The 261,922-nt window shown below is 50.2% G+C and overlaps 2 protein-coding genes across 10 annotated transcripts; one reads left to right on the top strand and one right to left on the bottom strand.

Moving 5' to 3' along the window:
• Positions 1 to 77,837: 77,837 nt before the first annotated feature.
• LOC140403293 (E3 ubiquitin-protein ligase Rnf220-like) lies at positions 77,838 to 164,841 on the bottom strand. 9 transcript variants are annotated; one of them, XM_072491102.1, is made up of 14 exons: positions 164,776 to 164,841; positions 158,529 to 158,680; positions 137,041 to 137,583; positions 117,000 to 117,126; positions 113,403 to 113,439; positions 112,286 to 112,369; positions 109,105 to 109,147; positions 101,390 to 101,436; positions 98,926 to 99,058; positions 96,914 to 97,010; positions 92,191 to 92,274; positions 89,664 to 89,778; positions 83,284 to 83,358; positions 77,838 to 77,956 (listed from the first exon to the last, which is right to left on the bottom strand). In XM_072491102.1, the coding sequence occupies exons 2-14, from the start codon at positions 158,608 to 158,610 to the stop codon at positions 77,885 to 77,887; spliced, it is 1,539 nt and encodes a 512-aa protein (XP_072347203.1). In that variant the 5' UTR covers positions 158,611 to 158,680; positions 164,776 to 164,841; the 3' UTR covers positions 77,838 to 77,884. The 9 variants fall into 9 exon arrangements, with proteins under 9 accessions (XP_072347203.1, XP_072347202.1, XP_072347210.1 ...); XM_072491101.1 differs by lacking the exon at positions 164,776 to 164,841 and adding an exon at positions 164,086 to 164,352; XM_072491109.1 differs by lacking the exons at positions 137,041 to 137,583; positions 164,776 to 164,841 and adding an exon at positions 164,086 to 164,344.
• Positions 164,842 to 164,908: 67 nt separating this feature from the next.
• Positions 164,909 to 249,907, top strand: LOC140403294 (phospholipid phosphatase 3-like). The gene is made up of 6 exons (XM_072491111.1): positions 164,909 to 165,587; positions 211,841 to 211,998; positions 224,702 to 224,982; positions 225,828 to 225,885; positions 239,208 to 239,384; positions 245,929 to 249,907. The coding sequence occupies exons 1-6, from the start codon at positions 165,410 to 165,412 to the stop codon at positions 246,028 to 246,030; spliced, it is 954 nt and encodes a 317-aa protein (XP_072347212.1). The 5' UTR covers positions 164,909 to 165,409; the 3' UTR covers positions 246,031 to 249,907.
• Positions 249,908 to 261,922: the final 12,015 nt, after the last annotated feature.

Raw genomic sequence — 261,922 nt, 5'->3', positions numbered from 1 at the left:
TGCGGGCTGTGATTAAAGATTATGCGAATTGCACCAAAACGTGAGGTGTCGGTGGCCACATTTGGGAAGCACTAAAAGCGGGTGGTCCGGGAGGGGGACTATCTCGTTCAAGGCACATGCGGATAGGGAAAGGGGGAAGGAATATGACGGCTCATGAGCGAGATAGTGGAGGTAGATCGGGAGACCCGAGGGCGCCAACCACGGAGGGATTGGCGAGGAGGAAAAAATTGCAGGGGCAATTTGATAGGTTGACGACGGGGAAGATGGCGGGACAGCTGCGTAGGGCAAGGGGGGGTGCAGTCCGAATACGGGGAGTAGGCGAGTCAAATGTTAGCACATCAGCTACGAAGGCAGGCCACATCCAGGGAAATATTGAAGATACGGACTGGGGCAGGGGATGTGGTGTTGGAGCCGGGGAAGATAAATGGGGCATTTAGGGATTACTATAAGGAGCTGTACAGGGCAGACGCAGGGGGGTTGAAGAGGGGACATGGGGCGGTTTTTAGACGAACTGGTGTTTTCACAGTTAGAGGAAGAGAAAGAGCAGGTGCTAGAGGAGCCCCTGGGGCTGAGGGAGATTACTGGACAATATAAGGGGTATGAAGTCGGGGAAGGCCCCGGGCTAATGGATAAACCGGCAGAATTTTATAAGGAGTTTGCGAGGGACCTGGCACCACATCTCTTGGCAGCGTTTAATGAGGCGTTGGAGAAGAGGGATCTGTCCGAGACGATGGTGCAGGCAACAATCACATGATAATCAAAAAGGGGAATGTTTGGAATGTGGGTCCTATAGGCCCATATCGCTGTTAAATATGGATGTGAAAGTACTGGCTAAGTTGTTGGCGGGGAGGATGTGTCCCGGGGATGGTTGCTGAGGACCAAACAGGCTTGTGAAGGACAGGCAGATTTCTAGTTATATACAGAGGCTGTTAACGGCCCGTCGAGAGCTCAGGTACCGGAGGTAGGGGTGTCCATGGATACGGAGAAGGCATTTGACCGGGTGGAGTGGCGGTACCTGTTTGAGCTCCTGGGACGGTTTGGGTTTGGGCCGAGGTTGGGGGCATGGGGGCGCTTGTTATATGTGGCACCGATGGCGAGTGTGCGGACCAATGACATGGGTTCACGGACTTCGAATAGATTTGGGAACAAGGCAGGGGTGCCAGCTGTCGCCGCTGCTGTTTGCGCTGGCTGTAGAGCCTCTGGCAATGGCTCTTAGGAGGTCAGCGGAGTGGTGAGAGATTACCAGGGGTCGGAGGGAACATCGGGTGTCGCTTTATGCTGACGACCTAGCATTGTATGTTTCAGATCCGCTGGAGAGCGTGGAGAGAATCTTGGGCCTATTGGCGAAGTTTGGGGTGTTCTCGGGATATAAATTAAATGTATGGTAAAGCAAAGTGTTCCCAGTGAATGAGTTGGGATGGCGAACCAACCTAGGGGGGGGTTGCCATTAAGGTGGCCAAGTAGGTTCAGATAGCTGGGGATTCAGATAGCGAGGGAATGGGCGATGCTACACAAATTAAATTTAACAAACTGGTGGAAGAGGCCAGGAGGATCTGACGAGGTGGGACACGCTGCATTATACTCTGGCAGGGAAGGCCCAAGTGGCGAAGATGAACATTCTGCGATGTTCCTGTCATTTTCAGACATTCCTGGTCTTGTACCGAAGGCCTTCTTTTGAAAACTGGATATGATTATTTCAGACTTTGTATGGGCAGGGAAGGTGCCAAGGCTTAGGAGGCCCGTGTTACAGAGACAGAGGCAGAGGGAGTGTTGGCGTTGTCCGAATCTGCTACATTGTTACTGGACAGCGAATGTGGAGAAGGTGAGGCGGTGGTGGGAAGGAGAGGGGGCAGAAGAATGGTTAGGATGGAGGAGAATCCTGTCGGGGGTCCAGCTTGAGGGGCTATGGTGACGGCGGCGTTGCCAATAGCACCAAGGGAATACTCGGAGAGCCCTGTGGTGTGGTCCACAGCGAAGGTCTGAAACCAGCTGAGGAGACACTTCAGGAAAGAGGGGATGTCGTTGTTGACGCCGCTGTGTGAAAACCACAGATTCGAGTCAGAGGGGACAGATGGCACGTATAGGAAGTGAAGAGAAGTGGGGCTTGGAAGGTGAGCGATCTGTGCCTGGATGAGAGGTTTGGCAGTATAGAGGAACTGAAGGAGAGGATAGAGCTCCCGAGAGGAAGTGAGTTTAGGTACCTGCAGGTAAGGGACTTCGCGCGGAAGGTTTGGAAAGAGTTCCCAGGTTACGAGCTGTGCCCCATTGGAAGAGGAGGGCAGGATCGGGAACATATATGGGTGGTTGGGAGAACAGGGAGGTGAGCAGGTGATGAAGATTAAGGAGAAGTGGGAAGGGAGATACACTGGGGAGTGTGGAGTGAGGCACTGCGAAGGGTAAATGCGACCTCCTCGTGCGCAAGGATGAGCCTGGCACAGTTCAAGGTGGTACACATGGTACATATGACTCGGCAAGAATGAATGCCTTATTCCAGGGAGTGGCAGACAGGTGTGAGAAATGTGAGCGGAGACCAGCGAATCACGCACACGTGGTCTGGGGCTGTGAAAAGTTGGGGAGAATTTGGGCGGGAGTGTTCGTGGCGTCAGCAAGGTTACCGGGGGAGGAGCTGGTGGAGGGGAGAAGGCTGATGTTGTGGAAAAGGGAAGGATTTGTAGAAACTGTATAGTTGTGTATTGGGGAGTTTGTTCCCCAGATTGTTTATGTTTCGTAATCTTCTATAAAGTTTGGAATAAAATACATTAAAGAAAAGAGGGACCTGCCCTTCTGACTTGCACGCTGGCTGATACCTGGAATGAATAATGCACAGGTAAGGTTCGCCCGAGAGTTTAATTTCCTGATGCATTGTGTTCAACATCTTCCTGGTACTGCCTGCTAGAAGGTTATTCCCAGGCCATCTACATAAGTGATTCTTATTTTATGCTTCTTTGCAACTGATGGCAGCCTCGAGCATTCCCAGGGCAGGCAGCTCACATTCAATGATAACAAATCTTTCAGAACACAGCCCAAGAAAGTGAAAGTCCGAACCAATCAGAACCTCTTGATAAAGATCAAGAGCTAGGTGCTGGCTGGCACATTAAAACTCTTGCACAGTAACACTGCTTGCTCCATTTGATGTGCTCACACACTCATTCACTCTCGCTTCAATATGTTCCACAGGATACAATTACCCACACCTGCCATTCATTGGAGATAGGCCCCCTTATTTCATTGGCCTCTACTTTCTCCTCTTCATCATCCTTTCCTGTAGCTCTTCGAATTCTCACTCACTTTCTTTCTTATTTCCTATTCAGTTACATTCTCCCTCTCTCTGTCCAGCCTAGATTCTCTCGGTATCAGAGACAGGTGAAACATTAGGTTCAGGATACTGGCTGACGGGGCAGCACGGTGGCGCAGTGGGTTAGCACTGCTGCCTCGCGGCGCTGAGGACCCCGGTTCGATCCCAGCTCTGGGTCACTGTCCGTGTGGAGTTTGCACATTCTCCCCGTGTTTGTGTGGGTTTCACCCCCACAGCCCAAAGATGTGCAGAGTAGGTGGATGGGCCACGCTAAATTGCCCCTTAATTGGAAAAAATGAATTGGGTACTCTAAATTTTTATTTTTTAAAACGATAGCAGCTGAGGCAGGATTGAATGTGGAATTGGTGTTCGATCAAATTACCGAGGACCAGAGAGCCAAAACGGCCCTAGAATTGTGCCCAGGAAAGGAGTGTAGCCATATAAATAGAGTGGCGACAAGAGCAGGTCAGGTGCATATGATTCGGGTGAGGATGAGTGGGCTCTTCCAGGGGGGTGGCAGATGAAGGGTGGGTGAGGACCAGCAAATCACGCGCCAATGTTCTGGGGCTGTGCGAAGTTGGAGAGATGCTGGGGAGGTGGTGTTTGCGACGTTATCAAAGATTGTGGGGGTGGAGGCCGGGCTGGACCCTATGGTGGTGATTTTTGGGATATCGGAGAAGCCGGAGCTGATGGCGGGGAGGAAGGCCGACGTTGTGGCCTTCTCCTCTCTGGATGCCCGGCGAAGGATTTTGCTGGAATGGCGGTCAACAATGCCACCTGGGGGGGCGGGGGGGGGGGGGGTGGCCTGGGGCCTTACACGACTTTCTCCTGCTGGAAAAGATTAAGTTTGAACTGAGGGGACCAGGGGAGGGCTTTGAGACTCGAGGAATTTATCGTCGCGAGGGGGGGGGGGGGGGGGAAACCTGTACAAACTGTGAACCGTGGAGAATGTTCTTTGATTTATTTATGTTTTTGCACCTATGAATATGTTTGGAATAAAATACATTTAAAAAAATTACAAGAGCAGGTCAGAGGCTAGGAATCCGGTGGCGAGTAATTCACCTCCTGACTCCCCAGAGCCTGTCCACCATCTACAAGGCACAAGTGTGATGGAATACTCTCCACTTGCCTGGGTGAGCGCAGCTCCAACAACACTCAAGAAGCTCGACACCATCCAGGACAAAGCAGCCCCGCTTGATTTTCACCCCTTCCACCAACATTCACTCCCTCCACCGCCGACGCACAGCGGCAGCCGTGTGTACCATCTACAAGATGAACTCACCAAGGGTCCCTGATGCACTATCAATTACAACGAGACGAGAGTAGAGAGTAATTGAGGCTTTATTACGCAGCGATGTGTAGCCTCCTGCAGCTGCTGCCGAAATGGCTGCAGATCGGTGAGCACACACATTTATACTCCGAAACGGCCTGGCAATCGCAGTCCCTCGCCAGGGCGTGCAGGGCACGCCAGAAATCTTCCACAGACTCACCAGGGAGTTGATGCCGTGTGGACAGGAGGTGCCTGGCGTAGATTTTGTTAGTCTGCTGAGTGTAGTTCTCCTTCAGTAGCACCATGGCCTCAGAGTAGGTCGGCGCGTCCCGGATGAGGGGAAAGATATCGGAGCTCAGCCACGTATACAGGATCTGGAGCTTCTGTGCCTCTGAGGGTGGTTCTGTCGCAGATCCGATGTAGGCTTCAAAGCAAGCTAGCCAATGTGCGACGCCGACTTGGCGTTGTCTGCTAGAGGGTGCAGCTGCAGGCGATCCGACTTGATGCGGAGGTCCATCGCTATAAAACCTCTGCTTAATAAATTGATGCACTATCAATTATGACGAGATGAGAGTAGAGTGTATTCGAGGCTTTATTAAGCAGAGATGTGTAGCCTCCTGCAGCTGCTGCCGAAATGGCTGCAGCTCGGTGAGCACACACATTTATACTCCGCCTACTGGGCGGGGCCAGAAGGCAGGGATCTACCCCCGTACCTGTAGTACAGGAGCCTTACCGTATTACATCTCATATGTGACTTACAGTGGTGACTACCACATTCCTTCAAAAGCATCTTCCAAACCACCTAGAAGGACAAGGGCAGCAGACACATGGGCACACCACCATCTGCTAGTTCCCCCCCTCCCCCAATTCACTCAACATCCTGTCTTGGAAATATATCACCGGTTCAAGAAGGCAGCTCACCACCAGCTTCCCAAGGGGCAATTAGGGATGGACAATGAATGCTGGCCTAGCCAATGACACCCACATCCTGTAAACAAACAAATAAATAAAACAAGCGAGTGTTTCAGCAAGGGGAAAGGAGAAAGATTGAGCTAAACTGGTGTGTGACGTTGGTCGAGTGAGCAGGAGAAATCAATGCAGGTCAGCATGTATTGTGTGGTATTCCAAAACCCCAGAGTTCCAACATCACAGCCACTGAAGAGACAGAGTTCCATTGCCAACTCGGCCTGGTAACTCTGGGGCGGCAGACTGGTTGCTACCCACAATAATTGACTTCTAATGAGAAACAACACCTTATTCAAATCCCCATTGAGAAACATCCGTGATCTTTGCAGCATTGATTTTTCACATCTATTGCTCTATTATTGATAATATTGCCTGACAGGCATTGAATGATTGAATGAATAATCTTTATTAGTGTCACAAGTAGGTTTACATTAACACTGCAATGAAGTTACTGTGAAAAGCCCCTAGTCGCCACATTCCGGCACCTGTTCGGGTACACAGAGGGAGAATTCAGAATGTCCAATTCACCTAACAAGCACGTCTTTCGGGACTTGTGGGAGGAAACCGGAGCACCCGGAGGAAACCCACGCAGACACAGGGAGAACGTGCAGACTCCGCACAGACAGTGACCCAAGCCGGGACTCGAACCCGGGTCCCTGGCGCTGTGAAGCAACAGTGCTAACCACTGTGCTACCGCACCACCCCATTGAAAGCAGATTCAACAGTAACGATGAAACCGGGAAATATTTGTGAGGCTGCGGTTTTAGAGCAGCTCTAAGAGCGGGCACGGGCTTGATGGGGCAAATGGCCTCCTTGCGTGCTCACTGATTCTTTCTACTGGGCTAGTCAAATGTGACAAAAAATCATTGGGTCAGGAGGTCAGGGAAAAGTTGTTTCTCAGACAGCTCTTGGCGTAAGTGAACCGACATTCAATAGTAAGGCCATGTTTGGAGGGTCTTTGGTACTTGATAATCGGGGCTATCTAAGGTTGGGGAATGGGGAATTATGAGTGGGTGGGGGGGGGGAACACACAATACGTATTTAAACCGAGAAAGGATTTCTGACGTTCACTCAGTCTCCATTCTGTTCTGTGGTGAATCGAACACAGATTCTGACCGCAGCCTCTCTCTGCTTCCAGCTTTTTATACCATGGCTATTTTTTCACTTCCTGTGCAAACCCAACTCCTAATTTTGGAACGCGTTCGAGATCGAGGCAGCGAGAGGAGGTGGAAAGGCTGCTTTGCTTCCTGGCAAAGCTGACAGGAAAAATCAGGAGCTCCTTCCAAAACAATCCTGATTTGAAATGCGTGGGCGACGCAGGGATATGGAAGGAGATCAGTATATGCAGGCCGTCACCTCACTTATAGAGTTGGAGGCGTTCTAGGTCAGGAAGATCAAGGATGATTGGTGAGTGAGGTTCGCTGCAGGATAGGATAAGGGGCCGGTTGAGTTTGGGGGGGGGGGGGTGAGGCCAGCTGTGAGTACAATAGGCCATAGACTCCATACAATCCCCACTATGCAGAAGGAGGCCATTCGGTCCATCAATCCTCTGAAAGAGCATCCTAACCAGCCCAATCTCCCGCCCTATCCCCGTAACCCCACCTAAGCTGCACATCTTTGGACACTAAGGGGCAATTTCATCATAGCCAATCCACCTAACCTGCACATCTTTGGACTGTGGGAGGAAACCGGAGCACCCGGAGGAAACCCACGCACACACGGGGTGAAAGTGCAAACTCCGCACAGACAGTCACCCGAGGCCGGAATCGAACCCGGGTCCCTGGTGCCGTGAGGCAGCAGTGCTAACCACTGTGCTACCGAGAGCTGACATTTCAGTTCACCAATGAGCCGGACACCGATCTGGGGCCTGCGCAAGCAGCTCCGGATGGAAACGCAAACAGAATAGTTAAAACAACATTGACGATTCAGCATGATTACCTCTCAGTGTCTCTCCAGCTGCAAAATACTTGAAACACCTGGGAGTGCTTGGAGACTCGCAAAACAATCTGCAGTTTCCACCATAACCTGTTCAACGCGATTGCACAAAATCTACCCATGTGTCATTTTATCATGTGGCTTTCGGATGAGATGCCACACAGCGCCTTCCAAACCCACGACCGCTACCATCTAGAAGGACAAGGGCAGCTGATACCTGGGAACCCCACCACCTGGAGGCTCCCCTCCAAGTTACTCACCACCCTGACTTGGAAATATATTGGCTCTTCCTTCGCTGTCACTGGGTCAAAACCGCAGACCCCCCTCCCTACCAGCACTGTGGGTGTACCTACACCACATGGACTGCCGCGGTTCAAGAAGGCGGCCCACCACCGCCTTCTCAAGGGGCAATTAGGGGTGGACAATGAATGTTGGGCGTTGCCAGCGAAGCTTACATCCAGTCTATGCTTTCAGGTGGATGCACCTGGCCGCTATTTGAGGGAAGCTGAGGCGGGGGAATTGTCCTGGACTGATAGTCACCTAATGGAATCGTGCCATGTGCAATTCACTGCCACATATTTCCTGTGTTGCACCAGTGATTACACTGCCAACAGTGCTTCACTGAGGGTAAAGCACGTTGGCCCAAATTGAAGTCTTCCCATTTGTTCTTTGCAGGAGGCGTCCAGTTACAGCAGAGCTGGCAAACCGCCCCTGAGGCGGAAAATGCTGAAACTCGGCAACAAATCCGCGGACAGCTAGGAAGACAGGTCAGAGGTGGAAAATGCTCCAGTCCGTTCTGTTTCATCATTTAGCGACAGACATCCTCTGGAACCCCCACCCCCCCGGCCCCTGGCCTTCTCCCGAAGCCTCCGTGCGTGCCTACTCACACCCACTCAAAACAACTGACGAAAGATGTCCTTTCGATTTTCCTTATCAGTTTTCCCCTTCTGTTGTTCCCGCTGGCTCCTCGCCCTGCCGTTCCATTGAACCGAACAGCCAAACACACACTGCAGGGCCTTACTGATACCGATAGCTTTTCTCAAAAATGCCAGTCTTTCACCAGGGGAGCCCCCCCCCCCCATTCTTAAAAGGGGTGAGGAAAGGCGGCACAGTGGCACAGTAGTTAGCACTGCTGCCTCACGGCGCCGAGGACCCGGGTTCGATCCCGGCTCTGGGTCACTGTCGGTGTGGAGTTTGCACATTCTCCCCACGTCTACAAGCGTTTCGCCCCCCCCCACATCCCAAAGATGTGCAGGGCAAGTGGAATGGCCGCGCTAAATTGCCCCTGAATTAGAACCAATTAATTGGTTACTCTAAATTTATAAACAAAAAAAGGGGTGAACAATTTGCGAAAGGGAGCAGAGCGAGCTGGGGGCCAGAATTTGCCGATCGCTGCTCAAGGGGGAAGCTAATGGGTTAAAAAGTCCGCAAACACATTAGGAAGAGGCGAATCAAACTTCTGCCTCATCAGTTTTTTTTCTCTCCAAACAAGCTGCTGCTGTTGCCTTACGGGAAGGGCGGAGGATTACCAGGGCTTCTGACGGCTGCTTTGAATAGTTAAGAGTCGCCAGTTAAGAGGTTAAAGCGTGGGGGAGAACATGTTGTGCTGCCCCTTGACTGAAGCGAAGGTGCCTCAGAGCGAGTTTTAAATTCTCCGCAGCAACATCTTTCTGTCAACTCCGAGACGCAAACCTTCGCCGTGTTTGCTCATTTATGCCCCCCCCCCCCCCCCACCCCCCCCCCCCCCCCCAAACCTTTTGTAAACAGGAATTTTAATCTCCAGGCCGGTGCTAACGTGCGGAGGGAAACGCCAGGGCACACACACAATTGTGGCTCCCCACTTCCCGGCCGTTAAAATAAGAGCGATTCATTCCTGTCTGTTATAGGACAGCATTGAGTGTTCCTCACTGTCAGCTCCTGAACATGTGCATAACACTGCATTTAAATTGGCTTGCGTCAATCCCTTATGATACTGTATAGTTCCTCAGTGTCACCTGCTCTGCAGGCACAGTGGCTAATCGGGGAATATAAGATTACACAGCTCAGAAAGAAGCCATTTGGCCCGACCTGTCCATGCTGCTGTTCATGCTCCATTGAACCCTGCTCCCATCTTTCCTCAATTAAATCTACCCTGGGAGCTATTCCCTTCGAGTTCCACATTCTCACAGCTCTAGGTGAAGAAGTGTCTTCTGAATTCCCAGGGCGGGATTTTCCGATCCCCCCCCAGCAGCGTGTTTCTCCGTGGAGCGCCGTTCGCTGACGGCGGGATTCTCTACTCCCGTCGCTTATCAATGGGAGTTCCCACTGAAGCCCCCCCCCCAAAGAGCAGGGATGCCCACCAATGAAGTAGCAAGGTGATCTGCTGGGGCGGTGGGTGGGGGGCACGGAGAGGAGGGGGGTGATCCTGTGCCTGAGATCGCTGGTGTCATTGTCCTGAAGCAGGCAGGCACACATGTTCTGAAATCTCTCCCTTTCTCTCGTGCTGGGAGTCTTATTGGGATTGAGGTCTGAGCTTCGATGGATATGTGCACATGTGAATATTGACAGTGCTGTGCAACAACGTCACATACACTTGGGGCATTGGGTCAAATTCATGCTGATGTGATCCTTCCCTATGGCGCTAAGCAAATGAGTATCTTAAACATCCATTCCCTCCACCACTGGAACAACTCATCAAGGTTTCATAACAGTGAATGGCAAAGCCATAGACTTGTCCACCAAGATGGACTGTAGCCATCTGGGATGGCCACTTACAAAGGAAACATGATAACTTGCAAAGACTCAAGGGAAATATGGCCAATACAGGATTCAGGCAAACTCAGAGCTTAAATGTACATTTGCTAACAGAGAACCAGACAGTATTGAAACTCTTAGCCGATTTGCATTCTAATGACCCATTTCCCCAGGACAAAGGACTTGTACTCAGGTATCAGATGCAATTCCAGGCACATTGGCGCCACTCCCTGCACCCAGGAAGCCCAAACAGCCAGGGTCAATGACCGTTCAGGACACGCCCAGCCATCAAGGCACCCGCCCCTTTATCGGCTCAAATCGAAGGCAGTAATCGAAGCCTGCCAAATTATTGGGTCCAAAGCTAAGGACCGTCCAAAAGAGCGCGAAACCCAAAGGATAAAGAGAGACACTGCCATGGGTTCGATCTCTTTTGGCCCTGGCACACCGGCACTCTTTGGCCGGGCCTATACCTGAAGCCAACTGCAGCACCACGACCAGAAGCAAGTTCAAGATCAACGATCGCTACCAGACGGATGAGCCCAGCAGAACCGAAGTTACTTCTCCAGATCCAGCCACACCAGACCCGAACAAAGGCCTTGTTCCTCTGCCAAAGCCGGGTGCCTGAAGTTAAGTACAGGTTGTTGTAGTGTTAGGTATAGTTTAGCTTGTAGTGTTTTTATGTTGCATGTGTGAGTTAATCTTGTGTGTAAATAAACCATCATTGAACTTGAACTAACTGACTGCTTGTTGGGTCTTTGATCAATATCCGGTTGAACCTTGTGGTGGTAGCCTCTGATACCTGGCGACTTTGAAAAGCAATACCACTCAATATTAAGAAGACCAACATTATTGGCGTCTCCGGTGCAGAATTGGCAACCGTTATTAGTGACGCTGGTGGGATAGTATTCCGCTCATCAAAATCGGCAACAGGACACAGACACCAGGGACACACCATCTCAACCATTGAGACATATCGGATTCTCAGGGGGTTTGACAGGGTAGATACTGAGAGGTTGTTTCCCCTTGTGGGAGAGTCTAGGACCAGAGGGCATCATCTCAGAGTAAGGAGGTCACCCATTTCAGACAGAGATGAGGAGGAATTTCTTCTCCCAGAGGGTAGTGAATCTGTGGAATTCTTTACTGGCGAGAGCTGTAGTGGTTGGGATGTTAAGTATGTTCAAGGCTGAGATAGATTTTTAATCAGTGAGGGGATGGAGGGTTATGGGGATAAGGCGGGAAAGTGGAGTTGAGGATTGATTATCAGATCAGTCATGATCTCATTGAATGGTGGAGCAGATTCGATGGGCCGAATAGCCTGGTTCTGCTCCTACATCTTATGGTCTTACGGTCAGCTTGGAACTATATCACCGCCCCCACATTGCCGCTGGGTCAAGGTTCTGGCATTCTCTCCGTAACTACACTGTGAGTGTTCCCACCAATATGGGCTGCAATGGTTCAATAGGAAGGGTCACCGACACCTTCTCGAGGATGAGCAATAAACGCTAGCCGTGCTGAGGAAACCCAGGCCTGAGAAACAAATTTACTTTTACATTGTAACACTCCCCCACGACCCAGCAAAGACCCACACACTCAACATGAGGCTGTATCATTACCACTGTGGGCGGGGGAAATGGAGGAAACTGATAGGCTTAAACACCTGGATAAGGCGCAAAATAGATTTACAACGCTGATATCAGAGCTGAAAGGGCAGACTATCGGAGAAGATTGAACTGATTGGAACTCTATTCTCTGTGAGGGGTGGACGTCACATTATGAAGGGATTTGACAGAGAGAAGGTATTTTCATTTAAGTGGGTTTACAGAGCCAGAGAACATGAATATAAGATGATCACTAATTAAACCATTAGGCAATTGAAAATAAACATCTTTACTCAGAGAATGGTTTGAATGTGCTACCACATGCGCTGGCACAGTGGGTTAGCACTGCTGCCTCACGGCGCCAGGGACCCGGGTTTGATCCCGACCTCGGGTGACTGTCTGTGTGGAGTTTGCATGTTCTCAATGTGCAAACACAATGTGCAAACTCCACACAGACTGTGACCCGGGGCTGGGATTGAACCCGCGTATCTGCTAACCACTGCGCCACCGTGTCACCCCTGTTGTCGAGCTTCTCGAGTGTTGCTGGAGCTGGCAAGTGGAGAGTATTCCATCACACACCTGACTTGTGCCTTGTAGACGGTGGACAGGCTTTGGGGAGCCAGGAGGTGAGTTACTTGCTGCAGGATTCCTAGCCTCTGACCTGTTCTGGTAGCCACAGTATTAATGTGGCTAGACCTGTTCAGTTCCTGATCAATGGTAACCCCCAGGATGTTGATTGTGCGGGATTCAGCGATGGTAATGCCATTGAATGTCAAGGGGCGATGGTCAGATTCTCTCTTGTTGGAGATGGTCATTGCCTGGCACTTGTGTAGTGCGAATGTAACTTGTCACTTGTCAGCCTACACGGAAACCGGTCTTCTAGAAGCAAAAGCGATGACGAGAAGCTGATAAGAGCCCAGAAGATCAGTGGGGTGATCCAGCCGGAGATGTACAATGAACTGTGCACCAGGGACACATTCATCAGGCATATCATGTTGATTGAAGCACAGTTGATCTGTATAAAAATATAGAACATGTGTTAAAGGAATATACAAATCATGTTTTTTGTATATAAATGTTAACATTTCCAAAGGAAGGGGGATGTGGTGATATGTCTGTGAATAGTATTGTACATAGTACCTCCGACCAGCTGGTGGCATCAGACGTCAGTCATGTGATGTGAGACATGTGCCAGTTGGTAGTAAGACGTTCAATGATAACCAATGAAAACCCAGCAACTGGCTGGATGTGAGGCCCAAGAGGAAAATCAGAGGATAGGCAAGTTTTTTGGCTCATTCAACCCGACACCACTGGAGGCGAGAACCACCTGTGTTTTTGCTTTATTACTGGTCAGGGAATTATTCCAGCCCTGCGTCACGGAGTTGTTCGGGATGAACCTCGGCGGAAACAAAAGACCCCCGCTGTGCCGCTTTCCAAACCGGCTTTGCAAAGGCCAGTCCCGGAAATATGAGCCATCGTCCCTTCCCCGCAGCAGCCAGTTCGAGGGCACCGCGCAGGGGGCCCTGCCGGGTGGACCTGACAGCGAGGGCCCTCCCCACCACCGCTCGCCATTTGGCTTTCCATCACCTGGGCAATGCCCACTCGCGAGTGGCACTGCAAGACCAGCAGGCTTTAGGAACCCCCAAAGCGAAACGGGAGGCTCCAGGAGCAGAGTGGGGAAACTGAACTTGCGTTAATGCCGAGGGCTTCCATGGCCCCAGGGCATCGCACGCCAATGTAGGACTGTGGAAGCACAGTCATGTTTGTTATTTATGCAAATCTGATTAGCCAATTTGCATGCACCCAGGAATAATCAGATAATCCAGTGTTCATTGAGTTATAATTATCAGAAAAACACATCTTCATATTGTACCACGGGACATTTCATGCCGACCACCTTCAGAGAGGAGATTCTGAGGCCCATGTTGACCTGTCAAGTGCACACGAAGGATCGCACTATTTTAAAAAGAGCAGGAGAGATGTGTCAATGTTATCCTTCAACCAACATTACAGAGAAAAAACATAGGTTCTGGTGATTGCTGTTTGTGGGAGCTTGCTGTGCTCAAATTAACTTTCATGGTTCCTACATTACCACAATAATGATGCTTCAAAAGGGTTTATTTAGTCGTAAAGTATTTTGCGGTTGTGAAAGGCCTTTAGAAATTTAGTTTCTTCCCGTCACATTAAGGATTGCACAGTCTCAAAGACAACCTGCTCAGTTTATTCAAATATGAAGTAATCATTTCATATTCACATATTATTCACCTCCAAGGGCTCAGAAGGGGGCAACATTGGATAAATTCAGGAAATACAAGAAATCCAGGTACGACCTCCGCAAAGCCACCCGGGATGCAAGAGAGAATATCAGACCAAGCTGGAGTCACAGACTAGCGTTACAGACTCTCGGTGGTTGTGGCAAGGACTAAACAACATAATGGGCTACAAAGCAAACCGAGCTGTATCTCTGGCAGCAGCGCACCCCTCCCCGATGAACTCAATGAATTCTATGCTCGGTTCGCGCAGGTAACCAATGATCCGCTGTCGAGTGCCCCAGCAGTCCGTAACTCACCCATACCCACCGTCACAGCTTCCGAAGTCAGATCGGCTTTCCTGAAAGTGAACCCTCGGAAGGCGACGGGCCCAGATGGGATCCCTGGCCGTGCACTCAAAGCCTGCGCGGACCAGCTGGCAGAGGTGTTCGCGGACATCTTTAACCTGTCCCTACTCCACTCCGAGGTCCCCACCTGCTTGAAGAAGACCACCATCGTACCGGTACCAAAGAAGAACCAGGCGACGTGCCTCAATGACTACTGTCCGGTGGCCCTGACTTCAGTCACAATGAAGTGCTTCGAAAGGTTGGTCATGAAGTGCATCACTTCCATACTCCCAGAATGCCTTGATCCACTGCAATTTGCATACCGCTGCAACCGGTCCACATCAGACACCATTTCCCTGGCCCTACACTCATCCCTAGAGCATCTTGACAACAAGGACTCCTACATCAGACTCCTATTTATTGACTACAGCTCCACCTTCAACACCACAATCCCAGCCAAGCTCATATCAAAGCTCCAAAACCTAGGACTTGGCTCCTCACTTTGCAACTGGATCCTCAACTTTCTAACCCACAGACCACAATAAGTAAAAATAAAGAACAACACATCCTCCACAATAGTCCTCAATACCGAGGCCCCGTAAGGCTGCGTACTTAGCCCCCTACTCTACTCCCTGTACACACACGACTGGATGGCAAAATTTGGTTCCAACTCCATCAACAAGTTTGCTGACGATACGACCATAGTGGGCCGGATCGTGAATGACGACGAGTCAGAATACAGGAGGAAGATTAGAGAACCTAGTGGAGTGGTGCAGCGACAACAATCTATCCCTCAATGCCAGCAAAACTAAAGAGCTGGTCATTGACTTCAGGAAGCAAAGTACTGTACACACCCCTGTCAGCATCAATGGGGCCGAGGTGGAGATGGTTAGCAGTTTCAAATTCCTAGGGGTACACATCTCCAAAAATCTGTCCTGGTCCACCCACGTCGACGCTACCACCAAGAAAGCACAACAGTGCCTATACTTCCTCAGGAAACTAAGGAAATTTGGCATGTCCACATTAACTCTTACCAGCTTTTACAGATGCACCATAGAAAGCATCCTATCGGGCTGCATCACAGCCTGGTATGGCAACTGCTCGGCCCAGGACCGCAAGAAACTTCAGAGAGTTGTGAACACCGCCCAGTCCATCACACGAACCTGCCTCCCATCCATTGACTCCATCTACACCTCCCGCTGCCTGGAGAAAGCGGGCAGCATAATCAAAGATCCCTCCCACCCAGCTTACTCACTCTTCCAACTTCTTCCATCGGGCAGGAGATACAGAAGTCTGAGAACACGCACGAACAGACTCAAAAACAGCTTCTTCCCCGCTGTTACCAGACTCCTAAACGACCCTCTTATGGACTGACCTCATTGACACTACACCCTGTATGCTTCATCCGATGCCGGTGTTATGTAGTTACATTGCCATGTACCTTGTGTTGCCTTATTATGTATTTTCTTTTATTTCTTTTTCTTTTCAAGTACTTAATGATCTGTTGAGCTGCTCGCAGAAAAATACTTTTCACTGTACCTCGGTACACGTGACAATAAACAAAATCCAAATAATGCAATGAGGAGCCTGTTGGAGAAGAGGGGAGGAGCCTTGAGGAGATGAGGGGGAGAAGCCTGTCAGAGAAGTAGGTGAGGAGCCAGTAGAAGTGGGGGAGGAGCCAGTAGGAGAAGAGGGGGAGGAGCATGTAGGAGAAGAGGGGAGGAGCCTGTAGAAGAGGGGAAGGAGCCTGTGAGAGAGGAGGGGGAGGAGCCTGGTGGAGAGGAGGAGGAGGAGCCTGTAGGAGAAGAGGGGGAGGAGCCTGTAGAATAGGGGGTTGGGACCTGTGAGAGAGGAGGGGTAGGAGACTGTCGGGGAGGAAGGGGATGGGCCTGTGGAAGAGGAGGAGGAGCCTGTAGGAGAAGAGGGGAAGGGATCTGTAGAAGAGGGGGAGGAGCCTGTGAGAGAAGAGGTGGGCAATCTATGGTTGAGGAATGAATGGTGGAGGGTTGGGGGGAGGCCTGCGGGCGAGTTGGGGGAGGTAATGGGAGAGTTGGGGGAGGGGGGAGAGTGGGGGAGGGCTATTGGAGAGTGGGAGAGCGAGCAAAAGAGTGGGGGTTGGGGGAGAGAGCAGGTGGGAGAGTAGGGGACCCTGTAGGAAGAGAGAGGGGAGCAGCAGGAGGCTGGTGGCACCCTCTGTTTTAAACATCTCACATTTAATCCTGTATCTGTAGCTCTGCTTTGAACCCTCTGGGAGAGTCCGTTTCCATCCCAGTCCCTCTGCCTGTCCTGCTCTTCCATAGATTTCAACACTTAGCAACATATCGCCCCTGTTGTTCTAAATATAAAGGGCCTACTTCTTCAAATCTATTTCAGTATTTGTATTCCTGATAGAAGCAAGCATTAATCTGAATGTGTGTTTTACCTCAATGCCCTCCCTATTTAGTGAACCATGATGCTGCGCATTGTACTCGAACCGTAGGGGCAATTTAGCTCGGCCAATCCACCTACCCTGCACATCTTTGGGTTGTGGGGGTGAGACCCACGCAGACACGGGGAGAATGTGCAAGCTCCACACGGACAGCGACCCGGGGCCGGATTCGTTTCGGGGTCCTCGGCGCCGTGAGGCGGCAGTGCTAACCACTGCGCTGCCCTGTGATTTGTTTTGCAACCAGAATGTGTCGCCTTACACTAACTGAGGATAAACTATATCAAGTTCCCCCACCTTATCAACATCCCACAAAGCTTCCTACGGACTGAGAGGATGGACTAAAACCCTCCGCTTTGACTCCCGCGTCATTGATGCACACCATGAATAGAAGGCGGGACTGATCCCTATGGAAAACCATTGCCCACTTCCAAAATATCCGGAGAAACCGCCCTGAACTATGGCTCGCCCTTTTCACCTGTGGCGTTAACTCGGAATCCAGCCTGTTACCCCCACACCCCCACCCTAATCAATCAATACCTTTTCATCCTCTCCACCAATCTCCTGTGAGATGCTCTTCCCAAATTTAAAGGTTTTCCATCTCTCGCCTGCCTGTTTCCTCAAAGACATCACCCCTGTTGAAATTTGCTCCGAAGAAATAGACTCGAAACGGTAACTCTGGCCGCGATTTTCCAGCCGTTCCCGCTGGCGAGATGTTCCAGTCCCGCCGAGGGTGACCCACCCCCCAGGGCGGCAGAGGGTGTGAACAAGGGGAAACCCCGTTGACAGCAGCAGGACCAGAAGGTCCCGCCTCCTGCCAATGGCGGGATGGGTCTGCCGCAGCAAATCGCTCGGAGCAAAACCCGTCTGAGTTACCACTTAGTCGAAACACGCGGGTGTGGAAAATCTTGCCCTCTGTCTCTCTCCACAGAGGCTGCCAGGCCTGTTGAGTTTTCCCAACACTTGTTGTTGCATTTGAGATATGTGTTGTTACTTCAACTATTTCCTCCTTAACTAGACATGTGGTCATTCTGTAAACACTAGAACGTTCCTTAGTACTGGTGTTAACCTAACTGGTAGTGGCCCGGATTAGCTGAGTTCTAAGACACGTTCCTATGAATGGTGGGCGGTGTGTTGTATTCATGTTGTGCGGGGGTGATATCTGCATGGGTACATCATGCCAGCCCCCTCGGATCAAACCCAGTGCATGGCCTATGCCAGTGAGGATTTCTGATTTTAGCGCTTGGATTTTATTAGTGATGAGGTGAGCGGCAGGGTGGAGAATTTTTTGGACTGGTTGCCGCGTGAGCCTTGCGCGATTCCGGCTGAAAGTTTGAATGCCAGCCATCCAGAGGGCAGTGCGTCGCCCCGTAGCCAGATTGTCAAACTCAGAGTCCCTCACCTTGACTGGGAGATATCCTTTTGGGGGATGGGATCCACAAAGGGATATTTTGGATTGAAAACCCTTCGTCCCGGCAGGAGAGCGAAACGTGCACATTGGGGCGGGGGGCGGTGGGGGGGGGGGGGGGGGGCGGGGGAGAATATCCAAACATCAGGTCATCACCTAGATTCAGGACACGGCAGGTTGCGTCTTTTGCTGTTCGGCCACATCTGGAATTCTGGGATGAAAACAGAAAATGCGGGATAACCTCAGCAGGTTTGGTGGCATCTGTGGAGAGAGAACGTTTCAAGCCCATATCACTCTTGGAATCATAGATTCTCTACAGTGCAAAAGGAGGCCATTCAGCCCACCGACCCGCCGAAAGAGCGCCCTACCCAGATCCATTTCCCCCCCCCCCCCCATCCTCATAACCCAACCTGCACATCCCCAGCCACCAAGGGCCAATTTTAGTATGCCCAATCCACCGCGCTCGCACGTCCTTTTCTTCAGAACTCCGGGAATGGATGGCATCTTCATTGACGTGTCTGTGTGGCTTTGGAATCACCAAGGGGCAGCGCCAAGGGATCGCGTCGGTGGAGGGGGACATCTGCTGGGGAGGTCTGTGTGTGGGGGGGTGGGGGAGTACCCCGTATGAGTTGTCCACTCACCGGAATCCTTGTTTTTATTTTTATTTGATCGTGGTGTCCTTTTTCGAAGCCAGCCTGCCAGTGTGAAGTTGTGAGACCCGTCTCCCAAGATCTTTATTGACCAAGTGTCAAAAAATATGAGAGGAAAGGCTGGCAGTGGAGCTGACCGATAGTAGGCCGCTTTACACTTAGTCAAACAAATAGAAACACAGGGCTTTGTGACTTAGCGATCCTCGTCTTTAAGCTCATGCAGTTGTAAAGTTCTGCCTGAAATACTTTGATTTCATATTTGACTCATTTATTCAGGTACTTCTTGATGTGTTGGGTAGGCTGGGTCGATGTGGACTGCACTTGATGCAGTGTAGCGAGAGACAGACGTCCAACACTTGATAAGATGCAACACGATTTTATTTAACATCTAAACTATTATACATGTTCAACTGTGGGTTGACACTATGCTGACTTGACTGGAGACCTGATACTAGCCTAACCAGACTTACTAGCTACCACATGGTGTTTGCACTGGCCAGCTCACTAACTCTGACTGTCCCAGAGGCTGGGTCCCGAGAGAGCGGGAAAACTGGTGCCCTCTGGCTTTATAGTGGTCATGTCTTGTCTGGTGATCGGCTGCTCTGTTCTGTGTGCTTACTGGTCATCCTGTGTGGCAATCACTGCCTGTCTGCACTCCATTGTATATATAGATGTATATTATGACACTTCTTGAGATGGTACTGAAAGTAGGAGCATGTTTGTGTGACAGAACCTTACGGGCACAATTTGACAGTTTAAAACGTTCAAGTATCGGTTGGCCTCAATAATTCACTGAGCGACTGATTCTCATGTTAAAGTTTTGTGGAAGATTTTAGATTAAAAAAAGAGCCCTGTGCCACTCAGTCACACAAACAACATGTGTTCTGACTGATTTCCATTGGATCGCACATTTCCAAGCAACTCAGGGGGAATCTGTTTAATCTTTAATGACACTTTCTGATTGTCTTGCCAGTTAAACTTTGTTCTCTCATTTTCCCTCCAATTGTCACACTCTGGTGGTGGGCGGCAGGGTGGGCGTTATCATAGAACCATCATGGAATAGTACATTCAGCCCGTCGCCTGTTCAGGTGACAGCCATGGCTCCCGCCCATTGCACTTTCACCTCTCTGTCAGAAGGTCATGGGGTCAAGTCCCATTCCAGAGACCTGAGCACTAAATCTAGGCTGGCACTCCAGTGCAGTACTGTAAGACCATGAGCCATAAGAGCAGAATTGGGCCATTCGGCCCATCGGGTCTGCTCCACCATTCAATCATGGCTGATATGTTTCCCATATTCTCCTGCCTTCTCCCCAGAATCGCTGATCCCCTTATTAATTGATTTAGCAGTTTGGATCAGAAATTGGCTAGCTGGAAGAAGACAAAGGGTGGTGGTTGATGGGAAATTTTCAGACTGGAGTCCAGTTACTAGTGGTGTACCACAAGGATCTGTTTTGGGGCCACTGCTGTTTGTCATTTTTATAAATGACCTGGAGGAGGGCGTAGAAGGATGGGTGAGTAAATTTGCAGATGACACTAAAGTCGGTGGAGTTGTGGACAGTGCAAAAGGATGTTACAAGTTACAGAGGGTCATAGATAAGCTGCAGCGCTGGGCTGAGAGGTGGCAAATGGAGTTTAATGCAGAAAAGTGTGAGGTGATTCATTTTTGAAGGAATAACAGGAAGACTGAGTACTGGGCTAATGGTAAGATTCTTGGCAGTGTGGATGAGCAGAGAGATCTCGGTGTCCATGTACATAGATCCCTGAAAGTTGCCACCCAGATTGAGAGGGTTGTTAAGAAGGCGTACGGTGTGTTAGCTTTTATTGGTAGAGGGATTGAGTTTCGGAGCCATGAGGTCATGTTGCAGCTGTACAAAACTCTGGTGTGGCCGCATTTGGAGTATTGCGTGCAATTCTGGTCGCCGCATTATAGGAAGGATGTGGAAGCATTGGAAAGGGTGCAGAGGAGATTTACCAGAATGTTGCCTGGTATGGAGGGAAGATCTTATGAGGAAAGGATGAGGGACTTGAGGCTGTTTTCGTTAGAGAGAAGAAGGTTAAGAGGTGACTTAATTGAGGCATAATAGATGATCAGAGGATTGGATAGGGTGGACAGTGAGAGCCTTTTTCCTCGGATGGTGATGTCTAGCACAAGGGGACATAGCTTTAAATTGAGGGGAGATAGATATAGGACAGATGTCAGAGGTAGGTTCTTTACTCAGAGAGTAGTAAGGGTGTGGAATGCCCTGCCTGCAACAGTAGTGGACTCGCCAACAATAAGGACATTCAAATGGTCATTGGATAGACATATGGATGATAAGGGAATAGTGTAGATGGGCTTTAGAGTGGTTTCACAGGTTGGCGCAACATTGAGGGCCGAAGGGCCTGTACTGCGCTGTAATGTTCTATGTTCTAATCAAGAAGGCTATGGTTGAAGTGCTGAGGTTGTGCTGCAGTGTTAGAGGTGGCGCATTGGGCAACCTCGGGGCCAGGAGCTCCGGAGAGCCTCTTTTCTTGACTTGATGTCCACAGATGGTGTGGTGGTAATGTGGCCAGAACTAGGGGGGGGGTCACAGTTTAAAAATAATGGTTCGCCCATTTAAGACGGAGATGAGGAAAATTCTTTTTGTGAATGTCTGGAACTCTCTTCCTCAATAGGCAGTGGTAGCAGAGTCTGTGAATATTTTTAAGGCCGAGCGGGGTAGATTCTGGACTGCCAAGGGGGGGGTGAAAGGTTATTGGGCAGAGGCAGGAATGTGGGGCTTTTGGTCACAATCAGATCAAGCCACCACCTTATTGAATGGCGGAGCAGGCTCGAGGGGCCGAGTGGCCTTCTCCTGCTCACTCTTTGTATCTCCGTATGGCCAAACAGATGGATCATCAGCCTGTGGGGCCCTTCCAATGTGCCTAATAAAATAATAATAATCTTTATTATTGTCACAAGTAGGCTTACGTTAACACTGGAATAAAGTTACTGTGAAAAGCCCCTAGTCGCCACACTCCGGCGCCTGTTCGGGTACACGGAGGGAGAATTCAGAATGTCCAATTCACCTAACAAGCACGTCTTTCGGGATTTGTGGGAGGAAACTGGAGCACCCGGAGGAAACCCACGCAGACACGGGGAAAGTGTGCAGACTCCGCACAGACAGTGACCCAAGTGGGAATTGAACCTGGGACTCTGGCGCTGTGAAGCAACAGTGCTAACCACTGTGCTACTGTGCTGCTTGAGTAAGGAGTGTTTCTTGGGCCGCCATACTGCAGAAGCTGCTGTCTTACTTTACCAAGCACAATCCAATGGTCTATGATCATTGATATCCCCATAGGGCATGGTACCTGGAGGAGGAGTTCAAATTTATATCCCATCTAAAAGACGGCACCTCCGACAGTGCAGTGCTTCCCCAGTACGGCGCTGAAATGTCAGCCTGGGTGAATCGCCCAGGCCTCAGGAATGGAACTTGAAACCACAACCTGCTGACCCAACTCTGTGACACCTCCATTGTCTGGGGTGGCAGGGTAGCACAGTGGCTAGCACTGCTGCCTCACAGTGCCTGGGTCCCAGGTTCGATTCCCGGCTTGGGTGACGGTCTGTGCGGAGTCTGCACTTCCTCCCCGTGCCTGCGTAGGGTTTCCTCCGGCTGCTCCGGTTTCCTCCCACAGTCCAAAGATGTGCAGGTTCGATGGATTGGCCGTGATAAATTGTCCCGAAGTGTCCAAAGATTAGGTGAAGTTATGGGGATAGGTGTGGAGGAGCAGGCCTAGGTAGGGGGCTCTTTCAGAGGGTCGGTGCAGATTTGATGGGTCGAATGGCCTCCTTCCGCACTGTAGGGATTCTATGATTGTGTGAAAAGTGCGCGAAATCTACATTTGACGATTACCCATGGCACTCCGGGGGGTGGCTCCTGCCTCTCGCTGATGGCTTTGAAAGTCCGAGGAAGTAGAAGCAAACAGTTTTCAGGAAAGCGGCGAGTGCTGGGTTTCTAGGAATGCATTGGCTATTGCAGATTAAGCGGCACCACAGTTTATCTCGTGATGCACCAGGGCCAAGCAGGAGGAGCAGCAGGAGAGATAGTCCAAACGGCCAGGCTGGAGATGAGGCTGCCCGGGAGACCTGGTGTTTGCGAGAGATCACAGAATGTGCAGATTTCCGCCAGATCGACTTGTTTGTTTCAAGCTGTTTAATCAGAGGGAGAAACACTCAAACTTCTGGTCAGGTCACCTGGTAAAGTCGTGGGGGGGGGGGGGCGGAGGGGGGGAGGACATCTCAGCTTTTATCGGATACGCAGTAAGTGACACAGAATAAAGCAGGGTTTCGCAAGCATGTTTTCTGATGGAGTCCCCTTTTGAGGTGCAAACTGGCTGAAAAGAGTTTTGCTGTGCCTTCTGTCAGGGGGGCAGGCGTCCAGTGAGCATGACCACGGTTTGAAAGTATTATTGCTTACGCCAGGGAACAGCTTTCCTCTCTCCAGGCGACCTGACCCCTGGAGCACAGTCCTTACGCCACGAACCTCAACAGAGTTGAGATTAACGGCGCCGAAGACCCGGGTTCGAATCCACGGGTCACTGTCCGTGTGCCTGCGTGGGTCTCACCCCCACAACCCATAAAGATGTGCAGCGTAGGTGACTTGGCCACGCTAAATTGCCCCTTACTTGGGAAAAAAATAATTGGGTACTCTAAATTTATAAAAACAAAACTTTAGAAATATTTCACAATTGCCTCTCAATTTGCACTGGGGTATGGTTCCACACTTCAGGAGTAGGAGTCGTAATTGATTACCAAGGGTTCAATGGAAAATGGAGGCTGTTTTTTTCTTCTCCCTTCGTCTTTGTGCCTTGGACCCCTGACGCACTATCAATTACGACGAGACGAGAGTAGAGAGTAATCGAGGCTTTATTAAGCAGCGATGTGTAGCCTCCTGCAGCTGCTGCAGAAATGGCTGCAGTTCGGTGAGCACACACATTTATACTCCGCCTACTGGGCGGAGCCAGCAGGCAGGGGTCTACCCCCGTACCTGTAGTACAGGAGCCTTACCGTATTACATCTCGTATGTGGCACCCCCTGATAAAAAAGAGTCCAGCGGGGGTGGTTGAAAACTATTTACATGGCATTTTAAGGTTAATATTTTGGGGAAAGTTCACAAATTCAGCCGGTCGGATGCCTTGATCCTCCGTTGTGTGCGCTGCAGTCCCGGTGGCGATGCAGGCGTCGGCTCGGTCGCCGGTGACTCCAGGAGCGTGTAGACCTCATCTTCATCCCCGGGTGGGACCAAGGGGAGGACGGATCGTCCTGGAGCGGGGGCTGTGGTGAGGTGCACTGGGGGGAGGAAGGGTGGCGCCGGGGCAGGGGGGGGGGACCCAGCTGGTGCCAGGGAGACTGTGTCTTGGCGGCCATCGGGGTAGGCATACTGCGGGTTTGCATGGAGTAGCTGTACCCTCTCAACCAACGGGTCCGCTTTGTGGAGCCGCACGTGCTTGCGGAGGAGAACGGGTCCTGGAGCTACCAGCCACGTTGGGAGCGAAACCCCGGAGATGGACTTCCTGGGGAAGGCAAGGAGAAGTTCATGGGGGGTTGCATTAGTCGCCGTGCAAAGTAGCGATCAGATGGAGTGAAGGGCGTCGGGGAGGACCTCCTGCCAGCGGGAGGCCGGGAGATTTTTGGACCGTAGGGCCAGGTGGACGGCCTTCCAGACCGTCCCATTCTCCCGTCCCACCTGCCCGTTTCCCCGGGGGTTGTAGCTGGTCGTCCTGCTCGAGGCGATGCCCTTGCTGAGCAGGTACTGACGCAGCTCATCACTCATAAAGGAGGATCCCCGGTCGCTGTGGATGTAGGCGGGGAAGCCGAACAGGGTGAAGATGGTATTGAAGGCTTTGATGATGGTGTCAGACGTAATACCGGGGCATGGGACGGCGAAGGGGAATCTGGAGTATTCGTCGACCACGTTAAGGAAGTATGTGTTTCGGTCGGTGGAGGGGAGGGGCCCTTTGAAATACACGCTGACGCGTTCAAAGGGGCGGGAGGCCTTCACTAGATGCACGCGGTCTGGCCGGTAGAAGTGCGGTTTGCACTCCGCGCAGACCTGGCAGTCTCTGGTGATTGACCTCCTCAATGGAGTGGGGCAGATTGCGGGCCTTTATGAAGTGAAGGAACCGGGTGACCCCTGGGTGACAGAGAGCGTCGTGTAGGGTCCGGAGTCGGTCCACTTGTGCGCTGGCACACGTACATCGGGATAGGGCATCGGGGGGCTCGTTGAGCTTACCGGGGCGATACAAAATCTCGTAATTGTAGGTGGAGAGCTCGATCTTCCACCTCAAGATTTTATCATTTTTGATCTTGCCCCGCTGTGTGTTATTGAACATGAAGACAACTGGTCAGTGTTAGGGTTAGTGTTGGTCAGTGAGGAGAGTGAATCTCCTGCCGGCCAGGTAATGCCTCCAATGCCGCACAGCTTCTACGATGGCTTGGGCCTCCTTCTCGACGAAGGAGTGCCGAATTTCAGAGGCATGGAGGGTGCGGGAAAAGAATGCCACGGGCCTGCCTGCCTGATTGAGGGTGGCAGCCAGAGCGACGTCTGATGCATCGCTCTCGATTTGGAAGGGGAGCGTCTCGTCGACCGCATGCATCGCGGCCTTGGCGATGTCGGCCTTGATACGGTTGAAGGCCTGGTGGGCCTCAGCCATCAGGGGGAAAACGGTGGAGTGAATGAGTGGGCGGGCTTTGTCCGCATAGTTAGGGACCCACTGGGCGTAGTATGAGAAGAACCCCAGGCATCGTTTGAGGGCCTTGGGGCAGTGGGGGAGGGGGAGTTCCATGAGGGGGTGCGATCAGGGTCGGGCCCTAGAACTCCATTTAGCACCACATAGCCGAGGATGGCTAAGCAGTTGGTGCTGAGCACGCACTTCTCCTTGTTGTACGTTAGGTTGAGGAGTTTGGCGGTGTGGAGGAATTTGGAACGGTTAGCGTTGTGGTCCTGCTGGTCATGGCCACAGATGGTGATGTTATCCGGGTACGGGAAGGTGGCCCGCAGTCCGTACCGGTCAACCATTCGGTCCATCTCCCGTTGGAAGACCGAGACCCCATTAGTGACCCCGAAGGGAACCCTAAGGAAGTGGTAAAGGCGGCCGTCTGCTTCGAACGCGGTGTACGGGCGGTCCACCTTGCAAATGGGGAGCTGGGGGTAGGCAGATTTCAGGTCCACTGTCGAGAAGACCAGGTACTCCCACCCAGATATGCGTGGGAGGGGGTATGCACGAGCTGTGTGTACCGATTGATGGTCTGACTGTAGAAAACAACCATCCTTTTTTTTCCCTAGTTTTCACAACTACCACTTGGGCTCTCGAGGGGCTGTTGCTGGCCTCGATAATGCCTTCCCGCAGCAGCCGCTGGACCTCGGACCTGATGAAGGTCCTGTCCTGGGCGCTGTACCGTCTGCTCCTGGTGGCGACGGGTTTGCAATCCTGGGTGAGGTTTGCAAACAGAGAAGGTGGGTCGACCTTAAGGGTTGTGAGGCCGCATTCAGTAAGGGGTGGTAGGGGTCCGCCGAATTTCAGGGTTAGGCTCTGGAGGTTGCACTGGAAGTCCAGGCCGAGTAGCAAGGCAGCGCAGAGGTTGGGGAGGACGTAGAGCCAGAACTTGCTGAACTCTACGCGCTGGATGGTGAGGGTGGCGGTGCAGTACCCCCGGATCGCCACGGAGTGGGATCCGGAGACCAGGGAGATTCTCTGGTTAATGGGGTGTACCGCGAGGGAGCAGCGCCTTACCGTATCAGGGTGGATGAAGCTCTCTGTGCTCCCGGAGTCAAGAATGCATGATGTCTTGTGCCCATCGACCTTTACCGTCGTCGACGCAGTTGCGAGGTTGTGCGGCCGGGACTGGTCGATCGTGATGGAGGCGAGCTGTGGCGGGTGTTGGAAGGCCCCTGGCTGATCGGCAGGTGATGAACGGCCCAATGAGGTGCCCGACGAGCCGGGGAAGATGGCGGCACCCACGGGGCGCACGTGGCGGGCGGCGTTAAAGATGGCGGCGCCCACGGGCCGCATGAGGCCTGATGGGAGGAAGATGGCGGCGCCCACAGACCGCATGTGTCCTGAGGCAAGCAAGATGGCGGCACCCACGGACCGCACGTGATCTGAAGCGAGGAAGATGGCAGCGCCCACGGGCCGCACGTGGGTTGCGGGGGCGAAAATGGCGGCGCCCACAGGTCGCACGTGGGGGGTGCAGGAACAATGGGCCTGGTTTAAGCGGCGATCGAGCGGGCCTGGCACACAGCAGCGAAATGTCCTTTCTTCCCAGGTCTTGCAGAGTGCACTCCGTGCCGGGCAGCGCTGCCGGGGATGCTTTGACTGTCCGCAGAAGTAGCACTTGGGTCCCCCGGGGTTGGTTGGCTGTCGCGCGGTGCAGACTTGGGCTTGGCTGGGGGCGGTCGCTGGTGGCGTCCACGATGGGGTGTTCGCTGGTGGGGTCCACGATGTCCAGGATGTACGCTTGTACATTACGGGAGGCGACCGTTAGTGAGATTGCGGGTTTCTTGGTCGCCGCGAGGACGAGGGTAGCCCCTTCTAAGAGGCGCTGGCGGATGTACGCCGACGCTATGCCCGTAATGAGAGCGTCCCTAATTAGGAGTATGGAATGTTCAACGGCCGAAACGGCCTGGCAATCGCACTCCCTCGCCAGGGCGTGCAGGGCACGCCAGAAATCTTCCACAGACTCAGCGGGGAGTTGATGCCACGTGGACAGCAGGTGCCGGGCGTAGGGTTTGTTGGTCTGCTGGGTGTAGTTCTCCTTCAGTAGCGCCATGGCCTCAGCGTAGGTAGGCGTGTCCCGGATGAGGGGAAAGATAACGGAGCTCAGCCGCGTGTAAAGGACCTGGAGTTTCTGTGCCTCTGAGGGTGGGTCTGTCGCAGATCCAATGTAGGCTTCAAAGCGAGCTAGCCAATGTGCGACGCCGACTTGGCGTTGTCTGCTAGAGGGTGCAGCTGCAGGCGATCCAGCTTGATGCGGAGATCCATCGTTGTAAAACTTCTGCTTAATAAATTGATGCACTATCAATTATGACGAGGTGAGAGTCGAGTGTATTCAAAGCTTTATTAAGCAGAGATGTGTAGCCTCCTGCAGCTGCTATCGAAATGGCTGCAGCTCAGTGAGCACACACATTTATACTCCGCCTACTGGGCGGGGCCAGCAGGCAGGGATCTACCCCCGTACCTGTAGTACAGGAGCCTTACCGTATTACATCTCGTATGTGATATATACAACAGTGGTGACTACCACAATCCCACTGTCTGGAAAACAAGGATCTGGGATGACACGGGTGTCTATCCAACTCCTAATGGACCATAGCCCAGAAATATTTCCCACTTACCAAAGGCCCAGTTGGCACTTCACAAAATGAGGAGACGGGATGATGCAAAATGGAATCCATAGAATCCCTACAATGGAATCCATAGAATCCATTCGGCCCATTGGGACTGCACCGACCCTCCAAAAGAGCACCCTACCTGCGCTACCTCCCCAACCTATCTCCCGTAACCCCACTCATCGATCATGGCCAATCCACCTAACCTGTACATCTTTGCACTATGGGAGGAAACCGGAGCATTGGCGTCAAAGCAAGTTGGTGGCTCAAGATATTTTACTTCACATCTAACCCCGTGCTGTACCTGTCCTGGGAGTGTTTGATGGGGACAGTGTAGAGGAAGCTTTACTCTGTATCTAACCCCGTGCTGTACCTGTCCTGGGAGTGTTTGATGGGGACAGTGTAGAGGAAGCTTTACTCTGTATCTAACCCCGTGCTGTACCTGTCCTGAGAGTGTTTGATGGGGACAGTGTAGAGGGAGCTTTACTCTGTATTTAACCCCATGCTGTACCTGTCCTGGGAGTGTTTGATGGGGACAGTGTAGAGGGAGCTTTACTCTGTATCTAACCCTGTGCTGTACCTGTCCTGGGAGTGTTTGATGGGGACAGTGTAGAGGGAGCTATACCCTGTATCTAACCCCGCGCTGTCACTGTCCTGGGAGTGTTTGATGGGGACAGTGTAGAGGGAGCTTTACTCTGTATCTAACCCCATGCTGTACCTGTCCTGGGAGTGTTTGATGGGGACAGTGTAGAGGGAGCTTTACTCTGTATCTAACCCTGTGCTGTACCTGTCCTGGGAGTGTTTGATGGGGACAGTGAAGAGGGAGCTTTACTCTGTATCTAACCCCGTGCTGTACCTGTCCTGGGAGTGTTTGATGAGGACAGTGTAGAGGGAGCTTTACTCTGTATCTAACACCGTGCTGTACCTGTCCTGGGAGTGTTTGATGGGGACAGTGTAGAGGGAGCTTTACTCTGTATCTAACCCCGTGCTGAACCTGTCCTGGGAGTGTTTGATGGGGACAGTGAAGAGGGAGCTTTACTCTGTATCTAACCCCGTGCTGTACCTGTCCTGGGAGTGTTTGATGGGGACAGTGTAGAGGGAGCTTTACTCTGTATCTAACACCGCGCTGAACATGTCCTGGGAGTGTTTGATGGGGACAGTGTAGAGGGAGCTTTACTCTGTATCTAACCCCGTGCTGAACCTGTCCTGGGAGTGTTTGATGGGGACAGTGAAGAGGGAGCTTTACTCTGTATCTAACCCCGTGCTGTACCTGTCCTGGGAGTGTTTGATGGGGACAGTGTAGAGGGAGCTTTACTCTGTATCTAACACCGCGCTGAACCTGTCCTGGGAGTGTTTGATGGGGACAGTGTAGAGGGAGCTTTACTCTGTATCTAACACCGCGCTGAACCTGTCCTGGGAGTGTTTGATGGGGACAGTGTAGAGGGAGCTTTACCCTGTATCTAACACCGCGCTGAACCTGTCCTGGGAGTGTTTGATGGGGACAGTGTAGAGGGAGCTTTACCCTGTATCTAACCCCGTGCTGTTCCTGTCCTGGGAGTGTTTGATGGGGACAGTGTAGAGGGAGCTTTACTCTGTATCTAACCCCGTGCTGTACCTGTTCTGGGAATGTTTGATGGGGACAGTGTAGAGGGAGCTTTACTCTGCATCTAACCCCGTGCTGTACCTGTCCTGGGAGTGTTTGATGGGGACAGTGTAGAGGGAGCTTTACTCTGTATCTAACCCCGTGCTGTTCCTGTCCTGGGAGTGTTTGATGGGGACAGTGTAGAGGGAGCTTTACTCTGCATCTAACCCCGTGCTGTACCTGTCCTGGGAGTGTTTGATGGGGACAGTGTAGAGGGAGCTTTACTCTGTATCTAACCCCGTGCTGTACCTGTCCTGGGAGTGTTTGATGGGGACTGTGTAGAGGGAGCTTTACTCTGTATCTAACCACTTGCTGTACCTGTCCTGGGAGTGTTTGAAGTGAGAGGCAAAATTACCAGAAGTGGAATAAAATGGTTTGTTCCCTCAATAATTATTCAGTGTGTGTCAAAGGGAAGTAAGGGGGGTTTCTCCATGCTCAACTCTCAACCAACAAGGGCGTTGCGGTGGCACCGTCGTTAGCTCTGCTGCCTCACACTACCAGGGTCCTGGGTTCAATTCCCATCTCAATGCTTTGAAATGATTGCATCTGTTCCTCCCGATATTGAACGCTGCTTGGTGGTGAGGTTGGGGATGTTCTCGTCTGCCTGACCATTTCAGGCCACAGGTAGAAGTTAGCTTCCCCTCACCCCCTCCACTCCAAAGAAGGGCTCGGGACACAATAATTCATTCTCCGAAGCACTGGGATATTAGGCAATATTAGTTGGTGTGTGAGTTGAAACAAGTGGATGGTTCAGGCTGTCAGCGTATGAATGGTCTTCAGTGAGGCACAACATTAGTGACAGGATAAGGACTGCTAATGGCTTCGATTGTGACGGCCTCTGTAATATGCTTCCTGTAGATTAGAGACTGTCCCTAGCTTCTGGCCCACAGAATGGGTGTGCCTCCTCGTAAATGAGCAGTACACACACACACACGCACCTCCCCGATAACACATCAAACAGTTCACCAGAATCTTCGTTCAACACACACACACATCTCTGCTGGTGAACCTGTAACTCTTTATTGTTTGTAAGAAACATCGGCACACTTTATGAGTGTATGCTTCATTTATATTTACAATAATACCGCCTCTTAATAGCGTGAAGAAAGAACATGCATTTATAGTGAACATTTCACACCCTCACCATCTTCCAAAGTACGTTCCAGCCAATTAAGGTTTTTTGTGTAGTCACTATTTTAACATGAAATGAATTGAAATGAAAATCGCTTATTGTCACAGGTAGGCTTCAAATGAAGTTACTGTGAAAAGCCCCTAGTGGCCACATTCCAGCGCCTGTTCGGGGAGACTCTGAGCGCAGCTGAGGTCGCGCCGACAGCAATGTCTAGTCAATAATGACTAGATTGCCTGCCTCTTATTGGTCAACATTACAGAAAGAGGCCATTCAGCCCATTGGGTCTGCGCGACCCTCCGAAAGAGCACCCTACCTAGGCCCAATCTCCCCGCCCTTTCCCTGTAACTCGACCTAACCTGCACATCTTTGGACTGCGGGAGGAAACCGGAGCACCCGGAGGAAACCCACGCAGACACGGGGAAGAAGGTGCAAACTCCACACAGATAGCCACCCGAGGCCAGAATCAAACTCAAGTCCCTGGCGCTGTGAGGCAGCAGTTCTAACCACTGTGTGGCCGTGCCGCCCTTAATGGTTGAGAGGTGAATATGGATCGTGTTGTGTTGGGTGTTCTGGTTCACAAACAAGCCAACAATGCTGGAAGTGGTGTAACGCTATTTAATTAACTGTTCAACTATGCTAACATACTGTAAACGTGGGTATAAGCAATACCAGCTTAACTGTGGACCCTTTCCTATCACTAGCTATGGTGAGGCACTCAGCACATGGTGAATGTCTGTGATGCAGGCTGTGAGCTCTGTGCTCTGAACTGGCTGCTGCTAGAATGAGCGGGAACTCTCTTGTCCCCTGTCTTTATAGTGCGTGTGCTCTCACTGGTGATTGGCTGCGGTGTTATGTATGCTGGTTGGTCCTACTGCATGTCCATCAGTGTGTGTATGTGATTGCACCATAATGTACTGATGTATATTATGACATCCCCCTTTTTTTTTACAAAGAACATATGCCTATGTGAGAATAAATGACATGTAATGAGTGTATCTGATCATGTGTGTGCAGTATTTACATAACTATGTACATGAGGCTAGGCTATATACACGGGAAGGTGCCTGGTGCAGAGAAAAGAAAAACAAGGTGTTACACCAACAACAAAACTAATAATGAATAACGAATGCTATAAACAAACTAGTGAAATGCTGAAACAGGATGAAAGAACAAAACATTGAGTCCAACATTGTAAGGCTCATAAATCAAGTCTCTGAGGTGGGCGACGAATTCGGGTTGACCGTCAGGGTGGCACACCACTCGTCGTCCGGATCAATGCTGTGCACCAACAGCGGCTGGTGCTTTCGATTTGGGGACAGCCTGTTCTTGGTTATGACAGCGACTCGAAAAGGCTCCCTGTCCTCGGTGTCACTGGTCTGCATGAAGTCAGGATCGGACTCGGTGAAGGTGGGTTGGATTGCCCGAACATTCCTGCGAGGCTGGTTAAATCGTTGCGAGTTGGCAGGCTGGGCTGCTCGACAGCAGGCAGCATAGTGGCCAAGCTTGCCACAGCGTAGGCACTGTTGCGATTTTGCAGGGCATTGCCACTTTAAGTGGGCGGAGACACAGTTGCCGCACGTCATGACGTCAGTGCGTTCGTTGCGCCACCGCACATGCGCGGTACAGTCTTGCGTGGTGCGAGCCTGCGCATCGCGTTTCTCCACATCACCGTCCCCTCGTTTGGCGCGTACAAGCGCGGGAGGCCTCGGAAAGTGCGTGAAATGGCCGCCCTCCTCCAGACTGCAGCCTGGGAGGTGTTCAATCATTTGGACCCGTTCTGCCTCATGGGGCCCTTGCCGCGCCGTTTCAGCTGCCTGTATGTAGGAGTACTGGCTGGTGGCGTTCTCATGCAGGACGCAGGTCTCGATGGCAGTCGCTAGGGTTAGTTGCTTAACTTTAAGGAGCTGCTGACGCAGGGTGTCCGACATGACCCCAAAAACAATCTGGTCGCGTATCATGGAGTCGGAGATGGGCCTGTAGCCGCAGGATTGGACGAGGATGCGGAGTTGTGTTAAATAGGATTGGAAAGGCTCGTCCTTACCCTGCAAGCACTGTTGGAACAGGTACCTTTTGAAGCTTTTGTTGACTTCAACACTGAAGTGTGTGTCGAATTTGAGGAGCACCATCTTGTACTTGGTCTTGTCCTCGTCGTCCTCGAATGTCAGGGAGTTAAAGATGTGGATGGCATGTTGCCCAGCCGTGGAGAGAAGAAGGGCTATCTTCCTGGTGTCCGCTGCATTCTTCCCGTCCGTGGCCCCGAGGAAGAGCTGGAAGCGCTGTTTAAATATCTTCCAATTTACCCCGAGATTGCCGGCGATGCGGAGCGGCGGCGGCGGGTTGATGTTCTCCATGCTGTAGGATGCCGGAATGCTGAGAAGTTGCAGGTAGGTCTCACAAGTGCTAGATTGCAGCCACTCCTTGTACCATGTTGTGTTGGGTGTTCTGGTTCACAAACAAGCCAACAACGCTGGAAGTGGTGTAAGACTATTTAATTAACTGTTCAACTGTGCTAACATACTGTAAACGTGGGTATAAGCAATACCAGCTTAACTGTGGACCCTTTCCTATCACTAGCTATGGTGAGGCACTCAGCACATGGTGAATGTCTGTGATGCAGGCTGTGAGCTCTGTGCTCTGAGCTGGCTGCTGCTAGAATGAGCGGGAACTCTCCTGTCCCCTGTCTTTATAGTGCTTCTGCTCTCACTGGTGATTGGCTGCGGTGTTATGTATGCTGGTTGGTCCTACTGCATGTCCATCAGGGTGTGTATGTGATTGCACCATAATGTACTGATGTATATTATGACAGATCGGACACCAGAGAGAAGGCCCCCCCCCCCACACCCCCTGCCCCGCTTCTCCTTGAATTGGACCATCAGGTTTTTACATTCTCTTTCTAAAGTCGCATACTTTGTCCTTAGTTCAATGTTATAGTTTCCATTATAAATGTAGGACTGCAATCTACCAGCCTTGTCACGCCTGACATGGGACTCTGCTTAATTTCCATTAAATTACCCTATATGTCCTCATTATACTCTAAGTACCACAATGAGTACACTATTTATTCCATATTCTTATACAATTAGGTATCATCTATAGGCTTCAATATAAATAGTACGGTACTTAAGTCCAGATTTTGTGGTCATTGGTGAATAAATGGAGCTTACTATTCATTTTGCTCACAACTTCCCATGGGCTTTTGAGTGGTAGCTTCTAAATAACCCGGTGTGCCCTCTACATGGGATCTGGGGTCTGGATAACTAGGGTGAGCAGCAACACATCTTAGCCAATCAGTTTGGAGGACCCTAACAGAGCCGCGCAGAGTTCTGTTCAGGAAGGGAAGTTAAAATATTGAATTCAGCGCATAATCATTTTCAGAAAGCAAAATAAAGAGAGGGAAAGAGAGAGATTGTTTGAATTAATCTTTTTTATTATTGTCACAAGTAGGCTTACATTAACACTGCAATGAAATTACTGTGAAAATCTCCTCGTCGCCACATTCCAGCACCTGGGTACACAGAGGGAGAATTCAGAATGTCCAATTCACCTAACAAGCACGTCTTTCGGGACTTGTTGAGGAAACCGGAGCATCCGGAGGAAACCCACGCAGACACAGGGAGAACGTGCAGACTCTGCACAGGCAGTGCCCCAAGCCGGGAATCGAACCCGGGACCCTGGCGTTGTGAAGCAACAGTGCTAACCACCGTACTACCGTGCCGCCCATTAAACAGACAGAACTTAAACAGACAGAAATTAAACAGACAGGAAGAAACAATAAAGAACATTTTAGTCTCATGTTTATTTTTACAAATCTCTAACAACAAATCAAATCCGAGGGAATGAGAGTGCACATTTTCAAGTAGAATTTCAATGCCAGAGAGGTTGTTTGGGAGTAATTCTGATTTATTATACAATGTTAACATTTCAATGGCACTTGAACGGACAATCCCTAATCTCTTCTGGCCTGTTTAGTGTGTTTCTAGTGGACAATAATAATGATAATATTTATTAGTGTCACAAATAGGCTTACATCAACACTGCAATGAAGTTACTGTGCACACCCAGTACCGCACACTGTTCATTTGTCCTAATGCCAAGTTTCTTGGGGACTTGTTGGTGTAGCAAGGTTTGTGGAGGAGCAGCTTCCTGACTTCCACATTTAGTCACGCACGTGAGGTTGTGGGAAATCATTATCTCTTCATTGCTGAGTGACTGCGCTCTGGCAATAGTTTCTCTTGTTCCTCCTACCCCACAAATCCAGGCCATAAGTAGGCGATAGATCTTGGCTTGTCTGTATGGCATCACTGTCAATTGTCATAGGCCCCATTAAATCGTGCAAGCCTGTTTACTTCTTCCCCCCCCCCCCCCCCCCACCACCATCTCCATCAAGGTTGCTCTGGTGTTATCAACTCCACTGGTTAACACACTTATAACTTCAATCCCTGTGTGAGTTGGCGTATGGCTGGACAACTTTGCCTGATTTGCACAAAAGGAAATTGAATGCAAATTGGCGTAGCTGGTATGCTAGCCTGGATGTACAACGCTGAAATCGCTCCTCAATCACATCATCGCCAGTCAAGGGAGTGACATCAACTCTCCTGCACTTCTCAGCCTTGGCGCCATCTTGCTTTGTCCCTCCGCAGTTTGACATTAGTTTACCTGGCACTGTTCCTGGCTTTCCTCCAGCACTCTTCGCTGACCCGAGGTTGATCCCCTGTCTTGGGGGTAATGGTAGAGTGTGAGATATGTCAGATCATGAGTTTATAGGTTCTGATGAAATACAAATTTGCTGTTGCTGATGTCCCACAGCGCCTCATCAATGCCCAGTTATGAGTTGCTAGATCTGCTTGAAATCTATCCCATTTAGCACGGTGGGAGTGTCAGACCACACGATGCAACATATCCTCATTGTGGAGATGGGACTTTGTCTTCACAAGGACAGTATGGTGTCCACTCCTATCAATATATTGGTTTTAATTCATTTACTGGATGTGGGCAGCTAGCTAGTCCAGAATTCCTCATGCACCCCTAGTTGCCCTTGAGAAGGTGGTGGTGAGCTGCCTTCTTGAACCGCTGCAATCTCTGAGGCGTAGGTACACCCACACTGCTGTTAGAGAGGGAATGCCAGGATTTTGACCCAGCGACAGTGAAGGAACGGCCGATATATTTCCAAGTCAGGGTGGTGAGTGACTCGGAGGGGAACCTCCAGGTGGTGGTGTCCCCAGGTATCTGCTCCCCTTGTCCTTCCAGACGGTCGCGGTGGTGGGTTTGGGTAGATGTATTTGCGACAGGCAGGTTGTTGAGGATGAGATTCAGTAGACGTGGCCTCGGGAACAATGTGGCCTTTCGGACTCAGCTAGCTACCTGGCCAGTCTTGGTGATGGTGTTATTGGACCGGATCAGAACTCCAATTTTTTTACTTTGGAAAACTGTGAGGAAATGTCACTTCATCACAGACCAGCAGTCAGCTTTCATAGTAAAACAAAATTGAATTTAAACGCAGACTTAAACACATCAGCAACAGTGAAATAGCTTACATTTAACAGTGCCAATATTTCACTTGTTTTCTAACCCTGCCTCTATATTCCAATTAAGCAAATCCAGATGTATTGAAAAATATCATTGGCAAATAATGTTAACAATCAGGTTTTACTTGCTTATCTCGAGGCAGTGTTTGGGAGAGAAATATTTATTTCGGATCAAACTGAACCCTGCCTATCCAGCTTGGTGTTCCAGAAGCAACTGACTAACCCGACCCCTCACATTAACAATGCCACCTGTATACCCCAAGCGCACACCACATTCTTGTGTCTTGTTAGAACAGGTTACGTTGCCCCTGTAAAAAATCAATGATTCTCTCTCTTTGTAATCACAGCAAAATCACTAAATACAAACTTTAAAAGATGAACATTTCTCACATTCGTCACGATGGACATTGAAATCCCTCACCCCGGAGAACATTCCGTGCCGTTGCCATCCCCGCTGCTTCCCCCAACGTGGAGGAACATTCATTCACCAGCTGAAGCTGGATGGTACATGAGCAGGAGGTTTCCATATCCATTTTAGGTCTGACGCTATGTGACTTCATGGGGTCCAGAGTTTTTTCCCCTTTTTTTAACATACGTTTAGAGTACCCAATTCAATTTATTTTCAATTAAGGGGCAATTTAGCGCGGCCAATCCACCTGGTCTGCAGATCTTTGGGTTGTGAGGGTGAGACCCAAGCAGACACGGGGAGAATGTGCAAACTCCACACGGACAGTGACCCGGGGCCAGGATTGAACCCGGGCCCTCAGCGCCGTGAGGCAGCAGTGCTAACCACTGCACCACCGTGCTGCCCAAGTTCAGAGTGATGCACAATCAATAACCTCAGAAACGAGATTGGAGACAATTGAAGGCTTTAATACGCTCGATGTTTCCCCCAGCAGCGCAGGTACAGAAGAAGGCTGCTGGGGCAGCACGGGCTCTTATACCCCGCCTTGCAAGGCGGAGCTAACATGCAAGCTTATCCAATGGGAACAAGTACATTTTCCACCAATGGTATTCCGGTATTACTAGGTACCGTAATCCTCCTAACACAGACTACCACACAGAGTTAATGTTGAGAACTCCCTGCCTCACAGCGCCAGGGACCCGGATTTGATTCTGGCCTTGGGTGACTGTGTGGAGTTTGCACATCTCCCCCCTTTCTGCGTGTGTTTCCTTCAGCTGCTGCGGTTTCTTCCCAAAGTCTGAAGATGTGCAGTTTAGGTGGATTGGCCAGGCTAAATTGTCCCTTAGTGTCCCAAGGTGTGTAGTTTAGGTGGGGTTACAGGGATTGGGAGGGGGCAGTGGACCCAGGTAGGGTGCTCTTTCAGAAGGTCGATGCAGATTTGATGGGTCGAATGGCCTCCTTCTGCACTTTTGGAATTCTATGTTCTAACTCCAACCCCCTGCTGGTCAGACAGGATTCACCCAGAGTTTGTGATGGTGGTGACGGGGACATTGTATGTAAGACATGATTCCTTGAGTGTGACTATGACTGGGTCAGGCTGTTTCTTAATGAATCTGTTGGACAACACTCTCACATTTGGCACACGTTAGAAAGAAAGACTTTGAAGGACTGACACGGTTGGGTTTGCCATTGTTGCTTCGGTGAGTAGGTCCAACTGATTTCATTCCTTTCCAAATTTGTACTAGTTTGTTACAACTGAGTGGCTCGCTAGAGTATTTCAGAGTCAACCACATTGGCGTGAGTCACACACAGGCCAGGCCAGGTAAGGACGGCAGATTTCCTTCCTTAAAGGATATTAGTGAACTGGATGCATTTTTATAATCAGCAATGGTTTTGTGGTCACCATTACTTAGAAACATAGAAAATAGGAGCGAGTGGTCAGCACGGTGGCGCAGTGGTTAGCACTGCTGCCTCACGGCGCTGAGGTCCCTGGTTCGATCCCAGCTCTGGGCCCGTGTGGAGTTTGCACATTCCCCCTGTGTTTGCGTGGGTTTCGCCCCCACAACCAAAGATGTGCAGGTTAGGTGGATTGGCCACGCTAAATTGCCCCTTAATTGGAAAAAATGAATTGGGTACTCTAAATTTATTTTAAAAAATGAAAAGAAAAAAAGAAAATAGGAGCGGGAGGGGGTCATTCCGCCCTTCAAGACTGCTCTGCCATTCATTCATGGGCAGCACGGTAGCACAGTGGTTAGCACAGTTGCTTCACAGCTCCAGGGTCCCAGGTTCGTTTCCCGGCTTGGGTCACTGTCTGTGCGGAGTTTGCACGTTCTCCCCGTGTCTGCGTGGGTTTCCTCCGGGTGCTCCGTTTTCCTCCCGTAAGTCCCGAAAGACGTGCTTGTTAGTTGAATTGGACATTCTGAATTCTCCCTCAGTGTACCCGAACTGGCGCCAGAGTGTGGCGACGAGGGGATTTAAAAATAAATAAATTTAGTGTACCCAATTATTTTTTTCCAATGAAGGGGCAATTTAGCGTGGCCAATCCACCTACCCTGCACATCTTTGGGTTGTGGGGGTGAAACCCACGCAAGCACGGGGAGAATGTGCAACCTCCACACGGACAGTGACCCAGAACCGGGATCGAAACTGGGACCTCGGCGCCGTGAGGCAGCAGGGCTAACCCACTGCGCCACCGTGCTGCCCCGCGACTAGTAGATTTTAACTTCATTGCAGTGTGAATGTAAGCCTACTTGTGACAATAAAGATTATTATTATTATAAAGAAGGGGCAATTGAAATGTGGAACCAGCCTGCTTGCATAAAGAGGCCATGGATCAAATACAGCATTGCTCAGCCTAAAGGCATGCCTTTCTGTGTCCCAGATTGGTAACTAGTTTGGATCTATTTCGAACAGATCAGATTGCCATGTTGACACAACAATATTTCTAGAAGTGTGTGAAATGCAGAAGGTTTCGGAACAAATGCCAGGCAGACTGTGGGAGAGATTAATATATATATTGCTGCTTATCGCAACTTCAGACTGCCTGGCAATTTTGCACACAGAGGGATGCTGTTGGAGTGCACTGGGTAAATATGATAAACAATCGCAAACAATTTCTGTAGAAACGTGAACAGCAACACTTTGTCAACAAAATGGGTTGAGCGCCCGATTGTGAGAAATTGGAGAAAGGATAAGCTGCCTTGCGTCAATCGTGTGAGGTATCACTGGTCCATGAAACTCAGTTGTCCCAATGAGTTAAAACCAGGCCTGTTCTCAATGGGACCCGAGTTTGAATGTAACCCATGGGAACAGACGTACGGAATACGAACTAGGAGCAGGAGTAGGCCACTCGGCCCCTCGAGCCTGCTCCATTCAATAAGATTGCAGCTGATTTGATTGGAACCTCACTCCCCACATTCCTGCCGACCCCTAACCTTTCACCCCCCCCCTTCCTTTGTCAAGAATCTATCTAGCTCAGCCTTAGAACTCTTAAGAGATTCTGTTTCCACTGGCTTTTGAGGAAGAGAGTTCCAGAGACTCACGACCCTCAGAGAGAAAATGTTTAATCCCTCATCTCCATCTTAAATGAACTCGTACAGTCTCCATTATTTTTAAATGGGCAGCACTCATATTGTCCATTGCCAGTAGATTGCCAGCACCATTCACCCCCTCGCAGTGTTGACCTGGGCACCACGCAACACCGGCAACGTCTCCTGTGACAGAAGGCTTTGGGACTTTGGGCAGCATGGTAGCACAGTGGTTAGCACTGTTGCTTCACGGCGCCAGGATCCCAGGTTCGATTCCCGGTTTGGGTCACTGTCTGTGCGGAGTCTGCACGTTCTCCCCGTGTCTGCGTGGGTTTCTGCCGGGTGCTCCAGTTTTCTCCCACAGTCCAAAGATGTGCAGGTTAGGTGGATTGGCCATCAGAAATTGCCCTTAGTGTCCAAAAAGGTTTGGTGGGGTTCCTGGGTTATGGGGATAAGGTGGAGGTGTGGGCTTAAATGGGGTGCTCTTTCCAAGGGCCAGCGCAGACTCGATGGGCCAAAGGGCCTCCTTCTCCACTGTAAATTCTATGATTCTATGGCTCCTCCATTCGGCCAAGAGTGTCCCTGACAACGTCCTCGTCTTGCCGGCTCTGCCTTTGCGTCTCCAGCAGCTGAGGGACATACGTGTCCAGAGCCACGGTGCCTGGATGGGGCACAGCTGGGTCCTGGGAAGCAGCACACCCCTGGGACACTCCTGCCTCCACCTGATGTGCATCAGGAGCTGTTTGGTGCTCCCCAGATAGTGACCCAGAAGCCTTCCTGCAAAGTTGGCCCACCGTGCTGTGTGTCGCTGCGATGGTGGATGGGGCGGGTGATGGCTGTGAAGCTTCACCCATGTCCTCCTCTGAGATCTCCTCCAAGGTGGTGACGGGGATGGGCGGTGGGACCCTGCTGGAGGTGGGCCAAGCTGTTTGGTTAATGTTCCTGCACGGCAAGGGACATGGTTTCAGTACATGTCCTTGTGGTGTTTGTTCTCTTTATGGGGCAATGTGTCAAGAGGGTCACGTGACCCAGGCAACCAGTCAGGATCCAGGGTGGGGGTCCACACTAGCAAGCACAGGTTTCTGTATCAGTTCGATCCTGGAAGCTAACTCAAAGCCATGAGGTTGGAAGGCTTTGTATTGTAGTTATATGCAAATAAACATTGCAGTTGTTATTTATCCAACTGGTGCATGGGAAATATTACATTGGCGACGAGGATAAAAGAAAAAAATCAGCCCCAAGATCGAGAGTATTAAGTCACGATGAAGCTCAGTTCGAGTTGAGAAACAATGTTTGCAGATAGGCCCTTAATCGGACGGATCGATCCATTTGATGCCTCTGTGGAGGATTGGACACAATACGTTGAACGTTTGGGCTACTTTTTTTAGGCCAATGGAACAGAGGAGGAAGGAAAGAGAAAGGCAATCCTTCTGAGTGCATGTGGGACCCACGTCTACAATTTAAAATGTAGTCTCACATCCTCAAGCGCATGCGACTCCAAGTCATTCGCTGAGATAGTTGAATTGGTGAAAAGACACCACCTTGAAAAGACGCAGCCATTGGTAATATTGCAGCGATTTATGTTCAATTCAACAGGAGGGCCTCTGGGGAGATGATTGCAACTTACTTTACCAAGTTAAGGCAGACCGCAGAGAACTGCGACTTCGGAGCCACTCTCGATGATATGCTGCGGGACCGTTTTGTCTGCGGGGTTAATAATGAGGCCATCCAAAGGAAACTATTAACAGAGGCAGATATAAATTCTGAGATAATGATGATGGAGAGCGGTGGGAAGGGCACACAGGAGCTTCAGAGTCCGCAAAATGGCGCAGTCCACCTGTTAGGGAAGGAAGCTGCAGTCAGCAAGGGTGCCAAAAAGAAAGGTGCAATTTTAAAATGGTAAGAAAATGCAGCCACACGTAGAGCGAGAAGATTTTAAAGAGCCAATTGATCATCTAGAATTGAAGTGGAGTGTTACAGGTGCTGAGGTAATCACCTCCCTGAAGCCTGCCGGATTAAAGAGGCTGAATGTTTATTTCTGCCACAGGAAAGGTCTCTTAATGCATCGATGTAAAACTAAGTCAAGTCTACCCAGTAACAGAGTTGGTGATATAATTGCAAGTGTCCTCACTCATTGTTCAACGTGAAAGTGGGAAAAGTAGCGCCCATCACTGTGATGCTCCGATAGAGTGGTCAAGAAGACATACAGCATGCTTGCCTTCATCGGGCGGGGTATTGAGTACAAGAGTCGGCAGGACATGTTACAGTTGTTTAGGCCACATTTGGAACACTGCGTGCAGTTCTGGTCGCCACATTACCAGAAGGATGTGGATGCTTTAGAGAAGGTGCAGAGGAGGTTCACCAGGATGTTGCCTGGTATGGAGGGTGCTAGCTATGAAGAAAGGTCGAGTAGATTAGGATTGTTTTCGTTGGAAAAACAGAGGTTGAGGGGGGACCTGATTGAGGTCTACAAAATTATGAGAGGTATGGACAGGGTGGATAGCAACAAGCTTTTTCCAAGAGTGGGGGTGTCAATTAGAAGGGGTCACGATTTCAAGGTGAGAGGGGGAAAGTTTTTAAGGGAGATGTGCGTGGAAAGTTTTTTACGCAGAGGGTGGTGGGTGCCTGGAACGCTTTGCCAGCGGAGGTGGTAGAGGCGGGCACGATAGCATCATTTAAGATGCATCTAGACAGATATATGAACGGGCGGGGAACAGAGGGAAGTAGATCCTGGGAAAATAGGCGACAGGTTTAGATAAAGGATCTGGATCGGCGCAGGCTGGGAGGGCCGAAGGTCCTGTTCCTGTGCTGTCATTTTCTTTGTTCTTTGTTCTTTGTCCTCGTTGTCGCAGGCCTCTGCTGCGGTCTCTGGTTTCTGCACTGGCGTCACGTGGCTGGAGAAGTAATAATGGGAAACAAAGAAATGGCAGAGGAACTGAATAGGTACTTTGCATCAGTCTTCACGGTGGAAAACACAAGTGGGATGCCAGAGCTCCAGGAGAACCAGGGGGCAGAGCTGAGTGCAGTGGCCATTACTAAGGAGAAGGTTCTGGGCAAACTGAAAGGTCTGAAGGTGGATAAGTCACCTGGACCGGATGGACTACACCCCAGGGTCATAAAAGAGATAGCTGAGGAGATTGTGGAGGCATTGGTGATGATCTTTCAGGAATCACTGGAGGCAGGAAGGGTCCCAGAGGACTGGAAGGTGGTGAATGTACCACCACTGTTTAAGAAGGGAGGGAGGCAAAAGACGGGAAATTATGGGCCGGTTAGCCTGACCTTGGTCATTGGTGAGATTTTAGAGTCTGTTATTAAAGATGAGATCACAAAGCACTTGGAAGTGCCGGGTAAAATAGGACTGAGTCAGTACGGCTTTATGGGCTGATGTCTGTGAGATGCCATGGAGGTCACACATGGAGCCCTGGAATGACCCCTTTGTGTAATATTTGAGGGTTGCCGTGACATTCATGGCCACGGGGAGCAGGAGTCCCCCGCTGTCACACGGCACCAAGTCGGCAAGGATGTGGCACAGGTACTGCACAGCCTCCCTGGTGAGGCGGAGTCTCCTCTGACACATGTGGTCCTCCAGCTCCGTGAAGGTCACTCGGGGCCTACGTACCCTCAGTCTCGTTCTGCGCCCCCTGCACAGCTGGTGCGGCATCAGGCCCCTGAGCCTGCCCTGTGGCCCCCTGGTCTCCTGGCACAGGGTCTTCCCTGGGTGTTGTCGCTCTTTGCTGCTGGAGTCTGTGCTCCTCCAACACTGAAGAAAAATAGACAGCTCCACTGGCTCCAGACCCATCTCGCTCGGTTACCCGTGAGGGATGAGAGAGAGAGAGAGAGAGAGACGATCAGGTTGGTGTCACAGCAGGACATCATCAGTACCTCCCTTGGCCCATTGGCCTCCTGGACCTGGAAGTAGCCAATCCCACGCCTTATCTGGTGGTACCGCTCACTCACACTCAGGTGCCCTCTCATCTCCATTGCATAACTGCCCCGGCCTATTCCCTCGCCTTGTCAGAGTTGCCTTTGTCCTCCTATCTGGTTCTCCACTCCCTTATGCTCGTACATCACTAATGGGCAGAGTCAACAGGACAATGCATGTCCGCTTTGTGGCCTAATGGATCCTCACTGCAGGCAGTGGGGTCTAGTCCAAGCCTTCGCTCCCGTAACCAAGAGTTTAGCCCTGAACCCTCAGTATTCGCCCCATTCCTTAAGTTTGAACTCTTTTTCAATTCAACCAATTAAACTAAACCAACAACTGAGGGATAAATTAGAAGGGGCCGCCCCTTAAAGGGGTTCTTTGACTTTGAACTATTTTGTAGTTCAACCAATTAAACTAAAACAAACAAATTAAGGGGTTGCTTAAAGAGGCACTGCCCGAAACAAAAACAAAGAGCAAATGAAACTTTAAAAACTGAAACCAAAAGGTGACTAAAGAGGTCAGTAAAGCTCCCCTGACCCTGCAGTACCCACCGGGCACGGAATGCCTCGATGGTGCCCATGGACACCGCCTGCTCCCTCTCCAGGGACACCCGGCCACGAATGCAGCCGTGGGAGCGGGGCAGACAGTTAGGTTGGATGACCCTCCCCGGTTGCCCGCTGACTGGACCTGTTAATGGCAAGTTTCACCAGGCCCCAGAACAGGTTTGCGAGGAAGTCTTCCTCCTGCTCTGCCCCTTTCGTTGAGTTTGAAACTGTGGGAAGCTGACGCTGTTAAGTGTTAACTCTTGATGGGCATTGAGTTTCCTGAGAATGAGTCTCTGGAATGTTTAGAGAATTGCTTTCTGCTTCAGGGATAGGCAAAGCTACAAGGCACCTTCCTCAGGCTGCATCATACCGAGATTTCATTGCCTTCCTCTACAGTTAAACCTCCTGGACAGCCCATCCAGGGTTTTGGCCACCGCCGCCCCCCCCCCCTGGCCACCGTGTTGCCTTCTCTTTCGGGGTGTCATGAAAATGAAAAATGAAATGAAAATCGCTTATTGTCACAAGTAGGCTTCAATGAAGTTACTGTGAAAAGCCCCTAGTCGCCACATTCCGGCACCTGTTCGGCGCCATTCACCCAGCTCATTAGGCCTAGCTCCCTGACTTCCATCACAACCCACCCCCCATGTGACTCACAGCCGCAGCCGCCCTATACCCCCATTCCACAGACATCGGAATAACACAGCCGTCATGGAACTTTTAAACAACACAGCTCTTCAGAGCCACCCACACCAGCCATGACCCCCACCTCGGAGCGCACCCCCTGAGCCACCCATGTGCCACCCGGCCACCCCTTCCCTCCCCCCCACCCCCCCCCCCCCTCTCCCACTCCCCCGAGCTGTCCAGCGGGCTCTGTCCCCTTGTATTCCCTGGTTCTAGGTGGATACATTGGTGCTAACCTACCTCTCCCCTTCTCAGAGGTCATGGCGCTGTTTCCAGTTCTTAAAAGCAGTAGCAGTTCGCTCCAATGTGACATCATGCCTGGTGGGTGGCAAGATTCGGTGAGGGCGGAAGATGTGGTGCTAACCACGTGGGCATAAACCTGATCATGTCATTGGGTGGAGTCCAGGAGATCACGTTCCCAAATTTCACCATCGCAAGCTCTGTTTTTGGCCTCTTGCGAGATTGTTTTTTAATAAATTTAAAGTACCCAATTGTTATTTTTTTTCCAATTAAGGGGCAATTTAGCGTGGCCGATCCACCTACCCTGCACATCTTTGGGTTGTGGGGGCGAAACCCACGCAGACACGGGGAGAATGCGCAAACTCCACACGGACAGTGACTCAGGGCCGGGATTCGAACCCGGGTCCTCAGCGCCGTGAGGCAGCAGTGCTAACCACTGTGCCGCGTGCCGCCGCCCCTTGCAAGATTTAGTGCCCGTTGCGGGATATGCGCACGCAGCTAGCGTGACCACCATATCCCGCCCAAAATGATTTGAAACAAGGCCCTCTTTTGCCCCCTTCTCACTCCTTGACACAAAACACAACTGTACCTTTAAGGGAAACTGGGGTGTGTATTTTTCTGGAATCGTCATAGCAATGCCTCTCTTTTTTTAATTTATTTTGATGCCGTCCTTCGTGACTCAGGCTGCACCTCTGGCTAAGCTAACCTGCCGTGTAATGTAGATTCACCAGCTCCACAGAGAGACAACTCCTCAGCCTGGGGCACCAGATGAAAGAGATTCCCAAGCTTCCGTTGCCACCAGTTAATACTACACTTCAGCTGAACTCACGCAAAGGAGGGGATGGGGGAAGGGTTGGAGGATGGGGGGGGGGGGGGGGGGGGGGGGGAGGAAGGGGGTGAGGGCAGGGTGGAAGAGGGGCGGAGCAAGCCCACATAGAACACAGAGCCATCTATTCGACTTGGACTTGGTGACATGATTGAACCGCCAGCAATCTTGGCACAGCAGGGGTGAACCTCATCAACTCTGCTTGGCAGAGGAACTCACCCCCAAGCTACATCCTAGCACAACCCTCCCTCCCCAACCCCCACCTCATTCCCCACACATCCTGAGCTTGCATGCAATATGAGCACATTTGATTATCAGACAATATGTAAAAAACAAAAAAAAACAAATTAGTACATAGGCACAGGATAATATTAAATTCCAATGAAGACTAAAGCCCTTTGCATACCAGAACTGGCACAAAAATCGGCCTTTCAGCTTTAGAATCTTTTACCGCCCCCTAAAAGGAGTACAATTGATTTTTTCTACATCCACTGACAAAATTATCTTATTACTTGTATTCTTTCCTTGTAAGAAACTTTCCTGCAGTTAATGTTGGTCAGTCTACAGATTTAAAATGACCAAGAACTAGACCTGGGCCTAAAGCAGTGATGACGCCTGTTGGTTACCCGGGGAAACCAGAGTTGGGCTAATGGGGTCGTAATGCAGTTTACTAGTTAAAGCAACTGGGCTTATAGGGAAGTGATGAAGTTTACTAGTTAAACCAGCTGGGCCAAGGGGAGTGAAAGTGTTTACTAGTTAAACCAACTGGACCTACAGGGTTTGTGATGGTACGTCGGCACGGTGGTTAGCGCTACTGCCTCACAGCGCCAGGGAACCGGGTTCAAAACCGGCCTTGGGTGGAGTTAGCACGTTCTCCCCCGTGTCTGCATGAGTTTCCTCCGGGTGTTCCGGTTTCCTCCCACAGTCCAAAGGTGTGCAGGTTAGGTGGATTGGCCACGCTAAATTGCCCCTTAGTGTCCAAAGATGTGTAAGTTAGGTGGGGTTACGGAGATAGGGTGGGGGCTTGGGGCTAGGTAGGGTGCTCTTTCGGAGGGTTAGTGCAGACACAATGGGCCAAAATACCTCCTTCTGCACTGTAGGGATTCTATGGAGTCCATGGCAATGATTATGTCTAATAATTAAACCCGTTGGGCCGAGGGCAGTGGTGAAGCCTACTGCATCGTTACCCTGGGAAACTAAAACTGGAACTGAGAGTGAGCCAGAGAGTGATATTGATTTTCACTTTAGATCATCACTTGTCTTCGATCAATGGTATCTGTTGAAAATGTCAAAATGCCTTGTGGCAGATAAGTGCATGTTTTTGCAATTTGGGCTGACATTGTGTACCATCCACCCCCACCAGTTGAGTACAGCAAATATAAAGTGAATCAAATCTCTACTATTTTGACAAAAAGTCATGCATCTCCCCATAATGTTAATTCTATTTCTTTCTCCTGGCAAGACTATTTCCAGCTTTTTCTATTTTAATTTCAGATTTCTGCTCTGCTTACTAACCTTGTAAATGATTTGGAGCTGATTAGACAGAATTGTACAAAATCATTGGTGTAGTGGGAACTGCCAATAGTTGTATAGCTCATTCTGCCCCCGGAGTTATAAAAGGAACATTATCTCGATAACATGTCTCAGGGTAACTTTCTCATCATTGGGTGTGTGGTGACATCAAGTGAGTGGAGAGGAGCAGGTGCAGTCAGGCTGAAAGAACTCCAATGTTTCTGCCTATTAATGTCAGCGTTACCAACAGAGGAAGTGGTACACACCCAGTGTAATCACCAAACACACCCAGGTCAATGAGAGTACAGGTTAGTTACAGAGTAAAGCTCTCCCTGCACTGTCCCCATCAAACACTCCCAGGACAGGTACAGCACAGAGTTAGATACAGAGTAAAGCTCTCCCTGCACTGTTCCCATCAAACACTCCCAGGACAGGTACAGCACGGGGTTAGATACAGAGTAAAGCTCCCTCTACACTGTCCCCATCAAACACTCCCAGGATAGGTACAGCACGGGGTTAGATACAGAGTAAAGCTCTCTCTTCACTGTCCCCATCAAACACTCCCAGGACAGGTACAGCACGGGGTTAGATACAGAGTAAAGCTCCCTCTACACTGTCCCCATCAAACACTCCCAGGATAGGTACAGCACGGGGTTAGATACAGAGTAAAGCTCCCTCTACACTGTCCCCATCAAACACTCCCAGGACAGGTACAGCACGGGGTTAGATACAGAGTAAAGCTCCCTCTACACTGTCCCCATCAAACACTCACAGGCCAGATACAGCACGGGGTTAGATATAGAGTAAAGCTCCCTCTACACTGTCCCCATCAAACACTCCCAGGACAGGTACAGCACGGGGTTAGATACAGAGTAAAGCTCCCTCTACACTGTCCCCATCAAACACTCCCAGGACAGGTACAGCCCGGCGTTAGATATAGAGTAAAGCTCCCTCTACACTGTCCCGATTAAACACTCACAGGACAGGTACAGCACGGGGTTAGATACAGAGTAAAGCTCCCTCTACACTGTCCCCATCAAACACTCCCAGGACAGGTACAGCACGGGGTTAGATACAGAGTAAAGCTCCCTCTACACTGTCCCCATCAAACACTCACAGGCCAGATACAGCACGGGGTTAGATATAGAGTAAAGCTCCCTCTACACTGTCCCCATCAAACACTCCCAGGACAGGTACAGCACAGGGTTAGATACAGAGTAAAGCTCCCTCTACACTGTCCTGATTAAACACTCCCAGGACAGGTACAGCACGGGGTTAGATACAGAGAAAAGCTCCCTCTACACTGTCCCCATCAAACACTCACAGGCCAGATACAGCACGGGGTTAGATATAGAGTAAAGCTCCCTCTACACTGTCCCCTTCAAACACTCCCAGGACAGGTACAGCACAGGGTTAGATACAGAGTAAAGCTCCCTCTACACTGTCCTGATCAAACACTCCCAGGACTGGTACAGCACGGGGTTAGATACAGAGTAAAGCTCCCTCTACACTGTCCCCATCAAACATAAGAACTAGGAGCAGGAGTCGGCCATCTGGCCCCTCGAGCCTGCTCCGCCATTCAATGAGATCATGGCTGATCCTTTGTGGACTCAGCTCTACTTTCCGGCCCGAACACCATAACCCTTAATCCCTATATTCTTCAAAAAACTATCTATCTTTATCTTTAAAATATTTAATGAAGGAGCCTCTACTGCTTCACTGGGCAAGGAATTCCATAGATTCACAACCCTTTGGGTGAAGAAGTTCCCCCTAAACTCAGTCGTAAATCTACTTCCCCTTATTTTGAGGCTATGCCCCCTAGTTCTGCTTTCACCCGCCAGTGGAAACAACCTGCCCGCATCTATCCTATCTATTCCCTTCATAATCTTATATGTTTCTATAAGATCCCCCCTCATCCTTCTAAATTCCAACGAGTACAGTCCCAGTCTACTCAACGTCTCCTCGTAATCCAACCCCTTCAGCTCTGGGATTAACCTAGTGAATCTCCTCTGCACACCCTCCAGTGCCAGTACGTCCTTTCTCAAGTAAGGAGACCAAAACTGAACACAATACTCCAGGTGTGGCCTCACTAACACCTTATACAATTGTTGCAGAACCTCCCTAGTCTTAAACTCCATCCCTCTAGCAATGAAGGACAAAATTCCATTTGCCTTCTTAATCACCTGTTGCACCTGTAAACCAACTTTTTGCGTCTCATGCACTAGCACACCCAGGTCTCTCTGCACAGCAGCATGTTTTAATATTTTATCATTTAAATAATAATCCCTTTTGCTGTTATTCCTACCAAAATGGATAATCTCACATTTGTCAACATTGTATTCCATCTGCGAGACCCTAGCCCATTCACTTAGCCTATCCAAATCCCTCTGCAGTCTTCCAGTATCCTCTGCACTTTTTGCTTTACCACTTATCTTAGTGTCGTCTGCAAACTTGGACACATTGCCCTTGGTCCCCAACTCCAAATCATCTATGTAAATTGTGAACAGTTGTGGGCCCAACACTGATCCCTGAGGGACACCACTAGCTACTGATTGCCAACCAGAGAAACACCCATTAATCCCCACTCTTTGCTTTCTATTAATTAACCAATCCTCTATCCATGCTACTACTTTCCCCTTAATGCCATGCATCTTTATCTTATGCAGCAACCTTTTGTGTGGCACCTATTCAAAGGCTTTCTGGAAATCCAGATATACCACATCCATTGGCTCCCCGTTATCTACCGCACTGTTAATGTCCTCAAAAAATTCCACTAAATTAGTTAGGCACGACCTGCCCTTTATGAACCCATGCTGCGTCTGTCCAATGGGACAATTTCCATCCAGATGCCTCGCTATTTCTTCCTTGATGATAGATTCCAGCATCTTCCCTACTACCGAAGTTAAGCTCACTGGCCTATAATTACCCGCTTTCTGCCTACCTCCTTTTTTAAACAGTGGTGTCACGTTTACTAATTTCCAATCTGCCGGGACCACCCCAGAGTCTAGTGAATTTTGGTAAATTATCACTAGGACAGGTACAGCACGGGGTTAGATACAGAGTAAAGCTCCCTCTACACTGCCCCCAACAAACACTCCCAGAACAGATACAGCGAGGGTTAGATTTGGATATCTTGATTTCCGCTCGCGAGTTGGGAGTGCAGAGTAAGGAAAATTCTCAACTTCTGAAACGTGATATGAGTGGCAGCACACCTGGAGTTTCATACTCCGGGTGTGGGCATTAATGGGAGTCAGGCCCAGACGCCACGGAAAGTGTTCTGCGGCAGACACGGGCTCTTCTGTGTGGTGACGGGCTGTCTGAAAGGCTAGCCTTGGTTCTCAGGAACCTAGGGGAAAAAGAGTAAAACTTAAAAAACAACCCTCCCCTCTCATCCTGCCTCAAACGCTCCACGCCTCACTCATGCCAACTCATCTGGCACGAGGGGACATAACTTTAAACTGAGGGGTAATAGATATAGGACAGAGGTCAGAGGTAGGTTCTTTACGCAAAGAGTAGTGAGGCCGTGGAATGCCCTACCTGCTACAGTAGTGAACTCGCCAACATTGAGGGCATTTAAAAGTTTATTGGATAAACATATGGATGATAATGGCATAGTGTAGGTTAGATGGCTTTTGTTTCGGTGCAACATCGTGGGCCGAAGGGCCTGTACTGCGCTGTATTGTTCTATGTTCTATGTTCTATCCCACCTCGGCACCTCTGTGCACCCCCTCATCATACCCCTATTCTCCTTAACCTTCTCCTCAGGGCCCCACATACCTCCTTGGCCAATCTGTGCCCCTCTACCCACCCCGCCGATGGCCCTGTTTAGGCCCGTTTATAACTTAGTGCTAACTCATGCCATTCCATGACCACCCCACATCCACCACCCTTATACCAACCATGCCATCTCACCCAGTGTACCATAGGCACACATCAGGAGCCATTCTGAGATTATTTAGTTAGTTTTGTTTTAAAAAAATATATTTAGAGTACCCAATCATTTTTTTTTCCAATGAAGGGTCAATTTAGCGTGACCAATCCACCTACACTGCGCATCTTTTTGGGTTGTGGGGGTGAGACGCACGCAGACACGGGGAGAATGTGCAAACTCCACGCGGACAGTGACCCGGGGCCGGGATCGAAACAGGGTCCTCCGCACCGTGCGGCAGCAGTGCTAACCACTGCGCCACCGTGCTGCCCCACCCTTCTGAGATTAATTTAAAAATATTCATAGAACCCATTTCTGCATTCCTAATAAATGGCCAGCTTTGCACATTCTCCCTGTGTCTGCGTGGGGTTCACCCGCACAACCCAAAGATATGCAAGGTAGGTGGATTGGACACGCTAAGTTGCCCCTTATTTGTAAAAATAATAATTGGGTATTCTAACTTTATAATAAAAATAAATAAATAAATGGCCATTGTGGGTAATCTGGAGACATTCTCTGGAAATTCGGACGGGAGTACCCACTTCACGGTTCCACGGGAACATGTACCACAGGGTAATGTTCTATCGACCTGGTGACACAACACATGACCAGTTAGAACACATGGTCATTGCGCTAACCCTCACGAGGACCACGGGGAAATCGCTGATTGATCTACCCTTGGGCTTCACGGAATACAAGTTCCCCGTGGCGAGTGGGTGGGCCACCCAGCTGGGGCTGGTTAGCGGGACCTTTAAATGTAGCCCCCATGGCCCAGACCGGCAGTTCCCAATAGTCGTGGGCTGGGCCGTTAGTTTGTGCGTCACAATAGCAACTTTATTTTCAGTTTAAAAATAAACCAGATTGACCTTCCATTCTACGCCCCCTGGAATTATTACATTGGCGACGAGGATCAAGAATGGATTTCTGAGCAGCCTTTTCAAAACCCCCTGACAACTCCGATAAGAAACAAAACAAAAGGAAAAACCCGGATATTCCGTTGTTTGGGAAACCCGAGCTTTATGATGTGGACGTGGAGGACAGGCCCCAGTATATCGAACGTATGGGCAGCACGGTAGCACAAGTGGATAGCACTGTGGCTTCACAGTGCCACTGTTTGTGTGGAGTCTGCACGTTCTCCCCATGTCTGCGTGGGTTTCCTCCGGGTGCTCTGGTTTCCTCCCACAGTCCAAAGACGTGCAGGTTAGGTGGACTGGCCATAATAAATTGCCCTTAGTGACCAAAAAGGTTAGAATGGGTTACGGGGATAGGGTGGAAGTGAGGGCTTAAGTGGGTCGGTGCAGACTCGATGGGCTGAATGGCCTCCTTCTGCACTGTATGTTCTATGTTCTTGTTCTATGTATGCGCTACATCTTCCACTCCAAGGCCACAGGAGGGGATGACAGACATAAAGTAATCCTTTTGACACACGCGGGGCCTGAGATTCAGCACTATTAAGAGTTTAACTTGTCCTGCAGCCCCTGAAATAAAACGTCAATGAGCTTGTGGATCTAGTAAAAAGCCGTTAATGAATCCAAAGCTGTCCGCTGTCCTCCAGCATTTCCGATTAAACGCGGCTAGGAGGACCCTTTAGGAACCCATGACAGAATGACTAGATCCAAAAAGCTGGCCAAATATTGTGAGTTTGGCCCATCCCTGACCGAGTTGCTAAGCGACCGGCTAGTGTGTGGGGTCAATTATGCCACGATACAAAAGGAATTGTTGGCAGAACCCTCACTGGACCTCAGAAGGGCTGTAGAATTGGCACTATCCTTGGCGAATGCAGAGAAGGCGGCCTAAGGTGGATGATGGGCAGTTGCGTCCTCAGGACTCTCATACAGAAAGACCAGCATTCTCAACAAAGGCTCCCACCTGCCTCACCCACCACCAACTCAACATTCAGCCAGGACATTCTGGCATCTCAATCGATGGCCGGATAACCCTGGAAATACCAGGGAAGCCTCCCTGGAGGACTGCATGTCATCTGCAAGGCTGCTGTACGTGTGGCCGAAGTACACGACCCAGGGAGTGCTGCGAGAACCAGAGGTACGCCTGCCGCCCAGGCCGCAAGCCAAAGCTACCTCAAGGCTGGGCCTTGCAGGTCTATCAATCCATAGAGGATTAAATGATGCAGCTAAACCGCATCACCACCCCTAAGGTTGCCCCAATAAAGGTGACACTCTTGGTCAACGGCCATTCCTTAGAGCTGCCATCTCCATCATTGGGGATCAATTGGCATCTCCGGGTGGACACCTTGCCCCTAGGCCTACGAGACACCAGGGGATTTTTAGCAGATGCATCTGGAACCTTGTCAGACACAGAAAGACGCTATTCTCAGTTCGAAAAGGAAGGATTGGTTGTTATTTTTTGCGTGAAGAAATTCCACCCATATATCTACAGCCGACATTTCACAATCAGAACAGATCATAAACTCTTTCGGGGCCTTTTCAAAGAGGATAAAGTGATCCCTTCCATTGCCTCGGCTTGGAACCAATGTCGGCCATTTTAGTTAGCGGCCTATGATTACACCTCTCAAGCACCGCCCACGAGCGTCCGTTGTCAACACGGATGCCCTGAGTCTCCTCCCGCTGCCCACGAGCTGGGCCCCTCTGCCAGCATTGGAGGAAGTCATCATGACCTTGAACCTCCTGGATACCTTGCCAGTATCCTCGAAGCAGATTCAAGCGTGGACCCAGGAGGACCCAACTCTGGTAAAATTGCTCCGTGTGATCCTCGGTGGCGGAATCCGAGGACACCCCACAGATGATATGAAGATCGTCCTCACTAAACGACAGGAGCTGAGTGCAGAGGATGGCACCTTCCCGTGGGGAGCCCGGGTAGTCGTCCCCCGCCCAGGTCGGCACCCAATCCTGACAGAGTTACACAAAGACCACCCCGGGGGATCCAGGATGGAAATTCTCGTATTCAGCTACATCTGGTGGCCGGGGCTCGATACAGACATCGGGAATCTGGTGAAGCCGTGCTCCTTGTGCCAAGAGAACGCACTTTTCGCCTCTTTGCACCATGGGAATAGCCAGGAAGAACATTGGAACGGGCACACATGGACTTCGCTGGCCTGTTCTTGGGATCGATGTTCCTTATTATGGTCGGCGCCCACGGAAAATGGTTAGAAGTACATCACACGCCCTCCACGACATCTCATGCATCAATAGACAAACTCCGGCAAAGTTCCTTTTTTAAAATTTAGAGTACCCAATTCATTTTTTTCCAATTAAGGGGCAATTTAGGTGGCCAATCTAACTACCCTGCACATCTTTGGGTTGTGTGGGTGAGACCCACGCAGATATGGGGAGAGTGTGCAAACTCCACACAGACAGTGACCCAGGGTCAGGATCGAACCCTTGGCGCCGTGAGGCAGCAGTGCAAGTCACTGCGCCACCGTGACACCCTACCGGCAATGTTTCTGTACCCACAGCATACCAGAGATACTTGTATCCGATAATGGTGCCCCCTTTACCAGTGGAGGATTTTGGGCATTCATGAAGTCAAAAGGCATTAAACACATCGGAACGACGCCGTCGCATCCATTGTCTAACGGCCTGACCGAATGGGCTGTTCAAACTTTCAAAACCGCAATGAATAAACAGCTTGCTCGTTCCCTGGGTACAAAATTGGCTGGGTTCCTCTTTGTTTATAGAACAAGGCCGCGCACGACAATGGAGGTCGCACCAGTGGAATTGTTAATGGGACGGTGACTGGGCTCCGGGCTCAGCTACTGTTTCCCACCTTGGAGAGGGGGGCGGGGTGCATTGCAACTACCTCCGGCAAGGGGAGTCAGTCTACGGATGACCGGCTGGAGCGAAGAAGGAAGAGAGGTGACTTGATAGAGGTGGACAAGGTGATGAGAGGCATGGATAGAGTGGATAGCCAGAGACTTTTCCCCAGGGTGGAAATGGCTGTCACGAAGGGACATAATTTTAAGGTGATTGGAGGAAGGTATAGGGAGATGTCAGAGGTAGGTTCTTTCCACAGAGAGTGGTGGGTGTGTGGAATGCACTGCCAGCAGAGGTGGTGGAGTCAGAGTCATTCGGGACATTTAAGCGACTCTTAGACAGGCACATGGACAGCAGTAAATTGAAGGGGTGTAGGTTAGGTTGATCTTAGATTAGGATAAATGGTCGGCACACCATCGTGGGCCGAAGGGCCTGTACAGTGCCGGACTGTTTTTTGTTCTCTGTTCCCCCCAATGATGAAATTCCGGAGTCCGGAGATTGATTCTCCGCTGGAGATCAGAGCCAAAGATGAGCCCCCATCTGTGGCGGAAGCGACAATCCCCAATCCGGCTCCACGTCCCCCAATCCGGCTCTACATCCCCCAGTCCGGCTCCACGTCCCCCAATCCGGCTCTACATCCCCCAGTCCGGCTCCACGTCCCCCAATCCGGCTCCACGTCCCCCAATCCGGCTCCACGACCCCCAATCCGGCTCCACGTCCCCCAATCCGGCTCCACATCCCCCAATCCGGCTGTACATCCCCCAATCCGGCTCCACGTCCCCCAGTCCGGCTCCACGTCCCCCAATCCGGCTCTACGTCCCCCAGTCCGGCTCTACATCCCCTAATCCGGCTCTACGTCCCCCAGTCCGGCTCCCCGTCCCCCCAATCTGGCTCCACGTCCCCATCCAGCTCCACGTCCCCTAATCCGGCTCCACGTCCCCCAGTCCGGCTTCACGTCCCCCAATCCAGCTCCACGTCCCCCAATCCGGCTCCACATCCCCCAATCCGGCTCCACGTCCCCCAATCCGGCTCCACCTGCCGTCAACCCGAGACCTTGTGCCGAGTGAAGTCAGAGGCCTCATCGCCACGGGAGTGAGGTCGGAGGAATGTGTTAAACTCATGAAGACCACTGGGGAAATCGGTGATAGTCCCAATGGTCCTGGGCTGGGCCGGCTGTTTTGAGTGAGTGCCGCGATAGCAGCAGCGTTATTTTCAGTTTAAAATAAACCAGTTTGCACTTCCACTCCGCGTCATTGACCTTTGAGTTACACTGTGCTAACAAACTTCACAAACTGGTATCAAATCCCTCAGGCCACGCCTCTAACAGCTTAAATAAAGCAGGAATTGTGAATCATCGAGAGGGAGACCAATAACACATGCTTTATTGAATAGATAGTTTTAAAGGAGGTGCAGATTTTTGACCCCTATTTAAAGATCAGCTTGGATAAAATGTAGAATATGAGTATTTCCTAAATCTTTGCAATTAGCTGCCACTCACTATTGCTCACTTTGGGATAAATTATATGTAGAATCAGAGAATGATAGCAGTGCAGAAAGGGACTCTACTTTTCCTGTGCTGGGTTAGAGTTCAAAGTCTATAAAGGCCTGATACAGGGAGAAAGAATGCCCGTGTGGCGGTGGCATAGTGGTTAATGCACAATCAATAACTCTCGAGACGAAGGGGAGTCATATCTAATCGGCTTTAATCAGCTAGAACTGTACCCAGCAGCGATGATACAGAAAGTGAAGGCTGCTGGGACGGCATCGGTTCTTATACCCCGCCTCTCAGGGCGGAGCTATGTATGTTAGCCAATGGTAGACTCCTAGGTCTAGCCAATGGTCATTCACCTCTCAGGTACTGCAATACCTGGTATTACCACATTGGTACTGTCACTGAGTTAGCAATCCAGAGACCCAGGGTAACGCTCGAGGGACCCGAGTTCGAATCTCACCACGGCAGATGGTGGAATGTGAATTCAATAAAAACGTGGAATTAAAAGTCTAACAGCGACCCGAAGAAGCCCACGTGGTTCCCCAGGGAAGGAGATCTGCCGTCCTTCCCGACATGTGACTCCAGCCCCACAGCAATGCTGCTGACGCTTAACCGACCCCTTCTAAAATGGTGTGGCAAGCCACTCATTTCAAGGGCGACTAGGGATGGGTAAAAAAAATGCCGGCCTTGCCAGTGACACCAACATCCCATGAAATAATTTGAAAAAAGGCCTTGTCCATATTACAATTCATTGTGTATTGCTGAGAACTGGTGACTCAGTCTTTGATCCAGTGTCGGGTCCACTATTGCAGGCCACATTTGCACTATAACTAGTTTTTCACTAACTAACTGACTAGTTAGTGACAATACTAGCTAGTAACAGCTATGGCTCAGTGGGCAACACTGGATAGATGATCGTGGATCCAGAGATTTCAGCGTATCCACCAAAACCAGGAAGAGGGACAGAGTGACAGAGGGATAGAGGAGTGACAAAGGTGATGGGCTCCCCAATTCTGCCCAATTAAACACCGTCATGCCACCCCCTCCGCTTCCTGCCTCCCAACCCTGCTTCGGGGGGTGGGGGGGGGGGGGGGGGGGGAGCACCTTTCATCCATGAAGTATCTTGGTGAACAAACAGCTATTCTACTCACAACGAGGTCCTGCATAAGAATTACCAACAAATCTGTTACCGTGACGGATAAATACCACTGGGAAATCTCATCCGCCCTTTGAATAGTGTCCTCAGTTCTCTAACAGCCCAGATGAATAGGCAAATGGGGCTTCAATTTAAAAGCTTATTTTATCCAGCAGTTTGTGCTCCCTCAGCACAGTATTGGAGTCTCGGCCTAGATTATGCACGGAAGCCTGGAGTGAGATTTGAATAACAAACTTCTGCTGCAGAGATGAGAGTTCTAACAACTGAGCCAAGTTAACAATCACGGGTTTTTGTGGGGAGAAGGAATGGAGACTATCAAAATGAGATTGCACTCCGTCTTCTGGGCCCAATAACTTCCATTCTCTCGAAACCGTTGGCCATTGCGAGAGTGCAACCAACGCCCAAGGGATGATTCAGTCTGTCTGCGCCCACCCTGAGGTGTCCTCACTAGTGCCTGAAGAACCTATCTAATACACCACTCAGGCCTAATCCTGATAACTTGACCGCAATCAGGGCTGGGTGACGGGGTGAGGCAGAGTGTAGGATGTTGGGATTGCTGGCTACGACGTCAAATATTATGTTCCCCCGATGGCCCTTGAGAGAGTCATGGGTATTCTGTACAACTGAGAGGCCACTTCAGAGGGCAGCTGAGAGGCAACCATGTTGGGGTTGAATTAGAGTTACATATTAGAAAGAAAAATCATTAATTGGGTTTTTAATCGTTACCACAGGACATCCCAAAGCACTTTATAGTTGGTATTTTTGAAATGGAATCATCATTGTAAGGTAGGAAACTCGGCGGCCAATTTGGGCAACAAATAGCGAAGTGTAATGGCCAGGTCCACTGTTTTTAGCGATCACGGAATCACAGAATTGTTCCGATGCAGAAGGAGGCTCTTTGGCCCACTGTGTTGTACTACCTCTCCAAACCAGCATCATGACTTAGTGTCCATTCCGCTGCCATTTCCTCCCGTATTCCGGCACATTGTTTTTATTCAAATAATCATTTAATGCCCTCTTGAAACTTAAAAAAAAAAAATTTAGAATACCCAATTCATTTTTCCAATTAAGGGGCAATATAGCGTGGTCAATCCACCTACGCTGCACATCTTTGGATTGTGGGGGCGAAATCCACGCAAACACGGGGAGAATGTACAAACTCCACACAGACAGTCCAGAGCCGGGCTCGAACCTGGGATCTCGGCGCCGTGAGGCAGCGGGGCTAACCCACTGCGCCACCGTGCTGCCCTTCTCTTGGAACTCTTGATTGAACTGGCCTCCACCACATTGCCAGACCCAACACTGCCATTCCACACCCCAAGCACTCGCCGCATGAAAAGCTTTTTCCTCACATCACATTTGCTACTTTTTCAAATCACTTTAAATTTGCGCCCTCGCGTTCTCGATCGTTTTACGAGCGGGAGCCGTTTCTCCCTGTCTGCTCTGTCCAGCCCCCTCATGATTTTGAATATCTCGATCAAACCTCCTCTCGGTCTTCTTCTCGCCGAGGAGAAGAGTCCCCACCTCTCCAATCTATCCTCATAACTGAAGTTTCTCATCCCTGGAACCATTCTTGTAAACCTCTCCTACACTCTCTCCAACACGTTCACATCCTTCCTATATTGTGGAGCCCAGAACTGTGCGTAATGGGTGGGAAGCCCCCCCCCCCTCCCCCCCATCAATCCTCCGTGGTGTGTTTTGTACAGGCTGTGGGATTTTCCGTTCCTGCCGCTATCAACGGGCTTTTCCATTGATCGCATCGTCTGCCTCCCAGGGTACCCACGGTGGGGTGGTCATCGCTGGCGGGACTGGACCATCCTACTGGCAGGAACAGCCAGAACATCCCGCCCATTGATACTCCAGCTGAGGTCCAACTCGTGTCTTGTGACGTTGGTTGAGGGATGAATACTGGCAAACTCAACGATGACTACTCCTGTGCTGTCTTTGAGATAACGCCAGGGGACATTGTACTTTCACCTGAGAAGGCAGAGGGCACCTTGGTTTTGTGTTTTTCCTCTGACTATGCGCTCTCGGTTCGACACTGAAGTGTCATCAGCATCAATTTTATGCTGAATGGCACTGGAGTGTGGTGTGAACGCGTAACTTTCGATACCAGAGGTAGGCGTGCAGCCAGAGTTGCGCCACTCCTAGGCTGACACCAGTACCAAAGTGCGTGAAGGTGGCGGCTTTCCTTTCCTGAAGGGGCAGCACAGGGGTTAGCACTACTGCCTCACAGTGCCAGGGACCCGGGTTCAATTCCGGACTCGGGTAACTGCCTGTGTGGAGTCTGCACGTTCTCCCCGTGTCTGCGTGGGTTTCGTCCGGGTGCTCCGGTTCCCTCCCACAGTCCAAAGATGCGCAGATTAGGTGGGGTTACGGGGATGTGGCGGAGGAGAGGGTAGGGTGCTCGTTCAGAGGGTCAGTGCGGACTCGATGGGCTGAATGGCCTCCTTCTGCACTGCAGGAATTTTATGGTTCTATGATATTAGTGAACGAACTGTGGTTTTCCTGCACTCACCACCCTGACTTGGAAATATTTTTTTTCATAAATTTAGAGTGCCCAATTCATTTTTCCAATTAAGGGGCAATTTAGCGTGCCCAAGCCACCTACCCTGCACAGCTTTTTTTGGGTTGTGGGGGTAAACCCACGGAAACACGGGGAGAATGTGCAAACTCCATGTCATGATATACACTCATCATGCACATAATGAGATACAGACAGGCAGTGACAGACACCCAGTACAGCCAATCAACACACAGGACAGTACACAACCAATCACCAGGCAGAACACGGGAGGGAGGTTTCCCACTATGAAACACACGAGGCTTCAGCACGCCACCTCTTTTCACTGGTGACAACTGTAGTGACAGTCAGGGTGTATATATCAGTTAGCACCTTCTACACGTGGCTCAGAGCTAGTCTGGTCTAGTTAGTTATAGTTAGCACACTTAGATTAGTAGAGTGTCAAACCCACAGAAAGCTGTGTGTACTGCTCCAGAAGTTCAATAAAACGTATTGAACTAACGTCTAAGTTTGGTGTCTACTTTCCAGTACAACTGCATCCAGTTGCAGTCCGTGTTACCCCAGGGTGAATAACACGACACTCCCCATGGACAGTGACCCAGAGTCGGGATCGAACCTGGGAACTCGGCGCCATGAGGCAACAGTGCTAACCACTGTGCCACCGCGCTGGCCCCTGACTTGGAAACATAACGGCCGTTCCCTCACTGTCGCTGGGTCAAAATCCTGGTACTCCCTTCCTAACAGCACAGTGGGTGTACCTACACCACATGGACTGCAGCGGTTCAAGAATCCATAAAATCCCTACAGTGCATAAGGAGGCCATAAAGCCCATCGGCCTGCACCGACCCTCCAAACGTGCACTCTACCTCGGCCCACACCCTCACTCTGACCCTTAACCCCGTGAGTTGATCATGGCCAATCCACCTTCCCTGCACATCATTTGTGTTGTGGGGGCGAAACCCACGCAGACACGGGGTAAATGTGCAAACTCCACATGGACAGTGACCCAGAGCCGGGATCGAACTTGGGTCCTCGGCGCCGTGAGGCAGCAGTGCTAACCACTGCACCATTCATGGAAATTCTCAAATGTTGTCCAATACACCCACCGCTCGTCACATGTGTTCAAAGATGTGCAGGTTAGGTGGGGTTACGGGGATAGGGCGGGGGAGTGGGCCTAGGTAGGGTGCTTTTTCAGAGGGTCGGTGTGGACTCGATGGGCTGAATGGCCTCATTCTCCACTGTAAGAATCCTAAGGTTCTATATGGAGGTTGAATCCCTTCACCGGGCTGCAAGACCTGCTTCCCAAATCTTTCTTTTAGAATTTACAGTGCAGAAGGAGGCCCATCGAGACTGCACTGGCCCTTGGAAAGAGCACGCTACCTTATCCCCACCTCACCCCCAATCTCCCCACCTCCCCCCCAACCTCCCCACCTCCCCCCCAACCTCCCCACCTCACCCCCAATCTCCCCACCTCCCCCCCAAACTCCCCACCTCCCCCCCAACCTCCCCACCTCCCCCCAACCTCCCCACCTCACCCCCAATCTCCCCACCTCCCCCCCAAACTCCCCACCCTCCCCCCCAACCTCCCCACCTCCCCCCCAACCTCCCCACCTCCCCCCAATCTCCCCACCTCACCCCCGATCTCCCCACCTCACCCCCGATCTCCCCACCTCCCACCCTATCTCCCCACCTCCCCCCCCAATCTCCCACCTCACCCCCGATCTCCCCACCTCACCCCCAATCTCCCCACCTCCCCCCGACCTCCCCACCTCCCCCCCAATCTCCCCACCTCCCCCCCAATCTCCCCACCTCCCACCTAATCTCTCCACCTTCCCCCCAATCTCCCCACCTCACCCCCGATCTCCCCACCTCACCCCCAATCTCCCCACCTCCCACCCAATCTCCCCACCTCCCCCCAATCTCCCCACCTCACCCCCGATCTCCCCACCTCACCCCAAATCTCCCCACCTCCCCCCAACCTCCCCACCTCCCCCCCAATCTCCCCACCTCACCCCCAATCTCCCCCCAATCTCTCCACCTCACCCCCAATCTCCCCACCTCACCCCCGATCTCCCCACCACACCCCCAGTCTCCCACCTCACCCCCAATCTCCCAACCTCCCCCCCAATCTCCCCATCTCCCCCCAACCTCCCCACCTCCCCCCAATCTCCCCACCTCACCCGCAATCTCCCCCCCAATCTCCCCACCTCACCCCCATCTCCCCACTTCACCCCCAATCTCCCCACCTCACCCCCAACTCCCCACCCACCCCAAACCCCCCACCCACCCAACTCCCCACCCACCCAAACCCCCACCTCACCCCCAATCTCCCCACCTCACCCCAATCTCACCACCTCACCCCCAACCCCCAACTCACCCCCAATCTCCCCCCCACCCCCCCCCACCCCACCCCCATCTCCCCCATCTCCCCACCTCACCCCCAATCTCCCCACCTCACCCCCAATCACCCACCTCCCCCCCCACCCCCCCCACCTCCCCACCCCCCCCCAATCTCCCCACCTCACCCCCAACCCCCACTCCCCCCTCCCCACCCCCCACCTCCCCCCAATCTCCCCACCACACCCCCAATCTCCCCACCACCCCCAATCACCCACCTCACCCCCAATCTCCCCACCTCACCCCCAATCTCCCCCCAATCTCCCCACCTCACCCCCAATCTCCCCCCCAATCTCCCCACCTCACCCCAATCTCCCCACCTCCCCTCCAATCTCCCCACATCCCCCCCAATCTCCCCACCTCCCACCCAATCTCCCCACCTCCCCCCCAATCTCCCCACCTCACCCCCGATCTCCCCACCTCACCCCCAATCTCCCCACCTCCCCCCCAACCTCCCACCTCCCCCCAATCTCCCTACCTCCCCCCCAATCTCCCCCCCAATCTATCCACCTCACCCCCAATCTCCCCACCTCACCCCCCAATCTCCCCATCTCACCCCCAATCTCCCCACCTCACCCCCGATCTCCCCCCCTCACCCCCAATCTCCCCACCTCCCCCGGTAAACCTCCCCACCTCCCCCAATCTCCCCACCTCACCCCCAATCTCCCCCCCAATCTCCCCACCTCACCCCAATCTCCCCACCTCACCCCCAATCTCCCCACCTCACCCCCAATCTCCCCACCTCACCCCAATCTCCCACCTTACCCCAATCTCCCACCTCACCCCCAATCTCCCCACCTCACCCCCAATCTCCCCACCTCACTCCCAATCTCCCCCCAAACTCCCCACCTCACCCCCAAGCTCCCACCTCACCCCCAATCTCCCCACCTCACCCCCAATCTCCCCACCTCACCCCCAATCTCCCCACCTCACCCAAATCTCCCCACCTCCCCCCAACCACCCCACCTCCCCCCCAATCTCCCCACCTCACCCCCAATCTCCCCACATCACCCCCAATCTCCCCACCTCACCCCCAATCTCCCCACCTCACCCCAATCTCCCCACCTCACCCCCAATCTCCCCACCTCACCCCCAATCTCCCCACCTCACCCCCAATCTCCCCACCTCCCCCCAATCTCCCCACCTCCCCCCCAATCTCCCCCACCTCCCATCTCCCCCCAATCTCCCACCTCACCCCCAATCTCCCCACCTCACCCCCGATCTCCCACCCCCCCCAATCTCCCCACCTTCACCCCCCACCTCCCCCCCATCCCCACTCCCCCACCTCCCCACCTCCCCCCAATCTCCCACCTCACCCCCAATCTCCCACCTCACCCCAATCTCCCACCTCACCCCCAATCTCCCCACCTCACCCCCAATCTCCCCACCTCACCCCCAATCTCCCCACCTCACCCCCAATCTCCCCACCTCACCCCCAATCTCCCCACCACCCCCAATCTCCCACCCACCCTCACCCCCAACCTCCCCACCTCACCCCCCAATCTCCCCACCTCACCCCCAATCTCCCCACCTCACCACCAATCTCCCCACCACACCCCCCAATCTCCCACCTCCCCCCAATCTCCCACCTCACCCCCAACTCCCCACCTCCCCCCCAACCTCCCCACACCTCCCCAACCTCCCCCCCCCAATCTCCCCACCTCACCCCCCCAATCTCCCCACCACACCCCAACCTCCCCCCAACACCCCCACCCCCCCACACCCCCACCCCACCCCCCCAATCTCCCAACCTCCCCCCCAATCTCCCCACCTCCCCCCCACCTCCCCACCTCCCCCCAATCTCCCCACCTCACCCCCCAATCTCTCCCCCAATCTCCCATCTCACCCCCAATCTCCCCACCTCACCCCCAATTTCCCCACCTCACCCCAATCTCCCCACCTCACCCCCAATCTCCCCACCTCACTCCAATCTCCCCACCTCACCCCAATCTCCCCACCTCACCCCCAATCTCCCCACCTCACACCAATCTCACCACCTCACCCCCAATCTCCCCACCTCACCCCAATCTCCCCACCTCACCCCCAATCTCCCCCAATCTCCCCACCTCACCCCCAATCTCCCCACCTCACCCCCAATCTCCCACCTCACCCCCAATCTCCCCACCTCCCCCCCAACCTCCCCACCTCCCCCCAATCTCCCCACCTCACCCCCAATCTCCCCACCTCCCCCCAACCTCCCCACCTCCCCCCCAATCTCCCCACCTCACCCCCAATCTCCCCACCACACCCCCAATCTCCCCACCTCACCCCAATCACCCCATCTCCCCCCCAACCTCCCACCTCCCCCCCAATCTCCCCACCTCACCCTCAATCTCCCCACCTCCCCCCAACCTCCCCACCTCCCCCCCAATCTCCCCACCTCACCCCAATCTCCCCACCACACCCCCAATCTCCCCACCTCACCCCCAATCTCCCCACCTCACCCCCAATCTCCCCACCACACCCCAATCTCCCCACCTCACCCCCAATCTCCCCACCTCACCCCCAATCTCCCCCCAATCTCCCCACCTCACCCCAATCTCCCACCTCCCCCCAATCTCCCACATCCCCCCCAATCTCCCCACCTCACCCCCGATCTCCCCACCTCACCCCCAATCTCCCCACTCCCCCCAACCTCCCACCTCCCCCAATCTCCCCACCTCCCCCCCAATCTCCCCCCAATCTATCCACCTCACCCCCAATCTCCCCACCTCACCCCAATCTCCCCATCTCACCCCCTATCTCCCCACCTCACCCCCGATCTCCCCACCTCACCCCCAATCTCCCCACCTCCCCCGGTAAACCTCCCCACCTCCCCAATCTCCCCACCTCACCCCCAATCTCCCCCCCAATCTCCCCACCTCACCCCCAATCTCCCCACCTCACCCCCAATCTCCCCACCTCACCCCCCAATCTCCTCACCTCACCCCCAATCGCCCCACCTCACCCCAATCTCCCCACCTCACCCCCAATCTCCCCACCTCACCCCCAATCTCCCCACCTCACTCCCAATCTCCCCCCCAATCTCCCCACCTCACCCCCAATCTCCCCACCTCACCCCCAATCTCCCCACCTCACCCCAATCTCCCCACCTCACCCCCAATCTCCCCACCTCACCCCCAATCTCCCCACCTCACCCAAATCTCCCCACCTGCCCCCCAACCTCCCCACCTCCACCCCAATCTCCCCACCTCACCCCAATCTCCCCCCCAATCTCTCCACCTCACCCCCAATCTCCCCACCTCACCCCGATCTCCCCACCACGCCCCCAGTCTCCCCACCTCACCCCCAATCTCCCAACCTCCCCCCCAATCTCCCCATCTCCCCCCACCTCCCCACCTCCCCCCAATCTCCCACCTCACCCCCAATCTCCCCCCCAATCTCCCCACCTCACCCCCAATCTCCCCACCTCACCCCCAATCTCCCCACCTCACCCCCAATCTCCCCACCTCACCCCCAATCTCCCCACCTCACTCCCAATCTCCCCACCTCACCCCAATCTCCCCACCTCACCCCCAATCTCCCCACCTCACCCCCAATCTCCCCACCTCACCCCCAATCTCCCCACCTCACCCCCAATCTCCCCCCAATCTCCCCACCTCACCCCCAATCTCCCCACCTCACCCCCAATCTCCCCACCTCACCCCCAATCTCCCCACCTCACCCCAATCTCCCCACCTCACCCCCAATCTCCCCACCTCACCCCCAATCTCCCCACCTCACCCCAATCTCCCCACCTCACCCCCAATCTCCCCACCTCACCCCCAATCTCCCCACCTCACTCCCAATCTCCCCCCCAATCTCCCCACCTCACCCCCAATCTTTCACCTCACCCCCAATCTCCCCACCTCACCCCCAATCTCCCCACCTCACCCCCAATCTCCCCACCTCACCCCAATCTCCCCACCTCACCCCCAATCTCCCCACCTCACCCCCAATCTCCCCACCTCACCCCCAATCTCCCCACCTCACCCAAATCTCCCCACCTCCCCCCAACCTCCCCACCTCTCCCCCAATCTCCCCACCTCACCCCAATCTCCCCCCCAATCTCTCCACCTCACCCCCAATCTCCCCACCTTACCCCCGATCTCCCCACCACACCCCCAGTCTCCCCACCTCACCCCCAATCTCCCAACCTCCCCCCCAATCTCCCCATCTCCCCCCACCTCCCCACCTCCCCCCAATCTCCCCACCTCACCCCCAATCTCCCCCCCAATCTCCCCACCTCACCCCCAATCTCCCCACCTCACCCCCAATCTCCCCACCTCACCCCCAATCTCCCCACCTCACCCCCAATCTCCCCACCTCACTCCCAGTCTCCCCACCTCACCCCAATCTCCCCACCTCACCCCCAATCTCCCCACCTCACCCCCAATCTCACCACCTCACCCCCAATCTCCCCACCTCACCCCCAATCTCCCCACCTCACCCCCAATCTCCCCCCAATCTCCCCACCTCACCCCCAATCTCCCCACCTCACCCCCAATCTCCCCACCTCACCCCCAATCTCCCCACCTCCCCCCCAACCTCCCCACCTCCCCCCCACCTCACCCCCAATCTCCCACCTCCCCCCAACCTCCCCACCTCCCCCCAATCTCCCACCTCACCCCCAATCTCCCCACCACACCCCAATCTCCCCACCTCACCCCCAATCTCCCCACCTCACCCCCAATCTCCCCCCAATCTCCCCACCTCACCCCCAATCTCCCCACCTCCCCCCCAATCTCCCCACATCCCCCCCAATCTCCCCACCTCCCACCCAATCTCCCCACCTCCCCCCCAATCTCCCCACCTCACCCCCGATCTCCCCACCTCACCCCCAATCTCCCCACCTCCCCCCCAACCTCCCACCTCCCCCCCAACCTCCCACCTCCCCCCAATCTCCCCACCTCCCCCCCAGTCTCCCCCCAATCTATCCACCTCACCCCCAATCTCCCCACCTCACCCCCAATCTCCCCATCTCACCCCCAATCTCCCCACCTCACCCCGATCTCCCCACCTCACCCCCAATCTCCCCACCTCCCCGTAAACCTCCCCACCTCCCCAATCTCCCCACTTCACCCCCAATCTCTCCCCCAATCTACCCACCTCACCCCCAATCTCCCCACCTCAACCCCAATCTCCCACCTCACCCCCAATCTCCCCACCTCACCCCCCATCTCCCCACCTCACCCCAATCTCCCCACCTCACCCCCAATCTCCCCACCTCACCCCCAATCTCCCCACCTCACTCCCAATCTCCCCCCCAATCTCCCCACCTCACCCCCAATCTCCCACCTCACCCCCAATCTCCCCACCTCACCCCCAATCTCCCCACCTCACCCCAATCTCCCCACCTCACCCCAATCTCCCCACCTCACCCCCAATCTCCCCACCTCACCCCCAATCTCCCCACCTCACCCCCAATCTCCCCACCTCACCCCCAATCTCCCCCCAATTTCCCCACCTCACTCCCAATCTCCCCACCTCACCCCCAATCTCCCCACCTCACCCCCAATCTCCCCACCTCACCCCCAATCTCCCCACCTCACCCCCAATCTCCCCACCACACCCCAATCTCCCCACCTCACCCCCAATCTCTCCACCTCACCCCCAATCTCTCCACCTCACCCCCAATCTCCCACCTCACCCCCAATCTCCCCACCTCACCCCCAATCTCCCCACCTCACCCCCAATCTCCCCACCTCACCCCAATCTCTCCACCTGACCCCCAATCTCTCCACCTGACCCTAAATCGCTCCCATTTCCCCCTAACCAATAACCACACCCTACCTTTTTTGGACACTAGGGGGCAATTTAGCCTGGACAATCCACCCAACCTACACATCATTGGACTGTGGTGGAAACCGGAGCACGAGGAGGAAACCCACGCAGACCCGAGGAGAACTTGCAGACTCCGCACAGATGGGAATCGAACCTGGAGCTATGAAGCAACAGTGCCCCCCAACCCCCCCCCCCCCCCCCCCCCCTCCCAACGGAAGGAAGTGAAATCATGCTAAAATATTTTACTTGCTACAGGACTGGTAGTGATTGATTGCTGAACTAAAAATATTCTTTGACAGAGCTGATGTCACAGTGCGCTGTTGCTCTGCATATTCCTTCGTGCCAGCCCGCCTCTGGGAGCTTGCAACGAGATTCACACCATCGTCTGCACGTGACTTATGTCATGTGACCACCCTGACCTCCACAGGTTGGGCGAGCATCGAGAACCATTGCCTGACATTGTGGTCCAATATCATGAGCAGTATATACCGCCATGCCTTGCCCAGATGCAGTGAGATCTGCCTCAGCAGAAACTTTGAGCTAATGGGCGGGATTATCATAGAATTATCATAGAATTTACAGTGCAGAAGGAGGCCATTCGGCCCATCGAGTCTGCACCAGCTCTTGGAAAGAGCACCCTACCCAAGGTCAACACCTCCACCCTATCCCCATAACCCAGTAACCCCACCCAACACTAAGGGCAATTTTGGACACTAAGGGCAATTTATCATGGCCAATCCACCTAACCGGCACATCTTTGGACTGTGGGAGGAAACCGGAGCACCCGGAGGAAACCCACGCACACACGGGGAGGACGTGCAGACTCCGCACAGACAGCGACCCAAGCCGGAATCGAACCTGGGACCCTGGAGCTGTGAAGCAATTGTGCTATCCACAATGCTACCGTGCTGCCCATTCTCCCCTACCCGGCGGGCGGGGGGTCCCGGCGCCGAGGAGTGGCGTGAACCACTCCGGCGTCGGGCCGCCCCAGTCCTCCGCACCTTCAGGGGCTAGGCCCGCCCCGGAGTGGTTTGCGCCCCGCCGGCCCGGGGGGAAAGGGGCTTGGAGCCACGCCAACCGGCGCCGAAGGGCCTCCACCAGCAGGCGCACGTTGGCGCATGCGCGGGAGCGCCACCGCGTGCTGGCGTCATCCCCGTGCATGCGCAGAGGGCTTCGTTCCCACACCGGCAATGGAGGACCGCTACATTGGGCATCGCTGGCAAGGGCAGCATTTGTTGCCCTTTCCTAATTGCCCTTGAACTGAATTGCCCATTTCAGGGGGCAGCTAGGAGTCAACCCCATTGCCCTGGGTCAGGAGTCTGGTGCCTGGCATTCTGACTCCTACAAAAGTCCCGCTGACATAAAAGTGGCGCCGCCATTATCTCCTCAGGGTAGACACGGGGAAGCTTTAATCCTGCCTTCCGATCACAAAGCTGGGCGGACGGCAGAGCGAATCGAAGTGACAGAGATCCCGCACTGTACCCCCGTGTTTTCCTTGCACTTACTGATCCCATAAGAGTTCGACGGGGCAGGACCCGGTTTGCACAGGTTCCTGGGACATTCTTTGTCAGTGGGTTGGTGGCAGTCTGCTTCTGAAGGTGGGGGAACAGGCATTTCTGGGTGTGTACAGCACAGGATGGATACAGAGTAAAGCCCCCTCTACACTGTCCCCATCAAACACTCCCAGGACAGGTACAGCACGGGGTTAGATACAGAGTAAAGCTCCCTCTACACTGTCCCCATCAAACACTCCCAGGACAGGTACAGCACGGGGTTAGATACAGAGTAAAGCTCCCTCTACACTGTCCCCATCAAACAATCCCAGGACAGATACAGCACGGGGTTAGAGACAGAGTAAAGCTCCCTCCACACTGTTCCCATCAAACATTCCCAGGACAGGTACAGCATGGGGTTAGATACAGAGTAAAGCTCCCTCTACACTGTCCACATCAAACACGCCCAGGACAGGTACAGCACAGGATGGATACAGAGTAAAGCTCCCTCTACACTGTCCCCATCAAACATTCCCAGGACAGGTAGAGCACGGGGTTAGATACAGAGTAAAGCTCCCTCTACACTGTCCCCATCAAACATTCCCAGGACAGGTACAGCACGGGGTTAGATACAGAGTAAAGCTCCCTCTACACTGTCCCCATCAAACACTCCCGGACAGGTACAGCACGGGTTAGATACAGAGTAAAGCTCCCTCTACACTGCCCCATCAAACACTCCCAGGACAGGTACAGCACGGGGTTAGATACAGAGTAAAGCTCCCTCTACACTGTCCCCATCAAACAATCCCAGGACAGATACAGCACGGGGCTAGATACAGAGTAAAGCTCCCTCCACACTGTCCCCATCAAACATTCCCAGGACAGGTACAGCACGGGGTTAGATACAGAGTAAAGCTCCCTCTACACTGTCCCCATCAAACACTCCCAGGACAGGTACAGCACGGGGTTAGATACAGAGTAAAGCTCCCTCCACACTGTCCCCATCAAACACTCCCAGGACAGGTACAGCACGGGGTTAGATACAGGGTATAGCTCCCTCTACACTGTTCCCATCAAACACTCCCAGGACAGGTACAGCACGGGGTTAGATACAGACTAAAGCTCCCTCTACGCTGTCCCCATCAAACACTCCCAGGACAGGTACAGCACGGGGTTAGATACAGACTAAAGCTCCCTCTACCCTGTCCCCATCAAACACTCCCAGGACAGGTACAGCACGGGGTTAGATACAGACTAAAGCTCCCTCAACACTGTCCCCATCAAACACTCCCAGGACAGGTACAGCACGGGGTTAGATACAGAGTAAAGCTCCCTCTACACTGTCCCCATCAAACACTCCCAGGACAGGTACAGCACGGGATGAGATACAGAGTAAAGCTCCCTCTACACTGTCCCCATCAAACACTCCCAGGACAGGTACAGCACGGGGTTAGATACAGGGTAAAGCTCCCTCTACACTGTCCCCATCAAACACTTCGAGGACAGGTACAGCACGGGGTGAGATACAGACTAAAGCTCCCTCTACACTGTCCCCATCAAACACTCCCAGGACAGGTACAGCACGGGATGAGATACAGAGTAAAGCTCCCTCTACACTGTCCCCATCAAACACTCCCAGGACAGGTACAGCACGGGGTTAGATACAGAGTAAAGCTCCCTCTACACTGTCCCAATCAAACACTCCCAGGACAGGTACAGCACGGGGTTAGATACAGAGTAAAGCTCCCTCGACACTGTCCCCATCAAACACTCACAGGACAGGTCAAAAACCGGTTGAATATAAAGTTCCCTCTATACTGTCTCCATCAGCCACTGAACTCAGTCGACACTGAACATGGCATTGACCCAGAGAGGTTAACGTAAGATTAAATTTCAACGAATATATCAGTCGGATGATGGCAGACTGGAGAACCAATGGATGTATAATGTGCTAATAAGGTGAAGCATAAACCGCGCAGCGTGTTAGTCTCAGTTGTCCTCCTGTGTGAATGAGTAGAGGCTTGCGGTCTATCTCTCTGCGAAGGAGGTGGAAGTTTGGAGGGGAACGTACTGTTCCCATGTGCCAGATGCCTTGTCTCTCTCGGTGGTAGAGGTCACGGTTTTGGAAGCTGCTGTCGAAGGAGCTTTGGTGAGTTGCTGCAGTGAATCCTGTAGATGGTGCACACGGCTGGCACTGTGCGTGGGCGATGCAGGGAGTGAATGCTGTAGTTGGCGGATGGAGTATTAACTCAGCAAAAGTTGACACTGGCCCACGTGAGGGCAGATGACTAGAGGCTTGGTCAAAGAGATTGGTTTTAAGGAGCGTCTTTTAAAAGAGGAAAGAGAGGTGGAGAGATTTAAAAAAAGGGAATTTCTGGAAGTAGGGTCTTGGCTGCTGAAGATACAGCCACCAAGGGGCAGTAGTGAAAATCAGAGGTGCGCACGGGGCCAGAGTTGGAGGACTGAGTAAATGAACCCTTATGGAAAGAGGGTGCATGGCGTAGTGGACATCCGCTAATAGCAGGGATGGGCAACCTTCCTGGGCTTGGTGCCACCTTTGCACTCGTGACGTGCCGAGATTCCTGGCCAGGATCAGGGAAGCAGCAGACAGGGATTTTGGGACCACGCTCATTCCACAGGGCAACACATTGCTGAAGCCCTTTAAACACATCCAGACATTCCCTTTCTGAGATGGATTCGAAAAAAGAGTTTGCATTACGTGGCAGGGGTGAGGTGCGCTGTAGACCTTGTTGCGGTATTGTCCATTGATAACATTTAGCAGAAGGATTGTATAGCAGTGAGTCAGCAGCAGCCCAGGGATGTGGAAACTAAGTAATAAAGGACTTATAGACACAAAGGTGCAGCTTGGAATGTGAATATGAATCTATTCTGCCAATCCATCGCTGTTAATATATTCATTAGGAATGGACAATACACATTCTGTGCTGAGAAATCACAAGTCAGCCTGATCGGAAAGTTGCTGCCAGCCCAGTCCAATTATACACATTCGGCCTTTATTTCTGTCACTGTTGGAGTCAATGCCCTGTTCTCATTTCTGTCAGAAGTGGTAGCGCAGTGGGTTAGCACAGTGGCCTCACGGCACCGAGGTCCCAGGTTCGATCCCGGCTCTGGGTCACTGTCCGTGGGGAGTTTGCACATTCTCCCCGTGTTTGCGTGGGTTTCGCCCCCACAACCCAAAAGATGTGCAGGCCAGGTGGATTGGCCACGCTAAATTGGCCTTTAATTGGAAAAAAACCCACTCCCAGGACAGGTACAGCACGGGGTTAGATACAGAGTAAAGGTTCACTGTCCTGTCAATGTATCTCAGCCCCCGTTTCAGAAGCCATGTTGTGTTACAGTGGTCCTGTGACGAATGGGGAGTAAGTCTGGGCATAAGTCTTTTTTTTTTTTAAACTGACCGCTCGCCAGAACTGACCGTTCTGCTGCATCAGTGAGCGTTTCAAACGGTAACATACAAACTCAGGGCAAAAGCGACGGGTTTGACACGGGATCAAATCCCACCACGGCAGCTGAATTGGGATTCAAATTCAATTAACAAAATCTGGAATTGAAAGCTAGTCTTCGGAATGGTGACCGTGAAAATATCACGGATTACTGTTAACACCCGTCTGGTTCACTGATGTCCTTTAGGAAGGAAATCTGCCATCCTTGCCCGGTCTGGCCTACATGTGACTCCAGGCCCATAGCAATGCGGTTGACCCTTAATTGCCCCGTGAAATGGCCCAGCAGCAAACTCAATTCAAGAACAATTAGGGATGGGCAACAAATGCCGAGCCAGTCAGCCTCGCCCGCATCCCGTGACAGAATTTTAATAAGTTATTTCCAATACTGTTGCCAGCTAGAGGAACAGTTTATCAGAGGGTTTGGGTGTTATTGTCATGGGAACAACTGTGTGTGGACCACATCACACTAGTTAGCATGTATTTCAGACCATTGATTTTGGTAATTGTACTCTTCAGGCATGTCCAACGTTCATCCCCTAGTCCTGCCTGAGGTAACTCGCTATTGAAGGTGGTTTAAAGTTTTTTTTCTGGACATCCCCCAACACTCTAACATACCGATTACGGGGTCCTCCAGCTCCCCCTCAGCCCGCTTCAGAAGACTCCTCGGCCCACTCCCCAGCAAAGGCAAGCTGGCAACTCCGGCACTGCCCCTGCCAGGGTGGCACTGCCAGGGTGCCTGGGGGGGGGCGGTGCTGAGGTGCCAGGCTGGTGGTGCCAAAGTGACCGGGTGGCATCGTGGAGTGCCGGGGTACCACCGAGAGCCCGATCACCTTGGGGGGGGGGGCTCCGATTGCCTCAGACCCCCGACAAGCGCCGTTACGCCTGGGCCACGCTCGTGGAAACCAGTGCTAAACAGCGTTACGGCGCGGACTCCGAGGCCGAAGGTGGCGGAGAGGTAATGAAGCTGCCATTTTACCGCAGTCTTGAATTCCCCCCAACTCAGCTGACCCCTTTGGAAGCAAAGATGCGTGTGAGCTCATTGTTGACTTGTCAATTCCCCTTGAACCACTTCACACCGTGCCTGCCCCATTCTGTCAGCCCTGACATGCTGAGCACAGTCCTGAAGGAAGGGGAGGTGGGAAGAGGTCTCCTCTTGTTGGCTCCCGCACATTGTCTTCGTATCAGCTAAGTTTTTCTCCCCATCCTCTCACTTGATTTTCTGGAGCGTTGAACAAAACGTGTTCTAAACCCTGAAAACTCTGCTACAGCCATGATAAAAATGTGCCTGGTTCTGTTAAAATAACACAGCGTGGAGGAGAGTGCTGTAACACATTAGGAAACACAGGCCTCTCTTTAATGAGCAATATGCTTCCCTATGATTACATCAATGCAGAGAAACAGCACAGTTAGATCAGCGGGGGAGCGGCCCATGTATTAAAATCTCCAGTTGCATCATTGTTTTACTTTCAGGTCCTGTCCCCTCCCCTCACCCTCCGGAACTAAATCCGATTCTTTTAACGATCGGTGTGGCTTATCCGTAGATGGTGCAACTCTGCCCCCTACAGCTAGCCAACAGTCACTGCCATTGGAATCTGCAATAGGACGAAGCAGCTGTAATCAATCTCCAGAGAGCTGAAACCTTCTGCAGACGGTGTAACCAGGCCTCCCCCGCCTCTGTCCAGCATCCCCTCTGCTGAAGCCGGGGGCGGGGGTCCTACTGGGACATGGCTCCACTGATTCCTGCAGCCTCTTACCTGCTGGCGGACGACCCAGCGGAGGCCAAGGCCTGCTTCCCTCGACACTGGCAAGTCATGCTGCATGCAGTTGTATAGAACCTTGGTAAGGCCGCACTTCGAATATCGCGCACAATTCTGGCCGCCACACTGCCAGAAGGATGTGGAGGCTTTGGGGAGGGTGGAGAGGAGCTTTACCAGGATGTTGCCTGGTCTGGAGGGTGTTAGCTATGCGGAGAGGCTGAATAGGCTCGGACTGTTTTCATTAGAACGATGGAGGTTGAGGGGCAACCTGATCGAGGTCTACAAGATTATGAGGGGCATGGACAGTGGGCGGCATGTGGCGCAGTGGTTAGCACTGGGATGACGGCGCTGAGGACCCGGGTTAGAATCCCGGCCCTGGGTCACTGTCCGTGTGGAGTTTGCACATTCTCCCCGCGTCTGCGTGGGTTTCGCCCCCACAACCCAAAGATGTGCAGGTTGGGTGGATTAGCCACGCTAAATTGCCCCTTAATTTGGGAAAAAATAATAATAATTGGGTACTCTAAATTGATAGGAAAAAAAAATGAGGGGCATGGATAGAGTGGATGGGCAGGCACTGTTTCCCAGGGTGGAGGGGTCAGTCACCAGGGGGCTCAGGTTTAAGGTCCGTGGGGTAAAGTTTAGAGGAGATGTGCGAGGAATGTTTTTTACGCAGAGGGTGGTGAGTGCCTGGAACGCGTTGCCAGGGGAGGTTGTGGAAGCAGATACATTAACGGCGTTCAAAAGGCATCTTGACAAAAACATGGATAGGATGGGTATAGAGGGATACGGCACAAGGAAGGGCTGAGGGCTTTGGCCAAGCTTGGTTTCATGACCGGTACAGGCTCATTTCCCCTTGCATGGCTTGGGTTCCCAGCAGCTGAAGAGGAAGCTTGCTAACTCGGCGGTTTCACATTTTGGTGATGGCTCTACTAGTGGAAAATCTCCGTCTGCGTTTGGGGTCGCCAACCCTCCAGCATTGGCCTGGAGTCTCCAGGAACTGACAGTCAGTCTCCAGGACACTGCGGTGTGTGCGGCCCGGGAGACGTTAAAAGAGGTTGGTTTTTTTGTCATTTTCTTTTAACATGTCTCTTTGTCAGGTATGAAAATATTGAAAATGGTAGGGGGGGGTTGGACTATTTGACTGACATCCAATCGGGTGATGCGTCTTCTTGCTTTCCGATTGGCCTCGGAAGGCCGTGTGTCACAAGGATGGACGAGTCGGCCAACCAATGGCTGGAGGGTGGCGGGCAAGTCATGTGATCAAATCTCCAGGAATTACATTTACTCACGGTTGGCAACAGTCAGTATAGACACTTTGAGTATCATTTAAGTGTCCAAAACCATTCTGCCTTCTTAAATCAGGGGTCAAAAATGCCAGTGCTCTTAAAAAAAACAAAGGTCAAAGAGGAATACGTCAATTTGCGAGTAAGTCAACAAGCTGTTTAAATGCCTGGCCTCACTGGCATATGGGACTTCATAGACCTATCCCTTGACTGTCCTACAGTAAAAAGCTCAATTAACACGTATCAGGGCAGCTCTATGTGTATTATAGAATCATAGAATCTCTACAGTGCAGAAGGAGGCCATTTGACCCATCTTGAAAGCTCACTGCCCATGTCCACTCCCCCAACCTATCCCCGTAACCCCATAGCCTAACCTACACATCCCTGAACACTAAGGGGCAATTTAGCCTGGTCAACCCACCTAACCTGCACATCTTTGGGCTGTTGGAGGAAACCGGAGCACCCGGAGGAAACTCACGCACACACGGGGAGAACGTGCAGAATCGAACCCGGGTCCCTGCCGCTGTGAGACAGCAGTGCTAACCACTGTGCCAACATGCTGGCAGCTGGGGAATATTGAACGGGGAACCTAGGAGTTCCTAGGGGGAGGCAACATGGTGAGGAAAAGGTAGGGGATATTGCACTGTTCGTTCATGAGTGTAGACAATTGATTCAACCGCATAGAGGAGAGAGCTGTGCCCGCTCCTGCCCACACACACACACACACACACACAGGGAGGGTCACTAGGCAGGAATCAGAACGTACGACTCTGGCTAATACAAACCCTGGCATCATGCCAACTATCTGCCCCTGGCTGCCCTGGGATGGTGCGTGAAACGATGGATTGAAAGTGGGGGAGACAAAGATGTGTGGGTGGGTAGAGACCGTTTAAACGTCAAGCAAAGAAGAAAATACAGATGCTGGGACTCTGAAAACGTTGGAGATCGGTGGAGCGAATCGACGAATCAATCTTTCGGCTGCGAATGGCGAAAGGTCTCTGAACGTCACTCCGGAGTAGCCTCACGTTGTTCACACGTCGGCGAGTTAGTCACTTCAGGGATGTATACGCTGAAGACAGTTCATGATGAGCGAAGCAGCAATCTGCTCCGTGGACCCTGTAAACCACGCTCCCCCCCCCCCCCCCCTCCAACCCCCCTCCAACCCCCACTGTCCCCCCCCACTGATCAAGGGTTGTTTCACTTCGGAATCCAGGCCTTACAGGTAGATCCTGCGCAGGTCACCTGGGGACGTGACGGTGTTACACTGTGGACACAGCTTCTTTGACCCCTATAATGAACAGAGAACAGAGGAAGTTACGGGTTTTACATACTTTTTCTCTTGGTCTACTTTCTCCGAATGCTATCAGTTACAAAGGCACACGGTCGACTTCTTAACTCAGCACAAGGGAAGACAACCCTAGAGGAACATCCTGTAACACCAACAATATATATTTATAGAGCACCTTTACTGTAATGGGGGTACGTTTAGCTCAGTTGGCTGGACGGCTGGTTCGTGATGCAGAGCAAGGCCAACAGCGCAGGTTCAATTCCTGCACTGGCTGAGGTTATTCGTGAAGGCCCTGCCCTCCGAACTTTGCCCCTTGCCTGAGGTGTGCTGACCCTCAGGTTAAGCCACCACCAGTCAGCTCTCCCCCTCAAATGGGTAAGTAACCTGTGGTCATCTGGGACTGTGGCGACTTTACTGTGGCGACCGGAATGAAAGATGATTATAAATGAAAGTTTTACACCAAGCCATGCAAGGGGTCAAATGACCAAAAGGGAGGTGGTGGCAAAGTGGTATTGTCGCTGGACTTGTAATCCAGAGACCCAGAATAATGATCTGGGGACCTAGGTTCGAATCCCACCACGGCAGGTGATGGAACTTAAACTCAATGAAATATCTGGAATTAAAAAGTCTAATGATGACCATGAAACCATTGCCGATTGTCATAAAAACCCACCTGGTTCACGAATGTCCTTTAGGGAAGGAAATCTGCCGTCCTTAGCCGGTCCTGGCCTACATGTGGCTCCAGACCCCACAGCAATGTGGTTGACTCTTAACTGCCCCCTAGAGGGCAATTAGGGATGGGCAACACAGCCTGCAACGCCCAGGTTCAATGAATTAATAAAAAGCTCAATCAAAGGGGTAGGTTGTAAGGAGTCTAAAAGGACGAAAGCGGGGCAGAGATTGGAGAGGTTATGGGGAGGGTATTCCAGAGCTTGGGAGCCAAGCAACTGACAGGACAACCACCAGAATGATTAAACCAGATATCCCGGAGGAGTGTGAGGCTGGAGGAGATTGTAGAGACAGGGGGAGCTGTGGCCACACAGGTTTTTGAAAACACGGGAAAGTATTTTAAAATAAAGTATGTTTGGGGAAAGAGATGATGTGGAGATGCCGGCGTTGGACTGGGGTGAGCACAGTATGAAGTCTTACAACACCAGGTTAAAGGCCAACAGGTTTGTTTCGATGTCACTAGCTTTCGGAGCGCTGCTCCTTCCTCAGGTGAATGAAGAGGTCTGTTCCAGAAACACATATATAGACAGATTCAAAGATGCCAGGCAATGCTTGGAATGCGAGCATTAGCAGGTGATTAAATCTTTACAGATCCAGAGATGGGGTAACCCCAGGTTAAAGAGGTGTGAATTGTCTCAACCCTAAACACATTAAAGAAGCCATCCCCTATGGACAAGCGCTCCGTATACACAGGATCTGCTCAGACGAGGAGGAGCGTAACAGACATCTACAGACGTTGAAAGATGCCCTCGTACGAACGGGATATGGCACTCGACTCATCGATCGACAGTTCCAACGCGCCACAGCAAAAAACCACACCGACCTCCTCAGAAGACAAACATGGGACACAACCGACAGAATACCCTTCGTCATCCAGTACTTCCCCGGAGCGGAGAAACTACGTCATCTTCTTCACAGCCTTCAACACGTCATTGATGACGATGAACATCTTGCCAAGGTCATTCCCACACCCCCACTACTTGCCTTCAAACAACCGCGCAACCTCAAACGAACCATTGTTTGCAGCAAACTACCCAGTCTTCAGAACAATGACCTCGACACCACACAACCCTGTCATGGCAATCTCTGCAAGACGTGCCAGATCATCGACATGGATACCACTATTACACGTGAGAACACCACCCACCAGGTACGCGGTACATACTCGTGCGACTCGGCCAACGTTGTCTACCTCATACGCTGCAGGAAAGGATGTCCCGAAGCGTGGTACATTGGCGAGACCCGCTGCGACAACGAATGAACGGACATCGCGCAACAATCACCAGGCAGGAATGTTCCCTTCCAGTCGGGGAACACTTCAGCAGTCAAGGGCATTCAGCCTCTGATCTCCGGGTAAGCGTTCTCCAAGGCGGCCTTCAGGACCCGCGACAACGCAGAATCGCCGAGCAGAAACTTATAGCCAAGTTCCGCACACATGAGTGCGGCCTCAACCGGGACCTGGGATGCATGTCACATTACATTCATCCCCCACCATCTGGCCTGCAAAATCCTACCAACTGTCCTGGCTTGAGACAATTCACACCTCTTTAACCTGGGGTTACCCCATCTCTGGATCTGTAAAGATTTAATCACCTGCTAATGCTCGCATTCCTAGCATTGTTTGGCATCTTTGAATTTGTCTATATATGTGTTTCTGGAACACTCTTCATTCACCTGAGGAAGGAGCAGCGCTCCGAAAGCTAGTGACATCGAAACAAACCTGTTGGACTTTAACCTGGTGTTGTAAGACTTCGTACTGGGGAAAGAGAGACCAGCCTTATGGTTAATGAGAAGATTCGTTCTGGAGAAACTAATTTTGATATGGATGAGGTAAGCAAGTTTGCTGACGACACAAAACTTGGGTGGGAACGTGAGTAGCGAGGAGGATGTTAAGAGGCTTCAGGGCGTGTTGAAGTGAGTGGGCAAACACATGGCAGATGCAGTATAAATGGATAGGTTATCCACTTTGGTAAGAAAAAGAGAATGGCGGAGTATTATTGAAATGGTGATAGATTGGGAAAAGGTGTCCTTGTACACCAGCCACTGAAAGCAAGCGCGGAGGTACAGCAGGCAGTTAGGAAGGCAAATGGTGTGTTGGCCTTCATTGCGAGAGGGTTTGAGTACAGGAGCAGGGATGTGCTGCAACTGTACAAGGCCTCAGTGAGACCACACCTGGTGTATTGTGTTCAGTTTGGGTCGCTTCATCTAAAAAAGGACACACTTTCCATAGAGGGAGCGCAGCGAATGTTCACCAGATAGATTCCTGGGGGACTGTCACATGAGGAGAGATTGGGTCAAGTGAGGCCTGTATTCACTGGAGTTTAGAAGAATGAGAGGGGATCTCTCACAGGATGCAGTGAGGCTGTTTCCCCTGGCCAGGGGGAGGGCGTCTAGAACAAGGGGGTCACAGTCCCAGGATACGGGTGGACCATTTAGGACTGAGATGAGGAGAAATGTCTTCCCTTAGAGAGCAGTGAACCTGTGGAATTTTCCACCACAGAAAACCGTGGAGGCCCAAGTCACTGAATATATTTAAGAGGGAAACAGATTTCTAAACTCTAAAAGCATCAAGTTGTATGAAGAGAGAGCGCGAGAGTGTGGTGTTGAGATAGAGGATCAAACATGATCATATTGAATGGTGGAGCAGGCTTAAGATCTCCTCCTGATCCTATGCTTTGTGTTTCTAAGGGAAGATCAGCTGTAGGGGATGGCGATGGGACAACCAGGCCTATAATAAGCCAAGGGGAGACTAACCCTGGACGTAAGCGAGACCAGCCCTAAGGGTTGGGTTTTTCAGTGCCCACCACGCAGAATGCCACTCCTGCTCACAGGACCCAGGGCAGGGAGCCCGGGCGAAGTTCCCAACCCTTACATTGTTCAGGATGTTTATTACACAAACACTTCACCATAAGGATGTAAGAAGCCTGTTCATGCAAGAGGAGTGAACGACCGACCGGTACCCATCATATTGCCCAGGGACGTAGACGCAAATTCCCGCGAGAGGCCAACAACAAGAATCTTGCCGGTGAGATCAGGCAATTGTGTCCCCACCCCACCATGCAACCCCCTCTCCACGGCTATTAACACAATAAGGTTCCTGCCCAGGAACATCATTTAAATACATTTTCACCTCAGTGCCACAGCAGTGCACCTTGCCAAGGGGCAGTTCCAGGGCTATTCCTCCCGGGAGGTCCCTGTATGAGTGGGGGTGGCGGGTTCCCCTGTGTGTGTGTGGTGGAGGTTCCCCACGTGTGTCTGGGGGAGGAGGAGGGCGGGGAGGTTCAGTGTGTGAGTGTGTAGTGGGGGTTCCCCGTGAGTGGGGGTTTCCCCCCGTTTGTGGGGGGAGTTCCCCATGATTGGGGGGGGGGTTCCCCGTGTGTGTTTGGGGGGTTCCCCGTGTTGGTGTGTGGAGGGGGATGTTCCCCATATGTGTGGGGTGGGTTCCCCGTGAGTGGGGGGAGGGGTTCCCATGTGTGTGTGTGAGGGGGGGAGGGGTTCCCTGTGTGTGTGAGGGGGGAGGGGAGTTCCCCGTGAGTGGGGGGGGGGGTTTCCCATGTGTGTGTGTGAGGGGGAGGGGTTCCCTGTGTGTGTGAGGGGGGAGGGGGGTTCCCCGTGAGTGGGGGGGGGGGTTTCCCATGTGTGTGTGTGTGAGGGGGGAGGGGTTCCCTGTGTGTGTGAGGGGGGAGGGGGGTTCCCCGTGAGTGGGGGGGGGGTTTCCCATGTGTGTGTGTGAGGGGGGAGGGGTTCCCTGTGTGTGAGGGGGGAGGGGGGTTCCCCGTGTGTGTGAGGGAGGTTCCCCGTGCGTGGTAGGGGTTCCCCGTGCGTGGTAGGGGGTTCCCTGTGTGTGTGTGGGAGTGGTGTTAACCTGACCACGGGGTGATCTGTGTTTTTGGAGATTGGGGAGCCCTGGGAAGCCGATGTTTTTTAAAATTGTTTTTTCAAATAAATTTTGAGTACCCAATTATTTCTTTTTCCAATTAAGGGGCAATTTAGCGTGGTCAATCCACCTACCCTGCACACCTTTGGGTTGTGGGGGTGAGACCCAGGCACAGGAAGCCGATGTTGTCAACAGGCCAGGCAACCTGGGACACATCTCCAGCACTTTATTTGTCAAAGAGCGCACACCTTTCTTGCCCGAGTCTGCGCTTAACTAGAAAACCGGAACAATCCGCCCATTGTCCGAACGTTGTCCGTGCTGAGTTAGCTATTCTCAGCTGAGTAACAGATTGAGTCCAGGCAGGAGAGTGTCCAGAGTTGGGAAGTGTAAAATCACCCACTGTTTGTCCGGAATATTCCAGCCCCAGTGTAGCTGAGACGCCCCCTGCAGGCGAAGCCAAAGGTCCATTCATTTTCGGCAGGACCGGAAGATCCTTGTGATGTGTTCGTGACCTCTGATCTTCGACCTGTGCCCAGACTCGTATGTGGGATTGATTGTGACACCGTCCGCATTCTGCTGACCAGGCCGATATTATCAAAAACATTGCGATAGGTTAATTCTCTCAGCTGTTGATGTGCGAATGAAAGTCTTCACTGAGGGACAGATATTTCACAGCTGGGGGGGTTAAAAAGCTTGTGACGTTTGTTTTGCATGACCTTACCAGTGCCCGAAGCCAGCATTCCTCACAGTGAATGTGCCAACAATGGATTGATGCCAAAGGCACTGAATACGATCCCTATAGACAATGAGGGAGAGAGAGAGTTAGACATGGACAGGACTTGCGGTGGCCATTGAATGAGTGACCGCACACAAGGCAGCTCCTGATTGAAGACGTTGGTGTTCGCCCCTTTTACCCGAACTTTGGGGAATTTCAGCGGAAAGATTGTGTGGAGAGTGGAGGGGGATTAGTTCTTCCCCGGATGGGCATGTCTGCGGGTTACCGAACTCAACAGAAGACACATGGTGTTGTCTAACTAACCAGTCTGCTCTAAGCCACGTGGTGGGTGTGATGCTTCTGATCTGCCCCTGTCCTACTCTCTAAGTGTCGCCTGTGGAAAGAGACAGAGCATGTGTGCCCTGTCCTTATATATGGGTTGTGTAATGCCCCCTTGTGGTAGTGTCACCTCTGGGTGTCTTGACTGCTCATTGGTTGTGTCCTATTCTAAGTGTTCATTAGCTGTATGTCTGCATGTCATGACATCTCCGGTGCTCCCTCTAGTGTTTACTTAGTTGTAGTGTATCTACAGTAACCCCTTGTATATTTACAGTGATGCATATCACCACAAGTGGGAGCCCCCTGGCTAAGGAGTTGGAGGAATCTCGGGTCGCAGTATCAATTGCAAAAATGGCAGAGGGGGAGGGTCACCGTCAACTGGGAAGCCGCCAATGGAGCAGTTGAGGAGATTCATTAAGGACAAATTTCGGCAGCAGCGTAAAGAAATGCAGAGTGACTGGTCAAAGGCGATTGAGGGGCTGGCGGCACCTCTTAGCGGCATTTTGGAAGTGGTGGAGAAGAACTGGAGGTGCAGGGGGCGATGGTCCAGGAGGTGGAGAAGGTGGTGTCAGACCACAGCGACTGGATTGTGTCGCTGGAAGTGGAGATGGCGATCCTGGGGGACATGTGTAAGACACTGCCAGCAAAGATGAGGACCAAGAGAACAGTTCCAAGCGGTCATCTGGGGTGAGCTCGATTCAGAGCGGGGATGGGAAGGGGGGGGGGAGCCTAAGGATGATGATGATGGACTCTAGGGGGAGGGGAAGTGGAAGCTTCCGGTGAGAATCGTGACCTGGAATGTCCGCAGGCCAAATGGGCCGGTCAAGCGGTCCTGGCTGTTCACACACTTGAAATGTTTGAGAGCAGAGGTGATTTTCCTGCAGGAGGCACATCTCTGAGTGAGAGGTCAGGTGAGGTTGAGGAAGGGGTGCGCGGGGCAAGTGTTTTCCACTCGGGGTTTGACTCGAAGTCGAGGAGAGTCGCCATACTCTTCAACCAGAAAACGGGGTTCATGGGGGCTAGGGAGGTGCGGGACCCGGAGCGGGGGGAGGGTAGATGGTAATAGTGAGTGAGGTGCTAGTGGGGACTCCGGTGGCGTTGGTGAATGTGTATACACCTAATTGGGACAATGCCGGATTCATGGAGAGGCCATTTTGGGGCGATTCCAGACTTGGACCTTCAGCAGCTGATTTGGGGGAGGGGGCAGATTTTAATTGTGTATTGGAGCTGAGGGTGGATATGTCGAGCCCTAAATCGATGGGGAGGTCAGGAATGGCACCTGGGAGGGAGAGGGAGTGGGGATGGTGGATCCGTGGAGGTATGAGCACCCGGGAGAGAGAGGGAGTATCCCTTCTTCTTGCCTGTGTACAGGGTATATTCCAGGATTGACTTTTTAGTGGTGAGCCGGGCGATGCTGATCGGGGTGGAAGGAGCAGAATGTGCAGGAATAGTGATTTTGGACCGCGTCCTGCACTATCGAGATGTGAGACTTCAGTTCAGATCGAGCACAGAGGCCACGTGGAACCTGACGGGGTTGGTGGAGGAGGGTAAGGGGGACCTTAAACGGTGGGGTACTTTGCATTTGACATTGGCAGGGAGGATTCAGGTGGTAAAGATGGTGGGTAGGAATCGGGGGGGGGGGGGGGTGCGGAACGTGTCAGGTTAGAGGAGGAGTCTTGCGAGTGGACGAGCCTGAGGGCGCTGGCGATGGCCACACTGCCGTTCGCCCCGAGGACGTACACGAGCAGTCCAGTGGTGGAATCATCCATTAAAAATGTGGAAACAGCTGAGGAGACACTTTAAACTGGGCCACATGTTGGTGCTGACTCCACTGTGTGGGAATCACCTGTTTATACCGGGGGGGGAATGGATGTACAGGCGATGGAGGGACGAGGGGTTAGTGCGGGGTGGGGACAGGTTTGCTGAGGGGAAGTTTGCTGGGTGAGAGGAACTGCTGGAGAGGTTCAAACTACTACAGGGGAGTGAGTTTAGTTATTGGCAGGTGTGGGGCTTTGCGCGTTAGAAGCTGCCTTCGTTCCTTCAGGTATACACTTTTGGAGAAAATGTTGCTCCCGGATGAGGCGGGGGGGGGGGGGGGGGGGGGGGGGCGGGCACGATCTTAGTGCAAAGGGTCAAGGAGAAGTGGGAGGTGGAGTTAGGGATGGAGATAGGATGGGGACTTTGGTGTGAGATGATGCAGAGTGAACTCAACCTCCTCCTGGGCAAGGATGAGTCTTATACAGTTTAAGGTGCTGCACAGGGTCGACTCGGGCCTGATTTTTTCTGGGGGTACTGGGCGGGTGCGAGAAGTGTCAGAGGGGGCAGGCGAATCATGCTCGTGTGTTCTGGGGATGTGGGGAGTAGGAGAGCTTTAGGGAGGCGGTGTTCAGGACCCTGTCGAGGATTGTAGGGGTTGAGGTGAAGCCGGATGGTGGAGTTCTTTGGGGTGCTGGAGTTGCCGGAGGGGAAGGAGGCCGGTGCCATGGCCTTCGCCTCTCTGATTGCCCGGCGACAGGTACTTTAGAATTGGAGGTCGGCAACGCCAACTTGTTTGGGGGATCTGTACGAATGCAGCTTGTTTGGGGGATCTGTACGAATTTCTCAGGTTGGAGAAAATCAAATTTGCCTTAAGGGGCTCGGAGGGGGCTTTGAGGCAAGGTGGAGACTATTCATGGCTAAATTTGAGGAGCTGCTTGTTGCTTGGGGGGAGGGGGAGTAAATGGGGGGGGAAATGTACAAACTATACTCTGCTGGATGTTCAAGCTTATGTTGAATATGTTTGGAGTAAAATACCTTAAAAAAAAAAGCATTAGACATGCAAAGACCTTCACCCTGAACGTTACCGTTTCTAAGATGTGAAGACCCTTCTGTCACCACTCCCTGGTTTAGTATCTAGTAAATTCCAGTCCAACTTGACCCGGAGTCACAACACAAGTCAAATTTGATTATTTTTAAATACCTGAGGATCTTGAGCCCAATAAACTGCTCTCGCCAGGATTGTGAATTAAACACAGATAACATTTTATTATTTAAAGATAATTTAATGAAACTGATAAAAATGTAACTGACTACCTAATACCCCTTTCCCGACCCTCCCTTCGTAACTCACCCCACTCTGTACACACACACACACACACACACACACACGCAGGGAAAGGGTGGTGGAGAGGAAAGATAATGAATAATAAAATAAAAGGATAAAGGATCTCTGATGAGACCGGCTTCCAGTTAAAGTCTTTCATGAGTTCAAGCTTTCATTTTGAGACTTCTTCCTCCTAGTCTTGAGATGCGTTATTCTGGCAAGGCTGCCTACTTTCTTTGTAGATTCAAGATCATTTCAAATATATAGGAAAGATGTGCCAGGCACTCGCTGGTTTTAGAATAATAAAGCAGTTCTCTTTACTTCAGCAGCGAGAGAGAAGCTGCTCCTTGTGCTTTCAGGGTCTAGTCACCTCTGCCCCAGCTTCCTCAGATAACCACCCCCCAGGAACCAATCACTGACTGTTGTCAGGCAGAACACTGTCCCTGGGCAACCCACAGGCTGCCAGCCAGCCAATCAAACCGACTTCCTCCAAAGCTGGTTCTTAATATTCGCCCACGATGTCTGTTTTCTCCTCACCACAAGGCCACACTGTCCTGACTCGCAGGCTCCCTCAGCTTGAGCCCGCTGCTTAAAGGCACAATCCAATCATCAGTCCGCGGAGCAAAAATAATAAAATAAAAGAAACGGGAGCAAAGGGGAATCAAAAGGAAGGACTCTAACACTATTCACCAGCTCAGTGTGCCAGTGAATATGCGCCTCGAGTGTAGGGTACACGTCCACACTGAGCTAGTGAAGGAGAATGGTGACCCTGGGGGCAGATAGTCGCAGGTTCCACCGCGACAGATGTCCACCCACCACCTGCTCCCTCAGCAGAGATATTCTTCCACAACCTGCTCCATCACTGACAGCTACTCATCGATAGAGCTCCTCTGTCACTAATAGATCAGGAGGCGGTTGTGTGGCGACTGTTTAACCCTGTATAGTCACCTGCCTGCCTGACAAAGGTTGTCAGTTCATTTTGCGATCTACTAAAGGGTCCTGAAGTATATATATTTTTTAAATCTCAGGGAAACGGTTTCGAAGAAGAGGAAAGTATTCTGCGGAGTTCGATTTCACAGAAAGTAAGGGGGGGGGTCAAGGGTTATGGGGATAAGGCGGGAAAGTGGAGTTGAGGATTATCGCGTCAGATCAATCACGATCTCACTGAATGGCGGAGCAGACTCAATGGGCCGAATGGCCTGCTTCCTCTGCGACCTCGTCTGGTCTTCTGGAGCGTTCTCCTCCCTCACAGACTCGATTCACTGGGGAAACACGGGCAGCAGAGATTCAACATGGTGCAGGTGAAAGGGGACAGTGGTTTCAGTTTGTTCCACAGCAAGAGGAATGGGAGCAGGCCATGCAGCTCCTTGTACCTGCTCTCGTTCAATTCTTCTTCTTTTTTTGCGCAGGGGAAAGAACCCCGCCACCCCCCTGCCAAAAATTGCTGAGTTTTTCCAGAAAAGTCTCGTTCAATTCTTAAATGAAAATCAGAGGAGTTTAGCAGATTCTGAACTGGTTCCGCCACGAGCTGCCTGCATTCCTGTCTCTCTGTGAGGGGGAGCTGTAACCGGGTGGGAGAATAATTTGCCGCCCACCTAGGCGGGCTAGGTCCCAGAGCAGCGTTCGCCCCAGGGAGGGGTTGGGAACTGGATTGAGCACCGACCTGAATCTCAGCACGGGCCCCCCAGTGAGCTAATATCAGCGAGCGGTGGGAAGGGCCTACATCTCCTGCTCTGCTTGCCTCCTCCCTTGGCAGGAGGAGCCGGCCTGGGAGAGGCCGAGCCTCAAGGCGGGGGAGTCACCCCAGCCTTGGCGATTGGAGGAACGAGGCAGCCCTGAGGAAACATGATGTAACCGCACATTTGCTTAGCTGCTGAATGCAGGCAGCCAAGATGGTACACTCCTCGAAACTCGGTTCAGCTTCCTGACTGCAAAGAGAAACTGCAAGATTCACTGGGGCACCCCCCACAACGACAGCCTGTCCCAACTTGCTGTACACAGCATAATAACCTGGTCGTCAGACAATTGATACTGAGAACACTTTTTCTTAACCATTGCCTGATTATATTCGGCACGGTAGCAGCGTGGTTAGCCAGGGACCCGGGCTCGATTCCCGGCTTGGGTCACTGTCTGTGCGGAGTCTGCACCTTCTCCCCGTGTCTGCGTGGGTTTCCTCCGGGTGCTCCGGTTTCCTCCCACAAGTCTCAAAAGACGTGCTGTTAGGTGAATTGGACATTCTGAATTCTCCCTCTGTGTACCCGAACAGGCGTCGGAAGTGACGACTAGGGGCTTTTCACAGTAACTTCATTGCAGTGATAATGTAAGTATACTTGAAGGGCAGCACGGTGGCACGGTGGTTAACACTGCAGCCTCACGGCGCTGGGAACCCGGGTTCGATCCCGGCCCTGGGTCACTGTCCGTGTGGAGTTTGCACATTCTCCCCGTGTCTGCGTGGGGCTCACCCTCACAACCCAAAGGTGTGCAGGGTAGGTAGATTGGCCACGCTAAATTGCCCCTTAATTGGAAAAAAATAATTGGGTACTCTAAATTTATTTTTAAAAATGTAAGCCTACTTGTGACAGTAATAAAGATTCTTATAATTATCTGGTCTAAAGTCTCGAGATGTTCTCCTCCCACTACCTGAATTTCACATGTGAGCCTGGACGGTGAGCATCACTGTGCTATTCCGCTACAGAAGGCAGCGCCATTGAGCTGGAAGCCGTCCTCTCTCCAGTCCTTTCCAACCGAAGACCCCGTCCATTCACCAGTCTAACTTGTACCTTCCGTAGCCCTGTGTTCCTGAGAGAGCTCAGCTGAACTCACTCGGGCATCAGCTGGGGCCTTACAATTGACCTCCGTGCCACCAGGGAGAGAGGGCAAAGTCGCTCAGAGTCCACGCCACCCGGGAGAGGAGGGAGGAGAATTGGAATCAAAGCATTTAGCAATAACGACACCCCGTCCTTACCATACACACGTGACATTTGTATGTTTCCCTCCGGAGCAGCTTGTGTGTCAGTTCACTGATTCGTCCTTTCAGGATCTCTGAAGTCCTGCCTCGTTCCTCGTCCGTGTTTATCATTCTGTAGAGGGTCGAAACGAACATCTCTTGAAGCGTGTATATAAGCGAGACCGGTCTGAAAGCCCACCATACGTCAAGACCACCTGTATACTTTCCCCCATCTAGAATCAGAGAATCATGCAGCACCGACAAGGCCTTTGGCCCATCAAGCCTGTACTGACAAAAAAAAAAGTACTCTAACCCAACCCTACTTCTCCGCACTTGGCCCATAACTTTGAATGCTATGGCATTTCAAGCGCTCATCAATGTAATCCCTACCATGCAAAAGAAGGCCATTCGGCCCAACGAGTCTGCACCAACCCTCTGAAAGAGCACCATGTACACCTGTACCTCCATGGACACTAAGGGGCATTTTATCAAGGCCAATCCACCTAACCTGCACATCATTGGACTGCGGGAGGGAACCGGAGCAGCCGGAGGAAACCCACGCAGACACGGGGAGGACGTGCAAACTCCACACAGTCACCCAAGGCCGGAATTGAACCCGGGTCCCTGGCGCCACGAGGCAGCAGTGCTAACCACTGTGCCACCCAAGGGGAGGCAGTGGCGTAGTGCTATTGTCACTAGGCTAACAATTCTGAGACCCAGGGTAATGTTCTACAAGGTCAGATGGTGAAATTCGAGTTCAATTAAAATCTGGAATTAAAGGTCGAATGAAACCATTGTCGATTGTCTTAAAAACCCAGCTGGGTCATTAATGTCCTCTAGGGAAGGAAATCTGCCATCCTTACCTGGTCTGGCCCAGACGTGACTCCAGACCCACAGCAATGTCAATAACTCTTAAGTGCCCTCAGGAATGGGCAACAAGTGTTGGCCCAGACTGCAACGCCCACATCCCATGAACGAATAAAGAAAAAAAACGAGTGTGTGAAGCAAGGAGAGCTATGGGGAGTGGAACTAGCTCCATTGCTCTTGTAAAGAGCCAGTACAGATGGATGGAACGAATGGCCACCATTTGTACTGTAATTATTGCTGTAATCCATGGCTTGTGAGGCCTCACTAGCTGGGCCAGCATTTATTATCTATCCCTAATTGCCCTTGAACTGAGTGACTTGCTGGCCATTTCAAAGGGCATTTCAGAGTCAAACAGATATAAAAGGTCTGGATCACATGTAGGCCAGACCGGGTAAGGACGGAAGATTTCCTTCCCAAAAAGGACACGAGTGAACCAGATGGGTTTTTGCAACAATGGTTTCATGGTCATTGTTAGACTTTTAATTCCAGATTATTTTTTTATTGAATTCAAATGTCACCATCTGCAGTTGAGGGATTTGAACCTGGGTCCCCAGAGGATTATCAGGGTTTCTCGATTATGAGTCCAGTGACAATAGCACTGCTCCACCATGTTTATGACTCGATGATGGTTTTTCTCTCCTGGGCTATCCCATAATCCACCAACAAGGAATGATCTATCACGGGGATGTCACCAAGGCTGACATTGTCTCGATTTCATCGAATTTACAGTGCAGAAGGAGGCCATTCGGCCCATCGACTCTGCACCGAGCATCCTACCCAAGGTCAACACCTCCACCCTATCCCCATAACCCAGTAACCCCACCCAACACTATGGGCAATTTTGGACACTAAGGGCTATTTATCATGGCCAATCCACCTAACCTGCACATCTTTGGACTGTGGGAGGAAACCGGAGCACCCGGAGGAAACCCACGCACACACGGGGAGGATGTGCAGACTCCGCACAGACAGTGACCCAAGCCGGAATCGAACCTGGGACCCTGGAGCTGTGAAGCAATTGTGCTATCCACAATGCTACCGTGCTGCCCCACGCCATGCCGTGGCCAGTTCCTCTGCGATGGGTGTATCAAAATATTCACTGGCTTCGGTGGGACCAAAAAGCCTGCCAGTGGTAGGGCCTGGAAAATCACGACACATGAGTGAGAGTGGGGTCCATCAGGCACTCAGACTGGACGGACCATTTTGACATCCATCCATCCACAACCCTCAAGTCAGAGACTGCAGAGACCCATCAGTATATAATATATGTGCATGGAATTAAATCACTTGTGGAAACGAGGTCTTCGGGCCAATTAGCTCACTGTGCTTTTCATAGAATTTACAGTGCAGAAGGAGGCCATTCGGCCCATTGAGTCTGCACCAGCTCTTAGAAAGAGCACCCTACCCATAGTCAACACCTCCACCCAACACTAAGGGCAATTTTGGACACTAAGGGCAATTTATCATGGCCAATCCACCTAACCTGCACATCTTTGGACTGTGGGAGGAAACCGGAGCACCCGGAGGAAACCCGCGCACACACGGGGAGAACGTGCAGACTTTGCACAGACAGTGACCCAAGCCGGAATCGAACCTGGGACCCTGGAGCTGTGAAGCAATTGTACTATCCACAATGCTACCGTGCTGCCTCTGCCTATCCCAGCAATGTTCAACTTGCCTCAGCACTACGTTGTCCAGGTATCTGTCCTGTGATTCTAATAGTTTCTGGGCCTGGCCAGTGAGCCGCTCCACTGTCGAGCATCTGTACAATGCAGTGGTCAAGGAAACATTCAGAATATTTGTGGGATCCAATCAAAGAGATTGGTGAACACTGTAAACAGCTGCTCTGTGACAGAGACACTGTAAACACTGCTGCTCTGTGACAGAGACACTGTAAACAGCTGCTGCTCTGTGACAGAGACATTGTAAACAGCTGCTGCTCTGTGACAGAGACACTGTAAACAGCTGCTGCTCTGTGACAGAGACACTGTAAACAGCTGCTGTGTGACAGAGACACTGTAAACAGCTGCTGTTCTGTGACAGAGCGACACTGTAAACACTGCTGCTCTGTGACATTGACACTGTAAACAGCTGCTGCTCTGTGACAGAGACACTGTAAACAGCTGCTGCTCTGTGACAGAGACACTGTAAACACTGCTGCTCTGTGACAGAGCGATACTGTAAACACTGCTGCTCTGTGACAGAGCGACACTGTAAACACTGGTGCTCTGTGACACAGAGACACTGTAAACACTGCCGCTCTGTGACAGAGCGAAACTGTAAACACTACTGCTCTGTGACAGAGAGACACTGTAAACACTGCTGCTCTGTGACAGAGCGACACTGTAAACACCTGCTGTTCTGTGACAGAGCGACACTGTAAACAGCTGCTGTGTGACAGAGACACTGTAAACAGCTGCTGCTCTGTGACAGAGACACTGTAAACAGCTGCTGCTCTGTGACAGAGACACTGTAAACAGCTGCTGCTCTGTGACAGAGCGAAACTGTAAACACTACTGCTCTGTGACAGAGAGACACTGTAAACACTGCTGCTCTGTGACAGAGCGACACTGTAAACACTGCTGCTCTGTGACAGAGACACTGTAAACAGCTGCTGCTCTGTGACAGAGACACTGTAAACAGCTGCTGCTCTGTGACAGAGACACTGTAAACAGCTGCTGTGTGACAGAGACACTGTAAACAGCTGCTGTTCTGTGACAGAGCGACACTGTAAACACTGCTGCTCTGTGACAGAGACACTGTAAACAGCTGCTGCTCTGTGACAGAGACACTGTAAACAGCTGCTGCTCTGTGACAGAGCGACACTGTAAACACTGCTGCTCTGTGACAGAGACACTGTAAACAGCTGCTGCTCTGTGACAGAGACACTGTAAACAGCTGCTGTGTGACAGAGACACTGTAAACAGCTGCTGTTCTGTGACAGAGCGACACTGTAAACACTGCTGCTCTGTGACAGAGACACTGTAAACAGCTGCTGTGTGACAGAGACACTGTAAACACCTGCTGTTCTGTGACAGAGCGACACTGTAAACACTGCTGCTCTGTGACAGAGCGATACTGTAAACACTGCTGCTCTGTGACAGAGCGACACTGTAAACACTGGTGCTCTGTGACACAGAGACACTGTAAACACTGCCGCTCTGTGACAGAGACACACTGTAAACAGCTGCTGCTCTGTGACAGAGACACTGTAAACAGCTGCTGCTCTGTGACAGAGACACTGTAAACAGCTGCTGCTCTGTGACAGAGAGACACTGTAAACAGCTGCCACTGCGACATAGAGACACTGTAAACACTGCTGATCTGTGACAGAGACACTGGAAACACTGCTGCTCTGTGACAGAGACACTGTAAACAGCTGCTGCTCTGTGACAGAGCGACACAGTAAACACTGCTGCTCTGTGACAGAGCGACACTGTAAACACTGCTGCTCTGTGACAGAGCAACACTGTAAACACTGCTGCTCTGTGACAGAGACACTGTAAACAGCTGCTGCTCTGTGACAGAGACACTGTAAACAGCTGCTGCTCTGTGACAGAGACACTGTAAACAGCTGCTGTGTGACAGAGACACTGTAAACAGCTGCTGTTCTGTGACAGAGCGACACTGTAAACAGCTGCTGCTCTGTGACAGAGACACTGTAAACAGCTGCTGCTCTGTGACAGAGACACTGTAAACAGCTGCTGCTCTGTGACAGAGACACTGTAAACAGCTGCTGCTCTGTGACAGAGACACTGTAAACAGCTGCTGTGTGACAGAGACACTGTAAACACCTGCTGTTCTGTGACAGAGCGACACTGTAAACACTGCTGCTCTGTGACAGAGCGATACTGTAAACACTGCTGCTCTGTGACAGAGCGACACTGTAAACACTGGTGCTCTGTGACAGAGACACACTGTAAACAGCTGCTGCTCTGTGACAGAGACACTGTAAACAGCTGCTGCTCTGTGACAGAGCGAAACTGTAAACACTACTGCTCTGTGACAGAGAGACACTGTAAACAGCTGCTGCTCTGTGACAGAGAGACACTGTAAACGGCTGCTGCTCTGTGACAGAGAGACACTATAAACACTGCCGCTCTGTGACAGAGAGACACTGTAAACAGCTGCTGCTCTGTGACAGAGAGACACTGTAAACAGCTGCTGCACTGTGACAGAGAGACACTGTAAACAGCTGCTGCTCTGTGACAGAGCGACACTGTAAACACTGCTGCTCTGTGACAGACACTGTAAACAGCTGCTGCTCTGTGACAGAGACACTGTAAACAGCTGCTGCTCTGTGACAGAGAGCCACTGTAAACAGCTGCTGCTCTGTGACAGAGCGACACTGTAAACAGCTGTTGCTCTGTGACAGAGACACTGTAAACATTGCCGCTCTGTGACAGAGAGACTGTAAACAGCTGCTGTTCTGTGAAAGAGACACTGTAAACACTGCCACTCTGTATCAGAGAGACACTGTAAACAGCTGCCGCTCTGTGACAGAGACACTGTAAACAGCTGCCGCTCTGTGACAGAGACACTGTAAACAGCTGCTGCTTTGTGACAGAGAGAGACACTGTAAACAGCTGTTGCTCTGTGACAGAGACACTGTAAACATTGCCGCTCTGTGACAGAGAGACTATAAACAGCTGCTGTTCTGTGAAAGAGACACTGTAAACACTGCCACTCTGTATCAGAGAGACACTGTAAACAGCTGCCGCTCTGTGACAGAGACACTGTAAACAGCTGCTGCTTTGTGACAGAGAGACACTGTAAACAGCTGCCGCTCTGTGACAGAGACACTGTAAACAGCTGCCGCTCTGTGACAGAGAGCCACTGTAAACAGCTGCTGCTCTGTGACAGAGCGACACTGTAAACAGCTGTTGCTCTGTGACAGAGACACTGTAAACATTGCCGCTCTGTGACAGAGAGACTGTAAACAGCTGCTGTTCTGTGAAAGAGACACTGTAAACACTGCCACTCTGTATCAGAGAGACACTGTAAACAGCTGCCGCTCTGTGACAGAGACACTGTAAACAGCTGCCGCTCTGTGACAGAGACACTGTAAACAGCTGCTGCTTTGTGACAGAGAGACACTGTAAACAGCTGCTGCTCTGTGACAGAGACACTGTAAACAGCTGCCGCTCTGTGACAGAGACACTGTAAACAGCTGCTGCTTTGTGACAGAGAGACACTGTAAACAGCTGTTGCTCTGTGATAGAGACACTGTAAACAGCTGCTGCTCTGTGACACAGAGACGCTGTAAACAGCTGCTGTTCTGTGACACAGAGACACTGTAAACAGCTGCTGCTCTGTGACACAGAGACACTGTAAGCACTGCCGCTCTGTGACAGAGAGACACTGTAAACAGCTGCTGATCTGTGACACAGAGACACTGTAAACAGCTGCTGCTCTGTGACAGAGCAACACTGTAAACAGCTGCTGCTCTGTGACACAGAGACACTGTAAACAGCTGCTGCTCTGTGACAGAGCGACACTGTAAACAGCTGCTGCTCTGTGACACAGAGACACTGTAAACAGCTGCTGCTCTGTGACAGAGAGACACTGTAAACAGCTGCCGCTCTGTGACACAGAGACACTGTAAACAGCTGCCGCTCTTGTGACACAGAGACACTGTAAACAGCTGCCACTGCGACATAGAGACACTGTAAGCACTGCCGCTCTGTGACACAGAGACACTGTAAACAGCTGCCGCTCTGTGACAGAGACACACTGTAAACAGCTGCTGCTCTGAATGAAATGAAAATCGATTATTGTCACAAGTAGGCTTCAAATGAAGCTACTGTGAAAAGCCCCTAGTCGCCACATTCCGGCGCCTGTTTGGGGAGGCTGGTACGGGAATCGAACCGTGCTGCTGGCCTGCCTTGGTCTGCTTTAAATGCCAGCGATTTATCCTAGTGTGCTAAACCAGCCCCTGTAACACTGTAAACAGCTGCTGCTCTGTGACAGAGTCACTGTAAACACTGCCGCTCTGTAACAGAGAGGCACTGTAAACAGCTGCCGCTCTGTGACAGAGACACTGTAAACAGCTGCCGCTCTGTGACAGAGACACTGTAAACAGCTGCTGCTCTGTGACAGAGTCACTGTAAACACTGCCGCTCTGTGACAGAGGCACTGTAAACAGCTGCTGCTCTGTGACAGAGTCACTGTAAACAGCTGCTGCTCTGTGACAGAGACAGTGTAAACACTGCCGCTCTGTGACAGAGAGACACTGTAAACAGCTGCTGCTCTGTGACAGAGACACTGTAAACACTGCCGCTCTGTGACAGAGAGACACTGTAAACACTGCCGCTCTGTGACAGAGAGACCTGACTGCTGGTATTTTATTTAGAGTTATGCTTCTGGTCCATAATTGGCTGCAAAACCTGTGTGAAGGATACTTAAACTTTGTGCATAGTGGCAGCTCATCCCCGTCAGTGTCCAGATCTCCATCGCTGTCTCTGCTTGTTAGTCTCTGTGCTCGGCAAGTACTGGATTCTGTCAGAAACAGCAGATACGAGGTTATTCATTGTAACAGCAGTAACGTGTGAGTAGATGCAAGTCTGCAATTTCTGAACAGTTGCTGTATTAATGGAGCGTTAATCATTCCTTGAAAGGCTGAGGAATATGTTTTCAACATCAAAATGTTGCAGAACAAGAGATGACATGTTTACGAGATGTTGAAGGTCTGAAAGAGCATCACAAGTTTATAACAACGAGAAACTGATGGATTTATTGAATGATGGAAGATATAAACTAGAGGCAAGAAACGAGTTCTGGAGAAGACTCTGGTGATCTTTGTGATTCTGTTCTCAGGATAGATGTTCTAGTGTTCACAAAGACCACAGGAGCTAAGTTCCTTAACAAAGCTTACTTTTATTTACACTACTTATTAAAGCTCGACCACTTACTCATACAGTAAACAATAATCTAGTAATCTACACTCAACTAACATTAGTGTCTACACTCTACCTATAACTGTACTCTACTCTCTCGAGACCTCTCCTCTACACTCTCTCACTGCTCCTCTCCAGCCTTCTCCCAGAAGCCTGCGAGTCAGTGCTTTATATAGTTCTGCATCCAGCTCCATCTGGTGGTTAATTATGATATGACATTAACCCTTTGTATTCTGAACATTTCACTTAAAGTCACAGAGTCAATAGACTGGAAACATTTCTCTCTCCACAGTCGCTGCCAGACCTGCTGAGTTTATCCAGCATTTTCTGTTTTTATTAGTAAGCAATGGCAGTCCAGGGCGGCACAGTAGCACAGTGGTTAGCACTGTTGCTTCACAGCGCCAGGGTCCCAGGTTCAATTCCAGCTTGGGTCACTGTCTGTGCGGAGTCTGCACGTTCTCCCCGTGGCTGCGTGGGTTTCCTCCGGGTGCTCCGGTTTCCTCCCACACGTCCCGAAAGACGTGCTTGTTAGGTGAATTGGACATTCTGAATTCTCCCTCAGTGTACCCGAACAGGTGCCGGAATGTGGTGACTAGGGGCTTCTCACAGTAACTTCATTGCAGTGTTAATGTGAGCCTACTTGTGACACTGATAAAGATTATTATTACTTGTCAAAGCCAGAATTCTATTTAATTATTTCATGGGATGTGGGATTGTGCAGGCTAGGCAGGGGCATCCCTAATTCTACTTTATAAAATGCCATCTTGAACCAGCGTAACCCATCTGGCTCACTCCTTCTGGATGACTGAGCGGCTGATTGGCCATTTCAGGGAGAGTGGCCATTTGATCAAGTGTGAGTGTCTTGCAGGACGTGGGAAGTCTTGGTTGTAAGCTGACTACGGTGGACCATGTAACCTGGGACAGAGTCATCAGGGTCCAATTCTGTTTTGTGCTAGTCTTGTACCTTGTGGGAAACACAACGCAGAGCGCAGTGTGTGAAGGGGGCACCTCCCTGAATGTGGTTTCCACCCACCCCCCCCACCCCCCCACCACTTTCCTTCCACCTTTGTTGCTGCTAGCTGGCCTGCCCAGGGGTGGCGCAGTGGTTGGCACTGCCACCTCACACCGCCGAGGACCCCGGTTCGATCCTGGCCACGGGTCACTGTCCATGTGGAGTTTGCATATTATCCCTGTGTCTGCGTGGGTCTCATCACCCCCACAACCCAAAAAGATGTGCAGGCTAGGTGGATTGACCACGCTAAATTGCCCCTTAATTGGGGAACAAGATGGCCTGCCCACACCAAGCCGATATGACCCGGAATTATTTATTTACCTTTGATTGGTGGGCTAGAGGCCAATCTTGGTGCCTGCCCACCTCGTGTATTATGGGGGGGGGGGGGGGGGGGGGGGGGGGCCAACCCCAATCCCAATCCCCACCGAAATCTGGCCAGGAGAGGGCAAGTAAAACCAGCCCCATTGTTCCACACCTGGGAACTCGTCTCATTACCGCCACCTACCTCTCAAGCCAGGAAATTGCTGTGTGCTGTGTCTGCCCAGACCAGCCCATGCATATTCGATGCATTGATTACCACTTGGGCTTTCTTCTCCTGTATCCAGGGACCTGGGGTCCTTTGAAAAGGGGCCATCCATCTGCAAGACAGGGGAGAACATGAATAACCTAATTGCAAACTGGGACGGGGCTCCTGCTCTCCAATTAAGCAAGTTGGCCAGGCGGGAAGAAAATGAGGAAGCTTCTAGAAAAGGAGCAGGAATCATAAAATCACACGGCCTAACATCTGTTCGAGAGAGAGGAGGCATGGGATAATCCGGTCTCCTGTGGATTAGCCAAATAAATTACTTATCTGTATTTGAAGAGATTGCAAATGAGAATGTGACTGCACATTATACAACACCAACTTGCTTTTTAGTTCATAGGATTGTCATGAGAATGTCACTTTAAGAAATGTTTGGCTGCTCATGTTACTGCAGTGATGTCAGAGAGTGGGTGGAGCTGAGCTCTGGTTCTGCTCTTTAGTTTCACTTTGAGAAAAGCTTGGGTGTGTCTGTGTTTCTTTGGTTTCGTTTTCAGTGTTGGAGCTGAAGCCAGACAGAGCAGCTGTACTGTTGATCTCTCTGCCATGAAAAGACTATCTCTTGATCATTTGGTGAATTCAGAATTATAACTGTTTTCAGTATTGAATGTAAACCTAATGTGCTTCTGTTAAAAAGTGTTTCTTTTGTCTTCTGGATGTTGTTTGGGAAGTTATTCAGGATTACTTAGTGTTGTATTCTTTGGCGGTTGTATTTGAATTGATGGTTGCTAACTGTTCACTGTGTGTTTTAAAAAGGTTAACTTGAGTTCATAGAATAAACATTGTTTTGCTTTAACAAATACTTTTCCATTTCTGCTGTACCACACCTGTAGATTATCATAGAACTTACAGTGCAGAAGGAGGCCATTCGGCCCATCGAGTCTGCACCGGCTCTTGGAAAGAGCACCTTACCCAAGGTCAACACCGCCACCCTATCCCATAACCCAGTAACGCCACCCAACACAAAGGGCAATTTTGGACACTAAGGGCAATTTATCATGGCCAATCCACCTAACCTGCACATCTTTGGACTGTGGGAGGAAACCGGAGCACCCGGAGGAAACCCGCGCACACACGGGGAGGATGTGCAGACTCCGCACAGACAGTGACCCAAGCCGGAATCGAACCTGGGACCCTGGAGCTGTGAAGCAATTGTGCTATCCACAATTCCACTGTGCTGCCCACACCAAGCCGATATGACCCGGAATTATTTATTTACCTTTGATTGGTGGGCTAGAGGCCAATTTTGGGCCGTGTGGGCCGTGTGCTCCCCATACCACAATCTATTAAAAGTTGTGGGTCAGGTGAACTCCATGATACACTTTGGGGTTCCCTAAACCCTGGCGCATAACAAGAGAGAGATAGATAGTTTAATCTGATAGTGAGCTAGATGTAGAGAAGAATGGTCTATGTGTTATTCATCAACTGTTTGTTCCTTAGGAATAAGTGGCGAACCCAGTCCAGTTAAGTAGTGTTAATAAAATAGTTTTGTTTGTCAACAAGACTCGTTGTTCTTTGGATCAACATTACGGATCAAACCTTGAGAGTAAAGTAAAGCAGAGAACACAGAATGGTGATTGAATTCCCCTGCTCTGTGAAAGAATGCTGAGGGATATTTTACATTCATTTGAGGGGGTCCTGATATCTCATCTGACAGTGCAGCACGCCCTCAGAATTGCACTGAGTGTCAGCCTGGAGTTTGGGGTTCAGGTCCTCGAGTGGGATTTGAACCCATAACTTGCCGACTCAGAGGCAATGCGTGCTACTGTGATGGAGCAGGATTTCAGTCGCCAAGCACTATATTAATTATTGTGATGAATTATTAATATCAAAGAGTCCCATTTGACTGTCACTATCATGTTCGTCGACAGGTTACACAGTTCCTTCAGAAGAGGTCATAAAGACCATGAGGGATTCACCGACTGGGAGCATGGTGGGTGGAGGAGGAGTAACGACTGGGATTGGGATGATCCAAGGTCTCCCCGTTGAGCCTGGAGGCGGATACCCCTGGAAGGGTAATACTGCATCTCCTGCCGCAAAATAAACCTGTTCAAAAAGCTTCAAAGCCCACTCACCTGGGCCTCTCCTGAATTCCCTGGGTATGATTAGCATTGTCCGCAATCGCTACGGTCTGGGGTTCAAATAAAATTGAAGGCCGAATTACGTTATCGGGCCACAATTGTTAGATTTTAGCGAGGCGCTGTGCCAAGATTGTGCCGCATCATGCACTGGCCAAGAACAATGTTGCTAAAACGAGTGCATGCCACTAAATGGACAGTGGTCGGAACTCCCTCATGTCTCACTCGTCTCAGGCACTAGAGGTTAAAATTCCTCCACTTGTGCAAAGTCGCCCCTCCTGCCTTTCTTCGGGAAACTTCATCACACCTACCTGGTCTTCATCCGAAATCTTGATCCGCTTACATCGCTTGGCCCTGGCTGGAAGGTAAAGAAGAAGACATGATATGAATCGATAGCTCACAACAAATGGCAGCTGAGGTGAATGGGGCTGTGTCCCACCCTAAGCCGCAATGTAACCTCAACCATTGCGGCCACAGTGAGGTGTATTGATGTCTGTCGGCCATAGCTCACACTTTATCATCCAGGGTGATGATAAGCACCAAACCAGAGTAAAGTGGAGGGTGAGGAATGTGCGTAGAGGCACGACGGACAGCTTTGACAGAGGTTTTTAAAATGTGGGAAAAGTTGTAGTGTGGAGTGTAGCATGTTGTGGGTTCCTCAAATCACCAACATCAGGGACATCCAACAAAGATAGTTCATTCCTAAGTTCCACAATTACATTAAAATAATGTCGCCATAGCCACAGATGACCACAGACTGCTTTCTGTTCTGAGGGGGGGAAGAGCTGACTGGCGGTGATTCAATCTGAGGATGACCACACCTGGGGCGAGGGGCCAGGTTGAACCCACGCTGTTGGCCTCGCTCTGCATCACGAACCAGCTGTCCAGCCAACTGAACTAAACCCCTGTTGCATACAGTACCTGCAAAGTCTGCACGTTCTCCCCGTGTCTGTGTGGGTTTCCTCCGGGAGCTCCGGTTTCTTCCCACAGTCCAAAGATGTGCAGGTTAGGTGGATTTGCCATGCTAAATTGCCCCTTGGTGTCCAAAAAAGTTAGGTGGGGTTATGGGGATAGGGTGGAGGTGTGGGTTTAAGTAGGCTGCTCTTTCCGAGGGCTGGTGCAGACTCGATGGGCCGAATGGCCTCCTTCTGCACTGTCAATTCTATGATTCTATGATCCTGCGCTCCCGTCATGTGACCTCTTATGTTGCAGTGTCCTCAAGTTCTCACTTGACTGCTCAAGATACAAGGGCAAATGTAGCCCAGAGTGCACTGTAGCTGAGGACTCTTGCATCCATTGTAGCTCAGTGGGGAGGACAGCACAGTAAGGTTCAGAGGTGCAGCCACGAGAGAGGTTTTGCAAAGTGAGGATTTTGAATTCTATGCACTAGGGGGCAATGCTGCTCTCTTTTCGGAAACCTTGGTCTGGAGTAGCTGCCTTGAGAGGAACCTCCTCCTTCTTCAATGAAGAGAAATACTGCTCATTGCCTTGAATTCCCCATGACATCAATGGAGAGAGCGAAGCTTCCACAGATATCTGCTTCTGGCCAGTTATTTCAAAGCATTAAACACTCCCTGTATTAGGAAAACTGAGAGGTGCCAATGGATGGAGGAACTCATTCCTTTTGTAAAGTTTGTGTTTTACAAAGAACAAAGAACAAAGAAATGTACAGCACAGGAACAGGCCCTTCGGCCCTCCAAGCCCGTGCCGACCATGCTGCCCGACTAAACTACAATCTTCTACACTTCCTGGGTCCGTATCCCTCTATTCCCATCCTATTCATGTATTTGTCAAGATGCCCCTTAAATGTCACTATCGTCCCTGCTTCCACCACCTCCTCCGGTAGCGAGTTCCAGGCACCCACTACCCTCTGCGTAAAAAACTTGCCTCGTACATCTACTCTAAACCTTGCCCCTCTCACCTTAAACCTATGCCCCCTAGTAATTGACCCCTCTACCCTGGGGAAAAGCCTCTGACTATCCACTCTGTCTATGCCCCTCATAATTTTGTATACCTCTATCAGGTCTCCCCTCAACCTCCTTCGTTCCAGTGAGAACAAACCGAGTTTATTCAACCGCTCGTCATAGCTAATGCCCTCCATACCAGGCAACATTCTGGTAAATCTCTTCTGCACCCTCTCTAAAGCCTCCACATCCTTCTGGTAGTGTGGCGACCAGAATTGAACACTATACTCCAAGTGTGGCCTAACTAAGGTTCTATACAGCTGCAACATGACTTGCCAATTCTTATACTCAATGCCCCGGCCAATGAAGGCAAGCATGCCGTATGCCTTCTTGACTACCTTCTCCACCAGTGTTGCCCCTTTCAGTGACCTGTGGACCTGTACTCCTAGATCTCTTTGACTTTCAATACTCTTGAGGGTTCTACCATTCACCGTATATTCCCTACCTGCATTAGACCTTCCAAAATGCATTACCTCACATTTGTCCGGATTAAACTCCATCTGCCATCTCTCCGCCCAAGTCTCCAAACAATCTAAATCCTGCTGTATCCTCCGACAGTCCTCATCGCTATCCGCAATTCCACCAACCTTTGTGTCGTCTGCAAACTTACAAACAGACCAGTTACATTTTCCTCCAAATCATTTATATATACTACAAAGAGCAAAGGCCCCAGCACTGATCCCTGTGGAACACCACTGGTCACAGCCCTCCAATTAGAAAAGCATCCTTCCATTGCTACTCTCTGCCTTCTATGGCCTAGCCAGTTCTGTATCCACCTTGCCAGCTCACCCCTGATCCCGTGTGACTTCACCTTTTGTACTAGTCTACCATGAGGGACCTTGTCAAAGGCCTTACTGAAGTCCATATAGACAACATCCACTGCCCTACCTGCATCAATCATCTTAGTGACCTACTCGAAAAACTCTATCAAGTTAGTGAGACACAACCTCCCCTTCACAAAACCGTGCTGCCTCTCACTAATACGTCCATTTGCTTCCAAATGGGAGTAGATCCTGTCTCGAAGAATTCTCTCCAGTAATTTCCCTACCACTGAAGTAAGGCTCACCGGCCTGTAGTTCCCGGGATTATCCTTGCTACCCTTCTTAAACAGAGGAACAACATTGGCTATTCTCCAGTCCTCCGGGACATCCCCCGAAGACAGCGAGGATCCAAAGATTTCCGTCAAGGCCTCAGCAATTTCCTCTCCAGCCTCCTTCAGTATTCTGGGGTAGATCCCATCAGGCCCTGGGGACTTATCTACCTTAATATTTTTTAAGACACCCAACACCTCTTCTTTTTGGATCTCAATGTGACCCAGGCTATCTACACACCCTTCTCCAGACTCAACATCTACCAATTCCTTCTCTTTGGTGAATACTGATGCAAAGTATTCATTTAGTACCTCGCCCATTTCCTCTGGCTCCACACAGAGATTCCCTTGCCTATCCTTCAGTGGGCCAACCCTTTCCCTGGCTTCCCTTTTGCTTTTTATGTACGTGTAAAAAGCCTTGGGATTTTCCTTAACCCTATTTGCCAATGACTTTTCGTGACCCCTTCTAGCCCTCCTGACTCCTTGCTTAAGTTCCTTCCTACTTTCCTTATATTCCACGCAGGCTTCGTCTGTTCCCAGCCTTTTAGCCCTGATAAATGCCTCCTTTTTCTTTTTGACGAGGCCTACAATATCTCTCGTCATCCAAGGTTCCCGAAAATTGCCGTATTTATCCTTCTTCCTCACAGGAACATGCCGGTCCTGAATTCATTTCAACTGCCACTTGAAAGCCTCCCACATGTCAGATGTTGATTTGCCCTCAAACATCCGCCCCCAATCTATGTCCTTCAGTTCCTGCCTAATATTGTTATAATTAGCCTTCCCCCAATTTAGCACATTCATCCTAGGACCACTCTTATCCTTGTCCACCAGTACTTTAAAACTTACTGAATTGTGGTCACTGTTACCGAAATGCTCCCCTACTGAAACATCTACCACCTGGCCGGGCTCATTCCCCAATACCAGGTCCAGTACCGCCCCTTCCCTAGTTGGACTGTCTACATATTGTTTTAAGAAGCCCTCCTGGATGCTCCTTACAAACTCCGCCCCGTATAAGCCCCTGGCACTAAGTGAGTCCCAGTCAATATTGGGGAAGTTGAAGTCTCCCATCACCACAACCCTGTTGCTTTTACTCTTTTCCAAAATCTGTCTACCTATCTGCTCCTCTATCTCCCGCTGGCTGTTGGGAGGCCTGTAGTAAACCCCCAGCATTGTGACTGCACCCTTCTTATTCCTGATCTCTACCCATATAGCCTCACTGCCCTCTGAGGTGTCCTCTCGCAGTACAGCTGTGATATTCTCCCGAACCAGTAGCGCAACTCCGCCTCCCCTTTTACATCCCCCTCTATCCCGCCTGAAACATCTAAATCCTGGAACGTTTAGCTGCCAATCCTGCCCTTCCCTCAACCAGGTCTCTGTAATGGCAACAATATCATAGTTCCAAGTACTAATCCAAGCTCTAAGTTCATCTGCCTTACCCGTAATACTTCTTGCATTAAAACATACGCACTTCAGGCCACCAGACCCGCTGTGTTCAGCAACTTCTCCCTGTCTAATCTGCCTCAGAGCCACACTGTCCCTATTCCCTAGTTCTCCCTCAATGCTCTCACCTTCTGACCTATTGCTCCCGTGCCCACCCCCCTGCCATACTAGTTTAAACCCTCCCGTGTGACACTAGCAAACTTTGCGGCCAGGATATTTATACCTCTCCGGTTTAGATGCAACCCGTCCTTCTTATACAGGTCACACCTGCCCCGGAAGAGCTCCCAGTGGTCCAGATAATGGAAACCCTCCCTCCTACACCAGCTGTTTAGCCACGTGTTTAGCTGCTCTATCTTCCTATTTCTAGCCTCACTGGCACGTGGCACAGGGAGTAATCCCGAGATTACAACCCTCGAGGTCCTGTCTTTTAACTTTCTGCCTAGCTCCCTGAACTCCTGCTGCAGGACCTCATGCCCCTTCCTGCCTATGTCGTTAGTACCAATATGTACAACGACCTCTGCCTGTTTGCCCTCCCCCTTCAGGATGCCCTCTACCCGTTCGGAGACATCCTGGACCCTGGCACCAGGGAGGCAACATACCATCCTGGAGTCTCTTTCATGTCCACAGAAGCGCCTATCTGTGCCCCTGACTATAGAGTCCCCTATTACTATTACTCTTCTGCGCTTTGACCCTTTTTTATGAGTCTATTGGGAGAAGTCTATTGGAGGCAGCATGGTAGCACAGTGGTTAACACTGTGGCCTCACAGTGCCAGTGTCCCAGGTTCGATTCCCGGCTTGGGTTACTGTCCGTGTGGAGTCTGCGCGTTCTCCCCGTGTCTGCGTGGGTTTCCTCCGGGTGCTCCGGATTCCTCCCACAAGTCCCGAAAGACGTGCTGTTAGGTAATTTGGATATTCTGAATTCTCACTCTGTGTACCTGAACAGGCGCCGGAGTGTGGCGACTAGGGGCTTTTCACTTCATTGCAATGTTATTGTAAGCCTATTTGTGACAATAAAGATTATTATTATAGAGTACAATTCCTCTTTAATTCTGTCCAGTCACAAAGAAGACTTTAATTTATATAGCGCCTTCAGGGCTTCAAGGTGTCCCACAATGCTGTACATTCAATCAGTCACTTGTAAAGTGTTGCAACTGTTGTAAAGTAGGAAACCCAATTTGTGTACCTCCGACAAACAGAGGTCAGAAAATGACCAGTGGTGTTGACTGAGGGGTAAATATTGACCAGGAACCACCCCCTCCCCCACCCTCGCGGCAATCTTTCAAATCATGCGATCGTCTCTTTTATGTTCACCTGGAAGGGAAGATGGAGGCTGTGGTAGTATGCATTAGGGGTCATGTGGGACTGTGAAGCCGTGATGTCATTGGCTGACAGATCCCGGGTCCTGGTTGGACATCGACCTCTAGCTCCGCCCTGAAGGCGGAGTATAAGTACCAGGAGTCCTCCCCCGCAGGCAGTCTACTACTGAACTGCGGGGGAACAGTCACGCTTAATAAAGCCTCATCGACTTCACTCTATTCGTCTCTCGGAGTCTTTGTGCGCTACAGAGGCTCAGTCTAACATCTGATCCAAAAGATGGCGGGCGTGATTCTCCGCTCCCGTGCCGGTTGGGAGAATCGCCTGGGTCGCCAAATTTTCCCGCGGCGCCGGTCCGACGCCCTCCCGCGATTCTCCCAAGCGGCGAGAACGGCCCCGTCGAGTTCCGCGCGGCGCAGGCCAGAGAATCGCCTGAGACACCCAAATTGGCGATTCTCCGGCACCCCTGCTATTCTCAGGCCCGGATGGGCTGAGCGGCCAGCCCAAAACGGCGGGTTCCCCCCGCCGCCGTCCACACCTGGTCGCTGCCGGCGGGAACAGCGCGGCAACGCTGGGGGCCACTCTGCCTCCATTTCGGAGAATCCCGCCCGGCATCTCTGATAGCGCAGCATGCTCTCAGTGCCACCGACACTGATGTGTCAGCCTAGAATTGAAGCATACGGCTCTGGAATGGGAACTGACCCCACAACCTTTGGACCCCAAGGAAAGTTGAGCTGCCCACTGACGCGCAGAAACCTTTAAACATATCCGAGCATCGTGTGAGGCTGTTCAAACGACACAGTGCTTTGCTATTAGTACTGTCATGTTTCATAGTGCAGAGTATCGGCCAATATCCAATCCTGTCATTATGATGACGCACGGATTTTTTCTGCGTGGCATTTCCCTCCCCGCCATACATTAAAATAATCAGATAGCTTGAGCCTGGGTCAGAATGAGGACAGCACCAATTTTCGATGCGTCATTTGAAACTAATGGGTCCGATATTTCTTCCAAATTCTAAGTCAGCCAGGCTGGAGTCTCTTCTTCTGCAAAGCCATTGTGCTGATTGGTGAGGGGGAACGCAGGCGGCAGCTAATTGGATTGCAGAGGTCAGAGAGTCGGAGTTATGGAAAGGGACAGTAAGTGATCCAATCTGCCTCTCTGCTGAATAATCCTTCAAGATGCAAGAGAGTCTTTGAAGCGTGTGCTGGCGGGTTTTGGGACAGGCTGAGCTGGGATGTTATCGCATTTTGTAGCTGCTAGGTCCAATTCCGGGGGCCACAATAGCTGATCTCCAAGCTAATCCCCCGACTCCCCAGTGCGTTCGCACACACGCACACAGAGTTAATGAGGTTTCATTGATGAAATTATTTTAATTCACGCATTGATTTCACACTGGAATATGTGGGAGGGCGGTCAGTGATGGGGTTAGTGGCAGTGGGAGTCAGTCTCCTAACCCGACACTGAATAAGGTTTTTGGATAATGCTAAATCCGCCTATCACAAAACATCCCAGTACTACTTGCAAAGCACATTCTAATTTGAAGCTGTCAAACAACCCCTGACACTCTAATGTCAGAATGAGACACAGAGCGGGATTCTCCAGCCGTGTCCGCCCGGTGACCCAGAGTATCCCGCCAGAGGTCAATGTCCCTGGCGTTCTTGCGGCGGGCGGGGCAGAAGAATCCAGCCCAAAGAGTGAATTCACTTCAGTAAAACAATCCGTTAACCAAACCCTTTAAAAAAAAAAAATTCAGAGTGTCCAATTCATTTTTCTTTCCAATTAAGGGGCAATTTAGCGTGGCCAATCCACCGAGCCTGCACATCTTTGCGTTGTGGGGGCGAAACCCACGCAAACACGGGGAGAATGTGCAAACTCCACACGGACAGTGACCCAGAGCCGGGATCGAACCTGGGACCTCGGCGCCAAGAGGCAGCAGTGCTAACCACTGCACCACCGTGCTGCCCTGTCAACTGAACGCTTTTGAAGGATAGGGATAGGGAGAATCTTTTCTCCCCAGTAGAAGGGTCAATAACCAGTTGACATAATTTAAAGTAAGAGGCAGGAGGTTTAGATGGGGTTTGAGGAAATACTTGTTCACCCACAAGGTGGTGGGCATTAAGCTCCGATGAAACTATAGACTCATAGACACGACCACACACGCATGTAAACATATTAACATACACACATGTTAGCTTGCTTCTCAACTCAGACTCACCGTTCCGTCGGCTCTCTCTGTTCATTTTCACTTGTTGGAAGGTCTGTGGACGAACAGACGTTGTTACGATGATTGGTTATTCAGAGCAGCATCCTTATACCTGCCCCTCTAATCTACTTTATAGCAGTGTTATAACACATTTCTCCATTTCTCTTTGTTTTTGCTGCATTTCTAATTGTTTCACTTGACTGGATTTTAGCCAATTCCGTTGATTGTTGCCAGGGCCCAGGCTGTGTTTCTTGCACTTCTTTCAAATTTAATTGTTGAGCAATCGCTTCAATTATCTCCACCTTCCTAGCTCTCGCTGGTACCTCTATTTCTAATTCCCCAACCAATTCAACTAGCTTGTCATTTCGAAAATCTTTTAAATAAAGTCTTCCACCTGAAGAAAACTCTTAGCAGCCTCCAGAGATTCACTGTTATATCACTACAAAGCTGGTGCCTCTTTTTAAGTTATACTGTAACCCAAACTTCGCCATCTACCGTTCCAAAGACGAGCCCCCAAATTATGTTACGACGCCCTTGGGTAGTGCGCGGTCAATTCAAGCCCCAAGCCCCAAGTGCATTCACAAGTGAATTAACCAATAATGCTTATAAAAATACCCAACGTCTTTGGCCCTTGGCTGCCCAATAATTACAGTCACCAGATTTGCAAATGTAAACACAATTACGGCTTATTTTCTTTTTTTTTTTAATTTAAAGTACCCAATTATTTTTTTTCCAATGAGGGGGCAATTTAGCGTGGCCAATCCACCTAACCTACACATCTCTGAGTTGTGGGGGAGAAATCCACACAGACAGGGGGAGAATGTGCAAACTCCACACGGACAGTGACCCAGGGCCGGGTTTCGAACCCGGGTCCTCAGCGGCGTAGGCTGCAGTGCTAACCACTGTGCCACGTGCCATTCTACTGCTTATTTATAACAAGGACTATAATATGCAGTAAATGCAACAGGTTAATGACAAGCTAATACCTATTACCCACTTTAACTTGCCCCAACCCTCTATACACAAACACACAAACAAGACAGACAAACACAGAGGGGTGGAAAGGAGTAAAAAAAACCATAATGAACAAAGAACACAGAAAAATTACAGCACAGGAACAGGCCCTTCGGCCCTTCAAACCTGCGCCGATCCAGATCCTCTATCTAAAACTGTCGCCTATTTTCTAAGGATCTGTATCCCTCTGCTCCCTGCCCATTCATGTATCTGTCTAGATACATCTTAAATGACGCTATCGTGCCCGCCTCTACCACCTCCGCCGGCAATGTGTTCCAGGCACCCACCACCCTCTGCGTAAAGAACTTTCCACGCATATCTCCCTTAAACTTTTCCCCTCTCACCTTGAACTCGTGACCCCTAGTAATTGAATCCCCCACTCTGGGAAAAAGCTTCTTGTTATCCACCCCTGTCTATACCTCTCATGATTTTGTGGACCTCAATGAGGTCCCCCTTCAACCTCCGTCTTTCTAATGAAAATAATCCTAATCTACTCAACCTCTCTTCATAGCTAGCGCCCTCCAAACCAGGCAACATCCTGGTGAACCTCCTCTGCACCTTCTCCAAAGCATCCACATCCTTCTGGTAATGTGGCGACCAGAACTGCACGCAGTATTCCAAATGTGGCCAAACCAAAGTCCTAAACAACTGTAACATGTCCTGCCGACTCTTGTACTCAATACCCCTTCCGATGAAGGAAAGCATGCCGTATGCCTTCTTGACCACTCTATAAGTGGAGAGAAGAAAGCGTCTTTGTTCCAGATGATGGTTTTAGCACACTTTTCTTCACAGCAAGTTTGCAGATTAAAATCTTTGGTTTGCAGTCTGTAATGATCTTTGTAGATTCATTCAGTCAGGTATTCTGTAGTTTAAAAGTGGAGAACTCACAACGTCACCTTACTTCACATCAAACATTGCTCTCAGTTCGTGGTTTGTCTTCAGCCCTCTGTAGTTTCAGGAAAACAGCACCCAGAGGCTTTCTGGAGAGAGAGAGACAGCCCTCACAGTTGCCTTCTGGAGAGAGTTAGCTGGATCTTCCTGGAGAGAGCACAGCCTTCCGGATTCTTCCTGATTGCCTTAAAGCGACATGTCCAATAATCATCCATGGATGAAAAATGTAACGGCAAAAATAAAAGAAGGGGAAATAAGGGAAACAACAGGGAACAAACAAGAAGGACCCGCACAGTAGCCTGGAGGTACTATCAATATTAAATTGAATAGTATAGTGGTGATGTCTCTGAGCTAGTAACCCAGAGGCCTCAAAGGACACGAGTTCAAATCCCACCATCAAAGCTGAAGGAATTTAAATTCAATGAATTAACAAATCCGGGATAGAATATTAATCTTATTAATGATGGTGAAGCTACTGAATTGGTGCAAAGACCCATTTGATTTGATAACGTCCTCCAGAGAAGGATTCACACCTGGTCTGGCCTACATGTGACTCCAGACCCACATAGAATATAGAACAGTACAGCACAACAATGTATTTGATGCTTAACGTCCCTCCGAAATCCACAGCGAGCCACCCAGTTGTGTACAGCTCACCACTCAAGGGTAATTAGGGATGGGATGGGTACAATGATAGCTGGCAACTAAAGCTGATGCCACAAAAAAAACGTTAAGGACATAATGGGGGGAGGGGGGGATTTTTTGGGCCTGTTTTCGGCAGCTGGGTAAGCCGGAGGGGGTGGACTATCCAACGCGACTCCCAAAACGGCATTTACAACGGCGGGATTTCCCATTGAGTTCGCCCCCGTCCTGGCCAGTGACATAATGGGGTCCCTACCATGGAAAGTTGGGAACCCCATTGTCTGAGCAAGGCTCCGACAGTGCCCTCTGGCAGTGCCCCTTATTATTTTTTAAATAAATTTACAGTACCCAATTCATTTTTCCAGTTGAGGGACAATTTAGCGTGGCTAATCCACCTACCCTGTACATCTGTGGGTTGTGGGGGCGAAACCCACGCAAACACGGGGAGAATGTGTCACGGACAGTGACCCAGAGCCGGGATCGAACCTGGGACCTCAGCGCCGTGCGGCAGCAGTGCTAACCACTGTGCCACCGTGCACCGTGCCCCTTATTATTAAGGGGATGCAGCTGATATTCTGCGGCAAGACGTATGGGACTAAGGCGACCTTACAACCACTGGGCAATGTGTCCCTTATCTCAGTCTCACCTGTTGTCGTTCTAAATGATGGCCGTCTTCTGTAGACACTGGTGACCCACTGGGAGATTCCACCTCCTCCTTGATGGAAGGAGACTGAAGCGAGATAGAATACATTAATATGGTAAACCGTGAAAACATTGGAGTCGTCAATTTCTCAGTGTTTGTCTTACAGGCAGGTTAATCAGGGAGAGTTCAGACTGGCCCAGTTTTGGAATCAGCAAAGACCTTTCTACCCTCCAGGTCTGCCATTGAGAAATTCAGACTGTGTATCCCTCCCCATGAGTTCCCCTCCATTAATCTAAACTCATGTCTGTACCCTGACTGACAATGCACCCTCTGACCCCTTCCAGCCTGCTCCCAACGATCAGCAGACATGAGATTCTCCCAGTGTCTATCAATCCCGAGTATCTCCCATTCTTCACTTGCCTCTACCTAACTCTCTTGCCTTACTCTATCTAACCTCTGTCCCTCCCCAAATGAAATGCCTCTGTCCCATCCTCATCCCCCTTTCCAGTTTCCTACTTGGGAAAAGTGGTAAACCCCAGGGATGGGTCAGTGGTATGGAGCTCATAGGTGGGGGTCAGTGAGGTTAATCTCAGAATATTGGATGGTTTACTTTGTCTTGTAGGTTGTTGTGATGGCGTGGCCCCTTTAAGGGGCATGCCTTCATGGATCATGTGACAGGCTCGGGGCCAATCATGAGGCAACGCGCAAAACTCGGCCAATGAGGGATTAGCACGGGTGCTGGGGAGCGGGGTGCTAGTCAGAGTGAACCTGGGAGCCAGGGTGTTAAAGAAACTTTGCACTTTTACATAAGTTACCCTTGGTGGTCGCCAATAAACATTTTGTTTTTCATTACTTTGTATTGCCTCGAGCCACCACACCTGTGACACCCGTGAACTCTGGGTTAGTCTCTTTCCGGCCTTACAAGCCTACCATCGGCCTGTTCTTTAGTTCCCCACCAAGTGTGGAGCAGAAACCAGGATGTCGGCGAACATCATCCCGTCTCTGTCCAGTGCTCCTCCTGCTGGGACTGCCACCTTGGAAGTGAGTCCAATAATATTATAATTATAGAGGACTTCATTCTTTTGAGGAAAGGAACAGAAAGAGATGTGCTGGGGTTTACCTGCGTTGGTCGCAACGATGCACTTTCTTCCGCACAGCTGAAAGAAACAAGCCCAAATTAGTGTTTAGTCATGTGACTGAGATCATGGGAAATTATTCAACCAGTTCTGGGAGAATTAGACTCCCAGGAGATGAATTAGCTGATTAAACACATAAATCCCTATATTGGAGCTCCGGAGTGACTCTCTGACCATTTTCCTGCTCTGCTGAAGGGCTGAACTCAGTGATTTGGCCCTTATGTTCCCTTGGCCCTCCACAGCCTTCCATGATCGAGAACTCCACAGGTTCACAACCCTCTGAGTGAAGACATTTCTCCTCACCTCAGTCCAAAATGGCCCACCCTGTATCCTGAGACTGTGACCTCTTGTTCTGGACACCCCCCTCTCCCCCAGCCAGAGGAAAACATTATCCCTGAATCCAGTCTGTCCGGCCCTGTCAGAGTTTAATGCGTTTCAATGAGATCCCCTCTCCCTCTTCTAAACTCCAGTGACTACAGGCCCAGTTAACCCAATCTCCCCTCATATGACAATCCTGCCACCCCAGGAATCAGTCTGGTCAACCTTCGCTGCTCTCCCTCTAACACGGTAGCATAGTGGTTAGCGCTAAGACTTCACAGCACCAGGGTCCCAGGTTCGATTCCGGCTTGGGTCACTGTCTGTGCGGAGTCTGCACGTTCTCCTCGTGTCTACCTGGGTTTCCTCCGGGTGCTCCGGTTTCCTCCCAAAAGACGTGCTATTAAATAATTTGGACATTCTGAATTCTCACTCAGTGTACCCAAACAGGTGCAGGAATATGGCGACTGGGGTTTTTTCACAGTAGCTTCATTGCAGTGTTAATGTAAGCCTACTTGTGGCAATAAAGATTATTAAATCCTTTTTTCAGATAAAGATACCCAAACTGCACACAATACTCCAGGTGTGGTCACACTGAGGCCTTGTACAATTGCTGTACATCCTTGATCCTGTACTCAAACCCTCTGGCAATGAAGGTCAACATACCATTTGATCCCAACTGCTTGCTGTACCTGCGTGCTTGCTTTCAGTGACTGATGTACAAGGGCACACAGGTCCCTCTGTACATCACCATTTCCCAATCTATCACCAGATGCAGCTAATGATGCATGTTGCCTCTTTGGTTTGCATCCTCTCCAGGTGTACAGAACCAATTGCACATCAGGGCAGCAAGGTAGCATTGTGGATAGCACAATTGTTTCACAGCTCCAGGGTCCCAGGTTCGATTCCGGCTTGGGTCACTGTCTGTGCGGAGTCGGCACGTTCTCCCCGTGTGTGTGTGGGTTTCCTCCGGGTGCTCCGGTTTCCTCCCACAGTCCAAAGATGTGCAGGTTAGGTGGATTGGCCATGCTAAATTGCCCTTAGTGTCCAAAATTGCCCTTGGTGTTGGGTGGGGTTACTGGGTTATGGGGATAGGGTGGAGGTGTTGACCTTGGGTAGGGTGCTCTTTCCAAGAGCCGGTGCAGACTCGATGGGCCGAATGGCTTCCTTCTGCACTGTAAATTCTATGAATTTAAGCATCAGTGGTCCACTTGTGGATGAGGAGAGTCTCAGGGTAGATAATGTACAAGGATTTGCAATTCTTAGATAAGAGAGGGCAGGGGAGATACACAGCAAGACTAGATTGTGTGGAATGGACTGTTCAGAGATTCATGAGGTCAACAGAAACAGTTAGATACATATTTGAGCGAGGGGGATACTGAAAGTAGGGACTGGATTTCAGTGATTTCCCGATTCATATTTTACGATGTTCCCATATTATTTGCTTGCGTAGTTCATAGAATCCCTACAGTGCAGTAGGAGGCTATTCAGCCCATCATGTCTGCACCGGCCCTTGGAAAGAGCACCTTATTTAAGCCCACGCCTCCACCTTATCCTTGTAACCCAGTAACCCCACTTAACCTTGTTGGACACTAAGGGCAATTTAACACGGCCAATCCCCCTAACCTGCACATCTTTGGCCTGTGGGAGGAAACCGGAGCACCCGGAGGAAACCCACGCACACACGGGGAGAACATGAAAATTCCACATAGTCACCTGAGGCCGGAATCGAACTCGGGTCCCTGGAGCTGTGAGGCAGCAGTGCTAACCACTTTGGCACCCGTTATTAGTCGTTATTATTTTGTTGCTTCAGTGTCAGATTTGTAAGTCTTTAGATATATTTCAGACTTGATTTTGCCCGTGGGCAGCATGGTAGCACAAGTGGATAGCACTGTGGCTTCACAGCGCCAGGGACCCAGGTTCGATTCCCCACTGGGTCACTGTCTGTGCGGAGTCGGCGCGTTCTCCCCGTGTCTGCGTGGGTTTCCTCCGGGTGCTCCGGTTTCCTCCCACAGTCCAAAGACGTGCAGGTTAGGTGGATCGGCCGTGATAAATTGCCCTGAGTGACCAAAAAGGTTAGGAGGGGTTATTGGGTTACGGGGATAGGGTGGAAGTGAGGGCTTAAGTGGGTCGGTGCTGACTCGATGGGCCAAATGGCCTCCTTCTGCACTGCATGTTATATGATATTATTTGACCAGATAGAGGAAAAAATAAAAACCAAAACTTGGAAGGCATGAAGAGACTTCCATTGTGGGAGCTGTAGGGCTTTGAGGATGTTAACAATTTTATAAACCCTGGGAAATTACCCCTCCCAAATATAACTCAACCTTCCACTCTTTTAATTGTGGAAAGCCAAATGTATAAACAATAATCACAATCCACTATAAAATCTAACATCTGCACAAATAATGTCCCCTTCTCCTTGGTTAGGATGTGCCCAGACTATTGGTAGTTGAACTACGCACGGTGGCACAGTAGTTAGCACTGCTGCCTCACAGCTCCAGGGACCTGGGTTCAATTCCGGCCTCGGGTGACCGTCTGTGTTGAGTTTGCACTTTTTCTCCATTTCTGCATGGGTTTCCTCCGTGTGCTCCTGTTTCCTCCCACAATCCAAAGAAGTGCCACAATCCAAAGAAGACCACGCTAAATTGTCCCTGAGGTTAAACTGTGTTTTCGGGGATCGAGTGGAGGCGTGGGCTTGAGTGGGTTGCTCTTTCCAAGGGCCGGTGCAGACTCGATGGGCCGAATGGCCTCCTTCTGCACTGTAAGGCCTATGATTGTATGGTACACACGGTCTCACCCACAAATAGCACTGCTGCCTCACGGCGCTGATGACCCGGGTTCGATCCCGACCCTGGGTCACTGTCTGTGCGGAGTTTGCACATTCTCCCCGTGTCTGCGTGAGTTTCACCCCCACAACCCAAACGAGTACAGGGTAGGCGGATTGGCCACGCTAAATTGCCCCTTAATTGAAAAAAAAAAATTGGGTACTTAAAAAATTTTTTTTTAACGTTACCCATTCCGATCCAGATGCACCGTACAGATCCTGGCCTCTTTGTAAACGTAGACTGTTCCAAAATGAGATTCAGTCCTGTCTCAAATTCATATTTATTGTGCCATCAAAGACGGAAACAGCAGAGATGTGGGGAGGGGAATGGATGGTTACTGGATTTGGGTTAGCGAAGACCTGGGAGGCAGAGAGGGGAAGCAGGAACGGACAGAGAAACAGGATGAAAGTCCCCGGCTTTTCCCCCCCTTACACAGACCTGGGGTTGAGTGCAGTTAATCTCGCCAACTCCTGCTGTAGGTGTTGCTGAAGATCTCCTCGTTTTAAGTCCTCCTTGCACAATGGGCACCGCAGAAGTGTGGAGCAGTCATACGCAGTCTTAACGTCTACAAGAAAGACACACAAAGAGCCATCAAATCAAAACGTCCTTCCAATCAGATCATCTACTGTAGGAAGTGTCAGCTTGGCTGAAGCTTTCACACTCTTTCCTCTGGATCAGTACATTCTGGGTTGAGTCGATCACCTTTGCTGACTTTCCACTGCAGGGCTGGGGGAGGGCTGTATGTTCCTTTGAATGAGATACTAAACTGAGGCACCTTCTACCTGGGCGGCATGGTAGCAGGTGGGCAGCACGGTAGCACAAATAATTAGCACTGTGGCTTCACAGCGCCAGGGTCCCAGGTTCGATTCCCTGCTGGGTCACTGTCTGTGCGGAGTCTGCGCGTTCTCCCCGTGTCTGCGTGGGTTTCCTCCGGGTGCTCCGGTTTCCTCCCATAGTCCAAAGACGTGCAGGTTAGGTGGATTGGCCGTGATAAATTGCCCTTAGTGACCAAAAAAGGTTAGGAGGGGTTGTTGGGTTACGGGGATAGGGTGGAAGTGAGGGCTTAAGTGGGTCGGTGCAAACTCGATGGGCCGAATGGCCTCCTTCCGCACTGTATGTTCTATGTTCATGTTATAAATCTATGCGTGCCATTTCACCGGGTTAAAGGTGCAACAGTCATGCAATTTGCTGTTGTAATCGAATATAGGAATTGAGAGCAGGAGTAGGCCATTCAGCCCCTCGAGCCTGTCCCCGTCATTCAATAACATCATGGTTGATCTGATTGCGGCCTCAACTCCATCTACCCCGATAACCTTTGACTCCGTTGTTAGTCAAGAATCTATCTACCTGGGCAGCACGGTGGCGCAGTGGGTTAGCCCTGCAGCCTCACGGCGCCGAGGTCCCAGGTTCGATCCCAGCTCTGGGTCACTGTCCGTGTGAAGTTTGCACATTCTCCCCGTATCTGCGTGGGTTTCGCCCCCACAACGCAAAGGTGTGCAGGGTAGGTGGATTGGCCACGCTAAATTGCCCCGTAATTGGAAAAAATTAATTGGGTATTCTAAATTTATTTTTTAAAAAGAATCTATCTACCTGTGCCTTAAAAATATTTATTGACCCTGCAGCCACCAACCGCTCTCTGGGTGAGAGAGCTCCAAACATTCACAAGCCTCTGCGAGAAAAACAAATTCTCCTCACCCCCACCATAAATCAACATTTATTTTTAAATTATTGTTGCCTTTCCCACAAGGGCAAACAACCTTTCAGAATCCAACCTGTCAAGTTCCCTCAGGATCTTACGGGCAGGAAAGAAATACAAGAGGAATCTCTTTCATTATCAATCTGGCAGGACACAACCCCCAAATGCCAGAAACTTCCATCAGACAAATTGTGCCGCCCACTCCCTGGCACAATCCTGTCATTAATTTGCTTTATTCAGCTCAATTATTAATCTGCAGTTAAAAAAATAGTCTCAGTAATGGTGACCATCAAACCATTATCAATTGTCATGAAAACCCATCTTGTTCACTAATGTCCGTTAGGGAAGGAAATCTGCCGTCCTAACCTGGTCTGGCCTACATGTGACTCCAGACCAAAGCAATGTGGTTGGCTCTTTTTTTTCCAATTAAGGGGCAATTTAGCCGTGGCCAATCCGCCTACCCTGCACATCTTTGGGTTGTAGGGGTGAGACCCACGCAGACACGGGGAGAATGTGCAAACTCCACACGGACAGTGACAAGGGGCTGGGATCGGATCCCGGTCCTCGGTGCCGTGAGGCAGCAGTGTTTGCCACTGTGCCGCCCGTCAATGTGGTTGGCTCTTAACTGGCGTGGCGAAGCCACTGAGTCCAAGGGCAACTAGAGATGGGCAACAATAGGTGGCATGACAAACGACGCCCACATTCCTATGAACGAATAAACTATATTTTAAATCATTCTGAGCACAGCCCAACCCATACCTGTAGATGTGGCATGAGTGTACAATATTGCATTGTGTCTGGCATGTCACGTCCCCTGTTCCATGTGTACTAGCCCCCCCATTCGAAGTAAGTGGATAGTGGTTAAAGGCTAAGAGTGTCCCGTGCAGGATGTCCACAGCTAGCCACCCAAACACATTTGGTGTAAAGTGGCAGGGCCAGCAGGTGCTGGAACTGGAAAGGCAACATAGGCGGGTTGGTGTTGAGGAGAGGGCGCGACCTCCGCTACAGCCAACAGTCAACACTCCCGTTCCGTCTCACTGGTGTCGCTGCCTTCGGCGATTTATAAAATGTTTGGGAAATGACGAGGAATGAAGGAAGAGATGCTTGTTTGCTTGCTCGTTCCTTGAGAAACGCAAGGAGAAAACAACAAAACGGGGAAGAAGAATATTGGCCTGAACTGGTTGCGTATACTTTAAAAGGGATAACCGGTAAAAAGGGGGAATAAGAATCATCGAATTTACAGTGCAGAAGACCATTCGGCCCATTGAGTCTGCACCGGCCCTTATAAAGAGCACCCTACTCAAGCCCACGTATCTACCCGAACCCAGTAACCCCCACCTAACCTTTTTTTTTGGACACTAAGGGCAATCTAGTACGGTCAATCCACCTAACCCGCACATCTTTGGACTGTGGGAGGAAACCGGAGCATCCGGAGGAAACCCACGCACACACGGGGAGAACGAGCAGACTCCGCACAGACAGTGACCCAGCCGGGAATCGAACCTGGGCCCCTGGAACTGTGAAGCAACTGTGCTAACCACTATGCGACCGTGCTGCCCCAAAGAACATTCGGACAAGAAGTCCGAATGTATTTTTCCCTCTGGGAGATCAGTGCGCATTATGTATGTTGATTACTCCTGTGTGGAGACTGTGCCCTGGAGTCCAATTTATTCCCTTCGCTTCCACAAACATTACTTAAGGCACCTCAGAAGCCACAATTCAATTACTGTTTGGAGAGCGAGGACATTCAAAGCTGGGAAATGAGAAGCTTGATTCTCTGTTGATCTATCGGGAGCATCTGTTCACACAAGCAGCGCTGGGATAAACTGCCCATTCAGCTTAATAAACAGTGGCCCACCTCCCAAGCTCCTGGGAAAAGACAGTCCTGGGTGATTATCAGGTCATTATCCACACAGTGACTCGCACAGTCTGGGAGAGTGGGTCTGGGGGTCTGGGGGGGTGGGGGGGGAGGGGGGGCTTGGGCCACACCATCTAACACAAGGGTGTGTCAGAAAGCGCAAACAATTCTGTTAATGTTTTGGCTCAGGAGTCAGTAGTGAATACTTTTAATTTGATATTAACTTTTCCATCAACACAAGACCTCTTACATGGTGTTGCCACCTATCCCACTTCATGGCCCTCTCAGTATGTTAGCTTCTCTGTGCCAAAGACTGCGGGCCTTGTTTGACCAGGTCTGCCCCATAAACTATCCCAGCCAATGTGACGCTTTGCTTTCATTCATTTACGAGATATCGCTGGTTAGGCCAGCATTTGTTGTCCATCCCGAACTGCGTTTCAGAAGGTGGTGACGAGCCGCCTTCTTGAGCCGCTGCCGCCCCTGTGGTGTAGGCACACCCACAGTGCTGTTAGGGAGGGAGTTCCAGGATTTTGACCCAGCGACAGTGAAGGAACGGTCGATGTATTTCCAAGTCAGGGTGGTGAGTGACTTGGAGGGGAACTGCCAGGTGGTGGGGTGCCCAGGTATCGGCTGGAGCGGCACGGTAGCACAGTGATTACCACTGTGGCTTCACGGCGCCAGGGTCCCGGGTTCGATTCCCGGCTTGGGTGACTGTCTGTGCGGAGTCTGCACGTTCTCCCCGTGTCTGCGCGGGTTTCCTCCGGGCGCTCCGGTTTCCTCCCACAAGTCCCGAAAGACGTGCTTGTTAGGTGAATCGGACATTCTGAATTCTCCCTCCGTGTACCCGAACAGGCGGAATGTGGCAACTAGGGGATTTTCACAGTAACTTCATTGCAGTGTTAATGAAAACCTACTTGTGCTAAATAATAATAATAAAGATTATTATTATTATTGTCCTTCTAGATGTTAGCGGTCAGGGGTTTGGAAAGTGCTGCCTATGGAGCCTTGGTGAGTTCCTGCAGGGCATCTTGTAGATGGTACACACTATTGTCACTGTGCGGCAGTGGTGGAGGGAGTGAATGTTTATGGTCAGGGTGCCAATCAATTGGCATGGCTTTGTCCTGGATGGTGTTCAGCTTCTTGAGGGTTGCTAGAGCTGCACTCATCCAGGCAAGTGGAGAATATTCCATGACACTCGTGACATGTGCCTTGTAGATGATGGACAAGCTTTGGGGAATCAGGAAGTGGGTTTGTCACTGCAGGAATCCCAACCTCTCACCTGCTGTTGTGCCCACAGTATTTATATGGCTAGTCAACTTGAGTTTCTGGTCAATGGTAACCCCCAGGATGTTGATAGTGGGGGAATCAGCGATGGTAATGCTATTGAAAGCCAAGGGCGAGGGTAATACTCTCTCTTGTTGAAGATGGTCACTGCTCATCACATGTGTGGTGTGAATGTTATTTGCCACTTGTCAGCCCGAGCATGGATATTTCCCAGATCTTGTTACATTCTGGCATGGGCACCTTCAGTATCTGAGGAGTCGTGAATGGTGGTGAACATTGTACAATCATCAGTGATCATCCCCATTTCTGACCTCATGATGGAGGGAAGATCCTTAATGATTGGGCCTGGGGCACTACCCTGAGGAACTCGGGCAGCACGGTAGCACAGTGGTTAGCACAGTTGCTTCACAGCTCCAGGGTCCCAGGTTCGATTCCCGGCTTGGGTCACTGTCTGTGCGGAGTCTGCACATCCTCCCCGTGTCTGCGTGGGTTTCCTCCGGGTGCTCCGGTTTCCTCCCACAGTCCAAAGATGTGCAGGTTAAGTGGATTGGCCATGCTAAATTGCCCTTAGTGTCCCCAAAAAAAAGGTTAGGTGGAGTTACGGGGATAGGGTAGAGGTGTCGGGATAGGGTGGAGGTGTGGGCTTAGGTAGGGTTCTCTTTCCAAGGGCCGGTGCAGACTCGATGGGCCGACTGGCCTTCTTCTGCACTGTAAATTCTATTTTAAACATTTTTTTAAACTCCTGCAGTGAATTCCTGGAGCTGAGAATATTGACCTCCAACCACCAGAACCATCTTACTTTGTGCCAGCTATGACTCCAACCAGCAAAGAGTTTCCCCCCTGATTCCCATCGACTCCAGTTTAGCTAGGGCTCCTTGATGCCATAGAATAGAATTTACAGTGCAGAAGGAGGCCATTTGGCCCATCGAGTCTGCACCGGCCCTTGGAAAGAGCAACCTACCCAAGCCCACGCCTTCACCCAATCCCCATTATCCCAGTAACCCACCTAACCTTTTAGACACTAAGGGCAATTGATCATGACCATTCCACCTAACCTGCACATCTTTGGGCTGTGGGAGGAAACCGGAGCACCCGGAGGAAACCCACGCAGACACGGGGAGAATGTGTAAACTCCTCACAGTCACCCGAGGCCAGAATCGAACCCAGGTCCCTGGAGCTGTGAGGTAGCAGTGCTAACTATTGTGCCACTGTGCTGCCATATTTGGTCAAATGCTGCCTTGATATCAAGGGTTCTCACTCCCACTCATCTCTGTCATTCAGCTCTTTCCTCCATGTTTGAACCAAGGCTGTAATGAGGTCAGGAGCTGAGTGACCCTGGCGGAACCCAAACTAAGCGTCCGTGAGCAGGTTATTGCTGAGTAAGTGCCGCGTGATAGCACCGTTGATGCTTTTCTATCTCTTTAATGGTGGTTGAGAGTAGACTGATGGGGCAGGGATTGGTCGGTTTGGATTTGTCCTGCTTTTTGGGCAATTTTCCACATTGCTGGGTAGATTCCAGTGTTGTAGCTGTACGTGAACAGCTTGACTAAAGGCATGGCAAGTCCTGGAGCACGATCTTCAGTACTTTTGCCAGAATATTGCCAGGGCCTTTGCAATGTGAACTTGTTCATTTTGGCAGGAAGAATAGAGAATCAGTATACTCAATAAATAAAGAGAGACTGCAGAACTCTGTGGTACAGAGGGATCTGGGTGTCCTGGTACATGAAAAGTTAGTACGCAGATGCAGCAAGTGATGAGAAAGGTAAATGCAATGTTGGTGTTTATTGCCAGGGGAATGGAATATGGCAGACGCTATCGCCCTGGCCCAACACTCATCTCTTGAGCATCTCAACAACAAGGACTCCTACATCAGACTCTTATTCATTGATACAGCTCTGCCTTCAACACCATAATCCCAGCCAAGCTCACACCAAAGCTCCAAAACCTAGGACTTCGTTCATCCCTCTGCAACTGGCTCCTCGACATTCCTGACCCAAAGACCACAATCAGTAAGGGTAAACAACAACATCTCCTCCACAATAATCCTGAACACCGGGGCCCTCACAAGGCTGCATAATTAGCCCCCTACTATACTCCTTTTACACACAAGACTGTGTGGCAAAATTCAGCTCCAGCTCCATCTACAAGTTTGCTGATGACACGACCATAGTGAGTTGGATTACTAACAACGATGAGTTAGAGTACAGGAGGGAGATATAGCACCTAGTAGCATGGTGTAACAACAGAAATCTCTCCCTCAGTGTCAGCAAAACTAAGGAGCAGCTCATCGACTTCAGGAAGCGAAGTGTCATACATGCTCCTGTCTGCATCAATGGTGCCGAGGTGGAGATGGTTGACAGCTTCAAATTCCAACAATCTATCCTGGTACACCCTTTTCAAAGCTATGACCAAGAAAGCACAATAGCACCTTTACTTCCTCAGGAAACGAAGGACATTTGGCATGATCACATTGACTCTTCCCAATTTTTACAGATGCACCATAGAAAGCATCCTATCTGGCTGCATCACAGCCTGGTATGGCAACTGCTCGGCCCAAGACCGTAAGAAACTACAGAGGGTCGCGAACACAGCCCAGTCCATCACACAAACCCGCCTCCCATCCATTGACTCTGTCTACACCTCCTGCTGCCTGGGGAAAGCGAGCAGCATAATCAAAGACCTCTCCCAACCGGCCTATTCTCTCTTCCAACCTCTTCCATCAGACAGGAGATACAAAAGACTGAGAACACGCATGAACAGGTTCAAAAACAACTTCATCCCCGCTGCACCCAGACTCCTGAATGACCCTCTTACGGACTAAACTGGTTTCTCCACAGATCTCTATACTGAGTAGCACTACACTCTGTATGCTTCAATCGATGTCTATGTTTATGTATTTACATCGTGTATTTATCGTCTGTCCTATGTTTCACATGTATCGTACAATCTGCCTGGACTGTACGCAGAACAATATGTTTCACTGTACCTCAGTACACATCAGATACAGGAAGAATGTTCCCGATGCTGGGGACATCCAAAACCGGGGAACACAGCCTAAGAATAAGGGGGAAGCCATTCAGGACTGAGCTGAGGAAGAACCTCTTCTCTCAGAGAGTTGTGAGCTTGTGGGATTCTCTCCCGCAGAAAGCTGTTGGGGCCAGTTCGCTGGATATATTCCAGAGGGAGCTGGACGTGGCCCTTGTGGCTAAAGGGATCAAGGGGGACAGAGAGAAAGTGGGAGTGGGACACTGAATTTGCATGATTCCTGAAGCCTGATTCATGCTGAAGGCATAACGAGGTAGCCCTGACTGGCTTCAGTCGCCATGGGTTAAGGAGAGAAAAAGCAGCCACTCCTGTTGACTGCAGTGGAAATTGCAGATGTTCTTACAGGATAATGTTTGACTGGTATGTCCCTTCATAGTTGCAAAGCGAACAAACACACTATATCCCGGTGATTGAGAGGTTGTAGTCCAGCAATAGTCCGCACCTTCAGGAGATTGGTGAGAGAGCCAACAGAGCGATCGTATTTCTATTTGTTTTTCTGGTGATGCCTGCTCCAAGCTTGTTTGATTTCATCAAATTTGAAAGAGCCTCCACAATGGGTTCATTTGACAACAGCCGGGCCTGGTTTTTCAAACAAATCCCACAATTTCCGCAATTCCTGTAAACTCCCCCATCTCCATTCCCGCCAGTATCTGTGTAACTCTGAATTGGTGAGATCGATCAACCCATCTGCTGTTAAGTCACTGGAATCTCTCCGTAGCAGAGAAAGGGACTTGGAGAGGCTTCAGAGAGACAGCTGGTTGCATTACAATAACTACCCTTTGAAAAGATTGTCTTGAATAGGCCACCAGAACCTCTTTCAATTGTCCAATTGCTTTTGAATGGCCTTAATTAGTCACAGATCATTGACTTCTGCTTAGAGACATGTTAAACCTGTACTATATATGCCTTGGGATTAATCACACAGCATTGCATCCTACCCCCCACACACACACACACACACACACACACACACATATACATGGTTTAACCCTTTCATTGCCATCCAAACTCCTTTCTTCCGTATCTTCCTTCCTTTCCACAATCTTTAAAATCATAATAACCTGGTTCAGCATCCCCAAAACAGGACACTGCCACTTTTCAAAACCTCCTGCCCTGTAGGCCCCAGGCTTCACTCAAATTGTAATTATATTAGAGAAGATTTGCTTGAGGTGTTCAACATCATGAGGGGTCTGTCAGGGTAGATAGGAAGAAACCGTTGCCAATGGCTGAAAGAATCAGAGGACATTGACTTAAAGGCGATTGCCAAAACAACCAGAGGCCACACGAGGTCAATCTTTTCCTTCACGCACCGAGAGGTATGGGACGCATTGCCTGAGAGTGTTGGGGGGAGGCAGATTCCAGCCTGGCTTTCGAAATGGTGTTGGATCATTATCCCATGAGTATAAATAAACGCAGGGCTATGTAGGGAAAAGGCAGGGGAGTTTCTCTTGCAGGAGGGCCTGCCTGGGCACGATGAGCTGATGGCCTCCCTCTGAGCTGCAACCATTCTGTGTTCCAAGATTTTGACCCAGCAACTGCGAGGAAATGATAATAAAGAGCCCAATCGGGATGGTTAAAGAGTTGGAGGGGAACTGGCATGTGGCAGTGTTCCCACGTGCTTGTTCTTTTCAGTGGTTGAGGTTGGAAGATGCTGTCAAAGAGTATTCTCCAGAAAGTAGGCAGTTCTTGCTCAGACCCCAGTATAATTCTTCCTCCTGCCCCTCCCCTGCCTTCCCCTTAGTTCCGCTAGTCATGTGTTGGTCCCCCAGCAAAGGGTGGAATTTTACACATGGGGCCAGAAAATGCCGCGAGCCGTTCAAAAGTCCATTGACTTCGGCAAGAGTGGAAGATCCTGACTGCAGCAGGGGCTGGAAAATTCCGAAGAGGCGCGATTTCCGCATCGCCTGCACCGCGTTTTGCCGCTGCCAACGGGGTTTCCCGTTCTATGCACCCCAACCCCAGCACCGGGAAAAGTGAGGGCCTGCCGCCGGCGGGACCGGAAAATCCCGCCTGGAAGAACAGCGGAAAATTCCGTCCACCTCACTTCGCCAGCTCTCAGACAGATGGAGTCAGAAGGAATCGCATTGATTTAGCACCTTTCACGGCCTCAGGATGTCACATAGAACCCCTACAGTGACCCATCAGGTCTCCACAGACCCTCTGAAAGGTGCCCTAATCTAAGCCTAATTCTCATTCCTATCTCCACAATCCCACCTAACCTGCACATCTTTGGACAGTGGGAGGAAACCGGAGCACCAGGAAGAAACCCAAAGCACTTTGCAGCCTAATGGAGCACTAATGATGTGTAGTTACTGCTAAAAATGTGGGAAATCGGGAGGACTTTACCTCAGAAAAAGGACGGGAAGGCCTGACAAGACTGCATCTTTTTTTAAAAAACGTCAATCATCTCATATTACGGGCAGCAGCAATGTCACCCAAAAAAACGATGATCTGGTTTAAAGTTTGGAGTCTGATGGGACACTCTCAGCGCTCGCCTGCAAGGGTGCGGCGAATCACCAGGGTTATTTCAACACCAAGCAAGGTCGGCGGTAATCGCCCACCCTTAATTGCCCGTAACCAGGGTGGGGGGGGGGGGGGGGGCAGCCGACAAGCGAGAGGTTTGATGGACCATTTCAGAGGGCAGTTCGGAAACAATCACGTCCCTGTGGGGCTGGAGTCACATCTAGGCCACACCAGATGAGGATGGCAGCTGTCCTCCTACGAAGGGCATTACGGTGCAATTCAATAGTTTTGGCGTCATCATTACGGATGACTATTCATTAATTGAATTTGAATTCCACCAGCTGCCGTGGTGGGGATTTGAAGTTGTGTCTCTGAAGCATTAGTCCAGTCTCTGCATTACTAATCCAGTAACATTACCACTATAAATAATAGGTTTGCTTGTTTTTGAAATATCAATGGCAGATAGATTAGAAGTTACAGATAAAACATCATTTTTAAAATAAATTTAGAGTACCCAATTATTTTTTCCAATTAAGGGGCAATTTAGCGTGGCCAATCCACAATCTTTTTTGACTGTGGGGGTGAGACTCACGCAGACACGGGGAGAATGTGCAAACTCCACACGGACAGTCACCCGGGGCCGAGATTGAACCTGGGTCCTCGGCGCCGTGAGGCAGCAGTGCTAACCACTGCGCCACCGTGCCACCCCCAACGAGCAGATCTGTTTGTAACCAGCAACCAGTAGAGTAAGGGGGAGAGGGGCGGGGGAGAGGCGAGCCACGGGACAGCGAGGAAAAGGAAAGTGGGGGAGAAGGGGGGTGGGGGAAGGAAAGGTGGGATGGGGGGGGTGAAGGCACGCAAAAAGAACACGAGGGACAAGCAGGAGGGGCAAAGCTGCAAGGGACCGGTCCGAGGGCAACTAAGGCCCAAACCAAACTGTAAATAAACCCTTGTAAAAACGTGTGTTGGTCATATCGGGGAATGTAAAATATGTGTGCCGACTAAAGGGGGGGGGGTCACGGCCACAGTGGTAGTGAAGGTGTTCGCTTGTGAATATATGTGTTGGTTTCTGATGCATTTCTGTAATTTATAAATTGTTGGATATAAAATATGAAAACTCAATAAAAATATATACTTTTTAAATTGGTACGGGCGCAGAAGGAGGCTATTCGGCCAATCATGTCTGCTCTCCAATCAAGCATCGTGACTTAGTGCCAATCCCCTGCCTCTTCCCAGCGCCCCTGCACATCGTTTCTGTTCAAGTAACCATCTAACGCCGTCTTGATTAGTTTCAGTCCTTTGGCCATCCTTCGGGCAATTATTTCAGCTGCTTGCCTAATGCACTGGCAATTGGATCTGGTGTGCTATCAAACCATACCGCCCAAAAACCTTCCAGGATTGAATTCTAGTCTATGTTGGGTTATCTGTGGCGCAATTTTCCGTAATCGGCGCGATGTCTGCCGACCGGCGCCAAAAACAGCGCAAATCAGTCCACCATCACGCCGCCCCAAAGGTGCAGAATCCTCCGCACCTTGAGGGGCCGAGCCCTAACCTTGAGGGGCTAGGCCCGCGCCGGACTGATTTCCGCCCCGCCAACTGGCGGGAAAGGCCTTTGTTGCCCCGCCAGCTGGCGTGAAACTGACTTTGCCGGGCGGCGCATGCGCGGGAGCGTTAACGGCCGCTGACAGTTTCCCGCGCATGCGCAGTGGAGGGAGTCTCTTCCGCCTCCGCCATGGTGGAAACCGTGGCGAAGGCGGAAGGAAAAGAGTGCCCCCACGGCACAGGCCTGCCCGCGGATCGGTGGGCCCCGATCGCGGGCCAGACCACCGTGGGGGCACCCCCCGGGGCCAGATCGCCCTGCGCCCCCCCCCCAGGACCCCGGAGCCCACCCGCGCCGCCTTGTTCCGCCGGTAAGAGAGGTGGTTTAATCCACGCCGGCGGGACAGGCATTCCAGCAGCGGGACTTCGGCCCATCTGGGCTGGAGAATCACCGGGGGGGGGGCGGGATTCACGCCGGCCCCCGGCGATTCTCCGACCCGGCGGGAGGTCGGAGAATCTCGCCCCTGATCTCAGTCAGGTTGATATCATTGATCTCAGTGTTCTGGCTTAGAGAGGAATCAACAATTTGCTGCTCTTGACCTCTGTCCTGTGACCCTTGCCTTTATTAGCCAACGTATAGAATATAAGAGCAGGGAGGTTATGATGGAGCTGTATAAAACGCTGGTTAGGACACAGCAACAGTACTGTGTGCAGTTCCCGTCGCCACACTATAGTAAAGATGTGGTTGCACTAGAAAGAGTGCAGAGGAGATTCACCAGGATGTTGCCTGGGCTGGAGCATTTCAGCATTGAAGGCAGGCTGGTTAGGCCTTTTCCTTAGAGCAGAGAAGGCTGAGGGAGGGACATAATGGAGATGTACAAAATTATGAGGGACATAGATAGGGTAGACAGGAAGAAACATTTCTCCCTTAGTAGAGACGTCAATAACCAGGGGGCATAGATTTATGGCCGGGAGCAGGAGATTTATTTTATTTTTCCAATTAAGGGGCAATTTAGCGTGGCCAATCCACCTACCCCACACATCTTTGGGTTGTGGGGATGAGACCCACGCAGACACGGGGAGGAAATGAGGAGCAGGAGGTTTAGAGGGGATTTGAGGAAAAGCTCTTGTCGTGTTAATCACCCTGGGGTAACACGGACTGCAATTGGATGCAGTTGTACTTGAAAGTAGACTTCAAACTTTGATGTTTGTTCAATACGTTTTATTGCACTTGTTAAGCAGGGCACACAGTTCGCTGTGGGTTTGACACTCTATTAATCTAAGCGTGCTTACTATAACTAACTAGACCAGACTAGCTCTGAGCCACGTGTAGAAGGTGCTAACTGATATATACACCCTGACTGTCACAACAGTTGTCACCAGTGGAACGAGGCAGAGTGTTGATGCCTCGTGTGTTTTATAGTGGGAAGCCCCCCTCTAGTGTTCTGCCTGGTGATTGGTTGTGTTCTGTCCTGTGTGTTGATTGGCTATACTGGGTGTCTGTCACTGCCTGTCTGTATCTCATTATGTGCATGAGTGTATATCATGACAGCTTTCTTAAAGGTGGTGGTGGGAATCTGGAACTTGCTGCCCGAAAGGGTGGGAGAGACTGGAACTTTCACAATGTTTAAGGAGCGTTTAGATGAGCACTCAAAACGTCAAAGCATAATGGACCAAGTGCTGGGAAATGGGGTTGGAATAGAAAGGAGCTTGATGGCCGAAGCAGACACGATGGGCTGAATGGCCTCTTTATGTAAAACTCAATGAATCTATGAATGTATGCGCACCATTAACAGCTCAAGATAGGAACTGACTTCATAGATCATAGAATAGATCATAGAATTTACAGTGCAGAAGGAGGCCATTCAGCCCATCGAGTCTGCACCGGCCCTTACAAAGGGAACCCTACTCAAGCCCACGTATCTACCCGAACCCCGTAACCCAGTAACCCCCACTTAACCTTTTTTTTTGGACACTTAAGGGCAATCTAGCACGGTCAATCCACCTAACCCGCACATCTTTGGACTGTGGGAGGAAACCGGAGCATCCGGAGGAAACCCACGCAGACACGGGGAGAACGTGCAGACTCCACACAAACAGTGACCCAGCCGGGAATCGAACCAGGGACCCTGGAGCTGTGAAGCCACTGTGCTAACCACTATGCTACCATGCTGCCCTTGAGCGATGATCCTCCTGGCTCTGTGAATGGGGGACTGCCTTTGGATCCCAGGTGATGGGACAGAAAAATATCGGCAAACATATTTGAAATTATTAAAAGGTTAACCCAACCAGCCAGATTCGAGCCAGAGAGACCAAAATGGAACCGAGGATTCTGAGCAAGCTGTTGGCAGCTTGTAAAACTCAGTATTCTGTACTGATAAAGTGGGGGGGGGGGAGGAAATAGCCCGATATTCTCTGGACTAGGGGCTAAAAGAGCTTTTTAAAAAATTGAAACCCGTTGTCTCATGTGGTATGGATATCAAAACGAACCGCAAACGGGAATGCACAACCCGAACAAAAAGTTTGCACTGTCAGCCTACTCCTGACCTTTAACCTTTCCTGCTGTTCACTAATTAGTGTGAGGCAATTAAAAATCAAATACATTTACGATGGCGAGTGTCCCTTTTTTAGAAAATCAATCGGGATAGACCGACACTCATAGTTAGCGACCGCCGAACAAAATTGGGCCTTTATTTTCTGAGAAAGTAGCTTTGTTGGCGGCTCATTAGTTTGGAGTATGAAGCTGACTTTCCCCCTTTATTTCAACGCGGTGTTCAGTCCCTTTCGTCGGGAACGTAAGACTTAATCAGGAGTCCCTCGTTCCTCAAGACTGATCCTAAAACTGCTTTGTCTGAGGAGCACTTGAAGTTAAACTGCCTGGTGCGAGGAGTGGGGCTGGCGTGTATCCAGTCAATGAATAAGCAGCCTGCGAACCCAGGACAAAAAGGCTCAGGCCGCTTAAAGAGAGCATCCTGGCTTGGACATCAATCAGGATGCAGAGAAAAGCATTAAAATAATCAACATGCGTTTTAACTCTAACAGCCCATCACCTCCCAATCATCCGGCCCACCCTGCTACCAGGTGGCCATGACAATGTGCCGTTGCACCCGCCCTCCCTCTACCCCAACCTCCTCCTCTCAGTCTCAGCCTTTATTTCCATGAGAAAACGAAGAGACACAAACGATAGGACAAAGAGCGGGTGAAAGTGAGCGGACGGACTGACAGGGACAATATGGGAAATCCTAATGCTTGTGCACTGACCTCCAACAGGTCAAATTCTGTTCTTTACCTCGCACCATTAGTGCTGCCCACGGGTCCCCCGCCCCTGTTCCCCAATCTGGGTGGCCAATTTCTACATTGTAGCATTTTACAGGCCACTCAGCCCCTCAAACGTGTCAAACCATTCCATTGGACAAGCTGTATCTCAAATCCATCTATCCGCTATGACTTGGTAACGCTCCATACACTTACCGGATGAAAAAGGTATCAATTTCAGTTTTAAAATTGGCCCCTAGCTTCACACAACCTGCTCCCACCCCTCCTGCGCAGGGGGGGGGGGGGGGGGGGGGGGGGGGGGGGGGGGGCTTTTAAGGGCAGATTTCCACCTCGGTTTCATATGAAGAAGTCCTCCTGACATCATCTCTGAACAGCCTGGCTCTCTTTTTAAAGTTTCCCCCCCAACTCCCTCCAACACTGTACTGGGTTTGGTCCGTCCAAGAAAATACTATTTGCCTGAGCGCATCTTTTAATAATCTGAAACGCCTCAATTAGATCACCCTTAATCTTCAATTCATGAGGGAATACAAGTCTAGATTGTGCAACCTGCCCTCACCCTGTTACAATCGCCATGGAGACCAATAACTTCAGAAAAAAACTAAGTTCCAGTTAATAGCTGAAAGTATGACATATCAAGATTTCACGTTTTAAGACATTTACTGTAACACATGATTAAAACACTATTAACTAAACTCGATTTTTGTAGGAACTTATGCTTTAGATAACAGGATGGAATAATCTCCCCCCACTCCCCCTTATTCTTTGCATAACTGAAAATATACTTCACAGGTATACTCGTTTACACTGTCCTTTACAGAGTCATTCAATTTGACCAGAATCAATCCACCATAACTCTTAGCTCATGATGGTTTATTCCTGTTCTTTTCTTTTCTCAGCCTGGTAACTTGCAAGAACTATCTTGTAGTGAGGTTTTCTTTTCCTGGACACTAGTCCTCGAGACAAAGTTACACAACTCTTCCAGCCTAGTTTTAAGTGCCGATTCATTTGTTCTCTTCATTCTGAGTTTACCCCTGCATTCCTGATCTCTAGCTGCTCCCTCACTCTCGAATTCAGGCAAACTCAAAACACTGTGATATTCAGTGAAATTCTAGGAAAACGTACAAACCGATCTTTACAATGCTTCCTCTGCATCGTTCCCCACATCAACATGAATCATTTGAGCCTTTAATTTAGGCGGAAATGCAAAGCAGCTATCCTTAGGAGCCCAACTCTCTTTGGTTTCATCTGGAACCAAATGGACAGTTTAAAACATAACTGTTTACAATCTGACATTCTCAACACTTTTCTGGGACTTTGGAGACTCTCAAGTCTCCATTGTTAACATACAGGCTGCTGCCATTGTCTCCGAGTGTAAATACCTTGTACCTACTTCTCAATAAAACAATCTGAACCTTCCTTTCATCGCTAATATTCAAGCCAGACAGGCTTACCGTCAGGTAGAATTCAGAAGTGGTCAAGAGACCCCCCTCATTTTACCCAAAATTAAATGCAATGAGTTACTTTTATTTAAATTAAACTTTCATAATTTTAAAGACCTCCTTTAGGTCTTTCACGCTTTCCTGAGGGGAGTAATCTCGCAATTCTGACATTATCCTTGAAAGTGTTTTTTGCTCCATCACCAGTGCCTCTATGTCCTTTCTATAAATTACCAGGACCATATACTGCCCTCCTGTTGTGATCAGTTTGTAGCCCAATATAAATTTAGTGTAACTTCTCCATTAAATTCTATCCATCCAGAATGAACCCACTTTTGTCTTTCAGGTGAGATGTTAAACCAAGGGCCCATCTGTTCTCCCAGGTGGATGAGAAAGAGCCCATGGCACTAGTCTGTAGAGGAGCAGGAGAGCTCTCCCTTGGTCAATATGTATCCCTCAATCGGCAGCGCTTAAAACAGGTGATCCTAAGCTGCTCATGTTCGCACTGCTGTCCGTGGGATCTTGCTGTGCACCAATTGGCTGCTACACTTCGAAGGCATCCGATTGGTAGCAAAGCACTTTGGGGAACATAGAACATACAGTGCAGAAGGAGGCCATTCGGCCCATCGAGTCTGTACCGACCCACTAAAGCCCTCACTTCCACCCTATCCCCATAACCTCTCCTAACCTTTTTGGTCACTAAGGGCAATTTATCATGGCCAATCCACCTAACCTGCACATCTTTGGACTGTGTGAGGAAACCGGAGCACACGGAGGAAACCCACGCAGATACGGGGGAGAACGTGCAGACTCCGCACAGACAGTGACCCAGCAGGGAATCGAACCTGGGACCCTAGCGCTGTGAAGCCACACTGCTAGCCACTTGTGCTACCGTGCTGCCCATATACAAATGCAAGTCTTTCTTTTAGTGATTGCTGTTGATTCGGCCTCAGTGTAACATTTAAGTTGGGATTTTCCCCACTCCCCATTGGCCAGCAAGCTCTCCGCTGGGCGCGGGGGGGGGGGGGGGGGGGGGTGAGCAGCACTGCTGCCTCACGGCGCCGAGGTCCCAGGTTCGATCCCGGCTCTGGTTCACTGTCCGTGTGAAGTTTGCACATTCTCCCCGTGTTTGCGTGGGTTTCGCCCCCACAACCCAAAGATGTGCAGGGTAGGTGGATTGGCCGCACCAAATTCCCCTTAATTGGAAAAATGAATTGGGTACTCTAAATTTACAAAAAGAAAAGGCTCTCCGCCGGTGAGCCAGGGGAAAACGGCATTGCCTTCGGCAGGACGGGAAGATCCCGCCATCGGAAAACTCGCCGTGGTGGGGATAGGGAACGTGGGAGTAGACATCCAGGCCTCAGTAATTTATGTATCTGTTTTCCCCTTTGTTCCTTTATCTCATTTGGATTCTTGCGCTGAATCTCATCTTAATCAATATAAACCAAACCCTATCAGTTCTGATACCAATCACCATTGGTATAAACTGATCCCAATTGGCTCCCTGCCCTCTTACAGCTTAAAGCCGTCCGATCAGTTCCAACAAGCTGAATTGTCTCTTAAAACCCAGTGTTCCCACTAACAGGGCAACTTATTCAAATAACTGCAAAGCTTTTGTGTTCCTGTGTGACTTAGAGCTGTGTGTAAACTGAAAACTGCTTTTACTGACAGGTCAATGCCGCAATGCTGGACAAAAGTGACGGTTTAGCCGCCGATCCCTCGAATGTCATAGTTCCAATCAGGAAGTCTTCAAATGCAAAGTTCGCTCCACGTCGAAGCGATTCGGAAATATAGGCAGAGGTTGTGCGGTGGGTGCGTGGGTAGGTGGCGAGTGGGGGAGGGGAGGGGGGGGGGTGAAAATTAGACAAGCCACATTAGCAGATGAGCGTCCTCCTCTAACAGGAATCATCTGTGTGGGGACAGCCCTTAGATGCAGGGGCTGCGTTCTGAATGGCAACCCGCAGAGCTACAGGAACCCAGCCAGTCACCCCTCTCACAGCCAATTAACAACATAAGAGCCCTTACATGAGAACAATTCCCTCACAACAAATGCGCCTCATTTCACACTTAACACAATCTGTGTCCGTTCCCCCAGCCCGGACAAAAGAATTTCAATGGTGAGGATCTCGCCTGTGGGTCTGACACAGGGATGAGGCTGAGTGCATCCTTTCTGTCAGTGCGATGAATATTTCTTAACCCTTTCACGGCTGCAATCTGGCCGTACTCGGTTCAAAACCTCAGGAGTGTGTGGAAAATCAAATAGGAGGCCTTGCTTTACAACAATCTTCCCGTAACAGCCTCCCCGAACAGGTGCCGGAATGTGGCGACTAGGGGCTTTTCACAGTAACTTCATTTGAAACCTACTTGTGACAATAAGCCATTTTCATTTTCATTTCATTTCGAAGTAGGAACGCTGTTTCACAAAAGCAGTGAAAAGTTTATTTTTTTTTTAAAAATAAGATTTAGTGTACCCAATTCTTTATTTCCGATTAATTGGGCAATTTAGCGCGGCCAATTCACCTACCTTGCACATCGTTTTGGGCTGTGGGGGTGAGACGCACGCAGACACGGGGAGAATGTGCAAACTCCACACGGGCAGTGACCCGGGTCCTCGGTGCCGGGAGGCAGCAGTGCTAACCACCGCGCCATCCCTAAAAGCAGTTAAAGGTTAACTGTAAGTTTGCATAAAAACATGTTACGTTGTTGCTGCTGATGACGGCCTTTTTTAAAAAGAAAACAGACAAAGTTTTATTCAGACTATTATAAATACGGCACATTCATGTGCGTAGCATGTGCTGACACAAGAACAGGTGAAGAAAGCAAACTTAAATTTATATGGAACCTTTCACAACCCCAGATGTCCCAAAGCCTTTAACAGACAATAAAGAATCATAGTAAACAGGGCAGCCAATTTTCACACAGCGAGCTCCCACAGACAGCAAAGCGATTTAACGTTATGTTTTAGTGATGTTGGCTGAGGGACACTTGGAGAACTCCCCTGTTTTTCTTCAACGAACAGGGGCCTTTAACATTGACCCGAGAGGCTGGGGGAGGCCTTGGTTTTAGGTCTCACTGAGAGATGGCACCTCTGATAGTGCAGCACTCCCTCAGTATCTGCACCGGAGTGCCAGCCTAGATGGTGTGCTCAAGCCACTGTTGGGGGAATGTGGCATGGGTTACACAAAGAGGTGGGTGGCCAATCATGGCCGAAGATTTCATCACATGACCCTCCCCCGGGTTCCCGCCTCGTGGGTGGGCTCTGGGTCTCTATCAGGTTGCTGCGACTCATCGTCAAGGTGACAGTGGCCCACCCAAAGAAATAAAATCTAAATACTTCCAGTTTACTTTGGGAGGGGTTCTTGCTATTGATGTACGGAAGCCTGGTTAAGGCTATCTCCAAATATTGGGGTGGCATGGTGGAGCAGCGGTTAGCACTGTTGCCTCACGCTGTCGAGAACCCGGGTTCGATCCCGGCCCATCACTGTCCATGTGAGGTTTGCACATTCTCCCCGTGTCTGCTTGGGTCTCAAGGTATGCAGGGTCCGCCACGCTAAATTGCCCCTTAATTGGAAATATTTTTTAAAAAGCTAACTCCAAATGGCAATCCGGTATCTTCATTCTTAAAGAGCAAGAGAGACTTGAGGGAGTTGCAATTAAGCTTGGCCCAGTCAGACTGTCATGGTTGGGTATGGAGCTGGGAGTCGGCAGGCTAACCATAGGCAATGTGTAGCAAAGGAACCAATACGTGATGTACTGAACTGAGCATTACCTTATTCCCCAATGCCCGATTGTCAGTGCACTCAAAAATACTTTCAACCAGATTAACCCCATTGCTTTCTTAACACAAAATCAGGAGTAAAGCAATTAATTCTTGTTCCTTACTTTTATTCCTGTCTTGCTGGGAGTTTTTCCACGGAACATCAGAATTGGACATGCTTCCCGATCCTCCCACTGCGTCATGTTTGGCAGCTGTCGGAGAGCCTGCGGAATTGGGAGCCCCGTCCGAGGCGAGATACCTGATCTGAGGCGGCTCCACACTCAGGAGGGGCTTTGGTCTCTTTGAGGCCTGGTACGCAGGCCGAAAACGCTCGAGCTCCTGGTAAGGTGGGAAGGACTGGAGGGCCCCGTATCCTAGCATGCCAAACTGCGGGTGCAGGTGCAGAAGCGGGACGGGGTACTCGACGCTGGGCCGATCCGGTTGCTGATACATGGGTGCCAACGTGTAGGATGGACTCAGGAAAGGAACCTGGCCTTTGTCCATGGTGACTGGCACGGCAAAGGTTCGGGGCTGCTGGCAGAACGTGGTGGTACCTCTGGTGCTTTCCGTCGCAGTGGATGCCAACACCATCAGCGCTGTGGGAGTCAAGGAATTCAGTAGTCCGGGCGAACTTTCCATCTTTAATTCCTCACCTACTTTTGAACTCCCTGGGAACGATAATCCGGCGTTAATAGTTGTCTGCAGTTCCTGTTTCTTTCATGAACCCATCACACAAAATGTTTTCAATCTATAGAATTGTTTACTTTTATCGCTTCACCCAGTTTGGACATTTAAGCCTGATTTTAACAGTCAGTAAGTATTAGAATGAGTTAAATCTCCCTCTTAATGTCCAACCTGGAGTTCCACCTCCCTTAGGAATACTGCTGCATACTCAAGAGGTCTGTTGTATACATTGAAAGCTTATATAGTATATACTGACCACTCGAACACGCTAAATATTTGTTTCATTAGATGCTGGTTGGCTTTCTGTACGACACAGGATTTTCTGCATTCAGCAATGACGAAGGGGGAAACATGGTACTAACACTGAGGCACAGGAATGGGCAGAGGAGAACGTTTAACCCCTCGAGACTGTTCCGTCATTCAATGAGACCATGTCTGAATGTGATGTAACTCCGTATATCTGCACTATCCCTGCATCCTTTAATATCTTTGGTTAATGAAAGTCCATCAAACCCAGACTTAAAGTTAACAACTGATCCAGAATCAACTGCTGTACAGAAGAGAATTCCGATTTCAACCACCCTTTAGGTGGATTAGTGTTTCCCACCGGGCAGCATGGTGGCACAGTGGTTGGCACTGTTTATTTTATAAGTTTAGAGATTTTTTTTTCCAATTAAGGGGCAATTTAGCATGGCCAATCCAACTAACCTGCACATCCTTTTGGGCTGTGGGGGCGAAACCGACGCAGACACGGGGAGAATGTGCAAACTCCACACAGATAGTGACCCAGGGCCGGGATTCAAACCCGTGTCCTCAGCGCCGTAGTCCCAGTGCTAACCACTGTGCCACCGTGCTGCCCATTGGTTGCCACTGTTTCCTCACAGCACCAGGAATGCAGGTTCGATTCCCACCTTGGGCGACTGTGTCTGCGTGGGTTTCCTCCGGGTGCTCCGGTTTCCGCCCACAAGTCCCGAAAGACATGCTTGTTAGGTGAATTGGACATTCTGAATTCTCCCTCTGTGTACCCGAACAGGTGCCGGAATGTGGCGACTGGGGGCTTTTCACAGTAACTTCATTGCAGTGTTAATGTAAGCCTACTTGTGACAATAAAGATTATTAGTAAATTAAATTTAACTGCCCAGGAACACCCCACATGACCACATCCCAGTGTGGTCCAGCTCAGAGTCTCCCGACAGCCTCCGCACATTCTCACTACTCGATAATTCGTTTTTTGTCGGGGTTTCAACTGGAAGGAAAGAGTGTGGACACTTTGGCACAGCCACTGATACACTGCACTGAAATCCTAGTGTCAGAACTGCCTTGTATCAGAGGTGGTTAGCACTGTTGCCTCACGGCGCTGAGGACCCGGGTTCAATCCCGGCCCCAGGTCACTGTCCATGTGGAATTTGCACATTCTCCCCGTGTCTGCGTGGGTCTCACCCCCACAACCCAAAGATGTGCAGGTTAGGTGGATTGGCCACGCTAAACTGTCCCTTAATTGGAAAAAACTGGATACTCGAAATTTAAAAAAAGAGCTGCCCTGTATCTGTGTAGATCTCCCAGCGACCTGCCGGAATCGCTATCCAGTACTTAAACCAGCAGCGGGCATGAATGGAACATTTTAAACTAATACCAACAAAAATATTCACTGCTGGATGGGGAATTTCCTCTGTTAGTGTTAGTGGGACTATCAGCATGATCATATTGATGACTTATTATAAGTAGCACACTGATTCATTTTCCTTCCCCTCTTTAACTGAACCATTTAGATTTAGGTCCCTGGTCAGGAGACACTTTCTTTTAACACTGCATCAATTGCAGCCCGCCTGACTGATGTTGGACGTCCCACAATCCATAATAATAAACTTTATTAGTGTCACAAGTAGGCTTACATCAACACTGCAATTCAGTTACTGTGAAAATCCCCGAGTCGCCACATTCCGGCACCTGTTCAGGTACACTGAGGGAGAATTCAGAATGTTCAAATCACCTAACAAGCACGTCTTTCGGGGCTTGTGGGAGGAAACCGGAGCACCCGGAGGAAACCCACGCAGACACGGGGAGAACGTGCAGATTCCGCACAGACAGAGACCCAAGCCAGGAATCAAACCCAGATCCCTGCCGCTGTGAAGCAACAGTGCTAACCAATTTCCAAGCACGCAAATTCAAAGTTCATAAAAGCAACTTACCTTTCGATTGCCTTCCACAAGCCTTGGCTAACCGGAATATATTCGGACTAATATTTCGCAGAGACCTGCTGAGGAGATGTTAGCATGCAGGATGTGAAGACAGAGAGAGAGAGAGAGCGAGAGGAGAGAAAAAAGGAGAGGAGAGAGAGAGAGAGAGAGAGAGAGAGCAGCCAGTCCCAGCAGGGAAACTGAGCAACAAGCTTCACCTCACCAGGGCAGTGGTCAACGTGACCTCACTTTGTTAAGTGTAGCCTTGCAATTTGGTCTTCAATTTCCTCTGTTTCTTCAGCAAGCGCCAAAATGTTTCTCCTCCACCTTTCTCGTCTTCTGACTCCAGTCTCGCAGCTCTTGGTTTTATTTATCTCGTTTCTAGTTTACAATCACTGAACTCACTTTCTCCCCCTCACTTTCTCTCATATCCCCACTTTCTTTCTCACTCTCTCTCTCTCACACACGTTCTCTCGCCCTTTCGGACTGACTTTTCGCTCCCCCCCCTTTTTGCTTTCCTTTTATTATTTTGCTCTCTGTCCCTCTATTTCCCTGTCTCCCTCGCTCCTCTTGTCAATGTCTCTGCCTTTCTCTTTCCTATTCTCCCTTTTGCTCTCTGGCTCCCTCACATTCCCCACACTCTCCTTCACTCTGTCAGTCTCCCATTCTTCCTCTCTCTCTCGGGTATTTGTCCAGATGCTATACGTGATGCTTTTCACTGGATTTTCTCCCCCCCCCCCGTGAATGGGAGTTGTGAGGGATGTCTGTTCAAATTCCTGAGGGCGGGACTAAGTCCTGTTTTCTCACTCAGATCCATAGGCCATTGGCTGTCGGTTTGTGATTTGGCCCTGGCAATCACAGAGTTACCGTTTTCCTTGAACATTGCGGTCCATAACGTCAATTTCGTTAACATGGTTATAATTCCAAATCTACCTGAAATCGTGCCTCCCACCCCCACCCCCAGCCCCCAGCCCCTCAACACCACCCCCCCCCCACACTCTCTACTTGAAACCTTCTTTCTGAAATCACAAAAGTTTCAACTCTACCTCAAATCACACTTAACGATAATCTTTAATAATAATCTTTATTAGTGTCACAAGTAGGCTTACATTAACACTGCAATGAAGTTACTGTGAAAATCCCCTAGTCGCCACATTCCGGCACCTGTTCGGGTACACTGAGGGAGAATTCAGAATGTCCAGTTCAACTAACAAGTGCGTCTTTCTGAGCTTGTGGGAAGAAACCGGAGCACCCGGAGGAAACCCACGCAGACACGTGGAGAACGTGCAAACTCAGTCAGTGTCCCAAGCCGGGAATCAAACCCGGGTCCCTGGCGCTGTGAAGCAACAGTGCTAACCACGGTGCTATCGTGCCACCCCACTTTGAGTTATTGGTTTATTGTGCCCAGCGTGAGGACATTCAGCCCATCGCAGTCGATGTGGGCCCTCTGTAGAGCAATCCAATCAGCCCGCTCAGCTCTGCCGTAATGTAATCCTTCTCACTGAGCTGAAATCGTCTCCAATGCAACCCCAAGGCCTCAACCTGCATCCCGACTCACTTTTCACACCCAACCCGCAATCTCATCAGCAACCCCCCCCCCCCCCATCCGTAGCCTTCACCGAGATTGAGCTGCCAGAGAGAGGCAGTTACAAACAGATACACAACCCCTCTATTCCGCAAACACATCAGCCTCTCAGCGGGTGCTGGGCAATGCCTATTGTTATCGCCCACGTGACACCAACGGGGTTGGAGCAATCAACCTCCCCCTGAGTCTCGTCGAATATGAGCTCCCCCGCTAAAGGGGCAGGGAACACTAAATCATCCATAGTTCATAAGTCCATAAGACATAGGAGCAGAATTAGGCCATTCGACCCATCGAGTCTGCTCCACCATTCTATCACGGCTGATATGTTCCTCATCTGCTCCCTACAATACTACAGACCAAGAGCTGGATTGCGAAATCAGCCAGAGCATCTCCTCCCTAGAACACATGACCGAGGAGCGGGAGTCGGCAATTCAGCCTCCCGAGCCTAACGCCCTCAATGTGACCATGGCTGATCCCATCTTGGCCTCAACTCCATAACCCTTCAACCCATTACCAATGAAAAATCTGTCTAAGTCCTCCTTACATTTACTCACAGTCCCAGCATCCACCGCACTCTGGGGTAGCGAATTCCACAGATTCACAACCCTTTGGGAGAAGTAGTTTCTCCTCAAATCTGTTTTAGATTTTCTACCTCTTATTCTAAGATTATGACCTCTCGTTCTAGAATGTCCCACAAGAGGAAGCATCCGCTCCACGTTTACTTTATCCAGACCTTTTAGCAACTTGTATTAGATCTCCCCTCATTCTTCTAAACTCTTAGAGAGTATAGGCCGAAACTATTCAATCTCTCCTCATACGGCAAACCCCTCATCTCTGGAATCAACCTCGTGAACCTCCTGTGAACTGCCTCCAATGTCACTCCATCTTTCCTCAAATAAGGGGATCAACACTGTGCACAATACTCCAGATGTGGTTGTGGTCTTACCAATGCCTTGTACAGTTGCAGCAACACTTCCTTCCCTTTATACTCTATTCCTTTAGCTATAAATGGGAACATTCCATTCGCTTTCCTTATTATCTGCTGCACCTGCATGCTCGTTTTCTGTGACTGATGCACAAGGACACCCAGAGCCCTCTGCAGTGGAGCATCCCGAAGTCTCTCCCCATTCAGATAATAAGTCGCCTTTCCAATTCTTCAGCCAAAATGCAGGACCTCACACTTATCCACATTAAAGTCCCTCTGCCACATTTTGGCCCACTCTCCTAACCTCTCTGTATCCATTTTAAGGTTCTTATTTCCTCATTGCAACTTACTGTCCCACCTATTTTTGTGTCTTCTACAAATTTGGCTAACTCTTCAATTAGATTCCAGTCTATAACTTACTCCCAGGTATCTATTATTTTATATATAACCCACCCCAAACCCTGTGATTAGGGGCGTCATTCTCCGACCCCCCGCCGGGTCGGAGAATTGCCGATGGCCGCCGTGAATCCCGCCCCCGCCGAAGTCTCCGGTACCGGAGATTGGGCGGGGGCGGGAATCGGGCCGCGCCGGTTGGCGGGACCCCCCGCTGGATTCTCCGGCCCGGATGGGCCGAAGTCCCGCCCAGAAATTGCCTGTCCCGCCGGCGTAAATCAAAGCTGGTATTTACCGGCGGGACCAGGCGGCGTGGGCGGGCTCCGGGGTCCTGGTGGGGGCGCGGGGCGATCTGACCCCGGGGGGTGCCCCCACGGTGGCCTGGCCCGCGATCGGGGCCCACCGATCCGCGGGCGGGCCTGTGCCGTGGGGGCACTCTTTCCCTTCCTCCTCCGCCACGGCCTCCACCATGGCGGAGGCGGAAGAGACTCTCCCCACTGCGCATGCGCGGGAAACTGACAGCGGCCGCTGACGCTCCCGGCGCATGCGCCGGGAAACTGACAGCGGCCGCTGATGCTCCCCGCGCATGCGCCGCATTTCCGCGCCAGCTGGCGGGGCAACAAACGCCATTTCCGCCAGCTGGCGGGGCGGAAATCCCTCCGGCGTCGGCCTAGCCCCTCAATGTTGGGGCTAGGCCGCCAAAGATGCGGAGCATTCCGCACCTTTGGGCCGGCGCGATGCCCGTCTGATTGGCGTCGTCTTTGGCGCCAGTCGGCGGACATCGCGCCGTTGGGGGAGAATTTCGCCCTAGATTCCAGTCTGTAACTTCCAGGTATCTGTTATTCTATATATAAACCACCCCGAACCTCTCAATTAGATTCCAGTCTATAACTTACTCCTAGGTATCTGTTATTCTATATATAAACTATCCCGAACCCCTCGATTAGATTCCAGTCTATAACTCACTCCCGCGTATCTGTTATTCTATATATAAACCACCCCGAACCCCTCGATTAGATTCCAGTCTATAACTCACTCCTAGGTATCTGTTATTCTATATATAAACCACCCCGAACCTCTCAATTAGATTCCAGTCTATAACTTACTCCTAGGTATCTGTTATTCTATATATAAACTATCCCGAACCCCTCTATTAGATTCTAGTCTATAACTTACTCCTAGGTATCTGTTATTCTATATATAAACTATCCCGAACCCCTCGATTAGATTCCAGTCTATAACTCACTCCCGCGTATCTGTTATTCTATATATAAACCACCCCGAACCTCTCAATTAGATTCCAGTCTGTAACTCACTCCCCGGGTATCTGTTATTCTATATATAAACCACTCTGAACCCCTCGATTAGATTCCAGTCTGTAACTCACTCCCAGGTATCTGTTATTCAATATATAAACCACCCCGAACCTCTCAATTAGATTCCAGTCTATAACTTACTCCTAGGTATCTGTTATTCTATATATAAACTATCCCGAACCCCTCAATTAGATTCTAGTCTATAACTCATTCCCGGGTATCTGTTATTCTATATATAAACCACCCAAACCCCTCAATTAGATTCCAGTCTGTAACCCACTCTCCTGTATCTGTTATTCTACATATAAACACCCTAAACCCTTGATTAGATTCCAGTCTGTAACCCATTCCCGGGTATCTGTTATTCTATATATAAACCACCCGAACCCCACGATTAGAATTTAGTCTGTAACTCACTCCCGGTATCTGTTATTTTATATATAAACCACCCAAACCCCTTGATTAGATTCCAGTCTATAACTCACTCCCGGGAATCTGTTATTCTATATATATATATATTTTTTTTTAAATGTATTTTATTACAAACATGTATCAAAACAGGTTACAGCGAACAAACACCCCAGGAAACAGGCTTCTCTACAATCAACTATACAGTTTGTCCAGTTTTTCATTAATCCATATCTAAACCACCCAATCAAGAATCCTCGATTAGATTCTAGTCTGTAACTTACTCCCAGGTATCTGCTAATCTATATATAAATACCTTGAACCCATCTATTAGATTCCAAAATGGCTGGTCACTCCCAGATATCTGCTATTCTATATATAAACCCAATACCCCCCTCACCCTCGAACTCCTCGATTAGAATCCAACCTGTGGCTAACTCCTGGGTATCCATTATTCCATGGATAACCCACGCCATTCCCATCTCCCGAAAAACTCCTTGATTATAACTCACTCCCAGTATCTGTTAGTCTGTATCTAAACCATCTAAAACCCTCGATTAGACTCCAGGTTCTATCTCAAGCCTGGGTATCTGTTAGTCCAATATATTCCATGTGTAAAACATTCCCCATAATAATCTCCACCAAACCGTTCGATTAGAAACTCTATCTCACTTTTGCTAGCCGTAATTCTACACATAAACCCATCCCACCCCCCCGAAACCATTGATTAGATTCCAGCCTGTAACCCACTCCAGGTACTCTTTATTCTATATATAACCCACCCTTCCACTCAAACCCCCTTCCTGAGCTCATTTTTTCTTTTTTCAATTTAGAGTACCCAATTGTTATTATATTTTTCCAATTAAGGGGCAACTTAGCATGGTCAATCCACCTACCCTGCATATCTTTGGGTTGTGGGGGTGAATCCCACGCAGACAGGGGGAGAATATGCAAACTCCACACGGACAGTGACCCAGGGCCGGGATTCGAACCCGGGTCCTCAGCGCCGTAGTCCCAGTGCTAACCACTGCGCCACATGCCGCCCCGTCCCCGAGCTTAGTTACATTCCAGCCTCTATCTCACTCCGAGACAATGACCCTCTAAATATTTCTCCATGCGCGTGACCTGTTCATTTCAATGTGTGGGACCTCTGAAATTGTTTTTGGAGAGGTTAGACATCTTGTGAGTGGGCGCTGCAGAATTTTCTGGTTTTATGCTTGGCCTTGCTCGTGCCCAGTTTACAGAGAATATTGCTTTTGAGTCCCTTGTGAACCAATCAAAACGCTTGATTAGATTCCAGTCTATGACTCACTCCCAGACGTCGGTTATTTTGGATGTAAACCACCCGAACCCTCTGATTAGATTTTAATTATCCTCCGACCAAGTATCTGTTAGCTGTCCATTGTGATGATGATTTGTGCACTCGTCAACTCAGAGGATGGGCCCTGAGGAGATGTGTTTCCACTCGAACTTTCCTCTCTATCTCCCTGGTCCAGTATGTGAGCAGATGTAATAACCTTTATTGTCACAAGTAGGCTCATATTAACACTGCAAAGAAGTTACTGTGAAAAGCCCCAAGTCGCCACATTCCGGCGCCTGTTCGGGTACACCGAGGGAGAATTCAGAATGTGTAATTCACCTAACAAGCACGTCTTTCAGGACTTATGGGAGGAAACCGGAGCACCCGGAGGAAACCCACAGGGAGAAGGTGCAGACTCCGCGCAGACAGTGACCCAAGCCGGGAATCGAACCTGGGACCCTGGAGCTGTGAAGCAACAGTGCTAACCACTGTGCTGACATGCTGCCTGATATTGGACACAGGTGAATCTGGAATGTTCCCTCTTCCCTGTCTCATTTATTTCTCCATTGTGTGTCGTCAACATGCTGGGCAGGATTCTCCTCTTCCCCTGCCGTGTGCTTCTCGGTGGCGCACCCTCCGCTTCCAGTGGGATTCAGTCTTTCCGCCTCTTGTGAATGGGATTTCCCATGGCAACCCCCCACGCCGCCGTATGACCCACGGGCGGGGGTGCATTGCCGGCAGAAAAAGAGAATTGCAACAGCCAGAGAAATCCACCCGCTATCTCTTACAGCAGCACCACCTTGGCAAACGCCATTCTCAATTCAATTCAATATTATCTAATTATCCGTGAAGAAATGAATTTCGAGTAACACTGCCCGTCTGTTTAAAGCAAATTACTTTTAGTTGAATAATAGCGAAAATTACCTGATCAGAGTGATCTAACTTGAATAAGTATTTAAAACCTGTTCCAATGCATTAAAATGATAACAGTAAGAAGTCTTACAACACCAGCTTAAAGTCCAACAGGTTTGTTTCGATAAAATGATAAGTCAATGGATCCCAACCCGAGTGCATATCTGCATCCAAACATCAAATTCCAGTTTGAGGTCCTTGCAGAGAAAAGACACAATCTTGTTCGGCCGGTTTATCCTGCATCGGAGGGATTGTAGCCTTTTCCCCGAACACATCCATCAGTAATGCTGAGACAGGAGGTGATTCTCAACCTTCCTCAAGCTCTTTCCTGGTGTCAGAATTCTTCGAGAGGCTGCGAGAAAGACCTGCTCATCAAAAACCCTTCCTGCCTTGCTCAATCAGCTCTGCTCCCTGGGGGAGTCTGCTTTCCTAAGGCAATGCACTTTCAGGCTAGCCATCCTGAAAGAGAAGAGCACTCTCAACTACAGTTACGCCGGACGATTTATCCTCTATCAGCTTGGAATTAAAGTTAAACGTGGGAAGACTCACACAGAATCTTAGATTAGTTATGGCCCAAAAGGAGGCCATGCGGCCCGCCATTTCAGTGCCAGCTCTCTGCCAGAGCAACTTGCGCTGGTAGGATCGTCCACTCTCGCTGATGATGACCACTGCCAACCCCCTCACCCCCCCCCCCCCAACTCCCCGCACACCACCGCCACGGTCCCCCAGCGGCAGAGGGTGCAAACAACAGGAAACCCACTTAACTATGGCGGGTCTGGAAGATCCCGCTGCTGGCCAATGGTGGGCCACCTCCGCAAAACAGGCCGGGGAGGGTGGGCGGAAAATCCTGTCTCAATCCCCTATCTTTTCCGTGTCATCCTGTAAATCTATTCCCTTCAAATAATGATCCAAGTCTCTATGAAAAGCTGCTTCCAACAAACACACTCCAGATATTCCAGGTTCTAACCACTCTGGGGCGTGGTGATTTGCCTGTGCACAGTTCTGTATATAGTTAGCAATGCGACCTCCAACCAACTGGTGGCGCTAGAGATCTGTCACGTGACTCAACACCAGCCAGTTGGTAGTAAGACGTACAAGAGGATGGTTGCACTTAGAGTAGCTCCAGTAGAATTCACTGTATTATAGTTTGTTAGTTATCTTTCCACGTGTTTGTTAATAAATCATTCTTCAAGTTAAAGAACTATGGGCTGGATTCTCCACCGGTGGGATGCTCCATTTTGCCCTCAGCCCGGGGGTTTCCCGACGGCGTGGGGCTGCCCCACAATGGGAAATCCCATTGACCAGCCGGCGTAACGGAGCATCCCGTCGGCATGCTGAATAGAAATGTGGCGCAGCGGGGCAGAGAATCCAACTCTATATGTTCTGTGTGCATCTGTACTACAGCAGGAACACAAGAGGGTAAAGGTTTTTCTTCATGTTTCCTCTGGATGTAAACCGTAAACCGGCCTCCTCTGGTTAGAGACCCCTTTGCAGAAGGAGACATTATTATACAATATCTACTCTGTCCGCATCCCTCATGCTTTTCAGCATCTCTATCAAATCTCCTCTCAATCCTCTCTTTTCTTCCAGAGGAACAGCCTCATATTTTCCCATCCGTCCTGTAACTGAAGTCTCTCTTCCCCGGAACCATTCTCGCAAATCATTTCTGCTTCCTCTCCAAAGTCTTCACATCCTCTCTAGACCGTGGTGCTTGGAATGGGACACAGTACTCCAGTTATGGCCAAACCAATGTGTTTTATTAAGGTTCAGCAGAACCTTGTCCCTTTTGTACACCCAATATCTGTAGAAAGCTCAGCATGCCACATGCATTATTCAAACCTCCTCAACCTGCATTGCCACCTTCAGCAACTTGTGCACAGATACCTACAGGTCCCGCTGCATCTGCATCCCCTTTAGAATTGTACCCTTCATTTTAGAACCATAGAACCCAAACAGTGGAGAAGGAGGCCATTCGGCCCATCGCGTATGCACTGACTCTCTGAAAGAGATCCCTACTTAGGCCCCCCCACCTCCCCCCCCCCCCCCCCCCCCCCCCCCACCCTATTCCTGTAACCTCACCTAACCCTTGGACACTAAGGGACAATTTAGCGCGGCCAATCAACCTAACGCTCAGGAGCACAGTGGTTAGCACTGTTGCTTCACAGCGCCAGGTTCGATTCCCGGCTTGGGTCACTGTCTGTGCAGAGTCTGGACATGCTCCCTGTGTCTGCGTGGATTTCCTCCGGGTGCTCCGGTTTTCTCCCACAAGTCCCGAAAGATGTCCTGTTAGGTAATTTGGACATTCAGAATTCTCCCTCTGTGTACCCGAACAGGCGCCGGAATGTGGCGACTAGGGGCTTTTCACAGTAACTTCATTGCAGTGTTAATGTAAGCCTACTTGTGACAATAAAGATTAGATTATTATTGTAACCTGCACATCTTTGGACTGTGGGAGGAAACCGGAGCACCCAGAGGTGACCCACGCAGACACGGGGAGAACGTGCAGACTCCACACAGACAGATTGTTGGAGAGGAAAGGCTTCAAAAGCTTTAACTGTTTTAGAAAGTGATGCTCAGGTTGCTTTCGATTCTGCGAGCCAGGTACCTTCCCAGTTTGCACTGCTGGATCCAGCTCCATAATGATCTGTGCTCCTAAAACACATCGGGCAGGCTCACGGTTAGTCTGAGGTGTGGATGGGCAGCACAGTAGCACAGTGCATAGCACTGTTGCTTCACAGCTCCAAGGTCCCAAGTTCAATTCCGGCTTGGGTCACCACTGTCTGTGCGGAGTCTGCACGTTCTCCCTGTGCCTGCGTGGGTTTCCTCCGGGTGCTCCGGTTTCCACCCACAGTCCAAAGATGTGCAGGTTAGGTGGACTGGCCATGCTATATTGCCCCTTAGTGTCCTAAAAGGTTAGGTGGGGTTCTTGGATTACGGGGATAGGGTTGAGGTGTGGGCTTAAATAGGGTGCTCTTTCCAAGGGTCGGTGCAGACTCGATGGGCTGAATGGCCTCCTTCTCCACTGTAAATTCTATGATGTACCTGACACTGTCTGGTATCCATTATTCTCTGAGTAATAACCTCCCTACAGATAGTGGATTAAGCTCTGTTGACACTCCAGCCTTGTGAATAAAACCGGGTCCTTTATTTGTGAATCCTCCTGATTTTTGATAAATTTTTCTGCTTTCGTCAACTTGCTAATTCTCACAGGCAATTTCTCTTTTATTTAACCCGCTCATTCATGATTCCCATTTTAAAACCCCTTTGTGTTTGTCTTGTGTTTGAGGCCTCAAAGATATGTAGAGATAATACATTCCAGGTTAAATGTGTGTACCAGGGGGTTTATTCAATGCTTTAAAATGTTTGCTCCCGGGCTCACAGCAGCTTGCCACACGTCAGACTCTCAAAGTAACCACACCCAGCCTTAACTAACCACACACAGGGCGGCATGGCGGCGCAGTGGTTAGCACTGCTGCCTCACGCCGCCGAGGATCCGTGTTCGATCCCGGCCCCGGGTCACTGTCTGTGTGGAGTTTACACATTCTCTCCGTCTGCGTGGGTCTCACCCCACCCCCCCACCCCCCCACCCCCAAAAAACTCAAAAACGTACAGGGTAGGTGGATTGGCCACGCTAAAATTGCCCCTTAATTGGAAACAAAATTCATTTGCTGAATGATAACTGTTTAAAATGAGCTGAAATCCGCTCTTGACACCAATTGAATTAATTTCTATTTTCTGATCAATCGTTAACATGGGTTGTGTGTCAGTGACTATTGCTTTACCGCAATTGCTGTGGTTATGGCCCCAGATTATTGGTTCCATTGATTGACCCTTCCTACTGAACAGGTATTGGCCACTAATGAAAAAGCAACATCTACTGACACAACTCACTCCATCCTCATGTGGTGGAGTGACACCAACAAAAAAACACTTGTCTCATCAATATAACAGACTTTTTTTAATTCCAGGTTTTTATTGAATGGAAGTTTCCCCATCTGCCTTGGTGGGATTTGAAACCAGGTCCCCAGAGCGTTGCCCTGGGTCTCTGGACAGTAACATTACACGCAGGCATACAGACCCATGAAGGGTTTGGACAGAGTGGATGGGTAGAAAGTGTTCCCGCTTCTGAGAGGATTGAGAATGGGAGAGCGCAGATTTAAAATAATTAATTGAAGAAGCAACGGGGATAGGGGGCAAGACGGTTTCACGCAGCGAGTGGTTCGCGCCTGGAATGCGTTGCCGGAGACTGTGGAGGAGGCAGGTCCGATCGAGGTCTTCAAGAAGGAATTAGACGGTTATCTGAAGAGGAAGAACGTGCAGGGTTCCGGGAGAATGGCACGAAGGGAACTGCTCTTTCAGAGAGCTGGAGCAGACATGATGGGCCGAAGGCTGCCTTCTGTGCCGTTCCAATCCTCTGTGAGTCTCTCCATGGAGAATTGTGTACGGCCCAAGGGAGGATATACCTGCTACAGAGGAAGTGCAGCAGAGGTCACTAGACTGATTCCTGGGATGGCAGGTGGAAAGATTGAGGAGACTGGGCCTCTAGAGTTTAGAAGACTGAGAGGGGATATCATTGGAGCCTGACTATGTTCAAAGATCAATTGATTTCCGGATACTAAAGACAGTGAGGGATATGGCGATAGAGCAGGAATGTGGTATTGAGGTAGGTGATCGGCCATGATCCAGTTGAATGATGTAGGATGAGGCTCGAGGGGCTGAATGGCCTACTCCTGCTCGTGTTTCCACCACACAAGGAGAAAGCAGGTTTTGTAACTTGTACCACATGCACACACGTGCACACACACACGTGAATTGGTGCGTAATAGCACACTTGTGACACTTAGCCAATTACGTTTAGCTAACTCAACATGGAGTGAAGCTGCTGAAACCTTTCTGCCTGCTGGGCTAAAGTACCCCTGACCCCATTTTAACCATTACGCGGGGAGTGGCATTGAGCAAATGGCAAGGTTCTGTCGTCACACATGCATTGGCCCAAAACCTCCAGCAGATGGAGCTCGTTTATCAATGACAGAGCACTGGACGGTCGACGATGCTTCCAGCCTTGTATTTCGGGACATTTTGCCTCAATCAGCCTCCAATACTTTTCATATATTTTATTGTGCGTTACAAGCTACAATGTCCGCTGAGGGTTATGCAGATCAGCCTGTGAGGAACATAAGCAGCAGCCAGGATAGCTGGGGTATTGTTCCCTATCAATGTCAGGGTTTGCTCAGCGTCTAGGTGACACAGGGTTCACAGGTCAACTTGCGAGAGTCCGAAATGGAGCTGCCTGACATTTTGGCGAAGCGAGGGGAAGAGGGGAGATTTTGTTGTAACAGGAGAGAAGGGGCCGTGACAGGTGGAGCTCTGTCGAGGAACACTCTTGTATCTGGGACAGAGGTTTGTGAGTTCAGGTTCCCATCCCGCCCTTAAGGGATCAAAGCTTCATTGCAGTACTGAGGGGGTGCTGCTCTCTTGCATGTGCCGTCTTATGTGGGTGTAAAAACCAACGCCCCGTCCGCTTTCTCGGGAAGAGGGACAGATCGGAATTTCAAAGAGTAGCAAAGTTCTCCCTGATGAGGGGCATCATGGACAGGGTGGATAGGGAGCAGCTGTTCCCCTCAGGTGAAGGGTCAGTTACGAGGGGACGCAAGTTCAAGGTCAGCGGTAGGAGGATTTAGGGGAGATTTAAGGAAAAACAATCTTATAAAGAGGTTGGTGACGGTCTGGAACGCACGGCCTGGGAGGGGGGTAGAGGCGGGTCTGGAACACACGGCCTGGGAGGGGGGTAGAGGCGGGTCTGGAACGCACGGCCTGGGAGGGGGGTAGAGGCGGGTCTGGAACACACGGCCTGGGAGGGGGGTAGAGGCGGGTCTGGAACGCACGGCCTGGGAGGGGGGTAGAGGCGGGTTGCCTCACATCCTTTAAAAAGTACCTGGATGAGCACTTGGCACGTCATAACATTCAAGGCTATGGGCCAAGTGCTGGCAAATGGGATTAGGTCAGGTCAGGTGTCTGATGGGGACAGTGTAGAGGGAGCTTTACTCTGTATCTAACCCCGTGCTGTACCTGTCCTGGGAGTGTTTGATGGGACAGTGTAGAGGGAGCTTTACTCTGTACCTAACCCCGTGCTGTACCTGTCCTGGGAGTGTCTGATGGGGACAGTGTAGAGGGAGCTTTACTCTGTATCTAACCCCGTGCTGTAACTGTCCTGGGAGTGTCTGATGGGGACAGTGTAGAGGGAGCTTTACTCTGTATCTAACCCCGTGCTGTACCTGTCCTGGGAGTGTTTGATGGGGACAGTGTAGAGGGAACTTTACTCTGTATCTAACCCCGTGCTGTACCTGTCCTGGGAGTGTCTGATGGGGACAGTGTAGAGGGAGCTTTACTCTGTATCTAACCCCGTGCTGTACCTGTCCTGGGAATGTTTGATGGGGACAGTGTAGAGGGAGCTTTACTCTGTATCTAACCCCGTGCTGTACCTGTCCTGGGAGTGTTTGATGGGGACAGGGTCGAGGTAACTTTACTCTGTATCTAACCCCGTGCTGTACCTGTCCTGGGAGTGTTTGATGGGGACAGTGTAGAGGGAGCTTTACTCTGTATCTAACCCCGCGCTGAACCTGTCCTGGGAGTGTTTGTTGGGGGCAGTGTAGAGGGAGCTTTACTCTGTATCTAACCCCATGCTGTACCTGTCCTGGGAGTGTTTGATGGGGACAGTGTAGAGGGAACTTTATTCTGTATCTAACCCCGTGCTGTACCTGTCCTGGGAGTGTCTGATGGGGACAGTGTAGAGGGAGCTTTACACTGTATCTCACCCCGTGCTGTACCTAACCTGGGAGTGTTTGATGGGAACAGAGTAGAGGGAGCTTGACAGTGTATCTAACCCCATGCTATACCTGTCCTGGGAATGTTTGATGGGGACAGAGTTGAGGGAACTTTACTCTGTATCTAACCCCGTACTGTAGTGTCTTGGGAGTGTTTGTTGGGGACAGAGTCGAGGGAGCTTTACTCTGTATCTAATCCCGTGCTGTACCTGTCCTGGGAGTGTTTGATGGGGACAGTGTAGAGGGAGCTTTACTCTGTATCTAACCCCGTGTTGTCCCTGTCCTGGGAGTGTTTGATGAGGACAGTGTAGAGGGAGCTTTACTCTGTATCTAACCCCGTGCTGTAGTGTCCTGGGAGTGTTTGATGGGGACAGTGTAGAGGGAGCTTTACTCTGTATCTAACCCCGTGCTGTACCTGTCCTGGGAGTGTTTGATGAGGACAGTGTGGAGGGAGCTTTACTCTAAATCTAACCCCGTGCTGTACCTGTCCTGGGAGTGTTTGATGGGGACAGTGTAGAGGGAGCTTTACTCTGTATCTAACCCGGTGCTGTACCTGTCCTGGGAGTGTTTGATGGGGACAGTGTAGAGGGAGCTTTACTCTGTATCTAACCCCGTGCTGTACCTGTCCTGGGAGCGTTTGATGGGGACAGTGTAGAGGGAGCTTTACTCTGTATCTAACCCCGTGCTGTACCTGTCCTGGGAATGTTTGATGGGGACAGTGTAGAGGGAGCTTTACTCTGTATCTAACCCCGTGCTGTACCTGTCCTGGGAGTGTTTGATGGGGACAGGGTCGAGGTAACTTTACTCTGTATCTAACCCCGTGCTGTACCTGTCCTGGGAGTGTTTGATGGGGACAGTGTAGAGGGAGCTTTACTCTGTATCTAACCCCGCGCTGAACCTGTCCTGGGAGTGTTTGTTGGGGGCAGTGTAGAGGGAGCTTTACTCTGTATCTAACCCCATGCTGTACCTGTCCTGGGAGTGTTTGATGGGGACAGTGTAGAGGGAACTTTATTCTGTATCTAACCCCGTGCTGTACCTGTCCTGGGAGTGTCTGATGGGGACAGTGTAGAGGGAGCTTTACACTGTATCTCACCCCGTGCTGTACCTAACCTGGGAGTGTTTGATGGGAACAGAGTAGAGGGAGCTTGACAGTGTATCTAACCCCATGCTATACCTGTCCTGGGAATGTTTGATGGGGACAGAGTTGAGGGAACTTTACTCTGTATCTAACCCCGTACTGTAGTGTCTTGGGAGTGTTTGTTGGGGACAGAGTCGAGGGAGCTTTACTCTGTATCTAATCCCGTGCTGTACCTGTCCTGGGAGTGTTTGATGGGGACAGTGTAGAGGGAGCTTTACTCTGTATCTAACCCCGTGTTGTCCCTGTCCTGGGAGTGTTTGATGAGGACAGTGTAGAGGGAGCTTTACTCTGTATCTAACCCCGTGCTGTAGTGTCCTGGGAGTGTTTGATGGGGACAGTGTAGAGGGAGCTTTACTCTGTATCTAACCCGGTGCTGTACCTGTCCTGGGAGTGTTTGATGGGGACAGTGTAGAGGGAGCTTTACTCTGTATCTAACCCCGTGCTGTAGTGTCCTGGGAGTGTTTGATGGGGACAGAGTAGAGGGGGCTTTACACTGCATATAACCCATAGTGTATATGACCTGGGGATTTGGCCTGAAGTCTGATGCGTCAGTGCGGCCATGAAATGTGAAGTAGCGTATTCCCAGATCTGACATCTCCCATATCAATGAACCCAAAATTAAAATGAACCTGGTGCACAATCTGAAGATGCCTGTGATAATTCTGTGTCAAGTTGTTTCTGTGTTAACCAGTAGATTGTTCAGGTTCAATGATCTGTTCAGGCTACATTAACTACTCTCTCGGGTAAATCCTGCAGCAACTCTCTTTAATTCATAGACCAGCACAATATCCATGATTTTTTAAAAAAATAACCAACAGTTTTTTGCATTGTTCTGACTTTACTACAAGCAGAATCAAGAAGGTTATGAATAGCTTTACCCAGTGAAAATCAGCCCTTAACATTCCGGCAACTTCAGATTTTTAATTCCCATTGTCTTCCTTCCAATCTTCCTCTTCCTTAACACTTCACATCTTGGATTTATTTCCTTCCTGCTTTCCCCTCTGAAGTGACCAACTCCTACTGGCTTGGCGGAGATACACATCCTGTACTTCACTCTGTAGGTCTGCCAGCAGACTTTGTGACCAGTGAGGGAGAGTGGATCCTGTCCGCACTGATCCACATGGAAGTACTTTCCAACAGGAGTCACCAGCCAACAGCAGAGGGTAGGAAATCTGGATGATTCCACGCCCCCCCCACCCACACTACATCCCCACCTTCCCCGCCCCACTCCCATGCTCCCAGGTCAGGGTCGGAGTAGATTCAACGCAGAGATACTGAAGCCAATTAAAGCCTCAAGCGAGCTCATCAGCATTGCGTAAGAGTGAGATCTGAGATCCACGTAGCTCTGGCCGATCTGGGGCTATCTGTGTAACTACCCAGAGGAAAATAAGGAACTGGACTGTATCACAAGATTACAGAATTGTTATGGTGCGGAAGGAGACCATTCGGCCCATTGTGTCAGCACTAGCTCTCCAAACGCAGACACGGGGAGAATGTGCAAACTCCACCTGGGCAGTGACCCAGGGCCGGGATTGAACCCAGATCCTTGGCGGTGTGAGGCAGCAGTGCTAACCACTGCGCCACTGTGCCGCCCCACGGTTGTTAGTCCTTGCTTTTGGATTGCTTCCCTTGTTCCAACCCCCTCCCCCACTGCATTTCTCTCAGTTTAATACTTTTCGACGTGTCCGGTTATTGATATTCTCCATCCAGATCATGCAATTGTTCCCTTCCCCATGTAGTCATGTATGTAAACGCCCTGGTGGTGTGAGGGAGTTAACCCAGACTGTGTGCTCTTAATCGTGTACACACCAGCAGGGGTTCTCAAAGGCCTGTATAAGTCACTCTTGCTCGACTGGGAGCACGATTTTTTCCACAGAAGGAAAGATCAGACACCAGCCAGGATCTAGCTATTTGCACTCCAAAGTATTCCAATCAGCTCAAAACGCAAATAGAAACCTATCTGGCATGGTGGCGCAGTGGTTAGCGCTGCTGCCTCACAGCACCAGGGATCCGGTTCGATTCCCGGCTTGGGTCACTGTCTGTGTGGTGTTTGCACGTTCTCCCCGTGTCTGCGTGGGTTTCCGGTTTCCTCCCCAATTCAAAGATGTGCAGGTTAGGTGGATTGGCTGTGATCAATTGCCCTTAGTGTCCATGGATGGGCAGGTTAGGTTATGGGGCTACAGGGCTAGGACAGGGTGGACTCGATGGGCCAAATGGGCACTGTAGGGATTCTATGAAGGTGTGCTGGTGTGGCTAATGTCACACAAATTTGCAGTATTTAAGTTACAATTAGCTAGCTACCTCATGACTCTACACGTGCTACACCTTAGGATGGGGCCTTTAATGTTTGACGATGTTTGGTGACACTGCAACTCCAGGGGGCGTACTTTTTGGCCATGCCCAGTTCCTGTGTAATGAAAGTGGGTGGTGATGGTGTTGCATGGCACTTCACTCAGGGAATCTGGGTTGCTGTGGCAACATGCACTTTTTAACAAGCATGTTGCAGTCCGGAGCTATGGATAGTGAAGGTAGAGGCTCCAACCTTCTTTCCGTCACATGGTGGACCAGGAATTTCTATCACTCTTACCATCCGTCATTGGTGTGCGTTGGAAGGATTTGCAGGTTGCTATGCAACCTTTTTGACCTTGTTATGAACACAGCCTCTTAGCCACCAAGTCCTGGGGTCGAACGTCCCACTCAGAGGCAGGACCGCCAACAATTTAAGGTGTATACCTCAGTCTACCAGATAGCGAATGCTCGGCTGAATTCCCAGACCAGTAAAACTGGTAATGGTTCATGCCAGCCTATCACGGGATTTGGCCACCAGCTCTGGGCTGGTACCAGAATCTCAAAATTCTGATAATGCACGGTCCCAGCCCTGTAAAACTGGTTGTGGTGTGCGAGTGGGTAGTCACCAGTATTACCGGTCCCGATACCGGTACATCTGGTGCTGTGGGCGGGGTCAGCGCTGCTTCCAAACTGGCAAGGACTCACATTAACTCCCCAGCGTCATGGCATCGAATGTTAGATGCTTTAAAATTCCATTCGGCAACGTATGCTCATTTTTCCTTAGATTTAAAGAGTGCGGGTGTGCCATGACTAAGATGGCTGTCTGCGATTGGTGGGCCTGCCCCAGTGTCCTGTGGGTAAAGGTTGCTGAGGGCCTTTTATAAACCTATCGCAGCAGAGACGTCATTACATTTTCTAAAGGCTGGTTTTTTTTCATATCGAGGCTGTCGATTCAGGATGTTTTCCTGCAGAATCTGAAACTGATTCTGGCGTGGCCGGCGAAGAACACAAAAACACCGTGGACGTTAGCGGGTCTGGGAAATCCCACCGCCAGCCAATGGCGAGCTGCCTCCGCCGCCAGAAAAGACGGGTAGTTGGGGGGGGGGGGGCTGGGAGATCCCACCCACAGTCGTTGCTCCGCGCTAACTCTGTCTTTTCTCAAGGCGGTGGGTATGGTGTGGTACAGATGGGAGAAAAGGAAGAGGATATGTCAAGGCTGAAGATTGCAAACTACAGACACAACATTCAGCGAGATCAGGGGGAGCATTTTCAGCGGGCAGCTGAGTGGCCACCTTGGCATTGGGAGAAAACCATTAAAAAAATATATATATATCTATTTTGAGTACCCAATTCTTTTTTTTTCCAATTAAGGGGCAATTTAGCGTGGCCCGTACACCTACCCTGCACATCTTTGGGTTGTGGCGGGTGAGACCCACGTAGACACTGGGGAGAATGTGCAAACTCCACACGGACAGTGGCCCGGGACCAGGATCGAAACCGGGTCCTCGCCCCCTTGAGGTAGCAGTGCTAACCACTGCGCCACCGCGCCACCCTCGGGAGAAAACCATTTAAGTCTTTGAATCATCCTCACCATTAACGGCGCTCAGACTCATGGGTGATGGTAGTGCTTTCGCTGGGGTAGGTGAGTTGGGGTTTACCAACCTGACACACTGTCCACCGTAAACAGATGACATATTCGAATCCCCAAACCCCATACCGCAGAGGCCAGGGCCTTTACAAACATGGGAGTTCTTTCCTGAACATCGTCTATTCGCACAGCGCCCCGTGGGGACTACATCACCCTGTAGTGGCACCTGTAGAGGAATAACACACATCAGTATCCAGGATGAAACGCACACGGATAAACTATGAATGGACAGATGATTCGTCGGTTTGGATCATCATCGACCAAAAGAGGTGCTTTCTGGAGTCAGGGTTACTTGGTAAGCTGCAGGAGTCATTTCCTTTAATAGACTTGTCACTTAGAGGGCGGCATGTGGCGCAGTGGTTAGCACTGGGACTTCGGCGCTGAGGACCCGGGTTCGAATCCCGGCTCTGGGTCGCTGTCCGTATGGAGTTTGCATATTCTCCCCGTGTTTGTGTGGGTTTCACCCCCACAACCCAAAGATGTGCAGGGTAGGTGGATTGGCCACGCTAAATTGCCCCTTAATTGGAACAAAATAGATAATTGGGTACTCTAAATTTATTTTTTTAAATAAAATAGACTTTCCACTTTATCACTACATTCTAGTCTAAGTCCTCATCAAGCTGTAACCAAGAGAATCCATTTGAGATTCAATTCCTCTTCAATTTCCTGGCATAAAAATTACTCACCCTGGCTGGTGGAACCCATTTCCTGCCATTTAATGGCATGTTCACTTTGTGAGACAGCGATTGATTAATCCTTAGTAATTGATCAAATCAGGCATCTGATCTCTGCTCAAGAGACACAGCATCAAAAGACATTCATGAGAGGGAAGACACTGGAGGGTGCTGGGGGTTAGATAGCGCACAGTTAAATACAGTTCATGCCCGGGCAGTATTCTGGCCGTGACCACCTGCCGCAGCCCACTGACTCAAGGCGTTAACAGATGCTCCAGACCGACTGAGTTTATCCAACATTTTCATTTTTTTCCCCCAAGATATCCAGCTCTTATTGGCCGGAATCATCCGGCTGTTCCCACCGGTGGGCCGTTCTGATCCTGCCCATGGCGAACTCCCGCTACGTGTTCCCAGCAGCAGAGGGTGCGAACAACAGGAAACTCCATTGACATGAGCGGGACCAGGGGAGATATAAAATCCCGCCCCCTCATTACTGTGAAAGAGTTAGAGGAGATAAAAAGCACTTCTAACTTCAGAGTCAATTTTAAACACCCAGACCGTGCCCCGTACGGGACAGCCCCAAACTCCTGACCCCCTCCTCCCTACCCAGGGTACCCACCACACCCTCCCCAAACAAGCACCCTGCCCCCAATCCTCACGGGATTCCTCGCCCCACCTTGACCTGTCAACCCCAATCCAACTAAGACAAGCCCACCCCGGCCTTGCCAATCCCTCCGACCCGAACAATCTCCTGGCAATCCCAGCCGACACTATGCCTCTGCCTGGATTCCTGACTCCCCCCCCATCCCCAATACCAGACTCACCCCGCATCCCCAATACCCGACTCCCCCCATCCCCGACTCCCCCATCCCCAATACCCGGCTCCCCCCATCCCCGACTCCACCAATCCCCAATACCCGACTCCCCCCATCCCCGACTCCCCCCATCCCCAATACCCGACTCCCCATCCCCAATACCCGACTCCCCATCCCCAATACCCGACTCCCCCCATCCCCAATACCCGACTCCCCCCATCCCCAATACCCGACTCCCCCCATCCCCAGTACCCGACTCCCCCCATCCCCAATACCCGACTCCCCCCATCCCCGATACCCGACTCGCCCCATCCCCGATACCCGACTCGCCCCATCCCCGACTCCCCCCATCCCCAATACCCGACTCCCCCCATCCCCAATACCCGACTCCCCCCATCCCCAATACCCGACTCCCCCCATCCCCAATACCCGACTCCCCCCATCCCCAATACCCGACTCCCCCCATCCCCAATACCTGACTCCCCCCATCCCCGACTCCCCCCATCCCCAATACCCGACTCCCCCCATCCCCGACTCCCCCCATCCCCAATACCGGACTCCCCCCATCCCCAATACCCGACTCCCCCATCCCCAATACCAGACTCACCCCCCATCCCCAATACCCGACTCCCCCCATCCCCGACTCCCCCCCATCCCCAATACCAGACTCACGACCCATCCCCAATACCGGACTCCCCCCATCCCCAATACCCGACTCCCCAATACCCGACTCCCCCCATCCCCAATACCAGACTCACCCCCCAACCCCAATACCCGACTCCCCCATCCCCAATACCAGACTCACCCCCCATCCCCAATACCCGACTCCCCCCATCCCCGACTCCCCCATCCCCAATACCCGACTCCCCCCATCCCCAATACCCGACTCCCCCCATCCCCAATACCCGACTCCCCCATCCCCAATACCCGACTCACCCCCATCCCCAATACCCGACTCCCCCATCCCCAATACCGGACTCCCCCCATCCCCAATACCCGACTCCCCAATACCCGACTCCCCCCATCCCCAATACCAGACTCCCCCCCCATCCCCAATACCAGACTCCCCCCATCCCCAATACCCGACTCCCCAATACCCGACTCCCCCCATCCCCAATACCAGACTCACCCCCCAACCCCAATACCCGACTCCCCCATCCCCAATACCAGACTCACCCCCCATCCCCAATACCCGACTCCCCCCATCCACGACTCCCCCATCCCCAATACCCGACTCCCCCCATCCCCAATACCCGACTCCCCCCATCCCCAATACCCGACTCCCCCATCCCCAATACCCGACTCACCCCCATCCCCAATACCCGACTCCCCCATCCCCAATACCCGACTCCCCCCATCCCCAATACCCGACTCCCCCCATCCCCAATACCCGACTCCCCCCATCCCCAATACCAGACTCACCCCCATCCCCAATACCCGACTCCCCCCATCCCCAATACCTGACTCCCCCCATCCCCAATACCGACACCCCAATATCCGATACCCCCATCCCCAATACCAGACTCCCCCCCAAGCCCAATACCCGACTCCCCCCATCCCCAATACCGACACCCCATCCCCAATACCCGACTCCCCCATCCCCAATACCTGACTCCCCCATCCCCAATACCGACACCCCCATCCCCAATACCCGACTCCCCTTTCCCCAATACCCGACTCCCCCCATCCCCAATACCCGACTCCCCCATCTCCAATACCCGACCCCCCCCATCCCCAATACCTGACTGCCCCATCCCCAATACCTGACTCCCCCCCATCCCCAATACCAGACTCACCCCCATCCCCAATACCCGACTCCCCCCATCCCCAATACCTGACTCCCCCCAACCCCAATACCCGACTCCCCCATCCCCAATACCCGACTCTCCCCATCCCCAATACCCGACTCCCCCATCCCCAATACCTGACTCCCCCATCCCCAATACCCGACTCCCCCATCCCCAATACCCGACTCCCCCATCCCCAATACCTGACTCCCCCCCATCCCCAATACCAGACTCACCCCCATCCCCAATACCCGACTCCCCCCATCCCCAATACCTGACTCCCCCCAACCCCAATACCCGACTCCCCCATCCCCAATACCCGACTCTCCCCATCCCCAATACCCGACTCCCCCATCCCCAATACCCGACTCCCCCCATCCCCAATACCCGACTCCCCCCACCCCCAATACCCGACTCCCCCCACCCCCAATACCCGACTCCCCCCATCCCCAATACCGACATCCCCATCCCCAATACCCGACTTCCCCATCCCCAATACCAGACTCACCCCCCATCCCCAATACCCGACTCCCCCCATCCCCAAAACCCGACACCCCATCCCCAATACCTGACTCCCCCATCCCCAATACCCGACTCCCCCATCCCCAATACCAGACTCATCCCCAATACCCGACTCCCCCCATCCCCAATACCCGACTCCCCCTATCCCAATAACGGCTCCCCCCATCCCCAATACCCGACATCCCCATCACCGGACTCCCCCCAACCCCAATACCTGACTCTCCCCCAACCCCAATACCCGACTCCCCCCATCCTCAATACCCGACTCTCCCATCCCCAATACCCGACTCCCCCATCCCCAATACCCGACTCCCCCATCCCCAATACCCGACTCTCCCCGTCCCCAATACCCGACTTCCCCCCATCCCTAATACCAGACTCCCCCCATCCCCAATACCCGACTCCCCCATCCCCAACACCCGACACCCCCCCATCCCCAATACCCGACTCCCCCCATCCCCAATACCAGACTCCCCCCATCCCCAATACCCGACTCACCCCCATATCCAATACCCGACTCACCCCCATCCCCAATACCCGACTGCCCCCGTCCCCAATCCCCGACTCCCCCATCCCCAATACCCGACTCACCCCATCCCCAATACCCGACTCACCCCCGTCCCCAATACTCGACTCCCCCATCCCCAATACCTGACTCCCCCCATCCCCAATGTCTGACTTCCCCATCCCCAATGTCCGACTCCCCCATCCCCAATACCCGACTCCCCCATCCCCAATACCCGACTCCCCCATCCCCAATACCCGACTTCCCCCGTCCCCAATACCCGACTCCCCCATCCCCAATACCCGACTCCCCCCGTCCCCAATACCCGACTCCCCGCATCCCCAATACCTGACTCCCCCCATCCCCAATACCCGACTGATCCCCATCCCCAATACCCGACTCACCCCATCCCCAATACCCGACTCCCCCCCGTCCCCAATACCCGACTCCCCCCATCCCCAATACCCGACTCCCCCCACCCCCAATACCTGACTGATCCCCATCCCCAATAGCCGACTCCCCCCCCCCCCCCCCGTCCCCAATACCCGACTCCACCCGTCCCCAATACCCGACTCCACTCGTCCCCAATACCAGACTCCCCCCATCCCCAATACCCGGCTCCCCCCATCCCCAATACCAGACTCCCCCCATCCCCAATACCAGACTCCACCCGTCCCCAATACCAGACTCCCCCCATCCCCAATACCAGACTCCCCCCATCCCCAATACCGAACTCCCCCCATCCCGAATACCCGACTCCCACCATCCCCAATACCCGACTCCCCCGTCCCGAATACCCGACTCCCACCAACCCCAATACCCGACTCCCCCCATCCCCAATACCCGACTCATCCCCAATCCCTGACTCCCCCCATCCCCAATACCCGACTCCCCCATCCCCAATACCCGACTCCCCCATCCCCAATGTCCGACTCCCCCCATCCCCAATGTCCGACTCCCCCATCCCCAATGTCCGACTCCCCCATCCCCAATACCCGACTCCCCCATCCCCAATACCCAACTTCCCCCATCCCCAATGTCCGACTTCCCCATCCCCAATGTCCAACTCCCCCCATCCCCAATGTCCAACTCCCCCCATCCCCCTTGTCCAAAACCCCACCCCTCTGTCCGAACCCTCCAAAGCCCAAACCCCCCTCCCATGTCCGAACCCATCACCCCCCCTCCCCCCCCCCTCCGGACGTCCAAATCCCCCAACCCACATCCCATTCGCTCACCTCTGAAACTTTCAACGGGGCCTTTCAACTCACCTGCTATATGACAGCCAGTGCTGTAAAAAGTGGGCGTGTGCCCCTTTGCTCCACCCCTTTTACACTTTGCCGGAATCAGGAAGGTCGTGTGCGACAGGCGCTTTACAATATATGTGCAGGTGAGTTGGCACGGGCGTAGTAACCCACTGTCGACTGGCAACTGCCAGGAAATAATAGTAGTGACACCATCACAGGATGTGTAATGCTCCGAGGCCTCGGGTTCGAAACCCACAACGGCAAATGGCGAAATTTAAATATAATTACAAACCTAAAATTAAAAGTCTCATGATGACCATGAAACTATTGCCGATTGTCATTTTTTTAAAAAACCATCTGGTTCACTACTGCCCCTTTAGGGAAAGAAATCTGCCATCCTTACCCGGTCTGGCCTACGTGTAACTCTAGAGACCCCCAGCAATGTAATTGACTCTTCAATGCCCTCCGAAACGGCCCCGCCAGCGAGAGACTCAACTCAAGGGGCAACAAGGAGGTGGGTGAATGGGGGTGGAGGGCGGGAAGGATTAGAAATATTGGATTTTCCAATTGAAGAACTGGGGGGGTCAGGCCTGACTCTCTCTCTCTCCCCCCCCCCCCCCCCCCCAAGTTGTTTAGCACCAGCACATTAGAATGTTCCCATTAAAATGCTGGAATGGTATTAGCCAATCCTGTCCTCCTTCCTTCGTTACTTACTTCCTTCTGCTGGAGCGTTTGGTTAAACTGGTCGAAGTGAAATTGTTCTCCTCCCCCCACCCCTCACATTTCCGAAATGACTGAGCTGTCAATCACCAGGCTGTCCCCAGGGGGCTTGAGTTGAAGCAGAAAGGGTCCGCCTCTGGTGTGCCAGGTAATGTGGCTCTGTCTAGCTGACCACAGGAGAGAGAAAGCAAGTGAGAGGCTGCAAAATCCAGGACTTGCATTGAGCTCGGAACTTTTTCTTTTTGTTTTGTTCCGAGTTTGGAAACTTTTTTCACCCCCCCCCCCCCAAAAAAAACTTTTTTTTGTTTCGAAAAGTTTTGTCCTGTGATTGGCAACATGTTTATTTCTGTAGTTTTTTTTTGAAATTTACAAAAAGATCAGTCGCAGCACTGTGATTTCTGTGTCTGTGTGTGTGTGTGAGAGAGAGAGAGAGAGAATCCTGGAATTCTTGGAGAGTTTTCAAAGTTTATGCAAAGTTCGTGCAGAGCAACTTTTTTTCACTGGAAGCCGCCCCGCTCTGGAATAACGGAGAAGGGGAGCCAGGGAGAGAGAGGAGATAACTGCTGGGGTGACAAGTGTGTGTGTGAGAGAGAGACACACACAGCCAGAGAGCCCCCCCACCCCCAACATGTCCAAATGCAAGGAGGACGGGAGTTATACTCCCACTGTAGCCATCGTGAGGATTCCGGACAGTGAAGATGCCTGTGATTCGGAGCCCGAGGTCGCGGGTGGGGGTCCCAGGGACCACAGAGCCCCCCGAGGCAGGAGGATGCTGATCTTCCTCGACATGATCTGCATTGTACTGGGTAAGACTTCAGTGAGACTGAGCCTTAAATTATTGTGGTCATTCTAACTGGGCAGAATGTAACTTGGGGAGTTAAGTTTCTGGGGATTTTTTTTTTGGGGGGGAGAGATTGAAGTCCAGGGCCAGCATATCTCTATATATCAAGGATGTGAAATCTCTTTTTGGGTGAAGATTAGTTTTTAATATTATTGCTTGCACACCAATGCCCAGCAGGTTTGTCCTGATTTACCAGCTCATCTGCAACTTTGCCCATTCCAAACTCTGCCATCTCCTCCAACCTGCAACCCCATTCACCCCCTCTCTCTTTACTCTTGTTTTATTTTGCCCCAGCTCCTGCCTCTCCTCACCCTCTTGTTTCCCCATATTTCATTGCTCCGACTCGGAATAGGCCCACTCTTTCCCACCTCGTCTCAGTTGCTCTTTACCAACATGTCGCAGGGGCACTGCGGCACAGCAGGAGTCCATTCAGCCCATTGGGCCCATGCTCGTTCCCTGCAGGCCACTCCACTCAGTTCCCATTCCCCAGTCCCTGTGTCAGGTGCCAGTGTGTAATGTATTGTGTCAGTAACTGGGTAGCCCCCAGTGTGTAATGTACTGTGTCAGTAACAGGGTAGCCCCCAGCGTGTAATGTACTGTGTCAGTAACGGGGTAGCTCCCAGTGTGTAATACACTGTGTCAGTAACAGGGTAACCCCCCTCCCAGTGTGTAACGTACTGTGTCAGTAACAGGGTAGCCCCCCCTCCCCGGTGTGTAACGTACTGTGTCAGTAACAGGGTAGCCCCCCAGTGTGTAATGTACTGTGTCAGTAACTGGGTAGCCCCCAGTGTGTAACGTACTGTGTCAGTAACAGGGTAGCCCGCCAGTGTGTAATGTACTGTGTCAGTAACTGGGTAGCCCCCAGTGTGTAACGTACTGTGTCAGTAACAGGGTAGCCCCCCAGTGTGTAACGTACTGTGTCAGTAACAGGGTAGCCCCCCAGTGTGTAATGTACTGTGTCAGTAACAGGGTAGCTCCCAGTGTGTAATGTACTGTGTCAGTAACAGGGTAGCCCCCCCAGTGTGTAATGTACAGTGTCAGTAACCGGGTAGCCCCTAGTGTAATGTACTGTGTCAGTAACAGGGTAGCCCCCAGTGTGTAATGTACTGTGTCAGTAACAGGGTAGCCGCCCTCCCCAGTGTGTAATGTACTGTGTCAGTAATGGGGTAGCCCCCAGTGTGTAATGTACTGTGTCAGTAACAGGGTATCCCCCAGTGTGTAATGTACTGTGTCAGTAACTGGGTAGCCCCCAGTGTGTAATGTACTGTGTCAGTAACAGTGTTGCCCCCAGTGTGTAATGTACTGTGTCGGTAACAGGGTAGACCCCCTCCCCAGTGTGTAATGTACTGTGTCAGTAACAGTGTTGCCCCCAGTGTGTAATGTACTGTGTCAGTAACAGGGTAGCCCCCCCCTCCCCAGTGTGTAATGTACTGTGTCAGTAACAGTGTTGCCCCCAGTGTGTAATGTACTGTGTCAGTAACAGTGTTGCCCCCAGTGTGTAATGTACTGTGTCAGTAACAGGGTAGCCCCCCTCCCCAGTGTGTAATGTACTGTGTCAGTAACAGGGTAGCCCCCCTCCCAGTGTGTAATGTACTATGTCAGTAACAGGGTATCCCCCAGTGTGTAATGTACTGTGTCAGTAACCGGGTAGTCCCCAGTGTGTAATGTACTGTGTCAGTAACAGGGTAGCCCCCAGTGTGTAATGTACTGTGTCAGTAACAGTGTTGCCCCCAGTGTGTAATGTACTGTGTCAATAACAGGGTAGCCCCCAGTGTGTAGTGTACTGTGTCGGTAACAGGGTAGACTCCCTCCCCAGTGTGTAATGTACTGTGTCAGTAACAGGGTAGCTCCCAGTGTGTAATGTACTGTGTCAGTAACAGGGTAACCCCCCCTCCCAGTGTGTAACGTACTGTGCCAGTCACAGGGTAGCCCCCCAGTGTGTAATGTACTGTGTCAGTAACAGTGTTGCCCCCAGTGTGTAATGTACTGTGTCAGTAACAGGGTAGCCCCCAGTGTGTAATGTACTGTGACAGTAACAGTGTTGCCCCCAGTGTGTAATGTACTGTGTCAGTAACAGTGTTGCCCCCAGTGTGTAATGTACTGTGTCAGTAACAGTGTTGCCCCCAGTGTGTAATGTACTGTGTCGGTAACAGGGTAGCCCCCAGTGTGTAACGCACTGTGTCAGTAACAGGGTAGCCCCCAGTGTGTAATTTACTGTGTCAGTAACAGGGTAGCTCCCAGTGTGTAATATACAGTGTCAGTAACAGGGTATCCCCCCTCCCCAGTGTGTAATACACCGTGTCAGTAACTGGGTAGCCCCCAGTGTGTAATATACTGTGTCAGTAACTGGGTAGCCCCCAGCGTGTAATGTACTGTGTCAGTAACAGGGTAGCCCCCAGTGTGTAATGTACTGTGTCAGTAACAGGGTAGCCCCCCTCCCCAGTGTGTAATGTACTGTGTCAGTAACTGGGTAGCTCCCAGTGTGTAATTTACTGTGTCAGTAACAGGGTAGCCCCCCCTCCCCAGTGTGTAATGTACTGTGTCATTGACAGGGTCGCCCCCCTCCCCAGTGTGTAATGTACTGTGTCAGTAACAGTGTTGCCCCCAGTGTGTAATATACTGTGTCAGTAACAGGGTAGCCCCCCCTCCCCAGTGTGTAATGTACTGTGTCAGTAACTGGGTAGCCCCCAGTGTGTAATGTACTGTGTCAGTAACAGGGTAGCCCCCCCTCCCCAGTGTGTAATATACTGTGTCAGTAACAGGGTAACCCCCCTCCCAGTGTGTAATGTACTGTGTCAGTAACAGGGTAGCCCCCCCTCCCCAGTGTGTAATATACTGTGTCAGTAACAGGGTAACCCCCCTCCCAGTGTGTAATGTACTGTGTCAGTAACAGGGTAGCCCCCCCTCCCCAGTGTGTAATATACTGTGTCAGTAACAGGGTAACCCCCCTCCCAGTGTGTAATATACTGTGTCAGTAACAGGGTAACCCCCCTCCCAGTGTGTAATGTACTGTGTCATTGACAGGGTCGCCCCCCCTCCCCTCCCCAGTGTGGAATTTACTGTCAGTAAGAGGGTTGCCCCCCACCTCCTCCGCTGGTGGAAGGTACAATGTGAGTAACAGCCAATAAATACTGAGGCAAACTGCAACAAATTAGAGGACGTTTAATACACTTTCAAAATGGACATGCAACTGGAGGCTGAATTTCAACCCACATTCGTGTCAGGTGTAACAAAATCAGAAAATCTGGATAAACTCAGCAGGTCTGGCAGCGTCTGTGGAGAGCAAAACGTTTCGAGTCCATATGACCCTTCTGCAGATGAGGAGGAGGTCACATGTCGCTAGAAAATATTAGGATTGGGAAGCAAAGAAATCTGGCAGGATATAATGAATCACTCCAAGTTGTAATGCGGGTCAATAAGACCAGTTACAAATAAAAAAGCAATACCTAGCCTGGAGGGTTTTATTACTGAAGGGATTGAATTGAAAAGTGGTGTTAAACTCAGACCACACTTGGGGGAAGTGTGGGCAACTCTGATTATCACATCAAATAGGGGTGGAGTGACTGGAGAAGTGGCAAGGAAGATTTACTGCGATGACACATGAAGGGATGAAGAGGCTAGGTCTGTTGGTGACTGAGGAATTATCTCGTAGAGAGCTATAAAATTCTGACAGCTTTAGATTCGAGTAGACGTGAGGAATTTATTTCCACTGTCGATGTAAAATAGTTACCGAGGGGTCAAATAGGAAGTGCAGAGTATAATGCGGAACCCGTTACCACAGGAGTTGTTGAGGTGAAAATCAAAGATGTATTTGCAGGGAGACCAATAACCCAGAGAAAAGATTTCAAATTCCCCCGTGGCAGACGGGAAATGTAAATTCAATAAAGCCGGAATTAAGAAGATGTAGTTGAGGGAGAAACATTTGCAGAAGTTTATGGAGTTCGATGAGGGAGAATAGGAGGTAGCGAGGGTGGAACATAAATGCCAACATGATCTTGTTGGGCTAAGTGACCAGTTTCTGTGCTCTATATTTTGTGTAATCCTCTGAAAGATGTTCTTTTTTTTTTTTACAATTTCCATCCTTCTGTTCAAATCCTTCTGCCCCCCTCCCCCCCCGATCTTGTCCAGCCCAGCTCTGAGATCTCTGCGCGCCTCCAATTCTGACATATAGCTTATCCCCGATTTTCACCACATAGAGTCATAGAATTTACAGTGCAGAGGAGGCCTTGGGGCCATCGAGTCTGCACTGGCCCACGGAAAGAGGACTCTACTTACACCTGCACCTCCACCCTACCCCCGTGACCCCATAACCCCATTTTTTGGACATGAGGGCAATTTAGCCAATCGTCCTAACCTGCACATCTTTGGACTGTGGGGGGGGACTCCTCACAGACAGTGACCCAAGCCGGGAGCCATCAGCCTTAAAACTCTAGAACTCCCCTTTCTAAATATCACTTACCTCCTCCCGAAACCTCGCATTCCCCCTTTGAGACACTCGATTTTACGCCTGTCCCCTTTGACCAAGTTTGCGGTTTACCTGTGCTGATTTTGTGTGGAGCTTTGCTCGGGTCCCTCTTGACGTGCCTTTGGGGACGGTTTGCTACGTTTTAAGGGTGCTAGATGAATTCAAGTTGTTGTTGCTTATCTCGGCCCACGAGCCCGGCTCCCTAGTCGCGGGATTGCAGGGGGATGTTGTTATTGAACACTGCGCTGCATTAGCGCCCAGCTGCCTGCCAGCTGTGTCACTGAAACCACTGCGGAATTAACGATGGCTCGTGCCAAAGCTTGATGTGGAATATCTGCTGGCAGCACGGAGTGATTTGAGAATGAAAGCAGGAACTGGTGCACGGTGAAGAAGGATAAGTGCATCCTGGAAATCTGAAATAGCAGGAGAAAATCTGCAAGTGCACAGAGTTTCAGTGACATGAAAAGTCAAGTTAACTTTTAGAGTGAAGACTTCACCTGACTTCCTGCCATTTTTTCTATGCATGCTGACGCCTTTGCTGCTTGGTTCCAGCATTTGTATTTTTAATAAATTCACGGTGGCACAGTGGTTAGCTCTGCTGCCTCACAGCGCCAGGGACCCGGGTTCGATTCGGGTGGCTGTCTGTGCGGAGTCTGCACCTTCTCCCCGTGTCTGCGTGGGTTTCTTCCGGGTGCTCCGGCTTCCTCCCACATCCCAAAAAGCTGGACAGGTTAGGTGGATTGTCCATGCTAAAATTGCCCCTTAGTGTCCAGGGATAATAATAATAATCTTTATTATTGTCACAAGTAGGCTTATATTATCGCTGCAATGAGGTTACTGTGAAAAGCCCCTAGTCGCCACACTCCGGCGCCTGTTCGGGTACACGGACGGAGTATTCAGAATGTCCAATTCACCTAACAAGCACGTCTTTCGGGATTTGTGCGAGGAAACCGGAGCACCCGGAGGAAATCCACACAGACACGGGGAGAACGTGCAGACTCCGCGCACACAGTGACCCAAGCCAGGAATTGAACCCGGGACGCTGGCGCTGTGAAACAGATTAGGTGGGTTACGGGGATGGGGCGGAGGCGTGGGCCCAGGTGACGTGCTCTTTCAGAGGGTCGATGCGGACTCGATGGACCGAATCGCCGCCTCCTGCGCTGTTGGAATTCTAATGGTTCTAAGGCGTCCTGTGTTAAATGAAAAATAGAGTCAGGGTTATGTCGATCAACCATGATCTCATTAGATTGGATGGCCTACTCCAGCTCCCGTTCTTCTGTGCTTGTGTCGCAATGGTTGCGATTGACCAACTCCTATAATCATCGAGTGGGTAATAACCTTCACTTTTACTTCAGCCAATGTACTCTTTTGTGAAATGAATATAGATGTCAGAATATTTAACTTTCATTACCCCTTTGTGGTGTCTGTGATGTTTATAATTGACCAGACATGTCTAGCCTCGTGGTTAAACATTAAGAGAAAGTTGGAATAACCAAAGGTTCGATCCTATGTAAATCGAGGTTGTGCTCGCATGCGGTACTGAGGGAGTGCTGCACTGTCCGGGGTGCCCTCCTTCAGCACCCGAGGCCCTAGCTTCCTGCTCAGGTGGATGGAAAGATCCCGTGGCACTACTCTTGAGGAAGAGCAGGGGAGTTGATGCCTCCCTGGGGCCCTGGCCAATATTTATTCCTCAATCAACCATCACAAAAAGGACAGATTATCGCATTGCCGTCTGTGAGATCTTGCTACGCCGAAATTGGCTGTCGCATTTCTCACATTGCAACAGTGACTACGTCACAAAGGTCCTTCAGAGGCTGTCAAAGTGCTTTCAGACATCAGTGATCATGAGAACTGTTAGATAAACACAATTATAAAAAAAAAGATATATAAACAAATCCTACCCTGATGCCATTGCAATAAACTAATCATTCCATTAGTTACCACAGGTGCAGCTTCACGGTAGCACAGTGGTTAGCACTGTTGCTTCACAGCGGTAGGGTACTGGGTTCGATTCCCACTTGGGTCGCTGTCTGTGCGGAGTCTGCACATTCTCCCTGTGTCTGCGCGGGTTTACTCCGGATGCTCCGGTTTCCTCCCACAGGCCCCGAAAGACGTGTTGTTGGGTAATGTGGACATTCAGAATTCTCCCCCTGTGTACCTGAACAGGCGCCGGAATGTGGCGACTAGGGGATTTTCACAGTAACGTCATTGCAGTGTTAATGTAAGCCTACTTGTGACACTAAAAGATTATTATTATTATTACCTTCAACAGTGGTATCAAAATCAAATTAGATCAATTAGAAATTGGCGGTGCCTTTTCCTATACCCCCCCCCCCCCCCCCTCACTCCCCACGGTCCCACAATCAGTTGAGATGGGTTTAAATTTCAGACCACAGCATTGTTGTGCCTTTGTACAGGTTGTACTGTCGTTGATGAGCACTGATGTTCGTGTCGCTCACTGCAGAGTGTTACTGTGGGTTTTACACACGCGTGTCCAAAGGGGATGAGGTTGGATGGTGCAATTGGTCTTGTGTGCCCTGGGCTTGCACAAGGGAAGATCAACCACGGTTTCTGTTCCTCGTTTCTGCAGAGGCCGAGATCAGGCTAAACGTTAACAGTACTCTCAGTAAAACAGTCGGTCGTTGGTTACTGCCTTCTGCAGTGCCCTAGGACCTATCAATATCCAGTATCTTCAAGGCATGAAATGTGAAATTATCATTATTTTTTATTTATTCAACATCACTGACAAGGCCAGAATTTACTGCCTTTCCCTACACAACTGAATGCCTTGCTCGGCTGTTTCAGAAGACAATTAAGAATCAACCACATTTGCTGTGGCGTCTGGAGTCACATGTAGGCCAGACCGGGTAAGGACGGCAGATTTCCTTCCCTAAAGGACGTTCGTTTTTTTAAAAATTTAGAGTACCCAATTCATTTTTTCCAATTAAGGGGCTAAATTGCGTGGCCAATCCACCTACCCTGCACATCTTTGGGTTGTGGGAGTGAAACCCACGCAAACACGGGGAGAATCCTAAAGGACATTAGCGAACCACGTGGGCTTTTACGACAATCAATTCTACGGTCACCAGTACTGAGACTAGCTTTTTAGTTCCATTTTATTTAATTAATTGAATTTACATTCCCTGGCTGCCCATAGTGGGATTTCTCAACGTTTTCTGGGTCATTTATCTAGGCCTCTGTATTACTGATCCAGTAGCATAAGCACTATTCTACCATATCATAGAGCATCCAATTGTAACGCTCCAATGTGCACGTTGGGAGTGGAACCATATGGAGACCTTCCTGGCTGGACATCCGTGCGTAAATACTTGAATTTATATCCCAAATTTCCATCCATTGTGAAAGCTATAAAACTTCAATAAATTAAAATAACATGTTGGATGTGTGGAATGAAATCGAGATTTGAATTTGATCCCAATGATATCATGGAGCCGAATACTTAGCAACTCGGTTCTGATCCATAGTTAGTAGGGAATAGATGGCTGGCTGTGTCACTCATTAACTCTGGACTGTCGACCATTGAGAGTTTTCATGGAGCGATTAAGTGAATTCTGGCTGCAATCCAGTCAGAGAATTCAGAAGAATACAGGAAGGAAACTTGAACAGGCTTTATTGCAGCCTTTGAAAGCCTCGAATAGATTTACTGTTTCAATTATCACTCGGTTATCAGCTGTAAGCAGGTGCTCCTGGGGTAACCTGTACTTTACAGGTGAATTTCCATTTACCAAATTAGGCAGCAGAAGACATTCTGATGATTCACAATTGTTATTTTGCAATATTCTAGTTCAGTACACATGCTGGGTTCCACTCTGCTATCTGGATCCTCTCCTTGTCCAGATGCATTTCCCGATGGGGAAAAGGCCAGCTTTTAATTACAAGCTTCAATGAGCATCACATGCTCTTGATTCACCCTGAATCATTGAATCCCTACAGTGCATAAGGAGGCCATTCGGCCCATCGAGTCTGCACCGACCCTCTGAAAGTGCACCCTACACTTTGCCGACCCTGGAGTAAGGCCTGGTTTACTCTTAAAGGGACCTGCGTCCCTAACAGTGTCAGTCCAGAGTCCAGACGGAGCACCCTGTGGAGATTTAGCTGCTTTTAAAAATAAATTTAGAGTACCCAATTATTTTGTTCCAATTAGGGGGCAATTTCCCGTACCAGCCTCCCCGAACAGGCGCCGGAATGTGGCGACTAGGGGCTTTTCACAGTAACTTAATTGAAGCCTACTCGTGACAATAAGCGATTTTCATTTCATTTAGCATTGTGCAAACTACACACTGGCAGGGATCGAACCTAGGACCTCGTTGCCATGAGGCAGCAGTGCTAACCACAGCGCCACCGTGCCACCCCAATTTAGATGGAGCTATCCTGCCTGGACTGCCCCTCACTGCTGAGGGTCCTGCCTGTGGAGATTTGAGGATAACTGCCTGTAAACTCACAACGACATATCAGTCCCTGCCACCTGGGAGAGACCCGAAATACCAGCGGAAAGTTACTGGCTTTCTTTCCTTTTGTCCAGAAAATAAATATTTTTGGCATGGCGGCACAGCGGTTAGCACTGCTGCCTCACAGCGCCAGGGACCCGGGCTCAATTCCGACCTCTGGTAACTGTGTGGAGTCTGCACGTTCCCCCCGGGTCTGCGCAGGTTTCCTCCGAGTGCTCTGGTTTCCTCCCACAGTCCAAAGATGTGGGGTTACGGTGATAGGGTAGGGGAGTGGCCCTGGTAAGGTGCTGTTTTGAAGGGCCAGTGGAGATTTGATGGGCCAAATGGCCTCCCTCAGCAATGTATTGATTCTATATGTGTTTTACCCCGAGCCCGTGGAGCTGCCAAGTAGGTGGAGGTGAGAGAACTACCTGCTCTCCTTCAAGAAAAAACAGGGATATGGGTTAGAGGCAGATTCCAGGCCTGAAGCCCAAGCACTGTGAGGTCACTGATAGGATACTTGGCTAATAGTTCCGTGATAATTCTGTACCATGTGGTGTAAACTGTCTATCAAAAATTATAGCGGCGACAGGTTTCTTAGAACACAGTTTATTTATTGCCGCAATCTGTTCCTCTTTTGAAGATGAGTCAAAAGGAAGTTGTGAACTTCATGGAGCAGACCTGCAGACACAATTGGGGCTGATTCCTTAGCCAGCCGCCGATGACATTTGTGCTCGCATACATACCTGTGAAACAAGGTGCTATATAAATGCAAGTTGTTGATATCAGAGTGCCAGGACCCACATTACAGAGGAACGGTGGCTATTTGGCGTGCTGTGATTCTGGCAATCTCCGGGTTCGATTGGTCCTAAGTTAGTTGATTTGGAGCAGAGTTTGGCTTTGGGTGAAACCGCCCACACTGTCTTGACACCCTGGGTTAGGGAGGATGTCCAGCCTCATCGAGGCCCTCCCGGAAGAGCAGATGTACGTGGATGCTTCGTGAGCATTCCGTGAAGTCAGTGGTTGCTTTCTGGGCACCCGTAGACCTCTGGTACCTCGTCCAGGGATGGTGTTCAGATGTGATACCATTCACAGTTCAATAACTCATAGTGTTATATTACAAAATGGGCGTGGGGCGGGGGGATGTGCTCTCCGAGATCTACAACCACCTGCGGAACAGCATGTTAGCACTTAAAGGAGAGAATAAAACCGGGATTAAAGAAAGACTTCTGGTGTGTCGTATAATTCAGTGGCACAGAGCGGCCAGCTCAAGATCAGAATAAATGTATATACGGGGACATTGACTATTAATCAATGCAGAGCACAAACCAGAGAGCACCGCCAGTAGTCACTGCAGAAAGAATTGATAGTTTATTGGCTGTGATTCGGATGGGCAGGATTTAACATGTCCCGCCTTGGTTGTTGTTCCTCTTTCGAAAGGAGCCTGCCCAGGAATGTTGCCTGCCCGAGGCAATAAATACCAGGTGATCTACACCAGCAAGAATGGACATGGTCCCTGTGTGCCCCAGAGCAGTTTGAAAACCGAATAGCCCAGCAATTAACCACCGAGTATTTAAGTATCTGCGTCTTGGAAGTGGCCCTTGTTTATGCTTCACCCGCAGGGAGCTGGAACGCTCCCAGGCAAGATACTCCACTCCGGAAGGACAATTGGAATTACTCCCACCCCCTTCCTCCCCCGTCGGAAATTGTCAAGCCTTCCCGTCAGTTCCCAAGCCACTAAATGCTCTGAATGGCGGGCAGCACGGTGGCACAGCGGTTAGGCACTGCTGCCTACGGCGCTGAGGACCCGGGTTCGAATCCCGGCCCTGCGTCACTGTCCGTGTGGAGTTTGCACATTCTCCCCGTGTCTGCGTGGGTTTCACCCCCACAACCCAAAGATGTGCAGGGTAGGTGGGATTGGCCACGCTAAATTGGCCTTTAATTGGAAAAAAATGAATTGGGTACTCTAAAAATTTAATAATAAAAAAAATAATGCTCTGAATGGGACTGATTCCAATTGCCTTGTGGTTAGCCGGCCTAGACCCGATGGCCGAATCGCCTTTCCCAGTAACGCAATGCCAATTAGTTGCTGACATTATCGGAGCATTGAATGGGATGAGTGTCATCGGCGGGGGAGAGAGAATGTGGATACTGGCAACTCCCTCACTCAGGAACCAATTCTTCATGTCGCGCCCAAGCCAATGAGTGTGGACGGATTATTGGACAGTCAGGGTAGCATCACCGGCAAGCTTCGTTCTATTTTGGTCCAACACACAGACACATTCCGTGAGGGAGGAGTCAGTGGAACTCTTTGCCTGATTTATCTTTTTGAATGCGTTATCAATAATAACACACCACCTCTGCCCAGATCTGTACGGATCAGGAGAATGTTCCCAATGGGGGGGGGGGGGGAGTCCAGAATGGGGGATCATAGTTTGAGGATAAGGGGTAAACCTTTTAGGACTGAGGTGAGGAGACATTTCTTCACCCAAAGAGTGGTGAATCTGTGGAATTCTCTAGCGTAGATAGGACTTGGGGCCAAAACATTGTGTGCTTTCAAGAAGGAATTAGATACAGCTCCTGGGGCTAAAGGGACTAAGAAAAATTGGGGGGGGGGGGGAAAGGCAGGATCAGGGTATTGAACTTGATGATCAGAATGAATGGCGGAGCAGGCTCGAAGGGCCGAATGGCCTCCGCCTGCTTCTATTTACTATGTATGTGTGAACTTGTGACTTTCTTCAATCTGTAGGATTCTTAAATTTAATTTGACGCCCAACCCCGGCCTCTCGATCTGAAGTTCCAGATTCCTGATGCCATTGCTTGGCGCACACATGGAAAGCAATTCCCTAACCAAAGAGAAAATGCTGGAAAATGTCAGCAGGTCTGGCAGCATCTGTAGGGATAGAAAAGAGCTAACATTTCGAGTCCAGATGACCCTTTGTCAAAGCAATTCCGTGTTGGGAGAGCTTTGTGAATGTATAACGTGGAGCTGTGTCAGGCAAGAGATAATGGTGGATCGTCAAGGAGAGCACAGGATGAGAGAGAATGCTTCAGATGGAGTCTCTGAGAGGGGCTGCCGTACAGATTGTCAGCAGTCCAGGACATCAGGTTATCTTGAAGGACATTATGGAGTGAAGGCATTTCTTATCACTCGTAGCAAATAGAGTTCCTTTTAAAAGCCATCTTAAAAGCTGCACGGTAAGTAACATAGGAGAGGGGGGGAAGGAATAGGGCTTAACACCCTGTACTCTACATGTCAATGCCAAAAATTGTAAAGAATTGAAAAATGTAATTCTTTTTTGTTTTGTTTTATAAATTTAGAGTACCAATTCATTTTTTACCAGTTAAGGGGCGATTTAGCATGGCCAATCCACCTAGCCTGCACATCTTTGGGTTGTGGGGGCGAAACCCACACAAACACGGGGAGAATGTACAAACTCCACACGGACAGTGACCCAGAGCCGGGCTCGAACCTGGGACCTCGGCGCCGTGAGGCAGCAGTGCTAACCCACTGCGCCGCCGTGCTGCCCTTAAAAATGTGATTCTTAAGAGTGCCGTCCAAGATTTGAGAATTTGAGAAGAATTTGATCCTTCTTTATAATTTGAAGGTTACCGTCTCTTTTCTAGCTTGCTGTCTTTGTTGTATTTCTTTCTTTATTTGTGGGATCCTCCTGCGGCTATGAGGGGCATAGTCCAGTTGCCGAGCATCCTCGTCCTGCCCCCCCACCCCCACCCCCATTCCGTGCGCTCTCAATGGCTCAGAATGTGGGTCGCAGAATAGCATGCATTTTGTGCAAGAAGATTTTAGAGTTTGAAATAAAAATACTGGGGGCGGGGGGGGGGGGGGGGGGGGGGGGGGGAATTCAACAGGAACAAGAATTGAGGGCTGTTGAAAATGAATGTGCCCAATTCAGACAGGCTGATGGAAATGAGTTTATTGAGAAAGTGCCATTTAAAGCCGGGGTCAGCTTGGAGTCTTGTTAACTTGATGACTTTGCAGTAGGAGCCAGCCATCTTTAAGTGCAGACTCCCCAGGAGCCTCTTGAAGACTGAAAAGTTGCAAAGGAAATTCAGAGCCACGCGCCGTCTGCAATGGAATATTTTGTGTCTGTGATCTAACATCTGCACCGGTTAATATCCCTGAAACATCAGGTTATGGACACTGGCTAAGCTTTTGATATTGTTAGATTTTTCCAAGCTTAGCCTACCCCACGCACAAGAGGAATGCTCAATATTTATCTTCATTCTTGTTTCATCTTGCTTAATAAGCTTGCTGTCTGGGTCACAAGGTTGTAGTTGTTGACTAAGAGCTGAACAATATTAGTTCTGATTTCCCCACTTGTAGACTTTTCCAAAGAACATGGTCACTAACAGTATGGGGAGGGGGTGGCGCAGTGGTATTGTTGCTGGAAGCCAGAGACCCAGGATGATGATCTGGGGACCCGGGTTCAAATCCCATGTTCGAATCCCACCACTCAATAAAATATCTGGAATTAAAAGTCTTTTAAAAAAAAATACATTTAGAGTGCCCAATTCTTCTTTTTTCCCAATAAAGGGGCAATTTAGCGTGGCCAATCCACCGTGCACAACTTTGGGTTGTGGGGGTGAGACCCACGCAGAGAGAGGGAGAATATGAAACTGTCCACACCGACAGTGTCCCGGGACTGGGATTGAACCGGGTCCTTGGCGCCATGAGGCAGCAGTGCTAACCACTGCGCCGCCGTGCCGCCTTGGAATTAAAAGTCTAATGATGACCATGAAACCGTTGTCGATTTGTCGTAAGAAAACGTCTGGTTCCTTTAGGGAAGGAAATCTGCCATCCTTACCCGGTCTGGCCTACATGTGACTCCAGACCCACAGCAATGTGGTTGACTCTTATAGCCGCCTCAACAGAAATTAGGGATGGGCAATATATGCGACCCGGAGTCCCGTGAACGAATAAAAAAATCAGCATTGGATAGTAAATGCAACCATAACCCTTTTCCCTAATTGTCTCTGAACACTCCTATAGCTGCTGACTTGTTGAGGTACAGTTCTAATGGTGGTTGGCTGTTCTATGGAATCTTGCACGTGGTTATTCTTGGTGTGTGAGCCCTGATCTTGACTAGATATTTGAACTGGAGGTTATCCCTCCCATTCCCGTCCAATATCCAATCATCCCCAAATCCATTGGGTTAGAGAAAGATGAATGCTTGGCTGGCAATGGAGGCGTGAAGAGTGATGGGACTGGTGGAGAAAGGTGATGCTCGAGAGACCCGAGTCTGAAGGAAAAAATGTTCGGTGGGCTGGGGAAAATGATAAGAGATAGGAATAGACGTTGCACTTTTTAAATTTGCGGGACTCGGTGCAGGATTGGACATGGGTTGCCTATTGGCTGAGCTGCTGTTTACAAGGTGGTGGGATAATTGAGGACTGTCAGAGGATACAGCAGGATTTAGATTGTTTGGAGACTTGGGCGGAGAGATGGCAGATGGAGTTTAATCCGGACAAATGTGAGGTAATGCATTTTGGAAGGTCTAACGCAGGTAGGGAATATACAGTGAATGGTAGAACCCTCAAGACTATTGAAAGTCAGAGAGATCTACGTGTACAGGTCCACAGGTCACTGAAAGGGGCAACACAGGTGGAGAAGGTAGTCAAGAAGGCATACGGCATGCTTGCCTTCATTGGCTGGGGCATTGAGTATAAGAATTGGCAAGTCATGTTGCAGCTGTATAGAACCTTAGTTAGGCCACACTTGGAGTACAGTGTTCAATTCTGGTCGCCACACTACCAGAAGGATGTGGAGGCTTTAGAGAGGGTGCAGAAGAGATTTACCAGAATTTTGCCTGGTATGGAGGGCATTGGCTATGAGGAGCGGTTGAATAAACTTGGTTTGTTCTCACTGGAACGATGGAGGTTGAGGGGCGACCTGATAGAGGTCTACAAAATTATGAGGGGCATTGACAGAGTGGATAGTCAGAGGCTTTTCCCCAGGGTAGAGGGGTCAATTACTAGGGGGCATAGGTTTAAGGTGCGAGGGTCAAGGTTTAGAGTAGATGTACGAGGCAAGTGTTTTACGCAGAGGGTAGTGGGTGCCTGGAACTCGCTACCGGAGGAGGTGGTGGAAGCAGGGACGATAGTGACATATAAGGGCATCTTGACAAATACATGAATAGGATGGAAATAGAGGGATACGGACCCAGGAAGTGCAGAAGATTGTATTTTAGTCGGGCAGCATGGTCGGCATGGGCTTGGAGGGCCAAAGGGCCTGTTCCTGTGCTGTACTTTGTCCTTTGTTCTTTGTACGTGACAAAGGCATGGATGAGGGTTTTGGCTCCATGGGGATGGAGGAAGACAGCGATGGTGTGGAGTTTAGGGGCTGGTTTAGCACACTGGGCTAAATCGCTGGCTTTTAAAGCAGACCAAGGCAGGCCAGCAGCACGGTTCGATTCCCGTATCAGCCTCCCCGAACAGGCGCCGGAATGTGGCGACTAGGGGCTTTTCACAGTAACTTCATTTGAAGCCTACTTGTGACAATAAGCGATTTTCATTTAATTTCAGTTGGGGACAATCTTATCTGTCAGTCAGGACGCGATGAGCTTCAGGAACCGTTCGGGACTGGAGGGCAGCATGGTGGCGCAGTGGTTAGCACTGAGGACCCAGGTTCGAATCCCGGCCCTGGGTCACTGTCCGTGTGGAGTTTGCACATTCTCCCCGTGAGTGCATGGGTTTCACCCCCACAACCCAAAACGATGTGCAGGGTAGGTGGATTGGCCACACTAAATTGCCCCTTTAATTGGGAAAAATGAATAAATAAAGAATTGGGTACTCTCCATTTTTTTTAAAAAAGGAATTGTTCAGGTCTTGAGCAGATTAGGCAGGTGGTGGGGTCCAAACTGAGGAGGTGCAGCATTGTTATAAGCTCAGTCCTTCCAAAGAGACAGTAAAGCAAGACTTTGTCCCTGCCGATGTAGCTCAGGTGGGCATATAAGATCCCAAAACACTATATAAAAAATTGCAGGGCGTTTTTCTTGTTGGCTAACATTCTCCTCTTAGCCAGTCCATTGCCACAAGAACATCGTCACTAGTCAGTCGCTGATTCTGGTATTTTTTTCACGGTCCTGCTTAACTGCGGTGTTTTATTTGACACACAACAGTGAGTACGTCACAAAGCAAATTATTTGTTGTGATCTGCTCCAGATGCCCAGCGGATGTGAAAGGCGAGATCTCTCTCTCTCTCTCTCTCTCTCTCTCTCTCTCTCTTTCCGAGACCTCAGTAAAAATCACTGGCTATCCACACCCCAAAAAATAGCTACACGGGAATAAGGCTTTATTCTGACATGGCAATGGGGCGCATGAGATGGTTAGGGAGCTGTCTTTTTCAGCAAACGATACAGCGGGTCTGCACACTGCATCGATAGGGTCCTAAAGCCCTCCGGACACTGTGGCCTGAACTGAATTAACAGCTGTGGAGGTGGAGAGTTATGGCCATCCAGAATACCTGTGCCAAATTGGAGACCTATCAACCGGGTTTTGGAAACATAGAAATGTGGGGAGCTGATGGAGATTTGGCTGCCCCCTCGAGGTCCCAGGAAGTTGGGTGGATTCGATTGAGCTTGGCTGCGAAAGCTGTTGACAATTTGTGACCGCATTGAGTTAAGGCACTTGGGGACGGCTCCTCCAGCCTTCAGGACTGGCTGGGGAGGTGGGAAAAGCGTCCCTTGGTCTCTGAAACCGTGCTTCTGATGTTGGCGTTGTGCTTTTGATAGGATCCTTTTACTTCTGCAGCCTGGGTTTGAGTGCACTCAGTGATGGAGCAGAGATTTCCTCTCACAACTGAGTTTAAGTTACTTCCCATCACAAAAAACCCTCTGATAATTTTCATTTGACACCAGGAAGAATTAGGAAAGAAAGGAGCGGTGATAAAATCACACACTAATGAACTTAAATTTCCAGGACACTTGTTTGGGGCTTGGTTCTCGTGATGGCGGCGGGAAGCTCAAGTTGGGAAATCTCCCGACTCAGCAGGCTCCCATCTCCGTGGAAACGACAGCAGGTGATTTTTGCCCCGGGGTCTGGAAGAGGTGACAGGCTGGTTAGAAGGCCAACTAATCATAGAATTTACAGTGCAGAAGGAGGCCATTCGGCCCATCGAGTCTGCACCGGCAAGAGTACCCCACCCAAGGTCAACACCTCCACCCTATCCCCATAACCCAGTAACCCCACCCAACACTAAGGGCAATTTTGGACACTAAGGGCAAATTATTATGGCCAATCCACCTAACCTGCACATCTTTGGACTGTGGGAGGAAACTGGAGCACCCGGAGGAAACCCACGCACACACGAGGAGGATGTGCAGACTCCGCACAGACAGTGACCCAAGCCGGAATCAAACCTGGGACCCTGGAGCTGTGAAGCAATTGTGCTATCCACAATGCTACCGTGCTAAGACTTTAGGCCCAGTTTTCTGAACGGTTTTTAGGCCTTCCATCCCTCACCCCTCATTCTGCCCAGACCACCTCCTTGGCTCCTCATTCACCAATGCCACGTCCATAAACAAACACTGAGTATCCACAACGGGCAGACATCATGAGGAAATGAAAAAAATTAAACTTAGAATCTAAAAGAGCTCTCATTCATGTAAACATGATACAGAACAAAGCTGTCAGTCATGAAACCTATTAACAGATTTTAAATCCTCTCAAATGGTCAATCTGTTACATACAAAAACAATAAATTGTATTCAGTAACCACATCAAGGACAACTGATCCCTTCATAGCCTCTTAAAATCATCAATCAAAGTGTTAACTTAGCCCCCTGCTGAGATGAAATAGTTTTGAAACTTGAAACTCAGCCAGGCATTCATAATGGGTTCAGCTGTAATAACATTCCTTGAGAAATGAAGTCTATTGAAACTGCGGGAAAGGAATGTTTTTCTAAGCTACACCAGATGGCCTGCTAATCAACGCATTCCAGCAGAAACTCTAACTGACAGCCGCAGCCCATTTTCGTTTTAGTTATTAAAGGGCTGTGGGTTTAAATAACTTCAGATCACGACACCTAGTGTCAACAGTCATTGATGGGTCAGAGAGGGAAGTCCATCTGGTTCAGGAGATTATTAGCTTTGACCTGTAACTTTGAATAATGTAGCAGTATAGAAGATGCAGGCATTCAGACGGACACCCATCATGCCTGCTTGGCCTTCCCATTTTACCTCTATTTTTGTTCCCCTGATTATTTCGAATCAAGGTCCAATAGTGGCCATGGCCTGTGATTTGGAGAGAATGGGAGAGAATCTGTCCCCCATTTATTCAGTAGATGGTAGTTTGCAAGGCTCGTGAAAATGTGTGTCTTCACAGGCAGGAGTCTTTGGCAATGCAGCTCTTCCTTTGCGACGAACATGCTGGTGTCAAGATAGCGATCCAGTCAGAGCTTTACGTCTTTCTTTTGGTCCAGACTAGCATCATGCAGGATGTAAGTCAGCTCACAACCTGTCCTTCTTTATTGCGAATTAACAGCAGAGGAACATTTTAATAAGCGACAATGAGGTTACTAATAGTATGGAGGCCGAATATCTGGCTCTCACAGATTTTTTGGGGGCAACATTCAAAGATCGACTGAATTTCTTGTCTGCAGGATTGAAGAGATCGAGAGTGATTTTCAAAGTGGGTCACGAGAACATAGAATCCCTACAGTGCAGAATCCCTACAGACCATTCAGCCCATTTGAGTTCGCACCAACCCTCTGAAGAGCACCGAACCTGGGCCCACTCCCTCGCCCTATCCTATCACATCTAACCTACACATCTTTGGACTGTGGGAGGAAACCCATGCGGACACGGCGAGTCAAGGGCAGACATTGCAACCACATTGTAGTCATATGCAAACCATAGGTCAAGTATGGCTGATGGTGGTCATTTTAGCTTAGACACAGAGACGACTGAGGTTAAATAGCTTTCTATTCAGGTGGTATTTAATACTGGCACCAAAGAGCCGTTGATCTTTGATGAGGTAAATGGCCACTGTCAGACTCCCAGGCTCCCAGCTCTGTCCATGTCGTCAATTTTCCATCTCCACAGGACTTGGCAAATAGACCCTGTTAGAGGCTAGAAGGTGACTTTGTTCAATGTGGGGACCTTGGGGCCGTGATACGTTGGTGGTCTGGTCTCGGTGACGTGTCGAACCACGATGACCGGGACCGCTTGCCGCCGGGGCTGCCGTCCACCTTCGCAGCTGGTAAGATGTGGAGTCTTCCTTTGCCTGTTGTGCTGTTGCGGACCCTTTGGATTGCACTTTGTCGGTAACCCCCCCCCTTCCCTGCACCCGGCCCCCATGGCCCTATGAGCAGCAGGGAGCTCCCAATGGCATTGCTCAGGAGATTATTGAAGTGCTCAAGCGTGTCCACCACATCAAGGTACAGATCCACCTATCAACCTATAATGCTTAAAGAGTGTTGCTTTGTTGTTAATGATAGGGCAGCACGGTGGCACAGTGGTTAGCACTGCTGTTCACAGCTCCAGGGACCTGAGTTCAAATCTGACCTTGGCTGACTGTGTGGAGTCTGCACATTTCCCCCCCCCCCCCCCCCCCCCCCGCCCCCCGATTTGGTACAAGAGCACTGAAAGATTGTTTGCTTCCTATAAATGCACACACCTGGTGCTGCCATGACTTTTGCTACCTTTTCAATTGAGAAATTATTCAACCACACCTAGCGAGAAGCTCCAAAAAAGCAATACTCTTTATTCTTGGCATCTGGCCTGGGTGTTTGATGGTACTATCAAAACCAGGGTTCACGTTGGGCATGTTGGCACAGCTTTACTTTCTATTGGGTTGATTGCTGTGGTTAAACAAGGGCCTGTAATGTAAAGTATCTGCCTCTAAAATCGAGGCGGAGCTTTTAGTTTTGTTGTGGACGTAGCTGTGGACTCCTAAACGTTCTCCAAATGGTGCTGAAGGGGTGTTTCCATTGGCGATTGTCCTGCCGCGCCTTGTTCAAGTTGCCATTCCCCATGGTCAAGTCCAAGCGGACTGCAACCTGAATTTCAGCTCAACCCAATCCTGCCCCTCATTGAGTCAGCTCTGGATTTCCTGGGAAGTGCCGTAACCCCCTGGTTAGGAGAGCCTGTAGAATGAAGGGGCATAGTTTGAGGACAAGAGGGCGACCATTTAGAATCACAGTGCCGAAGAAGGCCACTCGGCCCATCGAGTCTGGGCTGGGCTCTTCAGGACGAGCATTCTACCCTATACCCATAACATTGCACGTTCCTTCTTTACAGGTAGCAATCCAATTCCCTTTTGAATAGTTGCCTCCAAACCCCCCCCTCGGGGAGCTCGCTCCACCCTCTGGATGAAAGATTGTTTCTTCCCATCATTTTTATTCCTTCCGCCAATTGTTTTGGAATCTGGATGTTCCTGGGGAACATTTTCTCGCTGCTCAGGACTGAGTTGAGGCTGTAAGTCTTTGGAATTCTCTACGAGCTGCAGGTGGTCAGTTGTTGAGAATGTTTCTGGGTACGATCGAAACCCACTTAAGGGTGAGCCATGAAAATGGAAGTTGTGGATGTCACTGAACCTGGAGCTGCGACTAACTGAAGTATGCCGACCAGTTTGGGTCAGACCGACCAAACTGCTTATCAGCATGTCCAACCGAGCAGGAATGTGCTCTCCGAAAGGAATGGATACGCCCCGAGTATGATGCAGGATGGCTTTATGTGCTGTATGGGCTGGGGTGGAGCAATGTGAGGTGGAAGGAAGGGCGGTTTTCGCGTGTGGCTTGTGAAGGAGCAGTGAGTGTCCCACGGGTGTAAGCTGCAGGCCATCGCGCTGGCTGTATTGGCTAAGAGTCACGCAGGTGGTGACACTGCGGCATCCTCTCCAAACCCCCACCCCGACGTGGTGGAAATCATAATTGAAATGGATGGACGAGGAAATGCAGGCGGACTAAAAGTGGAGAAACTGCGCCCAGCGCAGCAGGAAATGAGAGGCCTGTGAACAATGAATGAACGCACATTATCAAAGGTGAAAAGGAACAGGATGTGACTGTGACGATTGGCCATTAACTTGAGAACCTTCAGTCAATGCAAGGCTCCTGTCAACAGGGTTGAGCAGCCCATTTGCAATCCACCATATTAGATTAAAAAGCAAGACAAAAGGGTTTAACCCTTCAAAGCCCATCAGTAACTCAGAACGGTTTGGTTTTTAGAAGCCAATTACTGCAATGGGGGCCGGTTTAGCTCTGTTGGCTGGACGGCTGGTTCGTGATGCACAGCGAGGCCAACAGCGCGGGTTCAATTCCCGCACCGGCTGAGGTTATTCATGAAGGCCCCGCCTTCTCAACCTTGACCCTCATCCGAGATGTGGTGACCCTTAGGTTAAATCACCACAAGTCAGCTCTCCCCCTGAAATCACTGGAAAGCAGCTTGTGGTCATCTGGGACTATGACGATATTACTTTTACTACAATGGGGAAAGTTCGAAGGGGAACGGAAGGAATAATCCTGTGGTTTAGTATTTAGTTTATCTGACGCGAGATTATTGGAACTGGGGGGGGGGGGGGGGGGGGGAGCACGGTGGCGCAATAGTTAGCACTGCTGCCTCGCGGTGCCGAGGACCCGGGTTGGAATCCCGGCCCTGGGTCACTGTCCGTGTGGAGTTTGCACATTCTCCCCGTGTCTGCGCGGGTTTCACCCCCACAACCCAAAGATGTGCAGGTTAGGTGGATTGGCCACTTAATTGGAAAAATTAAAAAATAAATAAATTACTGGAACTGACAGTTTATCAAAATGAAACTTGACGTTCCTGGGACACACATGATGTGTCCCTTTATATATTTAGTGAAGAGTTTCTTTTTAAAAAAAAACACGCGTGAGAACAAGTGTGATCAGTAACCTCGTTTTTGGGAAACATACCCCGGAGAGGATTCATTCTGTCGAATTGGATCATCTCCCAGACCTTCAAAGTGGTATGAGCGGCAATGGATAATGCTGATGCTAGCAGGCTGTTCAAAATGAAATGCGAGCGCAGAATGAAAATAAAAGTCAGACTTGCATTTGCGTAGCGCTTTTCTTAAGCACCGGACATCTCAAAGGTGTTTTGCAGTCAGTGAAGTGATTGCTTTTTTACAAGTGTATCACTGTTGTAATGTGGGACTTATGGCGGCTGCTTTGCACAAAGCAATCTCGACCAACGGCAGCGTGATAATGACCAGATAATCTGTATTTCTGTCATGCTGATGGGAGGGAGGGAAGTAGGCTGGGGGACTGGGGAGAACGCTCCTGCTCGAATCACGTGAAGATAGCATTCCCAAACTTGGGAAAATGGAGTGCGGCAGCAACAGAGCACCCCCCCGCCCCAGTTGCGTCAGAGCAGAAGTGAACAGGTTTAGCAGAGGGATTGAGGTAAGGGTGAGCGGGAGGTGGATGTGTTACCTGTGAGCTGTGGTATGTTGTTTGTAAAGTCCGGCTGATCTGCATTTATTGGCGATGCGCAGGATGAATTCCTGGCCTTGCGTTTTCCGTCATTAACTTCAGGGTTCATGGATAAATGTCAGTGAACTTTATCTTTATGGTGGTGATGTGGCCGTGGTTAATATTCTCCTGAAGATTGAACGGTTTACACAGTTTGCGAAATCACGGAGAACGAGGATAACTAGTCGGGTTCTCTTATTTTGTGATTTATTATTCTTGCAAGTTGAACTTTGGAATACTTCTACCCATTCTGAGCTCCTGTGGCTAAGTTCTACATTCCTGAAAACGGGATTGTTGATATCCATGCATGGGAGGAACAGACCACATGGGCCCCAGGACTCCCAGCGTGCTTTTCAACTCCTAAGGTCAATTAATACTTTTTCCGAAGACGTTTTTGACAGCGGCAATCTTTGTTTTCACCTCCTGCTGCCTTCTCACTGCCTTAGAGGAGTCGCTCTCCTAGATGGATTAGATTAATGTAGGAAGATGGCTTGTTGATGCATAGGTAGAGTCCCCCTCCTCTCGAGCAACTGGCCAAGAGCATCTGAGAGGCCGTGTGAGAGAGCCTGGAATATGGGCAGTAGTCCAGGACAATGCAGCCTTCTTGATCAACACCCCATCCTTCAGCTTGATTCACCCCCCCACCAGTGCACAGTGGCCGCATTGTGTACCAATTTGCAAGCATCATGTTCCTTCGCCAGCACCCTCCAAATCCACGACCACCGTCACCTAGAAGGACAAGAGGAGTAGAAGCAGTACCGTTCCTTCACTGTTGCTAGGTCAAAATCCTGGAACTCCCTCCCAAACAGCACTATGGGTGTACCTACGTCTCATCTCGGGCAATCCCTAGGGAGACCTGGGTGACTTGCTTCCACACTGAAAATTAGTCCTCCGGCGCCAGAAGGAGACCAGTCTGCGGCCTACAGCCTCTGCCACAGGTGGTGCAGATGGTGTTTGGAGGTGCGGGTGGGTGTGGTGCTCCGGATGCTACAGGCTCCTTCCACTGTTGACGTCAGGCTTCGGCCTGCTCTGGGCGCTGGAACTCGAGGTGCTCAGCTCCTTCCCGGATGCTTTTACTCCACTTTGGGCCGCCTTGGGTTAGAGATTCCCAGGTGGCGTGGGAATGTTGCACTTTTTCAAGGAGGCTTTGAGGGACGTCCTTGAAGCATTTCCTCGGTCTTCCCGAGGCTCGCTTGCCGTGTCAAAGCTCCCGAGTTGAGAGCTTGTTTCGGTAGTCTCGTGTCAGGCACATGATGGGGCACCTACACCACCACGTTCACTGTAGCGGTTCAAAAAAGCCGCTCATCCACCTTCTCAAAGGCTTGGTGATGGGTACTAAATGCTGGCCTTGCCTAGAGCACACTCATCCAATGGATCTTTGAACCAAATCCAATCATATTCTCCTTTGACTTCCATCCTGGTATATATGCACTTACTCGGAGAAGGCCACTTCATGGGGATGAGACCCAGGGCAGACTTTGTTTCTTTCGCCAGAAGCAGTGGGCCTGCCTACCTCAAACCTCCAAATGACTAATTCAACACACACTGAGAATTGGGGCCTTCAGGTTACATGTCTCAGCCGTTACTGCCTGAATCGGATGAGCCACAGGGGACCTGAATTTAAGTACGGTTACAATCTTAGTGAATGGATATAAAATGCCAATACGAATTATTAGCTTTTGGCCCCACTGTCTTTTTTTTAAATTTAGAGCTCCCAATTATTTTTTTTTCCCAACTAAGGGGCAATTTAGCGTGGCCAATCCACCTAACCTGCACATCTATGAGGTGTGGGGGCAGCACGGTGGCGCAGTGGCCCTGCTGCCTCACGGCGCCGAGGTCCCAGGTTCGATCCCGACTCTGGGTCACTGTCCGTGTGGAGTTTGCGCATTCTCCCCGTGTTTGCGGGGTTTCGCCCCCACAACCCAAAGATGTGCAGGGTAGGTGGATTGGCCACGCTAAATTGCCCCTTAAATGGAAAAATGAATTGGGTACTCTAAATTTATTTTATTTTTTAATCTTTGGGTTGTGGGAGTGAAACCCACGCAGACACGGGGCGAATGTGCAAACTCCACACGGATAGTGACCTAGGGCCGGGATTCGAACCCGGGTCCTCAGCGCCACGGTCCCAGTGCTAACCACTGCGTCACATGCCGCCCAACCTCTCACTGTCTTCACAGAATAACACTCAGGACATTTCGAGGTCAAGCTATTCGTTACATTAAAGTTAAAAATGGTCGGAGATTATTGCGGCCAATGCTGTTAATCCTTCAATGCTGAAAGTAAAGTTTCTGTGGGTGAACAGTCTTTTGTTAACATTTATGCTGGAATGTGGACTTTAATAGCAGGTTTTGTTGAGAATGCAGCCATGATGTTTATAGAGAGTGAAAATAGTCACTGATAATTGTTTGGATCTTAAGAGAATTTTCGACAATGACTATTGAGCTGTGCGTTGCTTGGCCTAGTCAAGAGAAAGCCATAGTCGAGGTTTTTACTCTTGATCACTGCCAAGTGACTTGCTAGTAAGTTGGCTGTGTTCACTCGCGCTTTTGGCACCCACTGTTGCTTCAGATGAAGAATAGCCACGTGGGTGAGACGAGTATGAACAATCCGGTGTAACCCTCGCCCCTTTCCCTGGCCTTCAGTGGTGTGACACATCACAAAATGGGGGCAAGCTCTCGAGACCCCCACAGTCTGGAACATGGTTAGTAAATGACAGAACAGTTCTCAATTTAAATAATAATCTTTATTGTCACAAGTAGGCTTACATTAACACTGCAATGAAGTTACTGTCAAAAGCCCCTAGTCGCCACATTCCGGCGCCTGTTCGGGTACACGGAGGGAGAATTCAGAATGTCCAGTTCACCTAACGGCACGCCTTTCGGGATTGTGGGAGGAAACCGGAGCACCCGGAGGAAACCCACGCTGACACGGGGAGAACGTGCAGATTCCGCACAGACAGTGACCCAGTGGGGAATCGAACCCGGGTCCTTGGCGCTGCGAAGCAACAGTGCTAACCACTATGCTACCATGCCGCCCTTTTCAGCTTCTTATTAAGAAACTGACTACAAGATGCACTGTAGGAACTCGCCAAATCCCCTTGGGCAGCACCTTCCAAACCCACGGCCACTATCATCTAGAAGGACAAGAGCAGCAGACACCCGGAGATGCCACCGCCTGGAGGTTCCCCTCCAAATCATTCCCCATCCTGACTTGGAAATATCTTGGTTGTTCCTTCACTGTCGCTGGGTCTAAATCTTGGAATTCCCTCCCTAACAGCACTGTGAGTGTACCTACACCACATGGACTGCAGCGGCTCAAGAAGGCAGCTCACTACCACCTTGAGGGCAACAAATGCTGGCCTGGATAGTGAAGCCCACATCCCGTGTGAATGAGTTAAAATAATAACAATAAATTTGAGCTAAATTTTCATTAAAAATTAACATGAAACATACAGTTGAAGCGGATATACATAAAGGCTAGTCAGCCCCATCCTTGATCTCCTGTTGTCCACGATATTCCTGGAATAGTCTCCTTACTAAGTCTTCTGGCACTGATTTCCTTGGCTCCATTACAAATTAAATTTTACATTTGAATCCTTCAAGGGGCAGCAGGAATGTTCATTGTTTCATCACAAAGTGAGTACAGGCCACAGTCGTGTACCAGCCTTTCACTGGCTCATTCGCTAGCAGCTCCATCCTGGAAACAAGCAATAGCCAGAGGGGAAACTCTCCCAGTGCCTCAGCAGGCTCCTGAAAGTAGGCCCAAGGCCGCCAACTTAGGCCCTGCTTATTGACTTTGCTGCGGTGATAGGAGATGCAGTCGGCAGGAAGATTTTGACTGATTCTGCAGCTTCTTAGGGTGACGATGAGGGTAACAATGCCCTGTTCGATATCTGCGGGATAAGTGGTGCTCCTGAGAAAGGAGAGTTGTTCTTCCCATTTTACCTCCTTTTTTAAAGATGTCGATCGTTTGCGGTTACACGGACACTTTTTGTTTCCCTCTGTTGCCCAAGTCTCTTCTCATATTAACCTTCGCTAGTGCATGACATTCAGCTATTGGAGCATCACAGCTAAACCTTGCTCCCATTTCAAATACGTACAAAACACACTCACTCCAGGAGGTATCATTGGGAAACAATTCTGAGGGAGAACTTCGGCCAACTTTTCTTTCCTCTTCATTTGATGCCAGTTGAACCAATTATAGTTGTTTTGTTGACTAGAATTAGACTGGGGGTCAAATCGAGGGGCTGGATTTCCCCGCCCTGCCCGCCGTAACAATGCCACGGGCGAGCCACGTAGAATGGAGAACACCATTGACCTTGGGCGGGATTCTTCGGTTGTCGGGCGGACCCGGCCGGAGAATCCCACCCGAGATCTTTGCCGTTCTTTGGGGTTTGGTTGCTCGCTGCCACCTAGAGGAGGCCTTGGCATTGACCGTCATGTTCTACCTTGACTGTAGCCTGGGGGGTGGGGGTGGGGGGGGGGGGGGGGGGGGCCTGACTGAGTCATCCAGTATTTTTTTTATTTTTAAAAATAAATTTAGAGTACCCAATTCATTTTTTCCAATGAAGGGGCAATTTAGCGTGGCCAATCCACCTAGCCTGCACATCTTTGGGTTGTGGGGGCGAAACCCACGCAGACACTGGGAGAATGTGCAAACTCCACACGGATAGTGACCCAGAGCCGGGATCGAACCTGGGACCTCGGCGCCCTGAGGCTGCAGGGCTAACCCACTGAGTCACCGTGCTGCCATCATCCAGTATTTTAACACCCCGTACAGAATCTTGCGGTTGAATGGGGAAGATTACTGGGGAGGGGGGGTGGTGGGGGGCACAGGCACCAATGGGAAAGGGAGGTGAGAGTCACTTGTCATGTCCATATTCAGGTGCTGCAGTTAGGCCTTGGGCCTGGGCTGCTCGAGATCGGACAGGGTATCAACGTTACCCAGGGAATCCTGCTTGTACGTGATTATTGTAGGGAGACAGGATCTGGCTCGATTCTGATGTGTTCTACACCTGAATGAACAGTCAATCGTGTACCAGAGAGTTGCTGCCCCCCACCCTCAATGTTCAGCAGAGAAGGAGGGATAAACAATATTGTTGTTTTTGAAGTTGGTCATGTACCAGCATATGAAGAAACATCCCTATCTGCTATCTGCCTGTTTTACCTCGCGCAGGAAATGCCAGTACGCATTCCTGTGGCCTCCCGCTGTCTCTGCTTTTATACTCCTTCGCTTGCTTTCCTTACTGCTGAAGGTAATCCGATGGAAGAAATGGTGGGCTGTCATTCCTCCTGCCTGTTCATGCATGACGTACACTGTAACAGCAAAGACACAACACAAAACACACAGAACAGTGGCCCACCCAGATTCAGTTTATTGGTGTAAATCATCGAATCCCTACAATGCAGAAGGAGGCCATTCGGCCCATTGAGTCTGAACCAACACTCTAAACGGGCACTCTACCATGACTCACTCTCCCGCTCTATCCCCATAACTCCACCGTACCTGTACGACCCTGAAGAGCAATTTATCACGGCCCATCCACATAACCTTTTTTGTAAAAAATAAATTTAGCGTACCCAATTCTTTTTTTCTCTAATTAAGGGGCAGTTTAGCGTGGCCAATTCACCTACCCGGCACATCTTTAGGTTGTGGGGGTGAGACCCACGCAGACACGGGGAGAATGTGCAAACTCCACACGGACAGTGACCCGGGGCCGGGATCGAACCCCGGTCCTCGGTTCCATGAGGCAGCAGTGCTAACCACTGTGCCACCTTGCCGCCCTAAAGGTACGGAGTGGAAGGGGAAAAGGAGGAGAAATGATGGCTGACTTGTGTTTCTCGCACTATGTTTGTGTTCTTGAGCAGTATGACAATCTGCTGTGTATGCCGGAGCAATTTGCTTCGCAGACCCTTCCTAAAGCTGTCGGTTACTGTGGTACGTTTATTTTTTTGACCTGTAAGTCTGTTGCCTACTTCGGTGATGCTTTAGCTGAACACATTCCAACCTCCCCGACTGCAGACAGCGGGGGTCGCCTTGTGTACGTGACCCAATCCGAATGCTTCTATTTCAGTGCAAAATATTCGCCCCTTGCTGTGTTGTGCAACCAGTTTATGTTGGTTCCCTGTAGATTAGGCCTTGGCCAAGCAAATGGGAACAGGCTGACCTTTAACATCAGATTCTGCAGTTGTTTTGTAGGGTCCCCGATACTCGAGAAGCACCCAGGCTGCAGTTTGAATGTTTTTCCCCCTCCCCCTTTAGAATTCCCTATCTTCCCACCTCCTGCTGAAGGAGCTGGCTGTGGCTGCAATAATTCCAACTCGTTGACAACCCAATGAGAGCGTTCTTTGCCCTTTCTCCTGGAAGTTGACTGAAGCGCTTTGTGGTGTCTAGTTACAATAAAGGCGCCATATAAATACAGGCCTTTGCTACTGTTGATGGCTTCTGAATAGCAGGGGACGCCATTGTGAAGACTGACCCTGTGCTCACCCCGAATGCATGTTTCTAGCATTCATCGAATTTACAGTGCAGAAGGAGGCCATTCGGTCCATCGAGTCTGCACTGGCCCTTGGAAAGAGCACCCCTCTTAAGCCCACGCCTCCAGCCCATCCCAGTAACCCCACTTAACCTTTTTAGACACTGAGGGCAATTTATCGTGGCCAATCCACCTAATAACCACATCTTTGGACTTGGGCGAAGAAACCGGAGCATCCAGAGGAAACCCATGCAGCCACGGGGAGACCCAAGCCGGGAATCGAACCTGGGACCCTGGAGCTGTGAAGCAACTGTGCTAACCACTGTGCTACCATGTTGCCGCCCCCAGTCACTGGGTAGCGATCAGGAATGGGAACCCTGACTGATTTCCCCCCCCCCCCCCCCGTTCAAGGGCAATTAGGGGCAGGTGACAAGTGTTGGCCTTGCCAGTGCTACCCACAACCCATGAAAGAATAAATATATTTTTTTAAAACACCAACCGAAACGACATTTCACCAGTTTGCTGAGGAGGGGAAGTAGATGCAGGGGGAGAGTGGGGCGGAGGGGTCGGATTCAGTTGCGACGTCCTAGAGAGCTAACCCCTTTCCTACGGACATAGTCTGCCTCTGTACAAATGAGCTGGGAGCCACAGGAATCTCTCTTTAATCAGGTGAGGAATGACCCTGCCAATTTACACCTGATGAGGTGACTCTGACAATTTGTGTATCTTGGCTGCAGTGTTTGTTTATTTAAACGAAATGTGTGCACAGAATCTCATTTTGTGCAGAAGTGCTGTCAACGTGGTCGGGGGTGGATACACTTGATCCCACGGCAATTTAATGAGTGACTAAAGATTAAATATCTCCGCAGAGCAAACCCTGTTGGCCTGTAAACTAGGCCCCAATTCCCCAAGGCCTAGATACCAACTGGGGCTGTCAGCCCCTAATGCAACCCCTCACAGCCGAACAACAGAGCTGTATTCACTTTTATTTTGAATGGTCTAAACATTGTTACCGATCTCCTTTTTTTGTTAAATCAATTAAATAATGTTTGGAAAAATTTGATTCAACGTTTTTATAAGCATTTGTTTTGGTTGATTGCCTCTGATAAGAGGAGAATCCGACATAACCTTGTGGGAGACCGAGCTGGAGCTGTAATTACATGGTATAATCGTTGGATTGGAATGTTCATTGTCTGTTATAATTCCCAGGAAATGTCCCTTTTATTTTTGTTAAACCAAGTGCACTGTGCGATTTCGGAATCCGGAGTTTAACTTCTCAGGGGGAGGTCTCGAGAGAGGTGGAGCGGTGGGCGGTGCGGCGGCGCAGTGGTTAGCACTGCTGCCTCGTGGCGCTGAGGACCCGGGTTTGGTCCCGGCCCTGGGTCACTGCCCGTGTGGAGTTTGCACATTCTCCCCGAGTCTACGTGGGTTTCACCCCCACAACCCAAAGATGTGCAGGGTAGGTGGATTGGCCACGCTAAATTGTCCCTTAATTGGAAAAAATTAATTGGGTACTCAAAATTTTTTTTAAACGGGTGACGTGGAGAGATGGAGTGGGTGATTCCTCACACTCGATCCTGACACACTTCTAGCGAAACATGAATTTGTTCCTGAAAGAAGTCTGCTCGTGCTGCACCTTTAGATTGTTTGGACACCAATCAGCAGTTGGTAGAAGGATTAGACACGAGGTGATGTCGATCGTAGGATCAATAGGGGGCCATTTGGCCCATCTTGGTTGTACTGGCTCTCTGCAAGATCAGTTCAACGAGCATCAGTTCCACCGCCCCACCCCCAACCTCTTCCCCATGGCTCTGCAATGCCTTTTCCTCCTCGCAATATGATCCAGTACTCTTTCACAAGCCAGACTTGAACCTGTCTCCTGGCACACTCCTCAGGCAATCCATTGTGCATTTCACGTCCTGACCAAGGTGGAACTCCGCGGATCGGATAATGAAGGACAACTCCGCTTGTGCACGTGAGGGTTAGCCAATGGCTCTGCTGCTGTTGGAGGAATGGGAGGGACTCTGCATTGGAAATGGAATTTGCGATGATGGAGAGTGGCAGAGATCAGATGACGATGAATTATAGTTGGAAGGATGGGCCAATGCGGCGATAGACAACCTAGACTGATATTGGGCCGCCTGAGTGGCCCTCCTTCATCTCCGTGAGCCGCAAGACTGAAATCGGAAATTTCACGACCCCACGAATTAGCTCAATCGGCTGGACGGCTGGTTTGTGATGCAGAGCGAGGCCAGCAGCGGGGGGTTCAATCCCCCGACCGGCTGAGGTTATTCATGAAGGCCCCGCCTTCTCAACCTTGCCCCTCACCTGAGTTGTGGTGACCCTCAGGTTAAATCACCACCACTCAGCTCTCCCTCTCAACGGGGAAAACGGTCTATGGTCATCTGGGACGATAGCGGCTTTACTTTACTATCTGATTAGCAAATACAGGGAGATTCTTTACTGAGGGAAGGGCCTGGAGATAACAGCAAATTATAGCAATTAACTCCGCATTAAAACACATTGGAGGAATTTTGTGCTTCATTGCTATAGAAATGCTTGTTAGCTGGGGAATACAACTTCTTAAACGAGAAAGAAGATAACTTGCCTTCCTGTAACGCCTTCCACAATCTCAGGATGAAAAATCCCTGTTGTAATCTGGAAAACCCCACAACCAGTTTCCACACCAGGACCCACGTTTGGGACAAGGGCCAGAATTATTTTTCTTTAGGCGACGTTGACTGGAGGATATATATTGTTCGGGACACTTTTTGAATGGCACCTTGGAATGTTTTATATACATCTGAGAGGCCATGGGGGAGGGAGGGAGGGGGGGGGGGGATCCAAAAATGCCAGGTGGCTAAACAAAGTCAGCTGGGATTTCCAGTCAGTCTCCAGTTTTCCGATGTGCCTGGAGTTGCTAGGGGGCGGGATCTGCACTGTCGATAGGCCTACAGGCCCTGCCTGCCCAGGTGGGGGTAGCCCCACCCCCCTGTAGAGTCACTCCTCCCTTCTCACTGGCCACTTTTGCTGTGGGTTGGTCAGGGGGCATCTTCTTGGTAAAGAGACTCCCCCCAAACCCTCCCACGGCAGCTTTTAACTGGACAGGAACCCTGGGGGCGCTTCTCCGAGCCCCGCGGCGGGCCAGAGAACCGGCCCAACCGCGCCCCGGCGCTGGCGCGCGATTCTCCAAGGTGCGGAGAATCGGCGCCATTTGCGCCGGCGCGTTTGGCGCGGCGTGGGCCGCTGGAATCGGTGGGGCCGCCGATTCTCCGGCCCGTATGGGCCGAGGCGCCGCGCCGATACGACAGAGTCCCGCCGGCACCGTTCGCCCCTGGTAGCTGCAGCGGGAATGGTCAGGGGGAAGGAGGGGGCTCCTTCACCAGGGGGGCCTCCGATGGGCCCCCCCCATGGCAAGCTGAGGTCAAATAGTTTGGCACAGAGCACAAATCAAACCAGGAATCCCCAGCGGAATATCTCACAACACCATTATCTGCACAGCCAGAGGAGGGAACTTAACGTTTCTATTATTATAGACAACTGAAGGATGTTTTGTGAACCTGTATCTGAATTGGGCATCCACGGTCCTTGTCTACTGTGTGGTGAGTCATTTGATTCAACGGTACATTCGGACAGTCACCTCCTTGTGGCTCTGTAATGTTGCTGGTTCTCTGCAGATCAGGTTGTTTACGCTGAGGAGACCCTGAATTCCTCTGATGAAAGAGCCTCTTTGACTAACCCTGGATGGCCCCGTGGATGAGGCACTGCGTTTGTGGCTCAAAGCTAGGCAGACTCGAAGGCCTCAGGCTGGACCACTCATACTCTCTCTCTCTCTCTCTCGCCATGGTTTACACATGGGGAAGACTGGCTCTTTTACAAGGCCAGCCAGCCAGCGCCTGGGAATGGAATCCCCCAGAGTGTTACAGCTTGAGGTGAGGAAGGGGAGGGCGGGAAATGCTTCTGTAAAAAGCAGTAGCAAAACCTCTCCCTTCAGATCTAGCAGAAGAAATAAAAATTCAACCTCGAATCCAGGCGCATGTGAGGTGATTGACCGCTGCAATGTCATAGTTCATTCAAAAAGATTCACTCGCAGTCGAAGTGTCTTCACAATAGGGGACATTATAACCTGGGAAAAGCAGATTCAGGCGCTGGAGCTGTGCCTCGCTCACTGCTACCTTTCATCGCAAAGCCTTTATTATGGTCAATCCAGCCCCTTCCTAATAGTGTCACCACAGTCCCAGAGGACCAGAGAGTGCTCCAACTCTCCCCTCCCCCCCGCATTACAAGCCAGCTGTTTAGCCCACTGTGCTAAACTAGCCCCTGTGCTAAACCCTCCCACCGTGGATACTTGGCTGTTTTTATACAGTAAAGAAATGGAGAGTACTGAGGACTTCTGCAAGGAACGCTCTCCAAGTATCGAGTCTGTTAGTATCTGTGGTCCCTTGTCTTAGTAACAGCCACTTGGCTGCGCTCCGTAACTCAGCGCCATTGCCAATATATGCTCGGAATTATGGTACTGCCTCCCTCTCTCTGTTGGTTGCTGAATTTTACACATCATTGCAAAGGGCCATTGCAGTCCAATTGGCTAGATGCAGAGGTTACTAAACAAATACGCATGTTCCTTTACTACTCTGCCTCTTTAAAGCCTCAATTCTTTCACCACTAACTCTCCAGCTTTCTCTTCAGTTTGCCGACATGTAGCCTCTTGTCCCGACAACAACTTGCTTTTATATAGTGCCTCCAATGTAATTAAACCCGCCAAGGTGTTTCTTCGCCAGAGCTTTGTAAAGTGCAATGGGCAGCATGGTGGCACAGTTGGTTGGCACTGCTGCCTCAGCGCCAGGGACCTGGGATCGATTCCGACCTTGGGTCACTGTATGGAGTTTGCACATCCTTCCCGTGTCTGCGTGGGTTTCCTCCGGGTACTCCGGTTTCCTCCCACAGTCCAAAGATGTGCTGGTTTGGTGGATTGGCCGTGCTAAGATTGCCCCAGTGTCCAAAGGATAGGTGGGGATACAGGGATGGGGTGGAGCGGGAGGTTGAACCTAGGCAGGGTGCTCCTTCGAAGGATCGGTGCAGACTCGATGGGCCGAATGGCCTCCTTCTACATTGTAGGGTTCTATGATTCTAAGTTGAATCAGGAGATAGTGGGTCAAGTGCTGAAAGCTTGGTCAAAGCGGTGGAGTGGTGAAGAGAGGGAGCTCCAGACCTTGGGGCCTACGCAACTGAAGGCCTGACCACCAACGGTGGAGCGATTCAAATTGGGAATGTGCAAGAGGCCAGAATTAGGGGAGCGCCGATATCTCGGGAGTGCTGTGTGGGGCTGGAGGACATTCCAGAGGTTGGGAGAGGGGCGGAGGCATGGAGAAAATTGAAAACTAGGACCGAAATATTGAACCAAAGCCGTTGCTTGGAGGAGGAGGGGGGGGGGGGGGGGGGTAGGTGAGGCTCGCAGTATTGTGCTTTGCAGAGGCGAATGGAGCGGGCTCTGTTTGGACTTTGTGTCAAGTTGTGACTCCAGCTCAGCCGTTAACAAACCACATCTGCTCCTGGAATGCCTGCACCAGGAGTCCAGAGTTCACTGAAATACTGGGCTCAGCTCCACGACCATCTCGCTGCACAGAACAATCTGCTCTTGTACACACATTTAGAGAGAGTTGGAAACCTGGTCGCTCACGGGCCAAACAACATCAGTCACGTGCCCGGCCTGGCGCTACACCCAATCACTCAGGTTGGCCAGATTTCTTTCACTCATCAGCCTGACTAATTGCTGGGTGAGGAATTCATGGACGCATGTAAATCCTTCCCTGCGCCACCGAAAGAACCAATCGTGCGGAGACCCAGACGATGAATATCGGGGGGGCTGTTCAACTGCAAGGGTCATCACAGCGCTATATCCAGTTCTTATTGGCCATTTGCAAGTACGTGCTTTCTGGCAGGGGCTTCAGGATAGTACTTGGATTTTCTCTCAAGCCCTGTGACGCTGACAACAACAATCTGCATTTATGTGGTGCCTTCAATGGAATTAAATGTTGTCGTCCTTCCCGGCGCTTCACAGGAACGCTCTCGGATGAAAGTTTGCAGCATTATGAATGATGCCATTCTGACTACGATCAGCTAACCTTATACAGCCAGGCGTTTTCCAGGTTTGTGAGGCTCACTAATCCGCTACGCAGTGAGCTTATTGACTGAGCTTTGCGTTCTGAGCCTTGACGTCAAAGAATTAAGTTGAGTTGCCAGCTCCACACTGACGCCATTTTTGTTCACTTTACTGCCTGCCCTCGGGAACTAGGGGGAATGTTTACTGCCTCAAGTTCCCTGAGGAATCTAATTCCATCCATCGTTCTATTCCTGATTTCCAACTCCACCTCCAAGGAAGCGATGGAGCTGTTTCCAGCTTTTTTGATTTTTAAAAAATGTCCTTGTGATTAATGGAAAGGGGCCTCTCCGTCCCTCCGTAGTTAGTTGCCAGTTCACAAAGGGAGCATGAGTGTGAGCACCTTGATACTTCCACAAGCAAGACTCCACCATCCACAAACGGCAGGTTTAGGTTTGAGAAGGGATTTTAATTGTTCCACGTTTCCCTTGGAAAATGTACTAGAAAAATACAAGTGCTGGCATGGACTCGATGGGCCAAATGGCATCCTCCTGTGCTGGAATGGCAGCTCTCTGGGCTGGATTTTACATTGAGGTGGTGGACCTGACACCCCCAGCTTGGAAAATCAGGAGAGAGCCCACCTCCCCAGAGGCAGAATTACAGATCTGGGACCCTCACAGCGCCGAGGTCCCAGGATCTCTTCCATTTCTGGTGTACGTGTGTCACACATTTTTGCTCTCTTGTGTTCAGTACTTTCACTGAGTCAAAACGGTCCAGTACAAATCAGAGAGCATTCTGCTCAAACTGTCCTCTCATCAAATCACAGCTTCGATACCATGTTCTGGTCAACAAGCAGTGGAGAGAAGAGACACAAGGCCGATTCCCAGGGCCTGATTTTTAGGCCCCAGGCTCCAGCCCACTTCGGGGCCATTTTCCCCGAGGTGTGATGGAGGGAGGCGGTGTAGGACTATCCACCCGTACGTGATATGTAGCTGACTAAAGTGATTGTGGCCTATTAAGGCCTGTTGGCAGAGGCCTACTGTAGTTTTCCGGTTGGTCTCCAGTTTCCCTCGGGCGGCAAGCGCTGGTTTCACAGTCTGGAGGTGGCCTCCCGCTGAAGGAGCTGGTGGCGAGTGCTGCAGGCAGGCATGAAGGCCCACCCTGCCTAACTGGATGCCCTCCAGAGGTGATGCGCGTCCCCTGTTCAGAATTCAAAATGTCCAAATTACCCAACAGCACGTCTTTCGGGACTTGTGGGAGGAAACCGGAGCACCCGGAGGAAACCCACGCAGACACGGGGAGGATGTCCTGGAGATATCAAAATTCGTGCCTGCTGCCCACACATTGCGAGTTCTTGGCCCCCACTTGAGCCTGATGTTCCAAAGTCCGCAGGAAAAACCCAGCCCCTCGAATCAGGGAAGACTGGACAGACTCCGGCTTCTCGGCTAAGAAAGCAGGTGACTAGCTCCTTTTGTGGGTAAATGGCTGCTTGGGTTCCGCTGGGCGAGTGCTGGGCGCCTGCTGCCTGCCACCACTGACCTTGACCTGACAGACAATCTTACAGGGGTTAAAGGAAAAGCAGCTAAATAACAAGGGGCAGGGTGAAGTAAACACAATTTGCTCAATCGCATCGAAGGGTCAGTGGCAGTTCAACAGTTCAGTGGTGGCTGCATCTAAATTGATTTTTACTGATTACTGCACCTCGCAGGCAAATGCTGAAGGCTAACAACACTAACCTGGGACCTGTTGTGCTGTTCAGAGGATTGTTGGATCAGATACTAGTTTGCGTTGCTGTTAAAAGTTTGAAGGCAGAAGAAGCAGATCAATGAGGGCACTTTCCACAATGTGAATGGGACCCAGGTAGTCCTGACTGACTGCTGGGTCTGCTGAGCAGGGATGGGCTGGGGGGGGGGGGGGGGGGGAATGCAGGGACTAGACCCGGGGGTGGGGGGGGGTATTGAGCTGGGGTTCTAGGCCTGGGGGATTCTGAGTTGCGAAGGGCTTGGGTTGAGGGGATTGGGTTGGAGGAAGTGGGGATTGAGCTTGTGGGAGGGAGGGGGGGAATGGAGCTTGGCTTGGGGGAATTGGAGCATGGGGGGGATTGGAGGAGCAGGGGGGCATGGTAGCACAGTGGTTAGCACAGTTGCTTCACAACGCCAGGGTCCCAGGTTCGATTCCCGGCTTGGGTCACTGTCTGTGCGGAGTCTGCACGTCCTCCCCGTGTGTGCGTGGGTTTCCTCCGGGTGCTCCGGTTTCCTCCCACAGTCCAGAGACGGCCAGGTTAGGTGGATTGGCCATGATCAATTTTCCCTTTGTGTCCAAAAAGGTTGGGTTGGATCGGGTGTGGTTATGGGGATTGGGTGCGGGTGTGGACTTGGGTAGGGTGCTCTTGATGATGACAGGGACTCTGGGAAGGAGGGTTTCTGGGCTGGCTGTCTTTGGCTGTTGGGATCTCTGGGCTGGGAGGGGGGCGAGAGAGTCTGGGCTAGCGGGACTGCTCTGTGCAATCATTATCCTAGAGAGTTTTAATGTGACCCTAAAATCAATCCTGCTGCTTAATAAGGAAAGCTAGCCAATAACAAGGAAACGAAAGAGTAAACAAATATTTTATTCAACCACATCTTCTGGGTTTGCTGTGAAATATTATGGGATGCGCTGTGTTGTGTACAGATAGTTATTGAATAAGGAGCTGCTTTGAATTGCAATCGCTCTGCGGTTCCCGAATGCCTGACACAGCTGCATTGTGTGAGTTTGTCTTCACTATTCTTCCTCCGCAGTTACATGGTGGCCTCAGGGGCAGGTCACCGCTCAGTGACCTCACTGACCCCTTTGGCCAAGGTGTCATCATGTCGGACTGTAAACAGCTTCATTTCGAGATTGCTGTGGAGCCAAGTGGACGAGCAATGATTTATTAAAAAACCTGGGCACTCTGGTCCAAGGAGATTGTGCATCGCAAACCACTACCATCATCGACAGTACAACCTTCAACTATCCCAACCCTTCATTCTTCACTGACCAGGGTGAGGGGTTGCTGTCGCTGACAGAGTTCCTGCACAAGTGTGGAGTGCGAGTTACTGCATATCCCTACACATGTGCGCGCGCACACTCTTATTCGCACGTGCTCTAACACACACTTGCACTCGCACACACATTCGCCCTCTCGCATGCCCTCATACTCTCTCGCGCACTCCCCCTCTCTCGCGCACTCCCCCTCTCTCGCGCACTCCCCCTCCCTCGCGCACCCTCTCTCCCTCGCGCACCCTCTCTCCCTCGCGCACCCTCTCTCCCTCGCGCACCCTCTCTCCCTCGCGCGCACCCTCTCTCCCTCGCGCGCACCCTCTCTCCCTCGCGCGCACCCTCTCTCCCTCGCGCGCACCCTCTCTCCCTCGCGCGCACCCTCTCTCCCTCGCGCGCACCCTCTCTCCCTCGCGCGCACCCTCTCTCCCTCGCGCGCACCCTCTCTCCCTCGCGCGCACCCTCTCTCCCTCGCGCGCACCCTCTCTCCCTCGCGCGCACCCTCTCTCCCTCGCGCGCACCCTCTCTCCCTCGCGCGCACCCTCTCTCCCTCGCGCGCACCCTCTCTCCCTCGCGCGCACCCTCCCTCCCTCGCGCGCACCCTCCCTCCCTCGCGCGCACCCTCCCTCCCTCGCGCGCACCCTCCCTCCCTCGCGCGCACCCTCCCTCCCTCGCGCGCACCCTCCCTCCCTCGCGCGAGAGCGCCGCGGGGAGAGAGAGCGAGAGCGCCGCGGGGAGAGAGAGCGAGAGCGCCGCGGGGAGAGAGAGCGAGAGCGCCGCGGGGAGAGAGAGCGAGAGCGCCGCGGGGAGAGAGAGCGAGAGCGCCGCGGGGAGAGAGAGCGAGAGCGCCGCGGGGAGAGAGAGCGAGAGCGCCGCGGGGAGAGAGAGCGAGAGCGCCGCGGGGAGAGAGAGCGAGAGCGCCGCGGGGAGAGAGAGCGAGAGCGCCGCGGGGAGAGAGAGCGAGAGCGCCGCGGGGAGAGAGAGCGAGAGCGCCGCGGGGAGAGAGAGCGAGAGCGCCGCGGGGAGAGAGAATATATTTTTGAAATAGTTTTTAGGTCAAATAAGCCTAATCCCTGAATCTAGCAGTGAATAGCTTAATTCAGACAGCTTCTATTGGTTCCTGTAACTTGGGGAATGAAGTCTTGGTTGGGGAATAAAGTTTGAATTGCAGATGTGTGCGGATTCTCTGGAAATCAACAGGAAAGATCGAGGTTGATTGGCAAAACCAAAATGAATATTCCTAATGCATGGAGCCCTCCTGCACCCTGGGACAGTGAACTTTCATTTATCCTGTTGTGCTAGTTAAGCGTGGCTGCATTCTTGTTAAGCACAGAAATAAGACATTGCATTTATATAGTGCCTTTGTCCGTGTTGATGCAACAATTTACCACAGACCCAACGTCACGGCACCTTCTACCGTGTTAACTGGGATCCTGCTTCCACGTCCTCGCCACAGCGAGAAATGGATTGATGTCGATGACTGCTTGCGTTTTGGGGGCACTGTTATGACTTTATGTGCTTTAGAAATGGGTATGAAATCGTCCCGCTGCTTGACACTGATTGGAATGAAAATCGACAGATTTAGGGTGAATTTAAACCCAAGTCCAGAATTTAATGTCCTGTTACAGAATCTGTGACAACCTTGCTGCATCAGTCCTTTATCTCCTACACCAGGGCTGAGCTTGAACCCAGATGTGAAAAGATTATGATGATAAACCCCATATCCCGTCAGCGAGCCAACACTTTCAATGTTTCATTACTTGAGCTGACTGGAGTTGACATTTCCCAAAATGTATTACATCACAGACTGATGGGAATCCTTGCACTGAACTTTCTGAACTTTGCCGACAAGTGTCATTTTCCACATTAGTCTTCGGAGGCAACGCTCATCCAGACACATCGGGGATTAAATCTCCAAAGCAGCAGTTTCACAATCCTCGCGTATTAATGTCATGTTGGGTTTGAACCTTTTGTTCATTTCAAGCTGCATTTGGGAAAAGGGGAATTCCTGAATGAGATGGCCGTCGTGGTATGCACACAATCGAGTTGCTTTCCTGTGTGGGGCGTGGAGGGGTTAGTATTTTACACTGGGAATAAAAAAAGGAATAAGGCCAGTTTTAATCTTTCCGATTGCCAATGGCCCTTTTGTAGGGAGACGCAGTGTTCCAGAATGCGCGAGGTGGCAGGCACAGCTTCTGTTTACTGTGAAACACAGCACAGGGACAGGCCCTTCGGCCCTCTAAGCCTGTGCTGATCATGATGCCTGTCCAAACTAAAACATCCCAGAGTCCGTATCCCTCTATTCCCATCCTATTCATGCATTCAAACACTTTAATAATAATCATCTTTATTGTCACAAGTAGGCTTACAATAACACTGCAATGAAGTTACTGTGAAAAGCCCCTAGTCGCCACATTGCAGCACCTATTCGGGTACACTGAGGGAGAATTCAGAATGCCCAAATTACCTAACAGCACGTCTTTCGGGACTTGTGGGAGGAAACCCACGCAGACACGGGGAGAACATGCAGACTCCACACAGACAGTGACCCAAGCGGGAATCGAACCTGGGACCCTTGGCTGTGAAGCAGCAGTGCTAACCACTGTGCTAGCGCACTCCCGGGTTCCGTATCCCTCTATTCCCATCCTGTCCATGTATTCAAACACTTCCGGGGTCCGTATCCCTCTATTCCCATCCTGTCCATGTATTCAAACACGGTGGCACAGCGGTTAGCACTGCTACCTACGGCGCTGAGGACCCGGGTTCGAATCCCGGCCCTGGGTCACTGCCCGTGGGGAGTTTGCACATTCTCCCCGTGTCTGCGTGGGTTTCACCCCCACAACCCAAAGATGTGCAGGGCAGGTGGATTGGCCAAGTTCAATTGCCCCTTAATTGGGGAAAGAGATAATTGGGTACTGGGGGGGGGGGGGGATTTGTTTTAAATGTATTCAAACAAGTTAGAGCATTGGATGCTCTAAACACATTGTGTGCTGAACAGCTGGCTTGTAATGCAGAGCAAGGCCAGCAACGCGGGTTCAATTCCTGGACCAGCCTCCCTGAACAGGCGCCGGAATTTGGCGACTAGGGGCTTTTCACAGTAACTTCATTGAAGCCTACTTGTGACAATAAGCGATCATCGTTATTAAGTCCCCGGAAAGCCTGGAATTAAATGGTTAAGGAGCAATCCCGGCTAACAAAACAGCGTTGCAGTCTTTACAGGCCGAAGGGCCCAGTCCGGTTGCTGCGTGTTTCCCGGGGAGCTGGAAGATCCGATACCCCTGCCTGCTCAAACACGTGGCTAATTAATGAAGCCGACTTGTCGGGTTTTTTGCATTTTCACTCTGTGACGTGAGAAGGACCGTGACCGCATCAGTAATACTCTTCACCATCGCTTTGATTCTCCAACCCTTCCTGTGAAATGTGTAAAACCTCTGAAAGAAAACAACTCCTCGACTGGAATAAAAATATCTTTATTTCTCTTGGCAGAATGTTGTGATTTCAGCAAGTTGTATTTCTAAAGTACGTTTAGTAATGATGCAATAAACCCTCTCCAGTTCGTGAAGGAGAGTGGCAGACCCTGAGTCGGTTCAGCGAAGGGGTCTGGCATGATGGACCAACGAGGTTGGTACTGGATAATCGGCATTAAAAGGAGAGCAAAAGCTCTTTTAGTCGTGGGGCGGCACTGCTGTCTCACGGAGCCAGGGACCCGGGCTCGATTCCAGCCTCGGGTCTGTGTAGAGTCTGCACTTTCTCCCAGTTGCTGCGTGGGTTTCCTCCGGATGCTCCGGTTTCCTCCCACTGTCCAAAGATGTGTAGGTTAGGTGGATTGGCCATGCTAAATTGCCCTTAGTGTGCCCAAACGTGTGAAGGTTGGGTTAAGGAGTTTTTTGGGATTGGACGGAAGAGTGGCCGTGGGTGGGGCACTTTTGTGAAGGCCACGAAGAATCCAGCACGGGTTTCAAGCATACAAAGAAATAACATTTATTTACAATAACATATATATACACAACAGCAGCAACTTCCCTTGCTGCTTACTCCTTCCTGCTGGTTCCAAACTGACCAGCTTTATTTATACAGGGAGTCTGCTAATGATTTCTCCGCCCCCCCCCCCCCCCCTCATTGGGGAAGCTCATTAGTCCCCAGCCAATGGTAAGCAGGCAGGTTATAACAGGCTCTCTTTCAGTGGGTCGGTGCAGACTCGATGGGCCGAATGGCCTCCTTCTGCATTATAGGGATAGGCTCAACTTTAATCAAATTACAGAGAATCTCAACATTTTGTGCTGTTTCTAATGAGACAAAGAACAAGTTTGGAGATGAATTGGTTAATTTATTTCTAACCAGCCGACCATCCGACACGTGGAAAATATTGCAACCAAAAAAACTTCCAACATTGCTCAACTGTCAGTGGATCCTTAATCAATCCAATCTTATAATTAGAACCGATTCGGTTTAAAATAGTCGTAGGGTCAGGCAGCATCTGTGGAGAGAGGAATGGAGTTAATGAGTCAGAGTGATGACTTTCGGTCAAAGTTGAGCTGCAGTGAGCTTTAAGCAGGTAGAGAGGTAAGAACAGGTCTGAGTAAAGGGGAATGAAAAAAAGAAGAGTCTATTCCGATAGCGGCACGGTCGTTGGCACTGCTGCCTCACAGCGACTGGGAGCCGGGTTCACTTCTGGCCTTGGGTAACCGTGTGGGGTTTGCACGTTCTCCCCGTGTCTGCGGGGGTTTCCTCCGGGTGCTCCGGTTTCCTCCCACAGTTCAAAGATGTGCAGGTGAGGTAAATTGGCCATGATAGATTTCCCCTTAGTGTCCCAAGAGTTAGGTGAGGTTACAGGGATAGGATGGGCAATTGGACCAAGATGGAGCGTTCTGGGTGGCACGGTGGCGCAGTGGTTGGAGCCGAGGACCCGGGTTCGATCCCGGCCCCGGGTCACTGTCCATGTGGAGTTTGCACATTCTCCCTGTGTCTGCGTGGGTCTCACCCCACAACCCAAAGATGTGGGTGGATTGGCCACGCTAAATTGCCGTTAATTGGGGGGGAATGTAAAAAGATGTGTTCTTTTGGAGTGCATAACTGATGGGCCGAATGGCCTCCTTCACTGTAAGGATTCTATGATTCTATAATATGTAAAATAAAAACAGAAAATGTTGGATTAATGTGGTTAATTAATTATTAAGGTTAGTGTGCAGATACAATCGGCAGTTAGGAAGGCAAATGCAATGTTAGCATTCATGTCGAGAGGGCTAGAATACAAGAGCCGGGATGTACTTCTGAGGCTGTGTAAGGCTCTGGTCAGATTCCATTTGGAGTATTGTGAGCAGTTTTGGGCTCCGTATCTAAGGAAGAATGTGTTGGCCTTGGGAAGGATCCAGAGAAGGTTCACAAGAATGATCCCTGGAATGAAGAGCTTGTCGCATGAGGAGCGGTTGAGGACTCTGCGTCTGTACTCGTTGGAGTTTAGAAGGATGAGGGGGGATCTTATTAAAACGTGCAGGTGGTCATAGATAGAAGCTTCAGGGATGTAGTTACTCCGAAGAATAAAGATAGATGGGTGACGGTGAGAGGGGCTGGGAGGAAGCAGTCAGTACAGGGATCCTCTGTGGTCGTTCCCCTTAGTAACAAGTATACCGCTTTGGATACTGTTGGGGGGGGGGGACTTACCCTGGGTAAGCCACGGGGTACAGGTCTCTGGCACAGAGTGAAATGAAATGAAATGAAATAAATCGCTTATTGTCACAAGTAGGATTCAAATGAAGTTACTGTGAAAAGCCCCTAGTCGCCACATTCCGGCGCCTGTTCGGGGAGGCTGTTACGAGTCTGTCCCTGTTGCTCAGAAGGGAAGGGGGGAGAGGAGTAGAGCATTAGTCATTGGAGACTCTATAGTTAGGGGGATAGGAGATTCTGTCGGAACGAGAGAGACTCGCGGTTGGTGTGTTGCCTCCCAGGTGCCAGGGTGCGTGATGTCTCGGATCGTGTTTTGGGGATCCTTAAGGGGGAGGGGGAGCAGCCCCAAATCATGGTCCACATAGGTACCAACGACATAGGTAGGAAAGGGATAGGGATGTAAGGCAGGAATTCAGGGAGCTAGGGTGGAAACTTAGATCTAGGACAAACAGAGTTATTATCTCTGGGTTATTACCCGTGCCACGTGCTAGCAAGACGAGGAATAGGGAGAGAGAGGAGTTGAATACGTGGCTACAGGGATGGTGCAGGAGGGAGGGTTTCAGATTTCTGGATAATTGGGGCTCATTCTGGGGTCGGTGGGACCTCTACAAACAAGATGGTTTACACCTGGACCAGAGGGGTACCAATATCCTGGGGGGGGAAATTTGCTAATGCTCTTCGGGAGGGGCTTGGGAACCTGAATTGTAGCTCCAGTATATAGGAGGTTGAGAGTAGGAAGGATGTGGAAGCATTGGAAAGGGTGCAGAGGAGATTTACCAGAATGTTGCCTGGTATGGAGGGAAGATCTTATGAGGAAAGGCTGAGGGACTTGAGGCTGTTTTCGTTAGAGAGAAGAAGGTTAAGAGGTGACTTAATTGAGGCATACCAAATGATCAGAGGATTAGATAGGGTGGACAGTGAGAGCCTTTTTCCTCGGATGGTGATGTCTAGCACGAGTGGACATAACTTTAAATTGAGGGGAGATAGATACAGGACAGATGTCAGAGGTAGGTTCTTTACTCAGAGAGTAGTAAGGGCGTGGAATGCCCTGCCTGCAACAGTAGTGGACTCGCTAACACTAAGGGCATTCAAATGGTCATTGGATAGACATATGGACAATAAGGGAATAGTGTAGATGGGCTTTAGAGTGGTTTCACAGGTCGGCGCAACATCGAGGGCCGAAGGGCCTGTACTGCGCTGTAATGTTCTATACTGCGAGGCCTGGATAGGGTGGACTTGGAGCGGATGTTTCCAGTAGTAGGAAAAACTAGAACCTAAGGGCACAGCCTCAGACTGAAGGGACGATCCTTTAAAACAGATGAGGAATTTCTTCAGCCAGAATCTGTGGAACTCTTTGCCACAGAAGGCTGTGGAGGCCAAAACACTTGAGGGCTGGATTCTCCAATCCCTGATGCCGAAATCACATTCGGGAGGGGGTGGAGAATCCCCGATGATGCCCAAATCGGGGGCAGTGCCGCTTTCGCCATGTTCCGCCCCCCTGAAAAGCGACGCACTCTAAGAGTACGCCCCGCGCCTTATCCACGGCCTCAGGCCATTGCTCGAGTTCCACCCCGCAGTACTCCGTCCCCAACACGTGTGGGACACGTGCGGTCTCCCCAATCGTGAACTCAGTGCGGCGGCTGCGACATCAGTGCAGTGGCACCACAGTCGGGGAGGGCCGATCCGCTGGGCAGGGGGCCTTCAATCGGGGCTGGGGGCACTGTGGGGGAGGGCGTCCAGGGCGCGTGAACGGACCGAGGAGGGAGTGGGGGACTATTTTTGAGGTCTGGGTCCGCGGGCTGCGTCCGCCATGATGTACGGCACGGCCGCTGCAGGCCGCCACCGTGTGCATTCGCAGCCACGGACCAGGCAATGTTCTGGGCCGTATCGGCAGCTAGAGCTGGGAGCTCTCTGATGTCTCCCTGCTAGCGCCCCCCGCCCTCTCCGGTGCAGGGAATCTGTGGTCGTTTTGCACCGTTTTCCACCGGCCTGGGGACTTAGTCTCCCAAACGGAAAATCCAGCCCTGTGTGTCTTTAAGACAGAGATAGATAGGTTCTTGATTAATAAAGGTTATGGGGAGAAGGTAGGAGAATGGAAATGAGAAACATATCGGCCATGATTGAATGGTGGAGCAGACTCGATGGGCCGAATGGCCCAATTCTGCTCCTATACCTTATGGTCTTATGATTAACTCAGCAGGTCTGGCAGCATCCAAGGCGAGAGAAACAGAGTTCACGTTTTGGATCGAGATGATTCTCCAACAGGGCCTTCTTTCAGGTTTTCAGAATCTGCAGTATTTTGCTTCTGTTTTGAGCCTATTCACATGAAATGAAATGAAATGAGGATCGCTTATTGTCACAAGTAGGCTTCAAATGAAGTTACTGTGAAAAGCCCCTAGTCGCCACATTCCGGCACCTGTTCGGGGAAGGTGGTACGGGAATTGAACCGTGCTGCTGACCTGCCTTGGTCTGCTTTCAAAGCCAGCGATTTAGCCCTGTGCTATTACTGGATTGCATTGAACCACGTTTTATGTTGAAGCTAACATGATTGATTTTATCGAGCTGTCACACAGAGCTCTTCACCTGAGCTGTCTCATCTCTTGCAGCCTCCCTGCCCTTCTTCATGGTGGAGTTCAACGGTGTCACTCCATATCGTCGTGGCTTCTACTGCGATGACGAGAGCATCAGCTACCCACACAAGGAAGAAGAAACCATTAGCGACCCGGTGCTCTGCACTGCAGGCATCTTAATCACCGTGATTGCCGTGAGTTAACGCATTTATTCTGACTGTTTTTGTGGTCTCAACGCGCCAGCTTGAAAATGGCGGACACTTTGAGTGTCCTTTCGTTTCTGATCTCTCCCCTTTCCACAGGTAGTCTACCTCTGGCCAAAAGGGTCACAAAGTTGTTGGGGATTTGGCATGGGGGGGGACAGGGTGTGCCTGTTGGGGGGCGTGCCTGTTGGGGGAGGAGGGAACGGTTAAGTAGAAAAAGACATCTTGCAATGGTTTTTAAAAAAATTAATTTAGAGTACCTAATTCTTTTCTTTTTTTACTCCAATTAACGGGCAATTTAGGGTGGTCAATTCACCTACCCGGCACATCTTTTTGGGTTGTGGGGGTGAGACCCCCCCCCCCCCACGCAGACACTGGGAGAATGTGCAAACTCCACAGTGACCCAAAGCCGGGATCGAACCCGGGTCCTCAGTGCCGTGAGGCAGCAGTGCTAACCACTGCGACACCATGCTGCCCCCACATCTTGCAATGGTAAATACCAATGTCAGACCCACTCGGAAGAAACTCCCTTCTCAATGTCAACAGAGTTTAAATGACCAATTTGTCTTTATTCGATTCCAAAACGGTTGGTTATTCAAGAGTGTGGCGACCCCTCCGCCCTGTGTGCAGCAAATTGTTGTATTTATTTCTAAATAATACATTTATGATCTCACAAGGGAGACATGGAATGAGTTGGGAGTTTTTCTACTGCAGTGAGGTAATGGAAAATGCTGACAGAGGTACTAGTGGGAAGTCTGGGATGCTGCATCAGAGGGTCCTTGTCCAAAACTCGGGGGTTTCTGATCCACAAAGGGGGAAGAATAGATATAGGGATTAATTTGATCCCAGCTGGACCATGGAGGCAGGTGTCGGGTTCACATCGCAAGGTGAGCGAAATGGTGTTGATTTGGGCCTACTCTTTCAGGATGTTCTAGGAGCAAGTCAGCTGCACACATTCTTGTTCTGGGAGGTGTCTGTTTTTGGTGGGTGGGGGGGGGGGGGGGGGGGTTGTAGGGGTGATGTTTGTACACCGTGCAGAGACCTTAGAAGATCTCGCACCATTGGCGCCTGATGGGGATGCAAAAAAACACATACTCCCAGGCGCAGAATGACGTTCAAGCAAATTTGAAATACAACTGGAGCAAACCTGCTTACACTTGAGTAAAGGTACGGTAAAGCTGCCACCGTCCCAGATGACTATAGGCTGCTTTCCCCTTTGAGGTGGTGATTTAACCTGAGGATCACCACACCTCGGGCGAGGGGCAAGGTTGAGAAGGTTTTAAGACATATCTGACAGGACAAAGGTGAGGAAGAGAGGTGTAGAGGCATAGGGAGAGAAATCTAGAGCCTGGGGCCTACACGACGCCAGGCCCGGCCATCAGTAACGGAGAGATGGGGTGTAACTGCCCAGATATAGTACCGAAAAGTAAATAGGAACCAATTTTATCTTGCGAAGCAAAACTTGAAACGCCGGCCAGGAGCCAGCATTGATGAAATGTGAACGCCTGATGAAGAAGAGGAGGGATAAGGTGAGAATGTAAAAGAAGGAAGTTGGGTTGTCATCCCCTTGGTGTTGGTTCCCAGCTTCTGCACTGCCATTTCCCTGTAAGAGAGCACCAGAATTTATGGAAATTTTAACAAGACCTGTTCAAATGGAAATAGGGAACATCTGTTCAATCTGATTGGAGGTTAACCTTAACACAAGGTTATATAAAGATGTCATTTGATGAGGAACAGATGCTGGGAATTGGTCGATCAGCAACAACTTTAACCCTGTGGGCGCTGTCACAAACCTGGAGGAGCGTATGAATCCCACCTTTTGATGCTGATTGGGGAACACGGAATAATAAAGAGACGTTGCTCAATGTCGGCAATTGCTCGCATGCCAATCGATCCCTGATCTAGTTAAATCAGTAGAGGCTATTGCTATGTGGTGAAAGGCAGGTTGGGGTATGGGGTCACGGGGAAAGGGAGGGGTGGTTGGGGGAGAGGATATTGGGAGAGTGCTTGTTCGAAGGGTCGGTGCAGACTCGACGGGCCGAATGGCCTCCTTCTGCACCGTAGTGATTCTACGATCTTATTTGCATTGAGCTCGTCAAGCTGCTGGAGGATATTTGTGGGGCAAGATATTAGCCAGGGTTTTTTTACAACTTTATTCATGGAAAGTGGGTGTCACAGGCTGAGCCAGCGTTCGTTGTCCACCGCTAACTGTGGCTTGTGAGGTCATGTCAGAGGGCACCGTGGTTAGATCCAGTAATAATGAAGGCGAGAATTTTCACCACATTATGTCATGGGGTATATTTTTAGCTTAAACATTTCGTATGAGGTCTTTGGACTTCCTGTACACTAATATCCTTTGGCAATTTAATGTAGCTTATTTGGTTGGAACAATTTAGTGAGGTCAGTGATTTTGTCAGTATCCGTTGGGCACATTGTCACTAAATCCCGTGTCCAACATGAACCTGGTCAGCAAAAGGAGGGAAGAAAAACACGAGGCTGAATTTCACAGGGGGACATATTGCTCGCCCCGCACCATTATAAAAGCTGGTTTCAAACACACCGACCTTAGGAAAAAAAACCCGTAATAACGTGGTGGGGGAACGAGCAGAGATTGGGGCCTACGCCCCTTAGTGGGGCTGGGTCCTGCTCTTGGGAGCCGCTAGCCAATCTGACTGAGGGGACCCTTGCAGCACAGTAGGCCACAGGAAACCGAGCAATGGACCCCGGGGGGGGCAGATTTTGGAGACCAGGCAGGTAGGCACAAAGGCAGCAAATTATCTTGGGGAACATGCCCCAATGCGCATAGGTCACCCTCCTAAAGAATGTATCCCCCCCCCCTTTCCCTTCTCTATTTTAACCAGTTGTGTTTTTCAAACAACTCTAACTCTTTCCCGCCTGCCCAGGCTAACTCTATTATGGCGGGGGCAGCATAACATTTGGTCAATTGGTTTGTTCTCAAACTCCATTGCTGTCAGTTACTTTTTTCCAAAATGGTGGGTGGGCTGCCAATTTCTGCACCAGTGCCCACTTAGCGTTTTATGGGTGCCAAATACTGCTACCTTTTTGACTCTTTTGCAATGGTTTTTAAATGCTGTCCCATCAGGTTCAGGTACCGCATAGTGTGCTTACATCGTGCCTCACAGCTTGTATCTTGCTTTGCACTGGGCAGGGTGTCTGAGGATTTGGGAGGGAGCCCTCAGCGGTCCTTCTGTTTGAAGGTCAAGCAAATCATAGATTCCCTACAGTGCAGAAGGAGGCCATTTGGCCCCTCGAATCTGCGCTGACCCTCTGAACGAGCACCCGACCTCGGCCCCATCCCCATTACCCCACCTGACCTTTGGACACTAAGGGCAATTTAGCATGGCCAATCCACCTAACCTGCACATCTTTGGACTGTGGGAGGAAACCGGAGCACCCGGAGGGAAACCCGCGCAGCCACGGGGAGGACGTGCAGACTCCCGCACAGACAGTCACCTGAGGTCGGAATCGAACCCGGGTCCCTGGCGCTGTGAGGCAGCAGTGCCGGCCACTGTGCCACCCCAACCGTTGGGCTGCAGTAACTTCGAATGGGTAAGAGTGCTGCTTTCTCTCACCACACAGACCTGGCTGATTTGCTAAGAGCACTGAAGGTTTTCCTGGGCTGTCTAGGCCGGTGACCTGCGACCCCTGGCTCTGCGGGGACCCCTGGAGCTGCTGACCAGTCAGTTTGGCTGCCGCTCTCAAAGGTGGGGTTCCCCCCCCCCAACTTCCCCCTGCTGAGGGGCAGTCATTCCCTGTTCACATAGGGTATCCCCCCTCAGCGAGTTATCGCTGTGGGAGGGGCCTTTGTATAGGTCACCCAGCTTGGAACTGAATTTTGTAATGTGGGGCAGCAGCAATACAACCCTCACAAAATTCAGTCCTGGGTTTTTATCTGTTTCCTCTCCACTGACGAGAGTTTATATTGGACACATAGATTTGTGACCATTGCTCCACCACAAGCCACCTGTCCGATGATGCTGACAAGCCACTAAATCCCCTCAACCAAAGAAAATAACATTAAATTACCAAAGGATATTACTGTGCAGGAAGTCAGAAGCCTGGGTAACAGCCCCATGTCTGTCTTCTTTACACTTACCCTGTTTGAACTATATTGACAAATGGAGTGTGTTCCATCACGCGCCTGCCTCCTGTCTTGTGGATAGTGGACAGGTATTGGGGAGTTAACTCACCACAGGATTCCCAGCCTCTGACCGGTTCTTGGAGCCTGGTCCCGTTAAGGTTCTGATCAATATTTTGCAGGGGGTCTCATTCATGTCATTGGACTGACTGGTTGGAGTTTCCATGCATGAGGTAACCGATCATGAAACACAGGTTTCTGGAGGTTCATGAGGCTGAATTGCCAATTTTAGCTGTGAGTAAAATGTTGATTTAGGATATGTGATTATAACATCCATCGTGTAGGATATGGTGTCACATGGGCGACACAGTGGTTAGCACTGCTGCCTCACAGCTCCAGCGACCCGGATTCAATTCCCACCTCGGGTGACTGTCTGTGCGGAGTCTGCACGTTCTCACTGTGCCTGCGTGGGTTTCCTCCGGGTGCTCCCGTTTCCTCCCACCGTCCAAAGATGTGCAGGTTAGGCGGATTGGCCGTGATCAATTGCCCCTTAGTGTCCAAAAGATTAGAGGTTAGGTTAGGTGGGGTGACTGGGTTAAAGAGATAGGGTGGGGGCCTGACCCTAGGTAGGGTCAGTGCAGACTTGATGAACCGAATGGCCTCCTTCTGCACTATAGTGAATCTATGATTCTATTCAATATGCTAATACAGTGTTGTATGTCCACGATCCATAGGGAGTCTTGTGTGACAGCTCCTTGGTTTAAACGTGTAATATGAGAGCCAACAGCAGTGTACTGTCCTATCAAATGTGGGATATCGTTAATGCTGAGTCAGCTCATATTGCTGTCAGCAACCAATTAGGTTTTGGAAAGGAGGCAGAAATTGTTCTTTCAGCAAGTGTGTTACTGCAAAGAGAGGATGTAATATGTTTACAAATTGCAGAATACACCGATTCAGTCACGCTGGCCGCAGCTAGTCCAAGTCGCATAACCTGTGATCCACAACTTGCTATTTTCTGCTGCTCATCTGCTACACTTAAGTTCTATATGACTAAGCCTTGCTCAAGTTGGTACAAAGTGTAGCCACAGTGACTTTACAAAAACAGAAAGTTCTCTGTCTTTGCTGACAGTAAGAGCATGTATACACATTGCTCCGATTTCAGCCAAACAAAATAAATGACGGCATTCGCCGGTTCATTCCTCAGGGCAATGCCGTGACCAGCCAGAGTCAAGCTGCCTGGTTTAACAATGCTTGGCATTTGACTGTCAGTCACCACCAACTGCTACATTATCCACGGTGTTATGGGCCAGGGTTTAGAGAACCCCAAAGTGTATCATGGAGTTCACCTGACCCACAACTTTTAATAGATTGTGGTATGGGGAGCACACGGCCCACTCTACAGGTGTACAGCAGAAATGGAAAAGTATTTTTTAAAGCAAAACAATGTTTATTCTATGAACTCAAGTTAACCTTTTTAAAACATACAGTGAACATCTTCGCAACCATCAATTCAAATATAACCCCAAAGAATACAACATTAAGTAATGCGTACGCTGTCCTTTTAACATCCAGAAGACTCACAAAAAACGTAACCTTTAACAGAAGCACATCAGGTTAAAGTCACTACTAAGAGCAGTTATTAGTTTTAAATCACCAAAGGATCGATTTACACTCTTTAGATTACAGTGAGAGACTCTAATACACCTTCTGGCTGTGGCTGCAGCGATCCAGCTGTGAAAATGGAAACTAAAACACACCCTGCAGCAAACAGCCTAAAACAAAAGTAAAAAGCTGACACAGCCCAGCTCCACCCACTCTCTGATATCACTGAAGTGATAAACCCCCATTTCTTAAAGGTACTCTCACTACAGATACTTATATACACACCCATTTATAAACACCCATTTCTTAAAGGTTCTCTCACATGACAACGGCAATATCTCTACCGATCACCACTCTTCTCAAACAGTTTAAATTTGTTGATTTCCCTTACATTGTGTTCTTGCAAATGTTCTTTATTTATAACATTTGTAAAAGTACATTGTGAAACATTTCAAATGGAATATTACAGAAAGTTCAATAGAATTCAACTTTTCTCCGTATGGCTTGTTCCTCTCTGAGATACCTCCATACAATTGATATTCGCAATGTACATTCCAAGGTTTGAATTCAAGTAAACCTTGCTGAAATGTGGGCGCTGAGTGACTGAGTTCATAGAACTTATCATAGAATTTACAGTGCCATTCGGCCCATCGAGTCTGCACCGGACCTTAAAGAGCATCCTACCCAAGCCCACACCGCCACCCTATCCTCGTAACCTCACCTCACCTTTTTGGACACCAATTTAGCGAGGCCAATCTACCTAACCTGCACATCTTTGGACTGTGGGAGGAAACTGGAGCACCCGGAGGAAACCCACGCAGACACGGGGAGAACGTTGTGATGCCGCTGTTCTAATTACCTGTTCTACTCATTGTTGCCGCTAATGCTCGAGTAGTAACTGCTTGGTCAACATATTCCACAACGCACATTTACCACAGTAAAGCATTTGGGGAAGGGTTAAAATGGGAGAGAATAAACCGGAACAGGTGTGCAACCATAGTCTGGCCTTCACGGAGCTGGTCTAAATCCAAATGAGGCAAAGGCGGATGGAGTCTGGCTATGGTACAACTTGGTGTGGCTTTCCGTAAGTGCAAAGTTTACACGGTTAAGCAGGGTGAGAGATTAGGCAAAGATTTTCCTCCTGCAGGAAGTTGATATGGGACCAGTTGAAAAAGAGCTGGAATAATATCCATGAAGGAAAGGACTGAGCGACAGTTGGAGATATTTGAAAGCAGAGACAGGGGCTGAATTTTCACCTTTGGAACATGAATCAGGAACTGGGACTGTTTCTGGGTCCTGAACCCACCCCAGGGGGAGGAAACAGTCGCTCGTTTGGATTTTGACTTCCTCCTCCCCCTCCCCTCCCCACCTCACTTTGCCAGAAAACTGCCAGACCACCATGAAGCAGGGGGTGGAGGTGGAATCTTTTATTGGCTGTGCTTTCACCCAGGCAGACCGATATGGAAGGGGTTTAGGCCTACCTGAAGCACTGACTCACCAGCTTACTGCAGGCAGTTAAACTGCCCCCTCCCAAACACCCACCCCATCCCATCGGAATACTGGAGGATGACATGGAACAACCCAATGAAGCCCCCACATTTCCACTGGTAACGGTCTCTTAAAGGGACCAATTGGCTGCCTGTCTCACGGGGGATGGGGGAAAAATGCTGGACCAGCCTTGCTGGCCTGTGAAACCACCTCCACCATAAACTGGTGCCGATCGTATTTTTGGGCCCAATCTGGCTGAGCTCCCAACCTGCGGGCGGGGCTGGAAAATCCTGGGCGGGATTCTCCTCCGTTCCTGCAGCCAGCCAATGGGGCTTTCCATTGTGGTCACCTCACGCTGTCGGGAAACCCGGGCCCGGGTAGGTACGCTGTCGGCGGACCAGAGAATCCCGCTGCCGCTGTTTAATGTTTGCCGACTGAGGAATCAAATGATGCTGTTGGGCGAGAGGCCACCCTGACACAATTAAACCTGGATTCTGGATGGCAGCGGTTTAATGGGATGAGTGACCATGGGCTGGATTCTCCGATTTCTCCAGGCTTTGGCCGAAGAATCCGTGGCGTTTTAAGTGGGAAAAATCAGCACGACCCCAGCACCGATCCTCCGACCGGTGAGGGGCTAGCAGCCGCGCCACGTAAAATGCATGGCCTTCCCAATATAAACGGCCGGAGAATTGCCGGGTCTGTGGCCGCCGCGCATGCGCATGGCGGCGACCTGCAGCGGCCGCACCGTACAACATGGCGCCGGTCGCCCGCGGACCCGACCTGCCAGATAGTGCCCCCCTGGACACGCCCTCGTCACCTCCCCAACAGTCCCCCCCCCCCAGCCCTCGTCATAGCCCCCCCCCCGCCCGACTGTTGGCGGCGCTGGACGTAGTCCACAGCCGCCGCACCGAATTCCCGACCACGGAGACCACACATCCCCCGCGCAGTCAGGAATTCGGCTTATTGGGGGAGGACCTTCAGGTGATGTCCTGAGGCCGTCCCAATGGCGTGTGGCGAGCTCCTCGATGACGCCGTTTTGGAGTGTGCGGAGCATCCAAAAACATGCGCCGCCCCCCAATCCCATCGTGAAAAGGGATTCTCCACCCAATCGGCGATTCCGAAATCGGGTCTGGGGATGGAGAATCCCGCCCCATGCATCTCCTCTGACTTTATTTCATCGTTCATTTTGAGGTAAAGTCGTATTTCCTTTCATTGTGTTTGATGAAGTGCGTAGCTAATTTGTTTTGGGCGGGGGGGGGGGGGGGGGGGGGGGGGAGAAGTTGTCTGTTCTGCGTTGCAGTAAGTAATCATCACAGATTTCACCAGGTATGAAATGTGCTTCATCCTGCTTCATGCCCTCTCTGGATCAAAAGGCTGTGTAATCCGCAGTAACAGATTGCTTCTGAATGTAGACCTCCCGCTCGACGGGCTAAATCTCATGGCTGAACAAACCATCTCCGTGGGGCTACAATCGCCAAACTGGAACAAGGGTGGGGGGGGGGGGCAGTGACTCACGAAGATTACCCCTGGAGTAAGCAGCTCATGATCCATAACTGATTAGGTCATACGCGTTTGCGATGGAAAAAAGAATATTGACACATTGCATTAATTAGTAACTTCAGGAGCACATGGAAATGGTTACGTGCTGGGGGCAACTCATTGAAGGTCAGGAGGAAACTGAAGTAACACAGCTAGTGTGACATGGGAGAAAATGATTACTTTTTTGCTGCAGTGTGTCGACTCTGCCGGGTGAAGTATGGGGGTGGGAGGGATGACGGGATCTGCATGATCAGCAGGAATTCCGCCGAGGCGTCCCAATGATATCATAAACCACAACTTGCGCAGTCTGTGGATCCGCCCGCTCCCCCACACCACGATTAAATCTCTTGCGTTGAATTTGTTTTGTTAATCGGTGAAATGAAATTCTACGACTACTGGCCATACTTCAGGATGTCACAAAGCTCTCGGCAGCCAGTGAATCATTTTGTGAAGCACCCGCCACTCTTGCGCGGTCAAATGCCCTGGTCAGTTTGAGCACAGCAAGCTGACCTGTTTTGGTAATGTTGATTGAGAGACGATTACAACAGCTGTAGGACAACTGGATTAAATCTCTGATCATCTGCGATTGGTGCTATGGGATCATTAGCATGAATAAAAACAGAAAACTCCGCGGGTCGGGCAGCATCTTATTTAATTCATTTTTACGGGATGTGAGCTTCGCTGGTTAGGTCAGTATTTATTGCCCATCCCTCATTTCCCTTGAGAAGGTGGTGGTGAGCTGCCTCTTTGATTCGCTGCATCCCCTGAGGTGGAGGCACACCCACCGTGCTGTTAGGGAGGGAATCCCTGGATTTTGCCCCAGCGACAGTGAAGGAACGGCCGATATATTTTCAAGTCAGGATGGTGAGTGACTTGGAGGGGAACCTCCAGGTGGAGGGGTTCCCAGGTATCTGCTGCTCTTGGCCTTCTAGATGGTAGTGGTCATGGGTTTGGAAGGTGCTGCCAAAGGAGCCTTGCTGAGTTCCTGCATGCATCGTGTAGAGTGTACACACGGCTGCTACTATGCGTCGGTGGTAGAGGGATTGAATGTTTGTGGAATGTGTGCTAATCAAACACGCTTTGTCCTGGATGGTGTCTTGAGTGTTGTTGGAGCAGAACTCCCAGATCAATAGATGTTTACACCATGAAAACAGGCCCTTCGCCCCAACCTATCCCAGTAACCTCACCTAACCTTTTTGGACACTAAGGGGCAATTTATCATGGCTAATCCACCTAACCTGCACATCTTTGGACTGTGGGAGGAAACCGGAGCACCCGACGGAAACCCACGCAGACACGGGGAGAACATGCAAACTCCATACAGTCGGTGACCCAAGGTCGGAATCAAACCCAGGTCCCTGGTGCTGTGAGGCAGCAGTGCTAACCCCTGTGCCGCCACCCGTTCCATTTACTGACTATTGGTACGAATCCCACTTGAGGATTTGACCATACAATCCAAGTTCACATTCCAATACCGGGAATCGTATTGTCAGAGGTGTTAAACTGCTGCCTTGGCCTCCTGTTATTTGGAGTACAGGTGGATGATAACAAAGCCATGGCACTATTCAAAACTTCCCGGGTATTATCCGTGTCCACATCTGTAAGGGCAGATTCATTGGGCACGGGGCACATTGCTAACCGTGGGATGTTGCTGGTTGATAGGGTCGCCAAGTCTTTTCCCTACCACAAGCCAATTTGCCACCCGTCATTAATTGTCTGAAATGTTTTGAGAATATGAGGTGTTGCAGAAGATGGCCTGGAGATATTTGTACATTGATTCCCAGAAACCTTGCAGTCTCTTGGGCAGACTGTACCGTAGTGACTGGTTTTTAACATTATTTTGAAGGAGTCCTCATGAACCCTGGCCCTCCCTGGCACCTTGCATCTACATCTGTCTAGGACTGCAGTAAAATCTGTTCAAACTCCTAAAGCTGAATGGCTTTCTACAACTGGAAGAACACAACTGGGAGGGTCGGAGGATTGTGACACAGGAAGACTCACTAGAACATGGAAGGATCGGGCAACATTCTGAATATTGCATGCGAACACTAACTCTGTGATCTACCTGGAAAGTGCAATGAAGCAAGATATTACCTGCACATCCATTGCTCTTAACTAGAACACAGTAAGAAGTCTTACAACACCAGGTTAAAGTCCAACAAGTTTGTTTTGAATCACTAGCTTTCGAAACATAGCTCCTTCCTCAGGTGAATGAAGAAGTGGGTGCCTCTTCATTCACCTGAGGAAGGAGCTGTGCTCCGAAAGCTAGTGATTCGAAACAAACCTGTCACCCCAGTCCAAAGCCGGCATCTCCACATCTTAACTCGAACAGAACAAACCCCAAGCCCTACACACTGTTGATCCCTGCTAAGTGCACTTTCTCGCACAAGAGGTTGTTCTTCCAGACCGAAAGGGGTTAAACCAGCTACAAAGCTGCGTCAGCAGTTTGTCCCTGTAAAGGAATTCCTGTCGTTATTTGCATGTTCGATGTCAACTGCACAGGCCCACGTTTCATGCTGCCTGTGTGATTAACGATGTGGGGACGGAGCTGGTGCTGAATTCGTACGCCGCAGCATTTATCTTGGCGTTGGACCCTGACTGACGTCACAACTATCAGTCCTTGCCTTGGATTCTGTGGATCTCACACTGGAAAAGGTCTGTGGAAAACACAACTGGGAAAAAACACAAATAGAATCTTGCTTTATTTGGTAGGGATGTTTATTTGAAGGCAGCACAAAGGTCAGCGTGTACCTTAAGCACACAATAATGATATAATTTACTAACTGCACAAATACAGTGCCAAAACTTTGCTTGTCAGCTTCCGGCACAGACCTAGAATGCCTTAAAATAACAATAGCCTTGTCTGTGTTTGTGTCCTTGAATTATAGTAACTAAGTCGTAAATGTTCAATGAGGCCACAGGGACCCAAGTATGAGTTACATAGAGTTTGAACTGTGGGATCAGTTTGAGATTAAACCCTTTTGGGGTGGGGTGGGGAGAGAAGGTAGCAAGCCACATTGAGACTCAAACTCTTGTTCCGAAAGCTTGCATGTACAGGGTTCGCAGCCACACTAACGGTGATGGGACTTTAGTTCGAAAAACTCAAGTTCAACCCATCTTCCCCTGACCAGGCTGATTTTGTAAATTCCTGCCCAAACTGGTTTTTTTTCATAGAATTTACAGTGCAGAAGGAGGGCACCCGGCCCATCGAATCTGCACCGGCCCCCGGAAAGAGCACCCCACCCAAGCCCACACCTCCACCCCATCCCCATAACCCAGTAACCCCACCTAACACTAAGGGCAATTTTGGACACGAAGGGCAATTTATCATGGCCAATCCACCTAACCCGCACATCTTTGGACTGTGGGAGGAAACCGGAGCAACCGGAGTCTGCACATCCTCCCCGTGTGTGTGTGGGTTTCCTCCGGGTGCTCCGGTTTCCTCCCACAGTCCAAAGATGTGCGGGTTAGGTGGATTGGCCATGATAAATTGCCCTTAGTGTCCAAAATTACCCTTAGTGTTGGGTGGGGTTACTGGGTTATGGGGATAGGGTGGTGGTGTTGACCTTGGGTAGGGTGCTCTTTCCAAGAGCTGGTGCAGACTCGATGGGCCGAATGGCCTCCTTCTGCACTGTAAATTCTATGAAAAAACCCACGCACACACGGGGAGAACGTGCCGACTCCGCACAGACAGTGACCCAAGCCGGGAATCGAACCTGGGCTCCTGGAGCTGTGAAGCAATTGTGCTAACCACTGAGCTACCGTGTTAAGGGCAACCAGAAAAAAAAACCTCGGACTGCCACGTTCCATGACAACACCCCAGCCCACTGCATCCTTCTGACCATTCTGAGCCGCCCCATGTTCCCCAGTGGCGACCATAGTAAGATGAAAGGGGGGGGGAGGGAGGATGGTAAACCTTTGCAAAACTTTACCTTTTCCTTTCTTTCTCTTTTGTTCACCCCGCAGATTGTTGTTGGCGAAAGCTACAGAGTCCGATTCCTGAATGAGCAAAGCAAGTCGTTCGTCTCGAACCCCTATGTATCTATGATCTACAAACAGGCTGGCAGCTTCCTGTTTGGCTGTGCCGTTAGCCAGTCCCTCACTGATTTGGCCAAGGTTGCTGTTGGGAGATTGAGGCCCCATTTCCTGGATGTCTGCAGACCAGATTTCACCAAGATTAACTGCTCCCAAGGATATATTGAGGATTACGATTGCAGTGCGACCCCTTCAGCAGAAACAGAGGCCAGGTAGGAGGGCCTTATTGATCTGGAGTTTTGCATTTTTTATTAAACTGATGACTCTCTCTCTTTCTCTCTCTCGCTCCTTTAGCTTAAGACACGGGGCGGATGCCATGCTCTGTCACTGCCATACTGGTTGGCCACACCCGCACATGGTGGTAGCGATTGGCCGGCACGATTACAGAGCCAAAAAGATCCACAGGCCCCAGGTTTTCAAGCTGGATTAACTGTTCCCAGTTTAAAGAGTAATTGATTGTTAAAATTGGCTTTGGTGACTTGAGTCATAGAAAGGGGGAGGGCAGCACGGTAGTGCAGAGGTTAGCACTGCTGCCTGACGGCGCCGTGGTCCCAGGTTCGATCCCGGCTCTGGACCACTGTCCGTGTGGAGTTTGCACATTCTCCCTGTGTTTGGGTTTCGCCCCCACGACCCAAAGATGTGCCGAGTAGGTGGATTGGCCATGCTAAATTGCCCCTTAATTGGAAAAAAATGAATTGGGTACTCTGAAATTTATTTTAAAAAATGAAAGGGGAGGGTGAAGTTTTGCAAAGATGGTACCAGGGATGTGAGGATATACATATCAGAAATGGATGAAAAACTGGGTCTCCCTTGGGAGGGTGGGGGAAGGGAGATAAAAAGGCCCCTGCTGATCACTGTCCAGTGACCTCTCCTGGAAAGTGTGTGTGGACGGTCAAGTGAGAGGAGCATGCGGCCTGACTCACGGAAATCTCCAGAGCAAGCAACCAGCAGCATCAGAAGGCAAAACGGGAATATTTTGCAATTATTTTCTCTCTGATACAAAGCGTTTGCCCTGAACCTGAGTGTCTCACTCCGAGCTCTTGTGTTTTATTTTTAGGAAGTCTTTTTACTCTGGACATGCCTCCTTCGCAATGTACACCCTCCTCTATCTGGCGGTAAGTATCTTATTCAGCATCTTCCATTGGACTTACAGGGTCTAAATATGGATTGACACAATTGAATTATCATTGAAATATGCCATGGAGCAGGTGGAAGGAGATAATCTTTTCAATAAAATTCTGATATATATTTACAAGTTCATAAATTCAGACATTTCCTTACTAGAACTGATCAACTTTAAGCTGATTTGTTTGGGTTTGCAGCAAGTAGGATTCTAATTTTGTCAGAAATGCACAGCATTGACGCCAGAGTCTTGTCATTAAAGTGGGCCTTAAATCCATGAAACAGAAGCAACAGAAGGTTGTTCACTGTGGCAGCATGATCCCAGTCCATCATTCTCTCTTGGGGCGGACATGTCGCTCGTAGGCCTGACATCAGACTCTGGAAGCAAGTGTTTTACTTGGCCGTGACAGGAGATCACAGGAGGACAGCAGAAATCCTTGAAGGAGGCCCTTGGAGAATCCCTGAAGATGTCAACTCACGGGCGTCCCTGGTTTGTGCCCGACCAGAATGGAAAAGGCTCATTTGGGAAAGTGACGAGTACATTGAGAGTCTTTGTCGGGAACGAGCAGGGGCGATGCTGAGGTGTCGGATGGAACGCACCAATACTCCAAACAAATTTACCTAAAATAGAAACAGAAAATGCTCGATTAACTCGGCAGGTCTGGCAGCATCTGTGGGGAGAGAAACACAGAGTTAATGTTTCAAGTCCATTGACCCATCTACATAACTGAGAATAGAGAGAAATGTGATTAATTATATATTGGGACAGGGGGGTGGGGCAGAATGTGTCGGTTCAAGATAAGGAGAGATTGACAAAGATGTTCTGGACATGAGACAAAGGGTCGTTAATTGTGCACGGGCGGCATGGTAGCACAGGTGTTAGCACTGTTGTCTCACAGCTCTAGGGTCCCGGGTTCGATTCTGGCTTGGGTCACTGTCTATGCAGAGTCTGCACGTTCTCCCGTGGGTTTCCTCCGGGTGCTCCGGTTTCCTCCCACGAGTCCCGAAAGACGTGCTTTTAGGTAATTTGGACATTCTGAATTCTCCCTCTGTGTACCTGAACAGGCGCCGGGGTGTGGCGACTAGGGGCTTTTCACAGTAACTTCATTGCAGTGTTAATGTAAGCCTACTTGTGACACTAATAAAGATTATTATTATCAATAGTGGCAAAGGTAGGATGGCAGAATGTGTTGATAAGAAACCAGAGGTGAGTGCACAGTGGGGACAAAGCAGAACGACAAGGACAGTGGCTTTGTGGAGGAGGGGTGGATAGTGTTGGGACAAGCTAGGGGAACCGAATAGAGAAAACAAAGGGGCGTGGGGGGTCGGAGGGGGGGCGGTCATGATGGATGGGAAAGTTCACAGCCTGAAGTTGTTGACCCTTCCAGCACCACCACCTGCCAGAGTCTGGAGATCGCACATTGCCTTCCGGATGGCTGATAAACCCATCGAACCGGAATGGGCACAAATTAACTGTAATTTCAGGGAACTGCCTTGGAAGAAGACGATCCTATCAAACATCAGCCTGGAAGTCACCATGCATGATGTTGGCTTATGAATGGTTAGCGCCTTTCAGTGACCAGGCCAACAAGCGTGTACACCAGTGATTTTGAGCCAATTTGCTGCCCTAGAAAGTTTTCTGTGGCGATGACCCCAGCTGAGGGTGTAAAATTAACTGAAAAATGTTCTTTCCACCTTAGCTTCATGAGGCAAAATTAACCAAGTTTTATCAACGTGTTGCCTGGATTTCATTCAACACTAGTGCTGGCATGCAGAGTAAAACTGAATCTCAGAAACAGTACATTCACTGTAAACTGCATTGTCAGCAAAGTGAGAGCCTTGGCAGGCGACATATGTGAACACATTTTTCCCTTAAACGTAATCAGCTTTTGAAATAAATTACCACAGAACAATATCAAAGTCAACAGTATAAATAGCTTCAGGAAGGTCCTGGATGCCCAGCTGGGAAGAGAAGGGATTCAGGACTGAAGGACATTTAACTGGGCTGTTCTTTGGCAAAATTGACACATTTGACAGGCCCAGAACGTTTTCTGTTACCAGACGCACCTTTGCCATGTAACCTGTTTTCGATAAGTGCAGCAACTAACGACTTTTTATCTTTCCTCTGGGAATGGGCCGTGCTCCTTATAATAAAGCCATATTGGTCTGAATCAGAAGGACCAAGAGTCCGAAAGTGCGGTAAACTGTTATCGGTTTGCATGAGAGATGCTCACATGGGCCGGAATTCTCCAACCGTTCACTGGTCACTGTCCACGTGGAGTTTGCACATTCTCCCCGTGTCTGCGTAGGTTTCACCCCCACAATCCAAAAAGATGTGCCGGTTAGGGGAGTTGGCCATGTTAAATTGCACCTTAATTGGGAAAAAAATAATTGGGTACTCTAAAGTTACTTGCTTTTAAATGTATTCACAGGATATGATGGTCGTTGGTTGAGCCGGTATTTGTTGCCCCACCATAATTGCCCTTGAGCAGGTGGTGGCCAAGTGCCTTCTTGAACCGCACAGCACATGTGGAAGTAGGGTCCGCTTCGTGCTACTTCGCTATTGCAGTTTAATGCAACTGAGTGACTTGCTGGGCCATTTCAGAGGGCAGTTAAGAGTCAACCACATTGCTGTGGGTGGGCCTGGAGTCACATATCGGCAACGTTGGGCAAGGATGGCGGGTTCCTCCTCGTAACGCCATTCGTGAATCTTTGATTTGATTTTTGATTTGATTTGATTTATTGTCACATGTACCGAAGTACAGTGAAAGGTATTTTTCTGCGGCCGAGGGAACGTACACAGTACGTGCATAGTAGGCACAAGAATAATCAACAGAGAACATTGACAAATGGTACATCGACAAACAGTGATTGGTTACAGTGCGCAACAAGGGGCCAAACAAAGCAAATACATGAGTCTCAAATCTGTAAGAAAACATAGAAGAACATTGTTAGTAACTATGTAAGAAGAGGAAAATAGTTTTCGTAGGTCAGAACGCTGATAGGAGATAAAAGAAAAGGGACGGGGAGAGAGCTCGCCATCTTGAATCAGACGGGTTTTTGCAACAATCCCACAGTTTTGCGGTCGCAGTTACTGAGACGAACATTTTCCACCAGCTACTGCGGTGAGATTGGAATCCGTGCCTGAGGGGGCCTCTGGGTTACTACCCAGTAACATTATCACTATTTTACCATTCCAATTGCCTTTAATGTAATAAAACGTCCCAACTTCGCAGGGTGTTACGCAGCAGTACTTGACACTGAGCCGTGTGTGCGGGAAAGAAGGACAAATGACCAAAGGTGTGGTCAAAGATGGCGGTTTTAAGGCGGCACGGCGGCGCAGAGGCTAGCACTGCTGCCTCACGGTGCCGAGGACCCGGGTTCGATCCCGGCCCTGGGTCACTGTCCGTGTGGAGTTTGCACATTCTCCCCGTGTCTGCGTGGGTCTCACACATGTGCAGGGTAGGTGGATTGGTCACACTAAATTGCTCCTTAATTGGAAAAAAAGAATTGGGTACTCTAAATGTATTTTTAAAAAGATGTTGGTTTTAAATGAGGAGAAAGAGGCTCTCACTACGTGTGACTAATTGTATACAAAGTGTGGAGCATGAATTACACATGTGGGCAATGTACGTTTGTTTGTTCCTGTTTAATAGATGAAAATGACTGAGCCTGGTGATCCAGCTGCTCTGCAGGTTAGGACTGCACTCGGTAAAACAACACATCTTGTGCCTCATGATGTTTAATGCAGGAGACCGCCACTTGATATGATTCTGATTAATATAATGTTCCACTTCTAGCTTAGCACACTCCTTACTCCCACGCACGCTGACGAGCTTGCCTTTCAGTGATGCAAATACAGAAACATTTTTCTCTACTCTCCCCACATCCTGTCTGCAGCCTCCAATTGGATCCAGCCCATTCTGTTTACACATCATTTACCTTCAGGGAAAGAATTGGCAAAAGGTTTCATGTAATGCGGAGCCTATCTCTTTTGGGGATTGTTATCAAACACTGACCTATTGTCAGCTCCGGAATGTTCCTCAAACCTACCGATACTTCCGAGGTGCCTTTAGCCTTTGAAGGGTGCGTGGTACAATTCTTAGCTTATTGAGACATCCGAACTCTGAGGTAAATGATGTGATGCCCTCCTGAATTCCCTCTGCTTCATCTTGTTCGTCATTCCCTGGTGTCTTTTTTTTGTTATAATGGCTGCAAGATTTGATGGCCCAAAGAAAGATGGCAGGAGATGATATGTCTGACTTCGCCTGTTGAGAGACCAATCAGAATGCGTGGCCCTTTGTGAGGGAATGTAATGGCGTGCTGGGAACAATAGGTAAACTGCCTATTTGCGTCTCTGGCCATCTCTTACTTTTACGCAAACCATTGATCTTCACAGTTCACCTGCCTTGCTTGACAACAGCTGCAAAATCGGGATTCTCCCCATGCCTGCCGGAAAACGGGCGGGAATCACTCCGGACATTTTCCTCAAGTCCAGGGTGATTCCCCGTTCTCCAGGGGGCTAGCAGGCCTCGGGCGTGCGTGCCACAGCTCTGGCTGCCAGCGGGGCCCTGCTGAACAGACTGCGCGGCCGGGCATGAGCGCGGGCGCCGCGACATGGCGGAGCTACACAGCGAGCCCGTACGGAGGAAGATAGGTCGCTCCCGGATTGCGATGGCCCGTCGATCTGTGGTCCCCGATTCCGGGCCTGCCTGACATTGAGGCCCCCCCCCCCCCGGTGTCCGATCCCCCACGCCCCCCCCCACCATAACACCCATCAGCCGTGACTCCGAGTTCCCGCCGGGTGGAACCACATTACAACCATGCCGGCAGGACTCAGTGGGCACTCAGCCCGTCGAGTGCAGAGAATCGCAGGTGGGGCCTTTTCCAACGGCCCCCGACCGACGTGGCGTCGATCACGCGAATGGCGGCAATTCTCCGGTCGCGGAGGTTCGGAGAATCCCGCCCATGGTGCATGACCTGCTCTCTGCTGCCGCCCTGGGCTGAAGACTCAACACAGCCTAATGCATCACCATGTAAAAGGCGGAGCGGCCACAATTTTAGATGTAAAAGCAGGTAGCGGCTGTTGGGTGCTTGTCCCGTGATCGGAACCACCGCAGGAATGGCAGGGCCAATCGCTCCCGACACCCGTCCGCGACTCACCTGCAGGTCGCGACCCTGACTTTGAAAAATACCCTGTGCTGGAGGCAGAACCCCTCGGTCCATTCAGAAGGCATCCGGATATGCACCTCAACCTCCGTAACCTAAGGGGCTATGAACCAAATGCTGGCAAGTGGGATTAAGCTGGGGCAGACACGATGGACCAAGCGACCTCGATCTGTGCCGTAAACGTTCTAGGATTCCATCTTTGGACCTTCATCGTTCAAACGAGATTCTCTGCGTGTTTACCTCGTTGCAATTTGGTGGATCTTGCTGTGCGCACGTTGGCAGCTACATCTCCCCGCGTTATGAACCACAACCGCACTTCCAAAGCATCTAATTGCCCCCAAAATTTTACAGTATCCGCCAGAGAAAAGCAGAAAACGCATCCGAAGGCCTGGAAAGTGGATGCATTTGCCGAAAAATTGAATTTTGACATTGGCTGATCCTTGTTGTGGAAGCTTGCAGCAACTTCCTGCCAGGAAGCAAAGTAGAAGAAAAGCATAAAACAAAGACAAAGTAGAGAGTGTGGGGAGGGGGGGGGGCAGGTGGGCCAGATATGATGTACAAAACTCAAATTAACATCAACGGTTTGACAAATTGGAACCAAGGCAGCACTTTCACAAACATACATTTGTGTGGATGTTCTGGACTGAGATACAAATCCACCACGAGATCTTCTAACATCTATCAATGGTGGTGTTCAGGCCTCTTTTTATCCGAGATTTCATTTGATATTTTGCACTGGTCCACTTCAACCCTGAGAGCTGAGTGTCAGTGATCGCAGGGACAATGTAATGCAGTTGCACATTTGGCACGCCGTGTCTGAGTCGGGAAGTCAGTCGGTGGGAAACCTGAAGCAATTAACCAAGCAGGAAGACGACAAATTGTCGCCCCCCCCGCCCCCTAAGAAAATTGACAATGCTTCAGGCTGAACTTTGCCACAATGCACGGACACACCCATCTGAATACTTGTTGGAAAATTGTGTTTGTGAGGAAGCTGTTCACGTTTGTCCCTTTTAAATAGGGTAGAGTTCCCCTTTGCAGAGAGCTTCCCTTTCCAAAACAAAACACAAACTCTTTCAAGCTACTCCTTCCTTCACACACGAGCTGCTCAACGCTAAAAATTCATCTCTCTGGAGGCTGTTGCGAGGGTGGGGCCGGTATGACAGGACTTCCAAATGTCGACCGAGCTTGGTGTAGATCACTTACTGCTCTCCAGTGCCAGAACTTGCTTCCTGTGGTGCTGGATTCGCAGGAGGAGAGACCTGACCTGAGAATGAACGACCCTGTGATAAGGTTACACGGTGAAGGAAAAAAACTGCAATTCTGGGCACACAAAATGGCCACCTCCTGAATTCCGTGCCTCCACCATTTTGTTTCATAAATTTAGAGGAACCAATTAATTTTTTTGACAATTAAGGGGCAATTTGGCGTGACCAATCCACCGAAGCTGCACATAATAATAATAATCTTTATTATTGTCACAAGTAGGCTTACATTAACACTGCAAAGGAATTACTGCGAAAACCGCCGAGTCGCCACATTCCGGCACCTGTTCGAGTATACAGAGGGAGAATTCAGAATGTCCAATTGACCAACAGCACGTCTTTCGGGACTTGTGGGAGGAAACCGGAGCACCCGGAGGAAACCCACGCACACACGGGGAGAACATACAGACTCCGCACAGACAGTGACCCAAGCCGGGAATTGAACCTGGGACCCTGGCGCTGTGAAGCAACAGTGCTAACCACTGTGCTTTGGGTTGTGGGTGTGAGACCGACGCAGACACAGGGAGAATGTGCAAACTCCACACGGACAGTGACCCACGGTCGGAATTGAACCCGGGTCCTCCGCGCCGTGAGACAGCAGCGTTAACCACTGCACCACCATGCTGCCTCCTCCACCAATTCTCTGCGACATTCGTTGTTGATTTCTTGCCGAGACTGCATTCTCTATGCGCCGCCCCGATTCCAGTAACCGACTTGCTTTCCTTGGATTTGGTTTTCCATAACCCTGCTGGGAATCTTTCATTCCAGTCACTCTTGCTCTGCTGCTTCCCATGGGCTGAAGTGGCCAAAGCTGTGATTGCCGGTTCCCATCTTGTGCGCCCCTCAGTTTTAAAAAAACAAATTTGTTGACGGGGTGTGAGCATCGCTGGCTGGGCCGGCATTGATTGCCCATCCCTAATTGCCCATGACCTGAGTCAACCACATTGCTGTGGGACTGGAGTCACAAATAAGCCAGACCGGGCAAGGACGGCAGATTTCCTTCCCTGAAGGACATTAGTGAAGGAGATGGGGGTTTTCGACAATCGGCAACGGTTTCATGGTCATCATTAGATTTTTAATTCCTGATATTAATTGGATTCCAATTTCATCGTCCGCCATGGTGGGATTCAAACCGGGGTCCACAGAGTATGCCTCAGGGTCTCTGGATTACTAGTCCAGTGACCATCCACTTTGCCACCGTCTCCCCATGGAGCTCGGGCCCCCCGGTCTCTCTTCCGCACTGGTAACATTTCGCCCTCCCCTGGCTCTTTAAACCTCATCCCTAATTGGTCCATGTCTTTACTCTGACCTTTCACCTCTCTCCTGTAAACAGAAGTCCCTCTGGGACCCTTTGTTTGGATATTATGGCTACTGCTCCAACCCTGAGCTGCTTGCGCCTACCATGAAAGCAAAAATACCACAGATGCTGGGAATCTGAAATAAGATCAGAAAATTCCGGAAATAGTCAACAGGTCATCCAGCATCTCCGGAGAGAAAATCACAATGAACATGTCTGTTGCAGTGAAAGGTCACATCCTGAAACAACTGTGGTTTCACTTTAGGGGCTGTTTAGCACAGGGCTAAATCGCTGGCTTTGAAAGCAGACCAAGGCAGGCCAGCAGCACGGTTCAATTCCCGTAACGGCCTCCCCGAACAGGTGCTGGAATGTGGCGACTAGGGGCTTTTCACAGTAACTTCATTGAAGCCTACTTGTGACAATAAGCGATTTTCATTTCATTTCTTTCCCACAAATGCTGCCCGACCTGCTGTGTATTTCCAACACTTTCTGTTTTGTTTTCATTACCTGCACCTCCCTTTTTTTCTTTTCTCCACCACTCCTCCCCCATCCTCCTGTCCTCCTCTGCCTTCCTGCCGACCCCTCCCCTTCCGTTCCTCTCCTATTGGGGGACTTTTCCCCTCAATAGCGTCAACTCCAAGCCATTCCCACCCCTCTCCTCGCCTATTCTCCAGCTGAGGGGGCTGGACAGAATCGATAAGGGAGAAACTGTTCTGCCCTTAAAGGATCGAGAACGAGGGGGACACAGATTTAAGGTGAATCACAAAAGAAGCAAATGCGAAGTGAGAAAGAACTTTTTCACAGGGAAGTGGTTGGGGGCCTGGAATGCACTGTCTGCAAGTGTGGTGGAGGCCGGTTTAATCGAGGCATTCAAGAGGGCTGATGGCTGTTTTGTGCAGGGGCACAGGGAAAGGCAGGGGAATGGGCACTAAGCCATGCTGTTCAGCTGGAGAGCTGTGCAAGGAGGATGGGCTGAGTGGCCTGCTCCTGCGGCCGTAACGATTCTGTGGCCATCCAGCTTCGATAAGCGTGCAGCTGCCCACTGTGTTCCTCGTGACATTCTCCCGGGAGACGTTGAGGCTGCTGTCTCTGTCTGCTTGTGAGTACCTGACATTTCTACCCTCATTCCTCACTGACACCCCCCCCCCACCCCCCAAGACCCAGTACACCTGTCACTGTCACATGGAAGATCATTTTAAATTGGAATAAGGAGCTAAAAATGAATTGTCAGTGTGTCACATACTGACAGCTATCCTGAATTGCAACAGCCATAGCACAATGCCACAAATCCTTGTTATGTAACTGGCTCAAGGCGGAGTCTCGACCAGGAGACATGAAAAACCCATGGTCGTAAATTCCCAAACCCATAGTCATAAATTCCGCCTTCTGTATTCTGGGAAGGCAAATGGGTTCTCGATTTATTATCTCTGAATGACTCTGACTCTCTCTAAAACACTTGACAGCACTGCTGCCTCGCAGCGGCAGGGACCCGGGTTCGATTCCGGCCTCGGGCGACTGCCTGTGTGGAGTTTACACGTTCTCCCCGTGCCTGCGTGGGTTTCCTCCGGGTGCTCCGGTTTCCTCCCACAGCCCAAGTATGGGCAGGTTAGGTGGATTGGCCGTGATAAAATTGCTCCTTAGTGTCCAAAAGGTTAGGTGGGGATGGGGGGGGTGGGTGGGGGGAGTGGCTGGTGTACAGAGCCTGACTTGGAAGGCCATTGGGCGGCAATGGAAAACTAACACTATTCCGGATATTGGAGGAAAGAGGGATCATGGAAATTCTAACCCACCCTGGTTGGAAGTGGCAGGCATTACAGGAATATGATGAATCTGCAAGCCATAACCTGCCCCTCAGACGCCACGCGTGAATGATTTCCCACCGAAAACCTCCCCACGGTACAGCTGAACCACAATTTTAAATTTTCTCTCCTGAGAACCTTCTACTTTTGAACTCAGAAGAGTTTATCATTCGCATGAATGAGGGTCAAAGGTGGCTCAGCGAGAACCTTTGCCCGCTAATCGTGTAATGGCGACGCTACAAGTGTCGTTGTTTTCAATCAAGATACGTTTTGAAATTATTGTTGTTAAAATAGGCAGCACGGTAGCACAGTGGTTAGCACAGTTGCTTCACAGCTCCAGCGTCCCAGGTTCGATTCCCGGCTAGGTCACTGTCTGTGCGGAGTCTGCACGTTCTCATCGTGTCTGCGTGGGTTTCCTCCGGGTGCTCTGGTTTCCTCCCACAGTCCAAAGATGTGTGGGTTAGGTCGGTTGGCCATGCTAGATTGCCCTTGGTGTCCAAAAAAAAGGTTAAGTGGGGGTTACTGGGTTACAGGGATAGGGTAGATAGGTGGGCTTGAGTAGGGTGCTCTTTGTAAGGGCCGTTGCAGACTCGATGGGCTGAATGGCCTCCTTCTGCACTGTAAATTCTATTAAAACAAATGCAGCTGGAATTAATGCCCTTCCCTGAGGTGAGTTTGGAGGTGGGCAGAAGGGTAGCAGCTGGGAAATCAGCCCCTTTCCTGCCTCTGTGCCAATTAGATCTTTGTCAGGTAGGCCTGTGGGCCACTGTTGTCATTTGAGGGCCTTAAGTGGGGATTTAATGCCCATTTAAGGGCCTCGTCCTCCCTCCGCTTGTTTTCACCCAGTGGCGGGTTGGGCAGTCGCCATGCGAGAAGGCCGAAAAGCAAACCCTCTCATATTAGCTTTTGGGGAGTGGAGGGTGGGTACTCAATGCGGGATGGAGGGAGTCAGCTTATGAAAGGAGGGGCCCACTGAGAGCAACCGTCCCCGACCTTTTCTTCCAACCACCCTACCCCTCAACCCCCATCTTGCCCTCACTCATCTCCGGCTCTGGGTCATTGGTGGATGCATTGTTGATGGCGCTGACAACAGTGAGGAGCTAATGGCCTGCGATTGGCCGGCAGTTCTTGGGAGGGGCGGGATTTCCAGCCCCGGGGGTCCTTGATCCCAGAGAAGGCCCCCCTCGATCTATTGCCTCTTAAGACGTGGACCTTCCCCAAAGGAAGCAACCCTGGGCTCTCCAGCTCACGGTTGTCTGAATTAAATTCCACTCTGCGTTTCCTTTAGTCTCTAAAGTGCTTCTCAAACTCGGGTCACTGGGTTAAAAATGTTTAAGGTTCCCCCGAGTTATTCCAGCGTGACCTTTCATCCCTGGGATGCATGCGGTGGTGAAAGTATTTTGAGTGGTAATTATAATGGTTATCTGAGGACATGGTACTTGACGAGGGGCTTGCATGTTACAGAGTCTATCACAGCAGTGTTATCTGTAGCTCACTGTGGGATATCTGTGTGGATGAAAGAAGAACGGGGGCGGATGAATGGAAGAAAAGAAGAGAAAAACATAAAAGGAGGAATTTCTGTCTGTAAAAAGACTTCCTTTGCTGGCAGTCGTGTTGTCTACCATCCTTGCAAAAGTTAGGGGCGTTTGTTAAAATAGCAGAGGATTTCTTAGGAACATATTTATTCTTAATATTGCACCATTTTTGATTTATAACGGTTTCCTTATATTTTCAAACTAAACTAGATATTTTCTGATCCGTGTATATGGGACACATTGTGCTTTTGGATGTTGGCCAAGCCTTTCCGATCGGAATACCAGTGATCACTTATTTAAATAAATGGCTTGCCATTCGGAATTCTAGCCCAGGGAAGTAATTATAAATCATAAACAGTTGGCGATATTTCCAGCTTTGGACAGGAGGGCTGTATTGCTGGGAAAAGCAATAAAAGGATACATTTTAATGGAGGTGGAAGGTATGGGGAGAAAATAAATTTGACGGTCTACCTTGGAAAGAGATGAGACTGGGATCACCTCGTTGCTTCAAACGGTGTCAGCTGTCCTAAAAATACAGCAGCCATTTTGTGCACCGTGAAATGCTGCAGATGTTTTTTTCTGTGTTACTGGTTGAGGGAGGAATCTGAGCCAGGGGCTCTGTGAAACTCATTAACGTGAGAAGTTCAGTATCCGCTGGGATAGTTGAATAGAGTCCCAGTTTGATATTTCATCAGAAGCATTGGTAGCTCCGACTCTCGCACTCGAGTGTTCCAGTGTCCCTGCCTGCTGTAGGATTACGCAGTTAACCTAAGACCGACACTCTCTTAGCCTGAGGTGACTTGAGGCATTCACTCAGTCTGGCCTGCTCCTTCCACAGACCGCAAACAATTTCCCCTATCGGATATCTCCTTTTTTTTTTTTTTACAATAAATTTAGAGTGCCCAATTAGTTTTTTCCAATTAAGTGGCAATTTAGCGTGGCCAATCCACCTATCCTGCGCATCTTTTTGGGTTGTGGAGGTGAGACCCACGCAGACACGAGGAGAATGTGAAAGCTCCACACGGACAGTGACCCGCGGCCGGGATCGAACCCAGGTCCTCGGCGGCGTGAGGTAGCGGCGGTAACCACCGGGCCCCCATGCTGCCCTTTGTCGGGTTTCTCCTGTGGGCGATTTGTAGGTTCAAATCCCCCCAACATAATAAAACTGCAGATTGCTTCAGGGAGCGTTCGAGTGTGTGTGTCAATATATTCTGCCAGGTTAGGCCTCATTCTGACTGATGAGCTTTCAAACTGGGGTCCTAGCACCCCGAGAGAACAGGAGAGTATACCCTGCAGATCCATCAGTCTTCATGTGCGTGCGTGTATGCATGTGCGTGTATACATGTATATATTCTGTATTTGTTTACTTAGTAGTACATTATTTATTTCCCTATATACTATGAATGGAAGAAATATGCCCCGGGTATCTGGCAAGTCTTTCATAAACTTGGATGAGAGACCCTGACACTGTCAGTATTTGTAGGAGCCTCCCCCAGCCCCTCCAGTTATTGCAGCACGTCCCCCATGAATGATTGTAGGAAAGGGGCAGCACTGCTGCCTCACGGCACCGAGGACCTGGGTTCGATCCCAGTCCCCGGGTCACTGTCCGTGTGGAGTTTGCACATTCTCCCCGTGTCTGCGTGGGTCTCACCCCCACAACCCAAAAGCTGTGCAGGCTAGGTGGATTGGCCACGCTAAATTGCCCCTTTAATTGGGGGAAAAAAATGAATTGGGTACTTTAAAAAATTTATTAAGTAATTGTAGAAGGACCCCCCCACGTTAGATAGAAATGTTTTAATATTTACTCGCGGTCCCTAGGAGTGTTTTACCATTTGTAGGGCATCCCGGGGAGTTTTTAAAAATAAATTTAGAGAGTACCCAATTATTTCTCCGGGTCGTTTTAATATATGCCAGACAACCCTGAGAGTGTTTCAGTATTTGTAGAAATCCTGCGTCCAAATGTCAGTATTTACAGGGGAGAGTGTTAATATTTGTAGATGGTCCCTGGGAGTGCATTCACATTGACAGGAGAGTCTGAGGAATGTGTTGGTGATCCCTGGAAGAGTGCTAATATTTGTGGATGGTCCCTGAGGGGTCGATTAATATTTACAGGGATCTCTGGGTGTCAGCATGTGTTACAGGGTGTCGGCAGTGAAAACGGAAACACACCACCATACAGGCTGCCACCATCACAGGGAACATTGCAATGTTGAAGGTTGGCTCTATTGTTTAAGACTGTCTTTTCTTTCGCAGTTTTATCTGGAAGCCCGGTTTACCTGGAAGGGGGCACGATTGCTTAGACCGCTCCTGCAGTCACTCTTAGTCATGATGGCATTTTACACCGGACTTTCCCGAGTTTCAGACTACAGGCACCATCCATCAGACGTGCTAGTGGGATTCCTACAAGGAGTGATAATCGCCTATTGGATTGTAAGTTCCATTTCTTTTTCTAATTATACTGAGTTAAATGGGCAGCGGGACTCATTTGGCGGCTGATGGGCCCAGGAGAGGGAAATATTATCCCAGGTTCTTTCTACCAATTGGTATTCAGTGAGTCGTGATGGAAAATCAGTCAAGACAAGAGGCAGCCGAACTCATGAAACCATTTATGATTGAATGCACTCAGTGGGCGGAATCCTGCCAGCAAACACTAAGGCCCATTGTGGGGGACAGGGAGTGTTTCCTACTGCGGAGGGAAACCGCGTCATATCTACCGTCCCTGATATAATTAATTACGCATCTGGTGGGCTTACGCTAGCTTCCCTGGCGAGGTGAGCTTGATGGCGAGGGTCCCGCAGTCATACCCAGGTGGCATATTGAAACAGCGTCCGGGGGGGGGGGCACCCGTTCATGGGCACGGACCCCCTCCGTTCATGGGCAAGGACACCCCCACCCCCACCCGGTCCATGGGCAGGGAGACATACCACACCGTTATGTGCAGGGACACGCACCATCCCGTGCGTGGGCAGGGACATGCACAGCCATACTCTCCCAAACAACAATAAGTGCACATTCTCGGGTACAATCTCTCACACATTTATACAGATACAGGCACGCATGGACACTTTCTCTCACTACGAATCAGACACCTTAACTTGCACAGATTGGCACTTAGACTCTCCTCCAACTACAGGAAGACGACAAGATACTTTTTGATTCCATTTTCCTTTCTGGCAAAAGCAAAATACTAGAATAAGAGAGTGCACCATTGATCAGGTATCAAATGTTTCAGTAAAGCAAAAATACCCCTTAAATACCCACGAGGTGAAAATTTGGAGAGTGCTGCTATCTGTGGGCAGCACGGTAGCACAAGTGGATAGCACTGTGGCTTCACAGCGCCAGGGTCCCAGGTTCGATTCCCCGCTGGGTCACTGTCTGTGCGGAGTTTGCACGTTCTCCCCGTGTGTGCGTGGGTTTCCTCTGGGTGCTCCGGTTTCCTCCCACGGTCCAAAGACGTGCAGGTTAGGTGGATTGGCCATGATAAATTGCCCTTAGTGACCAAAAAGGTTGTGAGGGGTTATTGGGTTAGGGAGGGGGTGGAAGTGAGGACTTAAGTGGGTCGGCCCAGAGTTAATGGGCCGAATGGCCTCCTTCTGCACTCGTATGTTCTATGAATATTGATATTTATTATGCTGGCATTTAGCAGATTGTAGTAAATGCAGATACCATAGTCTGAAATTAAAGAGCTTGTCACTTTGCAACTGCATAACAATGACTCAATTCTTTGCAGAGCCTAAACCTCATAGTTTCCAATTGCAAATAACTCCTCTTGACGACAGAGATATTATGAAAATCTTTCCTGTTTCACGGCGAACCTTACTTGACCCTGCTGCATGCCCTGACTGATTTGGAAGTTTGATTGCTGCAATCAGTGTAGACCAGCTGGAATTGGAATTGACAGTGACAATGTCTCCCTTAACTAGTCACCCCTGGGCGGCACGGTGTTGCAGTGGTTAGCACTGCTGCCTCGCGGCGCCGAGGACCCGGGTTCGATCCCGGCTCTGGGTCACTGTCCAAGTGGAGTTTGCACGTTCTCCCCGTGTCTGCGTGGGTCTCACCCCCACAAACCAAAAAGATGTACAGGGTAGGTGGATTGGCCACGCTAAATTGTCCCTTAATTTGGGGGGGGGGGGAATTGGGTACTCTAAATTTATAAAAAAGGAACGAGTCACACCTGTTACACAACAGACTCGAGAGGAATGCATTAGCGCCTGGGAAGATGGGTTCCCCTCGAATGAAGAGTTCCCACCAGGTCCACCAATTCACCTCCTGTACCTTGGCCAACAGGCATTGCTAACACGCACAGCAAGTGAGAGCCATTGAGAGGTAGACTAACCCCGTCATCAGTTAAGATCTCTTACACAGTTATCAGAGGCGTTTGGGCTTTCACATCCGGACAACTTTAGATATCTGCAGTTGAGGGACTTTGCGAGGAAGGTCTTCCTGTCGTTCCCGGTTGGGCCTCCAGTCTCATTGTTGGAGAGGGTTCTGTCACTCACTGGGATGGAGGAGCGGGGGCACCTTGGGAATTTACGGGAGGAGAATGGCAGAGGATACGGCACCCCTGGTGGAGTTGTGGGTGGAATTAGATCACAGGGCATGGCATGAGGCCTTGCGTAGGGTGAACATTTCTTCATCGTGCGTGAGACTGGCTTGATCCAGTTGAAGGTGGTGCACCGGGTGCACTTAACCACGGCTGGGATGAGTCGGTTGTTTGAGGGGGTGGATGATAAGTGTGAGCGCTTTGGGAGGGGTTCCCAAATCATGTGCTTATGTTCTGGGCATGTCCTGAGCTGGTGAGATTTTGGGTCTCCTCCTTCAACACCATATTGGCGATTCTCCAGATGGAATTGGAGCCCACTCCCCTGGTGACCATATTTGGGGCGTCAGTCTGGCCGGAGTTGCAGACGGGGCGGGGGCGGGGAGGGGTGTGTGGATGTTTCAGACTTCGCTGATCGTTCACAGGCGGGTGCTGTTGGAGTAGAGGTCAGCTTCTCCACCCAGGGCATCTGTATGGCTGGGGGATCTCATGGCGTTTGTGTATTGTGAGAAAATAAAGTATGCGTTAAGTTTTATAAAAGATGGCGTACTTTCATTCTGTTTTTTAGAGAGCTAGTCACCGTCTGCTTGGGGGGTTATGGTTTTGTTTAGGGTGTGTTTTGTTTTATATTAAATGTTCTCTATTCATTAGAAAATGTTCAATGAAAGTATTTTTTAAAAGATCTCTTACGTGCATTATTTCAACACCAGGGTATTTGCAAAGTAGGTCAAAGGCTCCTGGCCCTTCGCACCGGCGGGATCTTCCAGCCCCGCCCATGGGATCCCCGACAGCGGAGGGTGCGGGCAATAGGAAAGCCGTTAACAGCGACGAGACTGGAAACTCCCACTGCTGCTCAGTGGCAGGCCAATTCTTCCGCCGCAAAACATGCCAGTGGGGGTGGGCGGGCATGGAAAATCCCACTTGTAGTCGAGTTGTGTCCTTCCTCCATTCCTCTGATTAGAAAGGCCGATTCTAATTGATAGACTTTGACACACTGCTCACCTTTGATTTGCTACTAACACATTCTGGTCTCTTAATGTGCCACTGTCAGCGCCCTTCTTAGCCTTGACCACCACCATTTACATTCCCTTTACCTTTGTCAATCTCCACCTTTCACTGGCTTTCTATCCACTGCTCCACACAAAGCGGAGAACTGCCTATGGTCATCTGAGACTATGGCGACTTTACTTTTTTTACTTTAGGCAAAGAAGATGTCCTCTTACTTTTCTTACTATCAGATAATAATCCCTGTGCTCCATCCAATGGTTTGATTGATGCCTGCATCAAGAATGCACCTAAAGCGGGTAGAAACATTTGAACCACGGCTACCCATGTGGTTCTGGACTCTAATGATCTGTCGTTGAGCTGCTGACTGCCAATACGATCACTGCTGTTTAAGCAGGTCCAGAGCTCCAATAGATTTGGAAAGTGAGACTCACGCTAACGAAGAAAAGCATCGTTTTAAGGAGGAGTTCTGGGACAGGAGTTTGGGTTTCGGCGGTAAACGCCATCATCGGGGTCAAATGCAGGTCATGACCAGACAAGGCATGAGTTGGCGGGGGTGGGGATTCGTGCCTAAAGCTGGCACGCAGGCCGGTGGTGTGAAATTACACACCCGCCCACCTCCATCCTAACCCCATCAGCCCGAGAAAATCCTCCCACAATGTCAGGATAATGTGAGGAAAGGTGTTAATTGGTTTCAGCACAATATCAATATTTGTTGTCGGTGGGTAATGTGAGAATAATCCGTTCTACAGTGCTGGTGGCTAAATAGCTGTAAATCCTTTTCCAGGAACTGGGAGCAGGACAATATTTTCGTGGTTTTAAGAATATTTCTTTTTTAAATTTGCCATTGAAGGGGGTAATTTAGCATGACCAATCCGCAGGGTGGGGAGCCTTTATTTGCTTCCCATTAACAGGGTGCAAATGCTGTTCACACTGGCCCCTGGCGGACTTTCCGACCCTCCATGGTGGGCACCAGCAGAAGATTCCACTGTAAATTCACGCCAGCGCGAATCCGATTAATGGCCATGCCCGCCATCCGACGTGCCAGCGGGGAGTTTGGGAGAATTCCGCCCTGTGTCTACATCGCCTGCGCCTACATCGAAATGAATCGTCAGCGTTTGCAGCTTTAACCTCCACAGCTTGAGGCAAACGCTGATTTTCATCCCACTGCAATGCTTCGATTTTGTTGTACGTTGCTTTGGGAAACCGTGTTGCCGTTTCAGAGGACAGCAGATCTGTCGTGCTGTCGGGCACTGGCAGATTACAGTACTCCTCGGGCCGAGACCTCTGCTTGGGGGCCAACAATGTTACAGTTCGATAGACGTGGCTGCTCTCATAAAGCTCTTTGTAGTAATGGTTGCTTAACATTTTATTTAATGCAATCTTGTACTAGAAATATCGTGGAATTAAAACTGGTACTTTAACTAACCTTTAGATAATTAAGTTATGCTTTAACTTCCCATATTCATTTTCTGAAAAATAATCTCAATGTGAGGCATAAGTGGTTGGGTTGCAGCTCCCCGTATCTATCACTGTCTGCAAATTAAACTAATAGCATCCGTGATATTGTACCTACTTGACAGAGCTCTCGTATGAGAGGATATATAATTAAGCCTCATAAGATTCAATATCACAGACTGGGAAAGTTCCAGTCTCTACCCCCAGTCTTTGCAGAGAGCCAAGGCAGAGTGGGAGTGCTGTATTTGACCTCAATTAATCTTTGGAAATCATCAGTGGTTTCCACCCCAATTGGTATCCGTGACCCCCTGCTAGGAAGTGTGCACTTAATGACGTCACTTGTGGATAGAATAAGTCTTGGCAGTAATGCTGCTATTTTTGAATAGTTTGACAAATTATGACACATGAATAATAAGTTAGTTGAGGCTCAGGATGGTGCCTGACATCCCTGTACAATAGCCCATAAGGGATCAATGTGTCAAGACAGGGGTAGGGGAGGAAAACAAGGCCATGGGATATGGTTTAATAGTCCGCAGTTACAAAGCTGAAGTGAGTTAGTCTGTGCCGTGAGTCTCCATCTGCTCAATGTGGGCTTTGTTTATAATGAGCAGCAGGCAATGAATTAAAATTATGTATATCCATATTGAGTATTGTACACGCCCCTGTCTGCATCAACGGGGTTGAGGTGGAGCTAGTTGATAGTTTCAAATACCTAAGTGTGCACAGCACCAACAATCTGTCCTGGTCCACCCATGTCGACGCTACCACCAAGAAAGCACAACAGCGCCTCTCTTCCTCCGGAAACTAAGGAAATTCGACATGTCCACATTGACTCTTACCAATTTTTACAGATGCACCATAGAAAGCATCTTATCTGGCTGCATCACAGACTGGTATGGCAACTGCTCGGTCCAAGACCGTATAAAACTACAGAGAGTCGTGAACACCGCCCAGTCCATCACCCAAACCCACCTCCCATCCATTGACTCTGTGTACACCTCCCGCTGCCTTGGGAGAGCGGGCAGCATAATTAAAGACCCATCCCACCCGGGTTATTCTCTCTTCCAACTTCTTCCATTGGACAGGAGATACAGAAGTCTGAGAGCACGCACTAACAGGTTCAAAAACCAGACTCCTAAATGACCCTCTTGTGGACTGGACTAATGTCTGCACACATCTTCTCTACTGAATAGTACTACGCTCCATATGCTTCACGGCGGCGCGAGGCAGCAATATCTCCTTAAAGCTTCCCAGTGTAGCAAGTGACACTTCACGCCATATAGAGGACATCATTGCGGCTAACAGCATGGTCTGTTAAATGGTATGCAAAGCCTGATTACTAACACTCATTGCTGATCTTTGGACTAATACAGAGTAGGGAAGCACATTTGCATTCTGGAGAAGGCCACTGTTCTGCAGCTGGGTGGCAGTATCTGCATTGAGCTGGCACCACCACCTTGACCATGCTGTTACCTCAATGTCCATCTCTCATCTCCTCTGCATGGATGTAACTCAATGTGGGCCTGCCTGGGGTGTTGGATCTGAATTAGAATTACAGCTGAATCATCTTTGAAAGCAGACCAAGGCAGGGCAGCAGCACGGTTCGATTCCCATACCAGCCTCCCCGAACAGGCGCCGGAATGTGGCGACTAAGGGCTTTTCACAGTAACTTCATTTGAAGCCTACTTGTGACAATAAGCGATTTTCATTTTCTTCTCTAAGTGCATGCGATTTTAGTTTAGGCCGGTACCATGGTCGGCGCAGGCTTGGAAGGCCGAAGGGCCTGTTCCTGTGCTGCATTCTTTGTTCTACTTAGCAGTGAGTAAGCCAACCATAGGAGAGACCATAGCAACGTTTCATTGACCTGACTGACTTAAGGCCAATTCTTGTGTAGATGAGTCCGATGGTTTGAGAAAGGTGATTTAGCCAGCAATAGTGCGTGATCATTGCAATATTCTTTTTGTCTTTCAGGCCTTCCACATCTCGGAAATGTTTAAATCTAAGAAACAGACAGTAAAAGAATCGAACGTTTGTGCAGACAATTCCATACAGACCAATCACACAACGTGTTAGCGGGATGAGTGTCAAGATCATAAAGTGATGTTGGAGATCCAGCACAAAACCATCGAGCACCACAAGTGTATTAAGAAACCAGTGCTGAAAGAAAACTATCCATTTCTTTTTTAATCTCCGGAACATTCTCCAAGCAAGGCTTCATCACCATTTTTTTTTTTCCAGGCTAGTCCCTGATGCCATGTTCACTGGAAGCTTGGTGATCATCATCTGGAATTTTCCGTGGTAGCCTTCTGGCTTGAGCACTTCTTTCAGTTACAGTTTCTGTTCTAGTTACTAATGGATTTTGAACTTGTTAGGCAATCACAATTTCTCTATTTTCTCTAAGGTGACAACCCTCAAGTGCCTGACAACATAGACACTAGCACCATATGGGCACTCTGTACATTGCGCGCGCACACAGTGTATTCACCCACACACCATCATGCACACCTACACATACAGCACACGTGCGCCCATCACGTGTGCACACAACGTGCAAGCGCGCACCACATACACGCACATCCCACACATGCGCCCACCACACATGCGCCCATCACGTGCACCTACACACACACGCACACATATACAGACATACTTAATGCTGTGAGCGACAATGTATACTATATTTGTAATGAGTAATTAATATTCTGGGTCACAGATTATGCTGAGCCTTTTGTCCATGTATCATTGTGACTGAAGAATCTGCAATTAAGATATTTACCAGTTATTCAGTATAGAGATAAAACAAGCTAATATCTTTCCAAAATAATTACCTAATTTTATTATATCTGTAACAAATGGTGTTTAAACCAGGAGTTAGCTTGATGCCATATTTTGCTAATGGCTCCTGTTCACCCTCTCGAACTGATATGTTGCTCATTTGAACAAGTGGATGGTGAGAGAAGTAATTCCATTTCCAGACTCTTTAACCGCAGTGTAAAGCTAGGTCGACAATCAATGACGTTGGGAGATCTTGTGGGAAAGACATGGCATTAGACAGAATGAAACGTTTAAGAACATTGATGGTAGTGACGATTCTACCTCTAGTGCGCAGTCATCCGAATCCTCAAGCGCAAAGATTTGAGGCATCCGTTTAGATTTATTTTAAATCAAATGCCCTGAAGGAATTTGTAAAGTGACCGGGAGAAGGAGCAAATATGGGTTGAAATAAGCCATCGGTCATTGTCATCTAGGCCTACCTGAGGCAAAATGAGTTAGACGTCAATGGATTCAAACAAGTCACCTAAAATGGCCGAAAGAAGAGCCACCAATGTCATGATGAAAGGTTAATTTAAGCAACACCACCAGAAGGTGACTTAGACCCATGAGAAGTATCTGCTTTCGACTCGCCTATTCTGAAAAGTGGTCAGCTTGGGGGATACTTCTGTTCCATCAGAAAGCAGAGCAAGTGCTCCAAGAGGCCTGATCCGACTTTGCATTGAACTAGAAAATCAAATTACTGCGGATATTGGAATCTGAAACAAAAACAGAAAATGCGGGACCATCTCAGCAGGTCTGACAGCAGTTAGTTCTCTCTCCACAGACGCTGTCAGACCTGCTGAGATTGTTCAGCATGTTCTTCTTTTGGTTCATAGGGAACTTCGTACGATTCAATTTGATATGTATTTAGCTGATTTGTTTGCAACATTTTTGGATTAAAATTCTTAATCCAGCGATTACAGTTTGAAATAACGGAACCACACAATCTCAGTTTGCTAACATGCCGCCTCAAAGAATTGACAATCTGTGCAAAGGGCAATAGAAAATCCAACCTGATCTATTCTAGAATTATGAAGGGGGTTGCTGAGGAATAGGAATTGATGGTTAATTGGGAGTTGTCAAATGTGAGAGGAAGGAGTAGTGGCTGAATCTGAAGACAGTGCGAGGAAGGGCAGAGAGAGCGATGAGAAGAGAGACCCAAGCATGCAACTGAGTGGATTCAAGTAGTTACTAGATCTTTATAATCACGAGAGACCAACGGACATGGGGCTGTTCTGGCGGCTGATCATAGAATTTACAGTGCCGCAGGAGGCCATTCGGCCCATCGAGTCTGCACCGATCAGAAAGCTGGCTCGTTGGAACATTGTCAGTTCGATTCCGCTGTTATTTATTCAATTCAAGTCAAAAGACAAAGTTGAGATCCATATTTTAATCCCAATACTTTGGTTATTTTACCGTTTAATAAACATGTATATAACGCTGAGTTGAATACTTGCTAGATCTGTTTAACTTGTCCATTTTATTCCATTCTTAACTTTGGATGTTTTAGCATACTCTACGTGATATTTTATCCTTCCTGGAGGTATTTGCCTGAACCGAAAGGCATTAAACCACTTGTCGCCTGAGAATTTCATTGCGTCTACACTTGGAAGTGGTCACATTAGTGTGTTGTTTCAGAAATGCCACACTGAAACTTGAGACATGGTGGTGCAATTGCACTGGACGCCCAGTATTAATCTCTTGTCGTGTTGCTGTTGGCTCTTGACTAATTTCGCTGCCTGTTTAGCGAGAGCGTTGTGAAATATTTACCCCGGTTAAATGTTACTGAGCTTAATCCAGTGTTAAGTGGAGGATTCGGAATATTCCAAACCTCTGGGGAATTTCCTATTCGTGTCACATGCCCCGGTTGCATTGCAACGCTCAAGGACAAAGTGACATTTTATTCTGTGAAAGCTGAACTTGGAAGAGTGCCTCGGTGAAACTTGGCATGGGGGGGGGGGGGGGGGGGGGGGGGACGGGGGACTGTGGAAAAACTGCCTTCAGCTGAGCAGAAAAGTGGGAATAAAATTCCAAGTCTAATTGAAAAATTCTGTTCTCCACCCCCAAGTGTCGTGACTATTCAACCCAGCTCCAGTTTCTCCCGCTGTGTGAATAGGGATTAAGTATTTGTTAAAATAGATTTGGGCCATTTTGTATAACATCATTACACATCTGCCCTGCTGCCAACAGTGAAGAAAAATTAACTCTCGTATCGTTAGCACCTTATCGTGTTGTCAGGAATATCCCAAAATATTTAAAATCCACTTTCGAAGGATGGCCAATACTTTCCAATTTGTGTAAGGTCCAACAAACATTAAAGTGTTTCAATTTGCATGAACATTGTGTTTAGTACATCTTTGTTCATGTAGGTCAATGTCATTGCGCAAAGTGGACAGAGGAATGAATAATGGGTGTCACAGTAGCACAGTGGTTACCTTCATAGTGCCAGGTACCCGGCTTGGGTCGCTGTCTGTGCGGAGTCTACACGTTCTCCCTGTGTCTGTGTGGGCTTTCTCCCACAAATCCCAAAAGACATGCTGCTGGGTGAATTGGCCATTCTGAATTCTCCCTCTCTGTACCCGAACAGGCGACGAGGGGCTTTTCACAGTAACTTTGCTGCAGTGTTAATGTAAGCCTACTTACATTAATGTGGCTTAACCCCAACCTTCGAACATCCCATCTCTAGTGTAGCATTCAGTATCTAACTCCATGGACAGTTTGTGTCCCCAACAAGGACTCAATTAAGACAAAATTCAGACAAATGATTTCACTTGGGACCGTTCCAGCCCGGAGAGGCGAGATTTCCATCCCATCAGTCTCAGCTGGATTTAAACAAAGGATCCAGAAATGAAAAGGCTGTCTTGTTTGTAAATCATTGCAGCAATTGGCCACACAAGCCTTGAATTCTATAGATGTCTGCTAAAGTTGTGGAAAAGGCCTGATTGTGAATTGCTTCTTTGTGCTGCTATATCCCATATTTGTATCAGGCAACTTTTGTAGACACCTTAAAAGCCTTGCCCGAGGGTTTTGGTGTATATTATTATAAATTGTGAGTATAATGTGTGAGAAACCTCAAAGATATATGTGTATAAAATTTTTATTGTAAATAAAAGTTAATTACTTTTTTCAATTTTAATGAGAGCTATGCTTTTTTTGTTCATTGACCGTTGAATTTCAACTGGACAGCAATACAGGTTTGATATAAATACAGGTTAATGTAATAAATCAACCCCAGGTTGAATCATAGAATTTACGGTGCTGAAGGAGGCCATTTGGCCCATCGAGTCTGCACCGTCCCTTGGAAAGAGCATCCTACGTAAGTCCACACCTCCATCCCGATTCCAGTAACCCTGCCTAACCTTTTTGGATACTAAGAGCAATTTAGCATGGCCAATGCACCTAACCCGCACATCTTTGGACTGTGGGAGGAAATTGGAGCACCCAGAGGAAACCCACGCAGACACTGGGAGGGTGTGCAGACTCCGCACAGACAGTGAGCCCAGGTCCATGGCGCTGTGCTGCTAACTTTTGGTTGGCTCTTAATTTGGCTCTGTTTAATTACGTTTGCTCAAGAGTCGCCAGGTATCTTTCAACACCGCCACAAGGTTCAGAACCGAATACTGATCAATGACTCGATACACCAGTTAGTAAGTTCAAAAGCAATGCTCATTTATTTACACACAGTCAAATCTACTCATGCATAAACTCTACAAACTAAACTACCACTATTACTAAGGCCTATACTTAGCTTCGGGCGCCCACTCAGTCAGAGGAACAATGGCCGTTCCTTGGTTCTGAGGCTGCTGGGTTGAGCTGTTTACAGGGTAGCAACTAGGAGCGTCTATCTCGTAGCGTGCGTTGACTTGGAACTTACTTGGTCTGGTGTAGCTGCTAGGCTGGTCTCGCTCTTCGCTGAGAGCCAAAGCCAAAGGAGGGCGTTCTCCCTTGGGGAATACCTTTTATACCCAAAAGGGCTTCGCGCTCTTTTGGGCGGGCCTTGAACTTGGCTCAACTAATTGGGTCTTTCCCAATCATCGGTATCGATTTTCCTCCAATAGAGGGGTGGTTCCCTGATCGCTGGGCGTGTCCTGGTGACTGTCAGTCAGCTTTGTCTTAGCTTCTTCTGGCGCCAGGGATTCTGTCCTAACATTGTGTATCTAAATGTTTCCCTTTTGTCCCCGGAGATGGCTCATTAGTATGTAAATCGTTTGGCAGTTTCTGTCCTGTCTGAGCGTTTAAGGTTCTAATCAACAGACAGAGCTTGCACCTGCTTGTTTCTTAGCATTGTCCAATTTTCCCTGCAGTCTTTGCAAGTATCCATATTGTAATCGGGACGTGACCATCCCAGATGGCTACACTTCCTCCTTGTGATCCTCAACGCGAAGCGTGAAGGATCACATTACCATGGCGTCTTCATCCTCTGATCCCCAGGGAACCCATGCTTAGGCTCTACACTGTCCTATCCTATGCAACACAATTTCACCTAAACCATTTTAAATACATTCATTATCAAAAAATTCTATGGGGCGCTATGACATTAATACATGCATTACAGAAAAATAAAAAAACTGGAACCTCTAACTATTCTCAATAAACTATCCTCATTTAAACAATCCAAAAATAATCTCTGCATCTTAAACTACAAAATAGCAGCACACAAATTTCTCTGGCCTGGCAGTCAGACACAGGTTTACATCTCGTTATTCCATAAAATACATTAAACAAAATGGATGCTCTTTAATCCGTCCCAATGGGTTCGGGGATCTGGTGAAATCCGAAAATGGCGGACCTAAATCGGTATACCGGGGTGCGAGAGTGATATGCTCTGTTTCGCCATTTCCTGACTCTAAACGTTTGCACAACACTGCAAAGTATCGCCAGCACTAAGAGTGCTTCGACTACATGTGAGAGTGAGTACCAGGTGATAAACTTATCACACCAGCTCGGGTATTGCTAGCTATCGCTGGGCTAGTTATCTCGGGGTTCCGTGTATTACAGGGGTGAGAGTCATTTACGGTTTGTGTGGTAGGGGTCGGGGGGGGGGTAGCATCCGTGCGCAACTGAAGGGATCCCGCAAAGATCCATGTGAATACGGAGGCTGTCTTCATCTTTGTCGGACTTCTTTGTCTTCCTCTGTGGTTCCTGGGTTTCCGGAGTTCTGTGAACACAAGCATAATTTCTGTTATTATCTTACTTAAGATCTCGTATGTCTGTCTGTCCTTTAATGCCAATTTCCCTTTATAATTGGTCACCATCTGTGACTCCCTCATTTTTTTTAAACCCGAATATTTGGACAAGACATCTAAGAAAATAGTGCCGTACTGCGAGCCGTCTCGCAGCCTGTGAGATTTACCATCCCAATGTTTGAAGATGTAAATTAGCATAGGGAAGCAACCTAAGGGTTGCCAAAACCGAACAAAAGAATTTTGAACGTAACGAGCCAAAATGGGGTGCGTATGGGCCGCGGCGGGTAAGAATTGGGTGGAATCCCCGGGTAGGACAGTGATCAATGCCGTATGTGTCCTACCCGAGCGTAGCTGACCAGAGGGGGGCCCTCGGGCAGGGCGGGGACCAATGCCGTTTCTCCACTGCCTGAGCAACCGGCAAGAACGGGTAAGAATGTGGTCGTCATGGGGGGCTGCCTCTCGAATTAGGAGAGCAACTATGAGTCTGGTTCCGTCGACAGACTAGTTCCTCTGAACTATTGTTTGGGACAAACTTGTACCTTTAACAAGTTTTCTGGGGACAAGCTAGATCCTCTAACAGCCATTGGCCGTCAAAGGGGGTGGTGACATGGGGCCGTGAAAAACTTTCCGAGTTTACACACAACACTTAACGATAACACTAACGAACAAACATTCAAACAAACATGGTGCAGATTCCATCAGAAAGGACACCGTATCTCTCCATCTGTTCCTTTTTTCTCCATCATCTGGACACGTCACTGCTCAATAGCGAACAAGGTCGCAAAGGGATTCATTTGGTGGGAGTCAGACTCCAAGTCATCATCTTCTCCCGGCTGCCAAACTCTTGTCTGTAGTAACCGTGCTAAAGCTGCTTGGGGCAAATTGGGGTCCAGCTCATCATTCCAGATGAGCCTGAACGAATTGTCTCGGTGCCAGAATCGTGTGTCGAGGTTGGAGCTACTATGCTTCAATCTGTAATTGTCGGGCGGTGGGTCTGGGTCGGGGCTTTGATATAAGTGACTCAAATGGGTCAGTAGAATCATGCTCAGATGCACTGGGAGTGGGGCCTGTTGCAGGGGTGTAGTCGTAACGTGGTGTGCTGTGGCTATCGTCGTCGTGATCGCTATCACTGTCGCTGTCACTGCTGGTTGAGGGAAGGGAGAGGCGGAGTCGTGCCTCTGGGGGTGGAGTTGAAGTTGTGTCTGAGGCCGGGCTGGAGTGGTTGGGCGAGGGTAGGACTACATCATCTGTGGGTGGGGCATGATCGTCTGCTGCTGTGAGCAGGATGTGGTGTGTGTGGTTATTCTGCGAGCCATAAGCCTTGAGCTGGTTTATATGAAACCACGCAGACTTACCATTGGGATAGGTTATTTTGTATACTGAGGGGCTGACTTTGTCCGAAATGGAGTACAGTCCGGAAAATTTGGGGGAGAGGAATGAACTGGGGTTGTAAAGGGAAAGCATAACTTGTTGCCCTACTGAAAACTCAGTGGCGTGTACTGTTTTGTCAAAACAGGCCTTGCTCTGTTTCTTCCTGGTTCCAAGTCTCACTGCTGCGGCGAGTTGGGCTGCCTTTATGTTCTGTACTAGTTGTGTGACCGCGTTTTCATGTGTGAGGGCTGTAACTGCAGGGCTGGCCAAATCCAGTCCTGGTAAATACACAGCGCCTTTCATGGGGTGTCCGGTCATGAGGGTGTGGGGGGTGTAACCGGTGGATGTAGATACTGTGTTTCTTAAAAACGTCAAAGCAAATGGGAGTACTGAATCCCAGGTGCTGTTATTCTGCTGTACCATTTCCCTGAGGGTGGCTTTCAATGTCCTAATCATTCGTTCTACAATACCACTTGACTGGAGGTGGTATGCGATATGGAACTTTTGTGTAATTCCGAAAATCGTGAGGACGTTTTTCATTACACATCCGGTGAAATGGGAGCCTTGGTCGGACTCTATACTGCGTGGGAGGCCCCATCTTGTAAAGATGCGGTGTGTTAATATTTTAGCCATCGTCTTGGCCATATTAGTTCCTGACGGAAATGCTTCCACCCATTTTGTGACGGTGTCTATGACCACCAACACATACTTGTAACCATTTCTGCACGGGGCTAGGAGTCCTATATAATCTATCTGGAGATTTGTCCAGGGTCCATTAACGGGACGGGTATGGCTAAGTTGAGCCTTTTTCGCATATCTGTCCGGATTGTTCTGGTCACAGATTAAGCAATTCTCTATGTAGTGTGTGACATCGATTTTTAAATCAGGCCACCAACAAAGCGGTCTGAGGTGGGCTAGGCTGGGTTCAATTCCTTGGTGTCCATGATTGTCATGGAACTGACAAATGATCTGGTTCCTGTCCTGGCTGGGAACTATATAAAGGCCATCCTTGAAAATCACACCGTCGTGTGTGGTGATTGCGTTTCTAAACTTGTCGTACGGGGCTGGGAAGGTTCCCTTTAAAACTTCCCTGAGTTTCTCGTCCTCTTTCTGGGCCTTCGCTAAATCCTGAATGTTGGTCTGTGAGACCTGAACTGCGTGTTGGCGAGTCCACTACTGTTGCAGGCAGGGCATTCCACGCCCTTACTACTCTCTGAGTAAAGAACCTACCTCTGACATCTGTCCTATATCTATCTCCCCTCAATTTAAAGCTATGTCCCCTCGTGCTAGACATCACCATCCGAGGAAAAGGGCTCTCACTGTCCACCCTATCCAATCCTCTGAACAACTTGTATGCCTCAATTAAGTCACCTCTTAACCTTCTTCTCTCTAACGAAATCAGCCTCAAGTCCCTCAGCCTTTCCTCATAAGATCTTCCCTCCATACCAGCCAACATTCTGGTAAATCTCCTCTGCACCCTTTCCAATGCCTCCACATCCTTCCTATTGTAGCCACCTAAAATGGCTGATTCCCTATTAATTTGGCCAAAACCCGATTTAAAATGGCTAACCGAAAAGGCTGATGGGAAAAGCAGCCAACAGGACACAAACAGACAGCTGCAGACAGAATAGCGTATTCGGCTCTGGGGAAGTCGGCCCAGATCAATACTCAAGACTATTAGCAGCACATCAACCCAGACATCTGCAGTTTAATCGGTTATCCCCGGGTACAATTGCAACACATTAACAATTGAATGCCGGGCCAGACCTGTCGGCGCCTGCAGTGGCCGAAACAAAGACAGGTGAACGATCATCCCCCGATCGAGGAATCGCCCCATTATTGGAGAATATCGAACCCAGTGATTGGGAACAAGTCCAATCACTTGGGACTCAGGGTCAAGGGCCGCCCCGAGAGGCGGGAAGCCCCTGGGCCCTATAAAGTGAGGGGCCAAGTTCAGATCTCTCTCTCTCTCCCTTCTTCACCTGCTCGCGACCTTCGCAAGAACATCGACCAGAAACTGTAAGTCTGACTCCAGCGATCGCTACCCGATAGAGATTCCTAGCCATCGACCCGTATCAGCCTTTTGAATCCCGCAGGCCAGATCCAATTCGATAAACCATTTGTTTCCCTGACCTGGTGGGCCATCTCCTAAAGTTAAGTATTGGCCAGTAGTGGTAGGTTTTGATATAGAAAGTAGGTTTATTGTGTAAGTATTGATTGCTGTACATAATAAATGACCGTTGATTTCAATCTTACTAAGCGGTGTGCTGACTTATTAATCGTAACTCGAGCTTGAACCACGTGGCGGTATCAGAAAGATACCTGGCGACTCGTGAGCAAAGGTGACATAATCAGAGCTAATAAACTAAGGCTAAAAGAGCAACACTATATTTTGGCGACCAGAATTGCACGCAATACTCCAAATGCGGCCGCACCAGAGTTTTGTACAGCTGCAACATGACCTCATGGCTCCGAAACTCAATCCCTCTACCAATAAAAGCTAACACACCGTACGCCTTCTTAACAACCCTCTCAATCTGGGTGGCAACTTTCAGGGATCTATGTACATGGACACGGAGATCTCTCTGCTCATCCACACTGTCAAGAATCTTACCATTAGCCCAGTACTCTGTCTTCCTGTTATTCCTTCCAAAATGAATCACCTCACACTTTTCTGCATTAAACTCCATTTGCCACCTCTCAGCCCAGCGCTGCAGCTTATCTATATCCCTCTGTAACTTGTACATCCTTCTGCACTGTCCACAACTCCACCGACTTTAGTGTCATCTGAAAATTTACTCACCCATCCGTCAGTTATAAAAATGACAAACAGCAGTGGCCCCAAAACAGGGGCGTCATTCTCCACCGGCGGGAGTCTCCGTTTTGCCGGCGCCCGGGGGTTTCCCGACGGCGTGGGGCTGCCCCACAATGGGAAACCCCATTGACCGGCCGGTGTTACGGAGACTCCCGCCGGCCGGTCGGGGCAGAAATGTGGCGGGGCGGGTAGGAGAATTTCGCCCCAGATCCCTGTGGTACACCACTAGTAACTGGACTCCAGTCTGAACATTTCCCATCAACCACCACCCTTTGTCTTCTTCCAACTAGCCAATTTCTGATCCAAACTGCTAAATCACCCTGTATGTTCTGCAGTAGTCTACCATGGGGAAACTTAGCAAATGCTTTACTGAAATCCATATACACCACATCAACTGCTTTACCCTCATCCACCTGTTTGGCCACCTTCTCAAATAACTCAATAAGGTTTGTGAGGCACAACCGACCCTTCACAAAACCGTGTTGACTATCTCTAATCAAATTATTCCTTTCCAGATGAGTATACATCCTATCTCTTATAAACCTTTCCAAGATTTTGCCCACAACAGAAGTAAGGCTCACTGGTCTATAGTTACCGGGGTTGTCTCTACTCCCCTTCTTGAACAAGGGGACAACATTTGCTATCCTCCAGTCTTCTAGCACTATTCCTGGAGACAAAGATGACTTAAAGATCAAAGCCAAAGGCTCAGCAATCTCCTCCCTAGCTTCCCAGAGAATCCTAGGATAAATCCCATCCGGCCCAGGGGACTTATCTATTTTCACACTTTCCAGAATTGCTAACACCTCCTCCTTATGAACCTCAAGCCCTTCTAGTCTAGTAGCCTGAATCTCAGTATTCTCCTCGACAACATTGTCTTTTTCCTGTGTGAATACTGATGAAAAATATTCATTTAGCACCTCTCTTATCTCCTCGGACTCCAAGCACAACTTCCCACTACTGTCCTTGACTGGCCCTACTCTTACCCTAGTCATTTGTTTATTCCTGGCATATCTATAGAAAGCTTTAGGGTTATCTTTGATCCTACCTGCCAAAGACTTCTGATGTCCCCTCCTGGCTCTTCTTAGCTCTCTCTTTAGGTCCTTCCTAGCTAACTTGTAAATCTCGAGCACCCTAACTGAACCTTCATGTCTCATCTTTACATAAGCCTCCTTCTTCCTCTTGACAAGTGTTTCAAATGCTTTAGTAAACCACGGTTCCCTTGCTCGACCACTTCCTCCCTGCATGACAGGTACATACTTATCAAGGACACGCAGTAGCTTTTCCTTGAACAAGCTCCACATTTCCATTGTGCCCATCCCCTGCAGTTTTCCTCTCCATCCGATGCATCCTAAGTCATGCCTCATTGCATCATAATTGCCTTTCCCCCAGATATAACTCTTGCCCTGCGGTCTATACCTATCCCTTTCCATCACTAAAGTAAACGTAATTGAATTGTTGTCACTATCACCAAAGTGCTCACCTATCTCCAAATCTAACACCTGTCCTGGTTCATTACCCAGTACCAAATCCAATATGGCCTCACCTATCGTTGGCCTATCTACATACTGTGTCAGGAAACCCTCCTGCACACATTGGACAAAAACAGACCCATCTAAAGTAATCGAACTGTAGCGTTTCCAGGCAATATTTGGAAAGTTAATGTCCCCCATAACAACTACCCTGTTGCTTTCGCTCCTATCCAGAATCATCTTTGCAATCCTTTCCTCTACATCTCTGGAACTTTTCGGAGGCCTATAGAAAACCCCGAACAGGGTGACCTCTCCTTTCCTGTTTCTAACCTCAGCTCACACTACGTCAGTAGACGAGTTATCATCAAACGTCCTTTCTGCCACCGTAATACTGTCCTTGACTAACAATGCCACTCCTCCCCCTCTTTTACCACCTTCCCTGAGCTTACTGAAATATCTAAACACCTGCAACAACCATTTCTGTCCCTGCTCTATCCATGTCTCCGAAATGGACACAACACCAAAGTCCCAGGTACCAACCCATGCCGCAAGTTCACCCACCTTATTCTGGATGCTCCTGGGCATTGAAGAAGACACACTTTAAACCAGCTTCCTGCCTGCCGGTACACTCCTGCAACTTTGAAACCTTACTCATGACCTCACTACTCTCAACCTCCTCTATACTGGAGCTACAATTCAGGTTCCCAAGCCCCTGCTGAATTAGTTTAAACCCTCCCGAAGAGAACAAAGAACAAAGAACAAAGAAATGTACAGCACAGGAACAGGCCCTTCGGCCCTCCAAGCCCGCGCCGACCATACTGCCCGACTAAACTACAATCTTCTACACTTCCTGGGTCCGTATCCTTCTATTCCCATCCTATTCATATATTTGTCAAGATGCCCCTTAAATGTCCCTATCGTCCCTGCTTCCACTACCTCCTCCGGTAGCGAGTTCCAGGCACCCACTACCCTCTGCGTAAAAAACTTGCCTCGTACATCTACTCTAAACCTTGCCCCTCTCACCTTAAACCTATGCCCCCTAGTAATTGACCCCTCTACCCTGGGGAAAAGCCTCTGACTATCCACTCTGTCTATGCCCCTCATAATTTTGTAGACCTCTATCAGGTCGCCCCTCAACCTCCTTCGTTCCAGAGAGAACAAACCGAGTTTATTCAATCGCTCCTCATAGCTTATGCCCTCCATACCAGGCAACATTCTGGTAAATCTCTTCTGCACCCTCTCTAAAGCCTCCACATCCTTCTGGTAGTGTGGCGACCAGAATTGAACACTATACTCCAAGTGTGGCCTAACTAAGGTTCTATACAGCTGCAACATGACTTGCCAATTCTTATACTCAATGCCCCGTCCAATGAAGGCAAGCATGCCGTATGCCTTCTTGACTACCTTCTCCACCTGTGTTGCCCCTTTCAATGACCTGTGGACCTGTACTCCTAGATCTCTTTGACTTTCAATACTCTTGAGGGTTCTACCATTTACTGTATATTCCCTACCTGCATTAGCCCTTCCAAAATGCATTACCTCACATTTGTCCGGATTAAACTCCATCTGCCATCTCTCCGCCCAAGTCTCCAGACAATCTAAATCCTGCTGTATCCTCAGACAGTCCTCATCGCTATCCGCAATTCCACCAACCTTTGTGTCGTCTGCAAACTTACTAATCAGACCAGTTACATTTTCCTCCAAATCATTTATATATACTACAAACAGCAAAGGTCCCAGCACTGATCCCTGTGGAACACCACTGGTCACAGCCCTCCAATTAGAAAAGCATCCCTCCATTGCTACCCTCTGCCTTCTATGGCCTAGCCAGTTCTGAATCCACCTTGCCAGCTCACCCCTGATCCCGTGTGACTTCACCTTTTGTACTAGTCTACCATGAGGGACCTTGTCAAAGGCCTTACTGAAGTCCATGTAGACAACATCCACTGCCCTACCTGCATCAATCATCTTAGTGACCTCCTCGAAAAACTCTATCAAGTTAGTGAGACACGACCTCCCCTTCACAAAACCGTGCTGCCTCTCACTAATACGTCCATTTGCTTCCAAATGGGAGTAGATCCTGTCTCGAAGAATTCTCTCCAGTAATTTCCCTACCACTGAAGTAAGGCTCACCGGCCTGTAGTTCCCGGGATTATCCTTGCTACCCTTCTTAAACAGAGGAACAACATTGGCTATTCTCCAGTCCTCCGGGACATCCCCTGAAGACAGCGAGGATCCAAAGATTTCTGTCAAGGCCTCAGCAATTTCCTCTCCAGCCTCCTTCAGTATTCTGGGGTAGATCCCATCAGGCCCTGGGGACTTATCTACCTTAATATTTTTTAAGACACCCAACACCTCGTCTTTTTGGATCACAATGTGACCCAGGCTATCTACACCCCCTTCTCCAGACTCAACATCTACCAATTCCTTCTCTTTGGTGAATACTGATGCAAAGTATTCATTTAGTACCTCGCCCATTTCCTCTGGCTCCACACATAGATTCCCTTGCCTATCCTTCAGTGGGCCAACCCTTTCCCTGGCTACCCTCTTGCTTTTTATGTACGTGTAAAAAGCCTTGGGATTTTCCTTAACCCTATTTGCCAATGACTTTTCATGACCCCTTCTAGCCCTCCTGACTCCTTGCTTAAGTTCCTTCCTACTTTCCTTATATGCCACACAGGCTTCGTCTGTTCCCAGCCTTTTAGCCCTGACAAATGCCTCCTTTTTCTTTTTGACGAGGCCTACAATATCACTCGTCATCCAAGGTTCCCGAAAATTGCCGTATTTATCTTTCTTCCTCACAGGAACATGCCTGTCCTGTATTCCCTTCAACTGACACTTGAAAGCCTCCCACATGTCAGATGTTGATTTGCCCTCAAACATCCGCCCCCAATCTATGTTCTTCAGTTCCCACCTAATATTGTCATAATTAGCCTTCCCCCAATTTAGCACATTCATCCTCGGACCACTCTTATCCTTGTCCACCAGTACTTTAAAACTTACTGAATTGTGGTCACTGTTACCGAAATGCTCCCCTACTGAAACATCTACCACCTGGCCGGGCTCATTCCCCAATACCAGGTCCAGTACCGCCCCTTCCCTAGTTGGACTGTCTACATATTGTTTTAAGAAGCCCTCCTGGATGCTCCTTACAAACTCCGCCCCGTCTAAGCCCCTGGCACTAAGTGAGTCCCAGTCAATATTGGGGAAGTTGAAGTCTCCCATCACCACAACCCTGTTGTTTTTACTCTTTTCCAAAATCAAAAAATCAATTGGATACTCTAAATTTATTTTTTTAAATTACTGTGTACACAGAGGGCAAATTCAGAATTCTCAACTGGTCTGGGAATTGAACCCACACTGCTGGCTTTGTTCTGCATCACAAACCAGCTGTCTAGCCCACTGAGCTAAATCAGCCCTAAATGAAAATCGCTTATTGTCACAAGTAGGCTTCAAATGAAGTTACTGTGAAAAGCCCCTAGTCGCCACATTCCGGCGCCTGTTACGGGAATTGAACCGTGCTGCTGGCCTGCCTTAGTCTGCTTTCAAAGCCAGCAATTTAGCCCTGTGCTAAACAGCACATAAAAAGAGCATTAGCAAATTTCCCCCCCAGGATATTGGTACCCCTCTGGTCCAGGTGTAGACCATCCCGTTTGTAGAGGTCCCACCAACCCCAGAATGAGCCCCAATTATCCAGAAATCTGAAACCCTCCCTCCTGCACCATCCCTGTAGCCACGTGTTCAACTCCTCTCTCTCCCTATTCCTCATCTCGCTATCACGTGGCACGGGTAACAACCCAGAGAGAATAACTCTGTTTGTCCTAGATCTAAGTTTCCATCCTAGCTTCCTGAATTCCTGCCTTACATCCCTATCCCTTTTCCTACCTATGTCGTTGGTACCTATGTGGACCACGACTTGGGGCTGCTCCCCCTCCCCCTTAAGGATCCCAAAAACACAATCCGAGACATCATGCACCCTGGCACCTGGGAGGCAACGCACCAACTGCGAGTCTCTCTCGTTCCCACAGAATCTCCTATCTATCCCCCTAACTATGGAGTCTCCAATGACTGATGCTCTACTCCTCTCCCCCCTTCCCTTCTGAGCAACAGGGACAGACTCTGTGCCAGAGACCTGTAACCCATGGCTTACCCCTGGTAAGTCCCCCCCACTAACAGTATCCAAAACGGTATACTTGTTACTAAGGGGAACGACAACAGGGGATCCCTGTGCTGATTGCTTCCTCCCAGCCCCTCTCACCGTCACCCATCTATCTTTATTCTTCGGAGTAACTACATCCCTGAAGCTTCTA

The sequence above is a fragment of the Scyliorhinus torazame genome, chromosome 27, assembly GCF_047496885.1.
Source record: "Scyliorhinus torazame isolate Kashiwa2021f chromosome 27, sScyTor2.1, whole genome shotgun sequence".
Lineage (NCBI taxonomy): Eukaryota > Metazoa > Chordata > Chondrichthyes > Carcharhiniformes > Scyliorhinidae > Scyliorhinus > Scyliorhinus torazame.
The sequence above is the reverse complement of the archived record's forward strand: the minus strand, read 5'-3'. Positions and strand labels throughout refer to the sequence as shown.

Bases quoted from the DNA above. Each gene is read 5' to 3' on its own strand.
- LOC140403293 (XM_072491102.1), bottom strand. From the start codon at position 158,610: ATGTTTGTAAAGGCCCTGGCCTCTGCGGTATGGGGTTTGGGGATTCGA. The intron at 113,440-116,999 runs GTCTGTGTAAGG...TGTTTCTTTCAG, and splicing joins TTAACTGCACTCAACCCCAG to CTGTGCGGAAGAAAGTGCAT. The intron at 77,957-83,283 runs GTAAGGTCATGC...TGTTCATTATAG, and splicing joins AATGCTGGCTTCGGGCACTG to GGGTCAAAGAAGCTGTGTCC.
- LOC140403294 (XM_072491111.1), top strand. From the start codon at position 165,410: ATGTCCAAATGCAAGGAGGACGGGAGTTATACTCCCACTGTAGCCATC. The intron at 165,588-211,840 runs GTAAGACTTCAG...CATCTCTTGCAG, and splicing joins CATGATCTGCATTGTACTGG to CCTCCCTGCCCTTCTTCATG. The intron at 211,999-224,701 runs GTGAGTTAACGC...TTCACCCCGCAG, and splicing joins TCTTAATCACCGTGATTGCC to ATTGTTGTTGGCGAAAGCTA.